Source organism: Euprymna scolopes, chromosome 15 (genome assembly GCF_053919585.1).
Source record: "Euprymna scolopes isolate OS-2025 chromosome 15, ASM5391958v1, whole genome shotgun sequence".
NCBI lineage: Eukaryota > Metazoa > Mollusca > Cephalopoda > Sepiida > Sepiolidae > Euprymna > Euprymna scolopes.
Window position 1 is genome coordinate 47057376 of NC_136496.1, and position 252095 is coordinate 47309470.

General features: G+C 33.4%; 3 protein-coding genes across 10 annotated transcripts in view; 1 reads left to right on the top strand and 2 right to left on the bottom strand.

Moving 5' to 3' along the window:
* Window positions 1–17748: 17748 nt before the first annotated feature.
* On the bottom strand, window positions 17749–128374 carry LOC145293815 (zinc finger protein 704-like). Its single transcript, XM_080140429.1, has 7 exons — window positions 124662–128374; window positions 100766–100911; window positions 96373–96602; window positions 65677–65777; window positions 28805–29063; window positions 28146–28307; window positions 17749–19761 (listed from the first exon to the last, which is right to left on the bottom strand). The coding sequence occupies exons 1-7, from the start codon at window positions 125252–125254 to the stop codon at window positions 19531–19533; spliced, it is 1722 nt and encodes a 573-aa protein (XP_079996555.1). The 5' UTR covers window positions 125255–128374; the 3' UTR covers window positions 17749–19530.
* Window positions 117017–223682, top strand: LOC145293816 (protein cereblon-like). Of its 8 annotated transcripts, XM_080140436.1 has the most exons (7): window positions 174928–181056; window positions 189879–190024; window positions 195981–196127; window positions 201228–201283; window positions 214287–214366; window positions 218613–218701; window positions 223548–223682. In XM_080140436.1, exons 3-7 carry the CDS (start codon window positions 196052–196054, stop codon window positions 223589–223591), a joined length of 345 nt encoding a protein of 114 aa, XP_079996562.1. In that variant the 5' UTR covers window positions 174928–181056; window positions 189879–190024; window positions 195981–196051; the 3' UTR covers window positions 223592–223682. The 8 variants fall into 8 exon arrangements, with proteins under 8 accessions (XP_079996559.1, XP_079996561.1, XP_079996557.1 ...); XM_080140433.1 differs by lacking the exons at window positions 174928–181056; window positions 189879–190024 and adding an exon at window positions 117017–117047; XM_080140435.1 differs by lacking the exons at window positions 174928–181056; window positions 189879–190024 and adding an exon at window positions 122466–122611.
* Window positions 223683–229744: 6062 nt separating this feature from the next.
* The window catches only part of LOC145293817 (protein ABHD13-like), a 192977-nt gene continuing 170626 nt past the window's right edge, over window positions 229745–252095 (bottom strand). The window contains exons 6-7 of the mRNA XM_080140439.1: window positions 231686–231796; window positions 229745–229898 (exon numbers count right to left, since the gene is read on the bottom strand). Of these exons, the coding sequence (XP_079996565.1) occupies window positions 229833–229898; window positions 231686–231796 (177 nt within the window). The 3' untranslated portion in view covers window positions 229745–229832. The remainder of the gene's footprint in view (window positions 229899–231685; window positions 231797–252095) is intronic.

Below are 252095 nucleotides of genomic sequence, written 5' to 3' on the forward strand. Positions count from 1 at the left end.
TATGAATATGAATATATATATATGAACATGAATATATATATATGAATATGAATATATATATATATGAATATGAATATATATATATATGAGTATATATATATACATATGAATATATATATATGATATATATATATGAATATATATATATATATGAATATATATATATATATATGAATATAGATATATGAATATATATGAATATATATATTCATATATATATATATATATTCATATATATTCATATATCTATATTCATATATATATATTCATATATATATAGATATTCATATATATTTATATATCTATATTCATCTATCTATATTCATATATATATATATATTCATATATATATATTCATATATATATATATTCATATATATATATATATATTCATATATATATATATTCATATATATATATATATATTCATATATATATTCATATATATATATTCATATATATATATATATATTCATATATATATATATTCATATATATATATATATTCATATATATATTCATATATATATATTCATATATATATATATATATTCATATATATATATTCATATATATATATATATTCATATATATATATTCATATATATATATATATTCATATATATATATTCATATTCATATATATATATATATTCATATATATATATATATATTCATATATATATATATATTCATATATATATATTCATATTCATATATATATATATATTCATATATATATATTCATATATATATATTCATATATATATATATATTCATATATATATATTCATATATATATATATATATTCATATATATATATTCATATATATATATATTCATATATATATATATATTCATATATATATATATATATCATATATATATATATATTCATATGTATATATATACTCATATATATATATATATCATATATATATATATATATCATATATATATATTCATATGTATATATATATATACTCATATATATATATTCATATTTATATATATATATATATATTCATATTCATATATATATATTCATATTCATATATATATATATATATTCATATTCATATATATATATTCATATTCATATATATATATTCAGATTCATATATATATATATATATGTATATTCATATATATATATATTCATATATATATATTCATATATATATATTCATATATATATGAATATATAATTATATATATATATACATTCATATATATATATATATTCATATATATATATTCATATATATATATATTCATATCCATATATATATATTCATATATATATATTCATATATATATATATTCATATCCATATATATATATTCATATATATTCATATATATATATATATATATATATATATATTCATATTCATATATATATATATATATATATATTCATATATATATATATTCATATATATTCATATATATATATATATATATATATTCATATTCATATATATATATATATTCATATTCATATATATATATATTCATATATATTCATATATATATATATATATATATATATATTCATATTCATATATATATATATATATATATATTCATATATATATATATTCATATATATATATACATTTATATATATATTCATATTCATATATATATATATTCATATTCATATATATATATATTCATATTCATATATATATATATATTCATATAAATATACATTTATATATATATATATTCATATATATATATATATATTCATATTCATATATATATATATATTCATATATATATATATTCATATATATATATTCATATAAATATATATTCATATATATATATTCATATATATATATTCATATATATATGTTCATATATATATATTCATATATATATGTTCATATATATATATATTCATATATATATATATTCATATATATATGTTCATATATATATATATTCATATATATATGTTCATATATATATATATTCATATATATATGTTCATATATATATATATATATATATATTCATATATATATATTCATATATATTCATATATATATATTCATATATATAGTCATATATATATTCATATATATATATATATTCATATATATATATATATATTCATATATATATATATTCATATATATATATATTCATATATATATATAGATATAGATATATATATTCATATCTATATAGATATGAATATGTTCATATATATGTATATATATTCATATACATATATAATCATATATATATATGTATTTATACATATATATATATATATATTCATATATATATATATATATTCATATATATATATATATTCATATATATATATATATATTCATATATATATATATATATATATATATGTATATATTCATATATGTATATATTCATATATATATATATTCATATATATATATATATATTCATATATATATATTCATATATATATATATTCATATATATATATATTCATATATATATATATTCATATATATATATATATTCATATATATATATATATATATATATATTCATATATATATATTCATATATATATATTCATATATATATATTCATATATATATATTCATATATATATATTCATATATATATATATTCATATATATATATTCATATATATATATTCATATATATATATATATATTCATATATATATATTCATATATATATTCATGTATATATTTATATATATATATACATTCATATATATATATTCATGTATGTATATATGTGCATATATATATTCATATATATACATATGTATTCATATTAGTTGAGCAAGTGACTGCTCGACAACAAAATGTTACTTGCAAGATTACAATTGCGTAATGACGCCCTGGGTACTGCTTGAAAAAACACATTTTTAATTTCCTCGACAAATATGTAACGAATTTCCTTTCAAATAGTAATAATAATAATCTCCATATTCTTCTGTTTCATTTCCGATATTATTTCATATAATTTGATATAATATTGATTTAAAAAAAAAAATCTTTTTTACAAAATCAAGTCTTAAGATTTTTCGGAGGACTATTTATGCTACCATAACATAACATTTAACTCTCTGCTAAAACTATTACTACTACTAGTCTTTATCTCTATAACAGAGTCACTCACTGCTTGCTAGAGAGAAAGAGAGAGAGAGACAGACAGAAAGAAAGAGAGAGAGGGGTTAGCAAGGAAAAAAGGTAGTATGTGTATATATTATATATAGAGAGAAAGAGTGTATATATAAACATACTGCTTTTTCCTCACTCACCTCTCTCTCTCTCTCTTTCTCTCTCTCTTTCTCTCTTTAATTCTAGCAGTGACGCTTTAGTAGTGGTAGTAATAGTTTTAGTCGACAGTTAAATGTTATGTTGTGGTAGTATAAATAGTCGCACTACATTACAGTGTGTTTTTTTTTTGTTTGACGACGCTTTGTACCGTGTGTGTGTGTGTGTGTGTGTGTGTGTGTGTGTGTGTGTGTGTGTGTGCATATATTTATAACTATTTGTTTAACAGAAAAAAGAAACAATTTCAAGAAACTTTTATTGTCTTAACAGAACAAAATATAATATTTAAAAAAAAACTAAAATTTTGTCGTGTGTAAAGCATAAAACTTGAAATAAAATATTTTTAAAACATATTTTAAAATATTTGAAAACATTAATAATTCTTAAATAAAATTTTTTTAAATATTAAAATTTTTTTTTTAAACCGTGAAACTTTGCTGTGCATAAGAAAAGACAATATGGTACTCTTGCATAATTTGACCCGAATTCTCGTGAATTCCTGTCAAGCATGGATCGGGCGAGACCGGCAATCATCGGTGTCAGCCGAGCGTTGTTCAAATGTTGAAACGCTAACTCGACTTTTTATTTTATTCATTTAAATTTTTTTTTTCTCTTATGTTTTTCGTAATTTTTAAGGTGATATTAAGGGGGCGGAGTGACTTTATTTTCTGATTAGTTACTTACTTATTTATTTTTTTTTTAATTGAATTTTTGGGAGTTTGATTAGCCAATGAAAAAGCGCGATCTAAATGGAAGCAGACGACATTCGAATGAGAAGAAAGCGACTAAACCAACACAAAAAAGAAAAGAAAAGCTGAAAAACAAATATATTTTCAAATTTGCCAAACAGAAAAATGACAGGCAAGAAAATAAATCTATACATGTTAGAAAAAGAACTGAAAACATCGATGCAGACAATCAGGAGAAGAAATGGCTATCCCAAAAATGAGCTGCAACAATAATGCAACACTGCAACAGTAAACACAAATGTTTACTTTAAAAAAAGATTGTGTGTAAAGGATGGTTTCTCCTGGAGATGTACAAATGGACAGAGCCACCAAAAGAACCTGACTGAACAACAAGTCTTGAAAATAAAAAAATAAAAACAAGAAAAAAAAATACGGTTGCAAAAAAAAAAAAAAAAAACTTGTACTTACACCTAATAATTACACGGTTAAAAAAATCTTTTCTTGGAAAAAAAAAAAAGAAGCAAACTTTCTGTTGGTAAATATTTTGCAAAAAAAAAAAAAAAAATTAAATACTAAAAGGAAGTAAACATATTTTCATTTTCCAAGGTAGGTTTTTTTTTGTTATTTTTGATTATTTGCATTTTAATTTTTTCCGGTTTGTTTTTTTTTTTTTTTGTTTGTTTGTTTTTTTTTTCATTAGTCTGCGTCTGACTTTCCTTTGCAGACAGGCGCCACACTAGATGATTTGAAAATCACCCCTTCTCAGGTACAAGGTATCATAACAAACCTAGACACCTCAAAAGCATGTGGACCCGATCTCATCCTGGCTGTGCTATTAAAAAAATGCTTCACTGAGGTTGCTCCAGTTCTCGCCAAACTTTACAACAAATGCCTCAATGAATCTTGTTATCCTGACTGCTGGAAAATCGCTTCTGTGGTACCAGTTTTCAAGAATTCTGGTGAAAGAACTGACCCATTAAATTATCACCCCATTAGCCTTCTCCCGCTTCTTGCCAAAATACTTGAGTTCTTAAATAATCAAGCTCTAGTTCATCACCTTACAGCTGCTAAACTACTGACCGACAATCAATATGGATTTAGGCAAGCCCGTTCCACACTAGATATCCTAACTGTAATCTCTGAACATATATACAATTCACTGGACAAAATAGGGGAGGCAGAGCGGTAGCCCTTGATATATCTATGGCTTTTGACAGGGTATGGCACGATGATCTTTTAAAAAAAATTAGATCATATGGTATCACTGGAAGAATACATAGTGTAATTAAACCCTTCTTAAGAGAAAAATCCAGGTTTTTCTTGATGGTCGTACATCTAAACAATAAGATATAAATGCGGGAGTACCTCAGGGGTCTATCCTTGAACCTTTATTATTCTTGATATTCATAAATGACATCCCTGATAAAATTTTGGCTGATGACACCACATTCTATAGCAGGCACGAGGGGAAACAAATGAACACATATCTAAGGAAATGACAGAAACACTAGAGGATGACCTCCAATCTGTAGTGGACGGGTGAAAAAATAGATGGTCACATTCAATGTTGCTAAGACTAAGCTTGTTTTCTTCAATAATTACAAGAAACCTTCTCTACCACCAATAGCAATGGCCAAGAAAACATTGCCTGAAAGTACTTCCTTTAAACTCCTCGGCCTAACGTTTACAGGAAACATGAACTGGAATACATACATTGAGAGCATTGCCAAGGCTGCTGCAAAGAAGGTGAGCTCTCTCTACTGCGCTAGAAAACTACTTACGCCTGAAAGTATCCTGTACCTCTATAAGGCTACCATTCACCCATGTATGGAGTACTGTTGTTACATTTGAGCTGGTGCATCTGCTACTTGTTTCTCACTTATTGACAGAATTCAAAAGAGAGTCGCCAACCTGAAGGTCGTGAACTGTCATCTAGGCTTCAGCCTCTATCCCATCGACGAAATGTTGCATCCCTCTGCCTGTTCTACAAGTACTTTAACGGTGAATGCTCTGACGAACTACAAGCACTTGTACACCCTCAATGTCAACACCCCTGGCAAACCCGACAAACAGCTAAATCCCACCCCTTCACAGTAGAGATTCCTAGGCGTAAGAAAGCCTTCTACTTTAATAGTTTCTTCCCCAGAACAGCTAGACTTTGGAACTCCTTTCCGGGATTCTGCTTTCCCAACTGTACTGACATGCAGAAGTTCAAGTGTAATGTTAACAGACATCTTGCTACTCATCCCTCTTCATAATCCCCCTGCAACTTATGTCCCCGATAGTAGCACCTTACTTCAAAGTGGCACTGTTCCTTGTTTGGGGTGAAAATTTGAATAAAAAATATATTTCTGGCCCAAATTTCAAAGTAAAATCAGCACACTTTGAATAAACTCGATTTGGGGCATTATACTTGCATTGTTAGAAATAATAATAACAATAAGTGTAATATTGTCAGCCACACCAACATTTCTAATGTCAATTTTCCTTCTGAAATGTCCAACATTGTCGGCATTTTTTTTTTTTTTGGAAAAATTATGAAGGAAATAAAAATTTGACAAAAAACAGGTTATATATCCAATCTAAATAGAAAAAATAGTGATGGCTTTGTCCTTTAACATTCAACCATCACCTCGGCGTGGCATGGGGTTGTAACTGCATCCCTGCAGGCAAACAATGGCACTGTTATGAATCATTATAACTCAATTGGAAAAAAGATTTCTGCTTCAACAGATAAATGTGCAATAAAATGTTTAACCGGAAAATTATTTTATTGAAACTATTGATCAATATTACACTTTAAAAAGGAAGATACTAGAGTTTTAAAAAAACTATTTATACTCAAACAATTCAAAAGTTTGCTCAAAACTGACTCTTCAATTCTCGAACATTGTAATGAATGTCAATAAAATACTGAGCACTTGGAAAAAGTTACTAGAACTTTTCCTACTGCAATGAAATATTTGTGTTTTCAAATAAATAGATTTATATTTGAAAATTACAATCCTCTGCGAATTAATTCTGAAATTATGAATTTGGTAGTCCTGCATAATTTAACCCGAATTCTCGTGATTTCCTGTCAAGCCCAAATCGGGCGAGACCGGCAATCATCAGTAACAGCCGAGTGGCGTAACAGGCGCAGACTAAGGAAAAAAGCAAAACAAACCAAAAAAAAAAAAAAATACAAATGCAAATTATCAGAAAATAACAAAAAACCTACCTTGCAAAAAGCAAATATGTTTATTTAATTTATTTTAGTATTTACTTTTTTTTTTTTTTTTGCAAAATATTTATCAACAGCAAGTTATTTAAAAATGTTATCTTCAAGAAAAGGTTGTTTACTCGTATAAGTGTTAGGTGTAAGTACAATTTTGTTTGTTTTCCTTTAACCATATTTTTTTTCTTGTTTTTTATTTTATTTTCAAAACTTTTTGTTCAGTCAGGTTGTTTTTTTTGTTTTTTTTTAGTTGAGGAAGATTACACAGAAATAGAAAAACATGTTTTTTTTTCAAGAAATAGTGATATTTTTTTTTTAATTTATTTAAAAAAGTTTTTTTTTAACGGTTGTTAATTGCCGGTGGAAGAACTTTCTTGAGATGAGGATATTTCCTTAGGAATTTTTTACTTCGGTCGACTGTTGATTGACCATCGACAGCAAAGAGTGAGGTGATGGGGTAGAGGGAAATGAAAGGAAGCCTCCCAGCCGGGTAGCTTTCGGAAATGTGATTTATGATGGCGACAAAAGGATCGTTTCCAAATTTTTTTCTCCACACATAAATTCAAGTAAATATGGACCCAGAATCTCCCGACTGGTCCCGCATTCTTGCTTGTTACGCTGTTTTGCTTCCTTCCACATCCTCTCGACGTGCTTCGTTGTTTTTCTAGCATGAACAGATTTATTTCCTTGCCTGTCATTTTTTCCTGTTTGGTGAGTCTGAAAATATAGTTGTTTGTCAGCTTTTTTTGGGGTCAGTCGATTTCTTCCAATTCGAATTTCGTCTGCTTTCATTTACATATCGCTTTTTTATTGGCTAATCAAAATCCCAAAATTGAAGTACAAAAAAAAATTCAAAATAAATAAATCATTAAAAATAACTAATCATAAATTACAAAATTACTAAAAACATAAAATAAAAAAAAAACTTTTTAAAGTCGAATTAGTGTTTCAATATTTGAACAACGCTCGGCTGACACCGATTATTGCCGGTCTCACCTGATCCGGGCTTGACGGGAAATCATAAGAATTCGGGTCAAATTATGCAAGAGTACCATGAATTTCGATACAAAAAAATATATATATTTCACAAACTTCAATGTAAAAACAGCTATTGTGCACACTTTTATTAAAGTTTATTTTGAGCATTATGCTTGCATTGTTAGGAATAATAATAACAAGTGGAATATTATCGGTGGCACTAATATTTCCCATAATTTCAATTTTCATTCCAAAATGTCCAACAATATTGGCATTTCTTTTGAAAAATATAAAAGGAACAAATAATTGAGAAAATCAGGCCAACAGAAATAGCAAAAACATAAGAGCTGGCCTTGTCCCTTAAAATTCCACCACTACCTCAGCATAGTATGGGTTTGTAACTGCATCCCCGCAGACAAACGATGGCACTCCTATGAATCATTTAAACTCACAAATTTTTAATATTTTTTATAAATATTGCATTATGTGATACTTTTCGTGTGATCCTTAGCACGTTTTATTAATAAATATAATGCTATTATTTCTGTTGTTGTTAATGTTGTTGATAAATATAATTTAAAAAAGTTAGATATTTTCTTGAAAAAGATGTCTGGCTCAACAGAAAAATGTTCAACAAAATGTTTAACTGGAAAATTATTTTACCGAAAACTATTAATATTAAACTATAAAAAGGAAGATACTAGAATTAAAAAGAAATAATATTTCATTTACACTCAATCAGATGTGCCTTATGCACTAATAAAAATGTAATTGGCATTTTCTTGCACTTTTTAAGATTTTAAATATTTATAAATTTTCTCATTATAAAAAAACGATTATATTGATTATAATTTTTTGACAGAACAAATAAAATGAATTGCATATAAAACATTAGAAGAAAAATTTTAAATCATCCAATTATATCAATAAATATTGTCAGATTTTGTAAATAAATTTTGTAAAAAATTATTATTTATTAAATTGATTTTAATTTTTTGTAATTAAAAAAAACTATTGAAATATTTCAAACCATTAAATTGTCAATATATTATTATATGAAAAAAGTATTATTGAATTCTTTTTCAATTGCAAAACAGAACGATAATGAAAAGATTCAAAAACAGCAAATAATTAATAAATTTTGTCATAAAAAATTTCTTCACATACTACAGACATATGTTATGTTATGAAGTAAAACATGTTTTCTTAGCAATATTAATAAACAATCGTTTTTATGACAAAAATTGAATAAATTCGCTGATTTTAGATTTTTAAATGTTTTTCTTTTACAAATTAGAATTAGTCTAATAAACGTATTTTATTACGACAAAATTTATTGATAATTTACTGATTTTAGATTTTTCTTCCAATTTAAAATTTTTCTTCTAATGTTTTATATGCAATTCATCAAAATCTTAAAAAGTGCAAGAAAATGCCAATTACATTTTTATTAGTGCATAAGGCACATCTGATTGAGTGTAAATAAAATATTATTTCTTTTTAATTCTAGTATCTTCCTTTTTATAGTTTAATATTAATAGTTTTCGGTAAAATAATTTTCCAGTTAAACATTTTGTTGAACATTTTTCTGTTGAGCCAGACATCTTTTTCAAGAAAATATCTAACTTTTTTAAATTATATTTATCAACAACATTAACAACAACAAAAATAATAGCATTATATTTATTAATAAAACGTGCTAAGGATCACACGAAAAGTATCACATAATGCAATATTTATAAAAAATATTAAACATTTCTGAGTTTAAATGATTCATAGGAGTGGCATTGCTAAAGTTCGCTGCACATGATAGGTTTTTAATAAGACAGTCAGTGATTGAAGACCTGTATGTGTTGGCAAGTACATCTGTTGCTTGTTATGTCCCATTTCTAATTTTAATAGGTACGTGCTGTTGGACGCTTCCATCCAATCTTAATGTTGATCGACCCACATAGTTGGCACGACAACTACCTTCACAATTGTAAATTACATTATTATTATTATGATAGGGGGTAGAACATCTTTTCGAGAGGATAACACTAACGTTCTCATAGAGAACACAACACACACATTTAAAGCAAAATAACAATTTTGCATTGTTGAGCTGATTTGCTTTGCAAATTTCTCACTTACTGTCCCCAACCACAGTAAACGTAGATATATTGGACATTTATTAACTGTTTGAATCTTAGTTATAGAGAACTCAGCTATTTTCCTTTGCATAACTGACCTAATCATATCCAGAGAGCATTCATTCTCTCGCAACATTCGATGACTGCTATTCATGGTAACTAAAATTTCAGATTTTTTTTCATTATTTCTGGCAGTCCTCATGATATGCGCTTATGCATAGAAACAAGAAGTAATCTATGTTGTTTTTATATTCATATAAATTTCATATATATATATATATATATATATATACACATATAATAGTATTACTACATATCTAAAATTAGGTTTAAAGCTCACAAAATTCATATTAGAATTGTCCAAATGGACAAATAATGGTATTGAGTAAAAGTCTTCTGGAGATCGAATGTAAAATAAAATACTAAGAATAAAAACAATACTAAGAATAAAATAAAAAATTAGTTAACACTGGTTAACAAAAAATAGAATAATCTATTCTGTAAAGATTTCCAAGTTTGAAAAGATGCACATGAGAAGCTCAGAGGTTACATCAGCCAGAAACGTAAAAATAATAACCAAAATGAAAATAGTTGTCTGAATAATGCAAGAATGAAATTAAATACAACGAAATTTGCAAAATTGATTATGTTTCTTATATCTTGACTGGTGATTAGCAGTAATACTTTAATCGTTGGATGAACTCAAAGCATTGTACCCCCTTTATGTAAGTACTCCCAACAAACCTAATAAACAACAAAATCCCACCCCCTACACTGTTGAGATCCCTAAATACCATAAAACCTTCTACTTAAATAGGTCCTAGAACTGCTAGACTTTGGAATTCTCTTCCAGGCCCCTGCTTCCTTGACATGCAGAAATTCAAGTGTAATGTAAACAGACATCTCGCTGCTCAACTCCTTAAATAGTATCCCTGAAAATCTGGTCCCAAATAGTAGCCCCTTACAACTTAGTGGCTCTATGCCTTGTTTGGAGTGGAAAAACAGTAAAAAAAAAAACAAAAAAAAAAAAAACAATTAATATTAATAAGAAGTTATGAACCCAAGATTCAATATCTATATTTTTACATTAAATGTATTTTTTAGTTTAATTAAATGTTAGGGAAATAAATTAAGAATAATTCTCCTTCTCTTTCATCTATGTAACTCCCTTGCCATAAATATACTGAGTACTATTGAAGCAAATACTTGTAATAAATAATAAAAAGTCCAAAATATTTTAACCATCTATTTCAATCAATATGACTCTTCACATTAGCTAAATTAAACATTTCTATAAAATAAATACAGCCATATGACATAGGAGTCTATCTTTACTATCCTCCAAATTAAACTTTAATTAATTAGTGAAGGGAAATAACTCATACTTCGTTAAGGGAGATAACTCATATTTAACAAGCCATATTGAATCATTGAACATACAATTTACTAATTGTTCTAAAGTAAAAAGAAAACTGTAAACATATTCAAAATGAATGTATATTTTGAAAGTGCTTTTACTTGGAACAACAAGTAAACAAATTTCTGAATCAAAACGAATACATTTATCAAAAAGTAAATTATTTTTTCATGATAGTAGTTCAGTAAAGTGCCAAATTTAAAATTGAGGCAAGTAGTAACCTCATTTTTCAATTGTTATTTGGGTACTTGTTTAGTTTAATCAAAACATAAAAAAATGAAAATATAAAAAAAAAATTATATTGTACATACTCGTCATGGAATAAAGTTTTCATACAAAAAAATCACTTAATTTGATCGAGCAGTTTTTTTTTTTTTACAAAGGAAAATCGAATTTTAATTAGATCAATCGTGTTAAAGCTATTTTGCTTATTTTCCAAACGAGGAGGCGGTGCCTTTAAACAAAAAAGTGATTAACAGAGGACAAAATGGAAAGGGATTTAAAAATGACAGAGAAACTCTGTAAAATAAATGAAAAAAATTAAAATGCTTATCTAGATATTTTTTCTGCCTATGTTTCAAAATAATCTCGTCAAATTTTGACAAACTTTAAGCAGTGATTGGAGTTATTCCTCCTCATCTGCGAAATAAACAAAATGGCCATGACATGATTGATCTCATTAAAGTTTGATTTTTCTCTGTAAAAAAAACTACTTGATCAAATTAAGTAACATTTTTTGTATGCTAACTTAATTCCATAACGAGTATGTACAATATAATTTTTTTTTTAATATTTTCATTTTTTTAATGTTTTGATTAAACTAAACAAGTACCGTTATTTTCATTTCATAGACAGTCACATACGGAGGGGAAAACCATCTATCCTTATTAGACAATAATGGTTTCATTTTATAATTTTAAGCAAGTGATGCTTCTTTATCACTGGGATAAAATAGCATTTATATCATTATCATAATCAGCATCATTACAATCATCATCAAAGCTTTTTTTTTCACTTTATTTTTAAGTTGTTTCATCTATATTTATTTATTTTTTTAAGAAATATTTTTAAAAAACTTTCCTTTCCTGTGATAATACAGATTGTTTCTTGGCTTTAATTTTTTTAAAGGAAAGGAACTAAGTAATGATCACTACAAATAAAAAAAGCTCAATATACACTTTTGAAAATGATAAATATCATTGTTCACCTTTACTAGGATCGTTTTTAAACACAGTATCTATTCAAATAAGTAACGTTCCATGAGCTTATACTGTTACTAAATTAAATATTCACACAAACAGATGGTAGTTTAAAAGTTTTCGATATATTGATATGTTTTTTACAAACAATCATGGCTATTATGCTCTTACGTTTTTATATAATGTATGAAACCTGAGATTTCCAGGCAATTTCAGTTGAGGTTTTCATTCAAGTTCAATATTGAATAATTTTGGCGAATTTAATCGAAGGATTTATAGTGGGAATAAAGGGAAATAATTCATATTGCTTGATAAAAGTTGAATAAAAAATTAGCAAGTACAGAATTTTTTTAATATAAATCTCATCAATATAATATGCATTAAAAGGAATTTCCAAATGTTGAACTAAATTAAAATAATTTATAACATCTTTACAACAGGCTTTTGATTTGCTAGTGTGTTTTAAAAAAGTACCTAGAAAATTATATTTCCTAAATAATTGCAAGAGAGAAATGTTATAAAAATCTAACAAAATTCACACAAAATTTAGCTGCTATGAAAAAATAATATAATGGAAATTATACCATTCTTGTTTTTCAATCAAATTTGTTTTTACTCTTAAGAGTCTTTTGTGGTTAATTGAAAAATATTTCAGATAAAAATATATTTCAGATTTTCTTTTCATTGAAATATAAGAAAACGGTTGAAAAAGTTTTCAAATATTTTATGATAAAACTGTGTCAGCAAAAACTTTCTAATCAAAATTTGGTATGGATCATCTAACAGCACATTACATTCCTATGTTACAAAAGTTACATTTTTTATAAAACAATTGATAATTGTATGAACAACCATCACTTGAAGAATATTCACTGCCAACATTATTCATGGATTAATTAAGCACTAAGAAAATTTACAATTTTTTAAAAAGTTTTTATTTTTATTTAGTAACAAAATATAATTAAATAGTGTAAAATTTATCGATTTCAACAAAATATTAAACTTCAATAAAACATTTTTAAAAATTTCATTATAAATTTGTGGAAAATACTTCGAACATTATTTAATTTCATTACTTAAAAAAAATTCACCGGTTAAATATTTTAACAAAAAATGATTTTTAGGAGTAAAATATTCAGTTTTTTCTGGAAAAGTAATATATTATTTTAATTACTATTACTTTAAATTTTTTCATTGAAGTTTATCATTTTTAAAATTTAGTAAAATATAACTTAAGGAAATATAAAATCCAATAACAAGATCATATAGTCTTTAAAATAGTTTATTTTTTTATAAATCAAATAACAATATTTAAAAAATTGCATGAATGTAAATTTTCTAAACTAACCGTCCATGTTTATTCTTTCTTTGGCAGTTTTTGGTTGACAATAAATATCGGAATCATAATGATTATAGTGTAATATATAAACATGAAAATGAAGAAATTTATTCAATATTTATATTATTTTTTATTGTATATTGATCTCTTCTTATATAAAAATGAATGTGCATAAAAGTTCTTTCATTCTTTTAATGACTTTCTCATAAAATGTTTACACAATGCATGGAAAGAAATCTACTAATATTATAACTCTATTAAACCCATAAATTATCTATAACTTCGTTTTTATCCGTATATAAATTAGGTATTACTCTGATATTTTTTTCTATAGAATACATTAGTCTGTCTTGAATGAAATCTCTAGATAGTAACACTGGTCTGTTGAAACTGGACGAGAATTATTAATATTTCAAAAACACAAATCGAACCAAGTTTGCATTGAGCCATGAAAAGATCAAATGTTTGTTTAACACAATCAAGGCAAAACTTAAAAAAAAATGGAAAAGCTAAATTTAAAATATATTTTGGTCAAAACAGTTGATTAAATTTTGAATCATATTATAATTACTGTTTTCTAAATAGACAAAGTTGATTTTCAATTTACTTTTTTTCTCAATGTATAATTTTGCATAAGTTTAGCTTAATACTGATATCATAGCTACTGGAATATATATGATAGGTCTCTAGATAAGAAAAATACATTCCATATGTTATAAATAAGAAGAGATGTAGATGTTCATGAGTTATAAATATTCAATGTAAAACAGTAATTAAACTAAAACATTTGCATACAAAAGTATGTAAATCATTTGTTTTGATTTTAGATATGAATAGTAACTTTTGTTTGAGTTATCACTTTTCCAAATATATCCAATGACTTATTTTAATAAAACGTTATAAATAAGGAAGTTTTTGAACATTTGATCAAATAAGATTTCAACCTTGTATTTGACTCATATTTCATTGTATGCTTCTTGATCCCATATCAAGTATAGTGAAAATACACAGTTACTTCAGCTGACTTTATTTCTTGCATTATCACAGTTTATAAAAAATAAAAGTAGGTTATAGTCATCTAATGTACTTCCTAACTTCTGGCATGGCTGCTACCAGAAGCTGTGACATTGCAAATAAGTTACTTCACTTTTTTTCTCATGCCTGTATCTCCCCTTTTTTATTATGTTTTTCTGGTCGTTTTTTTATTTAATAATTATTGAAAAGTTTCTTCAGTCTTATTTTAATTTAGAATTAGTGAAATGAGTTTTATTTTTTTGTAGAATTATTGAAAACACATTTTGCGGTCTTTTTTAATTATTGAACACACTTTTTGCAGTCTTTTTTAATTATTGAAAACACTTTTTGTGATCTTTTTTAATTATTGAAAACACTTTTTGTGATCTTTTTTAATTATTGGAAACACTTTTTAAAAATCTTTTTTAATTATTGGAAACACTTTTTGTGATCTTTTTTAATTATTGGAAACACTTTTTGTGATCTTTTTTAATTATTGGAAACACTTTTTAAAAATCTTTTTTAATTATTGAAAACACTTTTTGCGGTCTTTTTTAATTATTGAAAATACTTTTAAAAATCTTTTTAAACTATTTGGGGGAGTATTATATATTGGATACGTTTTTTATAATGTTTGAAATTTTGGCATTTTCATTTGAATAATTATATTTTTATACTTTTATAAACATATATCTATTATATAAATTCAAATTAAAAAAAACTTTTATTTTTATAATAAAAAAATATATTTTCATAATTTCATAAACATATATTTCTTATAAATTTTCAATTAAAAATTTTTTTATTTTTATAAATTTTCAATTAAAAAAATTTTTATTTTTAATTTTGTTATTAAAAGTGCAAATAAAGATTAATTGTTTTATTTTTATCTTTTTATAATTTTGTTAATTTTTATTGTATATTTTTCAATAATGTTCTTTGTATTGTATTTCAATAAATCACTTCACAATAAAAATACTGAAGAACAATAAAAGTGAAGGAACTAATTTGCCTTGTCACTGCTTCCTGTAGCAGCCACATTGAAAGTTCGGAAATATGTTAGTTAACTGTAACCAAAAAGTAACTCAAATTACTAATTCATATCAAATTATTTGAATAAATTTCATTTAATAAAATTGAAGCAAATTCAATTGTTTTGCATTTATTTACATTCTTGATTATTTAAACCAACAGAAACAGTTAATAAATTTTCCTATATTTTTGTCTAATAAAATTGATAAAGAAATATATTTAAACCAAAAATCTTACTAATGATGATATATTTTACACATATAAGAAAACCCCATGAAATAATTATTTTAAAGAGCCAAACTCTTCCTGGTCTAACCATACTCTTAAGTAAGGAATAGGTTTCTACCACATCACATCTAGTTTAGCTAAAATTATAATCCAAAAAAAAAAAGTAAAAATGATTGTGCATTGTTTTTTATAATAATTTTCTATTTGCACAAAAAAAAATTTCTTTGCTGCTTTACAAATGTTATGAGATTGGATTTAAGGATATTACATTAGACAAACCATAGCATTCAACATTTGATTTACTTTAAATCTTTGTAACTAAAATGATAAAAATAGATTAACATTTATAGATCTTCAATCAAACAAAACAATGAGATCCATATCAGCATTCAGTGCTTAGAAAGTAGCATTTAAAAAATGTTAATGAAAACATATGTTAGGACGAAAGCACACGTACACACACACACATAGTATGCATGTAATGTGAAGAAATAAAGATAGAGTGCTCAATTAAATAAATAAGAGCACATAAAAAGTTTATTTAAATACTATACAGTTATTCATTTGCTCATTACTTGTGGGGTGAGTAGGATGTGTTTTACTTAAATCAGCTGTTATTACCCACATTTCACCTCCAAAACTGTTGGTATAGTATGACTAATCAATTATTTATTGAAATAAACATATAATTATAATTATTATCATTATCATCATCCATCAGAAAGTTTATAAAAATGAAATGTGCCCTGTTTAAACAATGGTCATCTCTATCAATGATTGACTCACCAAAAAAGTACTAACATCACAGCAATTCTAACAAGTAAAGCATGAATTGTCTCCCCTGCGATGACTACGATCACAAGTTTTTGTTGATTTGCGGCAAAAACTAAGGAATGAATCTTTAGATATTTGCAAAAAAAAATCCATTTTTTCTCCATTTAAATGTTATTTTGAAAACTGAGTGGAAAGTAATCCTGAGGTTTGCTAGGTTCACCAGCCACGATTCATGTAAATTATCAATCCTAACTTGTAAGGAATTTAGGATAAAAACTAATGGAGAGGTTTTAAATACTTTCCAATTTGGAGGCAGTTTTACTCACAGTTTTCCTCTCATCACCAATACTCGAATCGTGTAAATAATTACTGATCACACTTTCTGTTAAATATTTTGAAAAAAAAAAAAATGAAATTGTGCTTTCAAATATTTTTAATTGGACAATATCATTTTATTGTCACTTTTATATCATTTCCAGCCCCCCTCCACCTCCATCATTTTCCAGACATAACCAACAAAAAAACATTGATCACAAATTTGATCAAATTTTGAACAAAAACACATAAAGAAACTTTTAGCTGTAAACTAATGGTTACATGTTTAACCTATTTTAGATATTTCTTTAAATTCTTACCAATTTTGGAGGCAAAAAAAAAAATTTGCTTCAGTACACAATTCATTTGAACAACCATTGATCACATTTTTGCATGAATTTTGCAGAATAATAATATGAAGAAAATTTTATACAATTGTGAAAAATGCCATTCTTGAAAAATTCAGGGTATTTTCAAAATTAACGAGGGCAAACCAATATTACTAGCATTACTTGGTACATTACATTACAATCATGTAAAAAAAAACATAAATAAAAATGAATTTACATGAAAAATACACTTTATATATTTTTATGAAAAAGTGTAATTCATGTCGAGGAGAGCAGGTCAGTTCAACTTCGGGGAAAAACAGTTTTTTGTGGGGTGGGGGGAATCACCAGTAATTTAATTCATGTAAACAACCATAAATTATAACGTTTTGTGGATTTTGAGCAAAAACAAATTTTAGATATTTGCAAAAAATTGTCATTTTTTTTCCTATTTTAGCAGACAAACTAGTTTTTCCTAAGAGTCTGGGTCAGTCTGCACTGATGATGATCATCATGTAATTTCAAGCAAACTCTGATATAAAAACAAATAAACAAATTTTGAGAAAATCAGATGGAGATTGAGAAAAACTTAAAAATCCTTTCTCATTCACGTTGTAAATCACAAAAAGTTCTTTAATAGTTTTAAATTTAATAACTTTCTAAACAAGACATTTTTCTAAACATTATTTAAATACAAAAAAATTATGATCAGCGCTTCAAATATTAAGAATTCAATGTATATTTTTTAAAATTCCTTAAAATCTTTTTTTTTGTAAATGAATAAATGTTTTCATAAAATTTATGAAAACATTTTGTCATTTTCATATTTTAAATTTTGAGATACAATTTTACTAAAATGCAAACTATTTTCTTGAATTGATTTTAACAAAATAGATATTTTAATGTTGAAATGTAAAGTTTGACTGATTTTAATTTTTCTTATATTTCACTAAGATGTCATTTCATTGGGAAATTATAATTTCAAAAGTTTTAACATTTTTCATTCATAAATACTTTCTTTTACAGTTTATATATATATATATATATATATATATAGAGAGAGAGAGAGAGAGAGAGAGACAGAGAGACAGACAGAGATAGATAGATAGATAGATAGATAGATAGATAGATAGATGGATAGTGATGTATATATACACATAAAAGTTGTACAGACAAAGAGTGTAATGAATTTTGATAAGTGTAGAAACAGTTTAAGATAAATAGATATGTTACAAGTTTCTTTTTAGGTTTATACACTTCACATTGAGAAAAAAAAATCAGAAAAAAATGATTTGGAGCTGCTGAAAATAGAATTCCATTTTCTTTGTCTTCTCGCCTTCATTTTGTAGACATAATGGCATTATTATGGTTTTATCTGAGAATTGGTTTGACATGATTAGGTTGAATTTTGTAAATATTTTTTGTTCAACACAAACAGGAAATGTTAAAAATGGCAATAGCAGTTCCACTGAACAACAAAAAAAGAGAAAAATGTATGGGGGAAAGGAGATAAGAATCTCAAAATAATCAAAAACAAAATGAGCGACTTGTGTTCAATCAACAAACCGAGAGCAGGCCTTTTTCCATTTACATTGTGTGCACCACATATCTCTGTTCTCCATCCCATACACTTTACGACATTTCCGCACTTCACTACGTGATTTCTTGTGAGTTAATGTACACTTTTGAGGAGATGTCAGCATGTGGCATTTTGGCGACTGGCTTTGGTGGTGTTGGAGTCTTTCTTGGGAACTCGGTTTACTAACACGGATTGGTGCAGAAGTCTGAAAAGGTAATTCAGAATCAGATGGTAAAAAAGAATGCAAGATAGATACAGTTTTTATTTGAAATTTTCAAAAATAAACATTCATATTCATGAATATAAAAATAAATAAATAAATAAATAAATACAAAAATAAACATTCATATTCATGAATATAAAAATAAATAAATAAATAAATACAAAAATAAACATTCATATTCATGAATATAAAAATAAATAAATAAATAAATACAAAAATAAACATTCATATTCATGAATATAAAAATAAATAAATAAATAAATACAAAAATAAACATTCATATTCATGAATATAAAAATAAATAAATAAATAAATAAATACAAAAATAAACATTCATATTCATGAATATAAAAATAAATAAATAAATAAATAAATACAAAAATAAGCATTCATATTCATGAATATAAAAATAAATAAATAAATAAATACAAAAATAAACATTCATATTCATGAATATAAAAATAAATAAATAAATAAATACAAAAATAAACATTCATATTCATGAATATAAAAATAAATAAATAAATAAATAAATACAAAAATAAACATTCATATTCATGAATATAAAAATAAATAAATAAATAAATACAAAAATAAACATTCATATTCATGAATATAAAAATAAATAAATAAATAAATACAAAAATAAACATTCATATTCATGAATATAAAAATAAATAAATAAATAAATACAAAAATAAACATTCATATTCATGAATATAAAAATAAATAAATAAATAAATACAAAAATAAACATTCATATTCATGAATATAAAAATAAATAAATAAATAAATACAAAAATAAACATTCATATTCATGAATATAAAAATAAATAAATAAATAAATACAAAAATAAACATTCATATTCATGAATATAAAAATAAATAAATAAATAAATACAAAAATAAACATTCATATTCATGAATATAAAAATAAATAAATAAATAAATACAAAAATAAACATTCATATTCATGAATATAAAAATAAATAAATAAATAAATACAAAAATAAACATTCATATTCATGAATATAAAAATAAATAAATAAATAAATACAAAAATAAACATTCATATTCATACTCATATCGTGTTCTATTTCTTTACATCGTTTCTCCATTCTAAAGAAATGCAAAAGTCTAATTTGTAATGTTTACATATAAGAATATTCGAATAGATTCTGTTCCCTATAAAAAGGGATTAAGAGATAAGACAAAATGACAACTATTATTTTGTAAGTGTATATTTGAAGACCCATCAGACGGAATGCATAGATTTAATCTAAAAAGCATTGAATAAGATGTATACAGATGAAAATTAAAAAGAATAGAAAGCAAATTAATTCAACTATAGAAGAACTAAAGAAAAGTAATAAAGTTTTTCAGATAAAAATATTCAGTTGTCAAATATTTTTTCAGATCTCATATAAATGCATTCCTTTCAATCTTACATTTTTAAAACAAATTACACTAAATGATAACTATTACAAATGCCATTAAAAAATAACTATTAAGATGACATTATGTTATGTGGAGGTAGGTAACCAACCCGGAACATTCTACATAAGGAACTGAGTCACCGGTTTTCACCAGACCCTTGTAAAATACAGAGACTTCCTCCCTGAACGTTAACACCCTGTATTTGTCTCTATGTAAATACGTAAATAAACTTCACTTTCAGTATTCAAACCACAGTGTATATTTATTTTATTCCTTTCACAGAATACTTTATCTTTGATTGTCCATATAATAGGCCACCTTAGGACATATCAAATTAGCGACAAAGTCGAGATGTGAAATAAGTAAAAAAAAAAAAAAGAAGAAATGTAAAAAAAAAAAAATTTCTTAAAGAGTTTATATCCGATTAAGGAAATACTTCTTAGAAAACGAAAGTCTTCACGCGAGTACAAAGAATTTTTATATTCTTATCAGCGTTTTGTTTTTTTTTTTTAACTTTCTGAAAAGTTGATGTCATATCGTCCCATGTTGAAAAGCAATTCGGAGGTTTTTTGTTTTTGGTTAATACGATAAAACGAATTGTACTGTGGAAATTGTTTTTCTGTCATAAAGAAATTCTTAAAAGAAGTTTACGTGTATTTGAAAAAGACGAAAAGGATCTCTGAAAATTTCTAAACTATTAATATTTTATGTGTGTGGTGAATTTTTTTTCTCTTCAAATATTTCTCAAGTGCTGACAATTTTTTTTATGGCAAGATCTGAAGGGGAACATCTTATTTTTTGGAACAAAATTTTGTATATGTTGACTTTGTATTTGTGCGTTAAAAAAAAAATGTCTTCCAAACAAATAACAAAGTTAACGAAAACAATAACTGAAAGCTTGATCGCGCAACAAAAAACTCAAATTGAATTTCAAAAATGGATGTTGATTTAGCAAAAACGTTTTGAATCACTCATCATTCAGCAAACTACAGAGAATCATCATATGTGAAACTGTGTTGTTACAAAAATCTGAAGATGGCGCATCTAGATTTTTTTCAGCAGAGAGTATAGCCAACTCTCTAGTAGAGTTCAAATACGACCCAGAACGAGATGATACATTCCCTGCCTATTATCGTAGGTTCGAGATGATTTTTACAAAAAGATGTGAGGAAAGAATCCCACTCCTACTTCAGAAATTGGGTACGAAGGAAAACACAAAATTTACGAATTTGATTTTACCAAAGAAATCGGAAGATGTTTCTTTTTCGGAAACTGTTCGAATTTTGTATTCGATATTTGGTGAAAGAGACAGCCTTTTTCATAGAAGGTATAAGTACTTGAACATGCAAACAGAAGAAACTGATGATATTGTCACATATGCAGGTAAAGTCAATGCCCAGTGTGAACTATTTAAATTAAAAGATTTGTCAGTTAACATGTTTAAGGGACTGACAGCACCGAAGGACAAGGATTTAAGGTCAAGGATTTTATCGATTATGAAGCAAGATCCAGAAATTAATTTGCAAAAAGTGACAGAAGAATGTCAGAAATTGATAAATGTGAAAAGGGATACCACTAGGATAGAGGGAAAAACTACATCCCACGTCCTAATACTAAAACAAAAAACATTTCCCAAAAACAAAGGAAAAATTTTGAATGTTGGAGCTGTGTGGGTTCGCACTTAAAAAAAAATTGCCCTTTTAAAGCCCAACCTTGTGCCAAATGTGGTTTAGTCGGACACCGAGCTTCCCAGTGCCGAACTAAACAAAACAAACAAAGACAAAAATTTAAGTCTAAAGTAAATGTAATGTTGTCAAAAGAAGAAGTGAGACAAGGAAGTAAAAGAAAATTTGTCAAAACCAAAATAAATGGTCGCATAGTGAAACTACTTTTGGATACAGGTAGCGATATTTCAATTATCGACGAAGTGATCTGGAAGAGGATTGGGTGTCCAAAACTAGAAAAAACATTTAAAATTGCCAAAGGAGTATCCGGCAAGACATTAAAATTCATGGGAGAATTTAATTGCAGTGTATCCCTTGGATCGAAAACTTTTTCTACAAAAGTGTCAGTTGTTCCAGGTATAAATCTTTGCCTTTTAGGAATTGATTGGATCATTTTGTTTGATTTACCCATAAATTCATTTTGTAACAGTGTGAGTGTAGCTGAAAAGAAAAATTTCAAACAAAATGAGGATTTTCTTACGGTCTTGAAAAATGAATTGCCCAGGGTTTTTTCTAAGGGGTTAGGTATGTGTAATAAGACCGAAGTGAATTTTGAACTAAAACAAAATGTGAAACCTGTGTTTAAGCCAAACAGAAACGTGCCTTTTTCTTCAAAAGAAGATATTGAAATTGAACTGCAGAGACTGCAGGAAAATAGTGTAGTCGAAAAAGTTGACTATTCTGAGTGGGCAAGCCGCATTGTATATGTTAAAAAGAAAAATAAGAGGATTTGGGTATGTGCCGATTTTTCTACAGGCCTCAATGACTGTGTTATGGATCATAGTTATCCACTCCCATTCTTTGAAGACATTTTTACAAAGCTGAATGGAAGGAAAATTTTCTCCAAAACTGATTTATCTGAGACTTACCTTCAGGTAAAAGTCAGTGAAGAATGTTCAAAGTATTTGTGTATCAATACCCATTTAGGACTTTTCAGACTCAGAAGGCTCACTTTTGGTTTAACATTCCAGTGTTATTTCAGCAAATAATGGACACAATGCTTGACGCTTTAGGTTTTGCAATCGCATATTTGGATGACATTCATTGACAGCCAAGGCAGAAGACCAGATCCTCAGAGAACAGAAGCCATTGAGAGGATGCCAGCACCTAGCAATGTTTCTCAGTTACAAACTTTTTGGGGTTTAGCACAATATTATGCTATCTATATCCCAAAAATGCATAAGTTTAGAGCAGCATTGAATGAATTATTAAAAAAAGGACGAAAGTGGATTTGGTCAAAGGAGTGCCAAAGTGTATTTGAAGAGATTAAGAAATGCCTGCTATCTGATTTAGCACTGGCACACTTCGATCCACAGAAGGAATTGATTGTGGCGTCAGATGCAAGTGATTATGGTATAGGAGCAGTACTTCTCCATAGACTGGAAGACGGATCAACGAAGCCAATAGTTCATGCTTCCAGATCACTTTTGCCTGCAGAGAGAAACTATTCTCAAATTGAAAAACAAAGTTTAACAATAATTTATGCAATTAAAAAATTCCATAGATTTTTTTCATGGCAGGATTTTTATGTTGCAGACTGACCACCACAAGCCCTTGTTGATTATTTTTGGATCTAAAAATGGCATACCCACATACACGGCAAACAGACTTCAACGATGGGGCATAATTCTGTTGAATTATAATTTTAAAATGGAGTACATTTCATCCAAAAATATCGGACATGCAGATGGACTATCCAGATTGATTCAAAAGTTTGCATAACCTTTAGAGGATACAGTGATAGCTGCATTAAGAGAGGAAAAATAACTCTCTGGACTGCTGTGCAACATGATTCAAGAGTTACCAGTGACTCTGGATGACATCAATAAGGCAGCAGAAACAGATGAATTCATTGTAAGAACGAAAAACCAGATGCAGCTAAATGACAAGTCAAAGAAAGACTCAAAAATTTCACCATTTTCGATTTGCTCACATACTTTATTGTATGCAGATAGAGTCGTCATACCGACCACACTGCACAAGACAATGCTAAAAGAATTTCATAGCGGTCATCCAGGCATGTCAAGAATGAAGGCCTTGATGCACGGATATACATATTGGCCTAATATGGACCGGGACATCGAAAAAATTGTAAGAGAGTGTCGAGGGTGCCAGCTAGCAGCAAAGCACCACCTGTACAGATACAACCGTGGCCGAAGACGGATGCTCCATGGATGCGGTTACACATTGACTATGCAGGTCCATTGAATGGACATTACTTCTTAGTGGTTGTCGACAGCTTTACAAAATGGCTGGAAGTGCTTAAGTGTAAACATCTGACACTGACTAGTACTATAGATGCATTAAGGCATCTCTTCAGTCGTTTTGGAGTACCTAAAACTATTGTCAGTGTCAATGGCACCCAATTTACCAGCAGTTTGAAGAATTCTGCAAGGCCCTATCCATTGAACATTTAACAACTGCAATATACCATCCAAGGTCAAACGGCCTCGCAGAGAGATTTGTTGACACGTTCAAAAGAGCTTTAAGAAAACACCAAGGAATGGACACTGGAGAGAAAAGTCTGGAAAATTTTTTGTCTGTATACAGGATCACTCCTAACCCAAACACGAATGCCGGTTTGTCACCAGCTGAACTAAAGTTCGCATGGAAAATCAGATCCGTATTTGACAGGATTTTACCAAGTGCAATCAAGACAACAGCAGAAAGGATCACTCGACAAGGTTCTACAAACCTGGTGACAAAATATTCTTCTTGAATTATAGGACTGGGAAAAGCTTTTGGGAGGAGGGTATGATTATGAAAAGAATTGGACACATGCTATATTCGGTAAGAAGTAGTAAATTTGACTGGCGCAGGCATATGAATCAGCTAAGACCTTGACACACTGATGACTACAAACAGACAGAAGATAATGAACTTCCCTTAGAGATATTGTATGACTCTTTTAATATTCCTCTACCCATAGCACAACCTATTCCGAGAGTAGTATCTTCTACTCCAGGTCAGAGAGTACCAGTTTTACCACCAGCTCCACCCCCTTAAACGGTGTTGCAGAAAAAAGTACAAGGGTGAAAAAAAAAAGTTAACCAACTGAGCCCCAGGCCTAAAAACAAACGGTATTAAGCAAAATTCTCCAAGGAGAAATTGGCTTGAGGATAGGTGTTATGTGGAGACAGATAACCAACCCGGAACATTCTACATAAGGAACTGAGTCACCAATTTTCACTGGACCCTTGTAAAATACAGACTTCCTCCCTGAATGTTAACATGCTGTATTTGTCTCTATGTAAATATGTAAATAAACTTCACTTTCAGTATTCAAACCACAGTGTATATTTATTTATTCCTTTCATGGAATATTTATCTTTGATTGTCTGAATAATAGGCCACCTTAGGACATATCACATTACATAATTGCTTTTAAAAAAATTGAAATAAAAATATTAAAGACATTTGTTTTAGATTTCGATCTTACAATAATACTTTATTTTTTATAAGTTTCTATTTATAATGTTCATCCTATATGAAAAAAAAAATGAAATCGATGTGAAAGGAAAAAAATGATAACATGTGTCAACTCCTTTATGACTATAGTTGGATTGCAATGAAATGTGACATTACTTACAAGCAAACAAATCGTGCTTGTAATAGTAACAAAAGATGGCAATTCTCAATAAAACATTGTAACTGGTAATATACAAAAACCCAAGTCCATGTTAAACCGACTTTCCTCACTTTGCTCCTCTCTAGATAGCTGCAAAGCATTCGTTCTTTATTTCCTAATGCAACCTCACCAAATTAAAATGGGAGGAATTTTAAAGTAAATGCAATATGCAAAATAGTTAGAGATTTAATTTCTGTTCACGGAAACAAAACAAAATTCCCCCACCCACGCACACACTCTACATTGACTTCTGGCAAATAAAACTTCTACAGTATTAAATAAAGCTCAAACAAACAAGATTTTGATTCAATCAATTTAAATATTAAATTTAAAAATAAGAAATAAAAATAATGTAAAATATTATTCCAAGTTTTAAATTATTTATACAAAGCAAAAATTACTTTTTTGCTTTTTTCATTTACAAAAATGGTCAATTTGATAAATAAAATGTTAAATAACGATATATAAAAATACTGTTAAGAAAATTTATAAAATAATTTTGATCAAATTTTAATCATAACTGAAAATGTTTTAGTTTATCTCACATTTCGATTTAATAAGTTTTGTTGTTGGTTTATAAACAAATATACATTTCATTTACTCAGAATTGTGTCTTAATCAATTATCAACAAACATTTTTTCTGTTGAACCATCTTTCAAACACACTTTCAGTAAGAATGAGCTAATTTAGTAAAAAAAAAATGTATAAAATAATTTTCTTAAATCATTTACTTTTTTAGTAAATAATATTTTTACTTTAGATTATTTGCTGAAAAAAATGAATGGCAGCAGTAAAAACATTTCTAAAAATATTTCCACTTAAATGAATGGAAACATTCATTAATATTGTTACAACATAATTTAATAAATTTTCTACGGTAGAATAAACTTAGAGAATTACATTAAAAAAAATATATCACACATCATATAACAAATTTTCAGTCCAAAATGTCCAAATTGCTAAACAATATCTTTGTGATTAGATAAACAACTATAATCAGTTTTAATTCTGAACAAATTTCGAGAACAAAGAGTGTAAAAATCGTATAAACTTCATACAAAACAGCAGATTAAGATTAAAGATGAAATCTTTACAAAATCCGCTTAAAAATTAGGCTTCTTACATTTAAACTAAACAACAGCATTACTAACAAAAATATATAAAATCATAGATAAGTACATGAATATATTTCATCATTATTTATTCCTATTTTTTTTTGTTTTGTTTTTGGAATACATCCATTTTTTTAATGATTGCATTTGATAAAAATATTATAAATTAAACTCAGATTGAATGAATCAATGAATTTTAAGATAATTTGTACTAATCATTTTTTTTTCAATGCTCAAAAAATGTAACATTTCTTTATTTGTGTGAATAAATTGGTGTTTATTTGTGTGAAGAGAGCAAAATTAATTTTAAGTCTAAAATAGAAATCACAGTAGTTTTTTTTTCATTAATTAGTTTCATTTCATTGATTTCAAGTAGTGAGTAGGAATTAAATTGTGAACTAGTAACAAGTGGGTAAAGGCAGATAGGATAAGAATAAAGATGAAAACTTTGTATTTTAACTTACTGAAATGCCAGGTGGTGTTGTTGCATTAACTCTATTTTGCCAAGAAAGGGATTTCTTGATTTGAGGCATATTAATTGGAATTGTAGTCGAGGTTTCTTCTTTGAAATAATTTCCACAGTCAGTCATTGGAGAGTCTACAGATTGGCTTAAATAGCGATGTTCCTTTTGAAAAAATAGAAACATAAATAATGGAATGCTTAAAATATCTAACAAAATTTTGAACTTTATGGAAAAGACAATGACAAACAATTAGATGTCATGATGTACATCTTTGACGCAAGAGCAGAAGTATGGAACATTTGAACTCAATGTAAATAAGAATAAAAATAAATCTTTATGGCACAACTGAGCGAAGAGATTGACCTTTCACTTAATAACTATGAACTAATCCACACAAAACAGAAAAGGTACTGGAAAGCAACAGTTCTGAGTTTGGTTTCTGCTATGAACCTTACTGATTTACTGAAACATTGTTTCTCTCCTCGATATACAAGAGAAAAAAATTTGTCAGTTGTAGCAAGACTAGATTTTCTACATTTCTTTTAATTTTAGAACTACGCTGAGAAAATGACAATTTGAATGGTACTGTTTGGTATTTTCAACAAAGATGTTTTCATTGTTGTTGCTATAAGATAAAATTTAAAATGGCGAATCATTACCTTTTTTTGATAATCATGGTCATGAATGCCAATCATGGGCTTCATAGCAATTGGCTCTGAGCTTTTAATATTAGTTATAATTGGTGTACTTGTGGACATGGGGATATGACTGGATGTATTGGTTGGGGGCAAAATATTTGTACTAGTTGTAACATGAACCAATAACTCAGTTGTGTTCTCCAAGCAACTTGTGTCATCAGCCACTTCGATTTCGGTATAGTAAAATTCTTCTTCTCCATCAGATTCAGAGTCTTCTCTCCTGTAAAACAAAAAAAAAATATGATACAAATTATTAATGCTGATGATGATGATGATGGCGGAGGAGGAAGAAGAAGAGGTAGAGCAGCAGAAACGAAATGAACAATGTTTTATTATGCATGAGATGTCTTTGGACTAATTCGTCTGGAAAATCACAAGAAATATTTTGTTTTATAGTCAAAATTAATGAAAAACTTTTGTGTTGCCAATAATAAAGCATTTAGATGTTTTCTGTTTTTATTCTCGACTTTATCAAATGCATTTATGGTCACTATGAACTTTTATCTGGATATTTTTTATAAAGACACATAAACGTTTCTGAAATTGCTGAAATTATACTAGAATATTATAAGAATTATATATAAGAGAGTAATTTTTTTCTGAGGACATGCAACTGTTAAGATTTTGACAACATGTACGATGGATGATAGCAGTTTTGTCACTGATGATTTTGGAAAAGATACTGAGGTACTTGTATGAGCTTACACAAAAAGATTCAAATCAATTAGTGACATACCAACATATCTCAAGGGGAGTCAACTGTCTTAGAATTTCATCTCGTTTTAATTTGTTTGGTCTTTGTTTATCTACGATGATCAAAATGAGAATACTTCTCAGTGACATTTGGAGGATAAAATCAATTTGAGATGAAAGATTCTTTAGTTAATAATGTAAGAAAGTCACATTTTAACATTTAAAAAATAACTTTATTTGTCATCTTTGTTAGTAGCGTGTATAAAAAAGAAACAGGTTAGTAGAAGAGTTCAGTGTTCATGCGGGCTTGTATTTATAGTAGTCAGGAAAAGAGTTTCTGATGTGGGAATGTAGATTAGATATCCGACAGGCATGTTGAAAAAGAGAGCAAAGTGTTCAATGTGTTTATGTGTAGTAGGAGCGTGTGTCTGATAGTAGAGATTTGGGGCAAAGAGTTAGAGCTTTCTGTCTTGTGGAAAGAGTATGTGTGTGAAGCGCACGTGGAAGCAAGTTTTGACGATAGCCATGTTGGTTTGTGGTACACACATTAGCCTGGGGCCAAAGGCCCCAAGGCCCCAAGGCAGTGTTTGCTCACACCAGCAGGGAGAAAAAGAGGAGGAAGAGTTGCCAATTTTGCCTCGGTCACGTGATTGAGAGCTGGTTTGTGATTGGACAAGCCAGGGAGACAGTTCATTTAAATCTCGAGCAACAGGATTTTGCCGCTGCTTGCTACTGTAGCAAGTTTCAACTACTACAATTCCATTGGATCTTCAAAATGTTTGAAACAAGTTTTTTCAACAAATTCAGTGAATTTACATAGTTTAAAGTTTCTTCAATTGCTCACTTTTGTGACACTTCACAAAAAGTTTTCGGATTTTCTAGTGATGGGATGGTTTCAATATTATTCCTGATTCCTGTAGAGAATGGGACGACCAATGAGATGGGTCAGAAAAAAGTGGAACACTGTTCATCATCTGGTGTTATAAATTCAGCATTAGTCTCAGACTTTGGGGACTTTTAAGTCCACTTTAGATGGCACTATGAACAGGATTTATTTTTACAGGATTATATTTTACTGAAATTTGAATAGTAATGATGTCAGGACAATGCAATGATGAATATTACTTGCAACTTGTTCAGCAGTTGATAAATTTACAGAAAGAAAATAACGAACTTTGCGCTGGCAGGAAAAATTTATCAAACCGGTCCTACACTAAAAATCCAGGCAGACCTGTGATCGAAGATGATTACACTGACAGGGACTGGGCATTATTTATCAAAACATGGATCCAGTACAAACAAATGTCCGGTTTAATTGACCCCAAGGAAATACACATTGAGTTAAGAACAGTTTGCTCAGATGAGATAAAGAGACTTTTGCTCCAACTAGTACAGCCCGAAGCTCTCAAAAGAGCTATAGAAGAACAACTCCTACAGTATATACAACATGTTACAGTGAAAAATCTACATCAAGAGGTGCATAAACATAGATTCCATAATATCAGACAGCAAGAAGGGGAGGGTTCCGCACAGGTTTAGCAAAGCTTCGGTCCCAATTTTGCAATTGCAATTTTACTGTCCAGCTGCCAACAATCTATAAACTATTCGGAAGACATGGTTGCTGACCAACTTGTAGCTGGACTTGCAAATACAGAATACCAGTGCAAGCTGTTGGCCGAAGCCGCCAATATTTTGACAACAGTGGGTTAGAAATTTAGTCTAGAATAACTTACAATAACCCTTATCCATGAGTGGCTTCCGGGCCTTGATAAGTGGTGACCACCTTGTAAAAAAAAAAAAAAAATAGAGACAACAGACATGTTGACTCCTCACTTGCAAAGCAGTCTAAATAAGCGTTCAACGTTTGGCTCAATAAGGTCCGAGAAGAAACCATCTCGAGAGGGGGAAGTACTCAGAATCCCTCAAAATAAACCATGTGAAGGGTGTGGGAGGACCACACCCTAATGGGCTAAAAGGACAAAAGATCTGTCCGGCGAGGGAACTCAGATGCCATAATTGTGGAATTACTGGACACTTACAAAAAGCATGTCAAAAACCAGAGAAGTCGACAACGGAGTCAACAAGTGATTCAACACAACACCAATCAAACATACTTAGCAGCAGAGGAGGAGGAAGACTAGTATTTTTTGAGTGAAAACAGAAATTAGCAGCAATACTACATCTTGCATGGAGCAAGGGTGGATTCAAAAGAAGCACCCCCGAACTGCTACCTTCCATAAAAGTCGAAGCATCTTTGATACCGGAGTCCCATACCGAAGTTGGGTGCACCTTAGATAAGGGGACTTGCCGTCAAATATTCCATATTCAGGTCATTGCAGATACTAATTCTCAAACATGTTCGAGTGGCCCTGAAATACTGAAAGTGTTAGGATGCACTAGCGATGTGCTAATACCAATTACCTATAGGATACATGGAATTATGGATGACATATCAAGGGAATAATCTTTACATGTATTAAAGTTGGCCTGAAAGAAACCAAACAAGTCATTTACGTATCAGAGAACACATCAGGATTTTACTTTTCCGGTTTGGCACTGAAAGTTTAAAGTTAATCCCTCGTGACTTACCATATCGAAAGCTGACATATCAACCTCGAATAATGGGATAGCACCATGTGTATGTCCCCAAAGGGAAATGGTTCCAAACAAACCTACAAGAATCCTGTTTACCCCTATTGGAAATAATAGATAACATTTGGAACAATGGTTACGGAAGCACTTCAAATCAAGTGCATTCAATACCTGCCCATCAACCATTAACAAGTGATGTCAGGGAGACCACTGGATATAACGTTCACATTCTGTCCCCATTAACCTACTGTACAAAGAAAACAATTTTAGATGCATGGAATGGATATCACAGTTTACTGATCTGTCTAACAGTCTGAGAAGCAACCACATTTATAACAGAGTGGAGCCATTATCAGTACCTTAGAGCACCCCAAGGTTCCATATCTCTAGGGATGGGTACACTTGCCGGTTCAACAACATTACGGTAGACATGCCCTGAGGGACTCATTGCATTGATGATTCCCTTCTCTAGGATAAAACTATGGAATCTGCTTTCTGGCACACAATCACTATATCACCCATTGCAACAGAAATGGAATCATCTTCAATCCCGATAAGTTTTAATTTGCCAAAAAGTTGAAAAGTTGCCGGCTTGTTAATAACTGATGATGGCGTAAAGCCAACTAAAAAAATGACTGAAGCCATTCTCAATTTCCCGACGCTGATGAACTTCACCAGCATCAGATTGTGGTTTGAGCTTGTTAACCAGGTATCATACGTATTTTCACAGCCCAATATCATGTCCCCCTTTCGAAAATTGTTGTGCACGAAAGGCCGCAAATTCTATTGGGATGCTATCCTAAACAAACTGTTCAAAGAGTTAAGAATAACATTGTTCAGAAAATCGAGGAGAGGATCAAAACATTTGAGATGAAAAGATAACTTGCCTCTCAACGGACTATAGTAAGGTTGGCAGCGGCTATTTCCTGTTTCAGAAACACTGCCAGTGCCCAATGGAGTATGGACTTAACTGTGGAAAAGACCACTGAAAAATGATTTTGACCAGATCCCATTTTGCAAAGGATGCAGAATCTCGCTACTCCCCCATAGATGGAGAAGCTCTGGCATTGATATACGGATTGGAATCTTGTAGGATGTTCGTTTTGGGGTGCCCAGATTTATTGGTTCCAGTAGTCCACCAGCCATTGGTAAAAATATTCTCAGATCAGGCCCTGGAAACATAAAGAACTCTCGCTTATTCTATTTCAAAAAATGATCATTAATGTACAGATTCTGGATTAAGCATCAAGTTTCTAGAAAACTTCACGCCACACCTGACTTCACATTTCAATACCAGGCAAGACATAGCAGATTAAAGACCACCCATACTACTCAGAAGATCAAAGGGGTCATGCAAGCATCAATCACAGCCATGTACGTGCATGACCCCAAATTTCAAGCTATTATCTGGGATAGAATCATGGCAGCTGTGGCCACTGACAAGGAATGATGAATGTTAGCGACATATATACAAGACAGGTTCTTGAAGCCACAACATAAACTTCTACCAGTAGTCCGGCAATTTGGGCCAATGACAGACCAACTATATTGTTTAGAATGGTTTGCCATAAAAGTGAATAAAATTCTGATACCAAAGCAGCTTAGAGCACCATAGGCACTGCTCTCTATCCATCAAGAGGTGAATGGCATATTGGCTAATGCTAGACAATAATTATTTTGGTCCAGTCTAGACACTAGTATCTGACAAACCAGGGCACAATGTTGAAAATGCAATTCGATTGCCCCATTCCAACCAAGGCAACCACTAATGCAATCCTCAAACCCAGATATCCCATTCCAAAAGACGGTGACAGACCTATTGAATATGCATTAAAAAATTGTCATGCCCCTATTGTATATTGGAGTTCCATGGTAAATGCAAACTGATTCATGGGCTGGATTGAGGTTGTCTCACTACCATCAGGGAAGGCTGCAGTAGTATGCAATGCATTAAGGAGTTGGTTATGCACATATGGTGCACTGGAGGAGATATCATCCGATAGAGGGCCATCATTCAACCTGACTGAAGTAAAAATCGTTTCCGGAAGAGTGAGGCGTAAAGAGATGTATATCATCCACACATTATCTTCAAAGTAATGGCCAAATGGTCATAAAAACAGCCAGAAGAATACTCATCAACTGTATTGATGGCTATGGCCACCTATGATCAGGTAGCACGGGCAGCATGGGTGATGATGACACATAGAAACATGCCCCACCAAGACCTCGGATTATCACCAATCGAAATGATATTATACGGTCAAACAACAAGGGACCCTATACTTCGCGAGAAGCATCAGATTCACAATCGTTAGACAAAAACCAAAACATTGAGAGAAGGGGCAATAGAAAAAAGGGCTGTGCTAAACAAAGAGAGTACAACATGCACAGTCGTCCACTCCAACAGTTTCAGGTCAGAGAATCTGTTCAGATGCAGAATTAGGAGGGACCATATGCGCAATGATGGACAAAAACAGGGGAAGTTGTTGAGATCATGGGTAATAGACAATACCGGATATGGTTGAATGGAAGCAGTGGGATCACACTATGCAATCATTGTTTCTTCTGGAAAATCCAACCCATTGTGGATATGCCAGATTATTCACCCATACAACTAGCCCCTCAACCATCTTCTCAAAAGTGAAGAATGGAGGACAGCGTATTTCTGTGTGACATACATGAGATAATGGTTGTGGAATAGATGGATGATGACATAGTGATGGCATACAACACATCCAACACAGATATGAAGATGGATAACCAAGATCCGATCAGGCACAAATCAACGAGTACGATCCCACAATGTAGCATAAGAGTAACATGACCACCAAGACCATTATCTCCACAAATGCACAGAACTTTTCCAACAAGTGACCACAAAACACCAGTGTTGCAGTCATTAGGTGGGGGGGAGAGGCATATAGAGAATGGGGACGACCGATGAGACCGGTTGGTAAAAAGTTGACCATTAGTCATCATCCTGTGTTATAAATTCAGCACTGGATTAAGACTTGGGAGACTTTTAAGTCCACTTTATGATTCCAATACAATTCTAAATTACTGATTCCAATACAATTACAGATTCTAATTCTTTTAAAATTTCTAAATATTTTGCTAGTTTTTTTCTTGTCTTTTTTTGTTGGATTACCATAAAAAACATATAATTTGTGTATATATTTTCACAAAAGTAAAGATATATTTACAGGTTGGGGTGGAGGTGTACATTAAATGAGTAGATGCTTCTATTTTTTTCTCAAATTTTTTCCCCATAATTAATTGAAAATAGTGTGACAACTAAAGATTTAATTCTCATTTAAAACAATTTGCAGCAGTTGAAAAAAATATTTGAAATTTTTTATAAACAATTAGACATAATTAACTAGGATTTCATAAATTAAGAAGTTCTTTATTCCAAAAATAGAAATACTGCAAAGGAAAATAAGAGAAAAGAAGCCACAGAAAACTATCCCCTCTTTTCTTTATTTTCTCTTTGAAGATTATAAAGTTGACTTTAATTTCTAACAAACATCTGTGGAGGTGATGTCCACATTACTGACACATCTAACTCCAATGGGACATACTAAGAAAACAGTTAACAGTATTTTTACTAAATTAAATTGTTACATTCATTGTGTTAATTAAAATGTAATCAGAAGTTTGTAACTTAGCAAAATTATGATAAATGCAACAAAAATGAAAACTATTTATTTCTGCATAGCAATTCTGAAATATTTAAAATCTAAAATTATGGGGAGATGTTTTTTTTTGTTTTTTTTTAATGCCAAAAATCACTTATCCACATTGGACAAATGCATGCAGTGCACAAACGCACACGTTACACAAATGTGCACATTAAGCAAATATGCACATTACGTGCTCACAGTACATTTGAGTCATCAATAATTTTTAAGATAATAAACAGCTATTTTGAAAAACTTATCAGTTTAACTTTCAGTGGTTGCAATTTATAGCAAGCCCCACTCTCCCCAATGGTTTACTTTCACATGTGCAGCTGCCATTGCGCAAAGGCAGCATGTATACCTCAGATTTAACCAACATAAATCCAGTTCAAACAGACAGAAGTATATAGAAGCCAGAAGTAACTGTAAGAAAGAAATAGCGACAGCTAAGAGAGAATTTACTGAAACAACCAAAAAACACATTGAAGCACAGAAATTAGGAACCGGTGACTTCTGGAAAATCTACAATAGTGTAGTAAATAATGGGCAATCAACAATTCCCCCACTATCCAACAATCATGAGGTTGTTTGCTCAGCAACCGAGAAGACTAACATGCTTGCCAGTCGGTTTGCCTCCAACTCCATACTCCCTGCTAACCACCCTTTCCCTGACTTTTCTTTGCCGACAGACACCACACTAGACGATCTGAAAATCACCCTTTCTCAGGTGCATGCTATCATGAATAATCTTGACACTTCAAAAGCATGTGGACCTGATCTCATCCCGGCTGTACTATTAAAAAAGTGCTCTGCCAAAGTAGCTCCAATTCTCTCCAAACGTTACAACAAATGCCTTAATGAATCTTGCTTTCCTACCTACTGAAAAACTGCTTCTGTGGTACCAGTTTTCAAGAATTCTGGCGAAAGAACTGACCTATTAAATTACCACCCCATTAGCCTCCTCCCACTTTTTGCCAAAGTATTTGAGTCCATAATTAACCAAGCTCTAGTCCATCACCTTACAGATGCTAAACTTCTGAACGACCAACAATATGGATTTAGGCAAGCCTGTTCCACAGCAGACATTCTAACTGCAATCTCTGAGCGTATACGCTCACTTATACCATTCACTTGACAAAGCAGGGGAGGGTAGAGTGGTAGCTCTAGATATATCTAAGGCTTTTGACAGGGTATGGCATGAAGGTCTTCTCAAGAAAATCAGACTATACGTTATCACTGGAAGAATACTGAACATAATTAAATCCTTCTTAAATCCATGTTGTCCTCGATGGCCATACATCTAAACAATATGATATAAATGCGGGAGTGCCTCAGGGGTCTATCCTTGGACCTCTATTATTCCTAATATTCATAAATGACCTTCCTGACAAAATTGTCTGAGATGTGTATATATGCTGATGACACCATGCTCTATAACAGACACGACAGGAAAACAAATGAACACATATCTAAAGAAATGGCAGAAACACTAGAGGATGACCTACAATCTGTAGTGGAATGGGGACAAAAATGGATGGTCACACTCAATGTGCCAAGACTAAACTAGTTTCCTTCAATAATTACAAGAACAACGAGATATTATAATAAGGCTGACTGGGAAGCCATCAGGGAACTAATTAGAGATGCTCCATGGAAAAATATTTTCTCTCTCCCTGCTGAACAGTGTGCAAACGAGACCACTGACTGGTTCAAAACTGCAATCGAAGCGCATGTTCCCATGCGGAAATTTTATAGTAAGCCCCACTCTCCCCAATGGTTTACGTCGACTTGTGCAACTGCCATTACTCAAAAGCAGCATGCATACCGTAGGTTTAACCGACATAAGTCCAGTTCAAACAGACTGAAGTATATAGAAGCTAGAAATAACGTTAAGAAAGAAATAGCGACAGCTAAGAGAGAATTTACGGAAACCACTAAAAAGCGCATCGAAGCACAAAAACTAGGAACTCGAGACTTCTGGAAAATCTACAACAGTGTAGTAAATAATGGGCAATCAACAATTCCCCCACTAACCAACAATCACGAGATTGTCTCCTCAGCAACCGACAAGGCTAACATGCTTGCCAGTCGGTTTGCCTCAAACTCCACACTGGACCCTTCCAACCACCCCCTACCTGACTTTCCTATGCGGACAGACGCCACACTAGACGATCTGAAAACCACCCCTGCTCAGGTGCATGCTATCATAAAAAACCTTGACACCTCAAAAGCATGTGGACCCGATCTTATCCCAGCTGTGCTATTAAAAAAGTGCTCAGCCGAAGTAGCTCCAGTTCTCTTCAAACTCTACAACAAATGTCTTAATGAAGCTTGCTTTCCGGGCTGTTGGAAAACTGCTTCTGTTGTACCAGTATTCAAGAATTCTGGCGAAAGGACTGACCCATCAAATTATCGCCCCATTAGCCTCCTCCCACTTTTTGCAAAAATATTTGAGACCATAATTAACCATGCTCTAGTCCATCATCTTACAGATGCTAAACTACTGACTGACAAACAATATGGATTTAGACAAGCCCGTTCCACAGCAGACATCCTCACTGTGATCTCTGAACGTATATACCATTCACTGGACAAAGCGGGGGAAGGCAGAGCGGTAGCTCTAGATATATCTAAGGCTTTTGACAGGGTATGGCATGAGGGTCTCCTCAGTAAAATCAGATCATACGGTATCACTGGTAGAATACTTAACATAATTAAATCCTTCTTAGATAAGAGAAAAATCCAGGTAGTCCTCGACGGTCGCACATCTAAACAATATGATATAAATGCGGGAGTGCCCCAGGGTTCTATCCTTGGACCTCTATTGTTCCTGATATTCATAAATGACCTCCCCAACAACATTGCCTCTGAGATGGGTATATATGCTGATGACACTACACTCTATGGCAGACACGACAGGAAGACGAATGAACACATTTCTAAAGAAATGGCAGAAACACTAGAGGAACCTCCAATCTGTAGTGGAATGGGGACAAAAGTGGTTGGTCGCGTTCAATGCTGCCAAGACTAAACTAGTTTCATTCAATAATTACAAGAAACCCTCTCTACCACCCATAGCAATGGCCAACGACTCTTTATCTGAGAGTCCATCTTTCAAACTCCTTGGCCTAACGTTCACAGGAAACATGAGTTGGAACAATTACATTGAAGGCATTGCCAGGGCCGCTGCAAGAAAGGTAGGCTCTCTCTACCGTGCTAGAAAACTACTAACACCCGAAAGTATCCTGTACCTCTATAAGGCCACCATTCGCCCATGTATGGAGTATTGCTGCCACATCTGGGCTGGTGCATCTGCTACTAGTCTCTCGCTCCTTGACAAGGTTCAAAAGAGAGTCGCAAACCTGATAGGCCCTGAACTGGCATCTAAGCTTCAGCCTCTGTCCCATCGACGAAATGTTGCATCCCTCTGCCTTTTCTACAAGTATTTTAGTGGTGAATGCTCTGACGAACTGCAATCACTTGTGCCCCCACGACGCGAGCACCCTCGACAAACCCGACAGGCTACTAGATCCCACCCCCACACTGTAGAGGTCCCTAGATGTAAAAGATCTTTTTACTCCAATAGTTTCTTCCCCAGAACCGCAAGACTCTGGAATTCCATTCCAGGTCCCTGCTTCCCCAACAGTACTGACGTGCAGAAGTTCAAGTGTAACGTGAACCGACACCTTGCTGCCCAAATCCCTACATAGTACCCCAGTAGTTGTTGCCCCTGATAGTAGCCCCCTACACCAAAGTGGCAATTTGCCTTGTTTGGGGTGAAAATGTAATAAAAAATAAAAAAAAAAAAAAAAAAAAGAAACCTTTTCTACCATCAATAGCAATGGCCAAAGACTCTTTATCTGAAAGTATATCTTTTAAACTCCTCGGCCTAACGTTCACAGGAAACAGGAGTTGGAACAATTACATTGAGAGCATTGCCAGGACCGCTGCGAAAAAGGTGGGTTCTCTCTACCATGCTAAAAAGCTACTAATGCCCGAAAGTATCCTGTACCTCCATAAGGCCACCATTCGCCCATGTATTGAGTATTAATTTCATATTTGGACCAGTGCATCTGCTACTAGTCTCTCGCTCCTAGACAAGGTTCAAAAGAGAGTCACCAACCTGATAAATCCTGAACTGTCATCCAAGCTTTAGCCTCTGTCCCATTGATGAAATGTAGCATCCCTCTGCCTGTTCTACAAGTACTTTAATGGTGAATGTTCCAACTTGTACCCCCTTCTACATAAATACCCCCGACAAACCCGACAAGCAGCAAAATCCAACCCCTTCACAGTAGAGATCCCTAGATGTAAGAGAGCCTTCTACTCCAGTAGTTTCTTCCCCAGAACTGCTAGACTTTGGAATTCCCTTCCGGGTTCCTGCTTCCCCAACTGTACTGACATGCAGAAGTTCAAGTGTAACGTGAACTGACGTCTCTCCCAACCTAGTACCCCTGTAGCTTATGTCCCTAATAATAGCCCCCTACACCAAAGTGGCAATGTTCCTTGTTTGGGATGAAAATGTAATTAAAATAAAAAAATTTTATGCTAGTTTAACAAAAATTTGATCACCTTCATGCGTGTCAACTTCCGTACACAATATTTATCTCCCTTAAACAAAAAAATCTTGTCATATGCCCTTAAAATGCTATTTAATTAGACACTAATCAGGTAAAGAATGATAAATTTACATTGAATATATATGCTAAACTGGTCTCCAATTTTAAATTCTTAAATAGTTATATTTTCTGCCCTCAGATTTTTCAGGATATCGATACATAATCGCCTAAAAAGTAGAATGTCATATAGGAGGAAGATTAACTGAGAGTCTTCATCTACTTTTAAATATATATATAATATTTTTTTTTTTGATTTGACAAACTAATTCATTTTATCTAAGATTTTGATAAACACATTATGAGATTTTCATTTATATTTGGAACTTGTGTCATTTTTTCCTATTTTATCACTGATGCCATCTTACATGTGCCATTTTTACCATGTTATTTTTACATGAATATTGTGATTTTCGTTTTACTGGTTGTTTAAGTTCAATAAATATGTATCATTTTATCATGAGTATAAACAATAGAAAATTAAATTGTAAACAAAACAAGTCTTTGAAAATGAAATTCTGATACACTAAAAATTCCTAATGTTTTTGATTCCCAATTCCAATTCTGATTAATCATCCCAGCACTAGTTTTTCAATTCCTTGCTGGAGCAAATACTTTAATATTTTACAAAACTAAAGTTGCTTCCTTGATAAAGAAGACTTTGCTATCTTTCAAATTGTTGTCTATTTTTTTTTTGTGTGTGGAATGTTTTCCAACATTTTAACAGTTTTTCTCTGAGATACACCAAAAAAGATATTGGTGTGTTGGATGCATCAGTTGCTTTGCTATGGATTTTGTCTTCTCAGACAAAATTGCATGAAATGCATTTAAGAAAAAATTGGAAAAATAATCAGTTATTTGATTTTGCAATGTTCCACACTTCAAATAATATGACAGATCGAATCACAAGTGAAATTACTTTGAACAATTTTAAGTTAAAAATGTAGTTTTGCTTAACTGGTCCAAAGTAGCTGTTTGATGATGATATTAATTGACCCACAAGTGATTTTAATTAATTAAAATCTGAAAGTCAGATGATGGTACTAACCAATGCCATCACAAGCTCTCTTGTATATGAATTGCCTCCTTATATAGATACTGTGCAATCATACATGGATGCAATTTGATCAAGTAAGTTCATGTGTCGGATTTAAACAGAAATTCAACACTTTCAATATTGGATATTCGACGATATGTATTCAGCTTAGTTTGGAAGTGAATGACGGTGAAATCTTGTCCGATTTCAAATTCTGTCTGCATTAATGCAGGCAACTTTGGTCCTCTTACTGATATTCTGGGAACACAGGTTTGCATTCCATGGTCCCTTTTAGCACATTCATTCTATCAATATATTAATGTCAGGTTTTCAGTGTCTCCTAGCTCTGATTGGTGCAGGGCATTTTAAGCAACTATTTTGCCATGTATTGATATATTTCAAAAGATTAAAATTGTAATACTTGACTTCTTCATGTAATTATCTACTCCAATAAGTTAATAAGGTCATTGAGTTAATAAGGTCATGTATACATACTTTTGAAATTTGAATTATTTTATGTCAAACATGTATTTTAAATTATTATTGAGTTTTTGTGAAAACAACAAGAAATGTATTAACTTTCTGCATACTTACAGAGTTTGAACCTGACTAACCCACAGCAGACAACTACTCCCATGATGAAATAATGGGTTCATATACAGAAAACAGCAGAAAAAATGGCAATGCAAAAAAGTTATGTATGTATAATGTAAGAAAAGATATTCATGTAAACATCATGACGCATGTTGTTCAGCAATGGTGCATAAATGTATGAGATGCAGATCTTTGATGACAAAAATATTTGAATTTAATCGCTCCAAAAATCGGTTAGCCGCTTTGAAAAAAATAATGACGAGGGTCTATGTAGTAATATGATGGAATTATTTTCATACGTGCAATAACTGTAACTCCTTGATGTAGGAATGAGGAAACCAGTCTTAGACACTTGCACATAGGTTAGACAATACACGTGTCTTCTCTTATGTATATATGTTAAATAAATCTTTAGCTTTATAGAAGGTAGCGCAATGCAGAGGTGTAATGGACATAAACATAAACTGAAGCAAATTCAGATATGATGTTGAAATACTCTTTGCAGTTTCATCTTTTATTAATACTATATACTATATACTAGGGCTATTGTAAACTGAACAAATTTCATAGAAATTGGAAATTTATTTGTTTTAAATGAATTACCTTATTTAGGCTTGTGTTAGTGCTCAATATAATTTATTTTTTTATTATTTAGTTTTATTTATTTATGTTTTATTTATTTTCTGCAGCCTTATTAAAACGATTTGGAATTAAAATTTTAACTATTAAAGGGGACATCGCAGATGAAATTGTCGTGACTCGGTCTTTCTTTATCGCCCTCACCCTTCCCTTTCTTTGGAGGGGACAACATGTGAACCTTCACGTTCTATTGGGGAACTTATTAAATGTGCCAACGTACGGGGACATTAATTAAATTTATTTACGTTTAAAAACGATTAAAAATATTGGCAGAACGAGGGAGAAAAAAAAAAAAGCGGGAGAAAAAATTCAAAGTTCCCCAAAGAGAAACAATGCGTTTGATGTTTCTTTTCCGTCTTTCCGCAAGGATAGTTTGCCTTACATCCAAAATAGTAATATTGTATATCAGTTTAGATGCCAGTGCGATGCTGGTTATGTTGGGCGAACATCCTTGCACCTTTTGACTCGTATAAACCAGCATGTTCCATCGAAGATCAGACAAGGGAGGATGGGGTTTGGTGGTCTCCCTCATTCTGTAGCCTTGGACTCTGCTATTGGCCAGCATTTGGTTGACAATCCGTGTTGTGCCGATAGATATAAAATAGATTGGTTCGAGGTGCTACATAGAGCCGACTCCAAAAACCATTTAAAGATTTTGGAGGCCGTCTCTATCGCGGTGCGTCAACCTTCTTTGTGGCAGCAAAAAAGAAACATCAAATGCATTGTTTCTCTTTGGGGAACTTTGAATTTTTTTCTCCCGCTTTTTTTTTTTTTTTTTTTTCTCCCTCGTTGTGCCAATATTTTTAATCGTTTTTAAACGTAAATAAATTTAATTAATGTCGCCGTACGTTGGCACATTTAATAAGTTCCCCAATAGAACTCTTTATTTTCGTTACAATATTATTTAGATTGCTATCGATTTACTCCTGACGAGATGATAGTCGAAAGAGCTCTCGAGTAACTTCCCCCTAGTATTTTATTTAAAACTATATATATATATATATATATATATATTTTATATCTATATATATTTTATATCTATATATATTTATATATATATATATATATATATTTTATATTTTATATATATACATACATTTATATGTACATACATCTATATATACATATATATATATACATATATATACATCTATATATACATATATATATATACATATATATACATCTATATATACATATATATATATACATACATACATCTATATATACATACATACATCTATATATACATATATATATATATATATATATACATATAGATACATCTATATATACATATATATATACATACATCTATATATACATATATATATATATACATACATCTATATATACATATATATACATATACATACATCTATATATACATATATATATACATACATATATATATACATACATATATAGATATACATATACATACATATATAGATATACATATACATACATATATAGATATACATATACATACATGTATACACATATATATATATATACATATGTACAAGCATACATATATATATACATATATACACATATGTACATGCATATATATATACATATATACACATACGTACATGCATATATACACATACGTACATGCATATATATACATATATATATGTATATATACATATATATATGTATATGTATCCATATATACATATACATATATATGTATATATACATATATATATGTACATATATATACATATATATATGTACATATATATATGTACATATATATATATATACATATATATATGTACATATATATATACATATATATATATACATATGTATGTACATATATATACATATATGTATATATATACATATATATGTACATATACATATATATATACATATAAATACGTTCATATATATATATATACATATATATATATACATATAAATACGTTCATATATATATACATATATATATACATACATATATAGATATATATGTATATATGCATATATATATACATATATATGTATATATACATACACATATATGTATATATACATATATATATACATACATATATATATACACATCTATATATATACATACACATCTATATACATATATATGTACACATATATATACATATATACACATATATACATACATTTACGTACATATATACATACATATATTCACATATATACATACATATATGTATGTATACATATATATATATATATGTACACATATATATATGTATATATACATATATACATATATACATGTATATACCTATATATGTACATATATACACATATACGCATATATATATGTACATATATATATATACATATATATATACATATACATATATCTTTATATATACATATATATATACATATACATATATCTATATCTTTATATATACATATATATACATATATCTATATCTTTATATATACATATATATATCTATATATATACATATATATATACATATACATATATATATACATATATCTATATATATAAATTATATAATAAAAACGAGAATAGCCTGGAAAAAAAGTGTTGGACACATTGTTTTAAATTATATTTTATTATCATTTTTTATAAATAATGCTGACAATTGTAATTTGTATTTTTATTTTCCGACACTATTATAAGTTTTAGAAGTTTCTTAATTGTTGTAGACCATACTCTAGGTCGTTGGAAAGTATTGAAACACGTTAGTCACCAGTAAGCCATCATGCGTGAAGGTTCTCAGGATGAGTAAACGTAAAAACTCTCTCAAGTCGTCCGTGATTAGATTATTGCCGAGCACAAGAATGGAATTGGTTTTCGGCGTATATCTGCTCAATTCAAAATCCCTGTAAGCACCATAGGAAACCTTATTAGGAAATGGAAGGTGCATGACTCAACCCTGAACCGTCCGCACACCGGAGCTCCTCGCAAGATATCGGATTGAGCAGTGAGAAAAATTGTATAAAAAGTTCAGCAGCAACCGAGAACCACACGAGGCGAACTTCAGAAATATTTGGAAGAAGCAGGGATAGTAGTAACGAAACCAATGATTAGTAATATACTCTGATGCAAGAGTCTTAAATCGCGTACACCTCAAAAGACACCATTACTAAAAAATGTCATGCTCATCTGGATTTTGCAAGGGACCACTTATTGTAAAAAGGTGATTACTGGAAGAATGTGATCTGGTCTGATGAGACGAAAGTGGAACTTTTCAGCATTAACTCTGTACGTCGAGTATGGAGAAGAGATGGCACAGCGCACGATCCCAAGGACACCCTCCCCACTGTAAAGTTTGGTGGTGGAAATGTCATGCTCTGGGGATGCTTCTCTTCAAATGGTACTGGACCACTTCATATTATAGATGAAAAGATGAATGCAGCCAAATATCGAGAAATTCTTGAAAATAATCTCTTGCCTGCTTCCAATGCGTTAGGTATATAACAAGGATGGATCTTTCAACAAGATAATGATCCCAAATATACTGCTAAAATAACCTCCGATTGGTTCGTACAGAACAAAATAGATGTTCTTAAGTGACCCAGTCAGTCCCCAAACTTAAATCCTATAGAAAATCTATGGAGAGAGCTCAAAATCATGGTCCACAAGCGAGATCCACATAATATTCAGGATTTGAAGAAAGTATGTGTTGAAGAGTGGGCAAAAATCTCGCCTGAACGTTGTCACAAATTAGTTTCGTCGTATAGAAAACGTCTCGAAGCTGTAATAGCCAATAAGGGGTTTTCAACTAAATATTAGATCAAATTGTGTTAGTGTGTCCAATACTTTTTTTCCGGCTATTCTCGTTTTTATTATATAATTTTTGTTCTGCATTAAAAGGTTCCAATTTCTAAAGTTATTTGTTATTGTTTAATTAGTAACTACTTCTTGTTAAATTTTCGCGTCATTCGCTGCATAAAAAATGTGTTAAATAAAGAATAATGGGATGTGTCCAACACTTATTTTCCCCACTGTATATATGCACACACACATATATATATATACACATATATATACATATATATATACATATATGTACATATATATACATATATATATATGGTGACTGCCACTTCTTTACAGAAGACGGCCAACCCTCACGATACGATGGCGTGTGAGTGAGTCCGCATATGATTCCACATAGCCCCACCCGGCCTGCACAGTTTGCCGCATATTCTGCAGGATAACCTTGTTGGTGACCGCCCCCCTCCCTCCCGTGCTCCCAGTTCATGTCCCTCATGCGTAGTTCCATGACTCTTGAGGCCTGCCTTTGACAGGCACACCCTGCCGCATATCCCGCACGAGTACGCGGGGTCGAGATCAAAGTCCTCTGTATCCTCTCACTTTCGTAAGGCTCGCTTTATAGTGGCGTGCTCAACTCTCAAAACCGTAAAATTCTCACATCCCGCGTAGATGTAGCGCCTCCAATTTTCCCGGTCTTCAGCTATCTCTTCCCACCTTGTTATTTCTATGCCAAGTGCTCGCAGGTTTCCCTTAACTACATCTTTGTACCTTTTCCGAGGTTTGTGATTGGGTCGTTTGCCACATTCAAGCTCCCCATAGAACAATTGCTTAGGTATCCTATAATCCTCCATTCTCACTACGTGACCCGCCCATCGAGTCTGGTTTCGAAAGACTCGAGCCTCTATGCTGAATGTGCTCGCCTTCTTGAGCACCTCTTCATCGGACAAGAGAGCTTGTTTGGTGACATTAAATATCCTGCATAGGCATGTCTGGTGGAATCTTTCCAGAGCCTCGATATGACAGCGATATGTCGTCCATGTTTCCGAGGCATATAGGAGGACAGGTAGTACACAAGTCTCGTATACCTTTATCTTTGTTTTGAAGGTCAGGGCTCTGTCTGCCCACACTCGTTTTTCGAGATTACGAAAGGCCTTACTTGCCTTATTGATCCTTCCTAAGATTTCCTTATCGAGGGTTCCGTCGCTCGATATAGTACTGCCAAGATATACAAAGTCATCAACGGTGCCCAGTTTCATTCCATTTACACAGATGACCGGTTCCTCGTAGCGGCTGTTTGGAGCTGGGGTGAACATTACCTTGGTTTTCTCCAGGCTAATTGTGAGGCCAAAGGCAGTGCACGCCCTGGAGAAGCGGTCCATGATGCCCTGCATATCTTCTGCCGTGTGTGCGACGAAGTCTACATCGTCAGCATACAGCAGCTCCCTGACAAGTGAGTGAAATGTTTTCGATCTGGCCCTGAAACGAGTAAGGTTGAATAACTTGCCCGTTGTCCAAAATCGAAAGAGCACTCCCATTTCACAGTTTCTAAATGCGAACGCGAGTGTTGTTGCGAAATAGATTGAGAACAGGGTTGGAGCTAGAATATCTCCCTGTTTAACCCCGTTGTCGATGGCAATGCCCTCTGAAACTGTGACGTTTAGCTGGAGACGCGCTTTCATGTTTTCATGCAGTTGTCTGATCATATTTACGAAACCAGGTGGACATCCATGTTTCCCCAATATTATCCACAGGGCAGTTCGGTTTATAGTGTCGAAGGCTTTTTTCAGATCTATATATATACATATATATATATACATATATATATATATATATCTGTTCACACTGAAACACTTATCACAATAAAAACTTTGTGACATATTTCCATTCTATGGAGGTCAGGCGCGAACGAGCACCCCATCATTTTATTATACCATATTTCTTCAAACAGAAACATAATTATCAAAGTATACTTACACAGATAGATATGAAAAGTCTTTATTAAAGTTTGTGCCTATTTCCATTCTATGGAGGCCAGGCACAAACGCAGACCCCACAATTTTATTATACCATCCCTATTTAAGTTAAAACCTACTTATCAAGGTGTTCTTATGTACATCTATATCAAAACACTTGTAAACGTGTTGTTTTTTTTTTTTTAATTTTTTTTTTCCATACTTTGTGGACCAGGCACGAACGCAGACCTCACAATTTTAATGAACCACTGTTCTGCCAGATCAAACATACCCATTCCTGTGTCTCGATACATCTTCTATCATCATATGTAATCAGTTTTTTAAAATAGTCAACCATATAGGAGCCTATTTGTCACCATACACACACAAACATTCAGCTTTATATTATATATATATATATATATATATATATATATATATATATATATATAATTGTTTTAAAAAAAAAAAACAAGACATCGAGGGATTGATTTATAGCAACAGAAGTGTATTTTTTATATAATTAAATTCATTGTTCAACAGCATACTCCAAAAACCAATATTCAAAAAAATATATATATGAGTAATCAATAAAAATAAAATAAATGAATAAATAAACAAAATAAATAAGCATCTAATAACCTTTAATACGATGAAACTTTATCGTACACAGAATAAAATGGCTAAATAAATAATAATGATGAATAAATACAGTGAATAAAATAGATAATTAAATAAAATAAATCAATAAAAAAACAAGTGTAAAAAAGAATAAAAATTCAAAGTTCGATTACTTTTGATAAAATGCCTATTGTTGCAAGTTGTATTTCAGTGGAAAGAGAAAAGGAACTGGAATGAAGATTTGGAAGAGGATACAAACACGTGTGTGGCGGATAGAGAGAAGTATATTTTATTCGAGACAGGTAGAGGAAGCAGGGGAGTGAAAAAATGATTATGAGATTACAACGTAAAAGGGAGGTAATCATAAAAGGGTCCATGATAAGAGTTATCGAACTTACTTTCAACGCTTTCCCTTTGCTTTCGGCATATTATTTATTTATTTATTTTTTTTTTTTTTTTACAAAAACAAAGATATGTGAGAACAGATTAGTGTCGATTTAGGGTCCGAATAGAAACTTTTTAAACTTGTCCAGCTTTGCCCGGGTTGGAGGTTTTGTCATGATGTCAGCGATCATATCTGCTGTGGGACAGTAACTTAATTGTATTTTATTATTCTGAGCTTCTCTGATAAAATGGTATTTAATGTCGATGTGTTTACATCTCTGCCAATGAATGGGGTCGTTAGAAAGTGCTATAGCGCTTTGAATATTTTGATGGGGACATGTTCTCTGTGTGGATCCATTTCCTTTGTTTGGTTATACCCTTTTGTGATGAACCTGGCCTTGTATTTAGGGGACCCGTCAGCGTTTCCCTTGGTTTTATACACCCATCTACCGCTTACTGTCATTCTGCCTTTGGGTAAGGGTGTTAGATGGTATACATTGTTTTCCTTTAGGGAGTCAATTTCTTCCCACATCACTTGGATCCAGTGGTGTGTCGCTGGGGAAGTCACAGCTTCTCTGTAAGTGTGGGGTATGCCGTGTGTGGCCTTGTGGCAGTAGTCAGTGTCGATTAATGCGTGGCCGCTCCCATCCTGGACTATTGTCACATAGTCTTCATGGTAGCTGGGCATTTTGTGCTCGCACATCGGGTATCTATGCATACAGCTAGTTTCTACTGTAGACTCGATTTGTTTGTCGGCATTGGACCGTTCAGGGTTTTCCCTTGACTATAAATTTTTTATTAAGTTTCTTGGGGGAAAATTTGCGTCATCATTGCTTGATGAGTGGGTTTGTGTTTGAGTGTGTTGGTCGTTGGTGTTGTTGGTGAATTTTACCAGTCTGTGTTTACACACTTTCCCATTTTCTGGTTAGTAGATATGCCAGGCTGTTTCTATCGTAGCCGACGAAGATTTCCCTCTGGCACTTTGGGGTCTAGCTTTCTTTTTATGTTGGAGTAGTCATAGCAAGGCGAACCGAAAATATGCATCCTTGATAATCCGGTTTTCTCTCGGTCATTTTGTAGTAGGGCATCTGTTTTAGACGGTTATTGAACCATCTGTTCCATATAACTGCAGATGTCATAACTGCATAGCTCCACAGTGTTTTCGGTAAGCCACTTTCTATAAGGCATCTTGCCATTTTGAATAGAGTTCGCCAGTTTCTTTCGGCCGTCCCGTTTTGATGAGGTGAGTATGGCGCTGAGATTTCCTTTTTTATGTTGTTACAGCGGAGTAGTTTTCCGAAATCGTTTGACTTGAACTCCAAACCATTATCCGATCTCAGTATTTTTATTTTGCCGTATGGGGAAATATCTGCAAGGAATTTTTTGGTGGCAAGTGTGGCGTCACTTTTGTTTTTAATAAAATATACAAATATGGTGCCAGAAATGTTGTCAATGAAGGAGATGGTGTATTTGTTCCCATTTAGATCTGCTGGTTCTATGGGGACGGCTAGGTCTGAATGTACTAAATGCAGAATATTTGTCGCTCTTTTGTCGAGAGATTTATTTCTTTTCTGGGGAAATTTTCTTTGGATGCAGACGTTGCAGTTTTTGTTGTTTGCAGTCTTATTTTTTATTTTCATCACTTCGGCTACATCGGGTGGTTTTGTTATGTCATCGTAATTGCAATGGCCGAGTACTTTATGCCATGTGTGGACATCGTGGCATTGATGGCAACTGTCTTCTGCATTTCCTTCCTCCATAGTTTTTAGGAAGTATAGTCTGTTGCGCAGTGTGCACATGTATTTTGAATTTCGTTCCTTTTTATGTTTTAGTATATTCCTGTCTTCTTCAAAAATAACTGTCACTCCGTTTTGGGTCGCAGTTTTCACAGAAAACATATCCTGTGGATATGAAGGTATAAGTGGTGCCCCTTTTAAGGTAGTCGTAATGGACTTTCTGTTAATGTCTAAAAGGCAGACTTCAGCGTCTCCTCTTTTTAAGGCTAAGCCACTGGTTTTAGTTCCATCTGCCAACTCCATATAGTGGTTCTCAGAACGGATGTTGGGTCGAAGTTCTTAAATTTCTTTGTGTCTGTTATAATGTTCATCCCAAAATATTATGACACAGATATTCGACCAGACAGCTGATGCAAGTAAAAACACCATATATATATATATATATATATATATATATATATATATATATATATATATATATATTACTACATGTATAAAATGTATACCTGGACATGCATGTTTCTAGCTTTAAGCCATTATCAGCATAGGTAGGGATGGAACTCATGAGACCAGCATCCGCAGTCTGATATGGTACAAATGTGCCACCAATGAATTACCATTTGAATGCACAAATTTTTATTGCTTTTAAATTTAAGTTGGCATTTTTTAGCAATATTAACAACTTCGAAATGTTATTTTTATTTTGTTTCCATTACCTTAGCGTTTTTTTAAAAGAGCAATGCCTATGTATATATTAAAAAGTGTGAATATGTACGGTAATGACTTTCTATATAAGAGTCTTCCTTAACTACCATAGAGAAAAGTTGGTAGAGACCGCAGACAGCAATTTTTTTTTACCTTTGACCCTAATTTTGACCCCTTAGCATTTATTGTTTTGGGTTCAAATAGAATTATAAAATTAGATCCCTGTCCAAGTAATCTATATCTAAAATTTCAAGAGATTAAACCCAAAATTGGCGGAGGGGTTTAGTAGAGTTCTCAAAAGTCAAATCGTTGAACTTTGACCCTTTAACAGCAAAATTTCTGGCCGAAAACTGATTAATAAAAATTTCCCAAATCCTAATACCCCTTATGCCAAATGTCGAGTCTGTAGACCGAAAATTGAGTTATTTGGTAGGAAAAGGTACACAGACACTTTCACTTTTCTATATATATATATATACTAGCATTTCTATATATATATATATATATACTAGCATTTCTATATATATATATATATATATATATATATATACTAGCATTTCTATATATATATATATATATGTATATATATATACTAGCATTTCTATCTATATATATATATATATACTAGTATTTATATATATATATATATATATATATACTAGTATTTATATATATATATATATATATATATATATATATATACTAGCATTTCTATCTATATATATATATATACTAGTATTTATATATATATATATATATATATATATATATATATATATACTAGCATTTCTATATATATATATATATATATATACTAGCATTTCTATATATATATATATACTAGCATTTCTATATATATATATATAGACTAGCATTTCTATATATATAGACTAGCATTTATATATATATATATATATATATATATATATATATATATACTAACATTTCTATATATATATATATATATACTAGAATTTATATATATATATATATAGACTAGCATTTCTATATACATACTAGCATTTCTATATATATATATACATATATATATATACTAACATTTCTATATATATATATATACTAGCATTTCTATATATATATAGACTAGCATTTCTATATATATATATATATATATATATAGACTAGCATTTCTATATATATATATATAGACTAGCATTTCTATATATATATACTAGCATTTCTATATATATATACTAGCATTTCTATATATATATACTAGCATTTCTATATATATATACTAGCATTTCTATATATATATACTAGCATTTCTATATATATATACTAGCATTTCTATATATATATATATATATATATATATATATATATATATATATACACTAGCATTTCTATATATATATATACTAGCATTTCTATATATATATATATATACTAGTATTTCTATATATATATATATATATATATATATATATATATATATATATATATATACTAGCATTTCTCTCTCTCTTTATATATATATATATATACATACTAGCATTTCTATATATATATACTAACATTTCTATATATATATACTAGCATTTCTATATATATATACTAGCATTTCTATATATATATACTAGCATTTCTATATATATATATATATATATATATATATATATATATATACACTAGCATTTCTATATATATATATACTAGCATTTCTATATATATATATATATATATACTAGTATTTCTATATATATATATATATATATATATATATATATATATACTAGCATTTCTCTCTCTCTTTATATATATATATATATACTAGCATTTCTATATATATATACTAGCATTTCTATATATATATATATATATATATATATATATATAGACTAGCATTTCTATATATATATATACTAGCATTTCTATATATATATATACTAGCATTTCTATATATATATATACTAGCATTTCTATATATATATATATATATATACTAGCATTTCTATATATATATATATATACTAACATTTCTATATATATATATATATATATACTAACATTTCTATATATATATATATACTAACATTTCTATATATATATATATATACTAACATTTCTATATATATATATATATACTAACATTTCTATATATATATATATATATATATATATATATATATATATATATATATATATATATACTAGCATTTCTATATATATATATATATATATATATATATATATATATATACTAGCATTTCTATATATATAGACTAGCATTTCAGCCCGGATTTGCCCGGGTGTTTGGAGGTGTATGTTGAGCAAAAAAAAAAAAGTGGTAGTAGGAAGGCAGGCTTTAACCCGTACCGCAAAGGAGGAAAAGAACAGGAAAAAATTAGATGTCTTTGCTGTTACGACCATCGTCAAACCGGAAGTGACGTAGGTTTAAATTAAGAGTTTGTAGACTTAAAATTGTTACTGCATAGGGAAATGTACACAGACACACAGATACACAGACACGTTCACTTTTATAGATATACTAGCATGGGTGCCCGGCGTTGCCCGAGTGTTTGGAGGTGTATGGTGAGAAAAAAAAAAAAGGTCAATTTTTTAACTTTGCCCCCTATTATGACCCCTTAACATTTATTGTTTTGGGCTCAAATTGAGTTATTACATTAGATCCATGTCCAAGGAATCTATATCTAAAATTTCAAGTGTTTAGACCAAAAATTGTCGGAGGCGTTTGGTAGAGTTCTCAAAGGTCAAATCGTTGAACTTTGACCCTTTAACAGCAAAATTTCTGACCGAAAACCGATCATGTAGATTTCCCAAATCTCAGTACTCTGTATATCAAATTTCGAGTCTGTAGACTGAAAATTAACAGAGTTATTGCGAAGGAAAATGTACAGACAGACAGACAGACACGTTCACTTTTATAGATATATAGACTAGCATTTCAGCCCGACGTTACCCGGGTGTTTGGATGTGTATGTTGAGCAAAAAAAAAAAAGAAAATGGTAGTAGGAAGGCAGGCTTGAACCTATACCGCAAAGGAGGAAAAGAACGGGAAAAAAACCTGACGTCTTTGCTGTTACGACCACCGCCAAACCTGAAGTGACACTTTTAAAATTAAGTCTAGACAATCGAAAGGAAAGGATGACTTTCAAAAATATCGGCGACCCCCACCCCTAGAAAAGTGCCCAGTTTAAGGTGAATATATTAATGTTTTTAGCCAATTTTTTTATATTTGTCGTCTGAAAGGTCGAACTTCAAAACAATACTGATCTTGAGAAAATCCGTCGCCTCTGTCGAAAGTGTTGGGCAGACATGCAAACATGCATACATTTATATATTGGTAACTTAAAATTTTATTTCCAAACCGATTAAAAAGCTTGCCCTATCTCTGAATATTCTTTCTGTAAAATTTCAAATGTTTAGACCAGAAATTTTCTGAGTAATTTGGTAGAGACTGCAGAGGTCAAATCTTTTTTAACTTTGACTCCTATTATGACCCCTTAACATTTATTGCTTGGGGCTCAAATCAAGTTATTAAGTTAGATTCATGTCCAAGGAACCAATATCTAAAATTTCAAGTGTTTAGACCCAAAATTGTCGGAGGAGTTTGGTAGAGTTCTCAAAGGTCAAATCATTGAACTTTGACCCCTTAACAGCCAAATTTCTGCCCAAAAATCAATTACAAAGATTTTCCCAAATCTCAGTACCCTGTATATCAAATTTTGAGTTTGTAAACTGAAAATTGACAGAGTTATTGCACACAAACACACAGACACGTTCACTTTTATAGATATACTAGCATGGGTGCCCGGCGTTGCCCGGGTGTTTGGAGGTGTATACTGAGCAAAAAAAAAAAAAAAAAAAAATGGTCAATTTTTTTTAACTTTGACCCCTATTATGACCACTTAACATTTATTGTTTTGAGCTCAAATCGAGTTATTAAGTTAGATCCATGTCCAAGGAACCTATATCTAAAATTTCAAGTGCTTAGACCCAAAATTGTCGAAGGAGTTTGGTAGAGTTCTCAAAAGTCAAATCGTTGAACTTTGACCTTTCAACAGCCAAATTTCTGGCCGAAAACCAATCACACACACACACACACACACACACACACACACACACACACACACACACACAGATACACAGACACGTTCACTTTTATAGATATATAGATAGATAGATAGACTAGCATTTCAGCCCGGCGTTGCCCATGTGTTTGGATGTGTATGTTGAGCAAAAAAAATAAAGTGGTAGTAGGAAGGCAGTCTCAAACCCGTACCGCGAAGGTGGAAAAGAACGGGGAAAAAAATCTGACGTCAAACCTTGGGTCAAAGTTATAAAAAAAATTGACCTCTGTGGTCTCTACCAAATTACTCAGACAATTTCTGGTCTAAACATTTGAAATTTTACATAAAGGGTATTCAGAGATAGGGCAAGCTTTTTCATCGGTTTGGAAATAAAATTTTTAGTTACCAATATATAAATGTATGTATGCATGTATGTTTACATATCTGCCTAAAACTTCGACAGAGGTGACGGATTTTACCAAAGATCAGTATCGTTTTTAAGTGGACATTTCAGACAAACAAATATTGAAAGATTGGCTCAAAAACATTAATATCTTCACCTTTAACTGAACACTTTTCTACCGGGGGTGGGTCGCTTATATCTATATCTAAAATTTCAAGTGTTTATACACAAAATTGGCGGAGGAGTTTGGTAGAGTTCTCAAAGGTCAAATCATTGAACTTTGATCCCTTAATAGCCAAATTTCTGGTTGAAAACGGATTACAAAGATTTTCCCAAATCTCAGTACCCTGTATATCAAATTTCGAGTCTGTAGACTGAAAATTGACAGAGATATTGTGTAGGGAAATGTACACAGTCAGACACACACACACACACACACTCACACAGACAATTACACTTTTATAGATATACTAGCAGTTCCGCCCAGCTTTGCTCAGGCCCTATGTACTATTCATAACTTTATGTGCATATGTATATATTTAAAAGTGTGCATATGTACGGTAATGCCTTTCTATATAATAGACTTCTTTAACTACTATAGAGAAACAAGTTAGTAGAGACTGTAGAGAAAATCTTTTTTAAAACTTCAACCGCAACTGATTAAAAAGCTTGCTGCATGTCTGTGTAGCCTTTATGCAAAATTTTAAATGTTTAGACCCCAAATTGGCTGAATAGTTTGCTAGAGACCGCAAATATAAAATCTTTTGAACTTTCACCAGCAAAGTTTTCGGCCAAAAACCGATTAAAAAGCTTGCCCTATGTCTGAATACACTTATGTAAAATTTCAAATATTTAGACCAACAATTGGCTGAGTAATTTGGTAGAGTCGCAGACATCATTTTTCTTTAAGTTAACCCCAATTTTGACCCCTTAGCATTTATTGTTTTGGGCTCAAATAAAATTATAAGGTTTTATACATGTCCAAAGAACCTATATAAAAAATTCCAAGTTTTTAAATCCAAAATTGGTGGAGGAGTTTGGTAGAGTTCTGAAAGGCCGCATCGTTGAACTTTGACCCCCTTAACAACCAAATTTCTGGCCGAAAACAGATCAAAAAGATTTTCCTAAATGTCAATACTTCTTATGTCAAATCTCGAATCTGTAGACCGAAAATTGATAGAGTTATTGTGTAGGAAAATGTACACAGACAGACACATTTTCATTTTTATAGATATATAGATAGATACTTCAAAGCTTAACATCTAAAAGTAGATATATAAATATAAATATTAATGGAAAATCCTATCCAGATGAAAATTGAGAAAAAGAAGTTAAAATTTTGCAAATTAGTTTACATCATTTGTGGCATAATGATAAGCTCCCTTTTGGAGAGCTGAGGCTTTCTGCATTAATAAACCTTGTACCAAACTTGTAATGTACTAATGGCGAGATAAGTAGGAACAGATTGATGAGTAAATTTCAGAATGTCAGCGCATATCAACTGAAGCTCAAATTGACAAAGATAGAAGAATTGCATGGAAAAATTTCACTATAAACGCCATTAAACACAGACATATAGCAGCTTGAGTCATGATTGCAGACAACAACGGACGGTCGAGAATAGGTTCTGTATTTAAAATGCTCCTTAAATGTTAAAATAAATTCTATTTTTATGAAAAAGATATCTTTTTGCTTATTTTATATAAGCATCCAATTCCATCTCAATGATCACTGCACTAGCAGTATCAGAATTTTTGTAGGAATTTTTGACACCCCTAACACGAAACTGCGAATACAATATAAAAATCTCGTAATTTCTCTGTTAAAAGTGGGTTATTTATTTTCTTTATGGATTATACTTCCAAAATAAACTATTACAGTTGTTTTAAAAGTAATAAAAATATTTTTTTTTTTTTTTAAAACAGTAATGAATTTTCCGAACTCAATATTTTTCAATTTTTAAACTCAATATTTTTAAATTTTTAAATTTTAAAAATCTATCAAAATTTTTCTATTGATTCTATTTTTACGATATTTTCAGGGTCAATGTGAAATTTTATGTTCTTTCCAATAAACCGAATATAATATTTTAGACAAACGTTTTTTTTAAATTCACGCCCCCCCATTTTCACGCCCCCCCATTTTCACGCCCCCCCCCCCATTTTGAAATGTCTATTAAAAAGTAAATAATTAATTTATGTTTAATAGGTTTATATATCACAAATTGAAGAGAAAAGGTCAATAAATAATATATTCAAATTTAAAACAAAAAAAAAAATCAGTTTTTTAGAAATTTACCTGTAAAGTCCGAAGTTTAAAACCTTATTTTATAAGAACACATTTTTTCTTTTTGTCTTTTTTTTTTTTTTTAATGAAACCTTGGTCCTTGCTCCTTTAATTGAAAAAAAAATTAGGGCTTGAATTACATTTTTCGAGGAGTTATAAGCTTAGAAAGATAGGGGGTCGAATAATTTACGCCTCTCATTTTGAAATGTCTATTAAAAAGTAAATAATTAATTTATGTTTAATAGGTTTATATATCACAAATTGAAGAGAAAAGGTCAATAAATAATATATTCAAATTTAAAACAAAAAAAAAATCAGTTTTTTAGAAATTTACCTGTAAAGTCCGAAGTTTAAAACCTTTTTAAAAAAAAAAAAACACATTGTTTTGTTTTGTTTTTTTTTTAAATAAAACCTTGGTCCTTACTCCTTTAATTGAAAAAAAAAATTAGGGCTTGAATTACATTTTTCGAGGAGTTATAAGCTTGGAAAGATGGGGTGGAATTATTCACTATTTTCACGAAATTTCTGACACTGCTATCACTGCACTGTCCTCAGTGACATTAAGAAGACTCAAGAGACAAGTCCTACCAGCAGATATGGCTGACATTATATCAACCCTTGAGTTTAAAGGGATGTGCCTATCATTTTATCATGTTTAACACTTGGAGAGCTAGTTGCCATGCCAGGAGGTAACAATAGTTCCAGAAATATACCTATGACAGACCAAGTAACTCTCCTCAGTTTCATGATATATAATGTTACAATGGTGCAGTAAAACCAAGAAACGCCCTGAGAAAAAAAATCAATCATTAGACAAAAACAGCCACATCAACCCAGAAAATCGCCACAGAATAGGAAAAAAGAAGGCGGTGGTCACACACACACACACACACACACACACACACACACAAAAAAAAAAGCTAAGGTATGGGACTATTTCCTCTGTTCCTTTCTTTTTTATTACTCTGAAAATTTATTGGTTTTAATAATTTCTAAGAATTATTATGAAGCTTTTTGTGTTAACGTTGGCTACAACAAACCTACAACTATTCCTAATCCAATTCAACATAGTTCTCACAAGTGAATCACAGATCCCAATTTTTACTGGGAAACTGCCCAACTTAAGGCTATGGTTAGCAGCTCTGAAAAAAAAACAGACCCAGAATTAGTAAATGATCAGAGAATATCTCAATGGCATTTAGTTGAATTCTTCATAAATGTGATAAGTAACCCCTTTATTAAGAAGGATGTTGCAAGCCAAAGCAAAAAGCTCTATGAGCAACTCTGAAGTAACCACATGAAGCCAAGACACTAGAGTAACATATTTTAACACAGGCAAAACAAATTTGAAAGGTTTTGGAGCTGCATTAATACAAAACAAAAAACCATTGCATTTGCATCAAAGTCTCTAACAGACACTGAGAAGTGGAACGCATGCATAGAAAGAGAACTTCTTGCAATTGTATTTGGCTTCCAAAGATTTCCTGCATACCTATATATGGACGTAAATGTAAAATACTCACTACCATAAGCCACTGATTTGCTAGACTTTTTTTTTTTTTTTTTTTTTTTTTTTACATGGGAGTCACAACTTATCAAGGCCCGGAGACCACTCAGGGATAAGGGTTATTGCGTGTACAGTAATCAATGAGATAGTATTGTAGTAATCATTAGTATTGGAGATTTGATAGAGTGTCTTACTTAAGAGGGCGGTTTGTCAGGAATTTGTTTATGTTGGATTTGAAGACATCCAAGTTGTAGTCAGGGGGGAAACAGGTGAACAGAAGAGAGTTCCACAATCGTGCACTTCTGAGAAAGAAGCTCTGCTCATGGAATCTACGTTTGGATTTAGGCACAGATAAAGAGTGAGGAAAATTATTGACAGTAGTTTTAGCCAGACGAGTGTTTTTCGTGAAAGATTGGCGAGGGGGACAAGAGATTGGAGCTCAGACGAGCATTTGCCATGTAAATAACGATAAAACAAAGACAGGCTCGCAACATCTCTTCTGTGGGAGAGAGGCTGCAGGGGAGAGAAAAGGGCATCCCCAACCAAACCACGAAGTCTATTTTGTACTCTGTCAAGGCAGGATAGGCTGTTTTTAGCAGCTCCTGCCCAGATATGGAAGCAGTACTCCATCCTTGGACGTACTTGGCTTTTATACAGATAGAGAATTGCATCAGTAGTGAGATATCTTCTGGAGCGGTAGAAGGATCCCATCATTTTCCCAGCGTCCCTGGCAACAGATTTGACGTACGTGTTCCATTTCAGATCAGGAGTAAAGGTCAAACCCAGAAGCTTGTCAAAACATGGAGCCTCCCCAAGACGAGAGCCATCCATTTCAATTAATGCCAGATGGGGATCAGAGCGTTGATGATGTAAAGATAGAAGCTTGGTTTTGGATGCATTAAAAGTGACCAGCCACCTCTTCCCCCATTGTACCATGCGCTCAAGATCAGAGGAAAGAGAATTAGAGAGAACTTTGTCATTTATGGCCTTTGATGTGTTGCCATAGATGGTCGTGTCATAAGCATAGATGTCAACGAATGATTTAAGTATGTGTTTTGGGAGATCATTAATGTAGATCAGCTACAACTAATGATGATCAAGTTACAAGAATACCAGATGCAAGTAGAGTACACACTAGCACAAAAAATGAGTAGCCAATTCTATGAGCTATCTCCTAAGCACTGAAAACACTAATATGATTAACAAATGTTAGAGTTGCTTTGGTGAGATTCAGGAGTGAGCGCCTGAATGAGGTAAGAAAGAAAACAAAGGCTGATCTAATACAATCAATAACATGATGGCCAGAACTCAAATAAAGAGATACCATCAGCAATATGGTCACACAGAGATGAACTATTTGTTAATGATGATATCATCATGGTCAAGGATTTTTCATCCCTGAAACCCAACAAAAAATTATTTTAGACCAGCTGCATTACAGCCATCAAGGTGTTAGAAGAAACATGTCTCCAGGCCAGAGGTGTCGTACACTGAGAGAAGATTAATTCTGATATAGAAAACATGATCAAGAAATGTTCCAAACCTTTCAACTAAACTTGACATCCTCAGCAAAGCATAGTAAGTTGTTGGCACTGATTTTTTTCAGTATAATGATCAAGAATACCTAATAATTGCTAAGTGCTACAGCAAATTTCCAATTATACAGAAAATGACTGGCTTGACTACAAGTAGTATGGTTGTCTCAGCAAATAAACAAATTTTAGTGATAACGAACCATAATATTCTAGTGAAGTATTCAAAGAATTTGCTCAACAATATCTCCAAAGTTCCAAAGATCAAATGGTTTTATTGAACAACAAGTTCAAACAGTCAAAAAAACATTAACTAATGGCAAAGTAAGCAGAAATAGATACTAACTTAACAATGCTATGCTTATGAACAACACTAACCAATAATAAATTAGAATGCCCAGCTGAACTTTTAAACAATCACATTATGGGATCGAACATAATTGTAAAAATTCCAAACCCAAGATTTCCCAACTGTAATTATCTGCCTCAATTTCATTTCAGAACAGTCCAATGGAGGTCAATACTGTTCATGGCCACCAGTGGTCAACACTGTATGCCAGGAACTGACAGTGACAGTTGTAAAGACAGCGAAGGTCCACCAGTAAATGGCAATAAACACCTCAATACAATACTAAATGCCAATAGAGGCCGGCACTGATTGCAAATAATCAACCAAAAAACAGCAAAAATCACCGATATGCAACAGTATTAACAATCACCTATATGCAACAGTATTGACAATCACCAATATGCAACAGTATTGACAATCTATGCAACAGTATTGACAATCTATGCAACAGTATTGACAATCTATGCAACAGTATTGACAATCACCAATACGCAACAGTATTGACAATCTATGCAACAGTATTGACAATCTATGCAACAGTATTGACAATCTATGCAACAGTATTGACAATCACCAATACGCAACAGTATTGACAATCTATGCAACAGTATTGACAATCTATGCAACAGTATTGACAATCTATGCAACAGTATTGACAATCACCAATATGCAACAGTATTGACAATCTATGCAACAGTATTGACAATCACCAATATGCAACAGTATTGACAATCTATGCAACAGTGGCTTCTGCTAGCTGCCACTGCCATACAGTGGAAGCCAGATGATTTTATTTTGGTTACAGCTGTTAGTGTTAGTGCTTATTATTTTTCAGAACCAGTAGTGGCCCCCACTAACAATTGTAGTTTAATTTGTTTTTGAGAGGACTCTTTATCAGATCTGTTCTGGCTTTGTGACATAATTCCACTTGGCAATGCCAGTACATGTTTTATTACATATGATGTAATATTTCATTGCATATGAAATAATGTTTTATTATACAGGGTTTCCACATTATGTAGCCAGACTTTGTGGGCACCCTGTATATATATATATATATATATATATATATATATATATATATATATATATATACACACACACATGTGTGTGTGTGCGTGTGCGTGCATATATATATATATATATATATATATATATATATATATATATATATATATATATATATATATACCGAAAAAAAATAAATATATATATAGGGTGCCCACAAAGTCTGGCTACATAATCTACAGGATGCTTCCACAAAGTCTGGCAACATAATGTAGCCAGAATTTGTGGACACCCAGTATATGAAATAATGTTTCATTATATATAAATAATGTTTATTATATATCAATAATTTTTCATTATATATTATGCTACATTATATATAAATAATGTTTAATTATATATAAATAATTTTTCATCTACTATATAATAAAATGATTGCAGAAATTCCCCTCTGGACTAAATTACCATAGGTTTGCAATAACAAATGCCACTTACAAATAACTTTAACACAGTTTTAGACATATTTATTCATTATAAAATCCTACATTGCATCCTAGGAGAAACATCATCACTATAGCCAACATCTTTAGAGGAAGTAGTTCGGATTTTTCCCTCATGTCCTCCCATTGCACCCAGTCATCACCGGGAAGAAGTACACACATTATTACTATTATTGATATTGTACCCTTCGTAATTAGATCAAAAACTCATATACACACCATTAACTTTCCATTTCTCATTACAAAAATAACAATTTCTCCCTTCTAAAATTTCCTCATTTCCCATTGGCTAAGGCCTGACAAAGCGATTATTCCGGAATATAATCTAAATACATAAACAAACATGCTCAACATTTATATGGCTGCTCTCTCTACATGATGCAACCTTTAAAAAATAAATTAATCCAAATACAACCATATAAAACTCCCATTATCAAATATTTTAGTACTGATACACTGCCACTTACATATGTACACATTAACTATTCGAAGCAACCACACCTCACAAAAATACCCTGAAAACAAAATACATTACATTTATGTTTACTTTTTATGCTTTTTGAGCAGCGATTTTTTCATTCTATTTTGCTTGATTATGGGCTGTTCCATTTTTATTTTTAAATATTTATAGTTTTTTTATAACATCAAACAGTTCTACACCTCCCCCACAAAAAAATATTTTTTTACTATACTCTGAACCCTTTATTTTATGCAAGTACACTATATACTTACTTATTCTACAAACGGGACCCCTTCCTTTTATTTTATTTTCTAACCGGCAATGTTTTTCTTCTACTGAATGAATCTCTTGGTAAAAAAACAGTTGTCTCCCTCAAAACAATGACAAAACGTAAAACAGCACCAGTTTTGGGGAGTGCTGAAAACGAACATCACAGATAAATTTGTTTTTATGATATGAAAAAATTACTAGGTGGCCAAAACTTGGGTGCTCCTTCTACATTAAATTTATATAGGATAGTGATTCCCTACTTTCGGAAAAGTTATTTCTTCATATCATGAATACTACTTATCTACCCGAAATTTAAATGAGATATTCATCTTTAGCATCCCTGAAAACCTATGTAAGTCGTCATTTTAAAGTTTTTGGGGGAATTAGAAAGAAACTTGACATTGACCATTTTTAGTTCTTTCTTTTAACACCAAACAGTTCTAGATCTACCTCCCTTCCCCCAAAAAACAAAAATACAATATGCTGAACCCCATATTTGCTGCATATATGCTATATAAAACTTATTTACTTTGCAAAAGAGGACACTTATTTGTTATATATTTGCATTTACACCAATTGTTGTTGTTTTTTTAAAATAATATATATTTTTACCTTAGACACTGCAACCACCAAATTTTTTTGTTATTTGTTCATGTTATTTGCGCGTGGGAATCCTGACAGCAATTATCAAGGTTATATTTCAGGTAAATCTTTCGAAAACCTCACTCCTACTCACAAAATGAGGTGTCTACTCTGAAAACCATTCTGAACATGAGAAGGCTGGGGGTTGGGCAACAACAACAACGGCTGTAATTTTTTTACACGGGGAAGGGTATGCTTCCACCAGCCAATGTCAGTTAACAGGTCCTGCTAGTTATATATGAAATAACGTTTCATTATATATAGTGTTTCATTATATAAAAATAATTTTTCATTATACATAAATAATTTTTCATTACATAAAAATAATTTTTCATTATATAAAAATAATTTTTCATTATATAAAAATAATTTTTCATTATATAAAAATAATTTTTCATTTTGTAAAAATAATTTTTCATTATATAAAATAATTTTTCAATATATAAAAATAATTTTTCATTATACATAAATAATTTTTCATTATATAAAAATAATTTTTCATTATATAAAAATAATTTTTCATTATATAAAAATAATTTTTCATTATATAAAAATAACTTTTCATGATATAAAATAACTTTTCATTATATAAAAATAACTTTTCATTATATAAAAATAATTTTTCATTATATAAAAATAATTTTTCATTATATAAAAATAATTTTTCATTATATAAAAATAATTTTTCATTATGTAAAAATAATTTTTCATTATACATAAATAATGTATAATTTTCATATAATTTTTATATAATTTTCATTATATAAAAAATGCTAATATAGCATTTTATAAAAATACTAATTTTTTACAAACCTGAGATGTTTTATTCGAACATGTTTTTCAATTCCAGAACAAGTGTTATGAATCTTCACACAACCTGGCCAGGTACACTGGAAAACTGTGCGAACTTGAGCCTGAATTAGAAAATACATGCTTGATTATAAGAATGTTCAGAGATGGAAAAATAAAAAAACAAAATGAAAAATAAATTTTACCATTTTTTTCTTTTGTCATTTCATTTTTCTCTTTATTTCACCTTTCATATTCTCTCCTTATTTCTAATCCTCATCATTTCATTTTCTCTCTTTTTCTTCATTTATAATTTCATTTTTCATTTATTTTTCTCATTATTTTATTCTATCTCTTTAATTCACGCATTTTATTTTTTTTTTTTATCATTTCAAATTTTTCCTATTATTAAATTTTTTCTCCTTTTAATTTCTCCTTTTCGTATACTTAGACAATTCGCTCCATATTTCTTTTTCTCGTTATTTCATTCTTGACTTTTTCCTGCCCATTTCAATTTTCTATCTTTTTCCATTTTTTTATTTCTCGATTTTTATTCATTTCTCATCATTTTATTTTAACTATTTCTTTTTCTTATTTCGTTCACTTTATTTTTTTCTAATCATTTCCTTTATTGTTTAATTCATCTCATCATTACATTTTGATTTTTTTTTTTTCTGTTTTCTTATAATTTTTATTGTTTCTACTCATTTGTTTTTAATAATCTCACATATTCTAGTATTTTGATCAAAATCAATGTTCAGTCCGGTGAACGCAGATTATCTTCATCTTTTCATTTTTTATTCTCTAACTAGCATTTCAGCATGACGTTGTCCAAGCGTTTGGAGATGTATGTTGAGCAAAAAAAAAAAAAGCGGTCAATTTTTTTTAACTTTGACCCCTATTATAACCCCCTTAACATTTATTGTTTGGGGGAGTCATATCAAGTTATTAAGTTAGATCCATGTCCAAAGAACCTATATCTAAAATTTCAAAAAAAAGTTCTAAAAGTCAAATCGTTGAACTTTGACCCCTTAACAGCCAAATTTCTGACCGAAAACCGACCAAAGATTTTCCCAAATCTCAGTATCCTGTATATCAAATTTCGAGTCTGTAGACTTAAAATTGACAGTTATTTCGTAGGGAAATGTAGACAAACAGGCACACAGATACACAGACACGTTCACTTTCATAGATATACTAGCACTTTAGCCCGGCGTTGCCCAGGTGTTTGGATGTGTATGTTGAGCAAAAAACAAAAAAAGTGGTAGTAGGAAGGCAGGCTTAAACCCGTACTGCGAAGGAGGAAAAGAACGGGAAAAAAAACCTTACGTCTTTGCGGTTACGACTACTGTCAAACCTGAAGTGAGTTATGTTTAAATTAAGGCTAGACAATCTAAAGGAGAGGATAACTTTCAAAAATATCGGTGAAAAAAGCGACCCCCCCCCGTAGAAAAGTGCTTAGTTGAAGGTGAAGATATTAATGTTTTTAGCCAATTTTTCGATATTTGTCGTCTGAAAGGTCGAACTTTAAAACGATACTGATCTTGGTAAAATCTGTCACCTCTGTTGAAAGTTTTAGGAAGACATGCAAACATACATACATACATACATTTATATATTGATAACTTAAAATTTTCGACCCAAATCGATTAAAAAGCTTGCCCTATCTCTGAATACCCTATATGTAAAATTTTAAATGTTTAGACCAGAAATTGTCTGAGTAATTTGGTAGAGACCGCAGAGGTCATTTTTTTTAACTTTGTCCCCTATTATGACCCCTTAACATTTATTGTTTTGGGCTCATATCAAGTTATTAAGTTAGATCCATGTTCAAGGAACCTATATCTAAAATTTCAAGTGTTTAGACCAAAAATTGTCGGAGGAGTTTGGTAGAGTTCCCAAAAGTCAAATCGTTGAACTTTGACCCCTTAACAGCCAAATATCTGCCTGAAAACCGATCACAAAGATTTTCCCAAAACTCAGTACCCTGTATATCAAATTTCGAGTCTGTAGACTTAAAATTGACAAAGTTATAGCGTAGGGAAATGCACACACACACACACACACACACACACCTTCACTTTTATAGATATATAGATAGAAATATAGCTGGATAGATTTTTCTATTACATTATATACAGCAGTTGTCCCCCCTTCTGTTTCATAGACATTTTAGATATCTTATTTTATCCATTTCTTTGTATCGTCATTTTCATTCATTGCTTTATTTATATTAGTTTTATCATGCCTTTCAAATGATAAAAAAGAAACAACTCTTTCTCTTACTTATTTTCACTGCTAATATTTACATTTTTTTAACAGCAAACATAGTTCCTTTGCACTGAATAATGAAAACTAAATAAATCCACTTTTCTGCCAACTATGCATTGCAGCAATGCAGGCAGCACCCCCATCCTCTTACTCGTTTCTTTCCTCACTCATTCTCATATTAGATAACACTTGGATTCAATGGATATGGAGCTTATTTCGTTCGACGTTCCACTACGATTTTTCTAAACCCTTTGTAGAGAAAGTGCTAATATTTCAACTAGCTTTCTCTTCTTTTTAATGTTTTGTCTGTGTAATCGCCATTTCTCTTTTTATTGAGATTTCCTTTTCACTTCAACATTCTTCTTCTTCTTCTTCTTCTTCTTCTTCTTCTCAATGCGAATTCGCACTAAAACCTACTTGTCTGCTCCTGGGCCTTCATTCTAAGGTTATTTTCATATTGCAAAGCATAACGGACTAATAATCTAGTGATCTTAACCTTGGATAAAAATTATCCCTTTTTTCATTTCATGACGTATTACAATTTGCAAATGTGTTATTAATATAAACTAAAGAAATTTTATATATTTCTCTCAACTTTAAAAGAAAATGTTTTATTTATTATTAATAACTCATTTTAATTTCATCTGTTTGATATAAAATAAATTAAGTTGTTTTTTTTAGATAATACTTATTTGTTACTCTAGTTTCTAAAATTACCAATTTTCTTTCCCCTTTATTACCTTTTAGTAACAGCATCCAATTCGATCGCTACACATACATTATAGTATGTTCATATATGTGTGCGTTTGTGTACTTTTTAGCATTTTCTCTCAAGTATAAAATAAAAAAACACCCACTGAACTGTTCCCCTTCCACCCTCTCTTCTGCTCCCCGTGTTAACAAAAGTAAAGGGAAAATACTACATAACAGTAATGCTAGTTCTCTCCATTTATCAATCGATATGCTTGTGTTTCTTCACTACTGTTCGGATGGATCACAGTTTGGAATGATGCAATTACTTAGACAATCATTCTACAACCTAGTTGCATTCACATGCACTTAATTGGTCTTAGAATTGAGTAATGAACTCCAAAAAATCTTTTAATATTTCACAAGTCACAAAAAAAAATATCAACAAAAAGATATTTCAAATCTGTAATGTAAATAGGAGACCATTATTAAAAGAACAAAAACCATGTTAAAATAAAGATCAATACTTTTTCAAATAGTAAAAAAAAAAAAAAAATATTTAAATACACAATTTCAGGTAATCTTTAATAAATCAATATTACTGCTACAAAGTTAGGCAGATGATTAAATAATTTACAGTGTTTCAAAACTTTTCAATAAATGAGAATTTCATGATAAAATATAATTGTATCAACTTTTGGTGGTTATGTACTTCCTAATTTTCGGCGTGACGCTACCAGGAGCAGTGACAAGACAAATCTTGCTTTTTTTCTCTCACACATATAGATTATTTATTATCTTGATTTCACTAATGTTATTTTTATACTTTCATAAACATATATTTATTATATAGATTCAAGCAGAAAACTTTTATTTTTTAAATTAAAAAAAAAGGAAATTATTTTTACAATTTCATTAACATATATTTCTTATAAAGTTTCAAATAAAATAAAAACTTTTATTTTTAATTTTGTTATTAAAAGCTAATTGTGTTATTTTTATCTGCATAATTTTGTTGATTTTTTATTGGATATATTTCTCAAGGGTCCTTTTTTTATTGTGTATTTTTCAGGGTCTTTTTCTTATATTTTATTTCAATAAATCGCTTCACAATAGAAATACTGAAGAACAATAAACGTGAAGGAACTGATTTTTGTCACCGCTTCTGGTTGCGCTAGCGCTGCTACGCCAGAAATTAGGAAGTGCGTTAACTGTCTATAACCGTTTTAGCTGTTAGCATTTTATGTATTATCTGAATAAAAGTGTAAATAACCAGTTTTAAGTGACAATCTTTTGAAAGATAAAGATTGAATCCTCAGTAAGAGCAATACTAATAATACAAGTAATAATACAATTAAAACTGAATAAGGCTGTCAAAATGAAATAGCCCCACCAAGGATTCCTTTTGAAATTTCTTACAGATTTCTGAGTTTCACACAAACATCCCCAGCTCAACAAGATGCACCTGAAGAAGGTTACAGATTACATCAGCTAAAACCGTTGTGAAACTAACACTCAAGATGAGAACAGTAGTTCAAATAATCCAAATAATAGGAATTATCATTCCTCATCTCAAAAATTCAGAAACATTATTTCATTGTATAATACAACATTATTTCATTGTATAATACAACATTATTTCATTGTATAATACAACATTATTTCATTGTATAATATAACATTATTTCATTGTATAATATAACATTATTTCATTGTATAATACAACATTATTTCATTGTATAATACAACATTATTTCATTGTATAATACAACATTATTTCATTGTATAATACAACATTATTTCATTGTATAATATAACATTATTTCATTGTATAATATAACATTATTTCATTGTATAATATAACATTATTTCATTGTATAATACAACATTATTTCATTGTATAATACAACATTATTTCATTGTATAATACAACATTATTTCATTGTATAATATAACATTATTTCATTGTATAATATAACATTATTTCATTGTATAATATAACATTATTTCATTGTATAATACAACATTATTTCATTGTATAATATAACATTATTTCATTGTATAATATAACATTATTTCATTGTATAATACAACATTATTTCATTGTATAATATAACATTATTTCATTGTATAATACAACATTATTTCATTGTATAATACAACATTATTTCATTGTATAATACAACATTATTTCATTGTATAATATAACATTATTTCATTGTATAATATAACATTATTTCATTGTATAATATAACATTATTTCATTGTATAATACAACATTATTTCATTGTATAATACAACATTATTTCATTGTATAATATAACATTATTTCATTGTATAATATAACATTATTTCATTGTATAATATAACATTATTTCATTGTATAATACAACATTATTTCATTGTATAATACAACATTATTTCATTGTATAATACAACATTATTTCATTGTATAATATAACATTATTTCATTGTATAATACAACATTATTTCATTGTATAATACAACATTATTTCATTGTATAATATAACATTATTTCATTGTATAATATAACATTATTTCATTGTATAATACAACATTATTTCATTGTATAATATAACATTATTTCATTGTATAATATAACATTATTTCATTGTATAATATAACATTATTTCATTGTATAATATAACATTATTTCATTGTATAATACAACATTATTTCATTGTATAATACAACATTATTTCATTGTATAATACAACATTATTTCATTGTATAATATAACATTATTTCATTGTATAATACAACATTATTTCATTGTATAATACAACATTATTTCATTGTATAATACAACATTATTTCATTGTATAATACAACATTATTTCATTGTATAATACAACATTATTTCATTGTATAATATAACATTATTTCATTGTATAATACAACATTATTTCATTGTATAATACAACATTATTTCATTGTATAATATAACATTATTTCATTGTATAATATAACATTATTTCATTGTATAATACAACATTATTTCATTGTATAATACAACATTATTTCATTGTATAATACAACATTATTTCATTGTATAATACAACATTATTTCATTGTATAATACAACATTATTTCATTGTATAATATAACATTATTTCATTGTATAATATAACATTATTTCATTGTATAATACAACATTATTTCATTGTATAATATAACATTATTTCATTGTATAATATAACATTATTTCATTGTATAATATAACATTATTTCATTGTATAATACAACATTATTTCATTGTATAATACAACATTATTTCATTGTATAATATAACATTATTTCATTGTATAATATAACATTATTTCATTGTATAATATAACATTATTTCATTGTATAATACAACATTATTTCATTGTATAATACAACATTATTTCATTGTATAATATAACATTATTTCATTGTATAATACAACATTATTTCATTGTATAATACAACATTATTTCATTGTATAATATAACATTTTCAATCAAGATAAAAAGCTACCGTATCTAATTTATTGAAATGTCTAAAATTTCAGGCTTAGTTAAGGGTTATTAAAGAAAAGTTGAAATTCAGGGAACCTTGTTTAATTGGATCAAATTTTAATACATATCTGAAATATTTGAATTTCAAATAGAAGGTTGTGTTCATATTATGCCCCATAAAATCCCTTCAAGATACTTGAAAATAGCTTAAATTTGGGGAATATTTATTAATTAATGTTTTAATATGTATTGTTAAAATTTCAGAAAAATTGGGGATATCTGAATTTTCGTAAAGAGCTTCTGCGTCATCTACTCCTCTCTTTGCCCCTTTTACATGACATTAAATTAACTAAATATAGCTCATATTGCCTGCACATACGCCTAGCAGCTCAGCAGCTGTCTTCCCAAATTGATAATCAGTTCATTAGCTTAGAAGTGAATCTTGTATGTATAAATATATAAACATGGCTATCTATCTAACTTTATAAAAATAAAGATAATTGAATTAAAAAATAAAGATAATTGAATTCAAATTAAAGTCAAATTCAAATATGCACACACACACACACACACACACACACACACACACACAAAATATAGAAATGGGGGACACTACTGCTAAAATATTTATTTTTATTTTTTTATATTCGGTTGCGGCTTTTTTTACAGATCTTTATTTTTAACGTTCGTTTACATTAAAAATAAACATATTGACATAGAAAGAAAGACTAAAGAAAAATGAGAACGAAATGTTACTGCAATCTGACATTTGTTTTGTCTTTTGTTTAATAATTCGTTAAATGTTTACTTAAAAAATATTTTTTTTATCCTGTAAAAAATTATCTGCAAGAGAAATAAAATATTCTTTTTTTAATTAATTTAATTACTTTTTTGTAAAAATATTGTACTTAGATTTGTCAGTTTGAATTGCTCAAAATTAAAAATATTAATAACAAAATAATGAAAATAATTAACACAACATTTCAATTAATTTTACATAATGATAATGCTTTAAACAAAAAGCAGATCATAATTCGAACATAACACTTAAAATAATGAACACTGATTATGTGATTATTTTAAGTAGAACTAATCAATACGCATTAATCTGTTTTTGTTGTTTGAATATATTTATAAATACGAGATTAACCGAGTAAAAGAAGTGTGATATAAACTCTTAGGCTGGGAGGAAGAATTTAAAGCCAATTTTAACACTAACGCGATTTGGGCTTGACCTAAATTCTGATCAATCAGAAGCAAAGAATCGAAACAGAAGAGGAAGTCAAGAAATTATGGAGAGTGTTTTCATTTGTGAACATGGAATTCGGGAGAGTGCTGCTGCTGTCTCCGATCACCCACACCCCACCTTACTCTTCGATTGAAGCTAAACAGTAAAAGCCAGCTGATTCAATGTTCAACAAACTACTGTGCTGCCTGCAGTAGTTCTTGTATCTGAGAGATTTAGAAGAAAGCAAAAGAATGCTAAGAATAATATTTTCATAAATGGCCCGGGCGGTAGGGAAGGGGAGTTATCCGGCTTTGTATTTTGTTATAAAGACAATATTCTTTTCTCTCTGAGAAACAATGTAGTTGTATATACACATATGAAAAATTATCTTAATGTTAATTTTTATTATGTACAATTGATTGGAAAAACGGTTTCTTTTTTGTTTGTTTGTTTTTTTTTTTTTGTCTCAAAAAATTGAGGTACGTGCATTTGTAACAGGAACAGAAAAATAAGAATTCAATTCTAGCTTCCAATTTTGCCAACATTACCAACAGGCAGAAATTTAAATGTAATTCGAACAAACATCTTATTCCTCTAACTCTCTACTCAGGTTGCTTCTCCCCCTATAAATATGGCCCCTTACCAGAGTAGGTCTTTACACTTCAATGATAATATGCCTTATTTGAGCTGAATATATGTAAAAATAAATAGACTTGAAAGCACCGATACAACAGTGGAGTTACTATCTTTAAGAGCATATCTGAGAAAATTGACCACATCCTGTCTGCTCATCCTTCGGCTAACATTCACATTTGCGGTGACTTCAATGTCCATAATGTGGAATGGCTGACCCACTCAAATAAAACCGATGACGAGATGAGGTTTTGTCACGATTTGCCATTGCCTATGACCTCATTCATATTGTTCACCAACCCACCCGTGTGCCCGATACACCCGGTCAATATGCAAGCCTTCTAGACCTTTTCCTCACAACTTTCCCTGAGCTGTGTTCATGTTCCATTCTATCTCCTCTGGGATCCTCTGACCACTCAGTTGTAGCAGTTAAGATAAAAATGAAATGTAATAAGTTTTCAGACGTAACTCTCCACCATACTGTATATCGATACTTTATGGCTGACTGGGATAGCTTCCATACATTCATATCTGATCTACCTCTGCATTCCATGTTTAAAAAGGATGTGTCCTCTATAGTATCAGATCTGACCAAATGGTTAATTATAGGCATCAACCGATTCATACCATCGAAAAAATTCCAACAAAAACCTAACAGCTAGCCATGGTTCTCCCCTGAATTTGCTGCTGCCATCGCGCACAGAAATCACTTTTTCCATAGCTACCAACGTAATAGATGTACTGAGACTAAAGCTGCTTTCAGGAATGCCAGCCACCACTGTAAAAGAGTAATAAAACATGCAAGAGACCTATATGCTCAGTCTGTTAAATCCAAAGTAGCTGAGCAGCGGCTTGGTTCCCACCAGTTCTGGCAAATAGCAAACAGGATCTTGAACAGAAGTGTGCATTCTACCCAAACTATCATCAATGGACCTGAGGTCATCTCGTCAGCATCAGACAAGGCCAGACTATTTGCCAAGAACTTTGCAGCTAATTCTACCCTATGCGACAATGACCATCAATTCCCTGTATTTCCTCCTATAACAGACAAAACGCTATGCAACATACAAATTTTTTTTTTTCTTTTTTTTTACACAGTGATCACCACTTATCAAGGCCCGGAAGCCACTCAGGGATAAGGGTCATTGCAAGTACATTACGTTAGTGTGGAGATTTGATGAAGTGTTTACTTAAGGGGGCGGTTCATTAGGAATTTGTTAACATTGGAGTTGAAGACATCCAAGTTGTAGTCCAGTGGGAAGCAGGCAGACGGAACAGAGTTCCACAGGCGTGCAGTTCTAAGAAAGAAGCTTTGTTCATGGAATCCACGTTTTGATTTAGGCACAGATATCTGTGCGTGAGGTCGCCAAGCTAATCAAGAACCTTGATTCCAGTAAAGCAACTGGCTCTGATGGCATTCCAGTTATAGTGCTGAAAAAACTCCAACCAGAATTGCCCCCATACTTACAAAACTGTTTAAGCGTTGCCTTAAGGAGAAGTGCTTTCCAACACCCTGCAAAACCTCATCAGTATGCCCTGTATTTAAGAATTCAGGTGAAAAGTCATCTCCCTCTCAGTACAGACCAATAAGTCTCCTGTGTGTCATTAGTAAGTTGTTGGAATCCATATTAAATAAAGAAGTAGTCAACCACCTCAACAGAAACAACCTTCTTAGTGACACGCAATATGGTTTCCGCTCCGCAAGATCTACAGCAGATGTGCTAACGGTTATATCACACAGGATTAGTGAATCTCTTGACAAAGGCTTCCTTTCCAGGGAAATTGCTCTTGACATATCAAAGGCTTTCGATAAGGTATGGCATAAGGGCCTACTTCACAAGATGTCCAGCTACGGTATTACTGGAAATGTTTTCTCAATCATTAAATCATTTCTCTTCGATAGGTTCATAAGAGTAGTGGTTGATGGGCAGAAATCAGAGGCCCACAGTATTAATGCTGGAGTCCCTCAGGGGTCCATCCTGGGTCCAACTCTCTTCCTGATCTACATCAATGATCTCCCTAAACACATACTTAAATCATTTGTTGACATCTATGCTGATGACACGACCATCTATGGCAACACATCAAAGGCTGTAAATGACAAAGTTCTCTCTAATTCTCTCTCTTCTGATCTTGAGCACGTGGTACAATGGGGGAAGAGGTGGCTGGTCACTTTTAATGCATCCAAAACCAAGCTTCTATCTTTACATCATCAACGCTCTGATCCCCATCTGGCATCAATTGAAATGGATGGCTCTTGTCTTGGGGAGGCTCCATGTTTTGACAAGCTTCTGGGTTTGACCTTTACTCCTGATCTGAAATGGAACACGTACATCAAATCTGTTGCTAGGGACACTGGGAAAATGGTGGGATCCTTCTACCGCTCCAGAAGATATCTCACTACTGATGCAATTCTCTATCTTTATAAAAGCCAAGTACGTCCAAGGATGGAGTACTGCTGCCACATCTGGGCAGGAGCTGCTAAAAACAGCCTATCCTACCTTGACAGAGTACAAAATAGACTTCATGGTTTAGTGGGGGATGCCCTTTACTCTTCCCTGCAACCTCTCTCCCACAGAAGAGACGTTGCAAGCCTGTCTTTGTTTTATCGCTATTTCCATGGCAGGTGCTCGTCTGAGCTCCAATCCCTCGTCCCCCCTCGCCAATCTTTCACGAGAAATACCCGTCTGGCTGAAACTACTGTCAATAATTTTCCCCACTCTTTATCTGTGCCTAAATCCAAACATAGATTCCATGAGCAAAGCTTCTTTCTTAGAACTGCACGCCACTGGAACTCTCTACCGCTTGCCTGTTTCCCACCTGACTACAACTTGGACATCTTCAAGTCCAACATAAACAAATTCCTGACAAACCGCCCCCTTAAGTAAGACACTCTATCAAACCTCCAATACTAATGATTACTACAATACTATCTCACTGATTACTGTACACGCAATAACCCTTATCCCTGAGTGGCCTTCGGGCCTTGATAAGTGGTGACTCCCCATGTAAAAAAATAAAAAATAATTGAATAATTTTAAAACATTGATAGTTTCAAGAGTTGTATTCGACTGCATGATGACAGACAAGTTCCGTGGTACAGATCCAAGCCAATCTGTTAATGAATAGATTAAGAAAGCTAAACTCATATGCAAGCCATTCATATTTAAAGAGGTGAAGTATATAATTCCATGTACTTAACAGGTTCGCAGTTTACTTGCAGTTAAGTGAGAAAAAAAGTAACAATTTGTTTCTATAAAAAAAACAAAACCTTATTCTCACCTTGGACTCATATGCAGTATACAAAAAGTTTGTGGTATGCCACATGTGTACAGGTGAAACTGTCCTAACAGACCTGCGGAAAGTGAGGCATTGCTGCCCAACTATGTTCAACAGCTTCTTTTGAATGGAAAAGATAAACATTTCCCAGGTTTTGAGCCGAGCAAAAGCTATCTTTCAAATTAACTTTTGCTCAGACCAAACATGCATGATAATGATGGTTGTGTGCTAATGGAGGCCAGATCAAAAGATTAGAATGTGATCCCTAACTACCACAGAATGATACACATTGATTTCAACATGGAGGACCAATTCAGATTTCTCTGAATTGTCTGAGAAAAAGAGTCCAGAGAGAATAACTATTGTTGAAATTTTAATGAAGAAATAATTTTTATTAATTTTTTTATATACACACACATTCAACATCTTGACATGAAAGGGACACACTCTTTGACCGGCCTTTTGCTCACTGTCATTGCCTCTTTTCCCTTCCATCATCATCATCACCGTCATAATTCCTTTCCAGCAGTCACCTCCTCTTGCCCATCTTGAGTGGGAGGAGAAAGGAATTTTGCCCATTTTCGCCAGTTCATGTTTGACCGGCCTCTGACAAGTTACTAGGCTTCGCAACTCTGTCAAGAAAAAAGGTTGTTAATGTTAAATAATTTAATTTGTATCTTTCTCCTTTAGGGAAAAATAGTATTTTCCTTTTCAGTTAATTATAAGGTGACAAGGCCTTACGAACTGGAAAATCTTTCAATGTAATTTCATTCCCAGTTATTAAAAGGCAACAAGGTCTTACAACTGGAAAATTATTAGTCTCAAAAGGACCAACGAAAGAAACCGGTTGTGTTTTGAGGATTTTTTTTCTGTAAAAGACAGGAATTAATTTTGCCGAGGAGAAGATGAGCAGATTATCGGCACAGCCAGGACAGAAAATTCCCTCTTTGTTCAAGGAACTTGAAAGAGACCATCTTGGAAGACAATTCAACCGAAATTTCCTTCATAGAACATTTTTTATTTTAAAAGAAAAATAAAACATTAATACCAGAATTTTTCCCATGTAAGGAAAACACAACGTCTTAGACAGTTTGGAAATACAGATGTAAGAATTATTTTATTTGTACACATAAAGCCTACCAAAGTGGCTTTATGATTTTCTTTTCTCCCATTTAAAGTCAAAGAGACTTTATTTGTTTGTGGTTCCCTTTTGAGAAAAAAAGAAAACATTTGTTTAAAGAAAGACTGAACTTAAAACAGGGACTTAAAATAACTATTTTCTATTTTTTATATGTTCTTTTAAGCCTTTCTTTCAAGTAAGAATTGCTGTTGTTTTTTTATTTGTATTTTTTTTTTATTTTAAATGTTTCTTTAAGGGATTTTTAAAACCTTAGCTTTGGGAAATAAGAGCAATTCATAACTTTTATTTTAATAAAATTCGAATCAATTTAATTACATTTCGGGTCTGTATTTCATTTGCTCATTTCTTAAGTTTCTCTTTTCCGGAAAATTTGTTTTATATGTTTCTTTTTCCTTTTTTTCTTTCTTTTATTTTGTTACAATGGAAAATGGATTTTGACAACACCCCCAAAATTCTGTCACTATATGTTGGCTTCTTCCTCAAATAAACTCTTGACAAAATATCAATCTCTAATTCAGGGGGAGATCCAATTTCCTAATGTGCAGCTGCACCATCACTCACTGAAGAGATGCAATTTCGTGTGGAGTTCAACTGATAATGAAATAAACGAACTGTGTCATCAAAGTGAGAAAAAAGCAAAGTTAAAAAATCACATCAGAAAGTACTTGATGCCTGCAATAGTCAGGACATTATTCAATGAAGAAATAAAACAACTCATAAATAAAGTTTGGTTTGCTCCTTGTGACAAACAAAAGTTTGAACCCCCAAGAGTACTGAATTTTTGAGATGAGGATTGGTGATTCATACTATTTGGATTCATCAGACTACTGTTCTCATCTTGAGTGTGATTTTCACAACGTTTCAATCGATGTAATCTTCGACTGTCTTCTTTTTTTTTTTTTTTTTTTTACATAGGATCACCCTTATAAAGGCCCAGAGACCACTCAATGATTAAAGAGTATACAGTAGTCAATGGGATAATGTTTAGTTATCGTTAGAAGTGGAAATTTGGTAAATTGGATTACTTATGGGGAACGGCTCATCAAAAACTTGTTTACGTTGGACTTGAAGATGACCATATTGTAGTCAGCTGGAAAACAGGAAAATGAAAGACAGTTCCACAGGTGTGCAGTTCTTAGAAAGAAGCGTTGTTCATGGAATCCACGTTTAGATTTCGGCACAGATAAAGAGTGGGGGAATTATTGATAGTGTTTTAGCCAGACGAGTGTTTCTTGTGAATGTTTGGCGAGGGGGGAACCATAGATTGGAACTCAGACGAGCACTTGCCATGAAAGTAACGATAAACACAGACAGGCTTGCAACATCTCTTCTCTGAGAAATAGATTGCAGGGAAGAAAAAAAGGGCATCCCCGACAAGGCAACAAAGTCTATTTTGAACTTTGTCAAGGTATGATAAGGTCTTTCTAGCAGCTCTTGCCAGATGTGGCAACAGTAATCTATCCTTGGACGTACCTGGCTCTTTTATAGGTAGAGAATTGCATCAGCAGTGAAATATCTATTAGATTGATAGAAGGATCGCATCACTTTTCCAGCAACCTGGGATTTGATGTATGTGTTCCATTTTAGATCGGGAGTAAAGGTCAAGCCCAGAAGTCTGTCAAAACATGGAGCCTCCCCAAGACGAGAGCCATTCATTTCGATTGATGCCAGATGAGAATCAGAGCATTGATGATGTAAAGATAGAAGCTTGGTTTTAGATGCATTAAAAGTAACCAGCCACTTCTTTCCCCATTGTACCACGAGCTCAATATCAGAGGAGAGAGAATCAGAGAGAACTTTGTCATTTACAGCCTTCGATGTGCCACCATGGATAGTATGTCATCAGCATAAATGTCTACAAATGATCTAAGGATGTGATTTGGAAGATCATTAATGTAGATCAGGAAGAGAGTTGGACCCAGAATGCACCCCTGAGGGACTCCAGCATTAATACTATGAGCTTCTGATTTCTGCCCATCAACCACTACTCTTATAAACCTATGAAGAGAAATGATTTAATAATTGAGAAGACATTTCCAGCTATACCATAGCTGGAGATCTTGTGAAGTAAACCTTTATGCCATACCCTATCAAAGGTTTTTGATATGTCAAGAGCAGTTGCCCTAGAATGGCAGCCTCTGTCAAGAAATAATCCTATGAGATATTACAGTTATCACATCTGCTGTGACTCTAGCAGAACGGAAACCATATTGCATGTCATTAAGAAGGTTATTTTTGCTAAGGTGGTTGACTACTTCTCTATTTAACACATATTCCAGTAACTCATGACACACAGGAGACTTATTGGTCTGTATGTAGAGGGTGATAAGCGATCACCTGAATTCCTAAATACAGGGCATACTGATGAGATTTTCCAGGGTGCTGGGAAGCAATTCTCTTTAAGACAATGCTTTAACAACTTTGTAAGTATGGGAGTTAGTTCTGGTTGAAGCTTTGTCAGCACTATAATTGGCATGCTGTCAGGCCAGCTTGGCAACATCATGCACAGATATTTGTATATCGCATAGCTTGTTTTATGATACAGGAGGAAATACGGGGTGTTGGTGGCCTTGGTCGCATCGGGTAGAATTAGCTGCAAAGTTCTTGACAAAGAGTTTTGTTTTGTCGATGCTGACAAGATTACCTCAGATTCATTGATGATAGTTGGGATAGAGCACATGCTTCTGTTCAGGATCCTGTTTGCTTTTTGTCAAAACTGGTGTGAATCAAGCCGCTGCTCAGCCACTTGGATTTGACGGACTGAGCATACAACTCTCTTGCATTCTTCATTACTCTTTTACAGTGGTTGCTGGCAGTCCTGAAAGTGGCTTTGGTCTCAGTACATCTGTTATATTGGAAGCAATGGAAAAAGTGATTTCTGTGTGCAATGGTAGCAGCACATTCCAGAGAACCACGGCTGGCTGTTAGGTTTTTGCTGGAATTTTGTTGGGATATTTTCGAGAATATGAAACGGTCTAAACCTACAATTAACTATTCCATCAAGTCTGATACTATAGAGGACACATTCTTTTAAACATCGAATGCAGAGGTAGATCTGATATAAATGTATGGAAGCTATCCCAGTCAGCCATAGAGTATCGATATATTATATGATGGAGAGGTACGTCTGAGGACATTACATTTCGTTTTTATCTTAACTGATACAACAGAGTGATTGGAAGAACTCAGTGGGGACAGAATGGAAGACGAACATAGCTCAAGTTGTGAGGAAAAGGTCTTGCATACTGACTGTCAGTGTCAGGCACACAGGTGGGTTCGTGAGCAATCTGAGTGAGGTCATAAGCAATGGAAAAATCGTGATAGAACTTGCCCTCATCATCAGTCTTGTTTGAGTGGGTTTACCATTCCACATTGTGAACATTGAAGTCTCCACAGACGTGAATGTTAGCCAAAGGATGAGCAGACAGGATGTGGTCAATTTTCTCAGATATGCCCTTAAAGATAGTAACTCTGCTATTGTGGGTGTGATAGACGGCAAATATAAACGCAGTGGGGTGAGCAAGTGCAACTTGGAAGCACATATAGGCTAATTTAGATCTTCTTTGGAGATGTCTATACCACATCTTTAATGTAGGCACATATTCCATGCCCATGTCGGTCTTGGGGGTCAGTTTTGGATGTTAAGTTAGAGTATCTTTTAATTCCAAAGTCTTCTAGGGTAATAGTCGGTCCAATGCCAGTTTCGCTTAGGAATAATAGGTTTGGTTTAGTCTCCTGTAATTGGGTTTCAACCTCTGGAAGGTTGGAACGTAGACCTCTAATGTCGAACTCAGGAATATTTATGTTGAACTCGGGAATTTGGACAGAATTTTGAGCGGAACCCTTTATTTACTTAACAGGGGTAGCATGCTCTTGTTCTGTCAGCCATGACTGGATAGAGATCTAAAGTAATTCGCAACTGTATTTTTCAATTGCCCACACTGAAGATTGAACCTTCAATCTTCAGGAGAGTATCACTTTTTACAATTGATTTTTCCAAGTACTCTAACCACTGTGCCATGAGTGCAGATTTGGCACAGTGGTTAGAGTACTTGAAAAAATCAATTGTAAAAAGTGATACTCTCCTGAATATGCTGGGATTGACTGTCTGAGGAGTAGACGCTTTCCTACTTTGGAAACACAGGCATGAGCTCCCTGATATCTTAGATACTATTACTAGAAGGAAGGTGTTTTGTGTGGAAAGCTCATTAGATATTTCCCTGCATTAAGCTGGATGAAAGTGATAGTTGATATTATTATTAAGGAAAGGACAAGCACAGTGAGTCAGGCCAACCCATGGAAAGGAGAATGAGGTATCAATAGATGGGTTGACAAAAATTCTCTGGTCACACACATCTGAATTGAATTGCATGGCACCACAATTGATGTGTCATGTGTTGATTGAATCAGACACATGACAAATCAATATTGGATGCAATTATAAAGAAGAGTGAACTAAACACTTAGAAGTGATAACTGATCCACAGGATATGTGTTATATATGTTCACTAATGGCTCAGCAACACATTGACCAGCAAAGCCAGTGAGCTGACTATGGCTGTGAATGAACTGCTCATTGAAAGAAGACAGCAAATCTTTTAAGAATTGGTCGGCAGTATTATATTTACAAATCAAATTGAAGCAGACTAGATCACTAGAATACCATGAAGATGGTTAGAGACAATGAGGAAGGAGGCAGAACTTGTGTTGCAAATGTTTTCCCAGTGACAATATGAAGTCAAGTTAAATACAATGAATCTGTTTGAACAGTGGCCACCTTGGAGTAAACCACAAGCAATATATTTTGTTATGAGGATTGTCCCGTATGCAATCTGCAGTTAAACAGTCATAAGTAAATATCCATTGATCTGGTACCGATTCAATGGCAAAGAGGGAAACTGACATCCCCAAAGATATGACAATGATTAGCCACTACGTAAAGGGGTGCTCATTACCTAGCTCTTATCGATTGTCAATTCACTCAGTTTTCCATCTAGCGACTTCTGCAACAAGAGGATTCTGTATAGTGATTCAATGTTTCAATTTTATTTTTTTGGAATGGAGCCGACCCAAAAAAAGTTCTAACTGTTAACAGATTGGCATTAAATAGTAGGAGCTCAGATATCCAACTACATTTCTGATGTATATAATTACTTTCGAGTAATGGCATTATTAAGTAATTCCCAGATTAATAAACAGAGATGTGTAGCCAATGGTAAAAAAATCTGAAGTTCAGATGAATTTTCCAATCAATGGTGACATGCCCCTCCTCTCCATCTGTGTGTGTGTGTGTGTGTGTGTGTGTGTGTGTGTGTGTGTGTGTGTGTGTGTGTGTGTGTGCACATGCGTGGAGAAAGAGGGCAGCATAATTGATATATAATCTATTCCAGTTTTAGAAATTGTGATTTTTCTGTGCAGGTCGGTTAGTGCAAAAAGTGTTCAAAAGGGGATAAGTGTTGACATCTGTCGAATACTGTAGTTGAGGTCAACAGTGACAGCGGAAGTGTCATTTGGTTCGCGTGAAAGAGAGCATGGAAAGTAAGAAAGAGAGCATAAAAGAAAGAGAAAAATATATCTCTTCACTCGCATGCAAATGGAGTCTGCCTTCCAATTTTAAGTGAAACAAACGTGATTTTGGCTTCGCATTTTGGGCAAAGCAAATGTGTCAGGGTTAGACATAGAAATGTGTTGAAAATGCAAAAAAACGTGAGTCGCTAATGCAATGGTTTTCCCTCCTCTATTCACTCATAGACAAAGTGATCTATGCCAGAAAATTGGCATTATGTTTTCGTCTGAGATATTCCTTGCAGCATAAACCAGTGATGAGAAGAATCGTATCCCAAAAAGAAGACAAAAATAACAGAAAAAAAGGTATAGTGAACTTTATTCACACATGTATATACACACACACTAGAGGTAACAAGACCACATGCATAGATACACATGTAATAAAAAACACGTAGTAGTAATGATGATGATGATGATGATGATGATGATGATAATGATGATAATGATAATGATAATAATAATAATAATAATAATAATAATAATAATGAGACTGAATTACAAAAGACAAGCTCCCTCTCCTCCGTAATATAACATTGTTTGTTTGGTACTGGCGATAACCATTTTCATGACCCTATGCTATGAAGGAGCTTTGGTACACCCCCCAAAAAATGAAAGAACACAGAAAAAAAAAAACGTGAATAGGTTTACAAAACTATAAAGAAAAAAAAACACACACATGCAGTTAAGAACTATACATAATTTAAAGGTCCTTAAAAGGAGTTCGATCGTGTGTATACACACCCGACTGTATAAATCTACATAAACTGTATATAAGATTTGTAGATATAATGATATACGTAGCGAGTTTTGATGAAACGATCACAAAAAAATGCCATTAGAATACACACATAACACAAAATGCTTGGGTTGACCACAAGAGTGAAAAAAAAAGTGATTGTAAAGAGAAATGGCAAACACGCATTCAAACAAAGCAGGAAAAAAGAGAATAAAAGATAGTCATAGAAAAACAGATAGAAAAACAAAAAAAATACGAATGATTTCAATAATGGAAAGTCAAAAAAAGTATTTAATGGAAAAAAAAAAGGCAATGTGGTTGTGGTAAAAATGAAAAAAAGAGAAATGTACATACATACACAGTTAAGACACACACAAAAGAATATGTATATATGTGTGAGATATACACAAAAAAAATATGTATATATGTGTGAGATATACACAAAAAAAAATATGTATATATGTGTGAGATATACACAAAAAAAAATATGTATATATGTGTGAGATATACACAAAAAAAATATGTATATATGTGTGAGATATACACAAAAAAAAATATGTATATATGCGTGAGATATACACAAAAAAAAATATGTATATATGTGTGAGATATACACACAAAAAAATATGTATATATGTGTGAGATATACACAAAAAAAAATATGTATATATGTGTGAGATATACACAAAAAAAAATATGTATATATGTGTGAGATATACACAAAAAAAAATATGTATATATGCGTGAGATATACACAAAAACAAATATGTATATATGTGTGAGATATACACAAAAAAAAATATGTATATATGCGTGAGATATACACAAATATCGTTTATTTGCAGGTGAAAACAAGGGTATTGTGTTAAATTCTCAAAAAAACAGAATTGTACTTAAAATTATGTTAAAGGTAAGAAAAAAATCAAATGTTTTTTATATTTAAGGGGAAAAAAATTGTGTTAAAATGTGGTTGACTTGTGATTTGAATTATAAAAGTCAAAAATTTAATTTTAAAAACTGAACGAACCGTTCTAGCCTTAGGATGTGTTTCAGGCAGAAGAAAAAAAAGACTCAACGATAAATGAATATCTAAAAACCACGGTTTAAAAGAAATTTAAAAGATAAAAATGGCAGACCAATACACATGTAATGGTGTTAGGAGTGATGTAATGGTGTTATGAGTGATGTAATTGTGTTAGGAGTGATGTAATTGTGTTATGAGTGATGTAATGGTGTTATGAGTGAGGTAATTGTGTTATGAGTGAGGTAATTGTGTTATGAGTGATGTAATTGTGTTATGAGTGATGTAATTGTGTTAGGAGTGATGTAATGGTGTTAGGAGTGATGTAATTGTGTTAGGAGTGATGTAATTGTGTTAGGAGTGATGTAATGGTGTTAGGAGTGATGTAATGGTGTTATGAGTGAGGTAATTGTGTTATGAGTGAGGTAATTGTGTTAGGAGTGATGTAATGGTGTTATGAGTGAGGTAATTGTGTTATGAGTGAGGTAATTGTGTTATGAGTGATGTAATGGTGTTATGAGTGAGGTAATTGTGTTAGGAGTGATGTAATGGTGTTATGAGTGAGGTAATTGTGTCATGAGTGATGTAATTGTGTTAGGAGTGATGTAATGGTGTTAGGAGTGATGTAATGGTGTTAGGAGTGATGTAATGGTGTTATGAGTGAGGTAATTGTGTTATGAGTGATGTAATGGTGTTATGAGTGAGGTAATTGTGTTATGAGTGAGGTAATTGTGTTATGAGTGAGGTAATTGTGTTATGAGTGAGGTAATTGTGTTAGGAGTGATGTAATGGTGTTAGGAGTGATGTAATTGTGTTAGGAGTGATGTAATGGTGTTATGAGTGAGGTAATTGTGTTATGAGTGAGGTAATTGTGTTAGGAGTGATGTAATTGTGTTAGGAGTGATGTAATGGTGTTAGGAGTGATGTAAATGTGTTAGGAGTGATGTAATGGTGTTATGAGTGAGGTAATTGTGTAATGAGTGAGGTAATTGTGTAATGAGTGAGGTAATTGTGTTATGAGTGAGGTAATTGTGTTATGAGTGATGTAATGGTGTTATGAGTGAGGTAATTGTGTTAGGAGTGATGTAATGGTGTTATGAGTGAGGTAATTGTGTCATGAGTGATGTAATTGTGTTAGGAGTGATGTAATGGTGTTAGGAGTGATGTAATTGTGTTAGGAGTGATGTAATGGTGTTATGAGTGAGGTAATTGTGTTATGAGTGATGTAATGGTGTTATGAGTGAGGTAATTGTGTTATGAGTGAGGTAATTGTGTTATGAGTGAGGTAATTGTGTTATGAGTGAGGTAATTGTGTTAGGAGTGATGTAATGGTGTTAGGAGTGATGTAATTGTGTTAGGAGTGATGTAATGGTGTTATGAGTGAGGTAATTGTGTTATGAGTGAGGTAATTGTGTTATGAGTGAGGTAATGGTGTTATGAGTGAGGTAATTGTGTTATGAGTGAGGTAATTGTGTTAGGAGTGATGTAATTGTGTTATGAGTGATGTAATGGTGTTAGGAGTGATGTAATGGTGTTAGGAGTGAGGTGGAGTGTGTGATGGAACGCTACCACTCTGCCCCACCTCTCTCTCTTTCTATTGATGTCTCCCATTCTCTTACCCTTTGAAAGTTTTTGAGGATGAGAGAAAATGACTTAAAATTATCGAAAATATTTTATGCCTGAGGGCAGTGCTTGTTATGAGTTATGGTGGGAGGTTATAGTGAAGCCTTCGCTTCCCCCTTACCCTCTCTTTCGCTTGCTTTTTGGTGCTCATATAATTCAACCCCCATGGCAGGTTACGAAGGAGCATATAAGCATGAATTAACTTGAATTCTTAAATTTTTACGAAGTTCTAAAGGATAAAATTACTTATAGGATGTGCAGATTGTAGCCTTTATAATGTTCAATTAATTTTTCATAATTTTTTAAAGAAAAAATTATGCTATTAAACTTTGAATGTTACATGAATTTAAATGATTTTTAAGATATGCAATTAAGCGTGAAGTGTATTCTGGATTTTTGATAATTTCTTAAAAGGAGAAATTGTTCTATTGTAATGCTCAAAACGTTACGCGATTTTTTAATGATTTTCAACGAGAGAAAAATACTCAATTATAATGCTCTAGATGCTACACAAATTTTTAATAATTTTTTAAGACAATTATTTGATTAACGGTAAAATTTTCTTGAATTTTTAAAACATTTTAAGGAAGAATTATTCGAGCAAATTCCTTAATTGAAGGTTTATTTGAAATTAAACCGAATTCTAAATGTTCCTGAAGTGTGAATTGAAAAGTTGTTATATTGGTTTTGTAGGTTAACTTTGTTGTTACTGTGACATTTTCATACTTCGCTAGCGAGCGTTTTCATGTTTGTTTATGTTTTGGAGACTGGCGGGAAACAAGCTCAGCATCGGTGCAGACATATGGGTGTCTCGCTTTCATTATTTACTTTACCTCACTATTTATTGTTGCATATGTACATTGTTCATATGTCACTGTCTTTACAATATGTCTCAGGAGCGTTATGTTCTTTTGTATTGCAGGCTGTACGTTGGGTTTAAGTTGAGTAAAGCTTGGTCTGCACAACCAAGTTTCCTTACCCTACAACAATTTACTCAACTTACGACCAACCATGGAGAAAGTACTCCACCCACGCGCTTAGACATCGACCCCCAGCACTCCGTCAGCAGCGAAGGAGTGGCGTCACTGGTACAGAACCTTCAAGAACTTCATTGAGGAGTGCGGGGACAAGGCTCCAGATACGTTTCGGACGTTGGTCAACTGTGTGACCCATAATGTATTTGAGTACATTGAAGACTGTGAAGACTATGATTCTGCTATCTCTACTCTGCAAAATTTATATGTAAAAACTCACAATGAAATCTTTGCTAGACACCTCTTAGCAACTAGACAGCAGAAACCGGGTGAATCCTTTGACGAGTTTCTCAGAGAACTCCGTAAGTTAAGCAAGGATTGTAACTTTAAGGCTGTGAGTGCAGAAAAGTAGCGTGAGGAATCAATTCGCGATGCTTTTATCAATGGCATTGCCTCATCCTTGATATGCCACCGCCTCCTTGAAAGTGACACTCTTGATCTGCAGGCTGCTTACAACAGAGCCTACACACTAGACCTGGCTCAGCGTAATGCTGATGCCTATACTCCATGGACTGCTCACACTGCTGCTGTAGTTGCTTCACGGACATCGGAAGGTTCTTCAGCGACTACTACTGAGGAGGGTGGAGCTCAGGAAGTGCTGGCATCTGAGAAATCAGCAGTGGCTGCAACCTGTAGTAATACCAAAAAGTGCTTCTTTTGTGGTGGTCCTTACCATGGACGGAATCGCTACCCAGCACGTGAGGCTACTTGTAACAAATGTGCCAAAAAGGGGCATTTTGCCCGGGTGTGTAAGTCGGGCGAGTTCAAGTCAAGGGTGTCCTTAGGCTTGTGTATTGACTACTCACAGACAATTAATCAGTACACAGAACTGGATGCGTACCCCCTTCCAAGAATTGATGAGATGGTCAACAACTTGGCAAAATACAGTGAATTCTCTACTTTCGACCTGAAAAGTGCTTACCATCAGATACCATTAAAGGAGGCCGAGAGGAAATACACTGCCTTTGAAGCCAATGGTTGCCTATACCAGTTTTGCAGGGTGCCGTTTGGAGTTACAAATGGTGTAGTCATTTTTCAGCGGGCTATGGACAAGTTAATCAAGGATGAACACTTGCAAGATACCTTTCCATACCTTGATAATATTACTATTGCTGGTCACAAGCAAGAGGGGCACGACCAAAATGTGCAACGCTTTTTGAAGGTTGTCAGTCAGAGGAACATAACCCTTAATGAGTCAAAAACTATAAAATCTGTGAACTCCATTAATGTTCTTGGGTACTGTGTGAGGGAGGGAGTCATAAGGCCAGATCCTGAGAGACTTCGTCCGTTACAGGAGCTTCCAGCACCATCAAATACTGGATCTTTAAAAAGGACACTAGGAATGTTTGCCTACTATGCTAAATGGATTCAAAACTTCTCGCAGAAAATACAACCGTTGGTGAAAGTAAGAAAGTTTCCACTTGATAAAAAAGCACTACAAGCATTTAATGAGCTCAAAGGTGAACTAGAGGCGACCAGTCTTCACTCTGTGGATGAAAACCTGCCCTTTGAGGTTGAGTGTGATGCATCTGATGTTGCTGTTTCTGCAGTACTCAACCAGGGAGGCAGACCTATTGCTTTTATGTCCAGGACACTACAAGGGAGTGAGCTGCATTACCACATAGTCGAAAAGGAGGCTACTGCTATTATTGAAGCAGTAAGGAAACGGAGCCACTTCTTAGCACGTTGTCACTTCAACCTTGTGACTGATCAACGTTCTGTGGCATTCATGTTTGACTGTAGAAAACGTACCAAGATCAAGAATAGCAAGATCCAAGAATGGAGACTGGAGCTTGCAGCCTTCAGTTATACTATAAGATATCGACCAGGGAAGGAAAATGTGGTGCCAGATACTCTCACTCGAGTATTTTGTTGTTCAACTTTTGCATCATCAACCCTCACAGATATTCATAATGGACTTTGTCATCCAGGGGTAACCAGACTGCTGTATTTTGTGAGAACAAAAAATCTCCCCTTTTCCACAGAGGAAGTGAAGAGGACTTGTGCTTCCTGCAGGATCCGTGCAGACTTAAAACCTTGGTTTTACAATCCTGCAGAAAGGAGGCTAATGAAAGCAACACAACTGATGGAGCGGCTCAGCATTGACTTCAAGGGACCCTTACCTACTGCTTCACGTAACCCTTATATGCTGACAGTGGTTGATGAGTATTCACGCTTCCCCTTCGCATTCCCTTGTCCTAATATGAACACTTTGACAGTGATAAAATGTCTGGAGCAGATCTTTACTCTTTGTGGAATGCCACACTACATTCATTCTGACTAAGGGACTTCCTTCATGTCTAAGGACCTAAAAGACTACCTTTCGCAAAAGGGAGTTGCAAACAGTCGCACGACCCCATACCACCCCACAGGCAACTCTCAAGTGGAACGATATAATGGCATAGTTTAGAAATCTGTCAAATAAGCTCTCAAGTCCCGTAACTTGCCTGTTATTCACTGGGACCTGGTTCTTCCAGGTGTGCTGCACTTCTTAAGATCACTCTTATGTACCTCTACCAACACCATGCCACATGAAAGGTTCTTTACATTTCAACGACGTTCGACTCATGGAAACTCTCTGCCCTCTTGGTTAATGACACCTGGTACTGTGTTGCTGCGACGGTTTGTAAGAAGCAGCAAGAATGACCGTCTTGTGGATCAGGTTGAACTTCTTGACTGCAATCCCACCTATACCACCATCAGGTACTCTGACGGGCGAGAGTCTACGGTATCTGTCCGTGATCTAGCCCAGTGTCCTGACACCTCAACTATTCAAGGAACTTACCTTAAGGAACCTGGACAGACTTATCAAACACCTGTGGTATCTAATGTAGAGGATCAGACAGCCTCAGTGCAGGAGGAGACTGTTGCTGAGGAGGTACAACACTTGAACTGTGAAAATGACACTCCATGTGAAACAAGGAAATCTACTCATATCTCAAAACCTCTTATACGCTATGGCTGGGACTAAATCAGGTGTATAGATGTCTTTGGCTGAGAGGAGGGGTGATGTGTACATGTGTTTGTGTATATTATTAATTCTGTTCTAGTTTGTCTAAGGTCTGCTGTGTCAGCGCATACCTACAGTGCTATCATTTTCTTTCTAGGAGGGAAGAATGTTATATTGGTTTTGTAGGTTAACTTTGTTGTTACTGTGACATTTTCATACTTCGCGAGCGAGTGTTTTCATATTTGTTTGTGTTTTGGAGACTGGCGGGAAACAAGCTCAGCATCGGTGCAGACATATGGGTGTCTCGCTTTCATTACTTACTTTACCTCACTATTTATTTATTGTTGTATATGTACATTGTTCATATGTCACTGTCTTTACAATATGTCTCAGGAGCGTTATGTTCTTTTGTATTGCAGGCTGTACGTTGGGTTTAAGTTGAGTAAAGCTTGGTCTGCACAACCAAGTTTCCTTACCCCACGACAAAGGTATTTTCGAAAAATTAAATTGATTCTTAAGAAAAAAAAATTCTTCAGTCTAGAAGGATCTCTCCTTCATTTAACGAGGACAGATTTTTCACATTGATCTACTTGAATTTAATGGAGTTTCATCATGGTCAAAACTTTAATTTTCTCAAGCTATTAAGTTATATAGAACTGGTCATTAACTAATTTGACTTCCATGAGTGGTGGGAGTGGATTAATTCGAAATGATCTTTTAGGAAGGGGGTTGCTTTTAAATAATCAACTAATTACTTTGAAAAAAAAATTAATTTACATGAAAGGTTTCTAAATTCGAAATGACATTGATAATAGTCTATAAGAAAAAATTATTTTTAAGAATAAATTAAATAATTTTAAATGTATACTGAGTTTTAAAAAACTAATTATGAAATGGAACTTGGGATGTTTCTAAATTTCATTGTGAAAGGTAAATTGATTCAAAATAAATATTGATGATTTTTTTTAAAGGATTAATTTTAATAATTAACCAAATACTTGGAATATTTTTTGTAATTTCATTGTAAAAAGGGGGTTAGTTCGAAATTTATGATCTTTTGTGAAGAAAATTATTGTAATAATAAATCAAATACTCCAAAATGTTTTAAATGTCCAAAGAACGTTGATTATAAACAAAAGAAAAAAAAAAAGGTGGAAATACTTCCTGAATTTCGAAATTAATTTTCTATGATCTTTTAAGAAGATTGCATTTACTGATAAATTAATTACTTTGGAAAGAAGTTAACTAGCCTAAAATATTTCTACATTCGAAATTTTTAATGATCCTTTGGGAAGAAAAATAGATTTTAATGATGAACCAAATATTTGAAATAATTTTTTAAATTTTGGAATGGAATTTTAATGATCTTTTGTGAAGAAAGTTATTTTGAAAAAACAAAACAAAACAAATACTTTGAAATGTACCTGAAATTTGGAAGAAAGCTAATTATGAATGAAATAACTTGAAATGCGTTTGCATTGCGTAAACTAATTCTAATTGTGACCGAGGTTCTGTGAAACGATTTTTTAAATGTTTTTTTTAAGAAAACAAAACATATTGTTTCATTGATTTTATGTATATCCAGGTTCCTGAATCGTTTATTTTGTGAAATTTTTTTTTGCCCTAATTGAGTATTACGACTCATAAAGGCTGAGTGCCCTCCTTAAATAAATCCTTAAGTAATATTGTTATATAAAAGAAAAACTTAATAATTAATAAATATTCTGTGGTTGATGGTTTCTATTAGTCGTTTGGCGGTGGACTCCTTGCTCTAACAAAATTAAATCGGATTAGTACCTCTGAAGACCGGAATACTGGTAGTTGAGAAACGTAAACCCAGTGAACAGCACCATCTCCTAATGAGTTGTTGGGGTAGGGTGATCTGGACTGAGGTTTAACTAAATCCATATAAGTCAGCATGGTCATCTCACCCGAGATGAGGTCACGTAACATCCACTTATTAAAATAAACTACAGTGGTTGCTGAAAGGAGCAATAAACCCAGTAGTAGTAGACGTTTTTGTAATTTTTTTTTGTCTATTACAGGAGCAAATTGAATTATGTAGTGGTTGGCATGATCATCAAAATCGAGATGAAGCCACGTAACTCCGGCTCATTAAAATAAACTTAATTGATAAGTTGATGCAGAATAAATTGAAATATTTGTAGGTCGGTATGATCATCAAACCCGAGATGAAGTCACGTAAACTCCGGCTTGATTAAAATACATTATACTGGTTGCTGAAGAGAGCATAAATCCAGTGACTGAAATCATAAAAGGACCTGTGGTTGTAAGGTATGTTATACTAGGAGGTTGAAATTCCTCCATTTTTTTTCTCTGCCTCGATGGAGGGCGAGGATGATTATCCTCTTTGGTATTTGAAGCAGTATAGCAGCCGACCAAGGGCCTGGCAAAAAAATAAAGTGCTTCACTGAGTTCCTGATGGAACGAAGGGCATATAGACATTGATCGCAGACAGCTGATTGACGCACCATCCACGGAAAATTAGGGACTTCTGAAATTTATGAATACTCATAGATTTTTGAGTGCATGGGAAGGGATGTGGCACTATATCTTAGTGCCCCGGTTGTGGCGGTTGTTAACATCCCCCCAAAATGGCCAGGAGGTGATTTGGCCATAAGCAGAGGGATACAAAGAAATAAGCAACCAGAATGTAATCCCACAATTCCCTTTCTTTTCTCGCTCTCTTTTTGTCCAAACAGCCATGAGGTGAGCACATATTTTTGTCTCTCCATAAATGAGAAGAGGGGGGCACCCCCTCCTCTAAGCACTCGTTAGCTAGTTTTAATTGTGAAAGTTAATTATCATTTGTAAATTGTTTTTGTAAAAATATTGTAATATTTTCTTGTAAAAAAATAGTTAATTATATTTCTCATGTATTACGATTGTATCATGTGTCGTTTTTTGTGTCTGCCTTAAATGTCTACATTAATAAACGAAGCGGACCTGGAGAAGAAGATTCCAACCATGTCAAACCGTCAAGGAAGAAGACATCATTCTGGGAGAAGAACAACACAACCACACCCAACATTCCAGGTATGACTTTAATCTTACCTAGACAGAAAGAGATCTAATCGACAGATCTTCCTACGCGGACCAGTTCCAAGACATTTAGTGTAACACGTGGTTTGGTCACACACCAATGACCGGCCCATAGATGTACAGAGTATAGAATATAAGAAACAACGAAATGGAGTTTCATTCTATATTAATAAACAACTTTATTTGTCATTTTTGTTAGTAGAAGGGTTAGTAGGTGGAAGGTTTCTTGTGTAAAAATAGATTTAATATATTGCTGGCTTGTTGAGGAGAGAACAGATTTGTTTACACATGTTTATAGCTAGCAGTCGTCGGTAAGAAGGAAGCCGGTCACAGATAGAATTAATATATTGTTTACACATGTTTATAGTTAGCAGTCGTCGGTAAGAAGGAAGCCGGTCACAGATAGAATTAATATATTGTTTACACATGTTTATAGTTAGCAGTCGTCGGTAAGAAGGAAGCCGGTCACAGATAGAATTAATATATTGTGGGCTTGTTGAGGAGAGAACAGTTCTATTTACATGTGTTTATAGCTAGTAGCGCCGTGACAAAAGACGCCAGTTAAAGGAGAAAGAAAGGGCAAAGTCTTCAGTGTGTTTACGTGTTGTCGTGGGTGAGTGTGAGTTGTATCGATGAGAGCAGTTCTTTAGCATAATAAATAAAGTTTGTGTGGATACCGCACGTGGAAATAAATGTGAGTTTAAAGAAAGCCATAGCTAGCTTGTTGTCCTCACATTCTCCCTGGGGCCAAAGCCCCAGGAAAAGTCTACTCCCAGGCAGGGTCAGGACCAAAGAGGGTGAAGAGTTTTAGATTTCGCCTTTTATGTACTCATGATAGAGAGCTGGCTTGTGATTGGATAAGCCAGGAGGAAATGGATTTCAAATCTCGAATCGTGAGAATTAGCTCCTGCCTGTGACTGTAGCGAGTGTTGGCTGCTACAGTTGTACTTTGTAAAGTTAATCAACCCAGAAATAACTGATGCTGAAGTGTGGATAGTGGTTGAGGATTGCAAAGAATGCCAATCCATAGATCCAGCCCCAGTGCATTGGAAGCTGGGTAGGCTTGATGCGACGGAAAATTGGAGCAGGATTGATATATATATCAATCCTGCTCCAATTTTATATATATATATATATATATATATATATATATATATAAAACCCATTTTGGTACTCAGCTGTACCTGATGTTGATAGACTGTGACCCTAGCCATTTTGCTATCTGAAAACAGCTGTACTAATAAGATTCTGCTAGCATCATGAAGCAGTTGGAAATTGTGTTCTGTGAAAATTGAAAGTTGAGTTGCTTACTAAAAATGGGGCTGTGTTTTGTGGAGAAAGATTTACTGAGTTTGCACCAATGTGGGTGTGCACACACGATTTTGGTGTGTCCAAAAGATTTGCTTGTCTTAGGCCGACTTATAGTGAAAATGAATTTGTCCAAGCGTTACAAATAATGACATCAGAATCTTTCAGTGAGTAACTGCCGAGGTTGCTCTGTTAGTGTGTCAGGTTATAGCGATGGAATTGTTCGCATTGTGTCAGGTTATGTCAACGGATTGTTTGGGACCATGCTGGGTCGTGTCAACGGAATTGTTCGAGATTGTGCCAGTTCATGTCGACGGAAGTGCTTGGTATCATGTTGGGTCACATTGATGGTATTGTTTGTGTTGAGTCATGTAGATTTTCACATTTGTTGTTCAGTTGACTTGGCGGTTGTCACTGTTGAATATATATTTTAATTTATGAAGTGTTTACATTTGAAATGTTTAGTTCTTTCACTTCATACTAATATGAAATATCTTTATATGGTCATAAAATAACTCGAAGTAAAATATAATATTAATAACACTCATCTAAAATAATGACAATAACTTTTGTAAATCAATGATTTAATATTGCATCAACCGAACAAAAAGTATGAATAGAAAATCAATATTGATAGCAATATTGTAAAAATAATGCACATATTCAACTTACATGAGCTTTTTTCCTTTTTGGTTCATCTTGGAATTCATCAAAATAATTGCGTACATTTGCTTCCAGATCAAGACCTTCATCTTGCGGCCAGGAGCAACTAAGGGCAGCACCCTGGGTAAGTGATGTGTTATTAGGCAAAGGCGGAGATGGGTCGCTTCTGTCTGAGTTGAAGCTGAAAACGCCACTACTCGTCAAGCTGCTAGACTGTTGACTTTCTGGAAGACTTTGGCCTAAATTAAAATAATAAAAATAATATTAGGCTCATTTGTGCAACTAATTCACTTTGCTTATAAAAATAACAACAAATATTGTACGGTTTCAACACTTACATTCTATTATATTATATTTGAAGTATTTAGTTAGTAAGATTTATTATAACAAACCGGAGGTAAAAAATCTCATTATTACTGATATGTTTGTTTTATAATTAAAAATACTAGCAGTACCATTAATATCTTACTTCGAATGTAGTATCATTAAATTCAGACTTTTAAAAAAACAAGAGTTGATAAATGAATAAAGAATATGCTTCTGAATTTTTTAGATGAAGATTGATAATTTGTAATGTCCGGATATTTTCTTATGTTTCAGTCAATGTAACCTTTTGACCTTCTTCAGGTATATATTGTAAATATTTGGAATCTTTCTGTCAAACTAGGGAATCTTTACAAAATTCCAAACAATCGTTTTTTGTTTTGTTTTGTTTTTGCTATTAATATTATTATGATTAGTAATAATATTAGTTAATTCAAGTGACCTAATATTAACTTTAACCAATAACTAAAAAATGTTTTAAATTAACAAACACGATAATAAACAAAGGTTAATAATTACATTAATTATTTTTAAAACTAAATTTGGTGGTGATAATTCCAATAATAACTTTAAAATTTGCTGTGCAAAACAAAAAAGAAAAGTGCTCTCATTTTTCTAAATTATAAAAAAATAAGACAAATTCTTTTTTTATCTTAAGTTTTTTTCTCTCTTCTAAATAAATTAATGAGAAAAGTTTTTTTTACTTATTTGAACAATATTTATATCAAAACACTGTACATCTATATAATTCAATGATATAATAAAATATGCTCACATATTCACTACAGACAAAAAAACTCATAAAATATAGTCAAGGCTACAATTCATTTGCATGTTTTTAAATCATGTCTAATAAATTTATATTCTATAAGATTTTCCGCAGTAGTTTTCTTGATATTAATATTACACTGGGCAACAATTTTGTAGTTTTTGAATATTGTCACGATTTCTACAACTGATTTATGGCATTTTTGCTGAATCAGTAAATGGCATCCATTTCTCTCCATCAGGTCAGGTGTTAAATTGATTTGGAAAAAAAAAGTCAGATTTTGTGACAAAATCGATTACATTTTTGTGGCATTATCAGCTTTTTTTGTCAATACATATCACCCTAAATATGTTTTTAAGAGAAAAAAATGTTTTGCCAACAAGATATATTGATTGATATGAAAGAAACATCGATTACTGTAAACTGAATGGTGGACATTGATAAAGGTAAGTACACGTAAATTGCATATTGTTTCACCATTGTTCAAACTTCAGGGCTTGAATTTCTGTTTCTTCAAACTCCTGGAATGCTCAATGGCAAGAAGGTCTTCAGATTCCAACAATATTTAGCCATCATGACTGTGTCCCAGCGACTCTGATACCTGGTCTCTATCTCTTTCAGGTCCTGATAGATTCTCTCCCTCGGCTCGTTGAACCCATGTTCTCAGAAAACCGGTCAATATGTGAAAATAGGTAGTGCATCTTGATGCTCATGTTGCAACTCAGGTTTCTGTTGTTGACAAGTTCTGCATAGTTTCTGGCCTTATTGTTCCTATTTACTTGCCTCCCCACGAGGGCAGAGTTAGACACCAGGGTCGGTTTTTAATGTGAGGTAGGAACAAAAATAAAAATTGCCTCTGTTGTGAAGGATTTCTCGTCCACTAACTGAGAACAAAAAATTGAAGTGCAATATCAGAACAGATACTATACTTTGATCTTGGCCCGAATGCCAAGAGGATAAGGATTCTGGCCTTATTGTTGCCAGAACACTGAATTTTCGAACTCTAGATTTCTGATGAGCTGCCAGATCTGAGGATCATCAAAGATGTCAGCTTTCAACTTCTCCATGGTCAATCCTGGAAAAGCCTGGTACAAGTAAGTGAAGAAGTCACTATCCTCATACAGAGCCTTGGTGAACTGCTTGATTAAACTGAGCTTGATGTGCATTGTGCAGCGGTGGGAAGAGTATTCTGTCTCTGTCCACTAGACGGCTGTTAATGACATTACTTTCTTTACAAGGCACCAATTCCTTCCACATAGGCCAGTCTTTCTCTGTGTAATGTTGAGCACCAATTTTTGAAAGATTTCAACTTCAAAATGATCCCTTTCAACCTAATCACCCAAACCTGAACACTTCTTGTCATTAAAATAATCATTTCCAATTAAAACAATTATTCAACATGCCATTATATTCACACCAACTTCTTCTAAAATACCCTACACATGCATAGATGTGAACAAAAATGTAAAAAATGACATGCTATAGCTCAAAAATGTAAAAAATGACATGCTATAGCTCAAAAACTTGACTTCATTGAGCAAAACCAATGTGATTTTTGGATTCAACTCATCAGATTCATCCCAAATCAGCTAAAAAAAAACACAGACAATAAATTTGTTGTTGACCAGTGTTATTAGTAGTAATATTAATTAAAGTGATTCAATGAAAAAAGTTTAAAATTCAAAATTATAACTCCCATTTGATAATTTTTTTTAGTTATATTTTTGCACGCATACATTTATTCATAGCAAAAACTGCAAAAAAATTACTTTAGAATAAAGGTTTCTTTTAATAATTGAATACATAAGTTTATTATTTTTAAAACTAAATTTTTTAGTATTGTTGCTGTTATTAATAGTGATGACGATGACGACAACTCAATAATATAAAATTGTTTTATTTACTAATGGACATTCCATTTTCTGTTTATACATTTCATTATGATGAGAATAATGGAAATAGGATTTCGACTATGCAAGACTTCTTGTAATAAAGACGAAACGTTGATGAACACATAACTTAGTTTGTTCCTTTTTTTTTTTTTTACATGGAGGTCATCACTTATCAAGGCCTGGAAGCCACTCAGGAATAAGGGTTATTGCGTGTACAGTAATCAATGGGATAGTATCGTAGTAATCGTTAGTATCGGAGATTTGATAAAGTGTCTTACTTAAGGGAGCGGTTCATCAGGAATTTGTTTATGTTGGACTTGAAGACATCCAAGTTGTAGTCAGGTGGAAAACAGGCAAACGGAAGAGAGTTCCACAGGCGTGCACTTCTGAGAAAGAAGCTTTGTTCATGGAATCTATGTTTTGGTTTAGGCACAGATAAAGAGTGGGGAAAATTATTGACAGTGGTTTCAGCTAGACAGGTGTTTATCATGAAAGATTGGCGAGGGGGGACGAGAGATTGGAGCTCAGATGAGCACTTGCCATGTAAATAACGATAAAACAAAGACAGGCTCACAACGTCTCTTCTGTGGGAGAGAGGCTGCAGGGAAGAGAAAAGGGCATCCCCCACTAAACCACGAAGTCTATTTTGTACTGTCAAGGCAGGATAGGCTATTTTTAGCAGCTCCTGCCCAGATGTGGCAGCAGTACTCCATCCTTGGACGTACTTGGCTTTTATAAAGATAGAGAATTGCATCAGTAGTGAGATATCTTCTGGAGCGGTAGAAGGATCCCACCATAGACTTCGTGGTTTAGTGGGGGATGCCCTTTTCTCTTTCCTGCAGCCTCTCTCCCACAGAAGAGACGTTGTGAGCCTGTCTTTGTTTTATTGTTATTTACATGGCAAGTGCTCGTCTGAGCTCCAATCTCTCGTTCCCCCTCGCCAATCTTTCACAAGAAACATCTGTCTGGCTGAAACTACTGTCAATAATTTTCCCCACTCTTTATCTGTGCCTAAATCTAAACATAGATTCCATGAGAAGAGTTTCTTTCTCAGAAGTGCACAACTATGGAACTCTCTTCCGTTTGCCACCTGACTGCAACTTGGATGTCTTCAAGTCCAACATAAACAAATTCCTGACAAACCGCCCCCTTAAGTAAGACTCTATCAAATCTCCAATACTACAATACTATCTCATTGATTACTGTACACGCAATAACCCTTATCCCTGAGTGGCCTCCGGGCCTTGATATGTGGTGACCCCCATGTAAAAAAAAAAAAAAGGTTGAATAAATGTTTTTCTTATTTTGATAAACCTGGAAATACATATTTTATTTTACTTTTAGTTGACAAGTTACTGATAGAAAAATGTACTTGAGAAAAACAAGATAAAATAAATGGAGTGCAATATAAACTTACTTCTTTCACCAAAGACTGAGGGAATTTTAGGAGAAGCAGGACTGCAAGAGAGGCTAGTAAGTACCAGAGCTGCCATTCGCTCATCCATCACTTCCATTTCATCATCACCAGGCTCAATTTCTTCACCCATACTACGTCTGTACCGTCTGTAATAATAAAAATATTAGTTTAGTATTTGTCGCATGAATTTCAATGTTGCTTTTTGTAAATACAATCTGTTTACAGCGTTCTGTAAAATATAAAAAGTTATTTTCAGATTTTATAATTTAATGGCATAGAATCAGAGAAAGAACAAAATCTTTTTTTTTTGTTTTTATCTCTAATCTAATGGTTGTAGTGTTGGAAAGCTCTCCAAAATAGGAAAGTACTTTTGCTCAGTTTGTGGAAAGGGTCAGGTGTGATACAATTTTTTGTGGTACTTGTAAGCATGATAAAGTTAAAGGCTTGGAGGAAAACTATGGAAAGTAAAGATCTGAGAGAGAATGTTACCAAAACCAAAGTGTTGATCAATAGTTGTAGTGTTGGAAATCTCACAGAAAAAGTGAAGCTCTCCTATTCAATTCGTGGAAAGAAAGTTGGAAAATTTTTAGTAGCACTTTTAAGCATCGAGTACATAAAAAGTGCAGCGGAATTATAGATTCCGAGAAGATAATCAGTTTGTGTGAAAGAAGTGGAAGATGGATGAGAACGTAGATGTGAAAAAAGTAAACACATACTTAAATCATTCGTAGACATCTATGCTGATGACGCGACAATCTACGGCAACACATCAAAGGCTGTAAATGACAAAGTTCTCTCTGATTCTCTCTCCTCTGATCTCGAGCACGTGGCTCAGTGTGGGAAGACGTGGCTGGTTACCTTTAATGCATCTAAAACCAAACTCCTATCTTTACATCATCAACGCTCTGATCCCCATCTGGCATCAATTGAAATGGATGGCTCTCGTCTAGGAGAAGCACCGTGTTTTGACAAGCTTCTGGGTTTGTCCTTTACTGAAATGGAACACGTACATCAAGTCTGTTGCCAAGGTCGCTGGAAAGATGGTGGGATCCTTCTACCGCTCCAGAAGATATCTCACTACTGATGCAATTCTCTATCTATCCCACGGAAGAGACGTTGCGAGCCTATCCTTGTTTTATCGTTATTTCCATGGCAAGTGCTCGTCTTAAATCCAATCTCTGATCCCCCCGCGCCAATCTTTCACGAAAAACACCTGTCTAGCTGAATCCACTGTGAGAAATTTCCCCAACTCTTTATCTGTGCTTAAATCAAAACGTGGATTCCATGAACAAAGCTTCTTTCTTAGAACTGCACGCCTGTGGAACTCTGTTCCGTCTGCCTGCTTCCCACCTGACTACAGCTTGGATGTCTTCAAATCCAACGTAAACAAATTCCTAATGAACATCTTAAGTAAACACTTCATCAAATCTCCACACTAACGTACTATACTTGCAATAACCCTTATCCCTGGGTGGCTTTCAGGCCTTGATAAGTGGTGACCACCGTGTAAAAAAAAAAAAAAAAAAGTATGCCTGGATGTCAGAGAAGTTTAGGTTGTTGAGAAGTTTTGTTACCTTGGTGATAACACAGGAGCATACACTGGAACAAGTGCTAGTGTAATTGCAAGAATTAGGAGTGGATTGAATAAGTTTATAGAACATTAACCAACAGAGGTTACCTCTGTCAACTAAGGGAAGAGTTTATCAGTAATGTGTATGCAGTGTGATGATGTACAGAAGTCAAACCTGGCTAATGAGAGTTGAGGACATGCACTCATAAAAAAAAATGATATGATGGATGTAATGCAAGTCTTAAAGACAGCCTTAAAGATGTGATGATGTGATATGATGATGTGATGATGTGATGACTTCGAAGGAAGATAAAATCTGGTTAGTATAGGGAAATGTGTGTAGAACAGGAGACTTTGATGGTATGGCCACATTGAAAGAATGAACGAGAGCTTTTCAGTGAGTTAATGTGGAAAGGGTGATGTGGCAGGTTCATTTCAGAGAGGAAGGCTAAAGAAAACATGGGAGGAAATGGTAAGAATGGATTTGTGTGAAAGATGGATAAATCAAGACGTGTCCAGAGATACGTTAGTTGATAAGTCAATTTCTAAAAACTGTCCAAAAGGATTATAGAAGATGTTGGAGTCGTATATCTAATTTGTAAAATCTAAACTGGCTCAGTTCCCACAAGTTTCGGTGAAAAACAAATCAGATTCTTACCAAATGTTCCAAACATCATTAATGAACCAGAGGTGATTTTTCTCAACATCCTATAAAGCCAAAGTTTTGCAATGGAATTTGCATCAAATTCCGCCCTTTTTGACATGGGTAATGTACGTCCTGAATTTCCCCCTATGACTGTAAGCACTCAGCAAAATTCATATCCATATATGTTGCCAAACCTATCAAGAATCTTGATACCAGCAAGATAACGTCATGACAACATTACAGTCATAGTGCTTAAAAAGCTGTAACCAGAATAAACTCCTATTCTTACAAAACTGCTTGATGGTTGCTGTTATAAGGGACATAACTACGTATCGAACCTGATACGAAACAGGATATAAAAGAGCTACCATTTTAAAGTATGCCGTCTTGTCTTGTTTGCAGCCTTGTGTCCTACCAGTCTCGCATCTTACACTCTACAAGTGTACTCCGGTTAACCAAGCTTCCCAGGGATGAGCTTTTACCTCTCACATGCTAAGTTCCTTTTTCTTTACCTTCAGTTACATTTATCTAACTTCAAAAGCAAGTAGCCATTTTTTATTTGCATTATTGCGAAGTACCAATAAACCTTTTTGTTACGCATTCCACTCTGCGTATTTTGTCATATTATTATATACTGTTGAACAGGATATAACAGTTGACGAACAAAGATGATTCTTTATCTCTTAACAGAGATAAATTACCGTATTTAAAGGACTGTGTACTATCCAATGATTTTTGACGAAAATTTAGAAGAACTATTAGAATTTTCCTACATAACCTAGTGGAAAGTACAGATTTCTCAGATAAGAACTCACGGAGAGGTAATAAAATTATACTTGAAAGATATTGTCATAACAAATGCGAGGTAAAGTGAACTTTATTTATATTTTCGACAAAAAATATTTGGGAAATGCAAACTGAATTCGAACCCGGCACCATAGGATTACGAGTTTTTCCAAAGAAAAGGATTACGATTCTTTTTCTCAAAACAAAACAGAGACTATTGTTATAATTTTTTTTTTTTTGCAACCGTATTTTTGTTGAAAAAGTTTGTTCGCCATTGTTTCGGGTAAATTAATTAGAACTATTTGTTGTGTGAATTTGAAAAAGTATTATTGTGTAAAATTATGTTGTTGAAGCAGTTTATTTTGCAAAACTTGTAAAAGTATTGTTGCTAATTTGCAAAAACGCATATTTACAAACTTTTGTAGAATCAGTGTTGTAAATTTTGGAAAGACATTTTTTACGCTAAAATGGAACAATTGGCGGAGTTGACAAAGGTGCTAACTCTTAGCATTCAGGAACAGTAAAAAAAATGACAGCAATTGTTAGTGCCACAACAACAAGAACAGCTACAACAACAGCAGAAAATGACACAAAAAAATTTAGAGGCACAACAAGAACAAACAAAAATACTTCAACACCAAATGTCGACTCAACAAAAGAATTTGGAAAAATTAATTCAAACCTCGACAACTGAGAAAAAAACGAATTTTTCTGCAGAGGGTATTTCAAACTCTTTGTCAGAATTTCACTACTCTCCTGATACTGGCGTTACATTTCCAGCATACTATAGAAGGTATGAAACAGTTTTTACAAAGAGGTGTTTAGACTCAACCGACGAAGAAAAAGTTATGCTGTTACTTCGAAAACTAGGTACTGACGAAAACACCAAGTATGCTAACTTAATTTTACCCAAAAAACCGGAAGAAGTGACCTTTGAAGAGACAATCAATACTTTATCTAGAATATTTGATAAAAGAGATAGCCTTTTCCACTCTAGATATAAATGTTTAAATTTACAGAAATCAGGATCTGAAGACTATTTAGAGTATGCTTGTACTGTAAATTGATTATGTGAATCATTTAAATTAAATGAAATTTCTGCGGATTTATTTAAATGCTTGATCTTTGTGCAGGACTCACAGCACCAAGGGACAAAGATATCAGATCCTGGATCCTGACAATTATGGAGTCAGACCCAAATATAACTTTACAAAAAGTTACAGAGGAATGTCAACATCTCATTAATATCGAGAGAGACAACACCCGCATTGAAGAAAAAAGCGTTTACAAGGTACAACATGTAAAAAGGCAAAGGACCTCTAGAACGTACAAGACCCAAGAACAAAAGACTCCCAGAATGCACAAGGACCAAAATTGTGAATGCTGCGGAAGTACGAGACACACCAAAAAGACCTGCTGGTTCAGGAATAGGATATGTTACGAATGTGGATTCAGAGGCCACAAGGGAATGTACTGTGACCAGAAGAAAAAGCGAAGGACCGACAAAGTGAATGCGCTTCGCACAAGGAAAGAGAAAAGTTGCGAAAGGCGTAAGTATTGTAATGAAAAGTAAAGACCTTTTAAGATATTAGAAAGGTTTTATTCAACATAAAATTCAGCAGGTACAACAACATGGTCGGTAACGAACGAATAAGCTGGGAAAAGGCGCCAATTTCGTTCTATTTGTAAACATCTGGTGCGCATGCGCACTAGCGCTCTAAACTCACAACAAGTATATTGATGTTCACATAAATGGACATCCTGTAACATTATTCTTGGATAGTGGTGCGGACATCAGCATCATAGATGAAGATATCTGGAGAAGGCTTGGTCGACCTGAACTAAGGGAAACCAGCAAGATGGCGAAGAACGTTTGCTGCAAAAAGGTGCAACGTGACATTTGGTGGTCAGACACGCAAGTCCAAAGTGTACGTGATTCCAGTCTATTTGGAGTAGATTGGTTTGTCTTGTTTAACTTATGGGAACGACCAGTTAATTCTTTTTGTAATAGGTTGAACACAGAGAAAGTGAATCAAGTGGAAGGCTTCCTGGACGATGTAAAAGCAGAATTCCCAAGAGTTTTTGCCGAAGGACTTGGACATTGTGTGAAAATAGAAGCCAAATTTGAAGTGAAGAAAGATGCCACTCCAGTGTTCAAACCTAAAAGAAATGTACCTTTTTCATCGATGGACGCAATCGAGAAGGAGTTGGAGAGACTTCAACAGTTAGATGTCATTAAAAAAGTTGACCATACAGATTGGGCCAGCCCGACTGTATATGTGAAGAAATAGAATAATAAAATCAGAGTCTGTGCTGATTCCTCAACCGGCCCACACAATTATCCCCTTCCATTGGCAGAAGATCTATTCTCAAACAAAACAGAGGAAAAATTTTTTCCAAGATAGATCTCTCGGACGCGTACTTGCAAATCAAGGTCAATGATGAATGCTCAAAGTACCTGTGCATTAACACGCATAAGGGTATCTTCAAGCTAAAGAGCCTTCTTTTCGGCTTAAAGGTCGCCCCTGCTCTCTTCCAACAGATAATGGATACGATGCTTGCAAGGTTGGAATTTGCAATGGCATACCTTGACGATGTCTTGATAAAGAGCAGTAATTTGCAAGATCACAAGAAGCACAACAGACCGAAGCAATCGAAAAGATGCCTGCCCCAGACTCAGTACCAAAACTACAGTCATTTTTGGGATTGGTACAATATTATACGATATACATCCCTAATGTGCATAATTATAGAGCTCCACTTAACGAGCTACTAAAAAAAGGCAGTAGATGGAATTGGACGAAGGAATGTGAATCTGCTTTCCAGAAAATTAAGAAATGTCTACTGTCAGATCTGGCATTAGCGCATTTCGATCCAGAAAATGAGATGGTACTAGCAACGAACGCCAGTGATTACTGAGTTGGTGCTGCATTACTCCATAAGTATGAGGATGGAACAACAAAAGCAATCGCTCACACATCAAGAACTTTGGTTGCAGCTGAGAAAAACTACAGCCAGATTGAAAAGGAGGCTCTCTCGATAATATTTGGAGTCAAAAATTTAACCGTTTTCTCCATTACAGACGGATCATAAACCGTTAATCACGATCAAAGAAAGGCATCCCTACGCATATCGCAAATCGACTACAGTGATGGGTTGTAACTCTCTTAAACTATCAGTTTAAGATGGGGCATGTGTCATCAAAAAAGCTAGGATATGCGGATGCACTGTCAAGGTTGATTCCAAAAAGAAATGAAAGTTTCGAAGAGACGATAATTGCAGCTCTTAAAAATGAAAGCGAATGCTCAAATTCAATGTGCAATATGATCTGTGAACCCCCGGTAACTGTAGAAGAGATTAAAAGAGAAGCTGCAAAAGACTTTTTCATAAAGAAAATGAAAAATCAAGTAGGACGGATGGAAAGAAATAAAAAGGACAAATTACACCTTTTTCCATTTGCGAAGATGTACTCATGTATGCTGATAGAATCGTAATTCCACAGGTATTACAAAGAAAAATGCTAAAGGAATTTCACACAGGTCATCCTGGCATTTCAAGGATGAAATCCCTAATTAGAGGTTACGTGCATTGGCCTGGTATTGATAAAGAGGTGGAAAGATGTGTCAAAGCGTGCAAAGGATGTCAGTTAGCAGCCCAAGATCCTCTGGTAAAAAGGACCCTGTGGCCGAAGACGGACTTGCCCTGGTCATGTCTGCATATTGATTATGCTGAACCCCTAAATGTTTTTTTTTACTTAATTGTAGTGGACTCTTTCTCCAAATGGCCGGAGATATTCAAGATCAGACATCCAACATCAAGGAACACTGTAAGTGCACTTGACGAAATTTTCAGCCGGTTTGGTGTACCAAAGACCATAGTGAGTGACAATGGTACAGCATTCACAGGTTACGAATTTAAAGAATTCTGCAACTCACTGGATATACAACACATCACGACACCTATTTACCATTCTAGGTCGAATGGGCTGGCAGAGAAATTTGTGGGCACGTTTAAGCGGGCATTAAAGAAAAACATGAACAGTGACACAGATGAGCGAACAATACAAACATTTCTAGCGATCTACAGAGTAACCCCAAATCCAAACAATGATGTAAATTCATCCCCTGCAGAACTTATGTTCGTCAGAAAAATTAGATCCATTTTCGATAGACTCCTACCGGATAAAAAGAAAGTTGCTAGAAAAGAAAACTTTAATGTAAAGTGCTATTCCCTAGGAGATAAAGTTTATTTTAAAAATTTTCAAAATGGGAAAAATCATTGGGTGAACAGTATCATTAAGAAAAGAATTGGGGACATGGTCTATACTATTCAAGGCCCAAGTTTTGTCTGTAAAAGACAAATTAATCAAATCCATTCCAGAATTTCATAAAATACAGAAGAAATCTCAATGGAAATGTTGCGTGACACATTTGACATTCCAAAACTGGTGTGTATACACGGACCCATGAATGTATCCCCTGAGCCTACCATACGGGCTGGATAGAATTCTTTACCACAGGAAACTCTGACCAAAACGAAAAGCACACATAAACGGAAGCGGTATTAAAGCTAAAACCGGGACGATTTCAGCTTCAGGAGGAGGTGTTATAAGGGACATAACTACGTATCGAACCTGATACAAAACAGGATATAAAAGAGCTACCATTTTAAGCCTAACATTTACTGGTCTTTGGGGAAACTTTGTATTAATAATTATCAAGATTTGCCTCAAGTAGAATTCTAAAAAATTAGTGCCCCTCCCGATCATCATTATCTGACAGCAGAAAAAACAAATAATTTAAGAGGCTACTTTTTGGGTATACTGTTGGCATTTCTTTTTTAGATGTTTTAGTGGTATTTAATCCATGTTTGGTGTATGGAAATGTAAAATAAATGCAAATAAATGCAAAGTAGTAGTGGTGATAGGAGTTAAATTGGTGTGAGTAGCATCAGCAGCCGTTAGGCAAAGTGGTGGTGAGAGGCATTAAATCGGTGGGAGTAGCAACAGTCAACGATTAATATTGGTTGAAAAATACAAGATTGTTTTGTTTACTTTTTAAAAAAAAATTACTTCCATTTTCTCCGTCTGATTAAAAAAACAAAAAAAGGGGGACTTTCTCTGATTTGCCCAGGGTGGGCAGCTTAACCACCGGTCATTAAATAAAATAATACTTTTACCCATGTATTAGGTGTATAAGAATTTTCGGGGAATTTTTGACACCCCTAACACAAAACTGCGAATAAAATATAAAAAACTTGTAATTTTTCTTTTGAAAGTGAGTTGTTTATTTTCTTTATGGAGTATACTTCCAAAATAAACTATTAAAGTTGTATGAAAAATAATATTTCTATTATTTTTTATTTTTAAAAAAACAGTGTTTACAAAGTGCCGGCGCGCTTCCATACAGCCATTTTTTTTTTACGTAATGAAATCAATTGAATTTTACATGTTAAATATTTTTCAATTTTTAAACTTTAAAAATCTATCAAAATTTTTCTATTTATTCAATTTTTACGATATTTTCAGGGTCAATGTGAAATGTTATGCTCTTTCCAATAAACCGAATATAATATTTTAGACAAACTTTTTTTTTAATCCCCCCCATTTTGAAATGTCTATTTAAATTTAAATAATTAATCTACAAAAGTTTTATATATCACAAATTGAAGATAAAAGATCAATAAATAATATATTGTAAATACAAGAACAAGTGTTTTTTGGAAATTTACCTGTAATCTCCAAAGTGTAAAACCTTTTTTTTTTTAAAACCACGTTGATGTTTTTTTTTTTTTTTTTTTTTTAATTGGAAGCCTATGTTCTACTTATATTATCCAGTAAGTAATGGATGATAACAACAATTTTTTCCTATTCCATTCAATATTTTCTTTTTTTAGATATTTAAAAAGAAAAATTTCACTCGTCAAAAAAAGAATGAAAATATAATAAATCAAAATTTTATGTATTTCTTTGAGAAAAGAAAAAAAAATTCCTGGAGTGTATTTTTTTTTTAAGGAATAATCTTCTGAGTAAAATTTGACTATTTTTAAACTATGGGAACACATATTTCTCCAGGTACAAGACTACACGCCTAACGCGAACGTGTGGTTTTTATGTCCTTTTGTTCATCCGTAGTTCAAAACAAGGAGAAAGATCACTTCCGGTTTTTTGAAAAATGCTTCCATTATAGTGCGTTTTTCAAATAGTCGTTTAAAAAATTCTTTTATTTAAAAAATAAATGAAATTTAAAATATAAATATGGATAAATTCTTAATAATGAAGAATGGAACTACACATTGAATTGTTTTGTTTTTTTAGGTAAGTGATTTTTTGGAATTTATATCGATTTCTTATACTCGAAAGAAGAAAAATTTTGTTGGTTCTCTTCAAATCTTTTTTAAGGAAGCCGATTTAAAAAAAACAAATATTGCATAATTTGCTATTAAACCTGTTATTTTTTTTTTTAAATTTGGTCTTTGCTCCTTTAATTGAAAAAAAATTAGGATTTGAATTACATTTTTCAAGTAGTTATAAGCTTGTAAAAATAGGAGGTCGAATTATTCAATTTTTTTTCACGCATTCTTAAAATCAGTTTCTGACACTGCTACCCATGTATCGCATACTTTTTTTTCATTACTATTGGTTGAAAAAATACAATTTTTTTTTTTACTTTTTGAAACTAATTACTTTCATTTTCTCCGTCTGATTAAAAAAAAAATGTGAACTTTCTCTAATTTGACCAGGGTGGTCAATTTAGACCACCGGTCATTAAATTAAATAAAATAATCCTTTTACCCATGTATCTCAGATTTTTTTTCGTTAATATTGGTTGCAAAAAATATAAGAATTTTTTTTCTTTTTAAAACTAATTACTACCATTTTCTCCGTCTGATTAAAAAAAAAAAATGGACTTTCTCTGATTCGACCAGGGTGGTTAGTTTAGACCACCGGTCATTAAATAAAATAATACTTTTACCCATTTATCTCATTTTTTTTTTCGTTAATATTGGTTGAAAAAACAATATTTTTTTTGTTAAAGTAGTTTGAGGATACATCTCATACAGGAGAACCAACAAAAAAATAAGTAATTGCTAACTTTAGTTTTGTAAATATTGTAAATATACACTGTACTTACTCGCTTTTCTTTCACAATATGCAGCCATCTGGCTGCAATGGGGCTACTTGTTGTATATGGGCAGGAAGCAAGACAGACATTATTACAAAGTCATCGTGCCAGCAAATTAGACCTTCATTTTCCTCAAAAGGAAAGTATACAAAACAATTTAGTTCTATTATAACAGTTTTTATTATTGCGTTTAATAAAAAAATTAAAGTACATGGTTCAATAACTTGTGTCAACTTGCTATATTGTGTAATACATCTCCACATATCATTTTGAATTGTGAAATTTAAAAGACCTTGTTGCTAATTAGCTTTTTTTACAAATTTTGTATAATCAATGCAGTAAAAGGGATATTTTGCTAGTTGTGATTCATAATTAAAATTATAATTCATGTATTTATTTTTCTTTCAATGTATTTCATATAAATATATCAATTTTAATTGAATTTTTTATAAAAATCGTGAAATTTCAAAGTCAGTGTTGTGTTAAATGCTATGAAAATGAAGGATTTCTCAGCATTTTTCCACACGATTGTTAAATTTAAATGCTCAATTTTCTGTTCAAGGTAGGAATCTAATTTTGTTCTTATCACATCAAATCCCAACTATCATCACCAGTGCCATGTTGATTTTCTGAAAAAAGTTGCAAATCAACCTGCCCTACTGCTAGATGGGCACACACGAGGAGTCCTTGTAGATTACTGTTCAATCATGGGCAAATGACAAGTCAAACAGTAGAGCTTAATTTCGTCTTCACAGACAATAAATTGTAGCAGTAGCGTGCAGATATAACTTTGCCTTACTTAAGGGCATTGATAATTGAATGATAAAGTTCCGCTCTACATTTGGGCATTTAAAACGTCTCGAAACAAGTAATTTTGTAGCTTCGATTCGAGTGAGAATCCAGTCTGTTCCATCCTGCATCTTTTAGGATTCGAGTCAGAAATCCACGTGTGTTCACCACAACATCTTTCTGGAATCTGATCTGAAAGGAATATTGGCGCCTAAGAACATTCTCGACAGCCAGTTATAACATACAATCTGATTGGTTAAAACAAATCCGTGGGTGGAGAAACCGTCCAATAAAAAGCTTGCTAAGTTAAGATAAAAATGAAATGTAATAAGTCTTCAGACGTACCTCTCCACCGTACTTTATATCGATACTCTATGGCTGACTGGGATAGCTTCCGTACATTCATATCTGATCTACCTCTCCATTCCATGTTTAAAAAGGATGTGTCCTCTATAGTATCAGACCTGATCGAATGGTTAATTGTAGGCATAGACCGATATATACCATCCAAAAAATTCCAACAAAAACCTAACAGCCAGCCATAGTTTTCCCCAGAATGTGCTGCTGCCATCGCACACAGAAATCACTTTTTCCATAGCTACCAACGTAATAGAGACTAAAGCTGCTTTCAGGACTGCCAGCAACCACTGTAAAAGAGTAATAAAAAATGCAAGAGAGCTATATTCTCAGTCCCTTAAATCTAAAGTAGCTGAGCAGTGGCTTGATTCCCACCAGTTCTGGCAAATAGCAAACAGGATCCTGAACAGAAGCGTGCATTCTATCCTAACTATCATCAATGGACCTAAGGTCATCTCGTCAGCATCAGACAAGGCCAAACTATTTGCCAAGAACTTTTCAGCTAATTCTACCCTATGCGACGAAGACCATCAACCTCCGTATTTCCTCCTATAACAGACAACATGCTATGCAGCATACAAATATCTGTGCATGAGGTCGCCAAGCTAATCAAGAACCTTGATTCCAGTAAAGCAACTGGCCCTGACAGCATTCCAGTTATAGTGCTGAAAAAACTCCAGCCAGAACTTGCCCTCATACTTACAAAACTGTTTAAGCGTTGCCTTAAGGAGAAGTGCTTTCCAACACCCTGCAAAACCTCATCAGTATGTCCTGTATTTAAGAATTCAGATGAAAAGTCATCTCCCTCTCAGTACAGACCAATAAGTCTCCTGTGTGTCATTAGTAAGTTGTTGGAATCCATATTAAATAAAGAAGTAGTCAAACACCTCAGCAGAAACAACCTTCTTAGTGACATGCAATATGGTTTCCGCTCCGCAAGATCTACAGCAGATGTGCTAACGGTTAAATCTCACAGGATTAGTGAATCTCTTGACAAAGGCTTCCTTTCCAGGGCAATTGCTCTTGACATATCGAAGGCCTTCAATAAGGTATGACACAAGGGCCTACTTCACATGATTTCCAGCTACGGTATCACTGGTAATGTTTTCTCAATCATTAAATCATTTCTCTCCAATAGGTTCATAAGAGTAGTGGTTGATGGGCAGAAATCAGAGGCCCACAGTATTAATGCTGGAGTCCCTCAGGGGTCCATCCTGGGCCCAACTCTATTCCTGATCTACATCAATGTTCTCCCAAAACACATACTTAAATCATTCGTTGACATCTATGCTGATGACACGACCATCTATGGCAGCACATCAAAGGCTGTAAATGACAAGGTTCTCTTTAATTCTCTCTCTTCTGATCTTGAGAGAGTGGTACAGTGGGGGAAGAGGTGGCTTGCTACTTTTAATGCATCTAAAACAAAGCTTCTATCTTTACATCATCAATACTCTGATCCCCATCTGGCATCAATTGAAATGGATAGCCCTCGTCTTGGGGAGGCTCCATGTTTTGACAAGCTTATGGGTTTGACCTTTACTCCTGATCTGAAATGGAACACGCCCATCAGATTTGTTGCCAAGGATGCTGGGAAAATGGTGGGATCCTTCTACCGCTGCAGAAGATATCTCACTACTGATGCAATTCTCTATCTGTATAAAAGCCAAGTACGTCCACAGATGGAGTACTGCTGCCACATCGGAGCAGGAGCTGCTAAAAATAGCCTATCCTGCCTTGACAGAGTACAAAATAGACTTCGTAGCTTAGTGGGGGATGCCCTTTTCTCTTCCCTGCAGCCTCTCTCCCACAGAAGAAACGTTGCGAGCCTGTTTTTGTTTTATCGTTATTTACATGGCAAGTGCTCGTCTGAGCTCCAATCTCTCGTCAATCTTTCACAAGAAACACCCGTCTGGCTGAAACTACTGTCAATAATTTTCTCCACTCTTTATCTGTGCCTAAATCCAAATGTAGATTCCATGAGCAGAGCTTCTTTCTCAGAAGTGCACGACTGTGGAACTCTCTTCCGTTTGCCTGTTTCCCACCTGGCTACAACTTGGATGTCTTCAAGTCCAACATAAACAAATTCCTTAAAAACCGCCCTCTTAAGTAAAACACTATCAAATCTCCACTACTAATGATTACTACAATACTATCTCATTCATTACTGTACACGCAATAACCCTGAGTAGCCCCCGGGCCTTGATAAGTGGTGACCTCCATGTAAAAAAAAAAAAAAAAGATAAAGGTACGGGCAAAATGAATGGCGATGCTCAAAATGTATAAACATTTTGACCCCTCCCTTTACTTAAAAATTCACCAAAAATCAGAGAATTAACCAATTTTAATGAAATTTTCAGTATTTATCAAATAATGATCTCGGAATATAATGAATTAATTATTTTTTATTTAAATCTGAGTGGAAATGCATTATTATTATTTTATCTATTTATTATTATTATTTTATTTAAACAAAAAATACCTTTAATAAAGTTATGATTTTCAGTAGTAAATAAAAACGCAAGAATTTATTTTTGCTTTTTTTTTTATATAAATAAAGCATCGTAATTTGTAACAATAAAAAAATAAAATAATTTTTATAGGAAGATTACGAAAAAAAAGCCCTAAAGTTCGTATTAATGAATTCGATATAACCCGAAAAAAAAAAAAAACCCAAAAATCGAATTTCTCGAACTACCGATATTACCACTGAATTAAGCATTGTTTATTTAATATCTTCACACACAAAAAATTATGATATATATTATAAATATAAAATAATATAAATATAATATAAATATTTCTACTTTTTTTTTTAAATTACAGATTTCGCATAATTTTTATATGCAAGATTTTAGTAATTTCTTGCTCGCTAGAACGTGAAACTTTCGGCGTAACATAATTCGAACAATAATTAAAAAAAAACGATTTTAAAACAGGAACATAAAAAATAATTAAATTAAAAAATGATAAAAATTGATACAAACGTTCAGAATAGGAATGTATGGGTGACCGTCTGGCGAAAAAAAGAAGAAGAAATCTGACACCCCCTACCTCGTTTTACTATCATGAATTCATTTTGAAACAGCGTTTTGATTGGTTGAAATTTTGGGCTTCCGTATATTCATGTTTACAACCTGTTATCGTTTGCGTTTTGCCGAACGGCATAATTACTTTCTTTTTGAGGACTAATTAAGCTGTATTCTGTATAAATAAGGTGTTTTTTTTTTTATTCAATATCTTAGGACTTTACTTTACTAATTAACTTTGAAATAGACCCAGAAAGCTAATATAAATCTTTTAAAGGATTTTTTACAATGAATTTCTTTAACTTCAAAATTTAGATGAATTGGGTTAGCTCGCCATGAAAACATTTTCACAAGTTTTTTTGTTTTTTTTTTTTCACGTATACAAATACACGTTAAAAAAACGACCCTGGTGTCTAACTCTGTCCCGTGGGGAGGCATAATAAATAGGTACAAATAGTTTTTCCTTTGGGAAATTAACTTTAGCCTATAATCTTTCAAATACAATTAAAAAGTAGTCGGAAGCCTACAAAAAAAATTATGATAAATATGGCTTTCAAAACTAAGTCCCCCTTTTTTTTGCCCGCCCATTTTTGCCCGTACCTATTTATTATATTAAAATGTATCAATATATAATTGTAATAACATTTATTTAAAAGTTTGCATAAGAAAATATCATTTCAATAAAACAATTTTGTAATGAAAGCAACAGTGAATTTTTATAAAGTAAAATATTTTTTTTCAAACAAATAAATAATTTAAATTAGACATTTTTTTTAATTAAAACAACTTTGAAGGATCAACAACAAATTAATATGCTCTTTGACTGAGAAGCGGCGACAGTTTAAACACAAAAAAAAAAAAATCCGCCGTTCGCATAGTGCAGAAGTGCCTAAGGTCGGTATCTAGCTCTACCCTCGTGAGGAGGTAAAGAGATTATCGTAAAATAGTAAAATACTCAAAACATTATTTTCGGTTCAACAACAACGTTCAACCCTTATAGCAAGTTGTTGAATTTATGGATTGTGAAATGGGAAGCCGGAAAAAAGGCGTTTTAAATTTGCTTGTTTGTTTATGTGTGTGTGGGGAGGGATGAAAGTCAAATTTCGAGTTCGATTTGTTTATTCGGAAGAATTGTGCTCCACATAAATAAGAAGGCGGTCGGTATTGCTATTTGTTATTGTTCGCTGATGTTCTCCAAAAGATATAGGTCAAATTAATGCGAGGAATTCAATGTCATGAGCAACTATTATTAGAACAGCAGATGTTTAGCGGAATAGTGGTAGCACCGCAGTTTAACGGCCTAAACAAGCGTAATACTAAATCATTTTAGTGCATATTCAGAATTGCACTTATGGTAGCGACAGAAAAGTCTGTATAATGTACGTCGTACGTTGTAGCAGTCACGGAAATATTTTTAAAACTCAGGTAGTTTTTAGTCGTAAAATTTGATTTTATTGAATGATAATTCAATAAAATCAAATTTTACGACTAAGTGAATCGTAGTGTTTTTCGTCGATCATGACGAAATCCGATGAAATAAATATGGGGGAGACAACTCAATTCGAAGTGTCGATGTAAAAAAATCTGCCTTATGTTCAATAGTTTAGTAGTAAAATCGCTAAAAATGGAAAATTTTTTGTTTTCTTAGTTAAAAAATACTTGATCAATTTACGTATTTTGGGGAATATAACATATTTGTCCGTGACGAGCACCTACATCAGAGTTTTCTGTATTTTCGTTTGTTTTTTTAATGAGTGTAATTTCGAATAACAATTTTGAATAAGTACCTAGATTTTAACTCGAAATTATTCCTTATTATTTAATATTCAACAAAAACAATATTCGATCACAATATATTCAGGCCACTAAACTGCGGTTTTGCCGATATAGTTTGTGTATAGCCAGTAGAGTTTAGTTTCCTAGAAGTACATCCAATGAAACATTGTGTCTACCAAAGAGTGCTCAATGAGTGAAAGAGCAGGTATATTAAATTTATTTATACAAACATTAATGGCTACATATGTGCATACATGTTTCTGTAATCACCCGCGTTCGCGTTGGGGGATCACGTCTTCAGGCCAAGAATTACCGTCGAGAACCCGGGTTCTCGACGGTAATTCTTGGCGTGAAGACGTGCCCCCAACGCGGGTGATTATGCACATATGTAGCCATTATATATATATATATATATATATATATATATATATATATATATATATATATATATATATATATATATATGTTTATATTATATATATATATATGTTTATATTATATATATATATATATAATGTTTATATATATATAATGTTTATATTATATATATATATATAATGTTTATATATATATATATAATGTTTATATATATATATAATGTTTATATATATATATATATATAATGTTTATATATATATAATGTTTATATATATATATGTAATGTTTATATATATATATATATATAATGTTTATATATATGTAATGTTTATATATATATATATAATGTTTATATATATAATGTTTATATATATATATATATAATGTTTATATATATATATATAATGTTTATATATATATATAATGTTTATATATATATAATGTTTATATAATGTTTATATATATATAATGTTTTTATATATATATATATATATATATATATATATATATATATATATATATATATATATATATATATATATATAATGTCTATATATTTATATATATATATATAATGTTTATATATATATATATGTTTAGAGAGAGAGAGAGCGTTCTTTGGCGTAAGAAAAATCGAGGGACTAGAAGTCTGAGACGAATCCATCTCTTAAACGTAAACAACCCATTTTTTGTGTAAAATGTTATTTACCTATTTTCTTTTTCACTTTTTTTATCAACAAATAAAAAAGCAGTTTAGTTTTTTCCATTAAGTAAATCAGATAATTTTTAGACAAAATATTTCAAATCATTAAGTAAAAGTGTATTGTTGTATTATTATTATTAGTAGTAGTAGTAGTAGTAGTAGTTCCTTGGCCGATCATCATTGGTTGAAAAGTGTGTAGAATTATGCGCGTGTTTGGCCATAAATTATGCGAATGTCGACACGTGCAAAGCGACCGAGTGTGAATGGCTTAAGTACACTTGCACTGGAATCTCGGAATTCCAATTGCGGTCACAACTCGAAAATCGTCCTCGCATTCTATTAGAAATATCATGTTGCAGTTTTATTAAAGCATATCGTACTATTAGTTAACATTATTAACGGCAATGTTGTTAAAAAATACGAGGTAAACCTTATTTGTTTAATTAAAAACAGAAATCTAATCAACTAAAGTTGAATGAAGAAAAAACAAATGATGGTGCAGTCAGTGGTGCACTGGTGCACTGGTGCACTGACGAAAAAAAAAATTGTTTTTTTTTTTATATAAATTCATAAATATGTTTTGTGGTTCAAACCACAAAATGGTTTAATAATCGAAGACGGCATTCCAAAAGCCACTATTATGCCTGTTCAACAACTACAACAATAATAACAACAACTTGACAATTTAATATAATAGAAAATAATATTATTCTAGTTAGTATTTAATATAGTATATATGTTTTAAGTTGATTTAATTATTCTTACTTAATATCATATTTTTAACAAGTCGTTTCGTTCACAGACCGGTTTTCCATATACACACATTGGCATCTTTGTTTTGTAATAAAATAAATAGTTTTATATATATATATATATATATATATATATATATATATATATATATATATATATATATATATATATATATATTGGATCATGTTTGCGGTCTGACGAGGCTGTTGGATCGTAAACATGGTCCAACATCTGAAACATATGTAACCAAACAGATAAAACGGTAATAAAAAATAAAACACATATTTGCTCTGCAATAGTATTGAGCACTCTGTTCAGGTTTTTACTAATTACCAGTTTTACCATATATATATATATATATATATATATATATATATATATATATATATATATATATATATATATATATATATATATATAAAACGCGTCTGTACACATATAAGAAATTTAATTTAATCTGTAAAAGAAACTTATAAATTAGCACATGAATTGAAAACTACAAATTATGAATTGTATGGAAGTTTACAACAATGCATATATATGTGTGTGTGTGTGTGTGTGTGTGTGTGTGTGTGTGTGTGTGTGTGTGTGTGTGTGTGTGTGTTAAAATGATATTCCAAATGAAGTCCACGCTCGCTGAAGTAAAGTTTTAAAATTTGTTACAACCCCACGAAAGGGGCATATAATATTGTTGAAGTAGCTGAGTGATCTTGCTTCACTTTCAGTAATAAATATAGCAATTCGCCGTCCAGAATGGGTGTGTGGATTTATTTGCTTCCCCACTGAGCAAATTAGGCACAAGGCCGTTTTTTAATGTGGAGAGAGAGGGTGGGGGGAAAAGGGGGAACCAGCTCCCGAGAGGTGGGAAATGGGAGCTGGATAGTAACTGTTGGTATGAAGGTTTGCCCCTACATTGACCAAGATCTGTTGCTTGCAGTATCTGTCGGAACAGATACTACACTTTGATCTTGTCGCCCGTGCCGCACAAGGCGGCGGGGGGGGGGGTCTAACCCGACAGGCTTGCGTACTTTTCAACGTCTCTTTTGAGTGACTTCATTGTTAGTATTTATTGCTTACGCATCAAATCACAATTTTGTAAAGAGGAAAAATCCAGATGTACTCATATTCATTAGCTTGAGTTGAATTTTCCTAAGAAATTTAGCTTTAATATTTTCTCTTTTAAGAGTCTGGACATAATTTATTCGCTTTTTTGCTAAGCCTTTCCTTATTCAATCCTTGTCGTGGTGACATTTGGTACACTGGTATTTCTGATCTTGAGTTCAGGGATACCTCCATTGAAGAATAATGACTTATTGGGAGAGGAATTTCAAACAAGTCATATAGGACTTCTACTGGAATCTCTTTAATATTTTCCATAACCTCTGCAGTGTGACTGTCCTATTCATTTGGTTAACTATTCCTTCTTCCCAAAACATTCTCCCAGCCCTAAAATTTTTGAAAAAAAAATTTTGTCCGTTGGCCTATAGAATTTAGTCTTGTATTTTTCTTTTATTCATGGTTTCTTCACTGGCATAGCCAATAGCCTATTTAATACACGGCATATTTTTCTTCATTAACTCTGCCACTTTGCCAGTGATAAACGTGACGTCATATTTGGGTTCAGTGTGATTCTGTAAATACCCAAAAATTTCTGATAATCATATCTCAGCTCAAACAAAAATTTATTGATTGAAAGAAGCACCATCAGAATAAACACATTTTTGCCAACACAAAACAAGTGTATTTATGCTAGTAATGTAAAAATCTTGCGTTCTGGTGGCGATGAAGTCACTGAAAGGGTTTTTTGATATCGCTTAGATTTTTGAAGAATTTCTCATGCAGAAAGTTATCAAGATGCTTGAAAAAGTGGTAGTCAGTAGGTGAGAGGTCTGGAGAGTATGGCGGATGAGGCAGAGTTTTGTAGCCCAATTTGTTCAACTTCTGCAGGGTTAGTTTAGCAATGTGCAGTCAGGCAATGTCGTGGAGGAGAATTAGGCCTTTTCTGTTGACTAATGTTGAGTGTTGTTGTTTCTGATGAATTTTATCCATTTGTTGACAGTACTTCGCCGCCGTAATAGTTTCGCCTACATTCAAAAAACTAATGGATGAGAGCTGTCGCAGATCCCCAAACAGTCAGCATGACCTTCTTTTAGTGCAACTCTGGCTTTAGGAAGTGTCATGGAGCTTCGCGGCGTCTAACCACTGAGATGAGCGTCATCAGTTGTCGTAAAGAATCCACTTTTTACGGCAAGTCGCAACCCAGTGAAGAAACGGCTTGTTCATGTTGCGTAAAAGAAGGGAAGATGATACTTGATAAAGGTGTTCCTTTTGGTTATTATATTTAAGCGGATTTTACGGCCGAGCAACGCCCCCCCCCTCCAATTTTTTTTTTTTTTTCGAACAGGCAAGGCCGCCACATTTGTTACAATTTTTCTTTTACGACTGGGCAACGTCGGGCGCCCACCGCCCCCTGCCCCGCTAGTATTGTAAAAAAAATGAAAAAAAGGCGAATATATATATTCGCCTTTTTTCATTTTTTTCGGTGGATTATTATCGAATCAAAAACAAAAAAGTCAATATTTAAATACTTGTAAGGGGTGCTCAGTTTCTAATTCAACGTTCTAGTAAATCGATCACCCGCTTTGGAACCAATCTACGTTTTTAAGCCGAATTTAGTCCTTTTTAAGCAAGTTGGCATTTTTTTTTTTTTAATTTCGCTTGAAATTTGTCCGTTTCCGATTATTTTATATACATATATTTTCAAGTTTCATCATCCGACATTTACAAAGATTTTGTGGTAATCGTGAAGAAAGAGAGAGCCTGTTTCCTCCGTTTGACTATAGGTGGCGTTACTGTCTGTCCACCCAGTTACGGAAGCACAAAATGTATATAATGCCACCCTTGAAATAAAAATAAATGTTTTTGTTATATTTTAATTTTAAACATGGTTTTTTTTTGGGGGGGGGGTGCAAACATATTTAAGTTTTGTTTTTTGTTTTTTCAAACATATTTACGTTTTTTTTTGTTTGTTTTTGCAAACATATTTAAGTTTTATTTTTCCAAACATTTACGTGTTGTTGCTTGCTTGTTTATTTTAAAACATTTACGGTTTTTTTTTTTGTTTTTTGTTTTTTTTTGCAAGCATAAACTAAATATTTTTTAAATATTTTTCTTTTTGAAAAGTTTGCTTATGCACTTATTGGTACCGCGCTATTTTTTAATAGTAGTTTCACGTAAGATTCAGGTTTTACAATATCCTTTTTCAAATATATATATATATATATATATATATATATATATATATATATATATATATATATATATATATATATATACTTGCGGAAAAGGTAAAATAAGTGCAGAAAAATTAAGAAAAAAGGGGGGGGGTCCATAAAAAAGATAAAAGAAAAAACGTTGATTTTTTTTATTATTATCATAAGAGCGTAAAAAATACTCGCGGAAAAACGGTTGTACCCATAAATATGTTTAAAAGAAAAATATAGCAAAAACATTTAGTTTATGCTTGCAAAAAAAAAACGTAAATGTTTAAAAATAAACAAGCATCAAAACGTAAATGTTTGGAAAAATAAAACTTAAATATGTTTGCAAAAAAATAAAACTTAAATATGTTTGCACAAAAAAAAAAAAAAAGAAACATGTTTAAAATTAAAATATAACAAAAACATTTATTTTTATTTCAAGGGTGGCATTATATACATTTTGTACTTCCGTAACTGGGTGGACAGATAGTAACGCCACCTATAGTCGAACGGAGGAAACAGGCTCTCTCTTTCTTCACGATTACCGATTTTGTTTGTACAACGTTTGTTTTCTTTCGAAAATCTGTATTGTAAACAATGAATAATGAAATTAAAACTCATAATGTCTGTCTCCATTTTTTGCTTTCGGTTATGATTCTGGCTGATGGCACCTAAGTAAGTGATTTTTTTTTTTTTTTTACTTTTGAAATCACGACTATATATTGAGTACAATATCATATGAAATAATCGACAGACTCTATTATGATATATACGAAATCTGGATAAACTAAAATATCAGATTTAAGCCCCCCCCCTTATATTAATAAAATAAAAAAGATCACTCAGTCGGGAAATGTAGTCGAACCAACGTAAACTGTTCAACTTGAACGATACAAAATAAAAAACAAACCTGTTAGAAAAAGTGTGAAAATAAATACTTTTGTTGTTAGAAAATAGACATAATTGCAGTGGCCGATGATGCGCAACAAATTCATTGTTATTGTGAACGAGAAAAATATTTTTCAATTGATTTTTGTGCCAGTCACACAAATAATGTAAGAATAGCAAATAACTGTCAAAAACTATTTATAAAAGGTTCATTCTTTTAAAAAAAAAAAAAAAAAAAATGTAGAAAATACGACTTAATGACTCAAATGTCCAAACATTTTCAGAACGGAAAACATCTGGTAATGAAATTATTCATTTTCAAGACAAAGAAAGCATGCAATACATATATAATCGATTCTCCCTTCGGTCTCGAAGTATGAGGTTCTTACAAATATCTCTGTTCATGATTGTCTGTACAGTGTACCGACACTCGCTATATATCTAAAACTCTGTGTGTGTGTGTGTGTGTGTGTGTGTGTGTGTGTGTGTTCCCTGTAGACTCCAGAACGGATGGGTCGATTTTTATGAAATTTCACACAATTATACTTAATATATTTGGTAGTGTTCTAAGGTTTGTATCAGAATGTCTTCGATAATAATCGATAATCGAAAAAATCCGATAAAAGAAGGAACAGGCGAGTTTGACCAAAGTTATAGTGACTATAACTTTGTGATATTAGACTATAACTTTTATATGTCTAATATCACAAGTGGATTTACGAAGTTTTCTTATCACACAAGCAGAAAAGCCTGACATATAAACTCAAGAATAAGGTTCATTGAGGAGCACGTTCGAAATGAATATTTTGTTTAAAGCACAATTGCACCATGATACTTGACTTTTCATTTTAAATTTAAATTCAAGCCATTATCACCGCACAAGCAGAAAGACCAGACATAAAAATTAACAGTAGGTTGTTTGATATGACAGGGGCGCGTTCAAAATGAATGTTTCTATTTAGAGCACAATTGAATTATGATACTTGATTTTTGTATTTAAAACTTTAATTCAAGCCATTTTATAAAATTAACAGTAGGTTCATTACCGTGCAATATAGACAACAATATATTTTGTATTGCGTCACTGCGAGGAGGCATGTGAACTTCCTTCCCAGTGCACCGCGATGGGTCCTCAACTAGAGCATCAGCAGATGTATAAGAAAACATTAAAAATGAAGCGACTTTAACATATAAATACATATTCGCGCATGTGTAGAACAGATTTAGTCAACTTATTCCTGCCATGTTCAATTTTTTTTTTAAATTTTGACCGACTAAAAATCAAATCGTATTTGTTCCACATGTCCAAATCTCCCATATATCGAGTTTCAAGTCTGTAGGCCAAAAATTGGTAGAGATGGTTCCACACACACTGAGACAAGGTCACTTATAAATACGTGTGTGCGTGTGTTAGAACTATTTTATCCTATTGCTACGCAATCATGCACAATGTAGAATATATATATATATATATATATATATATATATATATATATATATATATATATATATATATAACTGTGCATAATAGTTAAATGAAAGCAATCATCCAATAAGAAACCATAAAAATGAATAATTAATTAAAGTTCGTTTTTCAAAGGAATACGCAAATTAGCTAAGCTCGCATATCAATGACCGAGTGTATTAAGAAATTAGTTTTAATAATTTTTAAACGTAAACATTTAAAAACGTTAACTTTTAAAAATGTAATCTTTCAAAAGAAGACTTTTAATATCAATGTCAGTACGAAAAAAATCAACTTAATTTCTTTTTTAATTTTGTTTGTCTAGAAGGATTCAAACGCAAAAGAATAAAAATATAAAAAGGTGTAACTCACGATGTCTTTGAAGGAACCTCTATATTATGAGAGACGGCCCGTTTCTTGACCTCTGGTTGAAAGTCGGCTAACTTGGAATAATCCTGGTCTTGATCAACAAGCCTCGCCGACTTTCTGCTTTCCAAAAGCCTCACATCTTCCAGTTTTTTGTTCACTTGAAAAAAGTCACCAGTGTTTAGCATCCGGACTATAATCGTTACTTCGTGTGTTCGCTGGTCATGGCTTTGTACAGTGCCGGTCACCTCCCGACCATTTAAAGTAATGTAGACTTTCTGTCCTTCGGGAAGATGAACTGAAGATACAGACTGGAAACCAGGTCCAATGATGTTCTTGGGGTTCACTTCTTGGACTTTACCATTCTCAAATTTTACACTGTAAGAAGTGGCTGTTCCGTGTCCAGACCCTCGGACAATGTTAGTTGAAGTGTTTGAAAATTCGCCACTGTAATTATGTAGATAGTTATTTGCATCAATTGAATCGTGCGGTGACCGCAAAGCTTGTATGACTCCCGCATAGAATCGGCCATCTTGGCATTTTGCACTGATTTTAGTCCCCACAATTGAACGCTTTGCTAAACGTTTGTTTCCAAACATTTTTTTTTCTGTCAGTTCTAAATAAATAGAACAAAGTAAATTTGAGAAGGGTTAAATGTTAAAGTAGGAAAGGAAATAAGAGATTAGCCGTCTTTTACATCTATGGCCGAGAAAAACATTTCATCTTCTTTGTAGTTATTACAGAAATAAAAATCAAGACAAAAAAAATTATAAACGTAGATTTGCACGTAAGTATAAAACCTGAAAAGGTTTATTTTGTGCCAGTTTTCCGAGTTAAGTGTTGTCATTTAATAGAAACAAAAACATTAATATTAAACGGATAGGAAGGGTGTTAATAACCTGTCTTTTTAGAGATTGGAGGATGGGTATGTTTTCCGGGTCTTCTTAATTGGTGTACATGTGTTTTTGTTTTAGTTTTATTATTCGTTGTGGATGTTTATTTTATTTTATTCGTTTGTTTGTCCACACAAATATTTTGGGGAAAATTCAGTTTCCTGTTTCAAAACTTCTCAGATCAAATTTGACAAATGGATAAGAAATGGAATACTATAACAATTGTTTTGATATCGCTAAAAATATCTCACCCAATGGAAAACAGTGAAAATGAATTAAAAATGCGTATTCTTAACTTGATGCGAACAAAAAGACCCCAAGTGCATCAACAAAAAGGCTTACAAATAAGTTATTATTTCGCAAACGACTTACTCCTTTAAAAAAAAAAAAAAAAAAAAAAAGATATTTTCCAGTTTGGGCTAATTGAATAGAAAAGCTAAAATAAAATAGTTGCTCATGAAGAAAATGTTAAACGAGTCAATAATTTATAAAGTAAATAAGGTAGATGAATTTTCCTTTCTTTTTTAATTCATTAAATGAATGGCGCATACCTTTTAAAATATTACTAAAATATTGAAGTGGTGCTTAGACAATTGTAGTCACCGGTTTGTTTTGATTTTCAAACCAATGGGGGCGGGGATATTGCCCCCCCCAACAAAGCCACGTGCTCTCACACCCCCTCGTGTTCTGATTGGTCAGTTTCTCAGTCAACGGCTGACGTCATCGGTCACCAAGCCGGCATCGCCTTTTCTCTCCTAAATCGTAAACACATCTGTTATTTACAAAATAAAACCAAACTTTGTCTCTATAAATCAAGGGTTTTTATTTAGCGATTTTGTTAATAAAACTAAAGCCCTATTGTGTACTTCACATAAAATATGGCAACTGATATTGTTAAACTATTAAAGTTGACATTTCATGACAAAAAAGCAAATCGGTCTGACCTAGATGTTCAAAATGCTATACATAATTAAATTATCACTACTAAACAAATCAACACAATCATTTGCCGAAAACTAACAGAAAATATCTTAAATATTAGAAAAACATTATGTTCTATAAATGTCACTTGATGTTCATTATAATCGTTTTTTTTTTTTTGTTTTTTTTTTTTTAGAGTTTCATAATGTTACGAGCTTGTTTATTTTTTGTGTATGCGTGTTGTTTGTTTTGTTTTGCTTTTAGGGTTTTTGTATTTTTTGTTTTGTTTTTTATTTGTTTGTTTGTTTGTTTTTTAACGTATAATGCTACAAGAAGAGGAAAATATGTTGTTATATAGACATAAAGTTGAGGTCAACAGTAAACCCGACAAGTTATACGGAAGCCGACCGGCAAACGAGACAAAATGCCAGTTTTACTAGTTAAAAATGTTGTTTGTTTTGATAAAATCAAACAAATGCAAAAATAAATAAATTAATTAAAAAAAAAAAATAATAATAATCGGCTAATCTTCAAGGTTACACAGTTTTTTTTACCTTTCTTATTTTTAATGTTCATTAATTAGGGTTTTTTTTGTTTTGTTTTTTTTGTTTGTTTGTTTTTTGCTTTTTTACACTAGTAAAATTGCAAAATGTCAAAAATAAATGGTAACGTGCATTATTCGTTTTGCCGAATAAAAAATGTGTTCTTTAAGTGAAAAAAAAAAAAACCGGAGTTTCACAATTTTTTCCTTTACTTTTAAATTTTCTTTGGCATTGAGATTTAGTTGGAAATGTTGTCGATGTGTCAAAAATAAAATGTGGCGATCGTAATGAGGTTTTGTTGGAGTTTAGTTGAATGTTGTTGCGGTGGCATCAAGTAGTCATCCGACGAAGAGTCCAAACATGACACATTAAATAAGGCGATATTGTTTGTTAGTCAGGAACGAACGGGACAGTTCGCCTCAATGGCGAGATATTTTGTTGTGAATAAAATTGTTTTGTTCGTTTCTCATATTTTTATTTTCCTTTCTTTTTTTTTTAACCTTGTGTTGCCCCTTTCCTCGGACTTTGTTTTTGGTTTTCGTTCTAGATCGTAGCCGGCTTGTCACTTTTCTACAGAAAACAAACTGTAGCTGTTGTTTTCGGTGGATATGCCTTGCTGACTTCCTCCCTCTGATTATTTCATCATCATCTGATATAGAAACGTCGCTTGATAATAAATATTAACAAAAAATAAAAAAACGTAAGCCGAATGAAAAAATACCATACTTTATTTACAAACAAAAAGCATCAAACAAATAATTAAATATTGGAAGATTTACGGTAAATATTTCAGTTTAGGTATTGCTGCTGCTGATTAAACATTTTTTTTAATTATTTTTAGATGATTTAGGTCGCCGGTGTATTTTACGTTTGGCGTGAAAGTATCAAAATAGATAATGACGACGTTTTATTTTGATTTGATTGCTTTAAATTATAAAAATTTAGTAAACATAAAATGTTGTCTGCTCATTTTTCAAAAGGAAAAAATGAGTAATTTCCTTGTGGATGTTGGACAATTGATGGAACAGCGTTCTTGTTTATTACACGCACGTAGCGAAAGGCGGGGGGGGGGATCCCATGGAAATAGGAAAGAGTAAACAAAAAAGTCTTCTTCTAAATTAACTTAACCTAGACATTAAAATAGAGCTAGGTTATTTGCTCGACAATAATAGTGAGTCGGAAGCAATTTGAGAATGAAGGATTAGATTGAAAATTGGAGCGATGAGGAGAGATTCAAAATAAAGGAGCAATAGGGAATGTGTGCCGTAAGAGACGGTAAAAAATGCAAATAAAATACCAGCAGAGCAACTGTTTGCACGATGAACGCCGACAAGAGTAAAATCTAACATAAACCTTCGTTTTCATTGATTGGCGGAGCATAACTTTTACAAATTTAAGGAATTGTTATAAGCTTACCCTCCACAACAATGCTCAACACTTGAATTTTTTTTTTTTTTAGTTACTACCTTGTTTTGGTACAAAATAAATAGTAAGATGAGCAAAAAAGTTTTTCATAAAGAATGTGCTTTATTATTATTATTATTATTTTATTATTATTATTATTAGGAGAAAGAAAATGTTAATGTTTTTATTGTTTTATAGCCAGTTGAATTTTAATTTAAAATAGATCTATTCTTGATAGAAAAAATAATGAACACAATTTTTTTTTTTTTTTTTTTTTGTGATTTGTGTAGTTATCAGAAAGGATTAAAAAAAAATGAAGGAATATGAAAAAAAACGACGGTATTTAGCGAAACCGGAGACTATTAGCTATGGCTATATAGAAGGTAATAGTATGAGTAAAGAATACGAGATGCGGTTAAAAGAATGTTAATGGAACGAAAAGGAGGAGGACTGAATCGCGACCGACGTAAATATAATAGATTCAGGCCTGATCAATGAAAATAGCCAGAGAGATCTGTCGAACAGTCAAAATGTCGATGATGAATGAGGGGTTTACAAAAACATAGAAAACTTAAAATAAAGCCCATTTAAATTCAAAGAATAATTTAAATACAAAGTTATTAGTATAAAAATATATCTTTTTAAATCAACTTTATAGAAAATCTGTTGGATGATTTTAGTTAAAAATGGGTTATTAAATAATGTTATTTCTGCACAGCATTCTGCTTAAATAGCAAAAACTGATTAATTAATTAATTTTGGGTTCTTATTTAGAATTCGACATTTTACAAAATACAGAAAAGATAGACAAATCTTTATGACAAGCAAATCACATAAATTGATCAAGATTTTTTTTAAATAAGAAAATCAAATTTTATAACGAGCAAGCCAGGAGCCACTTTGTTTCTTATGATATACTAGCAGGGGGTACCCGGCGTTGCCCGGGTGTTTGGAGGTGTGTGTGGTGTTAGATAAAAAAGAACCCGGGGTGGGGGTCGAACCCGAAGCCCTGAAGCGAAGTTTTAAAACAAAATCAGCCAGCCAGAATGAGTTACTGAAAGATGTTTGAATTTATTTAAGTAAGAACCAAATTGACAGGTGTGCGCACGGAAGTCGTCAAGCGTGATGACGACGACGTCAATGACCAGGTTTGTTTGTTATAAGCGAAGTTAAAAAAGAAAACACGTTTTAATTAAGCGGGGGGGGGGGTAATCAAAACATCGAAAAAAACTAACGTAAGGCAAACGAACGATGAAAACAGAAAAACAAACACGTGAAAAATGGCTTAAATAAGCCTGTTTCGATATTAAAATTTAAAAAATCGGTGGGTACCCAGGTGTTTTTGGGTGTGTGATTGGGGGTGGATAAGCGAAGTAAAAAAAAAAAAAACAGAAAAACGAACGTTACGTGAAAAATGGCTTAAATAACACTGCTTCAATATTTGAATTTAAAAAATCAAAAAAAAAAAAGACATCTCACACCACGATTCGAACCCAAAACGTTTTGATCACGAACCAACATGTTAACCAACGTGTTAACCAACAGACCTAGCGTGACGTACATGAAATTTGTTCAGTTTTTCAACTATTCAAAGTAAATCAGGTCATGACGTCATCTGACGCATGCGTAGAACCGATCGTCGTCGCGAGAGGACCGTTTTTGTTGACCCCCCCCCCCGTCGAAAATTGTTGATTTCGGGGTGAAAAAATTAACGTTTTTGGCCAATTTTTCGATATTTTTCTAGCGAAGGATGGAACTTCAATATGATACCGAGTTTGTGAATTTTCGTTGTGTCTGTCGAAAGTTTTTAGCGGACACACAAACACACATACAAACATACCTACATACACACATTTTCACTTTTATATTTATAGATAGATTAAAATTCAAGGACAGACAAGCATGGATTTCATAAATATGGCTCTCACAAAGGTCACAACTCAATTCGACTATCAAGATTTTATTTGTCTTCAAAATAAATAAAACTTTTTGTTTCACTGAAAATCATAAATTTTAATTTTTTTTAGTTAAAATAAATACTTAATCAATTTATATATTTTTTGGAACATGACATCTTCATTTTGTGACGAGTATCATAAAGATTTTTCTGTAGTTTTGCTTGTTTTTATTAACTCAAACTCGAAATAAGAAACAAATTTTTCAAGCATTATAAAACTTGTTGATGCAAAAAATTTAAAACTATTTAGGAATACCTAGGCTGGATGGTTGTTCACCCAATTCTTCCTTCATGGGACCAATTAGAGTAACAAGGCCGTCTCCAGTCCCTAAATATAATACCTAAGTCCCCGTGGCTACACTCTTACCTTCATCTAGTGATGGACTCTTCAAAATGTAACTAGATACTTACTCATTACTGGAACTACTACTCTACTGCTAAGAGAGCACAAAATGTGTACAGCCCTAAGTCCATGTGGCAATGCCTTTAACTCGTTGGTTGGTCGTTCATCATCAGATGCTGTGGTTGAGTTCTCCTTGTAGATACTGCAGGTATATCGATTCTCTTCATGCAGTCTGGGCTGGTTATGGTGTCACCACTAAATAACTGTATTTTCAAATCAAAGCAATTCAATAATAACTCAAAGATCATTTTCTTATTAACGAGAATAATTACTGTATAGATATTTTAGCATACACTTTGTGCAAAGGGGAGTTAATTCTTTCGGTTCTTTATGGTTTCAAGATGCAAGATTTTTTCAACTTGGATTCTTTCAGATGGTTTCTCAGTCAAAGGCTTTTTAGCTCTTTTGAGGAAATATCCAAAAAAGCCCCAAAACTGGTGCATATGGTCCCAAGTAGGCAAGTCTTTCTCTCATCTGCCAACCCAAAAGATTTTATGAAATTTGAAATTCTGACCCTCATTTCTTTGAAATTACCTTTTCCTTCTCTGTTGTTTAGAAATTAGCATTTCTCCCTCTTCTTCTATTATCTCTTCCTTTCTCTTTTCTTTGTTCTTCTGAATCTCTTTTCTTTCTTTCCATCTCTTAATCTATATCTCTTTTTAATTCTCTTTTCTCCCATAAATTTCTCTTCATTTTCTTTCCTATGAGATCCTTTTATCTCTTTATTGCATTGGTATTTTTTAATTTCCTTCTAGTATAGCATTAAACTATTTCTTTCTTTTTTTCTTTTTTTTTCATATTACCAACTTCATGGGAAATCTTGTGTTGACATAAAACACATGGTTTATTCCTAATATTTCTCTGGTCAAGATAGACTATTTGTCACCAAAAAATATCTATTTTCCTTTGTTGAGAAATTAATCTTTTTCAACAAAAACATACCCTATCCTCCCTATGGAAATATGGGACACCTTTGTTCAAATGTCAATACCCTCGACTACACTTAATCCTTAGCCCATAAGCAAGGTAATTTGGTGCTGTCTGGGTGCATGAAAATACTTACATAAATATATAACTTATAGTAGTTTTAATATACACAATTTTTATGGACGAGGATAAACATTACTCTTTAAAAATATTATACAAAAGAACTTCCTTGCAGAAATAATTAACTTGAAACATTCTTTTTATACAAAAAAAAAGTTTTTAAAAAATTTGATAAATTTAAAAGAAAGAAATAAAGTTGAAACACTTATGATCAAGATTAAATGTTTGACTCTCGATATCAAAAACTAAATATCTCTCAAAAATGTATTAATAATGCTATGACAAGTTTTATTTATTATTGAGAGAACACTGGAAAAAAAATTTCATGCAAAAATTATTTGTTTAACTGTTTTAAAAACTAAAAAAATTAATTTAAGTTTTTGACTAAAAATTCACTTTTTTTTATTCTGATTAGAAAATATACAGTTAAAAGAAAAATAATTCAACATTTAAAATTATTTGGAAACTGGTTCATTTTGACTTAAAATTAAAAAGAAAGGAATTCTTTATTGTCAGAAATCTTTTACGACTGAAATCTAAAATTCAATAAAACAGTTCAGTCTTCTTTATGGAAATCTTGCACGACCGAGGACAAAAATTTTTAAGAAAACGGTTCTTAAATGAAAAAGTTACTTAGAGTCTTGGGCAAATCTTCAGATCATGCATTTCTTCTCTTTTCTTTCATTTTTTTCTTAATAAATAACGAAACATTACTTGAGACTTTGAAAATGAAAAAATATTTATATGCTAGCCTAATTCTAATAATAAAAAAAAATTCTCCTTTTTCTTAGTAAAGAAATAAAAATTTCTCACTGCAGACGTTAAATTGAATATACAAACACACATCTATACGGGTCTTTTATTTATTCTTTATTCATTTATCGTTTGGATAAACAAATATTAATTTCAATAACACTTTATAAATAATTAGTCTAAAATACAAGCTTTTGGATTAATTTTGGACATTTTCTATTAAATTTAGGATGCATTTGAGTTCTGTTTTATAAATATAACCTTCGTTAAATAATGACATTTGCCGTAATCTTTTTCTTTTGAATAAAATAATTATTATTTGTAAAATAATTAGTTATTATTTGTTTTTTCCCAAATAAAACTTTAAATGACTTTCGGTCAGAAATCTTTTTATAATTCTCAGATCTTTTCCAAGAAAATAAATTTAAATTGTCTTCAACTTTACTGCTGTGTCATTATCTTATTGAGGATGTCAATGGATTAGAAAAGACAGGACGATCGATCGGCTTTTACATAATGGCGTCTTTATTATAATTGTAAACAAAGCAAAACGTACATCGGTAAGGGATGCAACTCGAGACGGTGAAAAGTCTTATTAGTCCCTCATGCAACATCTTCCCTTTTCTCAATGACAAAACAGAAAAAAAAAGTCTAAGAATGAAAACAGAGTCTATAAAATATAGTGATCTAGGCATTCATTGGGCTGACTACCCTCATACCTAACAGAGATTATTCTACTCTTTCACTTATGTTGTGAAATCCCTGAATCTCACAAGATCTCTTACTATTCTTCCCAACCGTGTTGTCCGCAACCTTTCCGAGCTTGATTTTGTTGGGGTTTGGATCGCGTTTGGGCTTTCTCTTATTTCACCTTCATATTGAGGTGGTTCTGTGGTGCATATCTCTTCTGTACCCCGCCCTGCATTCTTGGGTAACTCTCTCTGCACTTCATATGGCTGGTGTATTATTCATGTGAGTGGGGGTGTCTCTGCAGTTTTCTTCAAATCTACTCTATTCTGTCGATATAATTCCTTATCCACTTTTATATGGTATGATTTCTCATCCAGTCTCCGCCATACCATTGCTTTCCTCCACTCTTTTCGACCATTTCTGTGTGCTTTCATGTGTTCTACATCTCCAGAATACAATGGTTTCAGTGGTTTTACTTTGTGGTTGAAAGAATGTTCTTGCCTCCTGCGGTCTTGCTTCACCATTTTTCTTAAATTTTTGGACAATTGTGGCTTGAGTAAATCCTCTCTGGTTGGGAGAAGTGTTTTTGTTCTCCTTGACCTCAGCTTCTGAGCTGGTGATAAGAGACCCCTACCTGGCATATTCCTGTGATCCAACATTGCTTATCTTCCATCGCTTTTCGGAAAAGTTTTTTGCCATATTTATTGCAGATTCCACCTTACAATTTGCCTTACTATTGTATGGATTGACCGGTGTATGTGTAAAACACCACTTTTTTGCAAAGGTAGAAAATTCCTGCCTACTAAACTGAGGCCCATTATCAGTTACCACCTGATCTGGTATTCCATGTGCAAAATGGTGTTTCAGTTTAGTTATCACTGTCTTTGCTTGTGTATTGAGAAGATGATCGATTTCCCAAAAGTTGCTCATGTAATCAAATGTGCAAGGATAGTCTCTATCTACAAACTTAAAGAGATCTATTCCCACTTTCACCCAGGGTCTGTCAGGAACTTCATGGACCCTTAATGGTTCTGCTGGATTGGCTACTTCATATTTTCTACACGTGGGGCATTTTGAAACGTAGTTCCTCACGTCACTGTTCATATTTGGCCAATACAAACATTCTCTTGCTCTTCTGCAACATCCCTTTACTCCCAGGTGTGTGGAATGCAGTTTTTCTTTTAACACTCCTCGCTGTGTCAGTGGGACCACTACCCGGTTTCCTCTGAAAATTAACCCATCTTGCACTGTCCTTTCACTCTGCACATTAAAATATGGTCTCACCTCTGGGTCAAGATGTATTTTGTCTTCTGGCCATCCTTCCAGAATTACTTGCTGCAACTACTGCATGCTTCTGTCTTTCTTTGTGGCTGAGCGCAGTTCAAGCAGCCTTCTCTCTGTTACAGGAATATATTCTGCTTCCTTGACATCATCGTCATCGTCCACATATTCACCGCCCAATCCATAGATATATGCTCTTGATAGCGTGTCTGCAAGGAATATTTTCTTACCTGGATGGTACAGAACTGTAGCATCGTAAGCCTGTAGTCGTATCAGCATGTTTTGTAGTCATTTTGGGCATTTTATCAATTCTTTTTTCATGATTGCTTCCAGTGGCCTATAATCAGTTAGTACTGTTATCTGTTGATCAAACATATATTGGTGAAACCGTTCACATGCGTAGACTACTGCTAGTAGTTCCTTCTAAATTTGTGCATACCAAGTTTCTGTGTCAGTCAGTACACAGCTGATATAGGCTAGCGGTTGACCCTCTTGCAGTAGTGCAGCCCCCATGCCCTTCTCACTTGCATCGCATTGAATGACCAAAAATTTGTTCAGGTCATAATACCTTAATACTGGTGCCTCACTCACTAAATCTTTAATTTTCCCAAAAGCCTCTTCATGAATTTGGGACCATGTCGATGGCACATCTGCCTTCATTAAATTTCTAATTGGAGCCATCACATCAGATATGTGTGGTAGAAATTTTGCCAGGTAATTTACGAATCTAATGAATCGTTGCACTCCCTTCATATCTGTTGGGCACGGCATCTCTTTTATGGCTCTTACCTTCTCAGGATCAGGACATAAACCATCACTGGTAATCATGTGTTCCAGGAGAGATATAGACGTTTGTCATAGGTTCAATTTTTCAGCATTCAATCGCATCCCACAATCACAACATCTCTGCAACAGTTTCCTGAGTTTTTGGTCATGATAAATTGTTGCTTCTTCCATCGTTTTACCCTTCCCAATCACCAGAAGATCATCTACTTTGTTAACCACCCCTTCTAAATCGGACACATTGTCAAAAAAGATCTTTTGAAATATTTCCGGTGCTGGAGCAATCCCAAAAGGTCAAACTTTCTACCAGAACCTACCATATGGTGTAGAAAATGTTAAGCAATTGCTGACTTCATCTAATTTTACATACCAAAATCCATCTCGTAGATCCAGGGTAGAAAATATGTTGCTGTCAGCCAGTTTTGGTAGTAAATCGTCCACTGTGGGTAACTGAAAATGTTCCCTCTTCAAAGCTTCATTCAGTGGTCTTGTGTCTATGCATATCCGTAGGCTTCCATTTTTCTTAACTACCAGTGCTAAAGCACTTACCCATGGTGTTAGCTCACTCACTGGTTCAATAACATTCTTCTTAACCAGTTTTTCTAACTCAACTTTTAGCTTGTCCTTAAGTGCCACTGGTATTCTCTGTGTTGCTGCAACATTTGGTGTTACTCCTGGATCCACGTGCAAATGTATCTCTCCTTGTAATTGACCCAATTCTTCCTTGAATACATCTCTGAAGTCATTGATAATGCTGTCTGAGTACTGCCAGCTGGATTCATTCATTTAGGAAACTTTGGCGACCATTTTAAATTTGTCGTTATTGACTGTGACAGGTTCCATTTCTGGATTGCATTTAAGGGATGAAAATTCTTTCACAATGACAAACTTGACTGCATATTTCTGTCCAGTTTTGGGGTTTATCATTTTTACTCGACACTCTCCCAATGGCTTCACTTCTGCTCCATTCCACATGACAAGAGTTTTATTTGAATGTTCCAGTGTTTTTCCAATCACGTGTTTCTCATTCAATATGTTCACGGACGCTCCACTATCAAGCTGAAAGGCAATTGGTTTTCCTTTCACCATCATTTCCGCTTTTATCACCTCTTGATTTGCAGCATTCACCCTTTTCCTTTATTATTACGCTGTCTACATGTTCATAGTCTGAACAACTACTACTGTCGTTTTCCTGGTCATAATGTTGAGTTTTGACAGTCTGTACCTTCTTATTCCTTGATACTTTGCATTTCACGGCAAAGTGGTTTTTCTCTTACATTTATAACAGGTTTTACCAAGTACAGGACATAATTCTTTGCTCGCTCCATGCCGCAATGCACATGCCCAGCACTCTTTGTCAGATTGTGCCGATGTTTTTCTCCTAGGTTTAAAATCAACCCTGTTTACTCCTTCAGGCCTTAGGATTCTGGACTGTAGCATTTTCAGACAGCTTTCAATAAATCAGCTTATGTCTGAGGGTTGTGTATTCCCAGTAATACCTGATCTCTGAGTACTGATGAAACGCAATTGTCGCAAAAATTGCTCATTTTTATCAACGTCCGAAGAGTCGTAATAAAGGATTCCACAGTCTCTGATTCTCCTTGCTTTCTAGAATGAAATACGTAACGCTCGTAGGTTTCATTCATTTCCCCTATAGCATATTTATCAAATGCCTGAATAATTTGTCTCCAACGTATGAAGCAAAAGTGCCCTCTGATATTGAAATGACTGTTTCGTCAAACACGTAATAATGGCGTAATTATACCATTTCAGTTTAAACAACTTCCAATTCCCCGCTAAATTGTCTTCCATACATAGGGGTGCCAGAGGCCTTATGCCAGCCACTGGTCTGTTTGTTTCTCCCATGTCGGCTTCCGACATTTTTTTTTTTCATCCACATGACGTACGTAAAAATTACAATTCAAAACAAGAACAATAAAGTTACTTATCTGTTTCTGCAAATAACTTTCCGCTTCTTATTCTTTTCTACATCTTACTTGGACTCTTTCTATCCCACGGCTGCTGCCATGTGTCATTATCTTATTGAGGATGTCAATAGATTAGAAAAGACAGAACAATCGATCAGCTTTTACATAATAGCATCTTTATTATCATTGTAAACAAAGCAAAACGTACACCAGTAAGGGCCACAACTCAAGATGGTGAAAACTCTTGTTAGTCCCTCATGCAACAACTGCAATCCAAAAAATAACTTAAAAAATTAAAATTACATAATTGTTTCTACTTCTTTTTAAAAGTATGATAAAATAAAGTGCATTCAGATATCTTACTGACATTCTTATATCGAGTTTTCATAAAAAGAGAATTCATTGATTTACGTAATCATAATTTTCATAACAAAAATAACTGTATCTACAGAGATGAAAAATGAAGATGTTAACGGAGTAAATCCAATTTCTCATCTGAAGAAAAAAGCCACTCCAATCTTCAAATGATCATCTGCCAGTGTTTCCATTTTAAAATTGGGACTCAAGTCAACTAATGAAACGATGACACAAAACCAATTATTTAGAAGTAGACAAAAGTGCGTCTGCCCACTATTTTCAAACAAAATTCAATAAAATTTTGAATCTGTTAAAAACAATCACAAACTTTATTTTATACTAGCAGACCGCCCAGCATTGCCTGTTCATGAAATACGCGCTTAAATATGATATTTTGATTAATACAGATTTCGTATTTATTATTATACTAGCCTGGGTGCCCGGTGTTACCTGGGTGTTTGTAACTGTGTGTTGAGCAAAAAAAAAAAAAATGGTAATAGGCAGGCAGGCTCGAACCCGTACCGCGAAGGAGGAAAAGAATATGAAAAATAAAAACATGACGTCATTGCCATTGCATCCATCACCGAACTGGAAGTTGAAGCTTTTAATTAAGGTTAATCAATCAAAAGAGGGGATGACTTTCGAAAACATACATACATACATTTAAACAGACAAGTGAGATTTATATTATAGACTAGCGAGGGTACCCAGCATTACCCAGGTGTGGAGAGGTGAGAGGGGTTAAAATAACAGTAGAGAGGTGTTAAAAAAAAAAGTGGTAGTAGCGGGGAATGTCAAAACAACAGTAGCAGACCGGGTGGAGAGAGGGGTAAAAAAAATGGTAGAAGCCGGGGGGGGGGGGTACCTGGCGTTGCCCCGGTGTGTGTAGGTAGTGTAGTAAGGAACCCCGGGTGGAGAGGTGTTAAAAAAAATGGTAGTAGCAGGGAGAGGGGGATCAAAACAACAGTCAGCAGCCAGAATGGAAAAAGGTGTTAAAAAAAGAAAAAAGTGGTAGCAAGCAGGCTCGAACTCGTGACGCAAAGGTGGAAAAGTGAAAGAATATCTGACGTCTTACAGATATTCCATTGTCTGACCGGAAGTTTGCAACGTTGAAATTAAGCAAAGTCAATCCAACCGATGCGATGACTTGTAAAAATGATGACACAAAAAACATGTCCTTTTCTTGTAGAAAACTGCCCAGTCAAGGGTGAAGGAATTAATGTTTTTGGACAATTTTTTTATATTTGTCGTCCGAAGGGTTGAGTTTAAATCCTAATCTCGCGAGGATCCATCGTGTGTCGAAATTTTTTGCGAGACACACAAACACACACACACACGTTTTGCCCTTTACATATATAGATTATATTGGACCCAATAAATAGTAATGATTTAAAAAGTTTACAAAAAAAAATGACTCGTGTGTTACCAGCTAGAATCAAAACCAAAACGTTTAGCCTACAATTTACTATTTGCTTTGACGTTAATGCCTGGGATGTGAAGACATGTTTGGTGTAAGGCTAAAAATTAAAACACGAACGAATAGCTATAACATTATGCATGCATATTTGTAATACCGTCGTTCAACCTTCACCTGACAATGCATATATGAATATATATAGAAAGAAGCTTGTGTTTACTATAACCTTTTTATGCAAATATTATGCAAATATAAATCATGTAGAATATTTGCATGAATATAATTACACATAAGAGTTAACTAAAGATGATCATCCCATAAGAGAACCAAAAAACTAATAGGGAATTAATTAAAATGAATGTTTAAAAGAATATGCAAATTAGCAAGATTTTTTGTAGATGAAAGCAATTCCACAACCCATATATAACAAAGTTGTATTTTCTTTTTAAATATACAGAAAAAAGGTTTGCCTTTTTTCTTCTTGGCCTTTGGGCCAAGATCTTTTTTCTGTTATCAAAGTGTAGTATCTGTTCCAGCAGATACTGCAATCAAAGTTATATGTGGGGTTGCCCCCACATATAAGACCATTGCTCTTGTAGCAATCAGTTTTGGTCAATGTAGGGAAAACCCTTCATACCAATTGTCACTATCCAGTTCCCTCTCGGGGAACTGGTCCCCTTCTCCTCACTCTTCACTCTAAAAAACGGCCTTGTGCCCAATTTGTTCAGTGTGGAAGCAAATAAATAACTAAATAAATAGAAAAAAGGGTTTCTAATATGAATACCAATACACAGCAAAAAAAATTATAGGAGTATAGATTCAGCTTTTTATTTTAAATTAACAGTTCAGCCCGACTTTGCTCGGGTCCTATGTACTGTTCATAGCTTTAGCTTTATGTGCATATATATATATATATATATATATATATATATATATATATATATATATTAAAAGGTTTGACTATTGCCTAGGTAACCTACATCTAAAATTTCAAGTGTTTAGACCCAAAATTGGCGGAGGAGTTCGGTAGAGTTTACATAGGTCAACTCTTCCAACTTTGACCTCTTGGCAGCCAAATGATCGCCCAAAAACTGATTACAAAGCTTGCTGCATGTCTGAATACCCTTGATGTAAAATTTCAAATGTTTAGACCCAAAGCTGGCTGAATAGTTTGCTAGAGACTGCAAAGGTAAAATTTTTTGAACTTGGACCCCTTGGAAGCCAAATTTTTTCCCAAAAACCAATTAAAAAGCTTGCCTTATGTTTGAATACCCATTATATAAAATTTCAAATGTTTAGAAAAAAAATTGGCTGAGTAATTCTATGACACTACTAGTGTCATGAATGCATGCAGCGAGGCGCATATTGCGGTGAGAGGGGTTGTTTGACCAGACAGGATGGGGTGAAGGAGTGCAGAGAAATGCAAAACCTTAGCTAGGAGAATAGGACCTACCGCCGATATGTCATTATGAGCTTGTTAAAGGCAAGGCAGATGTTATATTGTCTCAAAAATGGAGACAGATTTGGAATTATCTATGATATGTCAAAAGAGATGGTCATATTAGAAGTGACATCAGACGATAACGGACCACACACATAGTGCTGGACAAAAACAAACCCCTGGGGATTGCCAATAGATATCAGTGTGAACAACCACCCCCCTCCCAGGAGAGGGAGAGAGAGAGAGGTGCTGAGTGGACAAGACGAAGGGTAAGCTCTAAGAGGAAGAAAGAAAGGGTGTTTGTAACCACTCTCTGAAGGAGAGGTGGGGAAAAGAGGTTGGATTTAGAAAATGGAATTCTAAAAAGAGTAGAGTCATAGCCAGCAAACTGAACGGCTGGGCTGGTCAAGTGCTCCCGATTTGGGAGTCCTCAGGGCCCGATGTTATGATGTTAACTAGCCTGTGTTAATGGGAAATCTGTGACTTTACTGGTCTGGTCTTACATCGTTTCACTGCTATAGTCAGTCACCTCAATTTAGACAGTAGCTGTTATGAAGTAATGAAATTAATAAATAGTTTGTTATTGTTATAAACCGGAGTTCTGTTTGTTTGTGGTGAGGACTCTTCATTTTGCAGCAAGCTGCAAGGACCAGCGGAGTGATTGATGTATCCAGAGGCTATCTACACAGGGTAGGAGACAATTCAATTGAGAGGCAAAGCGCCCCATCATGAAAATACAGTGGGTGAAGATGATCAACAGGCCAACTTGTGACGGGACAATGTACGATCGAAACAACACCTGTCATATCGGGTGGAATCCGACGAGGTTAAGGACACCCGGTGTGTTTGGTGCAGTATCGGTCTCATTATAATTCGATAGAGACCACAGAGGTCAACTTTTTCCAAATTTGACCCCAGTTTTGACTCCTTAGCATTTATTGTTTTGGGCTAATATCAAATTAAAAAGTTTTATCCATGTCCAAGTAACCTACATCTAAAATGCCAAGTGTTTAGACCCAAAATTGGCAGTTTTCAAAGGTCAAATCGTTGAATTTTGACCCTTTGACAGCCAAATTTCTGGTTGAAAACCGGTTAAACAGATTTTCTCAAATCTCAAGACCCCTTATATCAAAATTCGAGTCTGTAAACTGAAAATTGAACGAGTAGTTTTGTAGGAAAATGTACACACGCAGATAGACAAACACTCACACACTGACAATTTCACTTTTATAGATATACTAGCAGTTCAGCCCGGCTTTGCTCGGGCCCTATGTGCTGTTCATAACTTGCTCTACGTGTAAATACACTTTATGTAAGATTTAAAATGTTAGGATCAAAATTTGTCTGAGTAATTTTGTAGAGACCGCAGAGGTCAATTTTTAAACTTTAACCCCAATTTTCACCGTTAACATTTATTATTTTGCTCTCAAATCAAAATACAAAGTTTTGCCCATGACCAAGTTACCTACATCTAAAATTTCAATTCTTTAGACCCAAAATTGGCAGAGGAATTTGGTAGAATCTGCAAAGGTCAACTTTTCCAACTTTGACTTTTTGGCAGAAAAAATTTTCATCACCAAACTGATTAAAATACTTGCTACATGTTTGAATACCAGTTATGTATAAATTTTAAATGTTTAGACCCAAAATTGGCTGAGTAGTTTGCTAGACACTGCAAAGGTCACATCTTTTGAACTTTGACTTCTTGGCAGCTCAAATTTTCGACCCAAACTGATTAAAAAGCTTGCTCTATCTCTGTATACCCTTTATGTAATATTTCAAATGTTTAGAGCAGAAATTGGCTGAGTAATTTGGTAGAAACCGCAGAGGTCAATTTTTTTTTTAACTTTGACCCCAATTTTGACCCCTTAATTTTTATTTTTGTGGGCTAAAAATCAAATAAAAAAGTTTGATCCATTTCCAAATAACTTACATCTTAAATTTCAAGTGTTTAGACCCAAAATTAGCGGAGGAGCTTATTCGACCCTTAGACAGCCAAATTTCTGACCAAAAATCGATTAAAAAGATATTCCCAAATCTCAATAATCCTTATGCCAAGTCTCGAATCTTTAGATCTAAAATTGCCATAGTTATTTGGTAAGGAAATGTACACAGACACACAGACAGACATTTTCACTTTTATAGATATACAAGCAATTCAGCCGGGCTTTGCTCAGGCCTTATGTACTGTTCATAACTTGCCCTACATGTGAATACACTTTATGTAAGTTTTCAAATGTTTAGACCAAAAATTGTCTAAGTAATTTTGTAGAGACCGCAGAGGTTTTTTTTTTTTTTTTTTTTTTTACAAAGGCATCACCACATTATCAAGGCCCAGAGGCCACTCAAGGATAAGGGTTAAAGAGTGTACAGTAGAAATTGGTCAATATAGTAATCATTAGTAATGAAAATTTGGTAAATTTAATAACTCATATGGAACGGCTCATCAAGAACTTATTTACTTTAGACTTGAACACAACCATATTGTAGTCAGCCGGAAAGCAGGAAAACGGAAGACAATTCCACAGGCGTGCAGTTCTAAGAAAGAAGCTTTGTTCATGGAATCTACGTTTAGGTTTAGGCACAGATAAAGAGTGGGGGAAATTATTGATAGTGTTTACAGCTAGACGAGTGTTTCTTGTGAAAGTTTGGCGAGGGGGGACCATAGATTGAAGCTCAGTTGAACACTTTCCATGAAAATAACGATACATCAGAGACAAACTCGCAACATCTCTTCTGTGAGATAGAGGTTGCAAGGAGGAGAAAAGGAAATCTCCTACGAGGCTACGAAGTCTATTTTGAACTCTATCAAGGCAGGACAAGTCCTTTCTAGCAGCTCCTGCCCAGATGTGGCAACAGTATTCCATCCTTGGACGTACCTGGCTCTTATATAGATAGAGAATAGCATCAGCAGTGAGATATCTACTGGATCGATAGAAAGATCCCACCATTTTTCCAGCGGCCTTGGCAACAGATTTGATATACGTGTTCCATTTAAGATCAGGAGTAATGATCAAGCCCAGAAGCTTGTCAAAACTTGAGGCCTCCTGAAGACGAGAGCCATTCATTTCAATTGATGACAAATGTGGATTAGAATGTTGATGATGTAAAGAGAGAAGCTTGGTTTTAGATGCATTAAAAGTAACCAGCCACTTCTTTCCCCATTGTACTACGTGCTCAAGATCAGAGGAGAGAGAATTGGAGAGAACTTGGTCGTTTACTGTCTTAGATGTGGTACCATAAATGGTAGTGTCGTCAGCATAAATGTCTACAAATGATGTAAGGATATGATTTGGAAGATCATTAATGTAGATCAGGAAAAGAGTTGGGCCCAGGATGGATCCCTGAGGGACACCGGCATTAATACTGTGAGCTTCTGATTTTTGCCCCTCAACTACTACTCTTATGAACCTATCAGAAAGAAATGATTTAATAATTGAGAAGACTTTTCCAGCTATACCATAGCTAGCGATCTTATGAAGTAAACCTTTATGCCATACCCTATCAAAGGCTTTAGATATGTCAAGAGCAATTGCCCTAGAAAGATTGCCACCGTCGAGAGATTTGCTAATCCTATGCGATATAACTGTAAGGACATCTGCTGTAGATCTAGCAGAACGGAAACCATATTGAGTGTCACTAAGAAGGTTATTTTTGTTGAGATGTTTGATTACTTCTGTATTTAACACAGATTCTAGCAACTTACTCATGACGCACAGGAGACTTATTGGCCTGTACTGAGAGGGGGATGAGCGATCACCTGAATTCTTAAATACAGGGCATACTGATGAGATTTTCCAGGGAGATGGGAAACTATTCTCCTTAAGACAACGTTTAAACAGTTTTGTAAGTATGGGCGCTAATTCAGGTTGAAGTTTTTTGAGTACTATAATTGGAATACCATCAGGGCCAGTTGCTTTACTCGAATCAAGGTTTTTGATTAGCTTCGCAACATCACGTACAGATATACGTATATCACATAGCGTGTTTTCTGATACAGGAGGAAATATTGGGGGTTGGCGGTCTTGGTCGCAAAGGGTAGAATTAGCTGCAAAGTTCTTGACAAAGAGTTTGGCTTTGTCTGATGCTGACGAGATTACCTCAGGTCCATTGATAATAGTTGGGATGGAGCACACGCTTCTGTTCAGGATTCTGTTTGCTATTTGCCAAAACTGGTGGGAACCAAGCCGCTGCTCAGCTACTTTGGACTTAACAGATTGAGCATACAACACTCTTGCGTTCCTTATTACTTTCTTACAATGGTTGCTGGCAGTCCTGAAAACGACTTTAGTTTCCATATATCTATTACGTTTGAAGCAGTGGAAAAAGTGATTTCTGTGCGCAATGGCAGCAGCACATTCTGGAGGGAACCATGGCTGGCTGTTAGGTTTTTGCTGAAACTTTTTAGAGGGTATGAAATGGTCAATACCTACAATTAACCATTCAGTTAGGTCTAATACTATAGAGGACACATCCTTTTTAAACATGGAATGCAGAGGTAGATCAGATATAAATGTACGGAAGCTATCCCAGTCAGCCTTAGTGTATCGATATACTGTACGATGAAGAGGTACGTCTGGGGACTTATTACATTTCATTTTTATCTTAATTGATACAACAGAGTGGTCGGAAGATCCAAGAGGCGACAGAACAGAAACTGAACATAGTTCAGGGCAAGTTGTGAGAAAAAGGTCTAGTAGGCTCGCATACTGGCCGTCATTATCGGGCACACGGGTAGGTTCCTGAACAATCTGAGTGAGGTCATAGGCAATGGAGAAATCATGACAGAACCTCCCCTCATCATCGGTCTTGTTTGAGTGGGTCAACCATTCGACGTTGTGAACATTGAAGTCTCCACATACGTGAATGTTAGCTGAAGGATAAGTAGAAAGGACTTGGTCAATTTTCTCAGATATGCTTTGAACGATAGTAACTCCGCTGTTGTGGGGGCGATAGAGAGTAAATATAAATGCAGTAGTGTGAGCTAAAGCAACCCGGAAGCACATATAGGGTAAGTTAGGATCTTCCCTGGAGATGTCCCTCCCACATGGAGAGCTATCTTTAATATAGGCACATATTCCATGCCCATGGCGATCTTGGGGGTCAGATTTAGAAGTTAAGTTAGAGTATCCTGAAATTGCAAACTCATCTAGGGAAATAGCCTGTCCAATGCCAGTTTCACTTAAAAATAAAAGGTCTGGTTTAGTCTCCTGTAATTGGGTTTCAACCTCTGGAAGGTTAGAACGAAGACCCCTGATGTTGGAGAAGGAGACATGGTAGTAGGGGTCTACGTTGGAAGTTGGAGAACCGGGTTTAATCGTGTATTTTTTCTTGAAACTTGTCATGATGAAATTTTGGAATTTGTGGAGTAGGTCGACAGATTTACTTAGAGCAGGACAGAGAGGGGAAATTAAGAGAGAAAAAGAAACGAAGAATTTTTTTTTTTTTTATTTGTAGCTAATGATAAGGTAAAGCCGTAACAATTACCCACTAGTATGGCATCGAGAGGCCCCACCAGAAGCTACTGCATGGTCCAGAATCCATTCACCAAATGGCAATACAGCAGCCCCAGTACTTTGCACCTGCTGATAGGACAGCCTCCTTAGTGGTTAATCCAAGGTTCGGGTCCCTGACTATCAGGCGGATAACGTCAGCCCAGACAAAACGTTTACCTCCAGCACCCTTACTAGTGACATGGCTACAAGGATAGACATAGAAACAGAAAATTTCCGCCATCTCAGCCAACTGTTCGCAAAAATACTGCCAACCTAGAAAACAGCTTTTTCTTCTCCCTTTGTCCGAAAAATCACTCATTTAAAAAATGAGGACTGAGGGACAAATAAGAAGAAGCGAGAGTAACAGGAGCTGCCGATAACGCATCCACAATGCGTTTTCTACGCTCCATTAAAAAAAAAAAAAAAAAAAAAAACTATTAAGTATTGTACTTAATAAAAGTCCAACAGACGTGTTTAAGGGAAAGTATGGTGATAGATTCCCCTCACACGAACTAAAAATGAGTATAATTCGTAATTTTTGCTATCAACTCGGTAGATAAATAAACATATGTCAATTTTTTTTTAACTTTGACCCCAATTTTCGCCCCTTAATATTTATTATTTTGGTCTCAAATCAAAATAAAAAGTTTTACTCATGTCCAACTTACCTACATCTAAAATTTTAAGTGTTTAGACCCAAAATTGCCGGAGAAATTTGGTAGAATCTACAAAGGTCAACTCTTTCAACTTTTACTTTTTGACAGCCAAATTTTTTACCCAAAACTTATTAAAATGCTTACCGCATATCTGAATACCTGTTATGTATAAATTTTAAATGTTTAGACCCAAAATTGGCTGAGTAATTTGCTAGAAACCGCAAATGTCAAATCTTTTGAACTTTAACCCCTTGGCAGCTCAAATTTTTACCCAAACTGATTAAAAAGCTTGCCCTATCTCTGAATACCCTTTATGTAAAATTTCAAATGTTCAGACCAGAAATTGTCTGAGTAATTTGGTAGAGTCCGCAGAGATCAATTTTTTTTTACTTTGGCCCCTTAATATTTATTTTTTGGCACTCAAATCCAATTGAAAAGTTTGATCTATGTCCAAGTAACCTACATTTAAAGTTTCAAGTGTCTAGACACAAAATTAACAAAGGAGTTTGGTAGATTTTCAAAGGTCAAATTGTTGAACTTTGAAACCTTTACAATCAAATTTCTGGTCGAAAACTGATTAAGAAGATTTTCCCAAATCTTAATACTCCTTATGTCAAATTATGATAGTTATTTGGTAGGGAAATGTACACAGACACACACATTTTCACTTTTATAGATATATCTTTATATCTATAAAAGTGAAAATGTCTGTCTGTGTGTGTGCTTTAGCTGCCAAAAGCAAAAAGTCAAAGTTGAAAAAGTTGACCTTTGCAGATTCTACCAAATTCCTCCTCCAATTTTGGGTCTAAAGACTTGAAATTTTAGATGAAGGTAACTTGGACATGGGTAAAACTTTCTATTTTGATTTGAGAGCAAAATAATAAATGTTAAGGGTGTGAAAATTGGGGTCAAAGTTTAAAAAATTGACCTCTGCGGTCTCTACAAAATTACTCAGACAAATTTTGGTCTAAACATTATATATAAAGTGTATTCACACTGCACTTCATTTTCTTGTTCTCTTTCGGTGGAGGAGAAATCCTTCACGACTGAGACAATTTTTATTTTTGTACCTTTTCTCCACGTTAAAAAACGACTCTGGTGTCTAACTCTGTCCCGTGGGGAGGCATAGTAAATAGGTACATAGGGCCCGAACAATGCCGGGCTGAACTGCTAGTAGATAGATAATAGATAGATTATTTAAAGCCATAAAAAAAAAAAAAAAAAAAAAATCTGAAACGTAGGAGTAAGACTACACCTGTGACGTTGGCAGGTCACGTGACTTTTAGTGGAGAGGCCTGAATCTATTCTATTTATGTCGGTTGTGACTGAACACGCACAAACACGCCCCCCCCCCCCTCTCATTTAAAAAAAAAAAAAAATGGTGAAGCCTGTTGTAGGAGCTGGTCACGTAACTTCGTCGCCTATGGCGTGGTTTTTAACATTTGCGACCCGGTCGAAACGAGACTATTGCATCAAATTCACCTATTCGTTGTTAGTCGCATACACGATATCCAATTTCGTTAGTGGCTTCGCCTTATCAGATGGGTTGAAAGGTAAAAAAAAAAAAATACACACACACATCCGTACACCTTTTTATGTGTCTATTCCTCTACTGCACCTTTCGCCTTTTTTAAATTATTTTTTTTAACGTATTATTCATAATCGCACCGAAATAATTTTTCAAAAGTGTAAGTAATTAACTAAATTCTCTCTTGTAAACTGGATTAAACTTTCGCTAAAATTATTAACATAGAAAACCTTTCATTTGTGCAAAAATGAACTGTTTGTATTCTGACACTCACTTTCAATGGGAAAAGCTTGTTTTCTTCAAAAAACAGCTCCACGTTATCAACAGTTCATATTGCATTTGCTTAAACATTTTAAAATTTTATCTGGTTCTTGTTTAGTTTAATCAAGACATAAAAAAAATGAAAATATTAAATGAATATATAGTACGTACCTGCTATGGAATTAAGTTCTCATATTTTTTTTTTTAATTCACTTAATTTGATCAGGTATTATTATTATTTTTTTTTTATAGAGAATCAAATTTTAATAAGATCGATCGCATCCCGCCGTCTTGCGTATTTCGCGGACGACGAGATGTCTTTAAACAAAAGCGTGATTAACAAAGGATAAAATGAAAAAGGAATTAAAAAGGACAAACTGTAAAATAAGTGGAAAGAAAAAAAAAAAAACTAAAATATTTATGTAGGTATTTTTTTCTGCCCATGTTTCAAAATAATATCGTCAAATTTTGACAAACTTTAAGCGGTGATTGGAGTTATCTCCCTTTGCGACCCCAGGCGTTTGCTAAAAGGGCAAGATGGCGGGATACCACCGATCTCATTAAAATTTGATTTTCCTCTGTAAAAAAAATATAAAGTGATTTTTGAGAACTTTATTCAGTAACGGGTACGTACATTTTTTTTTTTTTTTTTTTTTCAATATTTTCAGTTTTTTTTTTTAATGCCTTGATTAAACTAAACAAGTACCTTTATTCTCGACATTGTTAAACGTCCGTTTAAATGTACAACAATAATTCGGTATCGCTAGAGTTTATCGCCATTTTTTTACGGGCACCTGTCGTCAATATTTAAAACTATGAACGAAACATAAAATTAGGTACTCCTTGGGCGTTGAGTCCCATGGCGACCAGTGGAATTATTTAATGGTCGCTCATTTAGTACCCCCCCTTAGTCAAGGCTAACGCATGCGCACGTAACATTTATTTATTTACTTACGTTGCCTTTCGCACTTTTACAAACATTATTTACGTTGATGATTATTTACGTTTCATGATTATTGGGAAGAATATTAAAAAAAAAAGTTACTAAACATTTATTTAATTTGTAAACTTTTACAAATATTTGTAATTCATGTATTTACTTACGTTGGCTTAACTCTTTTCATGAATATTAAAAAAAAAAAAAATTAAACCATGTATTGATAATTTCTCACTTTTACAAACATTTTTAATTTACATGAGCCGATAATTTGGTAAATATTAGGTCCATCTCTACAATTTTCTTTTTAAATGACGACTTTTATTGATAAATAAATCTACTTCTCTGCAACGGTCACTGAACCTCCCATTTTTTAAACATTTACGGGTGGGTATGCTGACAAATATCAGTTAAATTTTGCAAATATCCCCCCCCCCCCACACACACACACAAGAAATGGTGTTTATTCCGAAAGCTCTTAACATAAGGAGGTTGGGGGTGTTTATAAGGTGGATCTAATCTACAAAAAAAAAAAAAAAAAAAATATGCCAATTTTTTAAAGTGAATATTAAAATAATTTCTCACTTTTACAAACATAAACAACTTTTTTTTATTAACTTGAAAAAAGTTAATAAATAAAAGTTGTTTGAAGTGAAAAACTTCAAATAAATCATTTGTCATTAGTATTTGGTTTTGTGTTGAATTAAACTTTTTCTTTTCATTACAACAATAATGAACTAATTTAAATCTTCCGGCATGCGTTTAAGGGTTACGAAATTGTCAATAAATCCTTTAGGGTAACGGTGTAGATTGGCCTTCCTTTGTTTACCAAGCCATTTGACGGAAGTGACGTCAGACATACTTTTATCTACGGATGGCCAAAACCGTATAGCATGAACTTTTTTTTTAAATAAGTTTTATTCAGTCTTTATTTGAACTTAATGAACTGGGTTTTTTTTGTTTTGTTATATATTTATTAACTGTTTTCTTTTTATCAAACAAATAGGCACCGCCAAAAATGGCCGCAAAATCAAGTTGTTGTTGTTGTTGTTTTTTAAAACTAAATTACATTTATTAAAATCCATTATTTCTGAGTAACTTTTTTTTCCAGAAAGATAAAACCCTGAATGTTATCATATAGAAAACAGAATAATGTAAAACTTTTTCTACTATTTTTAATTCAATTTTAAATGTTAAATTTTCCCAAAAAGTTAACAATTGACATTTTTTGTCTTGCACAAAAAACGTACTTAAATATTTAAAAAAAAGGGTTTTTGAAATAATTTATTTATTTATTTATTGTCTAACTAAGATTTAGGATGATTTTCTAAGAGAATATGCAAAAATATTATAATATAAGTACCTGAATTTCAAATAATTCCACTTATTCATATAGGTAACCAAATATTTCGCGTCGACGTAGAGTTCAGATCGACTCTGTTTACGTTTTCTTTTGATAAGGAGAAAACTATGGAAGACCAAACAGGCCAAAAAAACTTATTTTTCAGTGACGAAAATTTCAATGTATTATTAAGCTGAGGCTGGCCAGTACCAGATGGGTGACCATTTGTATGAGTTTGGTTTTTAATGTGTATGTGTGTGGGAGCCAGGCTCCCCAAAATGGGGGGGGCAATTTAAAGCAGAATAAAAAAAAATTATTTCAGCGCGTTTGGTCCACCGTAGTCGAAAGACGGCAAACGTTTTCAAACGGGATCGAAAAAAATGATGCTATTTTTAACACAAAGGGCACAATATTTATCGAATTTTTTTTTTTTTTTTTTGTATCGATTATTCAAAGCATGCTCTGTTGAATAATGGTCATGCATTATTCGGCTCGCTAAAAAAAAATTGTTAATTTATTTATCAAAAATTTTAAAATGGCTTTTTTCGTATAAATATTTAAAAAAATTTTTGTTTGTTTTGCTTAACTTAAATTAATTATTTTACTTAACATATTCACCGAATTTCACACTTCAAAACTCAAAAGCGGGATAATTAAACACAATCGAAGTTCTGATATTCAGACGTCAAAATAAGGTATGCAAACAATTTTTTTTTTTTTTTTTTTTTTTAATCTATAATTCTGTCCCTTACAACAACACAATATGTTTTGTTCAGTTTCAGATGATTATTTTAAGCATATTTGTTCCCACTTCAAAACAAGGGGGGGTTTTGTAAGCAAAAAAATATATATATATATAAATATCGGTTATGAAAAATAAGTACACTGTTATAAAGTTCATTCTTCTCCTAATAATCGCTGAAAATTTCGTATTGATCGGATAATTACCTAATTTTTGGTAGATTTTTAAAAAGACGGTCCGTCAAAAAGTACTGACCTGCCCCCCCCCCCCCAGTTTTGGCGGTGCCTACAAAAGTAGAACTTTTATGACGACATTATGGACTGTTTTTCAAACATCGAAATTTTAAAATTACAGTTTTATTTTAAAAAAAAGACGGTGTTTTTTTTTTTTGTTTTTTTTTCAATTAAATTATAAACTTTATTTGAACTTTTCAACAAACTTTTACAGACATAAAAGTAGACTTTATAGATATTTTATAGTTTTTTTTACCATTTACTGCAATAACCCTTATCCCTGTACTTGCAATAACCCTTATCCCTGAGTGGCTTCCGGGCCTTGATAAGTGATCACTGTGTAAAAAAAAAAAAAAAAAAAAAAAAAAAAAAAAATTTCATTGTTGAATAAAATTTCAAACTGATAGTGAAAAAAAAATATCTCAAAGAAAAAACACCTCGTCTTTGTTTTTTTTTAATAAAGCTTTAATTTAAAAATTTCGATGTTTGAAAAACAGTCCATAATATATTTCATTATAAAAGTTCTATTTTTTTTTTTTTTATAAAAAGAATAAAACGGTGAATAAATACAAAAAAAAAAACAAGAAAAACAGCCCATTAAGTTCAAATAAAGACTGTTTGAATAAAACTTATAAAAAAAGGTTCATTCTATACGGTTTTGGCCATCCGTAGATAAAAATGTCTGACGTCACTTCAGTCAAATGACTTTGTAAACAAAGGAAGGCCAATCTACACCATTAACATCCTTTAGCTACTAAGCCAACGTCAGTAAATAAAAAAAATGTTACGTGCACATGCATTTACAAAGGCTAAGGAAGCGACCATTAAATAATTCTGCTGGTCGGGTTTCTATTACTATACACATTAATTCGAAAAAGTTGTCACAAAAGAAATATATAACAAATAAATGTCATCAAAGGCAAGATAAGTTACTTTTCTACCTAACCAGATATGTTTTTAGTGTTTATATTTAATGTAACATGTTTATTCAGCTCGAAAAACATACGGTGTTTACCGATGTATTGGAAAATTTAAAATGGCAGTCGACTCTCTTTAAGGCGGTAACTTTGGGAAAATGAGTTATAAATAAAAAACCAGATAAAATACTTGAAGTATAATGGGGGGGGGGTCACCTCAAATACACAAACGGAATGTTCAAGAAAGATTATCGCTACAGTCCTCTGTCTCTACTCTCGTTGCCTTCTCTCCTGGCTGATCGGGAATAATCTGCCAGCACCGAGAAATGAACATCGTTTATAGTTTCCATCTTCACGCACACACAAGATTACGCGAGAACGGACGAAATAAAAATGCTGGCCGCCATGTTTGTTCTTCCTTTTCTTCGCCTGAACTCACTCACTGAGCACCCACGGTAAGACTTGTCGTTCTTGCTTCTAACCACAATACTGTTAGAAACTCGTTCAATATATGTTACCGTGACAGAGGCTGACATATATTCGGCGGGTTTTTAACACTATTTTGACTGATTTTATATTTATAATTCCTTTTCCTAAACTTACGGTCTCCGAGAGAGAGAGTCAGCCGCCATTTTGAATTTTCCAATACGTCGGTAAACATTGTATGTTTTTCGAGCTGAATAAACATGTTACATTAAATACAAACACTAAAAACATATCCAGTTTGGCAGAAAAGTAACTTATCTTGCCTTTGATAACATTTATTTGTTATATATTTGTTTTGTGACAACTTTTTCGAATCTATGTGTACAGTAAAACAAACCCCTGCTGGTCGGCATGGAATTCAACGCCCAAGGAGTAAATTCATATCTATTCCCGGACATAATTCATTGAATTATTTCCGGAAAGAACTATTTACGACCTGTTCCAGCGTAGTATACCCCCACCACCAACAACAACATTTCCATGTTAAGAATGACTTTCGAGGTTGTGGGGGGGGGGGGTGTTTATTCCAAAAGCTGTTCTTAATATTGGGAGGTTATTCCGAAAGCCGTTCTTAACATGGGGAGGTTGTGGGTGTTTACTACGCTGAGGCACGTAGTAATTAGTTCTTTCCGGAATTAATCATTATCTAGTTTGTTTTATTTATTTCATGCTCGGTCATAGTTTAAAATACTGATTTCTCCCTCTGCTTCTGGCGACAGGTGCCGGGCGATAAACTGTAGTAGTACCAATAATTTCAACTCTTTTCCAGTGAATTTGTGCTGAAACGACTTTTAAAAAATTTCTGCGCTAAACTTATTGAATCTGTATTTGCTTAGGGTGCTTGTTAAAATGGGGTTGACAGATCGATTTTTATTTTTAAAATGTGTCGTTTTAAGCATAGACAATATTATGTACTTAATTGTCATATAGAAAAAATATTTTAAAAATTATGAAGATTCATTGAGTAAAAAATTATGGCCAAAAGTAATTTTTGTGTTACTATACACAGATTCAAAAACGTTGTCAAAAATCAAATATATAACAAATGTTTTCAAAGGCAAAATAAGTTACTCTTCTCCCTATCTGGAAAAGTTTTTAGTGTTTTTACTCACTTTAAAACGTGTAATCGGTTCGAAAATCATAGTGTTTGTCGGTATATTTTGTAAAGGCAAAATGGTGGTGTGCTCGCTCTTGAATACGGTAAGTTTCAGAAAATGAGTTTAAATTAAATAATTACACAAAATACTGCTAGAAACCCACCGAATATGTTTGCCTATGTCACGGTAACATTAACAGTATTTTGTATAATTTAGTTTGAAACTCATTTTCCCAAACTTACTGTATTCAACAGCGAGCACAAATATCGGTAGATAAACACTGATTTTTGAACCGATTAAACGTTTTAAAGTGAGTAAAAACACTAAAAAAAAATTTGCAGATAGGTAGAATAGTAACTTATCTTGACTTTGATAACATTTGTTTGGGCGGAGTTGTACAACCATCACCCCCATGCATAATTTCTATACTGATAGGATTTTGAAATGTGTTCACTGGATTATTCTTGATTGCACACTAATTAACCAGATTATGAAAAAAAAAATTGAAAAAAAACAAAAAAAAAAAACATTTCGACATTTGAAAGGGGTGCTCACTTTTTAGTTACGTTTTGGTAAATCGGTCACACATTTTTTTTTTTTTTTTTTCTAAACACAGAAGTGTCTTCGGGAGATATGAAATGGTCTCATGTTAACGAAGCAATGTATTAGGAGGGGTACGATATGAAAATTGACAACGGGATGGAAAATTATGAAACATTTCTCCACCATGTTAGTGAAATTTATAATTAAAAAAAAAACAAAAAAAAAACTGGTAAATGTTTACTTTAACTACAACAGAACAACGACCAATAAAATTTGTTTTTTATAGGTGTTCGGGGTCGCTGATAACAAATCTGATATTCAAACCCGTCGAAAATTTACCGTTTGCATGGTATTAACCCCTGAACCCTCGCACTATTTTGTGCCAACTCACCGCCATCGTTTATGCTATTCTTACATGATGCGTTCGCCCATGGACGCGCGTAGTAAGGTGACTTGTCACATTGCGGAAGAATTTTTTAGACATTTGAAATAAGAACATTTTCAAAAACAACAAAATTTGGTTCATTTTTCTGTGTAACGTAGTTTTTGATGCTTTTTAATTGATCTAAAAGTAAATTAGTTTTCACGAGCGGTTTACAAAAGCATTTTTATTTTTTGTTTTTTTTTGAGGGGGGGGTATTCAATTATAGAATTTGTACAACATTTAAGAGGTGCTTTTGCAGTTTAATTTACCATTTTACCGTAAGTAACGCGCCAACATACATCAATTCTGTTTACATTGGGAGGGTAAGCTAAGCACTATATTAAGACCACAGGACCGCCTGTCTATTCAACCCCCAGATGTTTGAAACTGGATAAATACAAATTGGCAAAATCCGAGTTTCAAAACCTACTCCACATGGTGCAGAAAGCTGACAACACCACATGGCACCCGTGCGGAGATTTTAGACGCTTAAACATGAAAGCAGTTCCGGATAGATATCCTATCCCTCATGTCCATCACTTTGCCAATGGACTCCAAGGCGCCACAATTTTCTCCAAACTGGACCTCGTAAAGGCATATTTTCAAATTCCAGTCGCAGAAGACATTCATAAAACTGCACTGACCACACCATTTGGCCTTTACGAGTTCCTAAGGATGCCTTTCAGGTTGAGAAACGCCTGTCAAACTTTCCAACGTTTGATTTACAAAGTTTTCAGAGGTCTGCCGTTCATATTCTCATATGTGGACGACATTTTAATCTCCAGCAGAAACCTCGAAGAACACCGGCTACACCTCGAACAAACTTTCGAAAGACTGTCACATTTCGGTCGTAAACTAAACACCGATAAATGTGTTTTTGGCCACCAGGAAGTTCAATTTTTCGGGCATTTAATCGACAAGGATGGAATCCCCCCTTTGCCCGAAAAAGTAAGTGCAATTTCAAATTACCCTCTACCGACATCTGTCAGACAAGTACGCCGTTTTGTAGGCATAATTAACTATTACCAACACTTTTTGTAGGCATAATTAACTATTACCGACGTTTTGTAGGCATAATTAACTATTACCAACACTTTTTGTAGGCATAATTAACTATTACCGACACTTTTTGTAGGCATAATTAACTATCACCGACATTTTGTAGGCATAATTAACTATTACCGACGTTTTGTAGGCATAATTAACTATTACCGACGTTTTGTAGGCATAATTAACTATTACCGACGTTTTGTAGGCATAATTAACTATTACCGACACTTTTTGTAGGCATAATTAACTATTACCGACGTTTTGTAGGCATAATTAACTATTACCAACACTTTTTGTAGGCATAATTAACTCTTACCGACACTTTTTGTAGGCATAATTAACTATTACCGACACTTTTTGTAGGCATAATTAACTATTACCGACACTTTTTGTAGGCATAATTAACTATTACCGACACTTTTTGTAGGCATAATTAACTATTACCGACACTTTTTGTAGGCATAATTAACTATTACCGACACTTTTTGTAGGCATAATTAACTATTACTGACATTTGGTAGGCATAATTAACTATAACCGACACTTTTTGTAGGCATAATTAACTATTACCGACGTTTTGTAGGCATAATTAACTATTACCGACGTTTTGTAGGCATAATTAACTATTACCAACACTCTTTGTAGGCATAATTAACTATTACCGACACTTTGTAGGCATAATTAACTATTACCAACACTTTTTGTAGGCATAATTAACTATTACCGACACTTTTTGTAGGCATAATTAACTATTACCGACGTTTTGTAGGCATAATTAACTATTACCGACGTTTTGTAGGCATAATTAACTATTACCGATGTTTTGTAGACATAATTAACTATTACCGTCACTTTTTGTAGGCATAATTAACTATTACCGACATTTTGTAGGCATAATTAACTATTACCGACATTTTGTAGGCGTAATTAACTATTACCGACACTTTTTGTAGGCGTAATTAACTATTACCGACACTTTTTGTAGGCGTAATTAACTATTACCGACACTTTTTGTAGGCGTAATTAACTATTACCGACACTTTTTGTAGGCATAATTAACTATTACCGACACTTTTTGCCTAACTGTTCCGCATTACTTGCATCGTTAACAGACTTGTTAAAAAAACGAAACAAAAACCTATAGTTAGTTTTGGAAGGACCTGCACTACAGGCCTTCAAACAATCGAAAACTGCTTTGGCAAACTTCATCAAACTTATATATATCCAAGATAGCGATACAACGGAACTTGCACTTACGACGGATGCATCGGAAATAGCAGTAGGAGTTGTTATTCACCAAATTTCTGACAACAAAATGAACCACATTTCATTCTTCTCTGCCAAGTTAAACAAAGCTCAGAACTTTCTCAAGAGTTACTTGCAATTTACCTTGCAATTAAGCACTTTAAATATCTCGAAGGCAGAAAATTTTCCATTTATACGGATCATAAACCCCTAACATTTGCTCTACACACACGTCAACAAATACAGTCCAGGAGAAATTCGACATCTTGACTATATAGCTCCTACCGATATACGGTACGTAAAAGGACAAGAAAACGTTGTAGCTGATGTTTTATTTCGCGCAACAATTGCTTCTTTAAATTCCACTCCCCTAAGTATGGAATTAATAGCACGAGCAATTAGCCGATACCATGCTCCCAGCTATAATGGACAAAACTTCACTGAAACTGAAAGAAATGCCGATACAGCCTCAGACAACAAGTTTTTCAGCACTTCCACAATTTGTCCCACCCAGGAAAACGTGCCACCGTGAAATTAATAGGGGAACATTTTGTTTGGCCAAATATGAATACGGACATCCGTAGTTGGACTAAACTTGCATTCCTTGCCAAAAAAAAACAAGTTTACAGGCACACAAAATCACCTTCAGAAACTTTCAGTCTACCAGATGCTAGGTTTACTCATGTTCATATCGTGTTGGTTGGACCCTTACCCACTTCAAAAGGACACACCCACATCCTTACTTATAATCAGTAGATTCAGCAGATGGCCGACAGCAATACCAGTGAAAGACATATCAGCCGCAACAATAGTCAGAGCGATTTTACAAGATTGGATAGCGATTTTCGGAGTGCGCTCCGTAATCACAACAGACAGGGGCTCAGTTTCAATCAACTCTTTTCACTATTTGTTGGGAATAAAGCACATTAAGACTACTGCCTACCACCCTTGTGCAAATGGTATGGTGGAACGGTTTCATAGACAATTAAAAGCATCTTTAGCTATGAACAAAAACAAAGCAGACTGATCAGACAATTTGCCACTCATTCTCCTAGCAATTCGCAACACTGTGAAGGAAGATTTGCAGAGCACACCTGCAGAATTAGTTTTCAGATCAGCACTGATTTTACCAGGAAAATTCTGCAAAAACAATACAAACATTTCCCCAACGACAACTTTTGTAACGGATTTAAAACATAAAATGTCACGATTAAAATTCACCCCAACCAAAAAGCCAGACACGAACATTTTCGTTCCAAGCGATATTCACACCTGTAAATACGTTTTTATCAAGAACGATGCAGTAAGAAAACCACTCTGTCCAAATTATTCCGGACCTTATCAAGTTCTCAACAGAAGTGAAAAGTACTTTACCATTTTAAAAAGAGATAAAAAAAGACACTATTGCAATAGACAGCCTAAAACCTGCATTCATAGACGAACAATTACACATTTCTCCTAGTCCAATACAAGAACATATACACTCACAAACTGACAAAGAAATTACAAAAAACACACCACAAACAACAAAAACAGGTCGAAAAGTTCATTGGCCAAAACATTTCAAACAATACATAACTTATTTAAAAAAAAGATATATACATAAAAAAATATACATAACAAAAACGAAATGCGTTTCTCTTGTATGTATATATATATATATATATTTTTTTTTTTTTTTTTTTTTCTCCTCAGGAGGGGGAGTCTTGTTCGAACATGTTTTTCCTCACATGCACACACCCACATGTACACACACCAACGTATATACACATCCATGTACACACACATTGGTGACGTCACTTCCTGTTTAGTTAAATCCAGACATGCGCAGTCAGAACACTGACCCCGGTATAAAAGTCAACAACAACGTTCAACTCCTTTTTCTTCCCTTTTGCCTTGGTTCGTCAACCAGACAAGTTCGCGTCCACAGCTTGTGGCCTGAAGACACTTCCATATGGCCGACTGCTACCATGCACGCGCGGCTTTACTGAGGTCAACCCTCTCTCTTTCTTTTTCTACATGCTGGACTGCCATTTCTCTTTCTCCTACTTTATTCCTCTTTATCTATGCGCGTAGTCGTCAACGACTGACCTGAACACGTGTTCCACCTAAACCATTTATTTTCTGTTGAAAATAAACATGTTTATTTTATTCAGCAATTGAGTTTTTTTCTTCCTTCCATTCATTTCATTATTTTCTTTTGTAGCGAGTTAGGATTATTATATCCTGGTCCGCAACATACATAACACAGAAAAATGAACCAAATTTTGTTGTTTTTGAAAACTTTCTTGTTATTTCAAATGTCTGCTAAAAAATTCTTCCGCGATGTGACAAATCACCTTACTACGCGCGTCCATGCGTGAACGCATCATGTAAGAATAGCATAAACGATGGCGGTGAGTTGGTACAAAATAGTGCGACGGTTCAGGGGTTAATACCATGCAAACGGTAAATTTGCGACGGGTTTGAATATTAGATTCGTTGTCAGTGACTCTGAAAACCTACAAAAAACAAATTTTATTGGTCAGTGTTCTGTAGTAGTTAAAGTAAACATTTACCTCTGTTTTTAATATGAAAAAAAATGTTGCATGAAAAACTTTCCCGTTCTCATTAATTAAATCGAAACGTTTCCAATTAAAGAATTACGGATATATGTTCTTTCACTTTCTTTATTTACTTTTTTTGATAGTTCTTTCCGGAAGTTTAATTTTTTGTTTATTTCATGGTTCAACCATATTATGATTTCTCCCCTAAATTTTTTGGACAGCAGGTGCGTGAAATAAAATGGTCTCCAATTTTGGCAATAAAGGGTAGAAGCAATTTTTTTTTTTTTTTTTTTTTTTTTTTTTCATAATCTGATTAGTGTCCAATCAACAATAATCCAGTGAAAAAAAATTTCAAAAAACCTATCAGTATAGAAATTACGCATGGGTGATGGTTGTACAACTCCGCCTTTTTTTGTTATATATTTGATTTTTTGCCACTTTTTCGAATCTGTGTATAGTAACACAACCCCGTTATTTCGACAGAAATTGTGTAAAATTGCATTTTTCTTAATGTTATAAAGTAGATACTGAAGTGTTCACACACGGGACATAACTCTGAACGAATATTTTAGATTACTTGTTCATTAGGGGCTGCCAAAAGTCACCACAGAATTATCCCACGATGTAACTTTATTATAAATTAATATTATCAATATAACTTTTGCATCATTTAAAAGAGAAAAATAAACCGGTAATAATTTTTAATTTTTTTCATTGAACGAAAATAATGAAATTGCGAGACGAAAATTGTGTTTACATAATTGCCGCTTTAAAATAACGTTCCCACGTAGTAGACATTCCGAACGTGAAAACATACCTGTATTTAATAAATCTAGCAAAAATCAACTAATGGTCAGATTTTCGTGAAATTTTCAATACTTATCCATTTTAGAATGAAATTACATATAAAATGCAGTTTTCGTAAAATATACGAGGGGAAATATGTTCCCCGCCCCCATTTATTTTTTTCGAAATTCGAACAAAATATATTTAAATCTATTGAAATTTCTATTTATTATGAAACATAAGAGTTCAAATAAGTAAAAAATATTTATATTTTAAAAATTTAAATACACATATTGAACAAAAATTTACCTTGAAGTTGCAATTAAAAAAATTTATATAAACTTAATATTGTTTTTTTGTTTTTAAATAGCGTTTCTATAATCATACATTTTTGGTCATCCGTAGTTAAAAATATGTCAGGCGTCACTTCCGCCAAATGGCTTGTAAACAAAGGAAGGCGAATCTTCAACATTACCCAGATTCGTTGTCAGCGACCCCGAAAACCTATATTACACCAAATTTTATTGGTCGTTATTCTAGTTAAAGTAAACATTTACCAAAATAAATTTTGGGTACTACTTATGTTTTTGTTTTTTGTTTTTTAATAATAACGTTATTTTGAAAACCATTCAGCTGAGGGTGTTTTATAACTATTGTGCTTCCACCTTACAATTTAAAAAAAATAGTACGGTAGCATCTGCCATCGTATATATCCGAGAACAATATATAATGTAAAATTAAACAAAATTTTGGTGCTTATGCGTTTTTGATGCCACGCTATTTTAAAAGTTTTTTTCAGGTAAAATTAAAGTTTCACAATATCTCTTCTTTTTTTTTTTTTTTTTTTTTTTTTTAACGGTACTTGTACAGTTTAGTCAAGACATTAAAAAAATGAAAATATCGAAAAAAGTTTAAATTGTATGTATCCGTTATAGAACTAAGTTCTCCAAAAAAAAAAATCTTCACTTAATTTCATCAAGTAGTTTTTTTTTTACAGCGGAAAAACACGTTTATATATATATATATATATATATATATATATATAAACAATAATTAAAAAGAAAATTAATTTAAAAACAGAAACATAAAAAATAATATAATTAAAAAAAAAAAAAAATGATAAAAAAATTATACAAACGTTTAAAATAGGAATGTATGGATGCACGTCTGGAAAAAAGAAAGAAATCTGACACCCCTACCTCCTTTTACTATCATGACTTCATTTTGAAACGGCGTTTTGATTGGCTGAGATTTTGGGCTTCCGTATATTCGTGTTTACAAACTTTTATCGGTTGCGTTTTGCCGAACGGTATTACTTTTTTAGAGCTAATTAAGCTGTATTTTGTATAAACAAAGTGTTTTTTTGTTTTTTTAAATTTAATTCAATATCTTAGGACTTTACTAATTATCTTTGAAATAGTCACAGAAAACTAATATTTATCTTTTAAAGGATTTTTACAATGAATTTATTTAACTTCAAAATTTAGCTGAATTTGGTTAGCTCGCCATGAAAACATTTTCATAAGTTTTTTTGTTTTTTTTTCAAGTATACAAATATTTTTTTCCTTTGGGAAATTAACTTTAGCCTATAATCTTTCAAATACAATCAAAAAGTAGTCGAAAACCTACAAAAAAAAAAGTTATGATAAATCGGTGTTTAAAACTAGGTCCCCCTATTTTTGCCCGACCAACTTACTTTGTTTTTTTGTTTTTTTTTTTTTTTGGGGGGGGGGGTCACATTAACTTCATCAATTACAAACTTAACTTTTAGATGAAAAAAAAAAAAAATTTTTATAACTTTTATCGTTGGAGATCAGTTTTTTATTATAACGTTTTACTAAATTGAACACATACTTTGTGACCATCGCCGAGAATATTACAACTCACATGACCGGTGATTATTCCCGTTTAAAAAAGGTTAAGATAAATTTAAGAATTTAACAGAAGAAAAAGAATATTCACATAGAATATTTCTTGTGTATGAGAAAAAACATCGAAATTTGGAATAGCATTTTCCGCCGTCATGTGACGCTTCTTCTCTGCATGGCTTCAACATGGAACCATTTAATGATCCCGAGACATATTTTACTCTTCTTTTTATTCGGCACCAGTAGGCTTCTATGTTGTTTCTATTTACTTGCCTCCCCACGAGGGTAGAGTTAAACACACGGTCGGTTTTTAATGTGGGGAAAATCCAGCTCCCCAAAAAGGGGCACTCTGGATAGGAACAAAAATAAAAATTGCCTCAGTCTGGAAGGATTTCTCCTCCCGTGATCGAGGACAGAAAAGGTGGAGTGCAGTATCAAACGAATATTTCACTGATTTTGTTTATTGTTCGAAAAAATTACAAGTGATGTTAAAAAATTCATAAATTACAAACAAGAAACTTAGGCATGAAGCCCTTAAATTTGGGGAAAGGAGGATGGGTGCAGGGTCTTTCGAAAAGGTCTATAGAACTTTGGCACCAGTCACCATAATACCATATTCACACCATGGAATTAAACCTACTTAATAAATTCTGCAAGCGTTTTTATAAAAATTATGTACATGTGTGTGTGTATATATATACATCTTTTTTTGTTTTAAAAAAAAAAAGTTAATTCGAAGAAGTCTTTGAATTTGATATTGTAAAAAAAATTGTGGTAGGGAGTAGGGAAGAGCTAACAAAAAAAAAAAAAGTTTTTTTTTTTTGTTTTTTTTTAGCTCTTCCCTACTCCCTACCACAATTTTTTTTTACAATATCAAATTCAAAGACTTCTTCGAATTAACTAAGCTCAAACCAGGCCTAGGGACAAACAAATTCAACTTGCCTCCTCCCTTGAGGCTTGCATTCACTAACATCTAATTTAGCTGATGTTGAAGCATTTCTCCTAACAAATACCCCAGATATCTTAGCACTAAACGAGACTAACCTACACTCCTTCATCCCCTCTAACTACTTTAACATGCCTGGCTATCTCCTACTCTGCCGTAAGGACTCTGACAGACATATGCACGGACTTGGAGTCTACATTCGTAACACCCTCCCCCTGACTGACTAGCGAAACAAACCTAGAAATGGACAATCAAGCCTTTATGTGCTTTAGACTAAACATACAACACAACATTAGCTACTTTTATTTTCTCTACCGCTCTCCCTCGACCCAGGACTGCACCATAATAAACAAAGTCTCTGACAGTATAGACACAGCACTCTCCCTCGACATTAGCACCCAAGTCCATGTATTTGGTGACTTTAATGTTCACCACAAAAACTGGCTTGGATTCTCTACTCACACAGATGCAGCGGGCAGCACAACACATAGTTTTGCTATATCTCACTCCTTATCACAAATAGTTACGTTTCCAACCCGTTTCCCTGACCAGCAAGAACAACAAGCATCACTTCTAGATCTGTTTCTGACTACAGTTTCCGAGGATTGTACAACAAATGCTGACAGCCCACTCGGGAACGCTGACCATGCAGTGATAATGGTAGAAATCGCCCTAAATTCTAGACCCAAAACTGAAGAGCCAGTGCTCAAAACGAGATATGGGAAGCCATCAGAGATCTTATCAGAGATGCCCCATGGGGAAATATTTTTTCTCTTTCTGCTGAACAGTGCGCAAATGAGACCACTGAATGGTTCAAAACCGCATGCGGAAATTTTATAGCAAGCCCCACTCTCCCCAATGGTTTACTTCGACTTGCGCAACTGCCATTGCTCAAAGGCAGCATGCATACTGCAGATTTAACCGACATAAGTCCAGTTCAAACAAACAGAAGTACATAGAAGCTAGAAATAACGTTAAGAAAGAAATAGCGACCGCCAAGAGAGAATTTACTGAAACCACTAAAAAACGCATCGAAGCACAAAAATTGGGAAATCGTGACTTCTGGAAAATCTACAACAGTGTAGTAAATAATGGGCAATCAACAATTCCCCCACTAACCAACAATCACGAGGTTGTTTACTCAGCAATCTATAAAGCTAATGTGCTTGCTAGCCGGTTTGCCTCGAACTCCACACTGGACCCTTCCAACCACCCCCTGCCTGACTTTCCTTTGCGGACAGACGCCACGCTAGATGATCTAAAAATCACCCCTGCTCAGGTACATGCTATCATAAAAAATCTTAACACTTCAAAAGCATGTGGACCTGATCTCATCCCAGCTGTGCTATTAAAAAAGTGCTCAGCCGAAGTAGCTCCAGTTCTCTTCAAACTCTACAACAAATGCCTTAATGAATCCTGCTTTCCGGGCTGTTGGAAAACCGCTTCTGTGGTACCAATATTCAAGAATTCTGGCGAAAGAACTGACCCATCAAATTATCGCCCTATTAGCCTCCTCCCACTTTTCGCCAAAATATTTGAGACCATAATTAACCATGCTCTAGTCCATCACCTTACAGATGCTAAACTTCTGACTGACAAACAATATGGATTTAGACAAGCCCATTCCACAGCTGACATCCTCACTGTAATCTCTGAACGTATATACCATTCACTGGACAAAGCGGGGGAGGGCAGAGCCTGTAGCTCTAGATATATCTAAGGCTTTTGACAGGGTATGGCACAAGGGTCTCCTCAGGAAAATTAAATCATACGGTATCACTGGTAGAATACTTAACATAATTAAATCCTTCTTAGATAAGAGAAAAATCCAGGTTGTCCTCGACGATCGAACATCTAAACAGTGTGATATAAATGCGGGAGTGCCTCAGGGGTCTATTCTTGGACCTCTATTGTTTTTTTGTTTGTTTTTTTTTTATTATATTTTCACCCCAAACAAGGCACATTGCCACTTTAATGTAGGGGGCTACTATCAGGGGAAACATCTACTGGGGTACTATGTAGGGATTAGGGCAGCGAGATGTTGGTTCACGTTGCACTTGAACTTATGCTTGTCAGTACAGTTGGGGAAGCAGTGACCTGGAATGGAATTCCAAAGCCTAGCAGTTCTGGGGAAGAAACTACTGGAGTAGAAAGATCTTTTACATCTAGAGATCTCTGCAGTGTGGGGGTGGGATTTTGCAGCTTGTCGGGTCTGTCGAGGGTGTTCACGTCGTGGGGGCACAAGTGCTTGCAGTTCTTCAGAGCATTCACCATTATAATACTTGTAGAACAGGCAGAGGGAAACAACGTTTCGACGATGGGACAGAGGCTGAAGTTTAGATGCCAGTTTAGGGCCTATTAGATTTGCGACTCTCTTTTGAACCCTGTCAAGGAGCGAGAGACTAGTAGCCGATGCACCGGCCCAAATATGACAGCAATACTCCATACATGGGCGAATAGTGGCCTTATAGAGGTACAGGATACTTTCGGGTGTTAGAAGTTTTCTAGCACGGTAGAGAGAGCCCACCTTCCTCGCAGTGGCCCTGGCAATGCCCTCGATGTAATTGTTCCAACTCATGTTTACTGTGAACGTTAGGCCAAGGAGCTTGAAAGACGTACTCTCAGATAAAGAGTTGTTGGCCATTGCTATAGGTGGTAGAGAAGGTTTCTTGTAATTATTGAATGAGACCAGTTTTGTCTTGGTGGCATTGAACGTTACCATCCATTTTTGTCCCCATTCCACTACTGATTGGAGGTCATCCTCTAGTGTTTCTGCTATTACTTTAGATATATGTTCATTTGTTTTCCTGTCATGCCTGCTATAGAGTGTGGTGTCATCAGCATATATACCCATCTCAGAGGCAATTTTGTCGGAGGTCATTTATGAATATCAGGAACAGCAGAGGACCAAGGATAGATCCCTGGGGCACTCCCGCATTTATATCATATTGTTTAGATGTACGACCGTCGAGGACAACCTGGATTTTTCTCTTATCTAAGAAGGATTTAATTATGTTAAGTATTCTACCAGTGATACCGCAAGATCTAATCTTCCTGAGGAAACCCTCATGCCATACCCTGTCAAAAGCCTTAGATATATCTAGAGCTACCGCTCTGCCCTCTCCCGCTTTGTCCAGTGAATGGTATATACGTTCAGAGATTACAGTGAGGATGTCTGCCGTGGAACGGGCTTGTCTAAATCCATATTGACGGTCGGTCAGAAGTTTAGCATCTGTAAGGTGCTGGACTATAGCATGGTTAATTAAGGTCTCAAATATTTTGGCAAAAAGTGGGAGGAGGCTAATAGGGCGATAATTTAATGGGTCAGTTCTTTCGCCAGAATTCTTGAATACTGGTACCACAGAAGCAGTTTTCCAACAGCTCGGAAAGCAAGATTCATTAAGGCATTTGTTGTAGAGTTTGGAGAGAACTGGAGCTACTTCGGCTGAGCACTTTTTTAATAGCACAGCTGGGATGAGGTCGGGTCCACATGCTTTGGAAGTGTCAAGGTTTTTTATGATAGCATGCCCCTGAGCAGGGGTGATTTCCAGATCGTCTAGCGTGGCGTCCTGATATTTATTAATGACCTCCCCGACAAAACTGCCTCTGAGATGGGTATATATGCTGATGACACTACACTCTATAACAGGCATGACAGGAAAACAAATGAACACATATCTAAAGAAATGGCAAAAACACTAGAGGATGACCTCCAATCTGTAGTGGAATGGGGACATAAATGGATGGTCACATTCAATGCTGCCAAGACTAAACTGGTTTCCTTCAATAACTACAAGAAACTTTCTCTGCCACCAATAGCAATGGCCAGTGACTCCCTGTCTGAGAGTACATCTTTCAAACTGCTTGGCCTAACGTTCACAGGAAACATGAGCTGGAACAATTATATTAAAAACATTGCCAGGGCTGCTGCAAAAAAAGGTAGGCTCTCTCTACTGTGCTAGAAAACTAGTGACACCTGAAAGTATCCTGTATCTCTATAAGGCCACCATTCGCCCATGTATGGAGTATTGTTGTCACATCTGGGCTGGTGCGTCTACTAATAGTCTCTCACTCCTAGACAAGGTTCAAAAAAGAGTCGCCAATCTGATAGGCCCTGAACTGGCATCCCTCTGCTTGTTCTACAAGTATTTTAATGGTGAATGCTCTGACGAACTGCAGACACTTGTGCCCCCACTACGCAGACACCCTCGACAAACCCGACAGACAGCTAAATCCCACCCCCACACAGTAGAGATCCCTAGATGTAAAAGATCTTTCTACTCCAGTAGTTTCTTCCCCAGAACCTCTAGACTCTGGAATTCCATTCCAGGATCCTGCTTCCCTAACTGTACTGACATGCAGAAGTTCAAGTGCAACGTGAACCAACATCTTGCTGCCCAAATTCCTACATAGTGCCCCTGTAGTTGCTGACCCTGATAGTAGCCCCCTACACCAAAGTGGCAATGTGCCTTATTTGGGGTGAAAATGTAATAAAAAAAAAAAAAAAGAAAAAAATTGCCCACTGTTTTCCAGGAACTGAAAACAAGCAAGACGGTCTCTAGTTAGAATGGGGGTGATTTATTAGAGGATGTGCGAAGAAAATATTAGGGTAGGAAAGTGTGAGTGGAAGGGGAGAAGACCGGTGGGGATGGGTAAATGAAAGATGTATGGGCTGGGTAAACTCGGGGGTTCTCTAGTACCAAAACACAAAGCAAGAACAGGATTTCATTTGTTCCATCAGCCAAGAGTCTTTTTAAGGACTATGCTATTATACGGGATGGGTTCTGAAGTACCTAGGACTGCCTGTGCCATGTTATACGGAGGGAGTACAAATTCAATCAAACCTGGCTCCTCAACAGATGCATAAACTAGTGTTATATATTCACCTCTTATTGAAATCCATTTAAGGTAACCTCGTCCAATTGTATCTGATTTACACTTTAAGCAAATGTTAAAAGTAAACAATCGGATCCTGATCTCGAACAGATGTCCCCTCGTAGATCTTTTTGAGGCAGGTGATCCAAATCGCCATTCTTGCTATGGCTAGGATGGCCAGAAAAAAAACATTGTTTTCTCCCCGGACAGCACCGGATCAATATTGTCTATGATGTATGTGGCATCAAGGAAAAGCAGGCGCTCGGCGTTAATACAAGCCATTACCTCTTTGACATACTCCATGAGTCCCCCAAAGTTGGTTGCAATAGAAAAAGACATGCTCGGCCATTTCAATTTCATAGTCATTGCAGCACAGACACCAGGGAGCAATATCCCTGTCTGCTTTGTGAAGTTTGGCAAAGAGGGGCAATGCGATATCACATCTACCTCTGAACTCTATGTTTAAAAAGAATGTGTCCTCTATAGTATCAGACCTAACGAAATGGTTAATTGTAGGTTTAGACTGATGCATACCCTCCAAAAATTCCAGCAAAAACCTTACAGCCAGCAGTGGTTCTCTCCAGAATGTGCTACTACCATTGTGCACAGAAATCACGTTCTCCATTGCTTCCAACATAACAGATATACTGAGACTAAAGCCACTTTCAGGACTGCCAGCAACCACTGTAAAAGAGTAATAAAGAACGCAAGAGAGTTGTATGCTCAGTCGATTAAGTTCAAAGTATCTGAGCAGTGGCTTGGTTCCCATCAGTTTTGGCAAATAGCGAACAGGGACCTGAACAGAAGTGTGTCCGAACCATCATCAATGGACCTGAGGTAATCTTGTCAGCATCAGACAAAGCCAAACTCTTTGCCAAGAACTTTGCAGCCAACTCTACCCTATGCAACCAAGGCTGTCAACTCCTTGTATTTCCTCCGGTATCAGAAAACATGCTATGCAACATACAAATATCTGTGCGTAATGTTGCCAAGTTAATCAAAAACCTTGATTCCAGTAAAGCAATTGGCCCTGATGGTATTCCAATTATAGTGCTGAAAAACCTTCAATCAGAACTAGATCCCATACTTTCAAAGCTGTTTAAGCATTGTCTTAAGGAGAATTGCTTCCCAACACCCTGGAAAACCTCATCAGTATGCTCCGTATTTAAGAATTCAGGTGATCAGTCATCTTTCTCTCAATACAGACCAATAAGTCTCCTGTGCGTTATGAGTAAGTTGAATCTGTGTTAAATAGAGAAGTAGTCAACCACCTCAGCAAAAATAACCTTCTTAGTGACATGCAATATGGTTTCCGTTCTGCTAGATCTACAGCAAATGTGCTAATTGTTATATCTCATAGGATTTGATGATGGCTTCCTTTCTAGGGCAATTGCTCTTGACATATCAAAGGCCTTTGATAGGGTATGGCATAAAGGTATACTTCACAAGATTTCCAACTATGGTATAACTGGAAATGTCTTAATTATTAAATCATTTCTCTCTGATAGGCTCATAAGAGTAGTGGTTGATGGGCAGAAATCAGAAGCCCACAGTATTAATGCTGGAGCCTCTCAGGGGTGCATTCTGGGCCCAACTCTCTTCCTGATCTACATCAATGATCTTCCAAATCACATTCTAAGATAATTTGTAGACATTTATGCTGAGGATACTATCATCTATAGCAACACATCAAAGGCTGTAAATGACCAAGTTTTCTCTGATTCTCCCTCCTCTGATCTTGAGCACGTGGTGCAATGGGGAAAGAGGTGGCTGGTTACTTTTAATGCATCTAAAATCAAGCTTCTATCTTTACATCATCAATGCTTTGATCCCCATCTGGCATCAATTGAAATAAATTGCTCTTGTCTAGGAGATGTCCTATGTTTTGACAAGCTTCTGGGCTTGACCATTACTCCTGATCTAAAATGGAGCGCATACATCACTGGAAAAATGGTGGGTTCCTTCTACTGCTCCAGTAGATATCTCCCTGCTGATGCAGTTCTCTACCTGTATAAGAGCCAGGTACGTCCAAGGATGGAGTACTGTTGCCACATCTGGGCAGGAGCTGCTAGAAAGATCTTATCCTGTCTTGACAGAGTTCAAAATAGCTTCGTAGCCTTGTGGGAGATGCCGTTTTCTCTTCCCTGAACTTCTTTTCCACAGAAAAGGCGTTGCAAGCCTGTTTTTACTTTATCATTATTTTCATGGCAAGTGCTCGTCTGAGCTCCAATTTATGGTCCCCCCTCACCAAACTTTGGCAAAAACACTCGTCTAGCTGAAACCATTGTCAATAATTCCCCCCCCCTCTTTATCTGTTCCTAAACCTAAACATAGATTTCATGGACAATGCTTCTTTCTTGGAACTGCACGCCTGTGGAACTCTGTTCAGTTTTCCTGCTTTCCAGCTACAATTTGGTCGTCTTCAAGTCCAACATAAACAAATTCTTGTTGAGTAATCCAATTTACCAAATTTCCACTACAAACAATTACTACAATATTATCCCATTAACCCTTTTCCTTGAGTGGCCTCCAGGCCTTGATAAGTGGTGACTCCTATGTAAAAAAAAAAAAAAAAAAAAAAAAAATATATAAAATAATTCCATCTTTTATCTCACTCTCTAGATTTCATGTGGCAAAATTAAAAAATCCGAAACTTAATGATAGTTCGAAAAAAAAAACTATGTTAGCATTTACAAGACTACATAAAGTTCATTTAGTAAATTTCCATGTTTTGACGACTAAGTGAAGAATCAACTTTATAAGGGTTTAATTTTTTTTTTTTTTTTTTCATAAGCGATATATATATATATATTACCTACATAAACCCCAAAGTTAAGAAACAATGAGGTTGGCCAGTACTAGATGGGTGACAATTTTGGGAATGCTAGATGCCATATGTGTTAGAGACAACTCCTGCATGTAGTATCATGCTTGGTCGTCTTGACTCGATCTTGTCATCAGGACCAACTGTTTCTGGACGACAGTGTTGGTAGATGCAAGTCCCTTACACTTTAAACTAAGTCAAGCGCAAATCACAGCACCACCAGATAATTGACAAACCAGTGATGTTCCTATTTACTTGTCTCCCCAGGAGGGCAGAATTAGACACATGATTGGTTTTTAATATGGGGAAAATCAGGCTCCCCAAAATGAGCTAAGAACAAAAATTAAAATTGTCTAGAAAGATTTCTCCTTCATTGAACGAGGAAAGGATAGGTTAAGTGTAGCATCAGAACAGAACACTTTGATCTTAGCCCCAAAACCAGTGATGTTTGTGGTCTTCATCAACAATGGATGACATAGCCTCCCCCCTTTATCATTTGTGGTCACTCAGGGTATAAAAAAATATTTTAACTACTGTTAAAATATTTTTTTAATGTAACCAAGTAGGCAAATACCCTTTTTTTAATAATTGAATTAAATTATAATTTTTAATTAATTATAATTTGCCATTTATGTTATTATATTATTATTATATTAGATTATTTTCGCTTTGTATTTTTTCTTTTACACTAATTTCTCTCAAGCTTTAAATTTTTTAGTAAAAACCTGTAAATAAAATAAACTAAAACTGCTTTGTTTTTTGATATTTTTGTTTTATTCTTTCAGAATTATTAATTTTATTTTATTCGTTTATTTTAAAAAATTGAATGTATTTTTAATTTCATGATTACAATCTTGGCCTTTTGATCAAGATCAAAGTGTAGTATCTGTTCTTCAGATGCTGCACTTCCATTTCTTGTTCTCTTTCGGTGAAGGAGCAGTCCTTCACGACTGAGACAATTTTTTATTTTTGTACCTTTTCTCCACGTTAAAAAACGACCCTGGTGTCTAACTCTGTCCCGCATTGTAAATAGGTACAATCATTTTCCCTTTTGTAATCTGTGAGAAACAGTTTTATATGGTTTATCGAACAAGTTATACTTGTTCGATAAACCATATAAAATTGGTTTTTCCCCAATTTTTTATTGCATAATTTGTGAAAGACTTTCATTAGAATTTGTAATTTTGGAAATGGGGATAGATAACAACTGTAATACAAACAAATGTTTGTAAGCCTTATGGTTTAGCATAGCTGAGGTAATATCATAATGAAAATTGTCAAAAGAAATTATATTTTTAACAAATGTGCAATTTATCGATTTCTTTTTTTGTATCGATTCTTCAAAGCAGTTCCTATTTAATGGTATATTAGCAATATCAGGCTCACTAAAAGAAAATTAATTTACTTTTCAAAAATTTAAAGTAGCTTTTTTTGTAAAAATAATGAAAATATATATATTAGATATATAATTTAAAAAAAATTTTTTTTTTGCTAATTTGAAAGATAATTAACATATTCAATGAATTTCACACTTGAAAACACAAAAGATGAAAAATTAAACATCGATTATGAAAAAAAGTAGGCAAAAAAAAAATATTTTTAAACATCGATTATGAAAAAAAATACACTGTTATAAAGTTAATTCTTCACTTAATAATTGGTGAAAATTTCGTATTGGTTTTGAGTTTTGGTAGATTTTTAAAGAGATTCTGTCAAAAAATACTTGCTCTGTTTTGGCTGTGCCTATATACATACAATTAAACTTTGTATTCAAGTTTGTTTGAATTGAATATTTTTTTAATTTTTTTCCAATGCTAAAATAGGACATTACTGTGATATTCATTTGCAGCATACTCAAATACCTGTAAAAGTCACAGAGAAAGTAAACCCCCTTTTTTTTTTTTTTTAAGCAGGAATAATCACTGACCACATGAAAGTCGCAAAATTTTTTTCTGTGATGATCACAAAGTATGTGTTCAATTTAGTAGAATGTTATAATTGAAAACTGATCCCCGACGATAAAAGCCATAAAGATTTTTTTTTTTTTAATCTGAAAGGTAAGTTTGTGATGAGATTAACGTGAAAAAAAGAAAAAGTGTAAATTGTGGAATGTAGAGGGGGGGGGGTCAATTTTCTAAACGTTCACCAGTCACTTTTTCAAGAGGGTCCTTTTTTAAATTGTTTTTTTTTTTTTAAATCGTGCATATATATATATATATATATATATATGATGCCTGCTGTAATTTATTTAAAAATTCAAATTATTTCATAAAAATATTTTAATTCAATAAATGTTATCATAATTTGTTTTGATGTTACCAATACTTTATCTGAAACTCTTTGCATTGTTTTCCCTTTAAATTTTTCAAAAATGAAAACAAAAAATATTAATCTTTAAACCAAAAATGCGCAAGTTCCCTTATGTTTTTTGTCATTTCCTCCTTTCAATTAGCCGAGAAGTACATTTTATTGCATTTTCAAACAGTTGTGTATATTTGTTGGCTTTTTTGTTTCACCTAAAAAGACGCATCAAACTTTCATGATTTTTGGAAAACTGTTCATTAGCCATTGCAAAATCTAACTCTAATCACATTGTATCATATACATATATAGATAGTATTCATATTGAAATAATAAAAAACACATTTTCAAGCATGACACTGATGCATGAGAAAATGTTTTGTTTTAGATAAACAAATGAACCATTTAATAATCAACTTTTTTTACTATTCAAACCATACATTACAGACAGTTTAAATATTTCCAAAGTTTCTTTCTAAGTATCACAAACTTTTCTTTAATGTATAAAAGAATTGAGCAACAACATTAGGGAAATTGATTATGTGGTGAAAGTAATGCAGAAAGTGACTCACACGAGCGTGTGCGCCTCTCTCTCTATCCTATTGGGTAATGAGGGAAAGAAAGAGAAAGAAAAGATCTTCGTTTGTTGAAGACTCAATAATATACATATGGCATTAAGTTGCATAGGACAGCAACTGCTATGAAAAGGATGAGTTGGAAGCACAAGGTGGTTTTTAGTTTTTTGACAGTTGAGAGAGACAGAACGGATAGTGAAAATTACAGGTGAAGTTAGTTGTGGGAAAGCAGAAGTTTAAACAAATATTTTTCTTTATTTAATTTCCTTTTTCTTTTCTTTTTTTTTTTAATTCAAGCTATTTTGGAGTTATTAGAATTATGGCGTTGAGTCAATTCGACATTTGGCTAATCCCCAAACTCAGCGGCGCAGCAATGGACACTCCAATAATGGAATGGTTAGAGGATCTAGAGTTGACTTGTGAGCTGTGCGAAATAAGCAAGGTGGAGCGAGTTCTGCCACTATGATTGAAAGGTATGGATCAGCTGCTTAAGAATAACAATGAGATTGAGGAAATCAAACATGCCCATGAACACATGCCTTATGCCTATGCTGCAACCAGAATAGAGGAGCCAGACTTCAGTGCCGACTTTAATGAGTAGAATAAGGTTTGGATGGCATTGTGGAAGTAGTCAAGCAATCAGTCACCTAATGGACTCACCAACAAGGTACCTGATTATCCGAAGTCTGACCAAATTCAACATGAATACTGTTATAAATTGAAAACTTGGTCGTGGACTTTTGTGAACTAAATGAACACGTCAAGCCCTTACTGGGGAGAACTTGAATGCCTACTAGACACTATCCTCGAGTGTCTAAGGTCTCTCTGTACAGGGGTTTGTCAGAAAAATCTGGCATGAGGATACTTTTCCATAGAAGTAAACCCTGACCAAATATTCAAACTCACATAGTATTCGCAGCCTAAATAAGATCTCCTCACTACGGCTCCCCCACAGCTTTCCCGAGGAATGGTGCACCTTCTCCAAGTGATATTACCTCAAGTAATAGCACGAAGCTGGATACTCCACCAGACTTGATAAATTCTTGTCCTGGAATCCAGTAAGACCATGAGACCAACATGAAAGATATACTACAACATATAAAAATGGTTAATTGGGGAGAGAAAAATTATGTTCTCAATTTCTTTACTAACTCATTGTTTAAGAGATAAAGAATTTTAATGTAACATTTGAATATCTATGTATCTCATATAGAGTTCAAGTGTTAGCCCCTGGTTGTGGGTCCCTTGATTTCTGAGAACTTCGACTGAAGTAAAATAAAACAAAAACGTCATGGTCTCTGAAAGAAATAAACATTATACCGGTTGTGATAGGAGCAACTGGCTTAATAAAAAAGAATCTTCATAAATACTTAGAAGCAATCCCTGGAAGACTAAGCTGTAATGAAATACAGACAGCAGCCATAAAGGGAACAGCATCTATTCTTAAAAGAGCCCTCGGATATAAATTTAAATCATAACGGAATCAAGTGTTAGCTTCAGGAAGGAGCCCCTTGATCTCTTCAAACTTACTGAAGTAAAATAAAAAAAATAAAAAAAGACACATGCAGATGTCTGCGCACAAAAGCTAAGAGATTGGAAGTGGAAAGATTCCAATGTGTTGTTAACCTTTGAAGGGCATATCTACAAGTGCATGTGCATAAATCCTTATGGCTGTACCAGACTGATCTTCAAAGGAAAGAGGTACTGCTTGATGTGCATGAATTTTGGCTCAATGTAGCACCTGCCATTATGCGAGTTATTGTTGAAGCTACACTCTCGAGGAAAAATGATATTAGGCAGGCAAGATTGATGTACACTGAGGATGTATTTATCAATTAAGATGTGGTTTCTGCAACCAAAGTGAAACGGCATTTGGCCAATTTTGGATTGGCAAGCAAAGAACCAAAATGTCTGCTGAACGGTGCGAGGATGTTTGGCCTATCAGTTCGGGAACGGGGCAACAGTCTGATATGGGAACAAGGAAATGAGGTTCCCAGCATGCCCTGTGTTATTACCCGATGAAGTGTATTGGGTACTTCCCAGTGATTAAGTGGCTCAGGGTAGCTGCAACATTCGTTAAAAGAAGAGTAGTGGATGCAACAAAAGGTTGGGATGACAATGTGACTGACAGCCCATTAACAACAATGCAAGCTGGTTATGAAAGGAAAGCGATATGCAGCATATAAACCTAGCGCAGCTCGATGCCATCTTAAAAGTGAACATGGCATTGATGTGGGAAGCAACTATACTGCATCTTTACACTGGCTCTGATGACAGGATGTGGCAAGCATCATCAACCACTTAAAACAATCGTGTCTGGGTGAAGACTCCAATTGGATGGTGCACAACCCCTTACACATGCAGTTGCATCACAGGAGTCAAAAGCCCACAGAACGTTCTTGTCAGTGGGATGCCCTGCCATGTAAGCAATCTGCATCCCGTCATGGGCCTGGATACCACAGAGGGCAACAATGACAGCAAGTCCTCAACCCAGAGTGCGAGGTTGATTACTATCAACGAGACACACTGCTATGCTTCTGAAGATGTGCCCGCACCAAATAACATTTCTCCAGATGAGTTATCTGAAGAGGAAGTACCTTTACCTCGAGGGAGCACTAGGCAAAGAAGACTAACTCTGAGGGAAGGAAAGAGAAAGAAAAGATCGTTTATAGAAGCCTCAGTAATATACATATGGCATTAATTTGCATAGGAGGACAGAAACTGCTATGAAAAGGACAAATTGTGGTCCAGAGATCAGTAAATAACCAAAAATCTTATAAGAAAAACCATTACAGTTGTGAAAATGACTCTTGTTATAAATAACGATTGTTATCTGCCTTCACTGAATCATTGTTGATGCTGGAAAAATTATTGTAATTGTAATCAACGTAGCAAGAAGTACTGCTATTAGTAAAATGATCATCACCAGGTAAACAGTGTATCAAGGGATTGAGCCTTCATTGCTGCTGGATAAATTACGTAAAATACAAGTGGACGTTTATATAGTTTTTCAAACATACCTTTCACTGATTGGTTGAGCTGTGGCACATTGATGTTCAATTGGTTGAGATGGATGTGCAGCATGGGATAGAATTGCCTATTTCTGTCACATACACCTGATCTGTCGAGGCGAACTCTTACAGTTAAGAAAATTGAAACATTTAGGCAAAGTGACATTTCGGCTGGATTTGTTTGGAAGCTGATGCATTCTGATATGTTTTTTTGGAATTTAGTTTTATCCAACAATGAAGACTTCAGACTTTTGATAGCCCTAGTGTTGTTTTATTGTGCGATTCAGCTGATTACTTCGAAGGGACTTAGGAAAATAACTGTGAGAGTTATTTTAACTGTGTATGAAGACATACTTGTAGATATTGAAATGTGTTCTGTGTACTTTGTAATTTTACTATTTTGCTGCAGAGTTCTTGAATAAATTGGGTAGTTAAGTTGAAATGAGAGCTTAGGTTTTCCTCAAAGTATTGAACTGGCAAGAATAAATGTATGTACTAAAAACTAGTTTACTTGGTATGCAACTTAAATCTTATTTGACAATATTTTGTACTAGCGGGGGTACTCGGTGTTGCCCGAGTGTTTGTTTCCGGGACGGGGGGGGGGGTTAAAAAATGTTATGGTAGGTAAGTAGGAAGGATCAAACCCGGAGTCATGAGTAAAAGTAGGAAAATAAAGTGTGAAAAAAAACAAAAAAAAAACATCTGCAACGTTAACAGTTTGGCCACCAAGAAAAGTCCATTCCAGTTGTTTAGGAAAAAAAAAAAAAAAAAAAAAAAAAACGACTACGGTAGGTCGGCGCGAACGTGAAAATATGTGAATTGTCCAGCACGCTAACCACTACGCCACAGAGCACTGCAGCTTAGTTTAGTGATTTTAAATCACTTCACATGAAAGAACTACGAAGCCAAACCGGTGTTCTCTTCTCAACTGTTCCTTGTGAACGATCCCCAAACGGTGTTAAGTGGTGGCAGGGGGAGGAGGAATTTATTAGAGAGAGAATATTTTACCACTTCCATTGATCTTAATCGATTTTGGCCGTGACTTCTCAGCAGAAAAAGTATAGAAATCTAAGATTATCGAGGAATTTGAGAAATAATAAGCCTATAACACACCTCAGATATTGTTCTGCCGTTTGTGCATATTATATTTGCATGAAATATCTTGATTTTTAATCCTATTAATGTCAAAATCAGACGGGAAAAAATGAGTTCATTTTATTTATATAGAGATAAAACAACATAATTGTCAATGGAATTAGGTATTCCAAACCAAAATATTGCTTTCATTGTTTCTAAGAAATTTTGATGTGACCATACATATATTTTCAGAACATAAATAATGATACCAAATTTATTCGGAAAGCACAATTAGTAATGAATTATGACTGTTCAAATTGTGTTGGAAATTATAAAATTTGCTGCATTGGGTACATGAGGATGTCCATAACCCATTTGTTCAGAATCCCAAATTTCCAAGTGTATAAGTAAAAATGAGTTATCACGGGTTAAATTGAAGAGAAATCAGTTTGTGGGTGAAAATTTTTGTATGCTAAACTTACTGTTTTATGATACTAATACAGTTAATGGTTTCTGGCCGTGTCGACAGGAAAAATTTTTTTTAATAGCATTCAATTAAGCTTTTGGTGGTTATTTTGATGAATAAGCCATTGAATTTCCAAAATCAAGCTGATTAAAATAGTAATCGGTTGTGATAATTTTTGAAAATTGTAATCTAGTTTCTTAAAATTCTCTTGCAGGTTGTTCACTGTGATTACTATGGCAGTCAGCCATCTGTATATCAACAGTAGTCTATAGGTATTGAAAAGGTCCTATAATATTTATGTGTAGCTATAGGGCACCAACATTAGTGAAGATACTGAAAACTGCAACTGTATTGTCCTTGTCATTTATATAACATATCTACTAAATTTTGAGGTACAATTGATGTATATTTATCAAAGTTATTGTTCATTGTAGTTATAAGTGGATTGTGATCTATGTAAATTATAAAATGTCGGCCTTTAGGCACATGGCAGAAATACTTGTGCACTTGTAATTCTCTTCAGAAAACAGACTTTGCTTGTATAGATAACAATTTTGCTGAGAAATAGGCGATTAGCTTACTGTATATGTATGTATAAATTGAATTTCTGGAAGACGATTTTAAGGTGATTTTTGAGGGGTCGACTTATACGTAGGTAATGTTTTTGGAAATGTTGTTAAAGAGCGACTTGGTGCTCAATCATAACATAGAAAATGCCATTTTGCTTGTGCACTCTGTATATACCGGTAATCCTAGTAATTAATCGCACTCCTTCCAAACCCCATTGCAGTATGTTTGCCAGCATGTAAGCACATGTGCGGTTTTTCAGTGGGAGGTTTAATAATAATTGGAATAGCTCTCGCAATGCTCACTTTCTAGAAGTGGCTATAGCTCGATATGATGTGATGTGATGATATGATAGGTTGTTTAGTAGGTTTGGAAATGTAGTGTTTACGATATGTTATTCTCTCCTAAGTTCAACAAGTTTGAACAATTTCATGACAACTATTTAATGACACCATTTAATGGCACTTAACACATGCATTCACATTATTATGGTATGTTACGGCTCGTGCAATGTATGTGTTTACATCATTATTATTGACTGTTAAAATATCTGTAGTGGAATGACATTACTTAAATCCATACTGTTTGTCAAAGAGATTAGCTTTTGCAAGGTGGTGCACTAGTGCTTGATTAATTAAGGTTCCAAAGATTTTTAGCAAAGAGGGGGGGGGACTGACAGGGCTATAATTGAGTCAGTCCTTTCACCATAATTCTTGTACACTGGTACCACAGAGGCCATCATCCAGCTATGGGGAAGCAAGATTCAGCAAGGCATTTATTATAGAGCTTGGAAAGTATGGGAGCTAGCTCAGCTGAGCAAATTGGTTACCAATTTTACTGTCATTGTCTGAGATGCCATTGAATTTGTATTGATCTATTGGCAGGCTGTTTTGCTGTGTTGTATATAACTTGAGTTGTGGGTAAGATTTCTATAGAAACTGCAAAGACATTTGATCTGTGAAATGTGTTACCACAAAATTGTCTCCTTGAGGGCTACAAAATGGTCATTTTCAAATCTAAACCATCCATTAGAAACCGTCTACTTAAGTCATCAGATTTTGTTCATTCCATTTATTATTTTCAATCTTCTTGTAATATTCATTTTTCAGTTGTCAATCCAGTTAACCCTTATCAAGTGAATTTCAGCCATCAGGTGAATCAGTAGTAAAAAAGAAATGATCGTAATTTGTGTGTCGTTTGTCAGTGACAATTACAAACCAATATACAGTGTGGAAATAGGCGAGATCTTTTTAATTTCAATCTGGGATATCTTAGTTTTGTAAAATTTGGAAGTGAACAAAATTTAATCTTTTCTTATAATTATTTTTGTTATTGATAATCCTTTTTTCTCTTAAGGCTATTTTAAGTTAGGTCACTATTTTTGATAATTGTCGTTTTAGTTTTCATGTGAAAAAATGTTGGTGTTTTACATATTTCATGTGCATAAATTTTTATGACCATAAATATTAAAAATAGTCCTGTTTAAAAAAAAAATTTTTTTAAATAAAAATGGGACACTTCTCAATATTGTGAACTTAAATAGGATTTCAAAAAGTTGTAAAATGAAATAACGAAGAAATTCAATTTTAAAATTTTCAAAATGATATACTGACAGATTTTTTAAGAATCATATTACTATGCTGATAAATCCAGATGCTCATGTATAAAAGTGACTGTACCTAACACTAATGAAGTAAACAAAACATCAACTCCATGCAACATGACCGAATGAACAATAAAATGTCAACAAACCGCTTGTTTCATTATGGATGTATCAAGTTTTTAGGTAAGCTTTTTTTTTTTTTTTTTTTTTTTTTTAATTTAAAAATTGTGTAATGTACATAGCACATAGAAATAATAAATTAGAATGTATTTTTATGCATTCAACAGACTACTATTCTCATCTGGGTTGTTATATTCACAATGTTTCAACAGAGGTAAACTTGGGCCTTCAAGTGCCATTTTTTTTGAACTTGAACCTATACAGAATTTCTATTTGAAACCTTTATTTAAGCCATGTGGGTAGATTCTTCTCATTCTATAAGCCATGATTGGATAGAAGTATTGTAATTTAACAATGTTCATACCCATAACATAATCTTTGCAATGAACAAGTGTTGTCTAGTTCAAGCAAGTTCAAACAAGTAAAGAAATTACAGGTCATCTGCTTACAACAAAACAAAACTCGCACACAACAATGTTTTTTATCCATTTGAATTAAGTTTCTTACAGAATTTGCAGAAATTATTAAAATGAAAAAAAGTAAATAAGTTAAAAAAAAAAAAAAAATTAAGTGTAAAAAAAAAAAAAAAATATGAACGTTTGGTGAACAGTTGTCTTAATAGATGCAATGCCAGCTTCTTGTTCAATCTACTATTCTGAGAACAAATAATTTTCACCAAGATATTTTTTGAAATTCTGTACTATCCAGCATGCCATGAGATTTTTTTTTTTTTTTTAACAAAAGTTCAATGGTTCTAAAACTCTGGATCTGAAATGCATCAAAACCAAATTTAAAAAAAAAAAAAAAAAATGAAGAATGGAAGCAACTCTTACCTGCTAGTGAAGGATGTGAAATGAAGTCTTTGGAATAGCCAATAAGAATGTATCCCCACAAATAAGTTCAGTTTCCAAGGTGGAAAATGTAGAGCAGCTAACAGAAAATGACAAGATTGAAAAAATGAAATAACAGTACTCAGAAGAAATAGTTTTTCCATTGAGAAAGCTCTCCGATGTACTTGTGACAATGTTAATGAATTTGAGCATAGTAATAAAAATTTCTCTTGACAGAAGTTGTTGAGCTGAAAAAAAAAATCAAATTTAATGAAAGCCCTTGTTTTGTGGGAAAACATCAGGAATTTATCTAAATGGCAAAATGTTTATGTGCAGCTATATTGAAATAGGGGGAAATGTAACTTTAAAAATAAATCGAAGCATATCATTTCAGTTGCTGTGGGGAAAATAGAGAAGGCTTACTGAAAACGTGCTCGTGTCTGTCTATCCTGCAAGCTGAGAAGGAAAAACGAAAAGATCCAAGAAGCAAGCCAGCAGAACGGCGTTCCATAGGTGGGCAGTTCTGAGAGTGTTCAGACGTGTGTCGAGTGAACATCGTTGTGCAACTTATTAGACTTTTCTGATTCAAGCTATTTTGGCATTTTGTTACATTATGGACAAGTTTGACCTAAAACTGATTCCAGAGTTTGATGGCTCCCCGCCAACCCCTCTGTAGTCGAGTTGTGGGAAAAGGCTGAGCGTGTCTGCAGGCTATGGCAGGCTATGCCAAATAAAGGATCCAGCACTAGTTATCCCACTAAGGCTCACCAAAGGAGTGGACGCCGTCTGTCAGCAGCTTGGAGATGAACTAGACCTGGAGGAGCTTAGACAGGCACTATAGGCAGCCTTTGCTATGGACCCCTTCGTCGCCTGGAGGTAGTTCACCAAACGGAGTGGATGTATACCTGGCCGATTTAAGGAAGCTGGCTGCACCATTCGGTGGAGTGAGCAGCCAAATATTAGGATGCGCCTTTCTTGCTGGACTCTTGGACAATGCCAGCCAATTACTGCGAGAATTGTCAAGGCTCAGTGAGCTAGGGCTAGATGAGTTGCTGGCCAGAACCCGGAATATTCTAAGAGACAATCCTGAGCGAGTTTCAGCAGCCGTGGAAGCACCCTCACCACCAACAGAAAATGCAAATTGTTATAAATGTGGTGGGCCAAACCATTTTTCTAGAGACTCCCGAAGCAGTGTGAAGGATGCGCTTGACTGAGGAATACAAAGACGCATGCGTTACTACCGGTGCAACAAGTTGGGTCACATAGTGAGAAGTTGTCCGGGAAACAGGCAAGGGGAGTAAGCTATAGCACCAGTCTTCTCTCCAGATCGCTGCTAAACAAGGCGCTACCATCGGTAAACACGCTCGTAGACACCAAGTGCATGCAGACTCCTGTGCGCAAGGCGTGCTGTGAGATGAGATAAGAGTCCCGGTGCTGACAGTTGGCGGGGGCTCGCTAGCCTCTTATGAAGTAAGCATCATCCATGTAAGTATCGGCGATAGGGCCCTCAGTAGCCATGCAAGCCCTAGATGTAGATGGTGAACTACTTGGTTACGACCTGCTCCTAGGAATAGATGCAATCAAGGAATTGGGTGGCGTCCGCATTGACAATGAGGGTAGGGCACAGTTTGCTGAAACAGGTCTCGCTCTGGGTGCAGCCATAGAGCGGAATTTGACCAGCGCACAATGACCTGGACAGTATTCTGGAAATGGTCGAATAAGCAGCCACCAGAGAAGTTGCACAATAAGGTGCCGGAATATGACAACAAGGAACTACAAACTTGGATCGATAATGGGTGGCTAGTTTTGTAAAACTGGAACCGCCTTCACTCGTTCCAATGCACTGAGTAACCATCTGTACGGCGAACAACTCCCCCCACTCCTCCAAGTGTGCTGTTTTATATTATATTCACCCACATGAATCTCGCAAGATCATGAGACCATTTCTGTTAAATATCGCAGACGCATCTTGGTTTCTCTTTTTCCTGTCCAATGTGCATGACAGGCAGACACGTGGGCACTTCACAAATAGGTGGTTTGTATGTCCGTTTCTATTTTCCCCACATCCCCCCTCCCGATCTCATGATCAGAGATGGCAAGGAGGTGGTGCTCTCTTCTGGTGAGTACTTTTTTGAAGGGGACTGTGTAGGCCTCTTATTCACTTGTGCTCTCATCCGCAGTCTGAGGGTCGAAGAACACTGCCTCCCCTGAGAGGTTACTAATATTGGATTCGCTGCTTGATGAGGATGAGAATGGTGCATAATCATCATATCGCAATAGAAATCAACCCATCGCATGGCGATGCTGTTTGCCTCCTTAAGGTCTTGGTTTGAGCAATGAGGACCCAATCGGCAGTTTTCCCTAAGGTGGTGCATCGTTTGTACCTCTCCACATAAAGGTGAAGTGTCTAGGCCCCACTTGTGGAGATTGTCTTTTGTTTTGCCTACTTTGGCTCTGGCTTTATTTAGTCACCCAGTTTTTTCTACCCAGGTTTGAACCCTGGGGGAGTGTTTCTTTTGGGTTTGGTAGAGCTTCATTTTTATTCCATCGTTCCATCCTATAGGAGGCAGCTTGCCTGGGATCGATTTCCTCTATATTGATGAAGCTACTGCAAGATTTTAGTCTTTGTCTCACTGATTGGTGGCCAAACAGTGAGTGCCTGTGGTCGTTAAGCTGTTTGTACCATTCTATTCTGGTGATGACTTCTCACCTGATATGTGGTGGTGGAATACCAGTTAGGCAGTATAGAGCTGGCAAGGAAGTTGGTCTTAGGGCACCAGTTATGGTCCGGTATGCCTTGTTCAGTTCTACATCAATTTTATGGGCATGGCATGATCTTGCCCATACTGGGGCACAATACTCCGCTGTGGAATGGCACAGTGCGAGAGCTGTTTGCCTCAGTGTTTTGGGGTCGGCACCCCAATTGCTGGTGGCAAGCTTACTTAAAATCTGGCTACAACATGACCGACCTGGTCTAACGCCAACTTGGTCAGCTGAGAGTTGTTCTTCCACTGTTTCCATTATTCTGGCAAGTATCATGCGCTCATATAGTTTATAGAGAATGCACAGTAGGGAGATAGGTCGGTAGCTCTTAGGTGATGGGATCTTTTCCAGGTTTTAGAATGGCTACTACTCTTGCCTTTTTCCAGATTTTAGGGAGTTTAAGGGATGACGCACAGTTATTTATTAGGGCCAGTAACCACTTTCTTACAGTAGCTCCAAAGTGTGTTACCATCTCTGTGGTTATTCCATCAAGGCCCGATGCCTTGCCATTTTTTAGTTGAGATATTGCTGCGGTTATTTCGGCTTCTGAGAATGGTTCTAGATAGGCATTTCGGCTTCTGAGAATGGTTCTAGATAGGCATTTTGCATGACGTGGTAAAAGAGGATGGTGCAAACTAGAGCAATGACCCATTGACCTCAAACCCAGAGTCGCTCCCGTCGTCCAGTGGTAGTTGCAACTGTCGCTGGCCTCTGGTCCCTAACATGATGGGGCACACCGTCAACCATGACTGACTGCTGACTCACCACATCGGTCACTTGGCCCCGTGTATATCTATATATCTATCAGTACACTGACTTCCTGGCAGCTTCACCCAGACAGGATCCCCTGGTGCGTACAACCGCTGTCCTTCCTTGTTGGTGACTTCTCTGTTGGAGTAGATTCCCTTTTCTCGGACTCGGTATTGGTAAATTCAGCATGATGTACCAATAAACGGCTTCTGAGACGATGCACTGTTTCCTGGCTGCAATTCTTTTGATGCTGCGATGGCTCCTCTCAGCAATACCATTGCCAGATGGCACATAAGCACACTGCAGTCGCAGCCGCACTCCCCACTCCTTCAAGAACTGCCTGACCTGCTGGCTGCAGAAGGCTGGGTCATTGTCTGTTAACACTTCCTCGGGCAGGCCTCTCTCAAGGAACACAGATGACAGCTGGCGAATAATGTAGGTAGAGTCCTGGCGCCCGAGTGGTCTCCAGACCGCGAAGCGTGTAGGTCCACAATTGATGAATGCCATGTGTCGCTCACTCCCAATTGCCCTTTCTTTCACTGTATCGGAGCCAGGTCGATTGATTGACATGCCTCGCAACTTTCCACTACTCTCTTGACATCTGCCCTTCTTACTTCTGGGTCAACAAACGATTTTGGCAAAATACAGTGTTCGCTTAACTCCTGGATGTCCACATTGACGATGAATCTCACCGATACGATCCACATTACATGCGATGGCTGCACACAACTGTTGCAGCATCTCAGAACCTCCCTGGGTATCAGCCAGCAGCCACCGTTATGGTACTCATGTCAGCGCATCTGCTCTGTTGCTTGCAGACCTGATCAGCATTACATCTACAGTCAGGTTGTACTCTTTGATTGTATTGATCAGGGTGGCGAGCCATCTTCATATCAACATCTTACTTGCTGTCTGTGTGGTTAGCCGTACTCTTCCAATTAATGCATCGGTTATTCACCGATGAGTGCATGCAGAATCCATGATATGGAGTACCTTGGCTTGCCACTGAAGCACCAGGGTAACTCCTTTCAATGTGGCGTCAAGTTCAGCCAGGTTTATGTGCCTAGAATCATTCTCTGGACGAGGCCAACAGGCGTCTTCGATAATGCCATCATCAACCGCAAGGGCAACTCCAAGGGCTAGTGAACTAGTGTCCACCCAGACCGTGAACTCGTTCCCGTTAACGTACCAGTTCCCTCACACAGGGTCGTCATGAGTCACCCATGCCGCAGTTTCTGTCCGCATGCTCAGGAGCGTGGCATCATGCACTTTATCGTTTCAACCCAATGGTATGGATGTGGCATGGCGTTTTATGGCCGCTACTGCCACCCTGAGCCAACCACACACAGGGAAATGACCCACCAGCTTTCCACAAACAGAAAAAAATGCTCCGAGTGACGTTGAATGGGATTTCCAGAGCGTAATCACTTCTCCTCCAGAAGAGCTCCTCTTTGCTACTGCTCATGCGCAAGCCAAGTACTTTTGCCCCATCTCACAGACGCTCGGGTTCCTTGCATGTCAGTCCAAAGTTCTCGAAGTGCTCTTTGGTCGGACATGAGACTCTCATTTACAAAGATATCGTCGATGTAAGATGATCGCGTGCATAATGCCTGGTGCTACGTTGAGACCGAACACTAGCCTGGTCAGATAATTGCGAGTTCCTTTAATTTCTACAGTTTGAAATGGCTACAGTGCTTTGCCAATGCGTTTCTGCAGGTAAGCCCTGCACAGATCCAGAATTATTACATCTGACCCTTGCTGCTGCCACTCCCTTAATTTGAGCGCACAAACATCTGCCTCTGCCGTGTATAGGTCGACATGTTCATTAAGCTCATGGTAGTCCATGATGGGTCGGACCTTCTGTTTGCTATCTTGTAAGACAGTCATCAGGTGAATCAGTCTTCTGAGGGGCCCGAGCTCATCGTTGGGGTATGGAAGCAGCCAACTATCGTTGATCCAAGTATGCAGTTCTGCTCCATACTTCCCCCTTAGCCTCATTGGAGAAGGGTACTCTGATAGTCGGTTCTGTAATGATATTAGTGATTGATTGCCAGGCCACTTTCAAGATGCCATATACGCGTTGGTTTCCCTATTGTACTGCGCATGAAAGTCAGGCTCGTCCATGGTAATCGTGGTGCAAACACGTTTCTCATGTCAGGAGAACTCTATCTTGCCGGTGCAGTCCACAATGATTCCACCCAGCTGTGTAATCAAATCCATTCCTAGAAGTAGGTCGTACCCAAGCAGCTTCCCATCCACCACGAGGGCTGCACGGTTACTGCAGGCCCATCACCGATGCTTGTGTTGATGACACTCATCTTGCAAGCGGCCAGGTACCCTCCACCCATGGTTAGCACCAGAATTCTCTCTGTACCAAGCGTCGCAAAATGCCTTGCGCACCAGGGTCTGGGTGCACCCAGTGTCTACAAGGGCGAGGCATTCACATCCGTTAGCGCGCACGCTCACTGCGGGCAGCGCCTTGTTCAATGACGATCTGGGAGGAGATTGATTGGCACTGTAGCTTCTTGCCCGTTTCCAGACTAGCACTTTTTACACTTGTAGCTAGGCCATCGAGTCAGTGAGCGCGATGAGACAATCACGGACTAAATGGTTGGGCTCACCACACTTGTAGAAGCTTATAACCATGCCCAGGTCCTGAAATCCACCCTGTAATGGTTGCACAGCTGCCGCACGGTCTACAGTCTCTGGGCTCTTTTTTAGTATCACCGCGCTAGAACTTCTGAGATGTCCATCTCGTCTACTTCGGATGAGGCTCGGAGCAGATCCTCCACACCAGTGGGCAATCCTGCAATAAATGCGCACACCAGGCCTTTATCTGACATTCCTCCAAACAGGACCGCAAGCTTCTTCAGTTCTGCCAGATAAATATCAACCGTCTCCCCGGAATGTAACTTGCGTGCCATAAACTCCTTCCATGCAGCAACCGAATCTAGTGCAACACTGTGTAGAGGGAATTTTTGATGCAGGTGAAATCTGCCTTCTTTTCATCTGTTAGCTGTTGATATACACCATATGCGCCCCTAGATGCTTCACACCACTGAGCTGGCATATCAATTCTGCTTTTTCCACCCATTCTTGTACTGACTGCTCAGGGCTGTTGCCATCAAATAGCGGAATCAGCTTAGGATCAAATCCTGACGTCATACCGAAATAGCTTGTAAAACTGGAACCTCCTTCACTCGTTCCAATGCACTGAGTAACCTTCTGTATGGCGAACAACCTCCCCCCACTCCTCCAAGCAATCTGCTTTATATTACATTTACTCATGTGAATCTCGCGAGATCACATGAGACCGTTTCTGTTAAATATCACAGATGCTATCTTGGTTTCTCTTTTTCCGGTCCAACGCGCATGACAGGCAGACACATGGGTGCTTTACAGGTAGCTTGTATGCCCATTTCTATTTTCCTCATGTTTATCCCGAGAAGGAATTTATTTCCCCAAAGTGCTTGATCCCACTAATGGTGGTTATCCAGCAAAACAAACGGAAGGTGAGGCCAGTGCTTGACTATTGTCAACTGAACGTGGACTCCTTTTACAGGTCGTGCTGAGAAATTGAGAGAATGGCATCTAATGTATCTGTGTTAGAATTTTGCAAGGCCTATCTTCAAGTGCACGTGCACCAATCACTGTGGCCCTACCAAGCCGTACTTATTAAGGGGAAAAGTTGCTGTCTAACCCGCATGGGGTTTGGCCTTAATGCGGGCCCCATCGATTATGCTGATGATTGTTGATGCCGTTCTGGCTAAGAATGAGCACATACAGCAAGCAACATCTGCATATATTGATGATGTGGATGAGGGAATTATGGCTGTGGCGCATGTGAAGAAGCATCTCTGCAACTTTGGGCTAGCAAGATACCTGAAAAGCTACAGAATGGTGCATGGGTGCTTGGTCTGCAGGTCTGGAAAGAGAATCACGTCCTATGTTGGAAACGAGGAAACAAGGTTCCAGACATGCCCCACATTGCTATGTGGCAAAGCATATTTTCTCTGTGTGAAAAGTTGGTTGATTCAGAAGTGCAGAAGGCAGACGTCAGGAAAGTGGTCAAAAGCAAAGATGAGGCATGCATCATCCCCCACTTCGAAGAAGCACCCGACAAAGGTGATCGCCACCTCCCCGCCATTGCTCTTATGAGATCCGAGGGGAGTGTGGGGAAAATAGAGAAGGCTTACCGCAAAAATGTCTTTTAATGCCGACAGTCTCACACAGTTCTTGAAAAATCACTTCTCACGTGTGCTTTTGAGGTGCACCCGGGCACCATAAAAGCAGGTTGCTGGGGGAAGTGCGCAGAAGCATTCAGACCAGTTTCTGCATATTATATATTTCCGTCTGCTACCGAATTAAATAGCAATGCTAAAAGTGTGCGTATTTAAAAAAAAAGAAAAGAAAAAGTACAATATTTTATGTACAAAAACATGTTATATGCAGATTTTAATAATAATTTTAAAAAATTGTATATAAACCTCCTTATTGTTTTTTTTGTTTTTTTTCAATAACAATGTTATCATATCTATACAGGCACACACTCTAAGCAAACAACAAATTTCACGACGTGGAGCTGCGACAAGCGACAGTTCCTCAAGCGGCTTTAATCGGCTGTCTAAAGCGCGCATGCACACAAGAGAATTTCATTAAGAAAGTGTAACTGAATTTCACAGCTCCAAGCAAGTTTTATTTTTGTTTTTATATGAATTTGGAGATACCGACATTAAACTTAATGATTTGATAATGTACACATAGAAAAAATAAAATAATAATAAAAAAACAAGCATATTTTTTTGGAATTTTATCATTAATATTGTGTAGAAATAACTTGGGGATGCTGCAGTCCCACAACTCCATGCACGAGCCGCCACTGTTCCAAACATTTACAGGACATTCAAACAAAAAAAATGGAAGTAAACAAAATTTTTGCACCACCATGTGGGTAGTTTGAAAAAATAAAACATGAAAATAGACCGCATGACAGGTCGGAAGAAGAGTGTACCCGTTGTGGAGCAACACACGAAGCAAGTAAGTGCCCTTTTAGATATGCCATGTGTCACTACTGTAAAAGACGAGGGCACATAGTGGATAAATGCTTTAAATTAAACATGAAAAAGAAACCCGCCAATAAGGTAGAAAAGAAAAAGAAATTGGTGAGGCAAATAGAAGTGGAAGGCACCGACTCAGATAATTCTGAGGAAGTTTATACCATAAATAGAATCAGAGCGCCACTGGAAAGAGTGGACTCCTATTGTGTAGATATCAACATTTGTGACAAGAGGGTTTCTATGGAGATAGATACAGGAGCATCTGTAACGATAATGGGACTGAAAATGTGGAAAAAAAATAAACAATAAATAACAAATAAAATAAAACAATAAAACCTTCCTAAAAATATGCTTGATCAGTTGAGAGAAAAATGTTTATTTTTTAAGTTTAAAGTTCAACAATCAGTATTAGTTGGAAAATAAATTGTATAGATTCCTTTTTGTGTTTTTCAATTTTGTGTAAAAAGTCACTCAAATTAAAATATTTCTAAGACCAAAAATGTTGATATTACAGAAAAGATAATTAAAAATATTTTTTTTTAATTTTAAGTTTCAAATTTTTTTTGCAACAATTTTAGTAACATATTCTTTTTTTTTTTAAAACCGTTTGTGCCCTATTATGAATTTGTTTCCATCTTTCTTTCATGGTCCAAATCAATGTTTTTTTTTTGTTTTTATTGATTTACTATTAAAATAAAAATTTAACTTGATCTATAATGTGCTATGAATCATTAAGTTATTAAAGTGAAACTTACATTACAACTGATCAAGCATATTTTTAGGAAGGTTTAATAGTCCTCATGCAGTTTCTCTCATTAAGTAAGAAATTTTTTATAGCTTTCTACTATAAAATTCTATTATCATGTGAAATCGACATAAAAATCCATGAATAAATTGTTGGCTCCATCTGTGCAAAGGTCATTTTTATTTTTGTCGATGCAAAATTTTGACAGTGAGAAAATTGCTGAGTATCGTGTACTAACAGTCGAAAGTTCCTGTTCCATGTCATTTTTTCAATTTATTTTTGTGTGTGTGGGGAGGGGTAGTAATGGGATGTTATTCAATGTTTACACTGATTTGATTGCTGTATTTTCATTTACCACAAAATATTTTAACGATTTTTCACTTGTTTGAAGTATGCAAACTTCAATTTCTATTTCTGAACCAATAGATAAGACAGCAAATTTTCAAATTTCTGGCAAACTTTGAATGATTATAACTGTGTGATAATTGTTACCAAAATAAATTGAATTCTTAATTTTTAATTTTTGAAAGGTTTAAAGAAATAAATTGAGGGAGATAAACAAATCTGTAATTTTACCTGTAGTGATTTCTACTCTTCTCAGCTCCTAAATAACAATTTCTTTTCCTAAAAATTCACTCATGTGTCTAATAGTGTTTAGTAAATTATAAACTAGGCATAAGTAATTTTTAATGGGGACAACTTTCATTGAATCTTCAGATTATCGATTTTTGGCATGATTGTTTCAGATCTTCAGTATTCTCTTCATACCAATCAATGGAGAATGACTGATTTGTTTGATAATCCAGATTTGCATGAGTAGATGAAACAACCTACATAATTCCACTGCTTTCCAAGTTGTGCATGGCAACAGCACACACCCACACAATCCCTTTTGTCTTCTTGCCTATTTCTGTGAGCTCTCCACAGAAATACCTACATAACTTTTCTTCCTCTTCTCACTTTGCTCTCTCTTTCAGCCCACTGAGGAACTGGTAACTTGGCATTGTTCAACATGTCTGTTTTATTTGTCTGCCTATCTTATCTCTTTTCTTGCTTTTCATTTCTGCACACAACTGTTTGACCTTAAAGGTCAATCATTATTAGCTCATTAGAACCAAATTATTGTTTATTTGTTTTGTTTACTCAAATTTCCAGTCTTTTGACTAACTGATGACAGCTTTACTTTGCAAGCTATCTGGTCCCAGAGATCACACATCAACAACTGGGAAACTTAGGTGGAAAAAAAAAAATTCTACTCAACTACATTTTCATTGTTGATGGCATCTATGTACAGCTGACATAAGATTAAATTCTACATAGCATGCTGACCTATACACGTTTTCATAAAATTTAGAAATTATGAAGAGGTCATCTCATCTCGATAAGGTTGAATAATTCTCAAAATATCTGTATATCTGAGCGCCTAAAATTCTAATGCCTTTGCAATTGAATGTGATGTTATTGTTATGCAAAATAAGTCTAAAAATAAGCAAACATTCACAGATAAAATGATGAACAAATTCGATCTGAATTTGATAGCTCCCCTACTGGCCCATTCATCATCGAATGGTTTGAAAAGGCCTAAGCGTTTGCAGAGCTGAACAGATGGACTCTAGGCAATGTTAGTCATTTGCCAAGCATTCTCAAGCCTGTTTCACACATAGCTGTCTGCTAGCTATTAGCTTGACTCTACTTCCATGTTTGTGAAAGAGGTGTTCAAAAGCCAATAATTAATCTGCATAAACCATCTGTCCAGCAAAAAGAATTTGAAATAGATATACCCTATTTCTAAACAGCAAACTACATGCTGCTCAACAGGATTTGGGCTCATCATTATGCTTTGGTCCTTCGTGAGTAGAGATGAAACTAGAATTGAAGTGAGGGTACACTGTAATTTTAAAAAATGATAATGTACTCATCAGAATAATACTGAAATGTAAAGTAGAGGCCCCCCCCCCATCAGTTTTGTAATTGGGTGCCACAATTCCTAGCACCAGCACTTCATATACTAATGCTTCCATTCTAAATATGTTTTCTATTCATCTTTGTAATTATTGAATGGGAGTTAACTCAATTACCTAATGTTTGGATGATGTTTGTGCATTGCCTGTGTTGAATGCCGTTGAAGATACAACTGAATTATCCAGTTGAAAATAGCAATGAAAGAGAGTTCTGGGGAAGAAACTGTTAGAGTAGAAGGCCTTCTTACATCTAGGGATCTCCACTGTGAGGAATGCGATTTTGCTGATTGTCAGGTTTGTCGGAGGCATTTATGTCAAGGGGGGGTACAAGGGCTTGTAGTTCATCAGAGCATCCACCATTAAAATACTTTTAGAACAGGCAGAGGGATGCAACATTTCGTCGATGGGACAGAGGTTGAAGCTTGAATGACAGTTCAGGACCTATCAGACTGGTGACTCTCTTTTGAACCTTGGCGAGAGACTAGTAGCAGATGTACCAGCCCAAATGTGACAGCAATACTCTATACATAGGAAAATGGTGGCCTTGTCGAGGTAGAGAGTACTTTCAGGCGTAAGTAACTTTCTAGCACAGTAGAGAGAGCCCACCTTCGTCACAGCGACCCTGGCAATGCTCTCAATGTATCTGTTCCAACTCATGCTTCCTGTGAATGTTAAGCTGAGGAGTTTGAAAGAAGTACTTTCAGGTAATGTATCTTTAGCCATTGCTATTGGTGGTTGAGAAGGTTTCTTGTAATTATTAAAGGAAAAGAAGCTTAGTCTTGGCAGCGTTGAATGTGACCATCCATTTTTGTCATCATTCCACCACAGATTGGAGGTCTTCCTATAGTGTTTCTGCCATTTCCTTAAATATGTGTTCATTTGTTTTCCTCTCATGCCTGTTATAGAGCGTGGTGTCATCAACAAATATACCCATCTCAGAGACAATTTTATTAGAGAGGTAATTTAGGAATAATAAGTCCAAGGACAAACCCCTGAGGTACAGTCTCATTTATATCATACTAGTATTTCAGCCCGGCGTTGCCCGGGTGTTTGGATGTGTATGTTGAGCAAAAAAAAAAAAAAAAAAAGTGGTAGTAGGAAGACAGGCTCGAACCTATACCGCGAAGGAGGAAAAGAACGAGAAAAAAAACATGATATCTTTGCTGTTACGACCACTACCAAACCGGAAGTGGCTTGTGTTTAAATTAAGGCTGGACAATCGAAAGGAGAGGATGACTTTCCAAAATATCGTCGAAAAAAACGACCACCCCTCCTGTAGAAAAGTGCCCAGTTAAAGATGAAGGTATTAATGTTTTTAGCCAATTTTTCGATATTTGTCGTCTGAAAGGTCGAACTTCAAAACGATACTGATCTTGGTAAAATCTGTCGCCTCTGTCGAAAGTTTAAGGCAGACACGCAAACATACATACATTTATATATTGGTAACTAAAACTCTTCGACCCAAACAGATTAAAAAGCTTGCCCTATCTCTGAATACCCTTTATGTCAAATTTCAAATGTTTAGACCAGAAATTGTCTGAGTAATTTGGTAGAGACTGCAGACGTCAATTTTTTTTTTTAACTTTGACCCCTATTATGACCCCTTAACATTTATTGTTTTGGGCTTAAATCAAGTTATTAAGTTAAATCCATGTCCAAGGAATCTATATCTAAAATTTCAAATGTTTATACTTAAAATTGGCGGAGGATTTTGGTAGAGTTCTCAAAGGTCAAATCATTTAACTTTGACCCCTTAACAGCCAAATTTCTCTCTGAAAACGGATTACAAAGATTTTCCCAAATCTCAATACTCTGTATATCAAATTTCGAGTCTGTAGACTGAAAATTGACAGAATTATTGCATAGGGAAATGTACATAGACAGACACACACACACACACGTTCACTTTTATAGATATATAGATTGTTTGGATGTACGACCGTCGAGGACAACCTGGATTCTCCTCTTATTTAAGAAAGATTTAATTATGTTAAGTATTTATCCAGTGATGCCATATGATCTGATTTTCCTGAGAAGACTATCATACCATACCTTGTGAAAAGCCTTAGATATATCTAGCGTTACTGCTCTACCCTCCTCTGCTTTGTCCAGTGTATGGTATATACATTCAGAGATTACAGTTAGGATATCTGCTGTAGAACGGCCTTGCCTAAATCCATATTGTTGGTTAATCAGAAGTAAGCTGATGGACTAGAGCTTGGTTAATTATGAACTCAAATATTTTGGCAAAAAGTGGGAGGAGACTAATGGGGTGATAATTTAATGGGTCAGTTCTTTTGCCAGAATTCTTGTAAACTGGTACGACAGAAGAAGTTTTCCAGCAGTTAATCAGCATTTAAATGTCTTTGTTCATTTAAGATTTCAGATTATTCTGTTGCTTATTCCAGAAATGATAGTAAGTGAAAAATATCTATCAAAATTGGTCAGCAACTGTCTGCCAAAAATCATTTGATTTAAGAAACTTTGACTCATCTCCATGGCACATTTGCAGATTCATCCTCAAGCATGTGACATGTTTTCATTTCTGGAAAGGTGTCAGCAACCTGGGAATCCATCTTGCAGACACCTTATGCCAGTAGCCATGACTAATGGTTTCCACAGATCTTGTACTAATCTTGACTTATTTGCTATTTGGCAAATAGTCATGTGTCCATCTTCCAAAATGACAGTCTCAACTTAACTGACATATGACTTATCAATATCAGAAAGGGTGTGAGTGTTTGGTGGGTTATTTTCTGTGATGTCCATCTTTAATATTGCAATAGTTTTTCAAACTATTATGTTTTTAGAGAGATTATATATATTTGTAATAAAATTTTCATTTTTCAGCAAATTAAATTAGATTTTGTTTTTACTTCAGCATTTTATTTGTGTCGTCAGTGTGGTCATGGAGCTGCATTAACTAATAATTTACTCAACATCCCCAGTAGTATGGCACATCATCAAAGAAATTATACGGTCCAAGGTGAAGAAGAAACAATAATCCAGCTCTTCCGAAACCCTGAAGGTATCTTATTTTCTTTTTGTAGTCACATATGAATTTTAGTTTTCATTATACACGAGTTAACATTAACTATTTTATTCATCGATCAGCTCATACACTTTAGACCATTTCAATTGTCTCATATTTTGACTAAATTATTTATAGCCAAGTCGATAAATCTGGTGACATGATACTGCCAGATGCTGGTATTATAATTCCAAATTTAAAATTGCAATGGTCACTAATGTCCAAACGTTAAAAACCCGTTTCATAAGTTTTAAAACTGAACCCTGTAAATATGCAGATCTAGGATTCGCAATAATCTGTTAAAAACAAAATCTGGCCTTGATTTTCTTTCCAGACTTGAAATGTAAAATCTAATATAGTTCCATGTAATATTGCAATTTTTTCATTACTTTTCTCTTTGAAACAGCACAGAAATCGTTTTTTGTAGAATCCAGAGCTTTCGCCACATTTTAACCATGATAGATTATTTTCTCTGATAAGTTTATAAGAATAGTGGTTGATGGGCAGAAATCAGAAGTCCACAGTATTAATGCTGGAGTCCCTCAGGGACCCATGTTGGGCCCAACTCTCTTCCTGATCTGCATCAATGATTTCCCAAATCACATCCTAAGATCATTTGTAGACATTTATGCTGATGACACTACCATTTATGGCAACACTTGAAAGGCTATTAATGACCAAGTTCTCCCTAATTCTCTCTCCTCTGATCTTGAGTACGTGGTACAATGAGGAAAGAGGCCGCTGATTAATTTTAATGCATCTAAAACCAAGTTTCTATCTTTACATCATCAATGCTCTGATCTCTGTCTGGCATCAATTGAAATGAATGGTTTCTTGAGTCTTGAGGAGGATCCATGTTTTGACAAGCTTCTGGGCTTGACCATTACTCCTGATCTAAAATGGAGCACATACATCAAATCTGTTGCCAAGGTCACTGGAAAAATGGTGGGATTATTCTACCGCTCCAGCATATATCTAACTGCCGATGCAATTCTCTACCTGCATAAGAGCCAAGTACATCCAAGGATAGAGTACTGTTGCCACATCTGGGCAGAAGCTGCAACCTCTTTCCCACAGGAGATGTTGTGAGTCTGTCCCTGCTTTATCATTATTTTCATGGCAAGTACTCATCTGAGCACCAATCTATGGTTCCCCCCTTGCCAACCTTTCCCAAAAAAACACTTGTCTAGCTGAAACCACTATCAATAATTTCTTCCACTTTTTATCTGTGCCTAAACCTAAACGTAAATTCCATGAACAGAGCTTATTTCTTAGAACTGCACGCCTGTGGAACTATTTTCCATTTCCCTGCTTTCCAGCTGACTACAATATGGTTATCTTCAAGTCCAACGTAAACAAGTTCTTGATGAGCCATTCCCTTAAGTGGTCCAATATGCCAAATTTCCACTACTAACAATTGCTGCGATATTATCCCATTGACTACTGTACACTAATTAACCATTATCCTCGAGTGGTCTCTCCAGGCTGTGACTCTTTTTTAAAAAAAAAAGAAAAGTTTGTATCAATCTATGAAGAATGTAAAATTTCTCCATTCTATTTATGCATAACAAAGATTATCACAACTTTTGACATTTAGTACTTGTTAAGATAGAGTCGACTGATTGATTTTTTTTAAATATGTGGTTTGAAGCAAAAACAGCAGTACTTCCTTGTCATGTCAAAAATATTAATATATCCAAAAATTACAAAGATTCATTGAGTAGAACAACTGCTATTATTGTTGTTAGTAAAAAAAAAATCTTTTGTTATAATCTAAAACGGTCCATTAGCCATTAAAGTGTCGAAAAATGAGATGCATATGTCCCCTGTATTCACAATCTTAAAGGTGTTCACATCTAGGGAAAATGCAATTTCCCCCAGTTTTCTGTAAAAATTACTTTTAACTATAATTTTCTACTCAATGAATTTTTGTAATTTTTGGATATATTACTATTTTCGAGATAATAATTAAGTAATATTGTTTTTGCGTAAAACAATATATTTAAAAAAAATTGATCGGTCGACTGTATCTTAACAAGCACCAAAAATTCTTATCAACGTGTAAAAAAGACGGATTGGAGTAACTTGTTTTCAAATTTTTTATGCAAATGTCGATTAGTTTACTTCAACTACACATATTTAGTGAAGCATTTATTAACAGCGCATTACATATGTGATTTTCATTACTTATTATGTGATTATCATATCTTATTATGTGACTATCATTACTTATTATATGATTATCATTGCTTATTATGTGATTATCATTACTTCTTATTTGATTATCATTGCTTCTTATGTGATTATCATTACTTTTTATGCGACTATCATTACTTTTTATGTGATTATCATTATTATGTGATTAAAATTACTTATTATGTGACTATAATTACTTATAATGCGACTATCATTATTTATGTAATTATCATTACTTATGCGACTATCACTAGTTATTATTTGATTATCATTACTTCTTATGTGATTATCATTACTTATGTGATTATCATTACATATTATGTGATTATAATCACATATCTGATTATCATTACTTATGTGATTATCATTACTTATTATGCAACAATCATTACTTATTATGTGGCTACCGTTACTTATTATGCGACTATCATTACTTATGTGAATATCATTACTTATTATGTGAATATCATTACTTATTATGTGAATATCATTACTTATTATGTGAATATCATTACTTATTATGTGATTATCATTACTTATTATGCGATTATCATGGCTTATAATGTGATTATCATTGCTTATTATGTAATTATTATGTGATTATCATTTCTTATCATTTGATTATCATTACAAATTTTGTGACTATCATTACGCAGTATGTGATTATTATTACTTATTTGATTATCATTGCTTCTTATGTGATTATCATTACTTATTATGGGACTATCATTACTTATTATGTGAGTACCATTACTCCTGTGATTATCATTACTTATTATGCAACTATAATTATTTATTATCATTATCATTACTTATTATGCAACTATAATTATTATCATCATTACTTATGTGATTATCGTTACTTGTTATGCGACTATCATTACTTATGCAACTATCCTTACTTATTATGTGATTATCATTACTTTTTATGTGATTATCATTAATTATGTGATGATGATTACTTACAATCTAATTATCATTGCTTATTATCTGATTATCATTATATATGAGACTATGATTACTTATTATGTGATCATCATTACTTATTATGTGATGTCATTACATTTTAGGCGATTATTGTTACTTATTATGTGATTACCATTACTTATGTCAGCATCATTAATTATTATGTGATTTTCATTACTTTTTATGTGACTATCATTACTTATCATGCGACTAGTTTTATTATGGGATTATCATTACTTATGTGATTATAATTACTGATTATGTGACTATCATTACTTATTATGTGACTATCGTTACTTATTATGAGACTATCATTACTTATGTGATTATAATTACTTATTGCGTGATTATCATTACTTATTGCGTGATTATCATTACTTTTTCTACGGCTATCATTACGTATTATGTGACTATGAATATTGATGTGATTATCATTACTTATGTGATTATCATTACTTATGTGATTATCATTACTTATGTGATTATCATTACTTATTATGCAACTGTCATTACTGATGTGATTATCATTATTATAATAATTATCTTTTATGTGACTATGATTACATTTGGGATTATCATTACTTATGTGATTATCATTACTTATGTGACTATCATTACTTATTATGTGACTTTCATTACTTATGTGATTATCATAACTTATTATGTGATTAATATTATTATATCATTATATATTATGTGACTATCATCACTTATGCGCCTTTAATTATCTTTACTTATTAGGTGACTGTCATTATTTATGATGAGATTATCATTTCTTATGTGATTATCATTACTTAATATGTGATTATTTTTACTTATCATGCGACTATTATTATTATTATTATGTCATTATCATAAATTCTTATATCACTGTCATTATTATCATGTGACTATCATTACTTATTATGCGACTATCATTACTTATGTGATTATCATTACTTATTGGACTATTATTACATATCATGTTATTATCATTACTTATGTGATTAATCATGCTTTTTATGTGATTATTATTACTTTTGCGATTATGATTATCATTACTTACGTGACTAACATTAATTATGTAACTATCATTACTTATTATGTTACTATCATTACTTATGCGATTATCATTACTTATATGATTGTTATTATCATGTGACTATCGTTACTTATGCGACTATCAGTACTTATGTGATTATCATTACTTTTTATGTGATCATCATTACTTTTTATGTGATTATCATTACATATTACGTGATTATTATTACTTATTAGGTGACTATCATTACTTATGTGATTATCATTGCTTATGCGACTATCATTACTTGTTATGCGACTATCATTACTGATTATGCGATTATCATTACTTATCTTATTATCATTACTTACTATGTTATTATCATTATTATGTGATTATTATTAGTTGATATGCGACTATCATTACTTATGTGATTATCATTACTGATTATGTGATTATCATTACTTATTATGTGACTATCATTACTTATCATGTAATTATCATCACTTATTATGCGACTATCATTACTTACTATGTGCTTATCAGTACTTATTTTATGAGTATCATTACTTATTATGTGGGTATCATTACTTATGTGGTTATCATTAATTGTTATGCGACTATCATTACTTATTATGCAACTATCATTACCTCTGTGATTATCATTACTTATTATGAGACTATCATTACTTATTATGCGATTATCATTACTTATATGATTATCATCACTTATTATGTGATTATCATTTTTTATTAAGCGACTATCTCTTATTATGAGACTATCATTACTTTTTATGTGATTATCATAGCATTGCATTCCTTATGCGATTACTTATGTGATTCTATGAAATACTTGAACAACTATGGCAACTTTCAATTACCATTGAAAATAAATTTTATCATTTATTACATGGTATTATCCTTTATTATTTTAGGAAAATATTTTGAAGTAATCACATTATCAAATGCAGATGTTTTAAAAGTTGATAAGGTAAGTTTTTGTCACCATGTTGTTCCTTTATTCTGAACAATAATCTACAAAATTCTTCAAAAACTTTATTTTATTGAATTCAGAATTTTTATTGATACTTTTCTTGACAACAATAAAATGTCATTAATAGATAAATGTTCATTTCTTTAAAATATTTTATAAAATTTGAAGAATTAAATATAAAGTGTGAAATAAAATAAATTAAAATGTTACATGTTTGAAGCTATAATCTGATTTTTAAGAAAGCCAGGGAGAATATAAGCGAAAAAAAAGGAACATTTTTTTTTTATTTAGCTAAAAAATCTAATTTGTGTATAGAAAATAAAGTTAAAATAGTTTTGAAAATGGAATAATAAATGGTGACTTAATAATTAAGGAAATACTCTCGTTAATATGAGTGGCTTAATGCTTAAAGAATAAAATAAGACGCTGATGAGAAAAATATTGAACCCTGTGTAATACTCTGAGACAAGTTGTCCCCACTACCACTCTAGTCACAGCTCAGATTGCAAGAAATACTATTCATTTCCCCTCACATAAGGTGGGTCACCCTTGTTAATCATGTTGCTCAGAATCAATACGAGTCATCGTGTTGACGTATCTCTAGAACAGCCGAAGTTGAAAATAACATCATCAGCTGTTTCCTCCTCAGTAATGTTGCAAAGCGAACAATAAGATATGCTGGAACTAAAAAGTGTGGATTTTACATTTCAAATTAATTGCAAAGTTAGAGAGTACTCAGGGCAGTTAAGATATCCCAAATGCAACATCCAATTCCATTGAGAGCATGTATGTTCTATCAACCATTCCAGCCACTCCTCTCACAGATTTAAAGCACTATTAAACTATCCACTAAATTGCTATATAGTACCTTGATAGTTCTTTATAAACTTGAAGATCAATCAAATCAAATTTTTGTTTTGTGTGGACTTGATATTACAGATTGATATAATAAAATGACATATGCATGTTTTACCATAGCATGCATGCAAGGAATTCATTTTATTCACATTGGGGAAACTAGAAAAGGCCTTACAGAAATTAACAACAGAAAAAAACGAACTAGGGGCAGATAACTGAATTTCTATTAATAAGTAATAAGAGATCTGATCCCTATACAATCATAGAAAAAAGGAAATAATCTATAAAAATGATTTTAGCAGACTAACGAAATTGATAACTTTAGGTCATTGGACCAAGAAAGCTTTTTGAATATGGATCAACACTTAGTGAAGAACTAATTCCTCGATTTACAATCCTTCCTGACTGAAGGACTGAAGATGAGGTTATGAAAGGCACTTTCAATTACAAGATTCCACAGAGACTCATCTGTCCAGTTTAGAGTTTGTAAAGCCAGTCTTACAGCATTTTATTTTTTTAATTTTTGTTTTTTTACTGGTGGGTAGGTAATAACTTTTTGAACTATGTTCAATACAAATTTTAGAAACATATCCATATAAATATATGCACCAATTTTTTAAAGCTCAACTATTTTAGCTTTGAAGATGTTTACATTGATGTAAACATCTTCAAAATAAAAACGAGACGTAATCTGGACAGGAAAATGACAGTAGTTTTGTTTTTTTTTAATTTGTTTATTTAACGGACTTAATTATAAAGAATGTGTTAGGAAGGTCTCATTTTATTGACTTGTTCAATTCTGCATAAATTCAAATGAATTAATGAAAGATTTTTTTGGAAAGGCAGCTTAGTCATTTTTATTTGCTATTTAAAAATATTGTACTCATCGGCACTTATTTGAAAATGTCCGTGTGATTTGCTGCTTTCAGCAAGTTTTGAGAGAAGAGTTCTTGCAGCAACACAGGGGTCATATTAATAACACCACTTCAGCGGTGAGTAAAATGCACAGCTGTTCACTTTAGACCACTTTGCTTTGCAGCAAAAAAAACACATTTTACTTGTCACTCGGACTTTTTAGATTTTAGATTTTTGAGTTTACTTTAATAGATTTTGGTTATTTTTAAATTTTATTTATTTTGATCTTTTCTTTCCCTCCTCCTCCTCCTCCCACGTCTTCTGTTGTATAAATGACAACTCTAATCCTTTAGAGTATTTTGCTTGTAATACATTTTAGGATACAATTTATTCTGAAGTTTTTAATAAAAAATGACAAGTCGTTTTCACATATTAATACATTTAATGCTATGTTTGCATTAAATGTTCACACATATGCGTGAGCACATTGGCTACTTTTGTTGAATATTTCTCATATAGTAATTTTATTTTAGTTTTTCTGATATAACTTCACATGTATAAAACAAAACATACTGATTTAACTAGATTTATTAAAGCTCTGATTAAGCACCTCAAACATAAGAACATAGAACCAAATTTGTGATTTTCATGTTTTTGCCAAATAATTTCTTTTTCTATGCTACACATACAAAAAATAATAATTTCTTTTCTATGCTACACATACAAACAATAATAATTTCTTTTTTCTATACTACACATACAAAAAATAATAATTTCTTTTCTATACTACACATACAAAAAATAATAATTTCTTTTTCTATGCTACACATACAAAAAATAATTTCTTTTTCTATGCTACACATACAAAAAATAATAATTTCTTTTTTCTATACTACACATACAAAAAATAATAATTTCTTTTTTCTATGCTACACATACAAAAAATAATAATTTCTTTTTCTATGCTACACATACAAAAAATAATAATTTCTTTTTCTATGCTACACATACAAAAAATAATAATTTCTTTTTTCTATACTACACATACAAAAAATAATAATGTCTTTTTTCTATGCTACACATATAAAAAATAATTTCTTTTTCTATGCTACACATACAAAAAATAATAATTTCTTTTTCTATGCTACACATACAAAAAATAATAATTTCTTTTTTCTATGCTACACATACAAAAAATAATTTCTTTTTCTATGCTACACATACAAAAAATAATAATTTCTTTTTCTATGCTACACATACAAACAATAATAATTTCTTTTTTCTATACTACACATACAAAAAATAATAATTTCTTTTCTATGCTACACATACAAAAAATAATAATTTCTTTTTCTATACTACACATACAAAAAATAATAATTTCTTTTTTCTATACTACACATTCAAAAAAGCATAAGAATGTTCATGTTATCACGCTTACTTCAATAAACTTCTGCAAAACATGCTAAGTCTGCATATGTAAGTTTTAAAATTTGTCATTTTTGTTGGATTTTGTGTGTGATCACTTTTTAAGCTTTTTTAACATTTTCATCTGCAGAAATCAAAAATCATTTTACCTCTGCTACTTTATTAAATGTTTTATTAAATATCTCGTACAACATTCACAGGCAAAAGACAAAATCTGCAATTTTTGAAAGATTTTTAAGCTTTGTAACAGGAGTAGTTACTAGAATGGTAGCATCTGCAGAATAAAAATATCTAAAATATTAAATTGACTTGAATGCTTAATACGGATTAAAGCAAATACTCAACTTTGATAGGTTCCCTATACCACGATTTAATCAATCATAAACAATCTCTCATGAAGCCTCACACCTTTGGGTTTTTTTTTTACAGAGGAGTTACCATTTATCAAGGCCTAAAAGCCACTCGAGGGTAAAGGTTAATGCATATACCGTGATGAAAATTATGTAGAAATTGACTATTGGCTGCATAAAAATTTGTTTACATTGGAGGTGACAATGATCATGTTGTAGTCAGCCGGAAAGCAGACTGGTGGAACAGAGTTCCTCACCTGGGCAGTTCTCAGAAAGAACCTTTGTTCATGGAATTTGCATTTGCATTTAGGCACAGATAGCGAGTAAGGGAAATCTTTGATAGTGTTTGTAGCTAGATGAGTGCTTCTTATGAATGTTTGGCAAATTGGAGGAGGAGAAAGGCATAGATTGAAGTTTTGATGAGCACCTGCCATGAAAATAATGATAGAGCAAAGTGAGGCTTGCAACATTTCTTCTGTGGAATAGAGATTGCAGGACAAAAGAGCATCACTTATTAGATTTCAAAGCCAATTTTGAACTTTGTTAAAGTAGGATAAGGTGCTTTGAGCAAATTATCCTCAGATGTGGGAATAGTATTTTATTTGGAATGTATTTGATAGAGGATTGTGTTGGGAGAGACATACCTTCTGGAGCAGTAGAATGACACAACCATTTTTCTAGCAGCCTTGGCAACTGATTTGATGTGAGCCTTCCATTTCAGGTCAGAAGTGAAGGTCAATCCAATAAAAGTGAAGGTCACTCGAAGAAGCTTGTCAAAGCATGTTAATTCTTGGAGCCATTCATATCAACTGGGGCCAGGGCTAGAGTTAGGGTCAGTGTGTTGAAAAGATAGAAGCTTGGTTTTGGATTAACCAGCTACCTTTTGCCCCACTACACTACATGCTCAAGGTCAGAGGAGAGAGAGGCTCTGAAAGATCTTGGTCATTGCTGATTTTTTAAGTGTTGAAATGTTTCATTGATGAAGATAATGGAAAGAGTTGGGCCCAGGATTGATCTCCGAGGTATGCTAACATTGACACTTTGAGTTTCCGACTTCTGTCCATCAATGACTATCAGAAAGAAAGGATTTGATGGTTGAGAAGACAACCTATTTAACCTCACTCGTCTCAGAGTAAAGACAAGGGTGCGCAAAGTGCTCGTTAGATAGATGCTCTTCGCAGATAATGCAGCTCTTGTTGCTCATTCTAAGGAAAGTCTTCAATAACTCATGTCCCACTTTGCGAATGCATACACATCACCATCAGTCTGAAGAAAACTAACATCATGAGTCAAGATATCAAAACCACCCCTAAAATCACTATTGGCGATCACACCCTGGAGGTGGTAGACAAGTTCACATACCTTGGATCCATCATCACCAGCAACTTGTCTCTGGACGCAGAACTCAACATGAGGATAGGAAAAGCAGCCACTGCCATGGCCCGTCTAACCAAGAGAGTGTGGGACAACACCTTGCTGACACTAAGCACAAAGATAAGAGTATACCAGGCCTGTGTGTTGAGTACTCTTCTTTATAGTAGTGAGTGCTCGACTTTGTACTCACACCAAGAACGAAGATTGAATGTTTTCCACATGCGTAACCTCAGACATCTTTTAAGCATCTCGTGGCAGGATCGAGTCACAAACATAGTCATCCAGGCTGGCATACCAAACATGCTTGCCATTCTAACTTAGAGATGCTTGCGTTGATTCGGTCATGTGTGCAGGATGGAAGCTAGTCACACGCCAAAGGACATCCTGTATGGTGAGCTCATCTCTGGAGCACAGCCGATCGGACAACCTGCAACAGAGACCTGAAGACTTGTGGCATTCAACAACAAGATCTTGAGTCAGAGACATCCAATCGCACAGCCTGATGAACAAAGGTTAAGGACAGCGTCAAATTAGCAGAAAAGAAGAGAGAAAGACACAGGATAGAGAGAATACAGTCCACTTCTGCCACCTCCACCATCCCTACCATTGACTACACCTGCAGTAACTGCCAATGTAGTTGCAAATCTAATTTAGCTACAACTTGTTGACCTGAAACCTCCTTCAGTCGTCTCAATGCACTAAGTAACCGTCTGTCTTGTAACGTCACTTGTTTAGCGTCTGAACAGCCAAAAGCTCTCCCAACCCCTCCAAGCGACCTGCTTTATATTACATTCATCCACGTGAATCTCACGAGATTACACGAGACCATTTCTGTTAAATATTACAGACGCCATCTTGCTTTTTCTTTTTCCTGTCCTATGTGCATGCATGACAAGCAGACACGTGGACGCTTCACAGGTCATGTGTATGTCCGTTTCTATTTTCCTCAGAACCAAACTAAATGCAGAATGCCATTGCCTCAAGAGACAGAAGTTTGCCATCAATTGGTGTCGGGTGGAAGATGCACGTCTATCTATTAATACTAAATAAAAGGAAAAACATAACCATTTTTAAAACAAAAACGAAAGAGTTTATTTAATTTGGGTACTGTCAAAGGTCAGCCAACAGTTTTTTTCAGCAAAGATAATCATTGTTGAAGTGTCACATAGACAGCGACAAGTGAGAGAAGGGATGTCTTTCTTCAATATTTTCTGGGTTCTCTTTGCTGACCAGCCATGATTCTCAAAGGGGCTAAAGAAGTTCCTTAAGGAACAAATGGAATCAATATCCCCTGCAAGATGATTGGTCAATGTGTGGTCAAATCGTTTAGCATGGACATTTGCAGAATCTTTATTGATGACTGCTACATCAGTATGTGGACTTAAGATTTTAATACAGGCTTTCCTCTATCCAGTCATCGTTGATGGAATGAGAGCATGCTACCCCTGTGAAGTAAATAAAGAGTTCCATTGGAAATTCCATCCAAATTCCCGAGATACACCTAAAGAAGGTCAGAGGTTACATCAACATTGTCAAAATGACACTCAACGTGAGCAATTAAAAAAAATCCAAACTTTTTTTCATGTTATCATTTTTATGCAATAAACTGAGCTTCAATCTATGGAGAAAATCCCTGAAAAAATTCCACAACAAAAACTCGTCTAACTACAACCACTGGCAATAATTTCTCTTTTGTCCTATGTATATCTAAAACTAAACAGAGCTTCCATGAACAGAATTTCTTTTGTAGAACTACCTATCTGCGAAACTTGATACCACAGTACCATTCCCAGCTGAATACAACATGGTGGTTTTCAAGTGAAATGTAAACAAATTCTTGTTGAGTCATCCTCTTCAATAATCCAATTCTCCCCAATTCCAACCCTCTGAATGGTAAAAAAACACTAATCATCGCAGTGTTTTTTTACCGTTCATCTAACACATTCATTAACCCTCTTCCTTGAGTGGTCTCTCTGCCTTGATAAGTGGTGAATCCTTGATAAAAAGAAAAATTCCTTGTGAGGAAGAATATCCAATTAGAGGTTCACAGAACCATAAAGAAATCAAATATTATTAAGGTGATTGTTAAACATTTTGTGAATAAGAGCATTTTCAATGAGAACATATTGAATGGATTAGTTAATACATTCCCAACTAGAATTGTTATGTTGCGGGGGAAGAGGATATTTTCAGTCTGTGATGATTATTATTATTAATATTCATATGTTTCTTATTAACCGTGTCTATATGTATGTATGTATGTATGTATGAGTATACACGGCCGTGATCATCTATGTATGCATGTCTATAGATGTTGCTGTGTCACCTCTAGTGTGTGCATAAAAGTCACCATACTTTTTTTTTCTGTTTCTTGGTCTTCTCTGAGGATGCAACTTCTCCCATCACTGGTCAATGCTGAAAACAAACATCTCATTAAACATTACGCTGGTCTTCTTGCATGGATTCTTTATTTGTCTAATGAGTGAAGAGGGGGGGGAGTATAGCATTGTCAACTTAAACTATTTATGCAAACTGTGACAACACTTAACAGGTTATGCGCCCAGCCATCGTCTTTTCTTTGACGGATCGGAATCTAAATTCGAATTGTGGCTGGTAAAATTTCTGGGGTATCTAAGGATTCGAAAACTACACAAAGTGATACACTCTCCAACAGAGAATCCTAACGACCCCGAATTTCTTGAAAAGAATGCAACTGTTTTTGCAGAACTGATTCAATGCTTAGACGATAGAAGTCTGTCTCTGATTATAAGAGACGCCTTGGATGACGGACAGAAAGCATTGAACATATTAAGAGAACATTATTTATCAAAAGGGAAACCAAAAATTATATCACTATATACAGAACTAACGTCTCTGAAACGTAACGAGGATGAAACGATTACTAACTATGTTATAAGGGCAGAAACAACTGCCAATGCCTTAAAACTCTCAGCCATAAATATGAAATAATAAGTGATAGCTTGTTGATATCAATGACCCTCAAAGGACTTCCAGCTGATTTTAAACCATTTGCAACTGTTATAACGCAAAAAGACAAACCCATAAATTTCAGTGATTTTAAAGTGGCATTGCACAGTTATGAAGAGACTAATCGTATGCTCGTGGACAATAATAACTCCAGCAATATTATGAAGTTCAAAAATGCTTCTCGAAAAAAAACACCACCAAATTACGCACCTCACCACAATTTGTTCCCCAAAAGTAATTTTCCCAAGAAAAAGAATAAAATTATCTGCTATAATTGTGGACAACCCAACCACAAAAGTTTCCAATGTCGATATAAACGCTCTAAAATGGACTCCATAAAAAACGTTGAGAACTTTGAGGAAGAACATACATTTCTATTCACATGTAACTTTGACAATACCACAAACGGTAAAAATCTCCTTGTAGACTGTGGTGCTACAGCACACGTTATCACCAAGGAATCTGATTTTATTAATTTGGATTCAAACTTTAATCCACAAAGTCATTTTGTCAAACTTGCCAACGGTAGTCAAATAAATGATATAGTCTTGAAAAGAGGCGATGCTAAAATATACCTAAAAAATAATAAAGGTGAAATTTGTAACTGTATTCTAAAAAATGCTCTGTTCATACCTGCATATCTGTTCAGGCTGCAATTAAACAAGATGCGAATATAAAGTTTGGTCAAAACAAGTCAAAATTGATGTACCCCAATGGAACTGTATTTGATGTTAAAGAAAATGGCCAATTATATTATTTAAAAAGTATGGTTCCCTCAAAAACTACCTGTCACGACTTGGAAACCTGGCATAAAATTCTAGGACACTGCAATACAGCTGATATTAAAAAAAATTACCAAATGTAGTCGAAGGCATGAAAATAATATCTTCAGACGATCTCCTAAATTGTGATGTGTGTGCACACAGGGGAAAATGACAAAATATATGAGCAGAATGCCAGACAAAAAGGCTACGAAAATTCTCTCACTTGTGCATTGTGACTTAGCAGGTCCGATCAGCCTGATGGGGAGAAATAATCTAAGGTACGTTTTGAACTTTATTAATGATTTTTCTGGTTTAATTATAGTTTATTTTCTAAAAAACAAATCCGACACTATCCTCGCCACTAAGAAATATTTAGCTGATATTACCCCGTATGGCTCGGTAAAATGCATTCGCTCAGACAATGGGACTGAATTTACTAGTAAAAACTTTGAACTTCTATTAATTAACCACCGTATTAAACACAAGAAATCTGCGCTGTATTTCCCCTTCCAAAATGGCACCGCTGAAAGGGCATGGTGAACCCTTTTTGAGATGACAAGATGTCTACTCATTGAATCGAAATTAACGCATAGTTTATTGACTTATGCTTTAATGACAGCAGCATATATCAGAAATAAATCGTTCAATAAAAGATTAAACAAAACACTGTATGAAGTGTTTTGCAGTGTCAACCCCAAAATGAACCGAATGCATATATTTGGTTCAGATTTTTTTCCATTTATATAAAATACCAGTAAACTAAATATTAAAAGTGAAAAAGGTATTTTCGTAGGTTACGATATAAACAGTCCAGCATATTTAATCTACTTTCCAGCCCAAAATGCCATAAAAAGGGTTAGATATGTAAAATTCAATGATACATTAAATTTAAAAAATGACGATCCAGTGGATGAAAAACATGAAATATAACCTAGCATCTTAATCGATCACAATGAAAATATTAATAACGACAATTACAGAACTACTGACAAAAATATTAACCAGACATGTCGATACCCAATAAGGGAGCGAAAAAGGCCAGATTCTTAGAAATTGAAAAGATACAAGACTACGCAGTGGATTACTGTTACTCATTGAAAAGCGCACTGAAAAGTTATAATGAGGCGATTAATTCAGAAAATCACCAAGAATGGGAACAAGCTATGATATCCGAATTGAAAGCTTTATCATAAAATAACACATACAAAATAGTGGCAAAACCAACAGGTAAAAATATAATTTCTTCACGCTGGGTTTTCTTCCAAAAAAATCACAGCTTTTGGCAGTGAAGCTTTTAAAGCAAGATTTGTTGCAAAAAGTTTTTCACAAATTTCTGGAGTGGAATATTTTGCAACATTTTCACCAACGACAAATTTAACGACAATTAGAATTTTATTACAACTTGCCACTCAATACAATTTAAAAATACATCAAATGGATGTAAAAAATGCTTATTTAAATGCTTCAATTGACTGTGAAATCTACATTTACCCTCCAGAGGGATTTAAAATGAAAAATAAAAATTGGATGTGGAAATTAAATAAATCATTTTATGGACTAAAACAAAGTGCACACAATTGGAATTTAATATTCCATAATTATTTAATAGAACAGGAATTCAAGCAATGTCCCGTAGATGCGTGCATGTATACCAAAAATGTAGGGAATAAATTGTTGATTTTGGTTTTTTGGGTTGACGATATATTACTCGCCTCAAACTGTGACAACACTTAACAAACCCATTCTGAGATGCTCGACACATCCGTCTCATCCAAAGTTGAAAAGCAACTGCTCATCCGCTTTGTCTAAAATTGGAAGCTAGACTGTACTTGCATGCAAATCAAAAAATATCCTTTTTCTCTTTCTTTTTCATGCATCGTTTTCTTTCACACAAACTGATTGACACCTGGGTTGTCATCGCTGACCCATTGGACATATGTCAACCTTAACCCTTTGAACTCTTTGCACTAACCTGTGAAGCAGCTCACAATTTCCAACATGCCGGCATAACCTGGGATAGATTATATATCAGAATTAGAGAAGGCGAGAATAGATGGCCAAGCTGAAGTTGAGGAAGTAAGGATAGAACAGGAGACGAAGTTAAGAAAGCTGTAACTGAATGTACAAACTAATAGTGTCAGACCTAGCAAAGCGAGTCTTGTGCCAAAATTTAAGTAGGAAAAAATGGATGAATTCTTTGAACACTTCAAAAAAGCTGTAATAACTTTGGAATGGGTAAGGAGCTACAGACTTTATTTAGTCGCAGCTACATTACATTATCAAATTGTGTTGTATATGAGAAGGGGGAGATGGCAAGTATTAAAGCTATGAATTAGTATTGGAAGCATATCACCAAAAAGAATGAGAAAGGTGGAAAAGATGAGAAGTTGGGAATGTCTAGGAGTGTTTAAAATAGTTCATCCTAACTGAGGAATTTAAAAATATTGCAAAGAGTCAAAACTTTACATTAAAGAAAGTAGGGCAGAAAATGTGTACAAGATATACTAGCAAATGAATATATGTGAACTCACCAGAGAAACAAAACTAAACCAAATTATTCAGAAATAATCAGAGAACAGAATCCTAACCAGGAAAAGAATAGAAATTAGGAGTATACAGCACATGGCCAACAATCAGATTCGCAGTCAGCAAAAGTGCAAGATAAAACAACCACATAGTCACAAAGTACAATATTATCAAATAGATGCTGGTCATTTGTGTTCAGGCATCAATATTGCTCATTGAAAATGATAAATAGCAATTTTTTATGAGACATAAGAGCATCACAATCATTACTGGTACAAAATAATGTTTTGAAGAGTTTGAAGTTGGAAACTGGCAGACAAATCGGTATCAGAGTGAATGAAAATGCATCACAGAAGAAAGAATGACATAAGACTAGTAAATAACCAAAGAAAGGCAGCAACATGAATATCATACGCACACATTTTCTTCCAGTATCTTCTTTACTTGAACATGATTATTCGGACTACTGTGGAGTGTTATTTTTATGTTTCTGTCTGCACAAACCCGTGGTGTAGTGGATAGAGTACTTTGTAAAATTCAAATTGTAAACGTTTCACTTCTGGAGGTTGAAAATTCAATCCTCAGTGCGGGCAACACACAAAATACCATCCCAAATTACTTAGGACTTCTACTCAGTCATGGGTGACAGATTGAAAGCATGCTATGTAATATTCACCGGAGTAGCAAGTGTCCGCATATTTGTGCATTGCATGGATGTGCGTGCAAGCAGTCGCGTGACAGAGGAGGGGGTAGACTTGCCGCAGGGAAGTGTTGGGTGGGAAAAGAGAAAAAAAGATGGCGCCTGGTGTTTTATAAACTGTGGTCTCGCGAGATCACAAGAAAACAGAGGGCACACATGCAAATGAAACAGGGTGAAAAACTGCAAAAAGCAAGCTTGAGTGAGAGGAAGGGACAGTGTCGTTTACAGTCACAAGGTTATTGTGTTATTATGGCAAGTGTTGGTCACGATTGAAGTTGAATTCGATACATGCTATCCCCATGGATTAAATTAAAGGTGCCATTGAAAATTCTGTGCAAATTTCTGAGTTCAACAAGATACACCTGAATAAGGCTAAGATACACCTGAATAAGGCTAAGATACACCTGAATAAGGCTAAGATACACCTGAATAAGGCTAAGATACACCTGAATAAGGCTAATAAGGTTACATATACGAAAACATGAAAATAAGAATCAAAATAATATGAATAGGCAATTGTCATCTCACAAATTCAGAAACATGTCTTTTGGTTCAAGTTTTTATTAAAAATAATTATTCTGGATAGGAATAATGATCAAGTTGACATTTTCCCCTATTGACATAACCTGCTTGCACCCTTAATAAAATAGTTTTACCATTTTGCTATTTTGTCTATCAAACAAACAATAGCATGTGCTTCGATACTCTTTTCCTTGAATAACTTCACTTACCTTTCTATCTTATAAAAAAAAAAAAATAGTAATTCCACTTTACTAAACACTCATTTAGCAAGGTAGCATCAATTTCTATTATTATTATTATTATTTTATTTTGAGTCATTTGTAGCATTCAACAACTGAGCATTCAACAACTCCAATCGTCTGGACTATTTGCATAAGTCATTCCAGATGGACTAGTACAAAAAATGGTCAGTTACCTCAGAAAAGTACATTTCTGTTTAGGTTGTTACAAATCATTTTACAAGATTTTCTCATTTCTTTGTAAATGATTGGAAGAAAAATACAACATGAATTCAGGAAATTTTCTCTACTCATTATGTCGCCGCCACCAGATCTGGTCAAAGCAGGCAACTGACATCAGTTAATGCATTTACCAATTTGCATTTTAAAATTTTTATTTTCTTTTATTGATTTTAGGCCCACAGAGAAGAAAGTTGGTTTCCTGGTTTTAGTTGGTCAATCTGCGTCTGCCCAAGTTGTGGTATTCATTTGGGTTGGTGAGTATTATGATTTTATATTGTTGCAAAAATATTGGCTACTTAGTAGAATTTGCAATTTTTATTATAGAGATTTCAATATAAATATTGACATCAAACACATTTGAAATGGAATAAGAAACTTTTTAAACTTGAAATATGAACACAGTTGTTTGAAATCTCTATAATAAAAATTGCAAATTCTACTAAGTAGCCAATATGAACAGTTTATTACAAAGAAGGAGGAGAGAAAGTGCAATTAAACAGTTTCTAAAACATTTAATAATGTTAACAATTTCATCACACTTATTAGATATCGAAAGTCTAAAATAATCTAAGAAAATTGCCATCTTTTAATATTACATTTTTTGCAGGAGCAGATAATTTGATGCTGAAGTTATAAAATCATTTTTGTAAAAAATTCTGAGATTACAATTTATTTCTGCTTTTAAATATTAGAATCACATTTTTATGATAACAAACAACCAATATTATATAATCATTAAGAAGCTAATTTTTTATAGTTTTTTTTTGCTATTTAAATAAACGTTCATAGTAATTCTGAATATGAAATCCTATCACCATGGTCAACGTTGTCTATAAGCGTCAGAAGTGTTAATGTTTTTGTAAACATTCAGAATGACCACTGTTTTACAAATACTTTCCAATCATGTCCATAAAATATACTATGGATATTAATTGCTGAAAAATCTCAGATACACTGACAAAATCAAAATAGTGGAGTACCAAAAGTAGGATGTGAGAGGGAGGGCAGGATTTTGTAAGTGACAATGCGTGGTCTCATTCCAGCAGGCAACATCAGATACAGACATGTATTGAATGCTTCCGTAGGCTTTCCCCTCCCAAACTGAAAAAAAAGTCAAATAATGCAATGGTTGGACAAAAATTAATATTTATAATTTTTGACGAAACTTGTTTGAATCATAATATGATCCCAAGTTCTATAAGAATGTCTACAGCTAAGAATATGTTGTATAGGATAATTGGTGTAAGAATGATGAACATATGGATTAAAGTAAACAATATAATGCGGTAATAGTCAGCTAATGTACTTACTAACTTCTAGAAGCGATGACAAGGCAAATCAGTTCCTTCACTTTTTTCTCTCACGCCTTGTTTTTCTGATCGTTCTATTTTTAATTAATAATCATTGAAAAGTTTTTTGGGCCATATTTTAATTAAGAATTGTTGAAATTAATTTTATTTTTTTAAAAGAATTATTGAAAACATGTTTTTTTTTAAGTAATAAACTATTTAGTTTATGAAGCAGTGCGAGCCACAAAACTGTCTCATAAAAACAGTAATGAAAGACCTATTAGAGACAAAGCTTCAAACATTTTTATTGTATATTTTTCAATGACGTCCTTTTCTTATATTTTATTTCAATAAATCGCTTCACAATAGAAATACTGAAGAACAATAAAAGTGAAGGAACTGATTTGCCTTGTCACCACTTCTAGTAGCAGACATACCAGAAGTTAGGAAGTACGTTAGCTGACTATAATCAAAACAAATGCTATAAAACAACAGGAGTGAAGGAAAATCAAAATAAAAAGGAAAAGGGTTTTCTTTAAATAGAATGTGAACAAATGTATGCAACATTAAATACACAATTTTTTTTAATCTTGTTTAAAGTTTGATATGTGAATCAGGTACATAACAACCATTTTGTGATAAATCCATCCTCATCACTTCCTTTCATGTTTGCTGTGATCTTCCCCTACCAACTGACCCTATTATCTCAACAGATATAACACATATACAAATCCAAGAACTTTCATCCATCTTTTCAACATGACCATACCACTAAAATCTCCTGGTCTGCACACATACTCCTATACTTTTGTTTTCATCTTCCTCTTTGTGGAGTACTTCCAACAACTGATCATCACTGGTATTGATAACATTCACTCTTTTCTTTCAATAGAATTTTCCTCAACTTTCTTAGCTTCACAAATAAATCTTCCAGGCAAATACTAAATCATCAACATTACTTTCAGACGATCTTTTTGAAAATGAAAAGCAACCACCTCAATACAGATCTCTGATGTATTCTTACTTCAAGCTGTTACTAAATTCTAACACAACATTGAATATTTTTTGTACAGCACAACATTTTACCAAACCACATCGCTCTTTTAGGTGAGGCTGTATAATATGCTGATTGCACTTCTTTAAAGATCGAGGAGCACAAGACGAATAAAAAAGGCTTCTTCAAAAAATAAAGACAAAAAAAAGCAAACTAAAAGACACCATACTGGTCCAAGTTTGAAAATAAAGAAGAAAATCACTGGATTTTCAAGATTCATTGTATTCAGTATTTGGTTTGGTGGTATGTGTGCATGTATTTCCTTCAAAATATGTAAGTCAAAACAACATTCCCAGGAATTAGGGAAAAAATTAATTTCTCTACAAGGTGAATTATCAGTTGAAAGTTTGAATGAACATTTGAGAAAATAGATATCTAATTCAACTAACATCAACAAATATATAGTTGTCGATGTTAGAATTATTCAAATAGCTATATTTCTCACTTCCAATGAAGATTATAAAAAGAAATAGATTATGATCAATTAACATAAATGAACTCTTTTAAAGAAACATAATTATTGTCTTGTTAATGGAGACATTTAATCAATGACTCTTTCAAAAATGAAAGCGAGTAAGAAACCTGAAAAAGTTAAACAAATCAATGAAGCATTGAAAAAAAAATAGACTTTGCTTTATATCACAATCAAATTTATTTATATTCAATGAACTATTTACATCACCTGTTTCTTCTGGTTTATGTTTTTGTGAAATCTATTTTTGTGCGGTTGAATGGAAAATTTACTACCCCATACACCGATTGAACTCATAAGCTTCACAGAAGGGGGATTTTTGTTGACTTCACACCCTACCCCAATTCTGACCTCATCTCGCCCAATGTCACATACAGATGCAGAGAAGGATGTGCAAACATCTCATCATCACTTTGGTATATGAAATTGATTTATAATTTTTCATGTCTCATTATTCAATAATTTAAGTTTTTGTAATTCTTTTCTTTGCATATATTTACCTTCAAAATCTTTTTAAGTAAAAATTGTATTACTTTTTCGAAATTTCAAAAAGATAATTATTTTGTGTGTATTTATTCTATTGAATCTTAAAATGACAATTTTAAATAAATCTTAATAACATTATATTTTTATTTAATATCTATTTAATAAATTGGTGTTTATTTATTTAATATCTATTTAATAAATTGGTGCTTATTCAGATTGGCACCATGGCTACATCTAAAAATTAAAGGATATACAGAAATATCTGTATAATGTACGTACCAGTCATGGGACGGAGATGAAATATTCCCAAAATTATGTAATTTGATCAAGTAGTTTAATTTTTTATTCAAGGAAATCATGTATTACTCTGTTTCGATTAGGGTGAAAAAAAAAAAAATGTCCAGGACAAGAGCAGACAACCCATGGAACTGTCAAAACAATCAATGATTACCTCCCCTTATTATGTTCCCTAGTAAAACATGTTACTTATTGGTAAAAAAACGGCAAATTTATTTTTCGTAAATAAAAAAAATTACTCTAATAATTATTATAATATAAAATCTTCATTCCATGACAAGTAGGTACAACATAAAAGTTTTTGGTCATCACTATAAGTGCCAATCTGAATAAGCACCTTATAATGATTCAAAATAAAAAAAAAAATTTTTGCAGAAATTCAGAATAGCTGTGAATATCGTCTAATTGATCTTGCATAATTTTTGAAACAGAATAAAATACTCTGCCATGTATTATATTTTGTTGTTTGTAAGCATATATTGTAGTTTTCAAAGGATTTTGATCATACAGTTTATGGATATAATATTTCTGAATGAAATTGTTTTTTGATCTAGTATTAAGAAAGATTTAACTCAGATGAGCTATGTGCACTTTTAGACAATCATTTATCTTAGGCTTTAGAAATAGATTTGAATAAAAGCAAATTTCTAAAAACGATAAACATTCTAAAATGAAATTGGAAGGTAAAAGTTGGTTGACTTATTACAAATTAAGGCTAGCAATGACTTGATTTCTTAAATCTATCACATACATATTTACCTCGTCAGAATTAAAAATCATATAAAATTTTTTTTGCAAACAAGAAATTGGACTCGTGCTAATTTAACATGTTTGTTGTAGTTTCGACATAGGAAAATATTCTTTCAGAATTTTATATAATTTGTATTCTCTTATTTTTGTAGGCATTTTGAAGCTATAGAACCCGATACAATAACTGGAAAAAGAGAAAGTTTTTTTGGTTTAATACTAAACCATTTGTTGCACCAGTTATGTGAGTGGTTGCTTTTTTATAAAGATAAAAATTTGGACATTCAATTAACATCTCATTAATATTTCAGTTCTTCACACTTGTGTCTATATTATAATTTAATGTTTGCTAAATTCAATACTTTGACTTTTCTTTGTATTTTAGATATACAACATTTTACATCCAAAATTATTTTTTTATATAAATAAAAATTGGCAGCAGAAAAAATTCCTTTAAAGAACATTATCACATAATTTCAAAATGAATTTAGCTAATTCTTTTCCCTGAATTTAAGAGTCTTGTGTGAATTTTAATCATGCCTGGAGTTGTTGAAAATCGTTATTTGAAAACATCAGAGATTGGAACGATGAAGCAGCATTTTTTTAGTCTTCCTATGAACATTATTTGAACTGTAAACATCATCTGACATTTAGATTATTGTTTTTCTTAGTAAATTACGTTTGATGAAAAAGAAATTGATTATAAACGTTTGTAATTGTAGCTGTTTAAATGCATCCCATTCTGAATTGCGTTGGACTTAATTTTGGCTTGGAATTTTAGGAAAAAAAAAAAAACTATCAGTGTCATCCATCTAAAATTTTTGTTTTTTGAACTCATTGCAAGTGTTTCTGCTGGAGGTTGATAAAGTTTATGTGCCAAGGAGGAAAATGTTAAATTTATCAAGTAATAGCGATAAAAATTTTCTGAAACATGTACATATGGAGAAATATTGTTGAATGATCTTTGGAATATGATTATAAAATATAAAATTCTTTTGTGAAATTTATATTTCATGATATATATACATCTCCCAAAATTTCTAACATTATTTTTAAATACGTCTCTATTTGACGTTTCTGATTTTTTGAGATGAGGATTGGTTATTCACATTATTTGGATTCATTAGACTACTGTTCTCATCTTTAGTGTTATTTCCACAACGTTTTGGTCGATGTAACCTCCGACCTTCTTCAGGTGTATCTTGTTGAACTCGGGAATTTGGACAGAGTTTTGAGCAGAACCCTTTATTTAATTCACAGGGGTCACACGCTCTTGTTCCGTCAACCATGACTGGATAGAGGTCCTAAGTAATTCGCAATTGTATTTTTCGGTCGCCCACACTGAGGATTGAACCTTCAACCTTTAGGAGAATATCACTTTTTACAATTGATTTTTCAAGTTAATTGAATTGATGTTTTCAATAGAAGCTTTAAAATAAACCTGTAGTGTTTTCTTAGGGTGACAAATTTATTATTCCACTTTGTAGGAGAGGTTTCTTTATAGTTGTACCTTAATGTTATTGAGCATAATGTTAGTGACTACACAAACGTACTCTTACAGGATGACTAAGATCAAAGAGCTTAGGACATCAAAATACTTCTGATTAGTGAGTGTCTAAACCAGCAGCAGTATTTCCAATAAAACAAGTCCTGAAATTACGATTTCAACATGCAGTCAGCGGCAGTCTAATTAGGAAAACAAATCAAAAAGAAAGAATTAAATTATTACATTTGGGTAAAGTCAACATTTTAATTTGAGAAAGTCAATGTAGCAGCAAAAATAATTGAAAAATTTGCTCTCTTGGCAAAAAAATTAAACCACGCCCACTGGATAAAAATGAGCCCTTTGCTCATTGGCTTCAACTTTCAGAGACACCGTGTGTGTGTGTGTGCACACACAAACACATACATACACACCCCAACCAGTCTTTTTGTTTGTTAAATCTACATAAACAAAACAGTGAATGAATGTATATGTCTGTGTGAAAATATTTAAACTCTTAAACTTCTTGTCACATAACACTGAAATTAATAGGAAATAGTAAATCATACATCAAGGATGATTTATAACGAGTAAAATCTTTGTTTGGATGAATAATGTATACAGAAATATGTCAACAAGTTTAAATGCAAAATGTTCATTTCAATTTCCCAATATATTTCTATTTTTTCTGCACATGCACAAATTCATTCATAGCTTGAAGTGGTTTAATTTTAAAAGTGGTTTAATTTTAAATCTTTCTTATCTGTCAATAGCTGAAACTGTAGGGAATGCATCTGGAGCACGAAATGTTTTGGTTTTAGCTGATGACACCTCAGTAAATTTAGAAATGAAAAACCAAATAGATGGATTAATCCAGAGTTGACTACAATAAGGAAAAAAAATAAATAAAACAATTGAAAATCAAACATCAATAGAAAAGTGATTAAGATCAAACTGAAAATTAAAAGGAGGAAAATAAAACGTTTGAAACTACAAAATTTATGGGACTACCATTTAAAAACTTTGAAATTGAATAAAACTGGTCTGAAACGTTGAATCACTGAAATTTATAATAGAAAATATTTTTGCGGTTATAGAATTCTCTAAATATTACATTTTAACAGTAATCAACTATTCTGTAAAAGGAAAGAAAAAGAACTTAGAAAAATTTTGGAATTATATGAATTATGGAAATCTATCAAAATGATTTAAGTCAATAAAATGAACATGAAATATTAAAACAAAAAAATAGTTAAAAAAAAAAAAAAATACATTGCATACAAAATTGTAAACCAGGATTTAAATTTAAATGATTTTTTTGTGTGTTGTGTGTGTGTGTGTGGGGGTCTGTGGTCATTCTTGTCACTCTACCTCATAATTATCTAGCTATTCCGAACTAAAATCCTCAAGCACCATATTATCACATTCACTCCAGGAGTCGTCCTACTTAAGATCTCAAATTGATTTTGTTTATAAATGTATACATAAAAAGTCGTTTATTTACAATAATTTCATTGGCATGAGTGGGGAAAAAGCAAAGAATAAAGGTAGGTGTTATTAAGACTCTCTCAACCTTTTTAAATCATAGATCGAGCACTGTTTTCTGGCATGTTTTGAACTGAAAACAAGCAGACCACTCTCTAATTGGGGCTGAAATCTAAATGTGTGTTTCACCCCCAGGCCTACGACAATTCTCAACCGAATGATCAAGGATGAAGTCAGAAAACAATGTTTGGCTCAGGAAAGCGTCTTGATGACCTGTCAGGTCAGACATTCCCAAGCCTTTTTCACACGTGAACCCAATGCCCCTTGTCCCACGTTCACACGTGAACCCAATGTCTCTTGTCCCAAAAAAGTGGGAATAGGAGGCGTTGGGGGCCTTTAGCTATTTTGCAGGCAGAGGAACTACAGCCAGTTGGTACAGGATGAGAGAGATGTACGTGGTGCAAGCCTCTGCTCTACCTTTTAAATAAAGTTTCCTTTTGAAGCCAAGAGTTAACTGACGCTGTGACCTTTGACTACCTCCAACTAATTCTTTTTGAGCTGGAGGCTTGGTCTGAACCAAATGCCAAGTATTCAAACCGAGCCATCCTTCCAGCTGATTTCCATGCACCAAACTGCAGACTGACCAATTTACTGCAGTTGATTTTGGTCCCTGTGGTCTTTTAGTGATGAACGAGCACCTCTGTCACAATATCGATGTCTCAGAAGCACGACATAACAATGGTGATGTTATCAGCGAAAACTGCCCGGTGTTTCACTGAGCAAAGCAATTTTGTGAAGGACCGAACTTGCCTCCTCATGCCTAAACTTGCGAAGTACCAGCTCCAACGCAAGGACGTAAAGTAGACGTCCAAGGATGGAATACTGTTGCCATATCTGGGCAGGAGCTGCTAAAACAGCCTATCCTGCCTTTACAGAGTACAAAATAGACTTCGTGGCTTAGTGGGGGATGCCCTTTTCTCTACCCTGCAACCTCTCTCCCACAGAACAGACGTTGCGAGCCTATCCTTGTTTTATCGTTATTTCCAAGGCAGGTGCTCGTCTGAACTTCAATCTCTGGTCCCCCCTCGCCAATCTTTCACGAAAAACACCCGTCTAGCTGAATCCACTGTGAAAAATTTCCCCCACTCTATATCTGTGCCTAAATCAAAACGCAGATTCCATGAACAAAGCTTCTTTCTTAGAACTGCACGCCTGTGGAACTCTGTTCCGTCTGCCTGCTTCCCACCGGACTACAACTTGGATGTCTTCAAGTCCAACGTTAACAAATTCCTAATGAACCGCCCCCTTAAGTAAACACTTCATCAAATCTCCACGCTAACGTAATGTACTTGCAATAACCCTTATCCCTGAGTGGCTTCCAGGCCTTGATAAGTGGTGATCACTGTGTAAAAAAAAAAAAAAACTCTCATGTACCAATTGGGAGATTTTGCGTGCTTTCTATTGGCTTATACCACTGCCAGGTTGGTTGATATTTCAAGAATACAGTTGGAAATTTGTATAAAAAACAGCCTTTCGAAAAATTAAACAGTAAGTTTTAAAATAAAATATTTCATAAAGTATACCTTTTAACTTCCACCTTTTATTAAATTAAATACATTAACACTATTACCACTCACACATTTGGAAGATAATTGAAAAATAAGATAAATATCCATTTCCTCAAGTTCTAGGATCTTTAAAAAAAAATTGAATTAACAAAAAATCTATTAATTTTAATACCCAAGTTATATATATATATATATATATTAGTAAAAGTTATTTATTAAGAGCTGGTATTATGTAGCATATTCTTTGGCGAGTTCATTTTGAATCATATATATTTAACAATAGTACATGTGTTCACTCCATTTCAAATATTATTAGATAGTTGATATGACTGTAAATTCAAAAGGTTTGGGGTTTTTTCAGTAGAGAGAACATGTACATTTATTTCTTATGAATTAATGTTTTGTTTTCAACAGATTATTTTTTTTTTAATTCTTTAGTTATCCTTCAACATGCCAGTCATTGGCATTTCTCTTTATTTATGAATGTTCAACCTCAGTTTTCTCATTAAATGTTATTCTCTGATGATTGCTTATTTGTATTGTTCTATTTTTAGATGCAGACAGCCTTATTATGGTGCCAAAAAGTTATGGAAGCTGAACTGCGATAATAACAATTTAAAAAAAAAAAACAATAACAAATAAAAGCATTACCTGCAATAAATTTTGTAAATAAAATGTTTCAATTTGGATATTGGCTTTGTTATTTATATTTTTTTGTGTTATGTAAGAGTTTTACTCTAAAAAAAAAAAAAAAGTATTCTTGAGAGACTAACTCTGAAAAGTAAAACTATCAAACCATATATTACCCCCTCCTCCTCCACATTTACAATTTCTATGGAAGAAGCCCAGAACCCCCCCCCCCAAATCTTGAGTTAATTCTTAACCATTACATAAAAATTTACAAAAAAAAAAAAATACTTCATATTTTGTTGAAGTTATTAGTAGTTTGTGTTGCATCAGTGAACAAAGTGTGACACACACACACACACACACACACTCAGGTATTAGTATATATTAATATATTAATAATATTAAGGGACTTCTTTTTTTTTCAGCATCCAAGATATTTTGTCAAGTACCATTCCTTAGTTTTACATTCACAATAAATATGATCATTTTTATACCCTTTCATTTCAGAATCATTTGAAAACTAGAAACTATGGATGACCGGAAAGCACCAAAATATTGGAAGAGACTGTGACTTGATGATTTTGCTGAATGAAAAAATGTAGAAACTTAAACTGCAGTTCAGTGATTCTTGAATATACAAGTTAGAGAATTACAATGGAGATGTGGAAGCAGGCATTCAGTACAACAAATTTCATTGAGAATCTATATAAACAAATTTAAAAAATAAAGGTGTGGCAAGATCCAGGCAAAACAATAGGGACCTTGGCAAGAGCGATAGTGCCGAACCATGATTTTCGCTACTCTTCATACAAGAATCAAAAGGACAAACTATTGATGGTCAAGAGAACAGCTCTTATCAAAGTCAAGAAACTTGTCATCAAGGTCGAACACAACTCGTGGCAAAAATCCTACGTGTCATGAAGACCAAACTGTTATGGGCTTTGGATGTGTTTTTAGTGAAGGCCATGTCATATCACTCTGCATCTTCAACAAAGGACTCAGACTCTATTCACATAGCCATATTCAGTTTCTGTTCACTATTATCAAGTACTGAATAAAGAGATTGTTTACAACAAGTGTGAAAACCTGGATGTGACAGAACTTCCACTACTTCAGCAAATATCTGCACCTCCCCCCCCAACTCATCTGATTGCATCTCTGGCTTGACCTATTTTATAGTTTCTTGGTTTGACAGTGAGTAGTTGGCCGTTGCAACATAAATGCCAGTAATGATCCTTCCTGATAACCACTGCTTTCACATATCTATCGCAATTCTTCCGCTCACAAAGTATACAAGGAGAAAATTTCGAAATGTTTGAATCCAGCACAAATCATTGTGATTCAGGTCACTCTCTTCAATCAGTTCCAGTCATTCATTGTCCACAACTCTCAAACCCACAAAATCAGCAATCCATGCACTTAACACTTAAATACTTCAAATGGTTCTGAAATTAAATAGCAAAAAATTATCGAATGTATCCCAAACATCCTGTAAAGAACTAACAAGAAATTGATCAGTTTGGAATTTCTAAAAGCCATGCAACAATACAAACATTAAACTAAATATGAAAACAGCACACGTAAAAGATGATTACTTTAGATCAGATTGTACAAAGAGTAATATTAATGTCAAGCAAACCTCCATCATAGCTTCATAGATTTTAAGGCATTTCACAGGATATGTTTGCAGAGTGGGGGGTTATGACTTTACAAGGGAGAAATGAGAGGCTCTCACAGCCCTTTTTTCTGGCAAGACTTCAGACCAAGAAAATATCTCGGAAGTACTCGTAAAGTATACTTCAGCTTAGTTGGGATGTAAGGTTTATAATTAAATGAAACTTAATACCATGATTCATAAAATGCTTTCTCTGCCCGGAAAAAAAATAAACGCTGAAATTGTATTATGAAGTGTTTACAATTGATGCTTGACTATTATCTGGTAAGACATTACAAATAAATGCCACGAGTGCAAAAATAATGTTGACTTTTGACGTTCAACTTCAAAAGATCATAACTCCTTTCATAATAACTGAAACAAGAACCATTAGAATGGACACATTTTTGCCAATGAGAAACCAGTTCATTTATCCAATTAGCATAAAAATTCGGAGTTCTGGAAGTGATGAAGTCATTGAAGGCCGATTCAGCATTATCTCGACTTTTGAAGCATTTTTTGCGCAGGAAGTTGTCAAGATGGTTGAAAAAGTGATAATCGGTGGGCGAGAGGTCCAGTGAATATGGCAGATGAGGCAGTCTCGTAGCACAATTCATTCAGCTTCTACAAGTTCAGTTGAACAACATGCAGGCGAGCGTTGTCATGGAGGAGAATTGGTCTGTTCATATTGATCAATCTCGGGCACATACGTTGGAGCTTCTGGTGCATTTTGTCAATTTGTCGGCAGTACTTCTCCATCATAATCAAGAAGCTGTGATGGATGAGACCGGCCACAGACTACCAAACAGTCACCATAACCCTTTTTTGGTGAAATTTTGGCTTGAGGAAATGTTGTAGAGCTTCTTCGGCATCCAACAACTGTACCGAACATCGCCGGTTGTCATAGAGGATCCACTTCCCATCACTCATCACATACCACAATCCATTCAAGAAACCGACGGTAGTTTTTGTTGCGCAGAAGGAGTGTAGAAGACACTTCCAAACGATTTTTTTGATTATCGTTCAATTGATGCGGCACTCATTTATCTAACTTTTTTGACTTCCCTATTTGCTTTAAATGGCGAACGACTGTTGAGTGGTCGACTTATTCAACAGTAACTTTTCATGCGGTTTTGTGAGGATCAGCTTAAATTAAGGCTTTCGTTCGTTATCAACCGCAGACAGCCAGCCACAACCATCTTCCATCTTTGAGGCTCTCGTCACCATTGCGAAATTTCTTGAACTACCATTGTGCCACATGTTTTTCGGCCTAGTTTGAACTGGAATAAGAAAATCATACGGATTTGAATTTTATCCATGCTGTTGAAAAGCCTGCCAAAAAAATGAAGAGATTGAGAACGGTAATGAATAACATGATTCGATAGAGTGAAAAACATGCTTCAAAATGATATATAACATGGCTATATATATATATATCCGTGAATTAATTCAGAAATCATATACTGAGACAGACTCGATGTGCAGTAAACTGCAAGCTGAATGCGCACAACGGAACCCGAGAAAAGAGGGGGGGGGGCGAACGACAGGCATAGAAAGAAGATCAGTTGTGAAAAAAAAGAGAAAAAAAAATAAAACGAAAGAAATGTAGATAGGGCAAGAATGCGGGGGATACTTCTTTTGGTCAAGAAAGCTGTAAACACTAATTGACCATGACAGCCCGCGGAAGATACCAATGAAATCCCAATTAACAAAGCGACTATTGTCGACTGCCCTGGGCGATAAGTGACCCCTATTGAAAAGACACGTGGCCTTTGTGGAATTGGATTCAGCGGTTTTTATGTTCTCTCAAAAATAATTAAGTAAGACATTTCTGTTTTTACGACATGTCAAGTTCCATTAGGCCCGCGCCGGCCGAGATTGAGAACGCCCGAATGCCAACAGAGGAAGAAAGATAGCTCCTTTTTTGGGTATAGGCCGCCTGGCGAAGATTTGAGTGACAGCGGTTCCAGCATCCTGATTGGCTAAAGGGCCGAATGAGAGAAAAAGAAGAAGATTTAGCTCCCGCCCCCACAATATAAGCAGCGAGCTTTGAGAGACTAAAACACAGAGACCGACAGACACGGAGTGACATCTGCTCCCCTGAGCTCGAACGAGCGAAAAAGCACCTCATCGATTGACCTGCCACGTATTTTAGTCTTTATCGAAAACGAAAGAACTTTGCAGTTAACAAACGGCCAGTCCCTAACTTAACAGCGAATTACGATTGTACCCGTAATTGAAATACAAGGAATTTTGAACAAAAGAAAACAACTATTGACTTGGTCTTTTCAATTGTTTTGCATGACGAGTCTGTTACAGGAAACCGGCCGCTGACAGTCTCATAAGGAAACACCAGAACGGACAACCGGGGTCATTCCACCACTGGACGACGTGCGGGTCACGTAAGTGTCACAATACAAAAGTAACATGTGTGAGTAAACAATAGTTTTTGCACCAACCTAATAGCTGCTAACTATACTGCCTCACAGAGACAGAAGTGATAAAAAAACATCGGAGCAACATTATTGGCCACCATAAGACTATACAATATTACCAACTTGATCAGTGATTGAGAACTTCTATGACAAACAAGTCAAATACCTAGAACAGTGTTAAGTGATAACGAGTTCAAACCAAAAGTTTCTCCAGCATAAGGTTTTTTTTTTTTTTTTTTTTACACAGTGATCACCACTTATCAAGGCCCGGAAGCCACTCAGGGATAAGGGTTATTGCAAGTACATTACGTTAGCGTGGAGATTTGATGAAGTGTTTACTTAAGGGGGCGGTTCATTAGGAATTTGTTAACGTTGGACTTGAAGACATCCAAGTTGTAGTCCGGTGGGAAGCAGGCAGACGAAACAGAGTTCCACAGGCGTGCAGTTCTAAGAAAGAAGCTTTGTTCATGGAATCCGCGTTTTGATTTAGGCACAGATACAGAGTGGGGGAAATTTTTCACAGTGGATTCAGCTAGACGGGTGTTTTTCGTGAAAGATTGGCGAGGGGGGACCAGAGATTGGAGTTCAGACGAGCACCTGCCATGGAAATAACGATAAAATAAGGATAGGCTCGCAACGTCTCTTCTGTGGGAGAGAGGTTGCAGGGTAGAGAAAAGGGCCCCCCCCCCACTAAGCCACGAAGTCTATTTTGTAGTCTGTCAAGGTAGGATAGGCTGTTTTTAGCAGCTCCTGCCCAGATATGGCAACAGTATTCCATCCTTCGACGTACTTGGCTTTTATATAGATAGAGAATTGCATCAGTAGTGAGATATCTTCTGGAGCGGTAGAAGGATCCCACCATCTTTCCAGCGATCTTGGCAACAGACTTGATGTACGTGTTCCATTTCAGATCAGGAGTAAAGGTCAAACCCAGAAGCTTGTCAAAACATGGGACCTCACCCAGACGAGAGCCATCCATCACAATTGATGCCAGATGGGGATCAGAGCGTTGATGATGTAAGGATAGGAGTTTGGTTTTGGATGTATTAAAAGGTAACCAGCCACATCTTCCCCCACTGAACCACGCGCTCGAGATCAGAGGAGAGAGAATCAGAGAGAACTTTGTCATTTACAGCCTTTGATGTGTTGCCGTAAATGGTCGTGTCATCAGCATAGATGTCAACGAATGATTTAAGCATGTGTTTAGGGAGGTCATCTGAAACGAATGAAACATTGTAGCCCAAACATCCAGCTGATGATTTCCATATTGAATATTCAAGAATTCATATTTTGAAAATAAATATAAATCACTAAAGATTTTTTTGTAGTATCAAAGTGCAGAAGATGTACTTCTGTTGTGCTTATTGCCTTTCGTGATTGTAATTTTGATGGCAATAAGACAGTGTGACACTGCAACAGAAGAGCCTTGCTGATCAACTGAATCTATGACAAGTTTTGAAAGAGATAATGTTTAGCAATTGTTAGAAAGTATTAATATCATATCACCAGAGACAAGGACCTCTGTATTTACATTCATGAGGGAAAATATATTGGAAAAACATGAGGTCAACATCCTGGATAGATGGTATCAAAGTTGAATAAGAAAACTACTATTATGGAGGATGAGTAAGCAGTAACAAGAACAGCTGTCATCGAAAACTATCAGTTTTTATTAAGCATTCAATTAAGAATTTGTAATCTAAATAAAAATTGAACAGCACTCCTTTTTACTGACGCCATAATCCACAAAACTTCTTAACTTTGATTGACGCTCTGTCAGCTGCCAAACACTCAACTCCTTCCCCTCCACCCTTCTTAATACAGCTACTCCTCTCATATGCAAAGTAATATGTTTATATTTTTAAACCATAGAATTATAATCAGTTTGATAAATATTCTCTACTGAGGAAATTAACTGCTACCAAAATATACAAAAATATCTTTGAAATAACAAAATCTTTCCATAAAATGTATAAAAAGAGGATTGACTGCAATACTTAGTTTTGATGGAATTAATAAAAACAAAAAGATATTTTCAGTGTAATAAATATATTTATTGTGCTAAACGAGTCCAATAGCATGTGTCTTATGTAAAAGACAGCGAAATAAAGTAATGTGATTCAGACAATTTTTGTTAAAACATCTGAATAGTTTGCTAAGGCACCTGTACTCCGCCATTTGGAAACCTGAAAAATAATAATATCTTGTTAAAAATTAGAAAGCAGATGAAAGAGTTTGTAGATTAAAGTGGGTAAATCAATATTGAAAATTCTTTCAAAATAAGTCTCAAATTATGTGTGGCCATTATTATAGAAATTACAAAAGGAAACTAGAATTAAGGAAACTGTAGGGAATATTAGAAAGTTGAATTTTGAAAGTTGTGACAAAGCAATTTGATAGAAAACCAAACTGGATATAAGATAAGGTAAACAGAACAAATGATAATATTGAAGAATTTAATAATTTTCAATCAAATAGTTTATCAATAAACTGTGTTGAACCAGGATAGTGTGCATGGCATAATATTTTATCAAACTTTTTTAGGTATGTTTTTTAGAAAGAAATAACCACTCAATTGAAGCATTTGATAATGTACATTTGACCCATTTTTCTGCCTAAATTGAACTTTGGTTCATGTTTACATTTAAGAAATAAGCCGTTTTTATGGATGAACTAATGAAAGTAAATTTAGCTTAATCTGTATGATTCATATTTGAATTCATCGGACTGGTGTTCTCATCTTGAGTGTGATTTTCACAACATTTCAGTCGATGTAGTCTCCGACCTTCTTCAGATGTATTTTGTCGAATTCGGAAATGTTTCTATTAAACTTGGAAATTTGGACAGAATTTCAAGCGGAACCCATTATTTACTTCATGGGGGTAGCATGCTCTTATTCCGTCAGCCATGACTGGATAGAGGTCCTAAGTAATTCGCAAATGTATATTTCGGTCGCCCACACTGAGAATTGAACCTTCAACCTTCGGGAGAAGGTCACTTTTTACAATTGATTTTTCCAACCATTTTTCTTACCACTGCTCCACGGGTTTTTGCAATCCTCAGTGTGGGTGACCGAAAAATACAATTGCAGATTACTTAGGACATCTATCCAGTTATGGCTGACAGAACAAGAACACACTACCCCCATAAAGTAAATAAAGGGTCCCACTCAAAATTCTGTCCAAATTCCTGAGTTCAACAAGAATAAGGTTGGAGGCTAAATTGACTGAAACTTTGTGAAAATCACATTCAAAATGAGAACAGTAGTCCGATGAATCCAAAAATATGAAGAATCAATCCTCATCTCAAAAATTCAGAAAAGTCATAATCTGTATGATATCATACAAAGGTGTTAGATGCTAAAATAAAACTTAGATGAATAAAGTTGCTCTTCTATATCGTTTTTGTACATTTTTTGTGATGCCATTTGATTTTCATCAACTGGGTAATATCTAAGAATTATTAATTTTATATTATCTTTCCTTTAATGAACTTTGGCATTATATTTATAAAAATTTTCACTTATTTGAAACTTATCTTCACTGCTTAAGTTGGCCTTATATTCAATATCACACAAAACAACACTAATTGAGATATTAAGATAAATGTGTACTTTTTTTTATATATCTTGAAGCACTATATATGCATACCTACAAAATTTTTTGGTATGTTGAAAAAAAAAAAAAAATCAGTTTGAGACCTTAGTTGATGAGAGCTGAAAAGGTGGGTAATTAAAAAAAATCAGTTTTCTTTTTTCTTTTTTCTAAGGAATATTAAATTGTAGTTTTATCTAATTACCAATTTCAGCCAGTAAAGATGATAATTGAGAAACGAATGTATTTTGAACCATCATGGATTTTCCAGATACAAATGAATATTTACTTTTTTTTATTTAGAAAACTATTTATTTTTACAAAATGTTAATAAACTAATGATTACATCAAAATGAAAGAAAAACAAAAAAAAAACTTACTTCTGTGATAAAGTTTAATATAGATTCATAATAGCCTGGGCACAGCCAAGTTTCATTATGTGTCCCATTATCAAAAAGAGCCATTCTTTTCATTGGAGGATTCTGGCTTTCCTACAAAGAAGAATAAAAACTTAAATCATTTTAATAAAAAGATATTTTGTGAAAGAGAAGGCTTTAATAATTAAGTTAAGAACAATGAAAGAATGTCTTATTTAAAAAAAATTTTTTATTCTCTTACATGTTTATAATTACTCTGCCCATTTTTCATTTGCTTACTATCATTGAACATGAAATTAAATCTAAAATTAAGCAACATTGAAAGTTATTTGATACAAAATAGTCATTTTGCTGCAAGTCTGCAATTAAAACATTCTTTGCAATGTCTTGAGGAAATTTTTAAGTTGAATGAAGTGGTGAACTAATACTTGATTAAGAACTTTATGGCAAAGGAAGGGGAGAGTTTAATGGGTTGATAATTGCTACCCATGCAGGGGTGCAGAAATATCTGGTAAAGAACATGGTGTGGAATTACACCTCTCAGTGCTGATGAGCCTGTAGATCTCATCTAGAAGGAAAACGTTAAAACTGTACTACTGACTACTTACATCATGGCACCAAACAAATACCCTCCTTAGTCCTGGTTGACAACCTTCATAGAGCTGGTGACTCAAACAAATTATGAGTTTGCAAACCTAAATTGCTTAAGGAGTAGATAGACTGCCTATTGCCCAGCTTTCATACGCCTCCTTTATTAGTCAGACACAGAGGAGAAATCACAAGGACTCAGCAGAGACACCCAGTGCTTGACCTTGTTTTCTGACTAGAGCAATGAACACTGTGCCCCACTTTTCATCCTATTTCCTCCCCCTAAAACTTTGCATCTTGGGAGTGCTTGATGTGCTGGATATGTTAATACGATTAGACTGAGCCGCTCTTGTCTGACAGGTTTGAGCGTACCGGTTTGTCTGGCCGCTTATTCTAACTGGCAATACAGAAGCCCTAACGTTTTAGTAGCATTTAGAGCATCTGCTCTATCATTAGTTGTATAATATCAGGATGGTTGTGGTGCCATGTTGTGCATGGGAATGAAGAGTTGGCTCATAGTCTTCTTGTGTGCAGATTTGATGCGATGCACATCCACTATGTCCAACACCTCTCTCCTACCATAAAACTGAAACTATTAAATAAAATGACAGCATAAAACAAAAAAATATCATAAAACCAGATGTGCACTCAAACAAAACTCACCTCCTCCTTTGAGGCTCACATTCACAAATATCCATGAACTTAGAACTAACTTAAACAATGTAGAATCATTTTTCCGAGCAAACTTCCCAGATATCTTAGCACTAAGTGAAATTAATCTACAATCCTCCATCCCCTCTTACCACTTTAACATGTTTGGTTATCTATCACTCAGCCATAAGGACTCGGACACATCGATGGGCATTCATAACACCCTCCCCTTGACTAGACAATCTGAACTAGAATTAGCAATACACATGATAAAATTTAAAAATTTAAATGGCTTAAAATATTTCAATATTGGTATATATAGAAAGAGCTTGATAAGCTAAGAAAGAATCTTTTCAAATTTTTTAAATCCAATTTAAATCAAGGAAGTTATGACTATTTTTATGCTCTGCGTGTTTGGATATTTTCCCCTCTTTAAGACCATTATGCGTTTTGTCACATTTTTTGCACTACTTTTTTTTTTTTAGATAGGCGTCACCACTTATCAAGGTCGATAGGCCACTCAAGGATAAGGGCTAAAGAGTGTACAGCAGTCAAAAGGACAATATAGTAATCAATAGTAATGGAAGTTCGGTCAATTTGTTTACTTAAGTGGAACGGCTCATCAGAAACTTGTTCACGTTGAACTTGAAGACAACCATATTATAGACAGCTGGAAAGCAGGAAAACAGAAGACAATTCCACAGGCGTGCAGTTCTAAGAAAGAAGCTTTGATCATGGAATCTATGTTTAGGTTTAGACACAGATAAAGAGTGGGGAAAATAATAATTTTCCCCACTCTTTATCTGTGTCTAAACCTAAACCTAATGTTTTCAGCTAGTCTAGTGTTTCTTGTGAAAGTTTGGCAAGGGGGGACCATAGATTGAAGCTCAGTCGAACACTTTCCATGAAAATAACGATAAAGCAGAGACAAGCTCGCAACATCTCTTCTGTGAGATAGAGGTTGCAGCGAAGAGAAAAGGACATCTCCCACCAGGCCACAAAGTCTATTTTGAACCCTATCAAGGCAGGACAAGTCTTTTCTAGCAGCTCCTGCCCATATTTGGCAACAGTATTCCATACTTGGACGTATCTGGCTCTTATATAGATAGAGAATTGCATCGGCAGTGAGATATCTACTGGATCGATAGAAGGATCCGACCATTTTTCCAGCGGCCTTGGCAACAGATTTGATGTACGTATTCCATTTAAGATCAGGAGTAAAGGTCAAGCCCAGAAGTCTGTCAAAACTTGAGGCCTCCACAAGATGAGAGCCATTCATTTTAATTGATGCCAGATGGGGATCAGAACGTTGATGATGTAAAGATAGAAGCTTGGTTTTAGATGCATTAAAAGTAACCAGCCACTCCTTTCCCCATTGTACAATGTGATTAAGATCAGAGGAGAGAGAATCGGAGAGAACTTGGTCGTTTACTGCCTTAGATGTGCTACCATAGATGGTAGTGTTGTCAGCAAAAATGTCCACGAATGATGTAAGGATGTGATTTGGAAGCTCATTAATGTAGATCAGGAAAAGAGTTGGGCCCAGGATGGACCCTTGAGGGACTCCAGCATTAATATTGTTAGCTTCTGATTTTTGCCCATCAACTACTACTCTTATGAACCTATCAGAGAGAAATGATTTAATAATTGAGAAAACATTTCCAGCTATACCATAGCTGGAGATCTTGTGAAGTAAACCTTTATGCCATACCCTATCAAAGGCTTTTGATATGTCAAGAGCAATTGCCCTAGAAAGGTTGCCTCTGTCGAGAGATTCACTAATCCTATGAGATATAACTGTAAGTACATCTGCTGTAGATCTAGCAGAATGGAAAACATATTGTGTGTCACTAAGAAGGTTATTTTTGTTGAGATGGTTGATTACTTCTCTATTTAACACAGATTCCAGCAACTTACTCATTACACACAGGAGACTTCTTGGCCAGTACTGAGAGAGGGATGAACGATCACCTGAATTCTTAAATACAAGGCATACTGATGTGATTTTCCAGGGTAATGGGAAGTAATTCTCCTTAAGACAACGTTTAAACAGTTTTGTAAGTATGGGCGCTAGTTCTGGTTGAAGTTTTTTGAGTACTATACATGGAATACCGTCAGGGCCGGTCGCTTTACTGGAATCAAGGTTTTTGATTAGCTTGGCAACATCACGTACAGATATTTGTATATCACATAGCGTGTTTTCTGATACAGGAGGAAATATTGGGGGTTGACGGCCTTGGTCGCAAAGGGTAGAATTAGTTGCAAAGTTCTTGGCAAAGAGTTTGGCTTTGTCTGATGCTGACGAGATTAACTCAGGTCCATTGATGATAGTTCGGATAGAGCACACGCTTCTGTTCAGGATTCTGTTTGCTATTTGCCAAAACTGGTGGGAACCAAGCCACTGCTCAGCTACTTTGGACTTGATGTACTGAGCATATATATAACTCTCTTGCATTCTTTATTACTTTCTTACAATGGTTGCTGGCAGTCCTGAAAGCGGCTTTAGTTTCCATACATCTATTATGTTGGAAACAGTGGAAAAAGTGATTTCTGTACGCAATAGCAGCAGCACATTCTGGGGAAAACCATGGCTGGCTGTTAGGAGTAAAAATGCTATATCTTTGTTAAAACACAAAACCAAGCAATGAAATTTGTCATATAAGTGTATTTTTGTGCAAGAAATACGAATATGCTTTTGAAAATCTCCAGAAATGAATGGTTTCCAAATAATCTGCAGTAAATTCACAAAAATATGCTGCGATTGCTTAAAAATGACATGTATTCATTAAAAGAAAAGAAGTTAGAGAACTCAAAGTTTAGTTGTAATGCATTTTATGTGCCAAAAACTGAAATCGAAATCTAGGATTGGTTAAAAATGAATATATTGCAATATTTCTTTGGTATTATTGTAGATTAATACCTTCTGTTACCCTCCCCATCTGACCACCTCTCCAAAATATGTGATTCTACCTTTATAGACAATTGCATGTGAACAAGTTGAAAAACTTTAACAAAAATTATTTTAGAATTTAATGTAAAATGATTTACCATTTTGAATCATTCGAGCGTTTTAGGGCAGTTAACCCCCATCCCCACCTTCTTCCTATGATAGATAAATCTTGGGTGTTGTTTGTTTGTTTTCTAAAAGGCGATTATGCGTAGTTTTAAAAGGGTCTTTGTGCAATTATGAGAAGATGGGGAGGTTTCCACTGACTTTGGGTTAATGATAGGGCTAAGGAAAATTATGTGTGAACATCCTGAAGAAACAAAACAAAAACAATTTTAGAATTTAGAGTGGGGGTTGGTTTCACATAAATGTAAAATAATTCACCATTTCAAGACGATCCTAGCGTTTTAGGACAGTTGACCAATTTATTGGGGGGGGGATTAATCATGTGCACTTTTCTTTAAACGTTTTTTATGCTTTTTTTTTTTAACATTTATATGAGCTCACAGAGGAAGTTTGTTTAGTGGGGAGCTCTGCAACTTGTACTTAGCGTTATTGTTAAGCTTAAAGGTTTTAGGAGGAGGCTTGCCACTCATACCTAGGATTAGACATAGAATTAAGCGAGTTTTTTTTAAGAGGGTGTTTGATACCCATTGTGAAACTTTACAAGAATTATGACAAACAGACAAAAATAAATGTTATTTAAAAAAGTGACGTCCCTCTAACAGAAAACATGATGTTTGGAAAAATATCATGTATTTAAATTTTATTTAAATATAAAAAAAGAAACAAGTTTTTGCTAAAGCTGACAAATTGTTAAAAAATTTTGAATCAATGTTATTTTGATTTTTAATTACATTTCATGTCTTTTCCTACCATTGTTATTTTTTAACTGAGCACCTCCTACAAATATTTAAATATTGATTATTTTTATTTTATTTTATTTTATTTTTTTTAATAATCGGGTAGATTATCCATTTGATAATAATTCACTGAAAACATTTTTTAAGGAACAAAAGTTGAAGTGTGTTACCGTTCGTACACGTGAACCAAAACAATCATATTTCACATCTTCGCTTGTTAAAATATTTTAAAATTTACTACTATCCAATTTTTATATTTGTATGGTTGATAACAAAATAGCTCTAACTAAACAGGTAAGAATTTTTTTTTATAACCAGATTTTCATTAAAAAAAAATCGATTTGGAATAAAAATAAACAAAAACAAAACGTCTGTTTACACCATGTTATCGCTGCTGCTGCTACTATCACTAATACTACAGAAGTCTTGATTCAAATTCATAACGATCTTTTCGGATATCATGTTTTTAAATTGCTACGTACCACTAGAGAAAACATTGTCCAATCATCTTTTTAACGAATAAACATAGTAAAAAGATTGTTTTATTTAATAGTGAGTGTCCAAAGAAAATTTTTTTCAAAATTTTCAATACTCATCATTTTGAAATTTTTTTAACACAACAAAAAAACGAGTGGTCAAATGAATTTCGGACACTCAAAATTATTAAAATTGACATCTCTTTTGGCTAATTTCCAAATTTCATTAAAAAATTCTTAACAGAAACACGGTACGAATGTTTGCAAATCAGGGAAGGTCGTTACAAAATCTTATCAAAAATGCTGTTTTATGATGTTCACATTTTTATCACTTTATTTGCTTAAAACTCTAAAAATATATAATGTGTATGTTATTATTTACTAATTATCACTCTCCCTAGGTAGTAGCACTGAAGTGCATGTGTTTGGTGACTTTAATGTCCACCAGAGTAACTGACTAGTTATGCAGCTGGCAGCATCACATATAGCTTTTCTATATCCCATTTGCTAGCTCAGAGTGTCAAGTTATTTTAATGCTTTCTTGAGGGATACCCTCTTCTTGTTTTTAGATTTCTGACAGAGTTAAACTAATGTTGATTCTGAATTTTCTATCTGTGTGAAGATCTAATGAAGCTCGGAAATCTGCCTTTCAATCCTATGTTGCATAGGTCTTTCATAATGTCCTACTTCCAAGTGTTCTCGTAAGTCTTTTTAAAAGATTTTGTTTATGAATATTTGCCTCTCTTATGGCGGTTTCTAATGTGACTATATGACTTATTGTAGATCTTTGATTTTGGAAGCCACATTGAGAGTTGGTGAGTAGGTCGTTTGATTCTATATACCAGACTAACATTTTATTTACCATACATTACATAGTTTTTCATAGGCAACTGGTTAATGCTCCAGTTTCCATGGTTCTGAGACATTACTACTTTTCCAAATGTAACTGAAATTGGTGTTTAATAAATTGTTTAATAACTTTAGGGGTATTTGTTTATGAAATTCACTATGAATTTCATCCAAGCCAATTGCAGAGTTGTGTAATTTTTGCATGGTTTCTTTTAACCTTGGAAGTCTAAAGTATCCATTGATACATGTTTCAATGTTGTTAAACTTTAGTTTCTGTTTTCCTATTTTTATTTTTAAGTTGTGAAATTCTGTGTTAAGGTTGTAAGGGGGATGAATTTGACGAGAAGGTCTCAACCAGTGTATCAACAATATTTTTTATATTTATGATCTCATTTTTTATAAGGTGATTGATTGTAGTAGGTTGGTTTCTTTCAGCAATTTTCTGGATCATTTTCCAAATTGTGACAGTTTCGGTGGAAAAGGTAGTTTTGTTTATTTTGTCAATTAGTTTTTGTTTTTTGTCAATTTGATTATTTTCTGAATCTTTGCTCTGAGCAGTTTATGAGTTTAGGTTGCTAGTAGTGAATTCTCTATTGAATTTGCAAAGATCAGCATTTTGTGATTCGATTACTATTTTGCATGTGTTATTAAACCAGGGTGAGTTGTGTTTGTTTGATGGGGAGGTTTCTGGTATCGTTTAATTTGCTATTGAGATTAGAGTTTCTGTGAAGTGTTTCGTTGGATCTGATCTTTTGAATTATGGACCAGTCTTATATTACACAATGATTTAAATTGTTGCCAGTCTGCCTCGTTTATTTTCCACTAGGATATTTTATTATCACGAATGGGATGAACAACTATTATGATGGGGAAGTAGTCACTGCCACAAGAATCACTATGAACCTTTCAAGTACAGTCCATGTAGCTTGCAGGGTCAGTTATAGTAATATCAATAGCGAAATAAGAGCCAGTATATGAACTGAAATGTATTGGGGATTTATCATTTAAGATAATGAGGTTATTTTTATTGATTTTTTATAGCTCCTTACCTTTTCTATTCATTTTCAAACACTCCCAAATATTTTATGGCTGTCAAAGTTACTTAGTAATCTGTAGGGTTTAGAGATTTGTTTTATTAATTTGTTAATTTTAATATCATTGATGAATTTGTGTGTTGGAATGCTGAGCAAATGTTTGTTTTGATAGCAATTGTTTGGAGGTCAGTGTCTAACTAAGATTGATACATCACCTCAAGTTTTGTGTCCATCATTGTGTATGTGATTATATGATGCATTATTTTTTATAGTTAATTGGGTGATGTCTTTGAGGAACGTTTATTGTAGACTTTGGGTTTATATTCAGCAATTAGTACTAACAGTTCTTCATAATTGGCTCTAATTCCTTTGTATTGCACAATGTTCTCTGATCTTGAGAGCATGATACAATGGGGAAAAAGGCGGTTAGTTAATTTTTATGCATCAAAAACCAAGCTTCTCTCCTTTCATCATAATCGCTCTCATCACACCCAAATTAAAATGAATGGCTCTCGTCTTAGGGAAGATCCATGTTTTGACAAGCTTCTGGGACTGACTTCACTCCTGATCTAAAATGAAACATATACATCAAATCTGTTGCCAAGATTGTTGGAAAGTTGGTTGGATCACTCTACCGCTCCAGTAGGTATTTCACTGCTGATGCAATCCTCTATCTGTATAAGAGCCAGGTATACCTTAAAATAGAGTAGTGTTGCCACATCTGGGCAGGAGCTGGTCAGATGTGCCCTATCCAGCCTTCATAAAGTTCAAGGCCAGCTTAAAAACCTAGTAGGTGATGCCCTTTTCTCTTCTCTGCAACACAGAAGTTCTGTTGAACTGCTCGGTAGTATTATTCCCTATTACTAACTTGCATGTTTTTTATCATTACAAGATTTGGCATAGACTGGGCGTTCATCATTACAGTTCAAGAAGTTCATAGTTAATTTCATCCAGAGTTTTGATGAGGCTTTACACCACTTTATATGGTGGTCGAGATCTTTAAAGTCGCATTTCCTACACATCTCTCGTTCGCTACAAGTCTCCATGCTGATCATATCTTAAAGAGTTAGCAACAAACTGCTCAACCTTCTTTACACTATAACCTATTTGCATTTTCTATGGTATTTTGGAAATGTTGAAAGCCATTATGTGTTTATTTCTATAGTTTTATCTTTTTTAATTGAGAAACATTTTGACTTCAATGACACTTTGTTTTTTCAATTTGTTCTTTATTTCTTCTGTTGTACAGAGAGAAGATTCTTTGTTTCTTACTTGCATTAAGGGATTTGTGAGGTTTGGATTGAGAGGTTGTGAAATATTGTCATTTTCAGAAGGAAATATGTATAATTCTTCTTCTCTATTTTAACAAGAAGTGTTCTATTTTTTTTTTTTTTTTTTTTGCTATTTGACAGAACAGAACAGTCATATTGCTAGTAATCACTTTTTCTATTATCAATGGAGATTTGTTATTGGAGAGCTGGTTGCCTCTACAGTGATGAATTTAGGAAAGGATGAATCCATTTCATAATATTATTATAATGTAAACTAAATTTGGTAAAAATTAAAAGATTTTCAATTTTTTTTTTAAATAGTAGCATGACACAGATTGAAAAAAATTGTATTCATGTGGAACTGAAAAATGCCTTTCATTTTGATATTGCTAAAATAGCATAGTCATTTAATGGGAGAAAAAAAAAGAAGATTTTCCCTTTTTCAGAGTTTTTATTTAAATAGATTGAGAGCACGTTTTCTGAGCTATTAAAAGTAGAGATTTCTTAATGTTGAGAAAACTTCACATGCAATTTTGGTTTCAAAATCACTTCAATCATTTTGGTTGATTGTTGGATGCTTGATAAAATGATGTATTGTATCGAACTTGTGTAATTTTTATGGTTTATGGTTCAGTTTTTTTTCTTATATTTGTTTTTTTTTCTATTGAATTGTTTTGTTTGAAGTCAATTAGTAAAATTGAAGATGAAAATATGAACGATTTCAAAAAAAATTCATGGCAAATAAAAGTTTTGTTTGAAGTCAATTAGTAAAATTGAAGGTGAAAATATGAACGATTTCAAAAAAGATTCATGGCAAATAAAAGTTTTGTTTGAAGTCAATTAGTAAAATTGAAGGTGAAAATATGAACGATTTCAAAAAAGATTCATAGCAAATAAAAGTTTTGTTTGAAGTCAATTAGTAAAATTGAAGGTGAAAATATGAACGATTTCAAAAAAGATTCATGGCAAATAAAAGTTTTGTTTGAAGTCAATTAGTAAAATTGAAGGTGAAAATATGAACGATTTCAAAAAAGATTCATAGCAAATAAAAGTTTTGTTTGAAGTCAATTAGTAAAATTGAAGGTGAAAATATGAACGATTTCAAAAAAGATTCATGGCAAATAAAAGTTTTGTTTGAAGTCAATTAGTAAAATTGAAGGTGAAAATATGAACGATTTCAAAAAAGATTCATGGCAAATAAAAGTTTTGTTTGAAGTCAATTAGTAAAATTGAAGGTGAAAATATGAACGATTTCAAAAAAAATTCATGGCAAATAAAAGTTTTGTTTGAAGTCAATTAGTAAAATTGAAGGTGAAAATATGAACGATTTCAAAAAAGATTCATGGCAAATAAAAGTTTTGTTTGAAGTCAATTAGTAAAATTGAAGGTGAAAATATGAACGATTTCAAAAAAGATTCATAGCAAATAAAAGTTTTGTTTGAAGTCAATTAGTAAAATTGAAGGTGAAAATATGAACGATTTCAAAAAAGATTCATGGCAAATAAAAGTTTTGTTTGAAGTCAATTAGTAAAATTGAAGGTGAAAATATGAACGATTTCAAAAAAGATTCATAGCAAATAAAAGTTTTGTTTGAAGTCAATTAGTAAAATTGAAGGTGAAAATATGAACGATTTCAAAAAAGATTCATAGCAAATAAAAGTTTTGTTTGAAGTCAATTAGTAAAATTGAAGGTGAAAATATGAACGATTTCAAAAAAGATTCATGGCAAATAAAAGTTTTGTTTGAAGTCAATTAGTAAAATTGAAGGTGAAAATATGAACGATTTCAAAAAAGATTCATGGCAAATAAAAGTTTTGTTTGAAGTCAATTAGTAAAATTGAAGGTGAAAATATGAACGATTTCAAAAAAAATTCATGGCAAATAAAAGTTTTGTTTGAAGTCAATTAGTAAAATTGAAGGTGAAAATATGAACGATTTCAAAAAAGATTCATGGCAAATAAAAGTTTTGTTTGAAGTCAATTAGTAAAATTGAAGGTGAAAATATGAACGATTTCAAAAAAGATTCATAGCAAATAAAAGTTTTGTTTGAAGTCAATTAGTAAAATTGAAGGTGAAAATATGAACGATTTCAAAAAAGATTCATGGCAAATAAAAGTTTTGTTTGAAGTCAATTAGTAAAATTGAAGGTGAAAATATGAACGATTTCAAAAAAGATTCATAGCAAATAAAAGTTTTGTTTGAAGTCAATTAGTAAAATTGAAGGTGAAAATATGAACGATTTCAAAAAAGATTCATAGCAAATAAAAGTTTTGTTTGAAGTCAATTAGTAAAATTGAAGGTGAAAATATGAACGATTTCAAAAAAAATTCATGGCAAATAAAAGTTTTGTTTGAAGTCAATTAGTAAAATTGAAGGTGAAAATATGAACGATTTCAAAAAAAATTCATGGCAAATAAAAGTTTTGTTTGAAGTCAATTAGTAAAATTGAAGGTGAAAATATGAACGATTTCAAAAAAGATTCATAGCAAATAAAAGTTTTGTTTGAAGTCAATTAGTAAAATTGAAGGTGAAAATATGAACGATTTCAAAAAAGATTCATGGCAAATAAAAGTTTTGTTTGAAGTCAATTAGTAAAATTGAAGGTGAAAATATGAACGATTTCAAAAAAGATTCATAGCAAATAAAAGTTTTGTTTGAAGTCAATTAGTAAAATTGAAGGTGAAAATATGAACGATTTCAAAAAAGATTCATGGCAAATAAAAGTTTTGTTTGAAGTCAATTAGTAAAATTGAAGGTGAAAATATGAACGATTTCAAAAAAGATTCATGGCAAATAAAAGTTTTGTTTGAAGTCAATTAGTAAAATTGAAGGTGAAAATATGAACGATTTCAAAAAAGATTCATAGCAAATAAAAGTTTTGTTTGAAGTCAATTAGTAAAATTGAAGGTGAAAATATGAACGATTTCAAAAAGATTCATGGCAAATAAAAGTTTTGTTTGAAGTCAATTAGTAAAATTGAAGGTGAAAATATGAACGATTTCAAAAAAGATTCATAGCAAATAAAAGTTTTGTTTGAAGTCAATTAGTAAAATTGAAGGTGAAAATATGAACGATTTCAAAAAAGATTCATGGCAAATAAAAGTTTTGTTTGAAGTCAATTAGTAAAATTGAAGGTGAAAATATGAACGATTTCAAAAAAGATTCATGGCAAATAAAAGTTTTGTTTGAAGTCAATTAGTAAAATTGAAGGTGAAAATATGAACGATTTCAAAAAAAATTCATGGCAAATAAAAGTTTTGTTTGAAGTCAATTAGTAAAATTGAAGGTGAAAATATGAACGATTTCAAAAAAGATTCATGGCAAATAAAAGTTTTGTTTGAAGTCAATTAGTAAAATTGAAGGTGAAAATATGAACGATTTCAAAAAAGATTCATAGCAAATAAAAGTTTTGTTTGAAGTCAATTAGTAAAATTGAAGGTGAAAATATGAACGATTTCAAAAAAGATTCATGGCAAATAAAAGTTTTGTTTGAAGTCAATTAGTAAAATTGAAGGTGAAAATATGAACGATTTCAAAAAAGATTCATAGCAAATAAAAGTTTTGTTTGAAGTCAATTAGTAAAATTGAAGGTGAAAATATGAACGATTTCAAAAAAGATTCATAGCAAATAAAAGTTTTGTTTGAAGTCAATTAGTAAAATTGAAGGTGAAAATATGAACGATTTCAAAAAAAATTCATGGCAAATAAAAGTTTTGTTTGAAGTCAATTAGTAAAATTGAAGGTGAAAATATGAACGATTTCAAAAAAAAATTCATGGCAAATAAAAGTTTTGTTTGAAGTCAATTAGTAAAATTGAAGGTGAAAATATGAACGATTTCAAAAAAGATTCATAGCAAATAAAAGTTTTGTTTGAAGTCAATTAGTAAAATTGAAGGTGAAAATATGAACGATTTCAAAAAAGATTCATGGCAAATAAAAGTTTTGTTTGAAGTCAATTAGTAAAATTGAAGGTGAAAATATGAACGATTTCAAAAAAGATTCATAGCAAATAAAAGTTTTGTTTGAAGTCAATTAGTAAAATTGAAGGTGAAAATATGAACGATTTCAAAAAAGATTCATGGCAAATAAAAGTTTTGTTTGAAGTCAATTAGTAAAATTGAAGGTGAAAATATGAACGATTTCAAAAAAGATTCATGGCAAATAAAAGTTTTGTTTGAAGTCAATTAGTAAAATTGAAGGTGAAAATATGAACGATTTCAAAAAAGATTCATAGCAAATAAAAGTTTTGTTTGAAGTCAATTAGTAAAATTGAAGGTGAAAATATGAACGATTTCAAAAAAGATTCATGGCAAATAAAAGTTTTGTTTGAAGTCAATTAGTAAAATTGAAGGTGAAAATATGAACGATTTCAAAAAAGATTCATGGCAAATAAAAGTTTTGTTTGAAGTCAATTAGTAAAATTGAAGGTGAAAATATGAACGATTTCAAAAAAGATTCATGGCAAATAAAAGTTTTGTTTGAAGTCAATTAGTAAAATTGAAGGTGAAAATATGAACGATTTCAAAAAAGATTCATGGCAAATAAAAGTTTTGTTTGAAGTCAATTAGTAAAATTGAAGGTGAAAATATGAACGATTTCAAAAAAGATTCATAGCAAATAAAAGTTTTGTTTGAAGTCAATTAGTAAAATTGAAGGTGAAAATATGAACGATTTCAAAAAAGATTCATGGCAAATAAAAGTTTTGTTTGAAGTCAATTAGTAAAATTGAAGGTGAAAATATGAACGATTTCAAAAAAGATTCATGGCAAATAAAAGTTTTGTTTGAAGTCAATTAGTAAAATTGAAGGTGAAAATATGAACGATTTCAAAAAAGATTCATAGCAAATAAAAGTTTTGTTTGAAGTCAATTAGTAAAATTGAAGGTGAAAATATGAACGATTTCAAAAAGATTCATGGCAAATAAAAGTTTTGTTTGAAGTCAATTAGTAAAATTGAAGGTGAAAATATGAACGATTTCAAAAAAGATTCATGGCAAATAAAAGTTTTGTTTGAAGTCAATTAGTAAAATTGAAGGTGAAAATATGAACGATTTCAAAAAAGATTCATGGCAAATAAAAGTTTTGTTTGAAGTCAATTAGTAAAATTGAAGGTGAAAATATGAACGATTTCAAAAAAGATTCATGGCAAATAAAAGTTTTGTTTGAAGTCAATTAGTAAAATTGAAGGTGAAAATATGAACGATTTCAAAAAAGATTCATGGCAAATAAAAGTTTTGTTTGAAGTCAATTAGTAAAATTGAAGGTGAAAATATGAACGATTTCAAAAAAAATTCATGGCAAATAAAAGTTTTGTTTGAAGTCAATTAGTAAAATTGAAGGTGAAAATATGAACGATTTCAAAAAAGATTCATAGCAAATAAAAGTTTTGTTTGAAGTCAATTAGTAAAATTGAAGGTGAAAATATGAACGATTTCAAAAAAGATTCATGGCAAATAAAAGTTTTGTTTGAAGTCAATTAGTAAAATTGAAGGTGAAAATATGAACGATTTCAAAAAAGATTCATAGCAAATAAAAGTTTTGTTTGAAGTCAATTAGTAAAATTGAAGGTGAAAATATGAACGATTTCAAAAAAGATTCATGGCAAATAAAAGTTTTGTTTGAAGTCAATTAGTAAAATTGAAGGTGAAAATATGAACGATTTCAAAAAAGATTCATGGCAAATAAAAGTTTTGTTTGAAGTCAATTAGTAAAATTGAAGGTGAAAATATGAACGATTTCAAAAAAGATTCATAGCAAATAAAAGTTTTGTTTGAAGTCAATTAGTAAAATTGAAGGTGAAAATATGAACGATTTCAAAAAAGATTCATGGCAAATAAAAGTTTTGTTTGAAGTCAATTAGTAAAATTGAAGGTGAAAATATGAACGATTTCAAAAAAGATTCATGGCAAATAAAAGTTTTGTTTGAAGTCAATTAGTAAAATTGAAGGTGAAAATATGAACGATTTCAAAAAAGATTCATAGCAAATAAAAGTTTTGTTTGAAGTCAATTAGTAAAATTGAAGGTGAAAATATGAACGATTTCAAAAAAGATTCATGGCAAATAAAAGTTTTGTTTGAAGTCAATTAGTAAAATTGAAGGTGAAAATATGAACGATTTCAAAAAAGATTCATGGCAAATAAAAGTTTTGTTTGAAGTCAATTAGTAAAATTGAAGGTGAAAATATGAACGATTTCAAAAAAGATTCATGGCAAATAAAAGTTTTGTTTGAAGTCAATTAGTAAAATTGAAGGTGAAAATATGAACGATTTCAAAAAAGATTCATGGCAAATAAAAGTTTTGTTTGAAGTCAATTAGTAAAATTGAAGGTGAAAATATGAACGATTTCAAAAAAAATTCATGGCAAATAAAAGTTTTGTTTGAAGTCAATTAGTAAAATTGAAGGTGAAAATATGAACGATTTCAAAAAAAGATTCATAGCAAATAAAAGTTTTGTTTGAAGTCAATTAGTAAAATTGAAGGTGAAAATATGAACGATTTCAAAAAAGATTCATGGCAAATAAAAGTTTTGTTTGAAGTCAATTAGTAAAATTGAAGGTGAAAATATGAACGATTTCAAAAAAGATTCATAGCAAATAAAAGTTTTGTTTGAAGTCAATTAGTAAAATTGAAGGTGAAAATATGAACGATTTCAAAAAAGATTCATAGCAAATAAAAGTTTTGTTTGAAGTCAATTAGTAAAATTGAAGGTGAAAATATGAACGATTTCAAAAAAGATTCATAGCAAATAAAAGTTTTGTTTGAAGTCAATTAGTAAAATTGAAGGTGAAAATATGAACGATTTTCAAAAAAGATTCATAGCAAATAAAAGTTTTGTTTGAAGTCAATTAGTAAAATTGAAGGTGAAAATATGAACGATTTCAAAAAAGATTCATAGCAAATAAAAGTTTTGTTTGAAGTCAATTAGTAAAATTGAAGGTGAAAATATGAACGATTTCAAAAAAGATTCATGGCAAATAAAAGTTTTGTTTGAAGTCAATTAGTAAAATTGAAGGTGAAAATATGAACGATTTCAAAAAAGATTCATAGCAAATAAAAGTTTTGTTTGAAGTCAATTAGTAAAATTGAAGGTGAAAATATGAACGATTTCAAAAAAGATTCATAGCAAATAAAAGTTTTGTTGAAGTCAATTAGTAAAATTGAAGGTGAAAATATGAACGATTTCAAAAAAGATATCATAGCAAATAAAAGTTTTGTTTGAAGTCAATTAGTAAAATTGAAGGTGAAAATATGAACGATTTTCAAAAAAGATTCATAGCAAATAAAAGTTTTGTTTGAAGTCAATTAGTAAAATTGAAGGTGAAAATATGAACGATTTCAAAAAAGATTCATGGCAAATAAAAGTTTTGTTTTGAAGTCAATTAGTAAAATTGAAGGTGAAAATATGAACGATTTCAAAAAAGATTCATAGCAAATAAAAGTTTTGTTTGAAGTCAATTAGTAAAATTGAGGTGAAAATATGAACGATTTTCAAAAAAGATTCATGGCAAATAAAAGTTTTGTTTGAAGTCAATTAGTAAAATTGAAGGTGAAAAATATGAACGATTTCAAAAAAGATTCATAGCAAATAAAAGTTTTGTTTGAAGTCAATTAGTAAAATTGAAGGTGAAAATATGAACGATTTCAAAAAAGATTCATAGCAAATAAAAGTTTTGTTTGAAGTCAATTAGTAAAATTGAAGGTGAAAATATGAACGATTTCAAAAAAGATTCATAGCAAATAAAAGTTTTGTTTGAAGTCAATTAGTAAAATTGAAGGTGAAAATATTAACGATTTCAAAAAAGATTCATAGCAAATAAAAGTTTTGTTTGAAGTCAATTAGTAAAATTGAAGGTGAAAATATGAACGATTTCAAAAAAGATTCATAGCAAATAAAAGTTTTGTTTGAAGTCAATTAGTAAAATTGAAGGTGAAAATATGAACGATTTCAAAAAAGATTCATGGCAAATAAAAGTTTTGTTTGAAGTCAATTAGTAAAATTGAAGGTGAAAATATGAACGATTTCAAAAAAGATTCATGGCAAATAAAAGTTTTGTTTGAAGTCAATTAGTAAAATTGAAGGTGAAAATATGAACGATTTCAAAAAAGATTCATGGCAAATAAAAGTTTTGTTTGAAGTCAATTAGTAAAATTGAAGGTGAAAATATGAACGATTTCAAAAAAGATTCATAGCAAATAAAAGTTTTGTTTGAAGTCAATTAGTAAAATTGAAGGTGAAAATATGAACGATTTCAAAAAAGATTCATGGCAAATAAAAGTTTTGTTTGAAGTCAATTAGTAAAATTGAAGGTGAAAATATGAACGATTTCAAAAAAGATTCATAGCAAATAAAAGTTTTGTTTGAAGTCAATTAGTAAAATTGAAGGTGAAAATATGAACGATTTCAAAAAAGATTCATGGCAAATAAAAGTTTTGTTTGAAGTCAATTAGTAAAATTGAAGGTGAAAATATGAACGATTTCAAAAAAGATTCATGGCAAATAAAAGTTTTGTTTGAAGTCAATTAGTAAAATTGAAGGTGAAAATATGAACGATTTCAAAAAAGATTCATAGCAAATAAAAGTTTTGTTTGAAGTCAATTAGTAAAATTGAAGGTGAAAATATGAACGATTTCAAAAAAGATTCATGGCAAATAAAAGTTTTGTTTGAAGTCAATTAGTAAAATTGAAGGTGAAAATATGAACGATTTCAAAAAAGATTCATGGCAAATAAAAGTTTTGTTTGAAGTCAATTAGTAAAATTGAAGGTGAAAATATGAACGATTTCAAAAAAGATTCATGGCAAATAAAAGTTTTGTTTGAAGTCAATTAGTAAAATTGAAGGTGAAAATATGAACGATTTCAAAAAAGATTCATAGCAAATAAAAGTTTTGTTTGAAGTCAATTAGTAAAATTGAAGGTGAAAATATGAACGATTTCAAAAAAGATTCATAGCAAATAAAAGTTTTGTTTGAAGTCAATTAGTAAAATTGAAGGTGAAAATATGAACGATTTCAAAAAAGATTCATGGCAAATAAAAGTTTTGTTTGAAGTCAATTAGTAAAATTGAAGGTGAAAATATGAACGATTTCAAAAAAGATTCATAGCAAATAAAAGTTTTGTTTGAAGTCAATTAGTAAAATTGAAGGTGAAAATATGAACGATTTCAAAAAAGATTCATAGCAAATAAAAGTTTTGTTTGAAGTCAATTAGTAAAATTGAAGGTGAAAATATGAACGATTTCAAAAAAGATTCATAGCAAATAAAAGTTTTGTTTGAAGTCAATTAGTAAAATTGAAGGTGAAAATATGAACGATTTCAAAAAAGATTCATAGCAAATAAAAGTTTTGTTTGAAGTCAATTAGTAAAATTGAAGGTGAAAATATGAACGATTTCAAAAAAGATTCATGGCAAATAAAAGTTTTGTTTGAAGTCAATTAGTAAAATTGAAGGTGAAAATATGAACGATTTCAAAAAAGATTCATAGCAAATAAAAGTTTTGTTTGAAGTCAATTAGTAAAATTGAAGGTGAAAATATGAACGATTTCAAAAAAGATTCATGGCAAATAAAAGTTTTGTTTGAAGTCAATTAGTAAAATTGAAGGTGAAAATATGAACGATTTCAAAAAAGATTCATAGCAAATAAAAGTTTTGTTTGAAGTCAATTAGTAAAATTGAAGGTGAAAATATGAACGATTTCAAAAAAGATTCATAGCAAATAAAAGTTTTGTTTGAAGTCAATTAGTAAAATTGAAGGTGAAAATATGAACGATTTCAAAAAAGATTCATAGCAAATAAAAGTTTTGTTTGAAGTCAATTAGTAAAATTGAAGGTGAAAATATGAACGATTTCAAAAAAGATTCATAGCAAATAAAAGTTTTGTTTGAAGTCAATTAGTAAAATTGAAGGTGAAAATATGAACGATTTCAAAAAAGATTCATAGCAAATAAAAGTTTTGTTTGAAGTCAATTAGTAAAATTGAAGGTGAAAATATGAACGATTTCAAAAAAGATTCATGGCAAATAAAAGTTTTGTTTGAAGTCAATTAGTAAAATTGAAGGTGAAAATATGAACGATTTCAAAAAAGATTCATGGCAAATAAAAGTTTTGTTTGAAGTCAATTAGTAAAATTGAAGGTGAAAATATGAACGATTTCAAAAAAGATTCATGGCAAATAAAAGTTTTGTTTGAAGTCAATTAGTAAAATTGAAGGTGAAAATATGAACGATTTCAAAAAAGATTCATAGCAAATAAAAGTTTTGTTTGAAGTCAATTAGTAAAATTGAAGGTGAAAATATGAACGATTTCAAAAAAGATTCATGGCAAATAAAAGTTTTGTTTGAAGTCAATTAGTAAAATTGAAGGTGAAAATATGAACGATTTCAAAAAAGATTCATAGCAAATAAAAGTTTTGTTTGAAGTCAATTAGTAAAATTGAAGGTGAAAATATGAACGATTTCAAAAAAGATTCATGGCAAATAAAAGTTTTGTTTGAAGTCAATTAGTAAAATTGAAGGTGAAAATATGAACGATTTCAAAAAAGATTCATGGCAAATAAAAGTTTTGTTTGAAGTCAATTAGTAAAATTGAAGGTGAAAATATGAACGATTTCAAAAAAGATTCATAGCAAATAAAAGTTTTGTTTGAAGTCAATTAGTAAAATTGAAGGTGAAAATATGAACGATTTCAAAAAAGATTCATGGCAAATAAAAGTTTTGTTTGAAGTCAATTAGTAAAATTGAAGGTGAAAATATGAACGATTTCAAAAAAGATTTCATGGCAAATAAAAGTTTTGTTTGAAGTCAATTAGTAAAATTGAAGGTGAAAATATGAACGATTTCAAAAAAGATTCATGGCAAATAAAAGTTTTGTTTGAAGTCAATTAGTAAAATTGAAGGTGAAATATGAACGATTTCAAAAAAGATTCATGGCAAATAAAAGTTTTGTTTGAAGTCAATTAGTAAAATTGAAGGTGAAAATATGAACGATTTCAAAAAAGATTCATAGCAAATAAAAGTTTTGTTTGAAGTCAATTAGTAAAATTGAAGGTGAAAATATGAACGATTTCAAAAAAGATTCATGGCAAATAAAAGTTTTGTTTGAAGTCAATTAGTAAAATTGAAGGTGAAAATATGAACGATTTTCAAAAAAGATTCATGGCAAATAAAAGTTTTGTTTGAAGTCAATTAGTAAAATTGAAGGTGAAAATATGAACGATTTCAAAAAAGATTCATAGCAAATAAAAGTTTTGTTTGAAGTCAATTAGTAAAATTGAAGGTGAAAATATGAACGATTTCAAAAAAGATTCATGGCAAATAAAAAGTTTTGTTTGAAGTCAATTAGTAAAATTGAAGGTGAAAATATGAACGATTTCAAAAAAGATTCATGGCAAATAAAAGTTTTGTTTGAAGTCAATTAGTAAAATTGAAGGTGAAAATATGAACGATTTCAAAAAAGATTCATGGCAAATAAAAGTTTTGTTTGAAGTCAATTAGTAAAATTGAAGGTGAAAATATGAACGATTTCAAAAAAGATTCATGGCAAATAAAAGTTTTGTTTGAAGTCAATTAGTAAAATTGAAGGTGAAAATATGAACGATTTCAAAAAAAGATTCATGGCAAATAAAAGTTTTGTTTGAAGTCAATTAGGTAAAATTGAAGGTGAAAATATGAACGATTTCAAAAAAGATTTCATGGCAAATAAAAGTTTTTGTTTGAAGTCAATTAGTAAAAATTGAAG

What these genes read in the sequence shown, in the direction of transcription:
- LOC145293815 (XM_080140429.1), bottom strand. Translation starts at nt 125,254, where the DNA reads ATGTTTGGAAACAAACGTTTAGCAAAGCGTTCAATTGTGGGGACTAAA. An exon ending in CTCAGTCTTTGGTGAAAGAA is followed by an intron (nt 96,603 to 100,765) that starts GTAAGTTTATAT and finishes ATTTTAATTTAG; the next exon opens with GCCAAAGTCTTCCAGAAAGT. An exon ending in CAAAAAGGAAAAAAGCTCAT is followed by an intron (nt 65,778 to 96,372) that starts GTAAGTTGAATA and finishes TTTCTAATTCAG; the next exon opens with GCTCAAGTTCGCACAGTTTT.
- LOC145293816 (XM_080140431.1), top strand. Translation starts at nt 148,002, where the DNA reads ATGGTGAAGCCTGTTGTAGGAGCTGGTCACGTAACTTCGTCGCCTATG. An exon ending in GCTCTTCCGAAACCCTGAAG is followed by an intron (nt 196,128 to 201,227) that starts GTATCTTATTTT and finishes TTATTATTTTAG; the next exon opens with GAAAATATTTTGAAGTAATC. An exon ending in CCATTTGTTGCACCAGTTAT is followed by an intron (nt 218,702 to 223,547) that starts GTGAGTGGTTGC and finishes TTCTATTTTTAG; the next exon opens with ATGCAGACAGCCTTATTATG.